Source organism: Pantherophis guttatus, chromosome 10, assembly GCF_059756535.1.
Source record: "Pantherophis guttatus breed Tessera chromosome 10, ASM5975653v1, whole genome shotgun sequence".
In the NCBI taxonomy this organism is placed as follows: Eukaryota; Metazoa; Chordata; class Lepidosauria; order Squamata; family Colubridae; genus Pantherophis; species Pantherophis guttatus.
Window position 1 is genome coordinate 9,458,328 of NC_142072.1, and position 264,137 is coordinate 9,722,464.

Here is a 264,137-nt window from a genome sequence, read left to right on the forward strand (position 1 = left end):
AGAACTGGTCATAACCTGCTGAAACCCACCTCTTTCCAGCATCCTTGAAAGCTGCTTTCCTTCTCTGCCTTAATCTTCTATCACCGTCTGCTAATTAGCTGAAATCTGCTCCATTTCCGTGTTTCCAGTGTTTATGTGTTATTCTGTTTCTTTGATTAATTTTGTGATTTCGTCAACAACCCTAAAATAAACCTTAGAAAAAAAAAATTACATTCATAATCAACAATAGGCATATTTTTGTATGCAAATTTCACACTTTTCCAATACCTTGAAAAATATATCCATGCATGTGATATGTCCTACCCATTTCTCATTAACTGTCCATTCCATTACTATCTTGTCTTCCCGCGAAAATATTAAACTCTGCCTTGGATCTATCCAAATATTCCAAACCCCAATTACTGGTAGTCCTCAATTTACAAGAGTCATTTAGTGACCGTTCAAAGTTACAATGGCACTGAAAAAAGTGACTTATGACCATTTTTTCACAGTTACAACCTTCAAAGCCTCCCCATGATCACGTGATCAAAATTCAAACACTTGGCAACCGGTTCATATTTACAACGGTGGCGGTGTCCCAGGGTCATGTGATCCTTTTTTGCAACCTCCAGACAAGCAAAGTCAACGGGGAAGCCAGATTCACTTAACAACCGGGTTACTAACTTACCAAGTGCAGCGATTCACTTAACAACTGTGGGCAAGCAAGGTTGTAAAATGGGGCAAAACTCACTGGACAAATGTTTCATTTCACAACAGAAATTTTGGGCTCAATTGTGGTTGTAAGTCGAGGACTAGCAGTACTCCAGGAGATAACCATATGCCAGTGATGGCTAACCTTTTCGGCACTGAGTGCCCAAAGAACACGTGTGCACGCGCATCCCCAAAATGCAATGCATGTGCATCCTCCATGCATGTGCCCTACCCCTGTGCATGCGCCCCCGGCCCATTCACATGCACACACATCCCTGCGCATGTGCCCCACCCCGCGCATGCGCCATGTGCCCCACGCATGCGCGTACACACCTCGCAAGCGTCTTGCTCCCCCACATGCACTCTGGCCCCTGTTCATACGCGGCAGAGACCCAAAGACCAGCTGCCGGTGGGAGGTAGCCGTGCATGCGTGACAGAGCCAAGCTGGGGGGACGGCTCGCGTGCCCACAGAGAGGGCTCTGTGTGTGACTAAGACACTAAGCTTGTCGATTAAAAAGGTCGGCAGTTCGGCGGTTCAAATCCCTAGTACAGGTCTCCTGCGTGAGCAGAGGGCTGGACTAGATGACCTCCAAGGCCCCTTCCAACTCTCTTACTGTTACTGTTACCTCTGGCACGCATGCCATAGGTTCGCCACCAGTGCCATATGCCATTGTATTTGACTAACAAAAACCAACAACTTCTTTAATATAAATTTGGGCAGCTTCTGATGAATATTATGTCTACAGACAGTTTTTTTAAACACTCTTCGTAACTTTCAGGATTGGACACGTGGTATTCTTGGGCTTGCTCAGAATGATTTTTTTTTAATGTCCCAATATTTTATGTTTACTAGGTGAATGGACGGTCAGTAAACCTTCCGTACAAAGTTTCCAAACGCCTGACTTTAAGCAAGGAACAGAATGGGATTGTGATTGCCCGGGCTTCTGATATACAAGTTCAATTTTCTCCTGACGGTGGGGTAACCGTGAAAGTCAAGGATATCCCTCCAAAGAAGTTATGTGGACCATGTGGGAACTTCAATGGAGACCCCACAGATGACTGGAAATTGCCAAATGGGGAATCTGCGAACACTGCTGAGGCTCTCTATGCTTGGAAGGCCAAGGACTTTTAAAGCGGTAAGGTATAATCAGGCAGCAATTTTGGCAGATTTAAAAAAATAATAATAATATTTTTAAAAACAGGATTGGACTTGCACTGGCGATATCGGGAAATCCTAGGATTGTAGGCTAAGCTAGGATTTGAAAAATTGCATCACAGGAAGACATTAGCAAACCGCTTTTGTAAAGCGGCCAGCTGGTGTTGACTCAAGAGGGTCTTTAACTTTTATTCTTTCCAATAAAATAACTGAAAACAGATTGGGGTGGGGGTGGGGGTTGGAACAACCATGAAAAATGTGATGTGCAGTTTGCATCTAAATTTACGTGAAATAAAATATAGCTTTGGTTCCTGAGTTAGTTGAAGGTCAAACTGGGAAGCTCCCCCCAGTCTGAATAGCAAGAAGATTAACTAGGGTAATCCTTCCTTGGTCACACAGATATAATGGATGTATGTGAAATTTGTCAGTTCCCTAGTCAAATTTAAGTTTGCTGCATCTGCTGCAGTGAGTTAAATAAGCCATTTCTTAATTAAGTTTCCTAACAGAGCAAAACCTGTTTTTATTTTGTAATGTCTTGTTTAATGAACCTTAAATTAACAGTCATTCAGCCAACAATTAAAAGTACTAATCAAATTAAGTGCTAGTTGCCACTTGATGAATAATGTACAATAATTATAAGTGGAATAATAGTGCAGCACAAAATCATCGTTTATAGGATTACATCAGTTTTCAGCTTTGGTTCTTTACTGTCCTATGAAATTGCTGTACCTTGGAATGTTAGTCTCCATTCTTAACTTTTTCTATAATCCACTCCTATTGATAATGTTTGTGCTGAGCAAGCCAGCCAAACTGAAAAGCTAAAATTTACAAGTTATTTAGCCCTCAAAAACTAATTGCTACTTTGGTGGTTCCCTTGCTGAATGTCTTCTCCAATGAGTTTCAACTCAGTGCTGCTGATTGATCTATTAAAGAAGGATCATTACTTCTAAATAGGGCCGTCACCACTGAGGAAATCTTAGCTGGTTGTGAGTTCTAATTGATTTACTTGATTAAGGTGGGGCAATTTAATTGACTCTCAAACTAAATTTGCATATGAATGATGCAAAAGAAAAAAGAATAAAACTTTGGGTTTTACATGATGCACATTTCCCCGTAGACTAGCACAACTACTGGTCCCTTAACACAACAAAGTCCAGATAGTTGGGTTGACATCAGTCTTCATTCTTGATTGGCCATACTGACTTTTAGGGCTATCATCAACTGAGTTCCAAAATCTATATAAATTTTCATTAACATATTAGATTTTTTTAAAAAGGTAATCCCAATGTAATTGAATGAATGACTAATAAATGTTCACTTACTACTTGATGCCTTGCAGAAATTGGATGAATTATTCCCACTGAGTTTTATTGATGGGTTTATTGATTTTTTTGGAATTGATTTTGCAATTTTGCAAAATAGCCTTGGAACCACTTCAGAAAGAACAGCGCGTGGATATTCGCTGCTTTACTTTTTCTAATGCATTTTAATATCCTAGCAACCAAGGATGAATTTCTAATGACAGAAATTGTAAGATGATAATCTTAAACCATAATGTGCAGAATGTAGCAGCGCAATACCTGTGAAGGGTGAGAGCTGTTAGTGCCATATAATAGCAGTAATATACTCTGTCAGGCACTGTGCTGATTGCCAATATGCTTCAGAGTACAGTTTAAAGTGCTGTTTTGTAACCTCTCAACCTCTTAAGATCTTGGTACTTTTTTTAAAATCCATGCAGGACCACCTGCTTCTCGGAGAACCAACCTGTTCAGTGCGCTCAGCCCAGAGGGGCATATCACTCCAATCCAACAAGATCTGAAGAACGAGTGGAAGAGCACACTGCAGTTCCACTGATATTCCTCTCCTAAGGAACACCATGCTTCTGGAGAACTGGATGGTACCCTCCATTGCATCTTCTGGAGGACGTACAGATAAAGCTCTTTGGTGATAGAAAAATTGCTTTTCAAAGACTTCTAGAGATGATCAGATACAGGGTTTGTTTTTTCTTTTTTCTGCTGTGGTGGCATGGTCTTTATTTTATGGATTTTACATATTGTAGACTGCTGAGGATGGATATAAATTTGACAGTGTATAAGTATCACAATATGAATGAATAAATGGATGAATGATGCCAAACATAGATAATGGACTCATTTTTAAAATGAGTGAATATGGTATTCACTGTAGGCTGTAAGAACAGTGGTTCTATAAAATGGTAACCGAGCAACTTTCTGGCTTATTATCTTCTTTGGGGAGTGCTTATTTTATATGTTGGGATTATAGGATTTGGGACTCTTCAGGTGATGCTAAGCTACAATTCCTAGTCTCTTTTACCATCGACAATTGGCAATTGGTCATTCAACTATATTTATCATAAAATATTTATCATAAAATATTCTAGCTAATAAAAAGGGACAAATAAGCAGGGACCAATTATTATATTTTGGACACTACATTTTCTCCTATCTCCCTTGGGAAGTCTGTAATGCCAGAAAAGCTAGAAAGAAAGAGAAGAAGACAGCACCTGAGGGTAGGACAAGAAGTAATGGGTGGAAACTAATCAAGGAGAGAAGCAATTTAGAACTAAGGAGAAATTAACAATTAATCAGTGGAACCACTTGCCTCCAGAACTAGTGAATGCTCCAACACTGGAAGTTTTTAAGAAGAGGTTGGCTAACCATTTGTCTGAAATGGTGTAGGGTTTCTTGCCTAAGCAGAGGGTTGGACTAGAAGACCTCCAAGGTCCCTTCCAACTCTGTCATTCTATTCTATTCTATTCTATTCTATTCTATTCTATTCTATTCTATTCTATTCTATTCTATTCTATTCTATTCTATTCTATTCTATTCTATTCTATTCTATTCTAAACCAAACCAAACCAAACCAAACCAAACCAAACCAAACCAAACCAAACCAACAGTATGTTTGCTGGATTACAGCAGTGATGAGCATATAGTTGGAAGACCCAAAGAGCCAGATTGGAAACAGATCATCATCCAGGAGAAGATGGTCACAAGAGCTGGCACTGACTTGGTGGCACATAACCAGAATGAAAATGGTAGCAGTGGAGTTGATGAGCTGATCACATGACCCATTTAAAAAAAAAACTGTTAAAAGCCGGCTGAAGCATTCTTTAAGACCTAGGAAGCAAGGTAATATTGAAAGCAACTTAGGGAAATGACTCCCTGATTCACTGGGGTATAAGAAGGAGGGGAAGTAAAACACATTCTGACTTGAGTCATTCTATTATACCAATAGTCCTTGACTTATAACCATTCATTTAGAGAAGGTGTGAAGTTGCAATGGCACTGAAAAAAATGACTTATGACCGCTTTTCACACTTACGACCATTGCAGCATCTCCTTGGTCATATGATCACAATGCAGACATTTGGCAACTGGTTCATATTTATAACGGTTACAGGTTCCCGGGATCATGTGATATCTCTTTTGCAATCTTCTGACAAGTCAAGTCAATGGGGACGCCAGATTCACTTAATAACCATGTGACTAATTTAACAACTGCTGTGATTCACTTAACCACTGAAGAAAAGTCGTAAAGTAGGTGCAAAACTCACATAACAACTGTTTCACTTACCAATAGAAATGTTGGGATCAGTTGTGGTCGTAATAGCAACAGCAATAGCACTTAAGAGTTATATATCGCTTCACAGTGCTTTACAACCCTCTCTAAGCGGTTTACAGAGTCAGCCTATTGCCCCCAACAATCTGGGTCCTCATTTTACCCACCTCGGAAGAATGGAAGGCTGAGTCAACCTTGAGCCGGTCAGAATCGAACTGCTGGCAGTTGGTGGGATTAGCGGGGGGCGAACCGGTAGTAGCAAAATCTGAAACCCACCATTGGAGGGAATCAAATATTATTATTTCAACAGCGGAACCAGCAAATGCAAAAGTTCTTAGATGGATATTTTGAGAAGTGTAGTGTGGAAAATGATGTCCAAGTCTGCCACCCTGTGGAATATGAAACAACTATAGCATCTAGTGATCTTCATGGCATTCTCTTCAATGTTCCTAAGATTTAAAATCCTCACCTCTTGCATACACAGAGTAGTCAATGACTGCAGCTAGTAATCTCTGCATTCTCGTTTTGGAGAGAGGATTGAAATTCAAGATTCTTATCAATATCAATCACATTACACGTCAGGTCAAGTCTGGGGGGTGGGTGTCACTGGTGTGAAAAATGCCAGCTGATTACCAGCTGTATGGATTTGTGTTTGGCCAGAAATGATTTCCCTACTGACATTCTCTTGACATTTTTGCAGATGAAGAATCCAATACTCCTTGAATTGTTTACTTAAGGTCTAACAGCACACCTTAAGGGAGCATGGTGGCTCATGTGGTAAGGATGCTCGGTAGGAGGTTAGCAAGCCTGCGTTTGAGACCCGAGTGCTGCCGTGGGGCAGGGTTGAGCTCCATTCCCATCCTTCGCTCTAGCTCAGGGGTGTCAAACTGGATTTCTTTGATGGCTGGATCAGCATTAGTTCTCCGTGGGCCGGCGGGTGGGGGGAGTGGGAGGGAGATGGGAAGTATGTCTCCTGCAGCACCCTGCTGGCCAAAACGGGGCATGTGGGGCCACATACACCCCCCTGCATCCTGTTTTTACCCTCCATTGTTTCCTGCAGCACTCTGCCGGCCAAAAATGAGCTGAAAATGGGCCTCACAGGCTTCACAAGGCCCCTGCACTATCCGTTTTTGGCCAGCAGAGTGCTGCAGGAGGCCATTCAGGCTGAAAATGAGCTGTGGAGGACCCTTACTTGCTCTGTTTTCGCCGGCAGAGGCACCACGGGCCAGTCCTTTGAAATTCCCAGACCAGCCCTGTGGGCCAGATTTAAGCACCCCATGGGCCAAATCCGACCTGCGGGCCTTGAATTGGACACCCCTGCTCTAGCTCCTGCCAGAGATATGAAAGGAACCCCCAACTGGATATCCTCCGGGCAACAATGATGCCACCGGCTAATGATCCTTTCAACCTGGAAGCGCCTCGGTTCTTCTGACACAAGTGGTTTGCCACAACACACCTCTTTTCATACACATCACTTGGGAATGATGATCAAGGACCATGGTCATCCACGGTTAAGTCAACCAGGGGACAATATGCATCGAACCAGAAGCTTCCTGTGGCACCGGATGGACTTCAGTTTCTATTTGCTTCAATATTGGGGATAATTGCAGAGAAAAAGAGAGGGCCTCCTCGGGTTGCCATCAGCCAAACAGTGCAGGCTGGTGACCCCCAGGGGGAGGGCCTTCTCTGTGGGGGCACCTACCCTCTGGAATCAATTGCCTCCAGAGATAAGGAGAATCCAAGACCTCGGTGCCTTCCGCCGTGCCCTTAAAACCTTCCTTTTCCAGCAAGCCGGGCTGGCCTAATTTTTTAAAGTGTTTTTAAGTGTTTTGTTTATTGTTTTTAATTAATGGGGCCAAATTTATATATGTATATTTTAACTGTATTTTAATATTTGTATTTGATGTTTTTACTTGGCTGTTCACCGCCCTGAGTCCTCAGGGAGAAGGGCGGTATACAAATTCAAAATAAAAATAAATAAAAAAATATTGGGGATAATTGCAGAGAAAAAGTCATGAGACAAAATTCATTACAGAGTAAAAAGAACCTTACTTCTTTCTGAGGGAGACCTTAACAAAAAATACTCCAAGAAAGTAAAATAAGGAACTATTAGCAAGTATTGGTACCACACAGCAATGTCTAAATTCTAAGCCTTAAATGTGATGGCTAGGGAATTCTGGGAGTTGACCAGGGGTGGGTTCTACTTACCTTTACTACTGGTTTGCAACGGGGCCACGCGCGCGTACTTGCTTTGCTTGCGCAGAAGCATTTTGATGACATCAGGGCCGGTGGGCGGAGCCTCCCGCCGGTTTTGGAGTTGACACTATACATCTTAAAGTTGCCAAAGTTGAGAAACACTGATCTAAAATTGCACATATTAATCTATCAGAATAGAACTGGAAGGGACCTTGGAGGTCTTCTAATCCAACACCCTGGTCAAGCAGGAGACCCTATACACGTGATGGCAAACCTATGGCATGCGTGCCACAAGTGGCACGTGGAGCCATATCTATGGGCACATGAGTGTTTCCCTAGCTCAGCTCCAGCTCCATGCGCGTGCCGGCCAGCTGATTTTCGGGTCTTCCAGGTCCACCAGAAGTCGGGAAACGGGCTGTTTCCAGCCTCTGGAGGGCCTCCGGGTGGGGGTGGGGAAGGCCGTTTTCATCCTCCCCAGGATCCAAGAAAACCTCTGGCTTACCGGGCCCACTGGTAACCTTTTTGTCATCGCATGCTAAAAGCAGGGGGAGCGCAGGGGAGGGGGGGGGTTGTTGCGCGTGCATGCGCGGGGCGTAGGGAGACATTGGATTATGGGTGTGGGCACACGGGTGTGCAACCACGCAACCACCCCGTGCTTCCCCCCCTTTTGGCATGCGATGGCAAAAAGGTTAGCCATCACTGCCCTGTATCATTCTAGACAAGTCTCTTCTGTCCAGTCTCTTCTTAAAAACCTCCAGTGATGAAGTGCCTACAGCTTCTGAAGGCCAGATGTTCCACTGGTTAATTGCTCTCACTTAGGAAGTTTCTCCTTAATTCCAGGTTGCTTCTCTCCTTTATTTATTTATTTTTATTTATTAGATTTTTATACCGCCCCCTCTCCCGAAGGACTCGGGGCGGTGAACAGCCAAAGTTAAAAACATACAATATAAACAATTAAAATACGTTTAAAACAGAATTAAATCTAAAATGGCTCCCCAATTTAAAATGCCTTACCCATACCCCTATAAAAAGACGAATTTAAAATTTAAAAATTTAAAATTTCCACATTTAAAAAGGGGGAAGATTTAGGCCAGGCCAGCTTGATAAAATAGAAAAGTCTTAAGCGCGCGGCGGAAGGTGCGCAGATCCGGGATCCTACGTATCTCCGGGGGGAGCTCGTTCCAAATCGTAGGTGCCCCCACAGAGAAGGCTCTCCCCCTAGGGGCCGACAGCCGACATTGTTTGGCTGACGGCACCCGGAGGAGCCCCTCTCTATGGGAGCGTACTGGCCGGTGGGAGGCTATTGGTGGTAGCAGGCGGTCCCGTAAATAACCAGGTCCTAAGCCATGGAGCGCTTTGAAGGTGATAACCAGAACCTTGAAGCGCACTCGGAAGACCACCGGGAGCCAGTGCAGCTCGCGCAGGAGAGGCGTCACATGGGAACTCCATGTCGCGCCCATCACCACCCGCGCGGCCGCACTCTGCGCCAGTTGGAGCCTCCGAGTGCACCTCAAGGGGAGCCCCATGTAGAGAGCGTTGCAGTAATCCAGACGAGAAGTAACGAGGGCATGAGTGACTGTGTGTAGGGAGTCCCGATCTAGATAGGGACGCAACTGGCGGATCAGGCGAACCTGATGAAAAATCCTCCCGGACACGGCCGTCACATGCTCTTCTAACGACAGCCGTGAATCCAGGAGGACACCCAAGTTGCGAGCCCTATCCGTGGGGGCCAATGATTCGCCCCCAATAGTCAGCGATGGCATTAGCTGACTATATCGGGACGTCGGAAACCACAGCCACTCGGTCTTGGATGGGTTGAGCCTGAGCCTGTTCCTCCCCATCCAGATCCGTACGGCCTCCAGGCACTGGGACATCACTTCAAGGGCATCGTTGGGGTGGTCCGGGGTGGAGATGTACAGCTGGGTGTCATCCGCGTACTGATGGTACTTCACCCCAAAACCACGGATGATCTCGCCCAGCGGCTTTACATAAATGTTGAACAAAAGGGGCGAGAGGATCGATCCCTGCGGCACCCCACATATGAGGGGCCTCGTGGTCGACCTCTGCCCCCCTGTCAACACAGACTGCGACCGGTCGGAGAGCAAGGAGGAGAACCACCTTAATACGGTGCCTCCCACCCCCAACTCTTCCAACCGGTGCAGCATGATACCATGGTCGATGGTATCAAAAGCCGCTGAGAGATCTAACAGGACCAGGACAGAGGAGCAGCCCCTGTCCCGAGCCCTCCAGAGATCATCAACCAACGCGACCAATGCCGTTTCCGTGCTGTATCCAGGCCTGAAACCCGACTGGAACGGATCCAGATACGACGCTTCATCCAGGTACTGGGGAAGCTGTCCCGCAACCACACTCTCAACAACCTTCGCCACAAAACGAAGGTTGGAGACTGGACGATAATTAGCCAATATTGCTGGGTCCAGGGAAGGCTTCTTGAGGAGGGGCCTCACCACCGCCTCCTTAAGGGCGGCGGGGAAGACACCCTCACCCAATGAAGCATTTATAATCCCCTGGAGCCAGCCTCGCGTCACCTCCCGGGAAGCCAGCACTAACCAGGAGGGACACGGGTCCAACAAACATGTGGTCGCGTTCAATCTACCCAGAATCCTGTCCACATCATCTGGGGTCACAGGATCAAACTCATCCCAGATAACAGTCTCAAGACCTGCCTCCATCACTCTCGCTGGATCTACCCAGTCAGAGTCCAGACCTTCCCGAATCTGAGTGATTTTGTCATACAGATACTGAACAAAGTCCTCGGCTCTTCCCTCCAAGGGGTCCTCCCGCGCTTCCTGGTGGAGCAGGGAGCGGGTCACCCTAAACAGGGCGGCCGAGCGATTATCTGATGACGCAATAAGAGCAGCAAAATGCATACATTTTGCTGCTTTTATCGCCACTAGGTAAGTCCTAATATGGGATCTAACCAGTGTCCGGTCCGATTCAGAAAGACTAGCTCTCCAACTACTCTCTAGGCATCTTTTCCGGCGCTTCATCTCCCTCAGCTCCTCGGTAAACCAAGGAGCCAGGCGAGATCCGCGCCGGGTCAGAGGCCGCAAAGGCACGACTCGATCCAGGGCCCCAGCGGCCGCCCTATCCCAGGCGGCCACTAGGTCTCCAGTCGAGGCGTGAGCCAGAACCTCAGGAATTGGCCCAAGCTCCGTCTGGAACCTATCGGGTTCCATCAGGCGCCTGGGGCGGTACCATCTTATCAGTTCCGCCTCCCTGCAGCGGGGTGCCGCGGTACGAAGGTCAAGGCGAAGGAGAGAGTGATCCGACCATGACAAGGGCTCGATGACTACATCCCCTATCTCAAGATCACTCAACCACTGTCCAGAGACAAAAAGCAAGTCCAGTGTGTTTCCCCCAGTGTGCGTAGGGCCATGAATTAGTTGGGTCAGATCCATGGCCGTCATGGAAGCCATGAACTCCCGAGCCACCTCAGACGTCTCACCCACGGACAGCAGGTTGAAATCCCCCATGACCATAAGTCTGGGGGTATCAACCGCCACCGCAGCAATAACATTGAGTAGCTCAGGCAGGGTTGCTGCCACGCGGCAGGGAGCCAGGTACGTGATCAGCAAACCCATCTGAACCCCATGGCCCCACTTCACAAGGAGGGACTCACAACCAGCTGTCTGAGGTACAGTGGTCTCCCTGGGCCTAAGGCCTTCTCTAATAATAACCGCTACTCCCCCGCCCCTCCCTTGTGACCTCGGCTGATGGAATGCGCGGAAGCCTGGTGGGCACATTTCTACCAGAGGGACCCCTCCCTCCGGGCCCAACCAGGTCTCCATAATACCCGCCAGGTCCGCTCCCCCCTCCTGAACAAGATCACAGATGAGGGGGGCTTTATTTACTACGGACCTGGCGTTGCACAACATCAGACGAAGGCCCGGGCCGTGAGGATCTGTGCAACCTGGCAAACGGGTAGAGCCTTGGGGGCCGGAGCACCCTACCGCTTGGAGACAGCGGGTGCGTGCTCCCTTAACATGATATGGCCCCCTGCTCCCGCCATATCTACCCCTCCCACTCACAGTACTGATGGTAAAAACACAGTCCGAACAAGCTCGACCCCCTCCATTGCCCCCGGGTCCCCCACCCGCCCCGCCGCGCGTCATGGCCGGGCCCGACCCTCCCCTTGGTGGGTTATCCCCCAAACCCACGCCCCTAATTCCAATACCACCCCCCTCCCCCCTCCCCAAACCCCTTAAAAGGTTAGACATAGACAATTTTAAAAAACCCCGCAACCCCCTCTTTGCGACATGCCACCTCTCGGGGTTCCAAAGCCCGTCATCGAGGTAGGCCCTCGATAGAGTGGAGGGCCAAGCCTGCGAGAGGGGGGAGTCTTGCAGACCAAGAAGCTCCGCTGCTGAGTACAGTTTGGCCATAGTGGCTCGCCATGACCATATCCTAAGGGTCCTAAAAGGACAGGGGAGAAGGTAGGGAAGTGGGGAATCTCACATATAATTCACAGGACAAAGTCCACTGTCCCCTCACAACAGAGGACACAGTCACAATCCACAACGACCACAATCCAAGGGGGAAAATCGATCCAACCACCCCCTCACGGTGATTAGGTCAGCTGGTCCGCCCCCATTTGTGGTGAAGTGGCAGCAATAGAGTCAGTACTTCCAGTGTCCAGGGATCAGGTCCAAAAAACCGCCCTCTCACGGCAGTTGGTCCGATGGTCGGGTCCCCACCGCTGGTAAAGTGCTTATGTGTGAATACATCCCAATTCAGCCCTCAGGAGGCCCCAACACCAGGCCACCCTCTCACAGTGGCCAGCTGTGCAACCTGGCAAACGGGTAGAGCCTTGGGGGCCGGAGCACCCTACCGCTTGGAGACAGCGGGTGCGTGCTCCCTTAACATGATATGCCCCCCTGCTCCCGCTGCTCTCCTTGATCAGTTTTCATCCATTGTTTCTTGTCCTGCCTTTTATCATTAATATTAATACTTTTTAATAAATAATTTTATATAAAAGTAACATATTTTTATTATTAATATTGATTTATTTTGGGGGAGAGCAATACGTTCTGTTAATCAAATGGGATCTTCTGATGTAGAACTTCCCCAGACCTACCTGAGCTGGGATTCCTGGTTCACTGAATATCTGCAGAGTTGAACATGACAAAGTATAGTTCTCCATCAGTGGTCAAAACACCCTGGAAAGTATTGACCTGCAGCAAAAACAAAAGAGAGACTGTAGCTCTTTACTTTTACATAGGGCAATGAGTCTGCAGTATATTGGCAATTGTGTTCAGGAGATTGTACACAAACAAATGTTTCTTCCCCCAAGTAGCCTCAGTAAGGGAATCTCTTGGGTTTAATTTAAGAGATGGATCCTCAGCAATTTAGGTTCTTTTATAAGGCTACCCACTTCGTTATGAAAAATGAAAATTGCACCTCTAAGCATATAGAGGGTTTCATTTCTTGTTGCCAGTGAGAGAGGGGAAACTAGCTCAGATCAGTATCACTTGGAATCGATCTGCACTCTTTCCCATCCTAGCAAATCAGGAGAGCCCAGATATTTTTCCAGGTCAAACTGAGAATCTCAGCAAAATAAACATTTTTTTCCCTGCCAGGTGTATGCAGGGGTGGGTTGCTGGGGGTTTGCAGGGGTTTGGAAGAACCTCTAGCTAAGATTCTGTGCAGTTCGGAAAACCCCCAAATCCCACTCCTGGCTGGCCTCACTCACCCTGCCCAGCCCCTCCCAGGAGTCCCCACGTGGTCCGTTTTGGATGCAGATAAGTGCAGGGTGCGTGCAGAGGCTCGGGGAGGGTGAAAAACAGGCCTACTGGAGGTTTGGGAAATGGGACCATTTCCGGCATCCAGAGGTCCTTCGGAACCTGGGGAGGTCATTTTTGCCCTCCTGGAGGGGCCCAGGGAGGGCAAAAACACCCCCTTGCCATGGTGGAGGAAGCCAAGGAAGCCCACCATGGCCATGTCCACTCAGCAACTGGGCAGAGAACCCCTTGCTAAAAATTTTGAAGCCCACCCCTGGGTGTATGCTTAGGCAAACCATCCCTTCTCTTCTCTTTCTTCCCTGTGACACATGGAGAACCAGTTCCAAAATATCGAGGACAGGGGTGTCAAAATGGATTTCTTCGAGGGCCGGATCAGCATTGTTGTTCTCCTCCATGGGCCGGCTGGTGAGTGGGTGGGAAACAGGATGGCTGGCCTCCTGCAGCACTTTGCCGGCCAAAACAGTGTGTAGGGGGTACACATTGTCCCCACGTACCTCATTTTTTGCCTGGACAGCCTTCTGCAGCACTTTGCCAGCCAAAACAGGGCAAGGGGGGGACACAGGAGGTGCGTGTGGTCCCCCACACCCCATTTTGGCTGTCAGAGGCACAGCGGGCTGGTCCTTTGCTATTTCCAGGCTGGCCCCATGGGCCAGATTTAAGCACGCAGGCCAGATCCAGCTTACGAGCCTTGAGTTTGACACCCCTCATCGAGAAGAACATTTGAGCACCATGAGCCACGGTGGCGCAGTGGTTAGAGTGCAGTACTGCAGGCTATGTCTGCTGACTGTTGGCTGCCAGCAGTTTGGCAGATCGAATCTCACCAGGCTTAAGGTTGACTCAGCCTTCCATCCTTCTGAGGTGGGTAAAATGAGGACCCAAATTGTTGGGGGGCAATTGTGGTTGTATAAAACATTGAGAGTGGCAAAAATGAATTATATTAAGAAATCGGAAAAATGATATTATTTCAGATATCCAGGAATGGTTGTTGGAAATGTACGATGGCCAAAGGATACAGCAATATGAATTACTATAGCAGATATTTTGTGGTATCTTATAATAATATAGTGTTTATATTATAGGAGTGAATTCATTGGTAAACAAGGGATTATTATTAAGTATAAAATATTAGATAGGGTTTTTTTTTCCTGCTTAGTTTGCATCTTTAGTTTGTATGTTTATTTTTTTTAGATTCTTTGTTTGAACATTAAATATTGTTTTGTTACACAAAATAAAGATATTAATTTAAAAAAGAAAAGGAGTCAGTCACAACTAAATGATAAAACTCAGAAGATAAGAGGTAGGTGAATTTAACAGAGGTGTTTTGAATCAGTTGGTAGAACCATGTCTCTAAAAAAGCAGACTGAATTCAATTACTTAAGAATTCAGCAAACTTTCTTGATACATACGTAAAATTTGAATTAAATCCAAAACACCAGAACAAGAATTCTGGAGAAGATCTGAAGAGACAGTAAACTATATTTTCTATTATATCTTATAATGGAAAAATAGATACATTGATTGGATTTCCCCCCCTAAAATATGAGACTTTGCGGTCTAACCTGAAGGGTGAATACACACTGCATTAAAAAGGCAAATGATGTCTAGCTATCTAGACAGATAAATTGAGACACAGAGAGACTCCTATTTATTTAAATTGTTCAGATTATTTACTGGAATGCCAATAGAAAGATAGTGTCATCTCCTCCCATCTTGCCAAAAGACAAATCTTGCCACTCATATAAATCAATGACCAAAGCATACCAGAGGAGTGTTTACAACCTAAAATGTCAGGGATGTGTATGTTCCCCTATAAAGTTGGGGTGTAGCCTTCATAGCCTTTCCCAAAACAGCAGCAGAGAGATATCTCTTTAGGAAACAAAAGGAAAAATCATTACGTGACTGCTAAATAGACTGTAGACAGACAGTATTTTATTTATTTTGAAACCCTTGTGCATTTCAATGAGATCAAATTTGTGTTTTGTCCTGACCCTGTCCACTTTTTGTTGTTGTTGTTCTGGAACTGTCTACTTTTGGGAGTTGGTTTTAGCACATTACTTAGAAATCTAGTCTTCCCCTTAGTCCAAAAGTGGGTGCAATCCTTGGAGAAAAAGGCAAGATATAAAGGCAGGCTGAAATCTATGCCATCTCTTTGGAGATCAAGTGTAGCAATTGTAGGAGATGACCAGGCTGGGCCTGGGAGAGGCATCAAGCGCATCATAAGTCATGAGTCTCTGCTGCCTGCAACAGATCTAAGTCCAGCTCACCTTGAATACCTTCTTCTTCCTGGTCATTTCCCTTGACGGTTAGTATGTCAGATTCTTGTAGAATAAATCTTTTTACTCATTTGAACTGCCTGAATCTCCTGATTTCCCTATGGTTTGACAGCAATGGGGTTTATTAGATATATATATAGAAAAAGCGGAGTGGTGCGGTGGCCTAGAGGCGGAGGCGGTGGCACACCGCGGAGTGGTGCGGTGGCAATCAGGAGGCTGAGAGTTCGATCTTAGGTAAAGGCAGATATTTCTCCCTCTGATCACACTGAGAATATATCTGCTGAAAAAAAAAACCCTCCACACTGGTGACAGGAAAGGCATCTGACCAGTAAACACTTTGCTAGCTCCATTCAGTTGCCCAGACTCCACCCTGCAAGGGATTATGGGGTTATTAAAAAAGGATGATATACAGAGTAAGTGAAAATCCTTGCCATAGAAGGGAAACCTGTGTCAGTAGAGATCTTTGCACCTCCTTGGTTTGTCCCATAATGTAATGATACTACAATGGGAGAGAAAAATCTCATTTTGACCATAGTGGCAAACAATTTTAAAGTAGGTTTTAAGGTGTTGGAGCAGATTCAATATCCTCTACAAAGACTGGGAGTGGAAAATGTTAAGAAATAAAAAGGAGTATCTTTTTGGAATAGAAAAGTATAAAGGAGTCACCTCCCATCATAAAAAAAAAAAGAATTCTTTCTTTTTGTTTCTTTCAGATTTTAGATCATTGTGCGTTGACTTGAAGGCAAAATTTAATTTATTTAACATAAAACTTTTGCTTTTTCTAGGGAACAATGGTTCCTATCCAATCATAACTTTTTTTAAAATTCAGTTTTTGTCTTGCACTTGGAATGTTCAAGTTAATTAGCAGAACACAATGAATAAAAGAATACAGAACTTCTAAAAAAAAAAAAAGGAAGTTAAAAAGATAGGAAATTAACCATTCTGGTTTCACTTTGGACTTCTTTGCATCTTCTCAGTTAGAGCTTTGTTTCTTACCATTTACAATTCCAGGATTTTGAGTAAGAGTTTTTGCTAGCTCTGTTTGAAGATGCTGGGGATTGAACCTATGACTTTCTGCTATTTTATTGCTTGATAATTACGTTTTGTATCTTCCCAGGTTTTAGGATTTCAATGATCTGAGGCCTCAGACTAAACTTAGAACATTAAAACAAATTCTACAATAGTTTCTGCAGCTTCTCATTCATGGAAGAATCTTCTTTAACATCAACAACAACCAATTGCCTGGGGAATTCTGGTGTGGAGGCCCATACATTTTAATGCTGCTGAGGTTGAGAAACACCGTTCGAGGTGATAGCAGGAGCTGGGGAAAAATAAGTTTTTCCGTGAAAAAAGTGTTAGAAGATGTCCTGTCCTGTTACAGGATTCCTTCTTTCTAAGCAGCTTTGGAAACGGGATAAATCCATTATCTCAGAAAACTTTCCTAGTGAAACAGTAGCTCAGCAATATTAGAAAGAGACCAGAGGTAAAAAGCTACCGATTCAAGCGAACCGGTAGTAAAAAATGTTACCTGTTTGTCCAAACCAGTATTTCCGACGATCAGCTGTGCCGCACGATTTATATTCGCTAGAAAGCAAGAAATCCTGCTTTCTAGTGAATATAAATCGCACGGCACAGCTGTTCCCCCCTCGCTGTTCTACTTACCTTCAAATGGCTCCTTTCTCCACGTAAAGTGCGTGTTTGGTGTGCAATGTGCATGTGCGCACAGAGCACGTTTGGTGAGCACTGCGCATGTGTGCGTGCAGCATGTGCTTCGTGTGCACTGTATGCATGTGTGCAGAGTGCATCTGGCGTGCATTGCACATGCACACGTGCAGCATGCATCTGGCATGCACCACGCATGTGCAGGCAGCGAATCGGTGGCAACTCATGGAGGATTTCACCACTGAAAGAGACTGTCAGAAAATCAGGCTGTTGTTGGAAAGTGGGGGGGGGATCTAAATGTCCACTGCAGGTGGAGGGAAAAATCTAAAAATCCACTACAGCCAGCCCCAGCAGATGCCAGAAAAAAGTCTGAAGAAATAAGCCCAAAAGGCAGGGAGGGAAAAGAAGAAACCATTAGCAAAAAGTGTAGATGACATCTTATCTAATGAAATTAGTTCCTATCGTATGTGAGGCATTGTCTTGCTCTGAGCGACAACTTTGATCTCAAAACAAGGATGTTAACCTTCTTGCAGTAAATGAAGATTTTGACCTTCACGTAGAAATGAAGTGTTGGAATTATTTATCAAATTAAATATACTAAGGACCTATATTTTATCCACAGGATATGTCTGTCTGTCTGCCTGCCTGCCTGCCTGCCTGTCTTCAGAAGAAATTGGATGATACAGTATATCAGGAATCTATATTATGGGAATGGGAATTAAATATAGAATGGGAATTAAAGAATTCTTCAACTGCTGGGTTTTTTTTAAAGTCAGGACAGGCAGATAGGTGGATTAGGATTTCTGGCACATTAAACAGAGCTATTTAACAGCTAGTTTCAGGAGGCCATGAAGGTTTTTTAATAATAAAAAATAGGCAATCCATTACTACACTAAAGCTTCTTATATAAAAAGGAAGGTTAGATATTCCCTGCCTTGTATAATCCTGATCCAGAATTTTGTATTTGAAAGAAAAGTAAGACATAGCAATCAAAGTGAGAATGTTGTGGATGAGTAAAAATATCTGCAGGAAAGGAATAGTTAGACAAACAGAAATGGCAAAATTAAAGTCTTAATTGTGAACCGCTCAACTTCTAATCTTTCACCTTGATAGATTTTACATTACAGATAGATTTTGAATACTTACTGCTGGAGCCAAAGGCCATAAATCCATGCCCATCCTGATATGAACCTCCAGCAATGAAGAGTCCAAAAGGATTTATAGGTTGCTCTAGACTCTTTGCTTCTGAACCCAGGAGAAGTTTAGCCCAAGAATAGACTATCTGAAATTGGTGTTCAATGAATGTTTTCAATGGGCCTCTTTTCTAATATGTTCTGGTTTAACTCTGAAATATGATGACTGCATAAATATTCTTCTACTACATCTTATGAAGCTGTCTGCAGTAACTTGCAAGCTGGAATGTAGATAAGGAATGGATCATAGATTTCGTTTTTCTCTGGGGCTTCAGAAGCCAAACAAAAGAGCTGGATGTAGGATTTGTTACTTATAGAAGCACTAGGGAAGAACAAAAACTCCTAGATTTTAGGATCAGCAGAAATGTACAATGGCTCTGAATGTGTTAGGCCGGATAGGAAAAATTCTCCAGCTAAAAAATTTATGGGTCTTTTTTTTGACTCCAGATTGATATATGACAACATTTTGTGGGGATGCAGCAACCTATGTGACATCAAAGTAGGTAAGATATCTTCGCTAAGATGGGACAACGAAGGTGGTTCCCCAATTGAGAACTGGCAGGAGCCACTCAAGCAACATGATCACAACTTGTGAACTTTTTAGCACAACTGTGTCCACTCAAGACAGCCACAGATTCGGTCAATTCAGGCTAGGTGCCTAACAAATGTTTTTGCAATTGGATTACCCGGAAGGCCCTGAGATCTATAACAAATTTGCTTCTGCAGGGTAAATTTTCCCTTCAAAGTCACTGGCCCTTTTACATGGATGTCTATTTGAGTATTGATAGCAACAATAATGGGAGATCATTCACTGGGGGTTATCACTTCATACAACTGGTCCAGTTGGTGGGTTGATGACTGTTGAGTATTTTTTATGGCTGTGATAACAAACTGAGATTTCTTTGTTAACTTGGATTAGCGCTGTACTATCATAAACACCAGTCCCTGGCATTTCAATGGAGGCTGGGAGCTGAACTGATACTGTGTGTTCTTCAGGAGGGAAAATGATTTTTTTTTTTGGAAGTTAGGCTCATTTACAGTCACTGTGACTATGTTTGCAGGGGGAGGTACACCGATAAGCTTCTTGGATTTTGCATTGGGTTGCCTTTCTCTGAGGTTGAGCAGAAATACTGTGAGGAATTTCTTCCCATAAATTTTCCCTGAAAAATAATAAATGAAAAATGAAAAATAATAAATGAAGATTTTAAAAGAATTAAGAGAATGCAAGTATCCATTTCAGAATTCAATTTCAAGCTGAACTGAGTCTCAGGCTGCATTTCAAACAGGGAGGCTGAATGACTAATAAGATCTGGTGAGGAATGCAGATGCCTTCAGATGCGGCTGAATTGCAACTATCCGTATTTCTCCTTATTGGCTCTGGTTTCTAAGGCTGCTGGAAGTTGCAGTTCAGCAAGGACTGAAGGGTCACACAGCCCAAACTTTGCTGGGAACCCCTTCAGAATATGTACTATTTCTTCTAGGTCCCCCTTTATTTATTTGATTTTTATCCCACCTTTTATTATTTTATAAGTTACTCAAGGTGGGAAACATATATGTACTCTTTCCTCCTCCTATTTTTCCTACAACATTAACCCTAGAATAAGTTGGGTTGAGAGAGAATGACTGCCCAAGATTACTCAACAGGCTTCCATATCTAAGGCAGGACTTCCTTGCTTGCTTGCTTGCTTGCTTGCTTGCTTGCTTGCTTGCTTGCTTGCTTGCTTGCTTGCTTCCTTCCTTCCTTCCTTCCTTCCTTCCTCCCTCCCTCCCTCCCTCAGTTTGATGTAGTTATTAAGTTATTACCAGTAGGTTAGAAACAGAAGTGAGTTCTAGTCCCGCCTTAGCCATGAAAGCTAGGTGGGTGACTTGGAATAGTCACTCTCTCTCAATCCACTTCACAGGGTTATTGTTGTGGGGGGAAATAGGAAGAAGCAGGAGTATTAGATATGTTCATTGCTTTGAGTTGTTTATAAAGAAAATAACAAAGGCTGGATTAAATACATATTAAATATAAATAAATTCAGCCACAGATACCTTTAACCAATTATTGAAATTATCCATCTGATTAGTAGCACAAACTATTTTCTAAATATCCTGTTACCTTCAGCTCTCTATACAGGAGTCCTTAGTTTCTCCAGGAATAAGTATAAGCAACCTGACTAACCGCTTTTATCTCCCATCTGCTCCTTCTGCTATTATAGAGAAAAGGAAAGCTCCTTCACAAATAACTGCCAAGGAAACTCCTCCAGCCTCTGAAAGATTAAAATTTGTTTAACCTCTTGGATTTAGATGATTTGTTGGACAAAGGCAAAAGCCAAATTTCACAAGATACAGCAAGAAGTCAGCTTGTCAAAACCCGTGGCATGATAAGTTCATTCAGACCGTCTAGAGAAACATAAAATATTTACACAAGTCATAGATATTGGGTAATGTAATTCTTCAGAATTATAAATCAGAAATATACTTATCTTTGTTACAACAGCATGACAAGCTGATTACTTTAGCCATCCAAAAGAACCAAATAACAGGGACTTTACATTCATGTTGCCAAGTACATTAGTTATCTCTTGTATAATTCCTGGACATATCAAGTTCATGACCTTTTAAAGGCGTTTCTCTGGTTATGATGAGAGATTCCGATTGTTTCAGTCTGAATGAGGGCTATCATACCAAGGGACCATGAAGGGCTTGGAATAATGGGGTATAAAGTCCAACACAGTGGAAGAATACTAGGTTGGGAAAGGCTGCACTAAATGATAATGGTAGAGGCCAATTTGGGAGGAAAGATGATTGGGGAAGTATTGGTTATGTTCAATTTTTGCAGCATAATGATTCCATCTTCTCAGGCTGGTCCTCTGAGGCAGAATGAGAGAACACAGGTGGCTCAGATGCAAACAAATACTGAATGTTCTCCATGCTTTGCTTGAATGGCACATCCTGCTTCCCATTTAGCTGAATTGCAGCACAGGTATGCAGACAGGGATAATCCGACAGAGCACTGCCCAAGAAGGACTGGGATCTCTGCACCTGAGCAGTCGGGAGACAGGCGCAGGTGTCTGCAGAATCTGTTTTCTGACAAAAGCAACATTGGACCATTGCCCACAAGTATCACTCCTTTGAGGTGTGTGTGTGATATTATGATGCACATGCAAAAGGAGGCAGGGCTTGTAGCAGGATGGCATGATAATGTCCTTATTAATCTGCCCCCTGCCCCCTCCTTTTGCAGATGCTGCGGGAGGCAGATCTGTCTGTGCTTACATATTGCATATGCCATTGTCCAATGAAAACTGTCTTTCTCCCTCATAATAAGGAGGAAGGTCAACTGTTCTAATCCAATTGTATCAATGGAATGGAGGTACTATGCATGTCAGCCAGCCAAAGCTCTTGGGTCTGCTTCATTTATTATGGGAGCCCAACCTTTTGCCATTGAGGAAATATTATGGAGCTTACAAGTGGGCAGAGCCACAGAGAGATGGTTATGGTCACAACAGAAAGTGGCCTTGTCTGGAATAAAACCATGGTTTTCTTAAAAACCCATTTATTTTCTTTCTGCTCCACCTCAAGTAGGTTTTCCTTCCTCCTACCCTCTCCAACCTCAACCATCCTTAATTGTTGTGGCTCCGTCCTCCGAGCCTATCTTATCGGAGGGAGAAGACTCCGAACATGAAGGAGAGGAGTCAGCCAGGCCTCCCTCTCCAGGCCCCTCCTCTCTGGCACTGCCTCAGGTGCCGGCCGAGGAAGAGGAGATTAGCAAGGAGCCAGGTGTCTCCGATGATAGCGATGGAGGTGATCTGTCATTCCTGGATCCACGCCAACGAAGGCGTGATAAACGGTTGCAGCAGTTGAGGAGGCGTGCCAGGGATTAGGCTGAGTCACTGGACCACACCCCAGAGACTATATAAGAGAGTGTGGTGGCCATTTAAGACTCTGTGACGGACAAAAACTAACTCTGGCTAGTCACTTTGAACAACGCTTAAATCTGCCGAAGGTTTCTTGTTTTGAACTGGACTATTTGCGAACTGTGTGTATTTCTGTTTATCTGGTGAAGGGATATTAAGTAAAAAGCACTTGGCAGTCGGTGCCCATATTGCTGCCAAGTTTTTGATAACAAACTGTGCATGCCAAGTGCTTCCTTTAACCCTCGGCTGGCTGTGTGTGTGTGCGTGTGTGTGTGGAGACGGGGACAGAACACTTAATAGTTTAATTTAACTTTACGTATCAAAGCTTAGTAGTAAGTGATGAGCAGACTGAGGTGCTAATTAGAGTCACATATTTACAATGCTGTCACGGGCCAGGACTCAGAAGAAGAGCCTCCAGCAGAACCTGTGGAATGGCAGCCTCAGGGGACATCAAGCCAAGAATCACCTGAGGATGATCAAACACAGGGACCTCCTGAACAGCTGGAGCAGTCAGATGATGACAATGTCAGGTCCCCCAGCCCCCAACCCCCATCAGACGAATAGAGTATATAGAATATTCTATAATAGCCCGAGCCCCCTGTAACAACATTGCCAAAAAGGCATTAAGAGTTGTTAACCTAATCTTGCATAGCTTCTTCTCTGGTAATGTTGTACTACTAACTAGAGCAAACAAAACATTTGCTAGACCAATTCTTGAATACAGCTCATCGGTCTGGAACCCGCACTGCATATCGGACATAAATACAATCGAGACAGTCCAGAGATATTTTACCAGAAGAGTCCTCCATTCCTCTAACTGCAATAAAATACCTTATGCCACCAGACTTCAAATTTTGGGGTTAGACAACTTAGAACTACGCCGATTTCAGTCTGACCTAAGCATAGTACATAAAATTATCTGCCACAGTGTACTTCCTGTCAATGACTACTTCAGCTTCAACCACAACACTACATGAGCAAATAATAGATACAAACTCAAGGTAAACCGTTCCAAACTCGATTGCAGAAAATATAACTTCAGTAACAGAGTGGTCAATGCCTGGAATGCACTACCTGATTCTGTAGTTTCTTCCCCAAATCCCCAAAGCTTTAACCTTAAACTGTCTACTGTTGAGCTCACCCCATTCCTAAGAGGTCTATAAGGGGCATGCATAAGTGCACCAGCATGCCTACTGTCCCTGTCCTAATATTCCTTTTTACTTACTCTTTTCATGTATTCAAATTATGTTTATACTTTTACCTGTTATGCAAGTCTTGGCGTATTCAGGTCTTTTCCCATGTAAGATTGAGAGTATCTTGGCAACGTTTCGATGAGGTCCCACTCGTCATCTTCAGGCTGGTGCCTTCGGCTTTATGCCTGTGCAAGCAAAGCATGATCGGAGCTGCCGTCTCTCTATAAATACTGGTGGGGAGGTGTGGAGTGCTGGCTTTGTTGCTGTGAGTGGGTTGGTTGCCTGTGTTGTTACACCTTGATTAGTTGATGGAGTTGATGTTTGCAGATTAGTCTGCTGTTTTGTAACATCCTGTGTGGGTGAGGTCCTTGATGTGTGCCCATTAGTCTTTTGTGTTTTAACGACCTGGGTAATTGGCTGGGTAATTTATGTAATGTCTCGAGCAGATCGCTGTGAAGCCACATCCTGGGCTTTGGTTTGGCTCCGAGTTTGAGGTCTTGCCATGTTTCATGGTGTGTGTCAGTTTGCTTTGTGTGGGGATTGGAGGGGGGTGCAGCAGCTGGTGATGCTGCCGTGGTCTGGCTTCTGGATGGTGGTTGTATTTCATTTATGGGATGGGTTTGGGTTTGAATCTGGTGAGGATGTTGGTTATCACCTTTAAAGCGCTCCATGGCATAGGGCCTAGCTATCTGCGAGACCGCCTGCTGCTACCGATGACCTCCCATCGACCCATGCGCTCCCACAGAGAGGGCCTCCTCAGGGTGCCATCAGCCAAACAATGTAGGCTGGTGGCCCCCAGGGGGAGGGCCTTCTCTGTAGGGACTCCCACCCTCTGGAATCAGTTGCCCCCGGAGATAAGGAGAATCCATGACCTCAATGCCTTCCGTCGTTCCCTGAAAACCCATCTTTTCCAGCAAGCCGGGATGGCTTAAGAAGAAATTTTTAAATTCTTTTAATCAGTCTGTGATTTTTTAACTTTCGGGCCAAAATTTATATATATTTTTAAATGTTTTAATATTTGTATTCTATGTTTTTTATCTTGGCTGTACACCGCCCTGAGTCCTCAGGGAGAAGGGCGGTATATAAATTGGAAATTAAATTAAATTAAAATTAAATTAGGATGATTGGTGGTGGTGTCATATGTTATCTTGGGTCCGGTGTTAATCTTTGTGGCTGGGACTCGTCTGTTGACTAGGACTAGTTTTCAGATGTCCGGTAGGCGGGAGGTATCGTTGTGTTTATTCATGTTATGGGGGTGTTTCTCTATTTCGATGGCTATTTCTATTTCGATTTTACCTGTTATCTTATATATGCTTGACAAAATAAACTTCATCATTGGCATCCTTCAGTCTCAAGAGACTATGGTATCGTGCTGTGGAAAGAGCATCTAGTGTGACTAAAAAGGCCAATTCAAGAGTGGCAATCCCTTCCACACTGAGGGCAGATATATTCTGTTCCCTGCCCAGCCCCCAGATTTCGCTGGTTTCAGGACTGCCTCTTTGCCTCAGCCTGCCGAACAAGTGTCTCTTCGAATTGGAGAAAGCCATGCTGCATCTTTAGCCTCCAAGCTGAATGATCGGAGGTCAAGGTTTCCTAGTTGTTAATGTCCATTCCCAGGGCCTTTAGATCCCTCTTGCAGATATCCTTATATCGCAGCTGTGGTCTCCCTCTGAGGCGCTTTCCCTGCACTAATTCTCCATACAGGAGATCTTTCAGAATCCGACCATCAGCCATTCTCACGACATGCCCCAGCCAGTGTAGACATCACTGTTTCAATAGTGTATACATGCTAGAAATTCCAGCACGTTCCAAGACTGCGCTACTTGGAACTTTGTCCTGCCAGGTGAAGCCAAGAATTTGTTGGAGACAGCGCATATGAAAGGTATTCAACTTTCTTTCCTGCCGTGCGTAGAGGGTCCAAGACTCACTGCAGTACAACAGTGTGCTCAGGACGCAGGCTCTATAGACCTGGATCTTTGTATGTTCCGTCAGCTTCTTATTAAGCCATACTCTCTTTGTAAGTCTGGAAAATGTGGTGGCTGCTTTACCGATACGTTTATTCAGCTCAGTATCTAAAGAAAGAGTGTCAGAGATAGTTGAGCCAAGATACACAATCTCTACCTTATCCAGGATTACCTTTATCCATGGCTTGTTCCAAGTGGCTTGTACCAAGTTGAGGGAACTATCAGATACAGAATGGAAAACTGATATTTGTCTGTTTAAAGATACTAAAATCATAGGCAGAATTTATTGGGTGCTTTCACAATATCACAGCTTTGTCCCTAAGGGAGATTGCAAAATTTGAGGAACTAGGCATCAATTATAATTTCTTTTTCAAACAAAAAAGCCCCAAATATGTTCCTGTTTTTGGAACTCATAAATAAAATCTGCCTGGGCAGCACCCCAAGGATTTTACATTTCCATCCAAACTTCTATCAAACCCCAAAATTATTTTCTTTTCTTTGAGAGTTTAGAAATATCCACAATGACCTTTGCTTTATTTGGAATCAATCAGAATCAAATATTCCATTTAAAAAAAAACTCAGGCTACAGCAGAAAAACATAAATTTAGCTAAGTATTGAAAAAATGTGCTCAGGATTTTTTATTGGTTGCTGATTTGAAAAAGTATAGATAAAAAATTAGTACTTTATAATTGGCAGCCACTAAATAGTTAATTGACTTACAACCACAATTTAGTCCAAAATTTCTGTTGCTAAGTGAGGCAGATATTAAGTGAGTTTAGCCCCACTTTATGACCACAGTTGTTAAGTGAATTGCTGCAGTTATTAACTTAGTAACACAATTTTAAAGTGAAACTGGCTTCCCTGTCAACTTTGCTTGTCAGAAGGCTGCAAAAGGTGATTACATGACCACAGGACACTGCAAATGTCATAAATATGAGCCAGTTGCCAAGTGAGTGAATTTTTATCATGTGACCATGCAGATGTTACAACAGTTGTGTAAAAATGCTTACAAGTCAGTTTTTCAGTGCCATTGTAACTTAGATCAGTCACTAAATGAAAGATTGTAAATCAAAGACTACCTGTATGTTAATTTCAAAGAAGTAAACTTTTTATTTTTACATGGTTTTTTTATTATGCTTTTGTAAATCTTAATACAATGCAGTGATGTTTAATTGAAGCTTATTCACACTCAGTTAGTTAACTTAGACCATTGGAAATGGAGAAAGAAAAAATAAGTATTTTATAAATATCAATTATGATTTAGGATGTTACTATTACAAGCATAATTTTTTTAATGCATAACTGAATATATTAAAAGAAAAATACACTTACATCAAAATATTTATTGTATAGTCAAAATTTCAATCTTGAGCTGTTTACTTATGGTCCCCATTGTATTGTTATTTAAGGTTTTGTTTACATGTTAATAAAAGGAAAATGTAGATAAGCAAAGGAAAGCAAATTAAATCCTACCCCCCAAAAAAAAGAAAAGAAAAAAGAAAAAAAATGATTGCGTTTCCAACTTCTCCCTTTTTAACACACCTGCTGATTTACAGTGTTTGCAGGTATTTAAATGCCATGCTTTAATTAATTATATTTGCCATGCTGCATGATGTATTGTGTGTACTGGAATTTTTCTCATTTAAATTTGATTAAACTTCTATTGTGAATATATACTGTTAATTTTGCCATTGCTGCTTATTCTCCAAGTTTAAATTCTCAATCTGATATTGTCAGAATTGCATCTTTCGTCCGATGTTGGCCAAATTTTAAGTTTCCCTTTTCTTTAAAGACAGAGGCAAAAGCCATTGCCCCACATATTAGACCAAAGATTGGTAGTTCACCCAAATTCTCAAAGATCAAAATGGTCAGGATCCCCAGCTTATTTTATATATTATGCAATTGCTCCAAAGATGAACTGTTACTCAACAAATGCTTTGGCTGATCATAGCTGTTTCATTTCCCTTTTCTTGTTAACTATAAAAAAAGACCTGCCTTGTTGTTGTTAGTTGCAAAGTCATGTCCAACTCATCGCGACCCTATGGACAATGTTCCTCCAGGCCTTCCTGTCCTCTACCATCCTCTGGAGTCCATTTAAGCTCATGCTGACTGCTTCAGTGATTCCATCCAGCCACTACGTTCTCTGTTGTCCCCTTCTTCTTTTGCCCTCAATCTTTCCCAGCATTAGGCTCTTCTCCAGTGAGTCCTTCCTTCTCATTAGGTGGCCAAAGTATTATAAATTATCTTGGGAAATAGCAGCTGCTTCTAATACATATTCAATCACAAAGCAAGGCCAACCATAACTTTTTTTTAAAAAAAAATTGTGATATGGTTAAGACCCTTCTCACAATTGTTTACGGATACATGGGACTGTGAAGCTAGCTGATTTAGAATATGGAAGATAGGACCTCTCCAAAATGAACACTGATTGATTGGCATCCCAGAATTTGTCCCATCTCATTCTGTATCCTTATTCTTGAACTCCAGATACCGGAGAGAGAGATGGGTGAGTTTAAATGAATGCAGTGATGTTCAAAAGACACACAGCACATGTGTAGGATGCTTTATGTGCAAAAACAGCTGGAAGCATAATGTAGCTTTAAGAGCAATGGCATTTAAGATTATATATCAATGGCATTTAGACTTATATACCGCTTCATAGTGCTGTACAGCCCCCTGTAAGCAGTTTACAGAGTTGGCCTATTGCTCCCAACAATCTGGGTCCTCATTTTACCAACCTCAGAAGGATGGAAGGCTGAGTTGGTGAGAATCGAACTGCTGGCAGTGAGAAGAATTAGCCTGCAATATTGTATTTTAACCACTGGGCCACCAGGACTTCTTTAAGGACGCAAAATGGTGGCAACCAACAGAGTAGTAACTGAAAGAAAGAATTTCCAATTAAATAAAAATTGTGCAGAGCTTAGTTCAGGCCATAGCTTTGTACAGGGCAAAGTCTTACAGTGTTTCAATGCCTTTCTTCAGACTGTCAAGTTAAATGTCTAACCCATTTGCACCACAACCCCTCATAGTCCTGCAAGGGTTAACATAACCACATATCCCATCATTCCCACAATCCCACCTTACCTCTAACTCCTCCCCCTGGGTATAAGAGGTCTCACCACGAGGCCATCCAGTAGTTCCAGATGTGTACCTGCAAGAGAAGGACAAAAGGTCAGTTGCTGTTAGATGAATGGGCCTAGGAACAATCCAGGCCTGCAATAAAAGAATTCCTAGAAGATATTACTCTGTCTTGTGAGTTATTGGGTTATATTTGGTGTCCCGGCGGACGTTCATATCCCCAGACAATTAAGAAAGAAAGGAGAAAAAATATCCAAAAGACTCAGATTCATGGGGTATGAACCAGGAACAAAAGGTTTCAGGTTCGTGGATTGCAATAACAAGTTTATTGTGTCTAGATCTGCGGACTTTCATGAACATTCAAATTGGTCAAGGCTTCATTCCAACGACATTTTTCTTGGTGGGGACACGCACTCATGTAAACAAAAGGATGAGGAACCGATCACTGAAGAAGCAAAGGAAACCAAAACACACAAGCCCAAACACCACGAACTAAGGACTGAGGAATAGAAGGAAGCACCCCACTTTAAACTTGGATAGCCTCACTGACAAAGAAGCCGAGTACCTGCACAAAACAGACACACCTTCTGACAGGCCAGTCAGGGTAAGTAGGAACAAAATACCAAAGAGACTTGAGGATTATGTCATGTCTATGCACACAAACAATATTACACCCAGTTCCTATGAAGAGATACTCAACCTTCCCCAGGAAGAGAAAGAAAAATGGAAACAAGCCATGGAAAGAGAAATGGAGAGCCTCAGGGACCTGCAAGCATACTCACCAGCTCAAGTACCAGAAAACAAAAAACCAATAGGAACCAAATGGGTGTTCATGATCAAGACCCTAGAAAACAACAAAGTACTGTACAAAGCGAGGCTAGTCGCACAAGGCTTCGCCCAGAGGTACCCAGAGGACTACACAGACACCTACTTGCCCACGGTCAGAGCTGAGAGCGTCAAGAGTGCCCTAGTAATAGCCACCATCCTGGGACTAGAAGTATTTCAATTCGATGTGCAAACTGCATATTTTCATGCAGAATTGGACAAGGAAATTTATGTCAAAGCCCCACCAGGATACAACGAAGGAAAGAACAACACATGGATCCTGAATAAAAGCTTATATGGACTCAAACAGTCAGGTAAAAGGTGGTACGATTGTCTAGCCAAAGCCCTCAACTCTATGGGCTTCACCGCCACTTCAGCAGATAAATGCTTCTTCATAAAGAGAGAAAATGAATCATTTGAAGGTATCCTTGTCTACGTGGACGACATATTATATATAGGGAAGCAAAAGACCAAATGTGACAAGTTTGCCGCTGAATTAAGGAATCATTTCTCATTAAAATCACTAGGGAAAATAGACAAATACTTAGGGGTTCAAGTGACCAAAACTGACAAAGGTTTCCGACTCTCACAAAAGGAAAAAAATCATAGAACTATTATCAAAATGTAATATGTCAGAGGCAAAACCCAGCGAGACTCCCATGCAATCAGATTGTCTAAAAAATATGTATAATGAAGCTGAACCCTTCATTGATAACAAACTATACAGGTCTACCATAGGGTCACTACTGTACATAACCAATTGGACAAGACCAGACATTGCTTTAGCTGTCAACTTACTATCCAGACACGTGAGTAAGCCTACAACTCTACACTGGGATGCCATCAAAAGGTTACTCAGGTACCTAAAATACAGTATCAATGCCCATTTATGCCTTGAACCAGACCTATCAACGAAACCAAAGTTAACTTGCTATGCAGACGCTGACTGGGCGGGAGATATCAAAAGTAGGAAAAGCACTTCTGGGTACGTACTTTTTCTCAACAACAGCCCTATACATTGGTACACAGGAAAACAAAAATTAGTAGCCACCTCTACCACCGAGGCAGAATTCGTCTGCTTGTTTAAGGCCACAAATAATCTGATATGGTTTGATGACTTACTCAGTGACATTTGGACTGAACCATCATACCCAATAATCATTCATGAGGACAATAAAGCAGCCATTGAAATATTAAAGGCCGATGCCGTTGGTCAACGGTCAAGGCATATCGACATTAAGTGTAAGCATGTTAGACAATTCTCAGAGATTGGATTTATTAAGGCTATACACTGTGACACAGAAGAGCAAACAGCAGATATACTTACCAAACCTTTACCTCACAAACAACACGCATACCTCATGTCGAAAATATGTGTCTATATGTAAATCATGTAATTTTATGTATGTTAATATGTGTGTATGTAAAAACCATGTACCTGCCATCAGTTAGACATTTAGAGGGGGTTTTGTCGAGTTAAATGTCTAACCCATTCGTACCACAATCCCTCATAATCCTGCAAGGGTTAACATAACCACATATCCCATCACTCCCACAATCCCACCTTACCTCTAACTCCTCCCCCTGGGTATAAGAGGTCTCACCACGAGGCCATCCAGCAGTTCCAGATGTGTATCTGCAAGAGAAGGACAAAAGGTCAGTTGCTGTTAGATGAATGGGCCTAGGAACAATCCAGGCCTGCAATAAAAGAATTCCTAGAAGACATTACTCTGTCTCGTGAGTTATTGGGTTAGATCCATCACTATATCAGTTTGGTGTGACCATTTTTTCACATTATAAAGCCAAACAAAAATGAAAACAGATGCGTTAAGCCCCAATGCAATCATCCAGATAGTCCTTGATTTAAGACTACAATTGGGATCAGATTTCCATTGGTAAGTAAGGCACTTGTTAAGTGAGTTTTACTGGAGATGCAAACAGCTTGTAAACTATAGCTATACATGATATAGAACAGTTTTTCCCAACCTTGGCAGGTGGAAAGTGTGGGGAATTCTGGGAAATGAAGTCCACACAGCTTCAAGTTGACAATGGTGAGAAACACTGTCTTAACATATATAAAATCAATTAGATTTTGTCATCTATTGTCTTGCAAGGATGTTGGGAAGATAGATACTGGCTGGGAACAGAAACAAGAAAGGTACTTACTGTACCTTTATTACTGGTTTGCAATGGGAGCACGCGCACTTCTGCGCATGCACAGATCACCCTTGATGATGTTGGGGTGGGTGGGCGGAGCCTCCCGCCGATTTTACTACCGGTTCTATAGAACTGGACAGGACCGGGAGCAACCCACCACTGGATAGGACTTATTAATATGATGGCAAAATTCATGGTGTAATATCTGATCACCTCATGGATTAATTGATAACAAATCAATTGCAATAACTCTCAGTCAGAATTCTCCAATGGTGGTAGGCAGTGGTGGGATTCAATATTTTTAACAACCGGTTCTGTGGGCGTGGCTTAGTTGGGGGTGTGTGGCTTGGTGGTCATGTGACTCGGTGGGCATGGCTAGCTGGTCATGTGACCGGGTGGGCGTGGCTATGTGCATAGGGACTACTCAGAGGGCTGAAAAAAGTCATTTCTGACTGGTCCTCGCACTTATGACCATCCTCACATTTATGCCCATTGCGGCATTCTTAACAACCGTGTCAGTCATTTCACCACTACTTCTCTTCACCACAGTGACAAGATAGGGTGCAAAACATAAAATGTGAGTACAGTCGTAAGTGCGAGGACTGGTCAAAAGTGCGAGGACCGGTCAAAAATAACTTTTTCAGCCCTCTGAGTAATCCATATGCACAAAAGGATACAGCAATAGAGAGGGATGAAGGAAGGAGAAGAGAGATGGAAGAAAGAAGGAGAGACAGGGAAGGAAGAGAAGGGAGGAAGGGAAGGGAAATTAGAGTAAGAGTGAGGGTAAGAGAGGGAGGAAGAGAGGAGGAGAAGAAGAGGGGGGGGGGAAGAGAAAGTAAGAAGAAAAGAAAAGAGAGAGGTGGTAGGTTTGAGGAGAAAGATTGCTGTACAGTAAAAAAGATGAAATGGAAGAAAGGCAACCCCAAACAAATATAAAGATATTATGATAAAGAATGAATTGTTAAACTTTAAAGAATAAAAGAGAATAAATATGAATAAATAGCAGTAATTAGAAACACACATACAAACATACAATGTATTTTCTTTGAACAGAGTATTTGGCCAGTTCACAAATTTAAACAGTGTTTAGTCATTTCAATTAAATTTACAATTTCCAGTACGCTCCATAGAGAGGGACTCCTCCGGGTGTCGTCAGCCAAACAGTGTCGACTGGCGGCCCCTAGGAGGAGAGCCTTCTCTGTGGGGGCACCTACCATCTGGAATGAGCTCCCCCCGGAGATACAGAGGATCCCGGATCTGCGCTCCTTCTGCCGTGCTGTGAAGACCTTTTTATTCCATCAAGCGGGCTTGGCCTGATCTCTTCCCTTTTTAAATACGTAAATTTTAATTTGTTTTTAAATTATTGGGGTATTTTAATTTGTCTGGGCCAAATAATTTAATTTGATTTTATCGGGTTTTTAAATTTTGTGTATTTATGTATTTTATTGTTGGCTGTTCACCGCCCTGAGTCCTTCGGGAGTAGGGCGGTATACAAATCAAATAAACTAAACTAAACTAAACTAAACAATTTCTATATTTCCTTTTTGCCATATATATTCCTTATCTATTTTTTTAAAAAAACTATTACCCTTCATCCTCATCTCTAATCTTAATCAAATTCAATTTTTCCCTTCTATTCTATATTATACCCCTTCTCATTGTCATCTATTTTTATATCCATCCTCACATTGGTTAATTATGTAATATTACAGTTGTTTAATATAAATTCAACATTTTAATATAAATCAATTAGTTATATAACTATCTTTTTTGTATATTAATCAATATGAACATGAATATTCCAATTATTTCCATGCATTCCAATTTCTTACAAATCAATTAATTATATTTACCAATAATAATAAACCAAATAATTTCCCCCATATATTCCTCCAAACCACAATTTAACCATTTCTGCTTTCAACACAATATACAATTAATAGTATCTCAATTATTACAATTCCCTATTTAAATAGAGCTTTTTTTCTTTTGTGTTTTAAAATCTTGAACTCTCCTCTTTTTCCCTAAAGAGGAACTACCTCTTTAGGAAAAACTACCTTTCCACTAAAGGTAGTTTGCACCTACCTTTTTTGGTGAGGAAAAAGGAAAGAAATCTGCCTGCCTAATTTTCCAACGTTGCAGCAACAGTAAAGCAGGCTTTTACTTTCAGTTTCATTTTTCAGCATAGATAGGGGAAAAAAATCTGCACTCTTTGCAAGCAAGCAGTAGAGCCCTGAGCAAAACAGCTGAGAGCAAATCAGCTGAGAGTCGGGAGGCCGATAGAATCAAGGGGCTAATTAGCCTATGTTGAAGCTCTGCGGGCCAATAAAATTACAGAAAGAACACCGAACCGTTTGTTAAATTGCTGGCTCGCCCGCCCCTCGCCCACCACTATTTATTGGCAATAAATAGTGGTGCGGAGGGGCGGGGCAAGGGGCAGGGTGAGCCAGCAATTTAACAAAGGGTTCGGCCGAACCCCCTAGAACCGGCAGAATCCCACCACTGGTGGTAGGGTAATTTCTGGCTAATTTCATTCCTCACATCTTCAGCCCTTATGACTTCTCCCCACTTTCGCAGCTCTACCATCCAATCATTCTGTGAAAGGAACATTTTCAACCTTCAACAGATTATCTGTTTTCTGCAAGGCTGCTGTCAATTCCAAGAGAGATTCACCAGACAGGTGAGTCAAACAGTAATTAATGTCAATTTTATTTGCCTTCCTTGTAAATCAGATTCATTTAACTACAAACTACTTTGCATGGTTCCCTCCAATTTAATATTGATTTGAGCAAATATATCAGATGCCATCATTAAGCAATCCTGTGGACCAACTGTACATTGGGTAATATCTAAATCTCATTAGTTTATGGTTATCTATCATGGTTCAGATGGTTGATTGCTCAACTTCTCTCTTGGACAGTTGCCTCTTGGATTGCTAGCATTTTTATTTCTGATCACATAGTTGGGAAATAAACTGCTAAATCATTTCATTCAAACTTGTGGTTTCATTGCCAAAAAAAATTAGACTGTGTCATGATTAAGGCTTCCCTTTTATTTTTCCAAGTAATAACCCCAGTCCTCTGGGTATACATGATGATTCCACAGAAATTCATTGGAGAATTTGTTTTGATCTCTGTATCTATATAAAGGAGGAGGAACACTGATAAAAATAGAGGGAGAAGAATTCTCCTTTCTCTTCCTTCTTGCTCAGACCAAGGCTGATATCCTGGGCTGAAGGTAAGCAAGACTTCTTTACACCAAACCTTAGGTGACTTCTAGGCTGCTCCAGCAAACTAAACAAGAAATGATACTTGAGTTATCTCAATTAAGCTTTAGGTTTTTCCCCTTATCACCTTGCAGTCTTCAATAGTTCCTCTTTGGATCTAGAATTTTAGAAAAAAAAATTATTGGCAATGAAGAACAGGAGAACACTCCACCTTACCAAATGAAGTTCTGCTCCAAGTTTTTCATCTATGTGTCTATTGAAGTATCTATATAGGGAAGGATGGAGCACTGGATCTGATCAGTTGAGGTTTTAGAAAATTGAAAATTCTATTCCAAAGGATTTGACGACATAAGTAAACTTTGCTGCCTGATTTTTTTTACTTCACAATTTAGAGAAATCAGAAATCTAGGGGTAACTAGGGGTAATCAGAAATCTATGAGTTTCAACTGCTTTGAAACTCATCAGATTTGGTATTCAATGCATTTTGATGCAAAAAGTTTTGTCCCAGTACTTGTTGTTTGGTATTCAATGCACATGCTAGAACCTGTTGGTATTGGCTGCCTTGTAACTCATCACGTTCCTTATGGGGAAAAAATGTTCAGTACTCATCATTTTTGGTAATCGTTGTGCCTCCCAGAACCAATTAATGATGAACACCAAGGTACCACTGTAGATCTTGCCTGGTTCCATTTGTCTGATTTTATTTATGTCACCCTTTTTTCTCCAAAAAGCACAAAGCAGAACTCATTTCCTTCCATTTTTAGCAGTGCTGTCAGTCTAAGAAATATAGACTAATGTAGAGTCAACTTTTGAATTTTAAAACTGTGGGCTGGTGGGAATTCTAAAAATGAAGAAGTGTATTTTTCCTTTAGTATGTAAACTTCTACATGTGTTTCTTTGTACTGCTTCCATTAGTATGAATGTGTGTCATTCAACATATATGTTTGCTTTATAATGTGCTGAGGTTTTTTAAAATTTTGTGAGTGTGTGCTTACATTTTGCATGGGTTCTTGAACAACTGTGAGGGCTGAGTCCAGTGTTTCCCCCCCAAACACATCTGATTTTCTTGCATGAAATCAATCGATACTACAGCTATGTGAAGCTTCAGTTTGAAGGTAATGCAACCAAATTGGCCCTTTGATTTAAATAGATGAACCAAATTGCTGGATCAATTCAATGCTTCAGATCAAATCAAATGCACTCAACTGAGTTCAAAAATTTCATGGACTTTTGTGCATGCCTGACATGCATACTGAATTGATTTATCTCTTGAAACTGAAGCACAAATTTGAATCAGATACTACCTGTTTTATAACTCCACAATGAATACAGTGTAGATCTGAAAATTCAATACTGTATGGAGTTTGGGGATTAATTTCCAACTTTGCTACTTATTTAAGCTATTTAAGCTTTTTAAAAACAGCTCACTGCTTTGCTTTTGATAGAAAAAAAGCATTTGGGGCCCAATAACATCCTATAAGCATCCATGAGGACTATGATGTTATAACACATTTCGACATTTTGTCAAAAACTCCAATTGTTAAGGATGGCCATGCACCCATCAGGGCAGCCATTTTATGAGAGCAGCTGCTACATGTTCTCTACAGATGAAATATACCCCTGGATTTTACTTATTTGGCCTTAAAGCCCTACCCATATCTGCTCATAGATTCAATGGGACATTTTGTCAGCTTAATGCAGACAGGAGTGGAGCCTAGAGAGCAACTTTACCCTACTTCACCCAGCCTTACTCAGATTCAGGTTCTCTCAAAAGCCTCATGAGGGCTAGTCCCTTAACTAAAGGCTGCAACACTGAGGCACTTTCATACATTTATTGGCACTGACCAAAGTTGGGCTGTTTATTTCATCTGGTGTGAGTTATAACAAATAATCACACAAAGATAGGTGGGAACATTTCAAAAAAATTATTTCTGCACAGAGTTAAAGAATTTATGCTCAGAACTAATGTCTTAAAGCAAGCGCACCAAATCTCCTCACAAAAGGTATTTCATGCAGTTCATACAATACATCAGCTATTCTGATTGGCTGGCTAAATTCACCTCACCAGCTACCTTAACTTTTGGTTGGCTTTTTACTCTCCGGGTAGATTTGCCTAACACCCTCAAGGGGGTGCCTAATAACACACTGTATGTAACCCTTTTCCTTCTAGAAACTTCTAGTATCTCTTGTGTTGCCATCCTATTGATACCAGTGTCAACATATTGAACCAAATATTCAAAAAATAAAGACTATTTTTGGTGTGCCTTTAAATATCATCGACTTATTGATCTGCCATCAAATTGGTGCCATTTCTTAATGATCACTTCAGTTTTCTCTGGTCTTCCATGGGTGTCCCATGGTCACTTTGCTGCTGGTCATCCTTTTTCCTTCCATCTTTCCCAGCAACAGAGCCTCCTTCAGAGAGGTGGATCATTGCATAATGTGCCCCAGAACCATCATCATTAATAATAGTTATACTTGGGAGCGATATCTTCAATCCACTCATGACTTCTGATGAGGGGTTTGTCCTGCCTTCTCATGGGAGGCTGAGAAGGGAATGGACTGAAAGTCACCAACTGCTTGATATAATAGAGAACTAGAATTCCCAGCCTCCCATTTCCCGGTCTGGTGCCTTTTATTGATACACCAAACTGGCTGCCAATCATGGTGCTCCTAATTATCATAGTTTCAATTTCTTTTAATTTCATGCCAGTTACAATGATGTCTGCATGGTGACAGCTGGGCTTGGTGTCCCCAGTGGATCTGGGGGTGCAGAGGAAAAAAAAAATCCTTAATCTCTTCTCTTTTTGTAGGTATGGCACTGAGGAGACTTCTGTTCCTTTTGGCAGGTTTGGCACAAATATGTGGTGAGTAAACTGGACTGTTTTTTGATATATACTTCTGTTGTTTCAAATGGGTGTAAGCCACTTCATGAATGAAGGCCTGGTGAGCCTGGAGCAGGTTCTGTTAGGCTGCAGAGGCCTCTCCACAGAAAGAAAACACCACTTTAAAAACACCACAGGTAAACTCCCCCTGAGCTGTGGGGGAAATTGCACTGTTCCTTAAGGCAGCCTTTTTTGAGGGGTAGTTAGAGCGAAATGGGCTTTTTAAAAGCCAACTGGACTTTCTTGGGGTATTTTTCTCCAGTTTTTCCCCGAATGCCATCATTCTGCTTAACAACTAATTCCCAAAATACTGTCAAATAATTTACTAAGACTGTATTACTATTCTTCTTCTTCTCCTTACTAGTATCTATCTATTCCCACTTATTATGTAACCATGTCGCTTGTATCTTTCAATTTACACCTAAGACAAATTTCTGGTGTGTCCAATAACACTTGGCCAATAAAGAATTCTATTCTATTCTATTCTATTCTATTCTATTCTATTCTATTCTATTCTATTCTATTCTATTCTATTCTATTCTATTCTATTCTATTCTATTCTATTCTAAATGTTTGGCTAGTGCTAACGACCAGATGACTGTAAACAGTATAAATCCTTCTATTCCCCACCATTCAGTCAGAACTGAAGAAGCTTCTTGGATGAGAAGTGAAATGTTTTCAAGGAAAAAAACACACCAAAGTCCAGTTGCCTTTGAAACGCACATTTGGAATAACCATGATCGGGATAATTGAGAATCTCCATAGACACTAGAGTTGAAATTGAGGCCCAGATCTCTACTTCAGGCCCAGCCTTGGCCCTGCCTCCGAGTACCCCTATTTAGGGTAGTCTAGATGGAGGTGTGGGGCAGGGGTGAAATGCTACCGGTTCGCACTGGTTTAGGTGAACTGGTAGTGGTGGTGGCATGTGGTTTGGTGAAGCGAGGCTCCACTCACCCACCCGGATGTTGTTACTCCCTGGTTTTAACCAGGGAGTAATATGTTTTTGACTCTCTGCGCATGCGCAGAAGGCTTTGCGCATGCACAGAGGGTCCAAAATCACATGTGATATGCACACGGAGCGTGCACTTCCAAACTGGTAGGGAAGGTATATAGATTTCACCCCGGTGTAGGTGGGGTAGAAAATTGTCTCTGTTGTTTGGAGGAGGGTATGACACCTGCAGAGTCAAGTTAGGCATTTTTCAAATTTTTGACAGGTTTGCCATCAGTCCCCTAGCATTTAAATGTACTTGATCAGGAAAAATTACAACCCCTTCTTATCTATTGGGTAAATAGTTGCTGTGGTTCTTTTTGATGGCCAAATGTTGGTTTTAGGTTTGTGCCTTAATTAAATACTGAGACTGGAAGACCATTTAAGTCATAATTTATTTCGAATGTTCCAAGATAAAAAGGATTCTTTTTTTTTTTTTTTACAAAAGAGAGAATGTGGAACATAGACTTATATTTTTTTTATGGTTTGCACAACAAAGATACTTCAAAGTAAAAGTTGATTGGATTAGGAAAAGTCATCTGTCCAGTTACAGCCTGAAAAATTAGACATCTAATAATATGTAAGCATAAGGATGTGTAAAAAAGCATTTGCAAGGGGAAAAAAATGTCAGAATGGGTATTGGTAAATTATACATTCACCGAACTTTTCCAAGTTCCAACAACTTGCTTTGTGAGTTTAAGTTTGGGAACAACAGAAAACAAAAGTATTTTTTTTACAATGTATCAAACAATTTGGACAGTCCTAGTTTCTAAAGGAAAGGGATTTTAAAAACCTTTTTCTTGAAGGTTAAATCTTATGACAAATTATTAGCAATACACTTGAAAGGGAAAGAGAAATAAGGCTAATTAAAATACAAGAAAACCCATGATAGTTCGTTCTCTCTCTCTTTATATATGTATGTATGTATTTGTGTGTGTGTGTGTGTGTATACATACACATACTTGCAAGAGAGAGAGAGATATATATATTTGTAGTAATATTACTACAAATCTCTCTCTCTCTCTCTCTTGCAAGTATTACAAATTTTATACCGTGTGTACCTCATTTTCTGTCCAGAATTTCATTTTTAAAAAATAATAATCCAGGTTTAAAGTTGTTGATCCATTTAGGGAGCAAAGAATGGCTGGAGCTGTTTTGAAATGGGTTCAAGATGAACCATAATGGTTAAGATTAGGGTTAGGGTTAGGTAACCCAAATCTAGTTTTGTCTCTTTATAAAGCAAAATATCCTGCTGCTCACAGGATTGTGAAGAGCTGTCTGAGGTTTACTTCTCCCTTGTAGGAACTGAAAAAATCTGCTGTGCAACTATGCAATCCATCCAGACCCAAAATGTATCAAACTCGATTTCATTAAGGGCTGCATCAGGGTTGTGTTTGACCTCGTTGGGATGGGGACATGGCCAGGGTGGACGTGGCCAGTTAGACGTCATTCATGTCGGGGTTGGTGGGCCTCTTGCAACCCTCTGGGCTCCAATTTTCAGATGCAACGGCCTCCTGCTGCCCTCTGCCAGTGAAAATGTGTGTGGGGGGGGGGCGTGCGTGGCTCCCCAGAGCTCTGTTTTTGCTGGCAGAGGCACTTGCGGGCCAATCCTTTGCTGTTTCCAGGGTGGTCCCATGGGACAGATCTAAGCATTCCATGGGCTGGATCTGGCCCCAGGGCCTTGAGTTTGACACTCCTGCTTTAGAGCAATAGTTTAAAGAAAGTGTTGATAAATTGTTCTTCAAAAGCAAACCGTTTTTATCATACCTCTCTCCCCCAAAAAAGGCTATGTTCATGTGGTCATTATGGTTAAGCTTTGCTTAAGCCAAATCTTTATAATCAGTCTTTCTCCATCATCCTCAAGTTGTCACCCCAGGACAACATGAGGATGATGTTGTCAGGACATCATCAGATGACAGGATCGATCATCTGAGGTGGTAAGTTTAGCCCTGATTTTCAGTACCTTTCTTAATAATACTATGAGAGCTGGTTCTCATCCAGTTACAAGCAAACAGTTTGACAGAACAGCTGGATAGCAGAACAAGAGCTATTTGTATCTCTCCCCCCAAAAGAATATTTTTTACTTCATTACATGACAGTTACCAATTTTATGTCTTTGAAAGTCTGCTTTTGTCACTTCTTGTGCAATTGTTTGAGAGAAGAAAAACCAGAAAGTCCAGTTGCCTCTTGAAAAAGCAGCTTTGGGAGAAACTGCTCCCAAAGCATGAGAGAAACATGACCATGATCTTTGTTTTCTCTTCTAGATTCCCAACTACCAAGTCCTCGTGGAAAGAAATTTGTCATGGCTTTCATGCAAGACCAGCAGAAGTACCAAAGCAATCCACCTGACATTAAATACCAGCTGCTCATCACTGGTCATCATCACTCAACTGTTACCAAAGTGTCAGTAAGCAAGCATATGTTCTGGAGAACATTTGTAATCAACAAAGGAAATACAGCAACAGTTAAAATCCCCAAAACATTTGAGATGAGTGGATCAAATTATTTCGATATGACTGTGTTCATTGAAGCTAACAAAGACATTTCAGTCTTTGCCCAGCATGAGGGAGGGTCTTCGGTTGGCACTACTCTTGTGCTCCCATTCCACCAGCTAGGTAGAGTGTATCATGTGGTAACTCCGAATGTTAGCAACACAGATGGTTTCAAGGAATTTGCCATTGTAGCTCAGGAAACTGCCACTGAAGTTGATATTTCCCTAAAAGGAGATGTGCTATTCAATGGACAGGCTTATCCTGCAGGAAGTAAACTTTCTGTTAATCTTGAGGCGTTCCAAGCACTTCAGCTGCAAAGCTCAGATGATTTATCAGGTACCAAAATTGAATCAAAAGAACCTGTGGCTGTCTTCAGCGGACACAGCTGTATTATGAAAGACAACGCCTGCAACCAGGTTTATGAACAGCTGCTGCCCAGTTCAAGCTGGGGTGCCTTCTTCATTGTCCCTATGCTCCCTTTCCAAAACAGGGATGGCATACTGTATATAACAGCTTCCCAAAACACTTATCTCAAATATCAACATGGGGATGTGCTCAGCTCCCAGACCCTGGAATCTGGAGAAGTCATGCAGTTAAACAAATATTCTTCTGAGCCAGTTTCTATTTCCGCCAGTGCTAGAATCCAGGTGCTTTACTTCTCCACTGGTGGTGAAAGCCAAGGCCATGGACCATTGCTACTCAATATCCCAGCGGTTACAAGCTTTTGCAAATCATATGATCTTCTTTCCATGAAGCAGTTGGATAATTATGCTATCATCGTAGCCAAAACCTCTGATCCCAGTAGAATCAGAATTCAGAGGAAGACCTTGGCAAAAAGCCAGTGGAAATCAGTCCCAGACACAGAATACTATTGGACTGAATACAGCTTGGCTAGAGGAGGAGGGATTCTTTCTTCAGAGGGTCTTCGTGTTCCACTTGGGGTCTTCATCCTTGGATTTTCACAGAATGATGGCTATGGCTCACAGGACCATTGTATCACCTGTAAGTATTGTCAGACTTAATACCTTTAATTTTGTGAGTCTTTCCGATTGTGTGGGTTTGCATTTTTGCTGAAAGGAGCTCTTCCTGAAGGAAACTCTATATTGTATTTGCCTGGACAAGAGCTCTTTTATACCATATGATTTATAGTTCATTGAAGGATTAAACCAGTCGAGTGGGATGCACATGGGAATAAGCCTTGGAAACTATCCTTAGAACAATGGTGTCAAACTCACATCGTCATGGCTCTGTCACATGACTTTTTCCCTTTTTGCTAAACTGGGCCTGCTTTAGAGTGTCACAGTATGATACTTGAGTACAGTTTTCTCAACCTTGGCAGCTTTAAGATGTGTGGACTTCAACTTCCAGAATTCCCCAGGCGGCCATTTTGGCTGGGGAATTCTGGGAGTTGAAGTCCACACATCTTAAAGGTGCCAAGGTTGAGAAAACCTGCTCTGGTATCATGCATGGTTAAGGCTCACAGCTGTTTGTTTCTCTGATAAGTATTTAAAGGCTTAATATTACTTTCAAGAAATTAGAGGGGATGTGGAGTTTAAATATATGTTAATATCTTTCTATATATGGAAAATCAATACAGGTAGTCCTTGATCAACAACTATTGATTTAGTGACCATTTAGTAACAATGGCACTGAATGAATGGTGGTTATGATAGGGTCTTTGAAGTTCTGGCCTTCCCAGCACCCCTGTGGCCATGTGATTTGGTTGCTTGACAACAGGCTTGTACTTACGACAGTTGCAACATTCCATGGGCACAATGTGGCCAGAGCTACACCTCTATTGCAAGTCTAGAAGAGTTTTCATGACAACATTTGGCAGCCACAGAACCATTAAGGGCAACATTTTTAACTTTTCTCAGTTCTGACTCCGTATCTTCCAACTTCATGGGTCCCTCTGACATTTGTTTCCACACTGACTTGCAAGTAAACTAACAAATTCATATCTTCCATGTCGGTCCTCTGGAAACTTCTACTTATTGTTTGTCCTTTCTTTTTTTTATATGCATTGAAGGAAGGATTTTAATATTTAATTCTCATTTTATGGCAATCAACTGGCTAACTAATCAATTCTAACCTTTCTTAAAGTTCCTGAATCTGACAGCATCTAACATTAATAAATGTGAGGTCTTTATGTGACTTTAAGCATGTTTCAAATAAGAAAATAATCTGATCTAAAAAGGTTGGGACTTCCTTTTCCAAATCTATGTACAATCAGCTCTGGGCAGTGCTCAGTATAGTTTTAGATCTATCAACTCCAAGCTGATAATCGCCAGAAGTGATTGGAAATTAGAGAGCTGAAACTGTAACATTCTTGAAGGCATCTAGCTGGAAAAAAATGTTGACATGGCTAAGAAAAAAATCCTATCAGTGACCTGTTCCTTTCATCTATAGAGATTCCTAGGTTCTGGTTGTCTCAAATATGCTTTTTCAAGAGGCGACTGGATTTTCTGGGAGTTTTTTTTTGAAGACGTTTTGCTTCTCATCCAAGAAGCTTCTTCAGCTTTGTCCTTGAAAAAGAGCTGAAGAAGCTTCTTGGATGAGAAATGAAATGTCTTCAGAGAAAAACAAGAAAGTCCAGTTGTCTATTGAAAAAGCATCTTTGGAACCTGTTCCTTTCCTTCCATGGATCTCGTTTTCTTCTCTGCTTACCAAGAGGTACCCAAGATTGTCTGCCTTCTTTCTTCTCATCTTGAGTAGGCAATTATGATTTCCTGTCTCTTCTTTCCATTTAGCTATGACCTGTCCAGCCAACAGTCACTACGAAGTCTGCACTGACACTTGCTCCAACCACTGTGCCAACACCACAGATGCTGAGCCATGTCCAGAGACCTGCACGGAGGGTTGCCAGTGTGATGATGGATTTTTATTGGATGGCATTGATTGTATTCCCAAAGAAAAGTGTGGGTGCTTCAGCAACGGACACTATTATCAAGTAATTATGTTTGGGATTTACTCCTGTACTCTCTGTTGTTGCTGCCTTTACTTACTAAATTTATTCATTAAATAATTTGAGATAGCCATCCCTCTATCTCAGGGGTGGGTTCTACTTATCTTTATTACCGGTTCGCAACGGGGCTGTGCGCGCTCTCTCTCTTTGCTCGTGCGCGTGCACTCTTCTGCACAAGCGCAGAAGCTTCTGCACAGAAGCATTTTCATGACATCGGGGTCAGTGGGCGGAGCCTCCCACCAGTTTCACTACCAGTTCTATAGAACTGGTGCGAACCGGGGGCAACCCACCACTGCTCTATCCACAGGAACTCTGGGTGGCTCATCAAATAAAAACACAATGCAGTAAAATGTTTAAAACATTAGTCCTGCTCAATGAATGACAGATAAATTTTGGTGATGGTTGTTCTTCAGAGTATGTGGAATCATGTTCCCCAATTTCTCAGTATCCCTTCTTTGTGATCATTAAAAATTTATCATCTTTGATAAATTCAAAGACAAATCTGAAAGAGATGAAACTGTAAGGACTGGACTGCAAGAGATAAATATTTTTTATACATCTGAAGCTCAGGGTTTTCCTTCTAAATGATGCCATCTGATTCTTCTTGACTTTGTACTTTGTGATCTCCCAACTGATAATTTTTCAGGGCTTTCACATTGCATTAGAAATATGATGTTTGTATTTACTTGCATTATTTAGAGTCGTGCATCAAAGTGATGCAAAATGCTGTGCTTTTAAGAACAACGATGATTTCTTATAAAAGACTTGAAATCCTTTATGGATTTTTGCTGAAAATGGACAAAGATGAATTGGTGAACTTGAGGTATACTGATTAAAAGGGGTTGTTCATGGGAAGAAGGAAACCATGATATGTAATTTGGGACAGTGGAAATGATAATTGTAACCATGTTTGTAACTGCTGTAAGCAAGATCGTAAATAGCTTCTTTAGATATTTTTCTCTTTTTTTTCTTTTTCTTTGACTTTTAGAATTTTTCACTTTTATCTTTTCATATCTCTTTCTTCTAATTCTCTCTTTATGTAGATTTTAATCCATTGTGAACAGTGTGCAAATAACTATTCTTCATGTTGTTCTCTCTTTCTTTCATTCTCTCTTACATGGATACCTTAGTTTTATGTGAAAATCCCACAGATACATCTATTCAGAACTTTTCAGTGAATTGTATTTACAGGTCAGATCTCTCATTGTTGTAGATCTGAAATCAGCTTTGATTCTGTTTTGTAATTTTCTCTTTCCATTTTGACAACAGCGCAACGAGATGGTTCTGTTGAATGCTTGCAAGCAGCAATGTACTTGCATCCCAGGTGAGGGGCTGACCTGTACTGACCACAGCTGTGCCACTGAGGAGACCTGTGAGTCCCAAGAAGGAGTCATGAGATGTGTTCAGAAAGGTAACCAGAATTTCAGAATGATGGCTGAAAGGGGTTCTTAATGGTTCAGAGTTACCTTAAAATACGATTCTCAGGATATTTATCCATAGGGCAGACAATACAAACAAATGGAAAAAGATGAAATATGCATATTGGCTTAAACCAATGATACCAATCAGTAAAAGATACTCAGGGCCATACTGTGATATTTTGCCCTGTCTGAAGGCCACATGGGCATGGATGGAGGTGTTGAAGAGTCACCAAAGTAGATGTGATTGATATATTTTTTTAAACTTTTGGGAGGGAGAAGGGGGTGATGGAGTGATAAATTGCTACCTGGGTGTTGGAACTCAGAAGTTGCCATTGGCTCTTATTTTCCTGGCTTTATTCTGGACTTTCCGACAACCAGAAACAAGAAGAGAAGACAGGGAAGTATCCCAATTTAATGCACAAGCAGATCTATCCTCTCTTAAGAGTCCTTCTTTGTTTCAGGAACTTGTCATGTAACTTCCCGAGGGAAGAGTTTTGTTACTGCCTTCATGCAGAATTACAACCCTGGGCAATCTGGTCAAAAGCTTGAACTGTACATCTCTGGATATAATTTTGCAACAAATATTAAAGTGTCGACAGGCAATACGATACTATACAAAACCATCAATGAAGGAGAAGTCATTTATATTCCATTACCACAGTCCTTAGAAATGGTGGGGAGTGACAAATTTAAAAAGGCAGTGCTGATTGAAGCTGACCAAGACATTTCTGTCATCTCCTACAACTACTTGCCGATAACAAGTGATGGAACAATCACCTACCCCATCCACCAGCTGGGACAGTTATATTATGTGGTCACCCCCACAGGAAATGGTGCAAAAGAATTCGCTATCATAGCCCATGAAGATCTCACAACAGTGACCATCCACCTGAAAGGCACTGTGAGATACAAAAGCAAGGTTTACCGTCCTGGGTCCACCTTGGTGACTGAGCTCACGGCCTTTGAAGCAATTCAGCTGCAAAGCTCAGAAGATTTATCAGGCACCAGGATTGAATCGACCAAATCTGTGGCTGTCTTGAGTGGACATACCTGTGTTGTCAAGTTCACATCCTGTGATCATGTTGTTGAGCAGCTCCTGCCAGTTCAGAGCTGGGGAACCACCTTCATTGCCCCTCCTCTTCCTTTCCAGACACAATATGATATTGCGTATATTGTTTCGGCAGAGAACACTTTACTCAAATATCAGTCTGGCTCCAAAACAGAATCCCGTACTCTTGTGGCTGGAGAAGTGGTTCAACTTGAGATCCTGACTTCTCAACCACTTTTTATCTCTGCTGATGCTGGAATCCAAGTCCTTTTTTTTTTTACTGGTGCCAAAAGAGGAGACAATTTCTATGATCCTTTCCTCATGAACATCCCTGCCACAACATGCTATTGCAATTCATATCGCATTTATGGAATGAAGGACTTCACAAATCATGCTATGATTATAGCCAAAACGTCAGAGTCCGGTAGGATCAAATGGGGAGAACAGACGATCCAGTGGACAAAGATCCCAGGCACTGAATATTCATGGGCTGAACAAGATGTGGCAATAACAGATCGTGCCCAGCTAGTGGAACATGAGAACTCTCAATTTGGACTTTTCGTCTTTGGAGGTGGTAAATCTGATGGCTATGGTACTCCTGCTCTTTGTTCTTCAGGTAAGTATCCTCATAAATCCATGAAGATATTTAACTTCTCAGAGATCACTCTCACCCATTCCATACCTTCCCTCTAGCTACAGTATTATGAGAATGCAAGGACAATTGCTTCAAGTGAATACTTGAAGCAATTCAAGTGAAGAGCCTCCATGGTGCAGCGGACTAAAGTGCTGTTAAGTGCTAGCACTTAGCTGCCAGCTGCCTGCAATTAGTGCAAGTTTGAATCTCACCAGGCTCAAGGTTGACTCAGCCTTCCATCCTTTCGAGGTAGGTAAATTGAGGACCCGGATTGTGGGGGCAATAAGCCAACTTTGTATAGAACAACACTGCTTGGGGGGAGGGGCAAAAGCCCTAATAAGCAGGTATATACAAAAAACAGTATGCAGGCTATTGCTATAATGCATTGTAAGCCACCCTGAGTGTACGGAGAAGGACGGCATATAAATTGGACTAATAAATAAATAAATAAATACTCTCACCCCAGTCATCCCAGATCATAAAGTAATGAAAATTCTTTAACTTTCAGTGTCTATCTTGATTCACAGTTATCCAGGTCATGGTTGTCCCAAAGGTGTTTTTTCAAGAGGCACCTCGACTTTCTGGTTTTTCTTTGAAGATGTTTTGCTTCTCATCCAAGAAGCTTCTTCAAGTCTGACTGGATGGTGGGGAATGGAAGGATTTATACTCCTTGTAAACAGCTGGCTATTTGCATTCTTTTAGAGAGTCATTGAGGCCACCTGGAGGTCTCTCTGTGTCATCAGGGTCACCTGAGTAGTGCAAATGGGTGTGGAGCCTTCTTGGAACTGTTGAAAGGACTGTGTTGTAGACTGGAGATAGATGATGTCGTATCCCTCCCCCTCTATTGAGAGAAGGCTGTTCGATTTTGACATAGATGGCCTCTTTGACTTTAATTTTTCCTTAACTTTCAGTTTCCTAAAAAAGAGCATGAGATAAATCACTAAAGGCTCTCCTTTTTCCATCCACACAGTGTGTATTACACAATGTGGTAGCTTGTTGAGAAAATTGGAATGACTGATTAGAAAGTGTAAGGGTATATCCCACCATAAATCAACTCAGCTTTCAAAGCCAGCTCAGCTCATAGGTCCTAAGACAGGACAAAGTTCCTGTCTTAGGACTCCCTTGGAAACTGATATTGAAAGCCCCATTTCAAAAAGCTTCTAAATAAACATGTAACCTGTGTCTCAGATCCTTAAAGGGAATCCTGTGGATGCATCAGAGCAGTACAATCATTCTGTTCCCTACTTGCAATTGTCCACCCCACTAGCTTCGTGCGGTGTCTCCATACATATTATCTTCCATCACAGCCACACTACCTTCAATTGGTAGCTACATCCACTTTATTCCATTTTCCTCTGCCTTGAGTAGCACCCAGGAAATTTCAACTAATATACATATGTATATTTCCAATGTAGTTCCAAGCTGCCCAGTCAACAGCCATTACAGGGTGTGTGCCAACCTGTGCCCCACTACTTGTGCCAAGATCAATGATCCTGATCCATGCTCAGAGACCTGTGTGACAGGATGCCAGTGTGATGCCGGCTTCTTCTTTGATGGCCTTTCCTGTGTTTCTGTGGAAAGCTGTGGCTGTTCTCAAGATGGACACAACTACAAGGTTAGTGAATATACAGATGATCCTTGATTTATGACCACAGTAAAGCCCAACATTTTTGTTGCTTGACAAGGCAGTTGTTAAACAAATTGTGCACCATTTTATAAGTGAATCATGGCTTCCCACATTGACTTTGCTTATCAGAAGCCAGCTGGGAGTTAAAAATGGTAATCACGAGACAGTGCTTCTGTCATAAATACATGCCAGTTGTGAAGCTCATAAATTTTGATGACATGACTATGGGGATGCTGCAAGAGTCATAAGTGTGAAAACAGGTCATAAGTAACTTTTGTCAATGCTATTATAACTTAGAACGGTCACCAGGTGCAGTGTGGTAGTTTAGTGGTGAAGGTGGTCACATCCTGCTTGGAAGGTTGAGAATTCAATCCTAGATAGTGGCAGATATTTCTCTCTTTGGGCGCAAAGAGAAAATATCTGTTGTGAGCTCCACATAGGCATCAGGAAGGGCATACGGCCAGTAAATGCTCAGCTCCAATCAGTCTCCCCAACTCTACCCCAAATGAAGGGATTACAGGGTTGTAAAAAGGGAGGTTTTTAATGTTATGCAGTTGAGATTTTAAATGGTTCAGAGTGGCTTAAAACCATAAATGGTTCCACCAAACAATGAATAAGAATCTGAAGTATACTACAGGTGATTCTTTGCATGGATTGGATATTCCTTCTATATTGACCGTATCTGAATGAATTTATTGGAAAATAGGAAAATGATACATACATTTCTTTGCATTGGGGACTCATGGAATGAAGAACATGATGTGAACCAAGGTTATAATAAATTCAAATAAATAATATGATTAAATAAAATTTACCATCTATCCCAAAATCAATATATGTATATGTAGTAATTCAGAAAATCTCTGTTTCTTCCTACCAGCCCCATGAGATAGTTCTGCTGAACAAATGCCAGAAAAAGTGTACTTGTGTTCCTGGTCAAGGGCTCCTATGTGAGGCCCACTCTTGTGCCGCTGATGAAACCTGCAGCCTTCAAGAGGGAGTCCAGTCCTGTGTGAAGAGTAAGCATTTATTCCTTTATGTTCACTGGCTATGTATCCTCAGTGAAAAGCAATTGTAGCTTGATGACTATAGCCCAAGGGAGATGGACAGTTAAGAAATATGAAAGGTAGGTAGGTAGGTAGGTAGGTAGGTGGGTGGATGGATGAATGGATGGATGGATGGATGGAGAGAGGGATGCCAGCTCAGCTCATATGTCCTGAGTTGATTCTATGATAAGACAAAGCTCATGAATGAAGAGACCTTTGGAGACTATCCCATTGAAGGCTCGGTTTAAAATGATCTCCAAATAAAGATGTAAAATTATGTATAAATCTCAGTTCCTTAAAGGGAATCCTGTGATGCATCAGAGCAGTACAATCATTCTGTTTACTACTCGCAATTGTCCACCCCACTAGCTTTGTCTGGGGTGTCCATACATATTATCTTCCATCACAGCCACACTACCTTCAATTGGTAGCTACATCCACTTTATTCCATTTTCCTCTGTCTTGAGTAGCACCCAGGAAATTTTAACTAATATACATATGTATATTTTTCCAATGTAGTTTCAAGCTGCCCAGTCAACAGCCATTACAGTGTGTGTGTCAACCTGTGCCCCACTACTTGTGCCAAGTTCAATGACCCTGATCCATGCCCAGATAACTGTGCGACAGGATGCCAGTGTGATGCCGGCTTCTTCTTTGATGGCCTTTCCTGTGTTTCTGTGGAAAGCTGTGGCTGTTCTCAAGACGGACACAACTACAAGGTTAGCGAATATACAGTTAGCCTTCAATTTACAGCCACAATTTCTGTTGCTAAGCAAGGCAGTTGTTAAGTGATTTGTGCCCATTTTGCAACATGTTTGGCCACATTTATTAAGTGAATCACTGCAACTGTTAAGTGAACCATGCCGTCACTAGGAAAACCTGGCTTCCCCCATTGACTTTGCTTGTCAGATGCCAGCTGGGAGTGTTACAAATGGTAATCAAGGGAGAAACGTCTGTCATGCAGTTGCCAAGGACACAAATTTTGATCATGTGACCATAGGGATGCAGCAACCATGAATATGCTACAACAGTCATAAGTGTGAAAGCAGATCAGGAGTCACTTTTTTTTAATTCTGTTGTATCTTTAAATAATCACTAAACAAATGGTTGAAAGTCAAGGAATACAGGCAGGTCACATTATCCAGCACAAGAGATATATGTGCATGTATGAGGAAACCTATGATTTTTCATGATCAATTTTTTTAAAAAAAAAATTTTTACTGATGAACTTCTTTTCAGTTTATTCTTTCAGAAAAGGAAATCTTTTTAGTATTATGTTAGGCATAAATGGTTCAGAGTGGCTTAAAACCACAAATGCTTCCGTCAAACACTGAATAAGAATCTAAAGAATTCTTTTCTTGATATACCTACTGGTGATTATTTCCATGGATATTCCTTCTACATTGACAGTATCTAAATGAATTTATTGGGAATTAGGAAAATGAGACACACATTTTGTTCTATTGGGAACTTTTTTTAAAAAATTACCTTTTTAAAAATCTAAGGTCATAAATGAACTCAAAAAAAAATAATAATAAGAGAGGAATATCTGCTGCTAAGGTGCCTAGGATCAAAGTCAGAGCCTCCTGATTGGGAGGCAAGAGCTCCACCTCTTAGGCCACCATGCCACTCATAATAGAATAGAATTCTTTATTGGCCAAGTGTGATTGGACACACAAGGAATTTGTTTTTGGTGCATATGTTCTCAGTGTACATAAGGAGAATAAAATACATTCCTTAAGAATAAAAAGATACAAGACTTAGTGGTAGTCAAGGTTACTAATAAGCTATCAAATCATGCTAGGAAACAAGTAAACACAGTATAATTGAAAGATACAAGCAACATGGTTATACTAATAAGTAACAATTTTAATAAGTAATATAGTAATAATATAATAATATATTCAAATAAATGATATAATTAAATAACATTTATATCCCAAAGTCAATATATGCATATGTTGTAATTCAGAAAATCTGTTTCTTCCTACCAGCCCCATGAGACAGTTCTGCTGAATACATGCCAGAAAAAGTGTACTTGTGTTCCCGATCAAGGGCTCCTATGTGAGACCTATTCTTGTGCCACTGATGAAACCTGCAGCCTTCAAGAGGGAGTCCAGTCCTGTGTTAAGGGTAAACATTTATTCCTTTATGTTCACTGTCTATGTATCCTCAGTGAAAAGCAATTGTAGCTTGAGTACTATAGCCCAAGGAAGACGGGCAGTTAAGAAATATGAAGGATAGGTAGGTAGGTAGGTAGGTAGGTAGGTAGGTGGGTGGGTGGGTGGGTGGGTGGGCGGGCGGGCGGATGGATGGATGGATGGATGGAGAGAGGGATGCCATCTCAGCTCATATGTCCTAAGTTGATTCTATGATAAGACAAAGCTCATGAATGAAGAGACCTTTGGAGACTATCCCATTGAAAGCTCGGTTTAAAAAGATCTCCAAATAAAGATGTAAAATGATGTATAAATCTCAGTTCCTTAAAGGGAATCCTGTGATGCATCAGAGCAGTACAATCATTCTGTTCCCTACTTGCAATTGTCCACCCCACTAGCTTCGTGCGGTGTCTCCATACATATTATCTTCCATCACAGCCACACTACCTTCAATTGGTAGCTACATCCACTTTATTCCATTTTCCTCTGCCTTGAGTAGCACCCAGGAAATTTCAACTAATATACATATGTATATTTTCAATGTAGTTCCAAGCTGCCCAGTCAACAGCCATTACAGGGTGTGTGCCAACCTGTGCCCCACTACTTGTGCCAAGATCAATGACCCTGATCCATGCTCAGAGACCTGTGTGACAGGATGCCAGTGTGATGCCGGCTTCTTCTTTGATGGCCTTTCCTGTGTTTCTGTGGAAAGCTGTGGCTGTTCTCAAGATGGACACAACTACAAGGTTAGCGAATATACAGATAGCCCTCAACTTTAAACCACAATTTCTGTTGCTAAGCAAGGCAGTTGTTAAGTGATTTGTGCCCATTTTGTAACATGTTTGGCCACATTTATTAAGTGAATCACTGCAACTGTTAAGTGAACCATGCCGTCACTAGGAAAACCTGGCTTCCCCCATTGACTTTGCTTGTCAGATGCCAGCTGGGAGTGTTACAAATGGTAATCAAGGGAGAAACGTCTGTCATGCAGTTGCCAAGGACACAAATTTTGATCATGTGACCATAGGGATGCAGCAACCATGAATATGCTACAACAGTCATAAGTGTGAAAGCAGATCAGGAGTCACTTTTTTTTAATGCTGTTGTATCTTTAAATAATCACTAAACAAATGGTTGAAAGTCAAGGAATACAGGCAGGTCACATTATCCAGCACAAGAGATATATGTGCATGTATGAGGAAACCTATGATTTTTCATGATCAATTTTTTAAAATTTTTTTTACTGATGAACTTCTTTTCAGTTTATTCTTTCAGAAAAGGAAATCTTTTTAGTATTATGTTAGGCATAAATGGTTCAGAGTGGCTTAAAACCACAAATGCTTCCGTCAAACACTGAATAAGAATCTAAAGAATTCTTTTCTTGATATACCTACTGGTGATTATTTCCATGGATATTCCTTCTACATTGACAGTATCTAAATGAATTTATTGGGAATTAAGAAAATGAGACACACATTTTGTTCTATTGGGAACTTTTTAAAAAAAATTACCTTTTTAAAAATCTAAGGTCATAAATGAACTCAAAAAAATAATAATAATAAGAGAGGAATATCTGCTGCTAAGGTGCCCAGGATCAAAGTCAGAGCCTCCTGATTGGGAGGCAAGAGCTCCACCTCTTAGGCCACCATGCCACTCATAATAGAATAGAATTCTTTATTGGCCAAGTGTGATTGGACACACAAGGAATTTGTTTTTGGTGCATATGTTCTCAGTGTACATAAGGAGAATAAAATACATTCCTTAAGAATAAAAAGATACAAGACTTAGTGGTAGTCAAGGTTACTAATAAGCTATCAAATCATGCTAGGAAACAAGTAAACACAGTATAATTGAAAGATACAAGCAACATGGTTATACTAATAAGTAACAATTTTAATAAGTAATATAGTAATAATATAATAATACATTCAAATAAATGATATAATTAAATAAAATTTATATCCCAAAGTCAATATATGCATATGTTGTAATTCAGAAAATCTGTTTCTTCCTACCAGCCCCATGAGACAGTTCTGCTGAATACATGCCAGAAAAAGTGTACTTGCGTTCCCAATCAAGGGCTCCTATGTGAGACCTATTCTTGTGCCACTGATGAAACCTGCAGCCTTCAAGAGGGAGTCCAGTCCTGTGTTAAGGGTAAGCATTTATTCCTTTATGTTCACTGGCTATGTATCCTCAGTGAAAAGCAATTGTAGCTTGAGTACTATAGCCCAAGGAAGACGGGCAGTTAAGAAATATGAAGGATAGGTAGGTAGGTAGGTAGGTAGGTGGGTGGGTGGGTGGGTGGGTGGGTGGGTGGATGGATGGATGGATGGATGGATGGATGGATGGAGAGAGGGATGCCAGCTCAGCTCATATGTCCTGAGTTGATTCTATGATAAGACAAAGCTCATGAATGAAGAGTCCTTTGGAGACTCCCATTGAAAGCTCGGTTTAAAATGATCTCCAAATAAAGATGTAAAATGATGTATAAATCTCAGTTTCTTAAAGGGAATCCTGTGATGCATCAGAGCAGTACAATCATTCTGTTCCCTACTTGCAATTGTCCACCCCACTAGCTTCGTGCGGTGTCTCCATACATATTATCTTCCATCACAGCCACACTACCTTCAATTGGTAGCTACATCCACTTTATTCCATTTTCCTCTGCCTTGAGTAGCACCCAGGAAATTTCAACTAATATACATATGTATATTTCCAATGTAGTTCCAAGCTGCCCAGTCAACAGCCATTACAGGGTGTGTGCCAACCTGTGCCCCACTACTTGTGCCAAGATCAATGATCCTGATCCATGCTCAGAGACCTGTGTGACAGGATGCCAGTGTGATGCCGGCTTCTTCTTTGATGGCCTTTCCTGTGTTTCTGTGGAAAGCTGTGGCTGTTCTCAAGATGGACACAACTACAAGGTTAGTGAATATACAGATGATCCTTGATTTATGACCACAGTAAAGCCCAACATTTTTGTTGCTTGACAAGGCAGTTGTTAAACAAATTGTGCACCATTTTATAAGTGAATCATGGCTTCCCACATTGACTTTGCTTATCAGAAGCCAGCTGGGAGTTACAAATGGTAATCACGAGACAGTGCTTCTGTCATAAATACATGCCAGTTGTGAAGCTCATAAATTTTGATGACATGACTATGGGGATGCTGCAAGAGTCATAAGTGTGAAAACAGGTCATAAGTAACTTTTGTCAATGCTATTATAACTTAGAACGGTCACCAGGTGCAGTGTGGTGGTTTAGTGGTGAAGGCCTTCTGCTTGGAAGGTTGAGAATTCAACCCTAGGTAGTGGCAGATATTTCTCTCTTTGGGCGCAAAGAGAAAATATCTGCTGTGAGCTCCACATAGGCATCAAGAAGGGCATACAGCCAGTAAATGCTCAGCTCCAATCAGTCTCCCCAACTCTACCCCAAATCAAGGGATTACAGGGTTGTAAAAAGGGAGGTTTTTAATGTTATGCAGTTGAGATTTTAAATGGTTCAGAGTGGCTTAAAACCACAAATGGTTCCACGAAACAATGAATAAGAATCTGAAGTATACTACAGGTGATTCTTTGCATGGATTGGATAATCCTTCTATATTGACCGTATCTGAATGAATTTATTGGAAAATAGGAAAATGATACACACATTTCCTTGCATTGGGGACTCATGGAATGAAGAACATGATGTGAACCAAGGTTATAATAAATTCAAATAAATAATATGATTAAATAAAATTTACCATCTATCCCAAAATCAATATATGTATATGTAGTAATTCAGAAAATCTCTGTTTCTTCCTACCAGCCCCATGAGATAGTTCTGCTGAACAAATGCCAGAAAAAGTGTACTTGTGTTCCTGGTCAAGGGCTCCTATGTGAGGCCCACTCTTGTGCCGCTGATGAAACCTGCAGCCTTCAAGAGGGAGTCCAGGCTTGTGTGAAGGGTAAGCATTCATTCCTTTATGTTCACTGGCTATGTATCCTCAGTGAAAAGCAATTGTAGCTTGAGGACTATAGCCCAAGACAGTGTGGACTTCAACTCCTAGAACTCCTCAGCCAGCTGTCTTGGAGAATGCATTTTGAAATGGCCAAGGTTGAAAAACACTGGAGCACATGACTGGCAGAGTAAGTCAGTTATGGGAACATTTGAGAAAATGAGGATATATTTTCCAGGTTCTAACAGGCTGCTCTAAAATGACTGCTATGATAGACAACGGATTAAAGATATACATGGGCAAATGGACATGGCAACTCTTTCAACTAATCACTCCCTTAAGCTTCTGACAGCAGTTAAAACAACTTTTACCCTGGAAAAATATTTACATCTAGAAATGCCATCAGTGGAGAGAGAGCTATTTGTCAAGTTTAGATTTGAACTTTTAGATACCAACGTTAAATTCGGCCGTTACCGGAAAATCCCGTATGACGAAAGAACATGTATATGTGGGGTAAACATCGTGGAGGATACGGCACATATAATATTTGAATGTAGGTTGTATGAGGAAGTAAGAAAACAATATCTGTCCCCAATTATAAATAATTTCCCCACTGAAATGTAAGGTATAAATTATCATTTCTATTGAAGGCAGACTCTCCTCCCCTGGTAAGGGCTATCACTCGCTATCTTAAAAGGATGACAGCAATATGAGCCAGTTATATCGAAAAGAATTTCATTGATTGTAAGAAAGATGAGCTGAGTTAGAGAGGAGCTATCTTATTTGGGTTACCTAGTTTTGGAAATTTAGTTATTGAACTTCGATATTGTTAAATTTTAAATGCCATATATCATATATTTTTAGACTGTTATTTCTGTAACTGTTTGTTTTATCTTTTTTTTTTTTTGAAAAGGCCTTCGGGCTATTCAATAAAAGAAATTGACATGATAGGCAAAGCCAGCCAGTATACCAAACACTAATTACCAAGTAGAAAACACTTGAAGTTGCTTCCTGCTGTCTCTTCAAGCTATCTGCCATTTTGTTTTTTAAGACGATCAATTTGGATCCCACCAATTTCATTCCAATTAAAAGTTGGGGCAGGACGTGGGATTTTACTTTGCAATTTTCCAACCCCATATTCATTCATTTTTTTTAAAAAAAAAATCCAAGTATTTATGTGAGTGGGTTAGGAAACAACACTGTGAACATTAAGGAAGATATTCACTAGTACATTGATGTCAATGGCTTACAATATCTAGCCGAGATTATTCTTCTATCAGTGTTTCTCAACTTTGGTAACTTTAAGACATGTGGACTTCAGCTTCCAAACTTCTGGGAGTTGAAGTCTACATGTCTTAAAATTGCCAAGGTTGAGAAACGCTGCTCCAAGTCAAGCATGTTCAATCTTCATCAGATTGAGCCAGGGATGAAATCCAGCAGGTTCTGGCAGGTTCTGGAGAACAGGTAGCGGAAATTTTGAGTAGTTCGAAGAACTGGCAAATACCACCTCTGGCTGGTCCCAGAGTTGGGTGGGAATGGAGATTTTGCAATATCCTTCCCCAAGAGTGTGGAGGGAATGGGGATTTTGCAGTATCCTTCCCCTGCCATGCCCATCAAGCCACACCATCCCCACCAAGCTACACCCACAGAACCGGTAGTAAAAAAATTTGAATTTTATCACTGGATTGAGCCCCTATATTGAATGTTTCATAGTACATTATTGGCCATATTGTATAATGAGCAAAACCAGAACATTTCCCTGCATGGGGGCTCTAAAAGTGAACATGGAAGGAAAGGATATGGCTGAGTTCCCTCAAGGGCTGATAAATGAAACCTGATTGAAGTTCTCAGAGGTTGACACAACATAGACAGAGCTATAACTTTAATGCAACTCTTTCTAATGCAACAGAGTCATTAAGAGAAAGATGTATTCCATAATTTTAAACTCTTCTTGGATCAAATCCTTCACCTTCTTTCCCCATGTTCCTCTGCCTTAGAAATGGGTTGGCAAATTAATATATTCCATGTTGCTTTTCGGAAAATCTCTCCCAACTAATGTATCTTTGCAAAAATGGATTCATTGAAGAAAGAGGATTTCAATGTTTAATTCCAATTTTATAATTTGTCCTTATGGCAATCTATTGACTAACCACCATCACTTCAAATTTTTCATCCTATCTACATGCACAAGCAGATTCCTCTATTAAGAGTCCTTTTCTTTTTCAGATACCTGTAATGTAAGTTCCCGAGGAAAGAAATTCCTTACTGCCTTCATATTCAATTATTTCAATTACCAGAGTAAAAAATTGGAGCTGTATGTCTCTGGATATCATCCTGCAACAAATATTACAGTGTCAACAAACACTGGGATAATACACAGGACCATTAATGAAGGAGAACTCACTTCCATTGAATTGCCACTCTCCTTAGAAATGGAGGGGAGTGACATCTATAATAAGGCAGTGCTGATTGAAGCTGACCAAGATATTTCGGTCTCTTCCTATAGTGATGTATCTGCTTCAATTGGTGGTACACTTATCTATCCCATTGACCAGCTGGGACAGTTATATTATGTGATCACCCCAACAGAAGATTCATCTCTAAATTTAAAAGAGTTTGCTGTTGTAGCTCATGAGGATCCCACATCAGTAACCATCCACCTAAAAGGCACTGTAACTTTCAAAAATGAAGTTTACCATGCTGGGTCCACCTTGGTGACTGACCTCAAGGCATTCGAAGCAATTCAACTTCAAAGCACAGAAGATTTATCAGGCAGCAGAATTGAATCGACCAAACCTGTGGCTGTCTTGAGTGGACATATCTGTGCTGTCAAGTTCACAGCCTGTGATCATGTTGTTGAGCAGCTCCTGCCAGTTCAGAGCTGGGGAACCACCTTCATTGTCCCTCCTATTCCTTTCCAGACACGACATGATATTGCGTATATTGTTTCTGCAGAGAACACTGTACTCAAATATCAATCTAGCTCCAAGCAAGAATCCCGTACTTTGGTGGCTGGAGAAGTGGTTAAACTTGAGGTCCTGACCTCTCAACCACTTTTTATCTCTGCTGATGCTGGAATTCAAGTCCATCTATTTTTTACTGGTTCCAGCAGTAGAGGCTATTCCTATGACTCCTTCCTCATGAATATCCCTGCCATAACGTGCTACTGCAATTCATACCATATTTATGGAAAGAAGGGCTTCATAAATCATGCCATGATTATAGCCAAATCATCGGAAATCAGGGGCATCACAATGGAAGGCAGGATGATTGAGTGGAGACAGATCCTGGGCACCAAATATTCATGGGCTGAAGAAGATGTGGAGATAACAGATCGTGCCCTGTCAGTGGAACACAAGAAGGCTCCATTTGGACTTTTCATCTTTGGAGGTGGTAATTCTGATGGCTATGGTACTGCTGCGCTTTGTTCTTCAGGTAAGTATCTTCATAAACTGATGCCAATATTTAAATAAATATTTTAACTGAGGTATGTTAAAAAAACACACAGGCTGTTCACATTTATCTGCAATCATGTTTAGTCTATAGTCCTATAGTTTCTCTTCTCAGAGATCATTCTCACCCATTCCATACCTTCTCCTCTAGCTATTAAGGGAATACAAGGACAAATGCTTAATGAATGCTCTGGGGACAGTCACCCCAGATCCTGAAGTAAGGAAACCTCTTTAACTTTCAGTCCACAAAGAAGAGCATGAAATGAATCACTAAAGTCTTCCCTTTGTTAATTTATATTGTGAGCATTTCAATATGTGGTTGTTTGGTGAGAAATTTGGAATCACTAACTAGAAGATCTAAAGTTGTATCCCACCATAAACCAAAGGAGCTTTCAAAGGGAAGAGGGAGTACAGGGAAGATGGGCGGCTAAGAAATATGAAGTATAAATAAATATATAAATAAATGCCAGCTCATATTTGGGGACTCACTAGGAGACTATGACATTGAAAGCTCTGCTTCCAGAGGCTTCCAAATAAGAATGTAAAATAGCAATAGCATTTAGACTTATACAGTATAGTGTCACATAATGCTTTATATTACTCTCTGGGAGGTTTACAACATCAGCATATTGCCCCCAACAATCTGGGTTCTCATTTTACTGACCTGGGAAGGATGGAAGGCTGAGTCAACCTTGAGGCGATCAGGATTGAACTACTGGCAGTTGGCAGAGTTAGTCTACAAGACTGCATTCTGCCATCGCGCCACCATGGTTCAATGTAAATCTCAGGGTAAAATGAGACGTTATTCTCAAATCCGTAAAGAGAATCCTGTGAAGCTTCAGAGCAACACAACATTCTGTTCTCTACTTGCAATTGTCCTCCCCACTAGCTTTGTGTGGTGTCTCCGTACATATTATCTTCCATCACAGCCATACTACCTCAACTGGTAGCTACATCCATTTCGTTCCATTTTCCTCTGCCTTGAGTAGCACCCAGGAAATTTCAACTAATATACATATGTATATTTTTCCAAAGTAGTTCCAAGCTGCCCAGTCAACAGCCATTACAGGGTCTGTGCCAATCTGTGCCCCACTACTTGTGCCAAGATCAATGACCCTGATCCATGCTCAGAGACCTGTGTGACAGGATGCCAGTGTGATGCCGGCTTCTTCTTTGATGGCCTTTCCTGTGTTTCTGTGGAAAGCTGTGGCTGTTCCCAAGATGGACACAACTACGAGGTTAGCGAATATACAGATGATCCTTGACTTATGTAAAGCCATAACATTTTTGCAATTGTGTAAAGGCCAACATTTTTGTTGCTAGGCAAGGCAGTTGCTGAATGAATTGTGCACCATTTTGTGACCTTTTGCCGACTTTGTTAAGCAAATCACTGCAATTGTTAAGTGAATAATGTAGTTGTTAAGCGAATCCGGTTTCCCCCCTTGACTGGTTAGAAGTAACAAATGGTAATTGTGGGATAGGGCTTCTGTTGCCAAATGAATAAATTTTGATCATGTGACCCTGGTAGGGTTGCAGCTGTCTAAGAGTGAAAACCAATCATGTCAGGTTTTTTTCCAAATCTGTTGCAACTTTGAACGGTCACTAGACAAACGGTTGTAAGTCAAACACTACTTGTAGTTCACAGTCATCCAGCACAAGGGATGTGTGTGATGTGTTTAGAAACCTATGGTTTTCATGAGCAATTTTTTGATTTTTCTTACTAATGAACTTCCGTCTAGGCTATTCTTTCACAAAAGGAAACAGTTTTAGAATTATGTTATGCAGTTGAGGTTTTAAAATATACAGAGCGGCTTAAACCACAAATGGTTCCCTCAAACACTGAATAAGAATCTGGAATATTCTATGGGTGATTATTTACATGTGGATTCCTTCTACATTGAAAGTATCTAAATCAGTGGTTCTCAACCTTCCTAATGCCGCGACCCTTTAATACAGTTCCTCATGTTGTGGTGACCCCCAACCATAAAATTATTCCTAAAACCATTGAAAATATGTGTTTTCCAATGGTCTTAGGCCAGGGGTCCCCAACCTTTTGGACCTCAGGGACCACCAAGTTCATAATTTTAAATTCTGCGGACCACTAATATGAATCCAGCGCGCCGCTTGCTGAAGCACCTGGACTCCCAGTGACGGGATGGGGTCCTTCAGGCGCTCTCCCTCCTCTCTCTCTCTCTCTCCCCCACTCTTTCTCTCTCATTCACTCTTTCTCTCTCCCTCCCTCCCTCTCTCCCCCTCTCTCTTTCTCTCTCTCCCACTCTTTCTCTCTCGTTCTCTCTTTCTCTCTCCCCCTCTTTCTCTCTCTCTCTCTCTCCCCCACTCTCTCTCATTCTCTCTTTCTCTCCCCCTCCTCCTCTCTCTTTCTCATTCTTTCTCTCTCCCCCACTCTCTCATTCTCTTTCTCTCTCCCCCCTCTTTCTCTCTCTCTCCCCACTCTCTCTCATTCTCTTTCTCTCCCACTTTCTCTCTCCCCCACTCTTTCTCTCTCTCTCCCACTCTTTCTCTCTCATTCTCTCTTTCTGTCTTCCCCCCTCTTTCTCTCTCTCCCACTATTTCTCTTTCATTCTCTCTTTCTCTCCCCCCTCTTTCTCTCTCTCCCCCATCCTTTTGCTCTCTTTCTCTCTTTCTCTCTCCCCCATTCTTTCTCTCTCACTCTCTTTCTCTCCCCCCTCTTTCTCTCTCTCTCCCCCACTCTCTCTCTCATTCTGATTCTCATTCTGATTCTCTCTCTCTCTCTGAATCTCTTTCATTTTGTCTCTCTCTCTCATTCTCTCTCTGATTCTCTCTCTTTCATTCTCTGTCTCTTTCTCTGTCTCTCATACTCTCTCTCACACTCTCTCTCTGATTCTCTCTGTCTTTTTCTCTCTCTCTCATTCTCTCCCTTTCATTCTTTGTCTCTTTCTCTGTCTCATTCTGATTCTCTCTCTTTCTCTCTCTCTCTCTCATTCTCTCTTTCATTCTTTGAGGAGTGCCCTTAATGCCTCTGCTTGCTCAAGGATGTGAGGAACATCTGGTGTGGACCAAGATTATAATGGATTCGAATAAATAATACAATTAAATAAAATTTACTGTATATTCCAAAGTCAATATAGGCATATGTTGTAATTCAGAAAATCTCTGTTTCTTCCCACTAGCCCCATGAGATAGTTCTGCTGAATACATGCCAGAAAAAGTGTACCTGTGTTCCTGGTCAAGGGCTCCTATGTGAGGCCCACTCTTGTGCCGCTGATGAAACCTGCAGGCTTCAAGAGGGAGTCCAGTCCTGTGTGAAGGGTAAGCATTCATTCCTTTATGTTCACTAGCTATGTATCCTCAGTGAAAAGCAATTGTAGCTTCGGGACAATAGCCCAAGAGAGTATTTCTCAATCTATGATATGTGGACTTCAACTCCCAGAATTCTGCAGCTAGCAGTCCTGGGGAATTCTGGGTGTGGAAGTCCACACATCATGAAGTGGTCAAGGTTGAGAAACAGTGGAGCATATGAATGGCAGGCTAAGCCAGTTGTGAGGACATTTGAGAAAATGAGCATATATTATCCAGGTTTTAATTGGCTGCTCTAAAATGACTGCTATGGTAGGCAAAGCCAGCTAATATATCAAACACCAATTACCGAGTAGTAAACATTTAAAGTTGCTTCCTGCTGTCTGCCATTTTTGTTTTTTAAGATGATCAATGTGGATCTCACCAATTTCCTTCCAAGTAAAGTTGAGGCAGGAAGTGGGACTTGACTTTGTAATTTGCCAACCCTATTTTCATTTTAAAAAACAGAGAAACAAAATAGTTATCTGTCTGGGCTAGGAAAAAAAGTGTGAACATTAAGGAAGGTATTCATCGGTAAATTAATGCCAACAGCCTGTACTATCTAGCCAAGATTTTTCTTCAAGTCATTGTTTCTCAACTTTGGTAACTTTAAGACATGTGGACTTCAACTTCCAACTTCTGGGATTTGAAGTCCACATGCCTTGAAGTTGTGAAGTTGAGAAATGATGCTCCAAGTCAAGTATGTGCAGTCTTCATCAGATTGAGCCCCTATACAGTATTGAGTGTTTCATCGTCCATTATAGGCCATATTCCATAATGGCCAAAATCAGAATATTATTTTCCCTTTATGGAGGCTCTAAAAGTGAACATGGAAGGAATGGATATGGTTGCGTTCCCTCCAGGAGAGACAAATGAATCTTGAATGATGTTCTTGGAGGTTCACACAATATTGACAGAGCTATATCTTTCATGAACTTCTACAACTTTCCAATGCAACATTCAGCAATCACAAAACCATTAAGGGCAAGGTGTATTCATAATTTTTAAATCTCCTTGGTTCATATCCTGTACCTTGTTTCCCCATGTTCTTCTGCTGTATGTCTCCCACACTCAGGAATGGAGTGGCAAATTAATATATTCCATGTTGCTTTTCTGGAAATCTCTCCCAACTAATGTATCTGCAAAATTCTTTACATTCATTGATTCACTTTCAATGTGTCTGCATGCACAAGCAGATTTATCCTCTATTAAGAGTTCTTTTCTCTTTTTCAGGAAAGTGTAATATCAGTTCCCGAGGGAAGAAATTTGTTACTGCCTTCATGGAGAATTATTATGCTGGCACATCGGATAAAAAACTTGAGCTATACTTCTCTGGATATCATCTTGCAACAAATATTACAGTGATAACAAACAATGGGAAAATATACAGAACCATTAATGAAGGAGAAATCATTTCCATTGAATTTCCACCATCCTTAGAAATGGGGGGGAGTGACATCTTTGATAAGGTGGTGCTGATTGAAGCTGATCAAGATATTTCTGTCTCCTACTCTAGTTATGCAACTAAGACAAGTGGTGGTACATTTATCTATCCCACTGACCAGCTGGGACAGTTATATTATGTGGTCACCCCAACAGAAGAGTCATCTTATAAATTAAAAGAGTTTGCTGTTGTAGCTCATGAGAATCTCACATCAGTAACCATCCACCTAAAAGGCACCATAACTTTCAAAAATGTAGTTTACCCTGCTGGATCCACCTTGGTGACTGACCTCAAGGCATTCGAAGCAATTCAACTTCAAAGCACAGAAGATTTATCAGGCAGCAGGATTGAATCGACCAAACCTGTGGCTGTCTTGAGTGGACATATCTGTGCTGCAAAATTTGCAGGGTCTGATTATGTTGTGGAGCAGCTCCTGCCAGTTCCATGCTGGGGAAGCACCTTCATTGTTCCTGCTCTTCCTTTCCAGACACAGTATGATATTGCATATATTGTTTCTGCAGAGAACACATTGCTCAAATATCAGTCTAGCTCCAAGGGAGAATCCCATACTCTCGTGGCTGGAGAAGTTCTTAAACTTGAGGTCCTGAGCTCTCAACCACTTTTTATTTCAGCTGATGCTGGAATCCAAGTCCATCTGTTTTTTACTGGTGCTAACAGAGGAGGCTATTACTATGACTCCTTCCTCATGAACGTCCCTGCGATAAGAAACTATTGCAATTCATACCATGTTTATGGACTGAAGGACAACACAAATTATGCCATGCTTATAGCCAAATCATTAGAATCCAGTGGGATCGCAATGGAAGGAAGGTCAATCCAGTGGACACAGATCCCAGGCACCGAATATTCATGGGCTGAAGAAGAAGTGGCGGTAACAGATCATGCCCTGTCAGTGGAACACAAGAACACTCCATTTGGACTTTTCCTCTTTGGAGGTGGTCACTATTATGGCTATGGTATGGCTGCTGTTTGTTCTTCTGGTAAGTATCCTCATAAAATGATGATGGTGGTGGTGGTGGTGATGATGATGATGATGGCGATATCTATCTTTTAAAGCTAGTTGTTATTAGACTATACATTCAAAATGTTTTAAACTTTATTGGATACACAGGCCGTTTATATGTATCTGGGGCCACTTTCAATCCATTATCTCTTCCACCAACTTCTGTTCGGAAATCAAGCCAAGTTGATCTAGACTCTGTTTGCAGCTAACCAGGAGGAGAATGCAAAGATAATAAGCATGGTGACTCCAATCACTATACAGCCTTAAGTATTAACAAATTCCTTAATTTCCACTCTACAGAAAAAAGGAACAAAAGAATTGACTACAGTTACATGCTCTCTTTTTCTTTCTCTTTCTTTCTCTTTCTCTTTCTCTCTCTCCGTCTCCTTATCAGTTCATCTTTGTATTGCCATTTCCTGAGAAAATGTAAAGACAGATGCATGACAGATTAGAAGATGTAAAGTTGTATCCCTCCTTTAAATATAATATGCAGTGCATATTTTGAAAATAGCAGGTCAGCATCCTTTCATGTCCTGGAGAGGGTAACCTTGGCTAAGGGAGCCAGCGGAGATTTCTTCTGAGTAGAAGCACTGAGATGTAGTGAAGTCACTGAAGCTCAGAGGGGAGTGATATAAATCCGAGATCCAGAATGGAAGATGATACAGCAGGAAAAATAAAGCAATCGAGATCCTTGTAAAGCAGCAGAGCCCAAAACCAAACGGCATCAACATTGCTGCAGTTGTAGAAAGACGGTCATCACATGTAGGGTTTTTGCTTACAAATTCATTCCCTCTGGGCAAGATTACTTCAGCCTGTATGGCATGGATCCTCTTCCCAGGATTAAATCTCATGGAATGTACATGGGAGTAAATTTTGGCTTGTTAGGACTGCAGAATTTGTTTAATTCTGTTTGTTAATCTTGTTTATTTTTCACTGAAAAATAAACTGACAATAAATCAAATGTTTATAAGGAAGATTAAGCATTAAATCGATGTGCATTTCTCTTGCATTTGGATATTTATTTATTTGGGCTTAAATGTTGCTCTAATCATGTCTGACACTGAGTCACTTCCAAAGCAGCAATCAAATAAAAAATTAAATCCAACTGAATCTAACTCTAGAAACAAATGTTGTAAGCCAAAATCCAAATGATTCATGGTTTCATTATTTCCCTACCAACCCGCCCAACTTTAACCCATCCAAACTTTAGGAATAGAAAAAAAGAAAAGAAAAACAAAATAAAAGAATAGATAGGTTTGGTTTTTTTCCTTCCATGGTTCCCTGTACTCTGAAAATAATGTATTGTTAACTAGCAAATTAGAGATAGGGGATGAAATGGAAAGTATTATCTTTTTCTCCTCTTGCTAAATGGGTAAGACAATGTTTCTTAACCTTGGCACTTTGAAGATGTGTGGACTTCAACTCCCAGCATGGCTGGCTGGGGAATTCTGGCAGCTGAAGTCCACACATCTTCAAATTGCCAAGGTTGAGAAATACTAGGGTAAAAAGTGTTTTCCTTCCTTCTTCCTCCCCCCTCCTTCCTATATTAATTTTCCACTGCTTATTCAGCCATCTTATCCAACCAACCAATTTTATTAAAAGGGGTTGGCTCTTGTGCCTCTTTGCATTTGATGAAGGGTGCCGCAGCTCACAAAAGCTTCTGCTTTTGAATACAATGTGTTCCTTCTGGTATTTTTCCTGTCATAAACTAACACAACTCTCCTCCTACAATGCAGATTGGGTGAGTTTCCTTCGTAAAGATGCTTTCCTCTCTTCTCGAAGCTTTAAAAGGACTTCCTGTTGCATTATCTTTCAAAATCTCACAAGGAAAGCCTGCTGCTCCTTTGATTATCCAGAACCGATGTGAATCTTTTTGTTGTTTTTCATTAGATACATAGGGTGTTTTCTCAGTAATGAAGTGCATGTCAATAGTCACTAACCTTGTTTTAATCATGGTTTTGTTAAATAGTCCCAATATCCTGCCCTGAGAACAGCCACTATGAAGCCTGTGGAAATGCCTGCCCAGCCACCTGCTCTGACCGTTCTGCTCCCAGCACCTGCAGGAACACCTGTGCACAAATCTGCCAGTGTGACGAAGGCTTTGTCCGCAGTGGTGAGAAGTGTGTTCCGGTGGACACCTGCAATTGCGTTTACCAAGGCGTGACCTATAAGGCAGGGGAAGAGTTCTGGGGAGATAAAGTCTGCCAGAGTTATTGCAAATGTGATGCTAAATTAGGCAAGGCTGTATGCCAAACATCTTCTTGCAAGGGCAAGACAAAATGCAGCGTGGTCAATGGTGTCCGGGGATGCCATGCTGTCAGTTACAGGACCTGCATAGGAACCGGAGACCCTCACTATACAACCTTTGATGGGAAGAAATACGATTTCATGGGAACCTGCGTTTACCAAATGGCCGGGCTCTGCTCCAAGGATCCTTCCCTTACACCATTTTTGGTCACCGTGGAGAATAACCACCGAGGCAACAAGGCAGTGTCCTACACCAAAGTGGTGACCCTGGAGATCTACAACTTTACCATCAGTTTGAGCCAGGAGTTTCCCCAAAAGATCCAGGTATATAAACTAATCCATGGCTTATTAATCTAAGGGTTGTTGGAATGGCTTATTAATAATAAAAATAAAAGTCATTGCAAGCTTCATATTCTCAGGCATAAGAGCTTCATAGGTGTTAATTCTCAGTGTTTCTTAGTTCTTGTTAGTCTATGGAGGTCTAGCTATGATTTCTCCAAACCAGGATGGGATGATAGTTGCAGATTTTACAGTATACATTTAAGGGTTCAGGTATATGGGACTTGCAGAGGCCAGAATATTATCATCCCTAAGTTAATGCCACCAGTGTAAATGTTGAAATATTTATATTTATATTTATTTATTTGTCAAACATGTACAAGATAGCAGGTATAGGTATAAACATAAACCTAAACAAAGGAAGTAAGTACAGATAAATGGGGACAGCAGGACAGGGACGGTAGGTAACCTGGTGCGCTTATGCACGCCCCCTTTATGGACCTCTTAGGAATGGGGTGAGGTCCATGGTAGACAGTTTGAGGTTGATGCTGTGAGGATTTGAGGCTATAACAACGGAGTTGGGTACAGCATTCCAGGCGTTGACCATTCTGTTTCTGCAATTAAGTTTGGAGCGGTTTACCTTGAGTTTGTATCAATTGTTTGCCCATGTATTATTGTGGTTGAAGCTGAAGAAGCCGTTGACAGGTAAGACATTGTAGCAGATAATTTTGTGTACTATACTTAGATCAGACCACAGGTGGCGCAGTTCCAGATTGTCCAAGCCCAGAATTTCAAGTCTGGTGGCATAAGGGATTCTGTTGTGAGTAGAGGAGTGGAGTACTCTTCTCGTGAAATACCTCTGGACCCGCTCAATCATTTTAATGTCTGATATACAGTGTGGATTCCAGGCAGGTGAGCTGTATTCAAGAAATGGTCTGGCAAAGGTTTTGTATGCCCTAGTTAGCAATACAATGTTGCCAGAGAAGAAGCTTCACAAGATTAGGTTAACAATTCTTAATGCCTTTTTGGCAATGCTGTTACAGTGAGCTCTGGGGCTTAAATTGTTTGAGATGAGTACTCCTAGGTCCCTGACAAAGTGAAGGTTGTCTACAAGATCGTTTCTGCCCAAGTTGTATTTGGTGTTCTGATTTTTTTTTGCCAATGTGCAGGACAGAGCATATATTAGTTGAGATTTGGAGTTGCCAAATGTGCAACCATTCTGACACATAGTCAGTGTTGTTTTGTAAGACAGCAGCATTGTCAATTTTACATCATCAGTGAAGGGGACACAGTTGCTTTTAATATGATCACATAGGCCATTGATGTAAAGCAGAAAGAGTGTGGGTCCTAAAACACTGCCTTGGGGGACACTGTTAACACTGCTGTTGCCAGATTTGATTGGGCCCTCCCTATTTTGACTATTTGTAGGAATGTGGCTATCCACTTGTGCAGGGATCCAGAGATCCCATAATTTCAACAGTACTTTGTCATGCACTACTGAGTTAAAGGCTTTACAGAAGTCTTTATAAATTGCATCTATTGCTTTATCTTGGTCAAGATATATGGTCCAAATGTTTCTACAGTGTAGAAGTTGCAGATTATAAGACAATTTTTTTCTAAAACCAAACTGCTTGTTAGATAGTAGGTTGTTTGTCTCTAAGTGGAGGGTGATGGATTGGTTTATAATTGATTCCATAACTTTACAGGTGATGCAACACAGTTTGATTGGTCTGTAATTATCTACTAGACTAGGGTCTCCTTTTTTAAAGATAGGTATGACTGTGGTTAATGACCATAGGTCAGGCAAGGAGCTGGTTCTGAAGGATACCTCATAGATTGTGCATAGAGGTTCAGCTATGGCAGTGGCAAGCTTTTTTAGGAAGTAGGCACATAATCCATCAGGGCCAATAGATAGAGATGGCTTTAGGTTACATAGTGCCGTTTCAATGTTATCTACTGTAAAATCAATATGTACTAAATTGTTACAATTTGTTATGGTACGACTAGGAAATGGGGGGTAGCAACCATTGCTGTCAACAAAAACTGAACTGAAGAACGTATTGAAGAGGTTCATGTGCTAGCAGTCTTCCCCGTTAGGCCCTTTTAGGGGTCAGATAGTTCTAGAGTCTTTTAAGTTTGGCATTGATGAAATTATAGAAGGCTTTGGAGGAGTTTGAGTTTAGCAGTTCTTCCTCCTATTTGCAATGCTGATTGGTAGTAAAATAATTTTCTGCATGGTAGAATCCCAAGAGATCATCCAGGTTTTCAAGACTTATTAGCCTCATGCAAGACTTTTCATGAGAAAAGCAAAACTGCATATGCTTTTGTTGTGTCTTGGGATCGGCTTGGCTGTGTTCCGGGTTGCAACGGCCCCAGCCGGTGGTTCTTCGATTCTACCAATAGGTGGCTGGGGCTTAGGACCAAGGGCTGGCCGGGGTTTTAGGTCCAATCAGCTTTGCTGGTCAATTACTCCACCCAGTGGCCAGCCTGTAGCAGCAGCCTTAACAATATATATTCTTGGTCTGTTCCTGGTTAATCAAGCTTGTTCTAGTCCCTTCTTACTTGCTTTTAACATGGAATAAAGAGAGTTGAAGTCACTTGGAGTTGCCTGGCTCATTGGAACCCACTACATTTCAGCTTTCATGGAACTCCCCCAAGAACTCAGTCTAAACAGACTGCTGGCTTCTGATTTAGGGAGGTGACACCCAGCATATTTTCCTTGCTGCAGCTCTTCCAGTCAGAGACCTACTGAAGATATTAGTTAGGAAGTATATTAGCAATGTATTTCATAATTAATACTACTAGTGTCAAGCCTTTTACAGTAGCTCATAATCAAGAAATCAAGATTCAAAACTTGAAAATAGGCAGGTATATTGGGAATAAAAGATGGAATGGGGTTAGGATACAGAATCCCGAACACTAGGCAGGTACACAGTACTTTGAGTCTTATTTCTTAGTGAAGACATTAAAGGCAAGACCTCCCTATTGTTTTTGATCCAGTTCCCAACAGAATATTGGTTTCAGGGAAAGGAAGGAAGTCACTTATTTGATATCATAAAATATCTGTTTATGTTCTGCAGTATCTTAGAAACGTCTACAGAATGTTTGTTCTTAAGCTCAGAGAATTTTATGATAACAAGTGAGGACATTATTTCAGTTATCAATAAGCTAGTGTTTTAATTGTTTTTTGTAATATTTATAACTTATTTTATTTGTTATACTGTTTCATCTTCTAGTGCCAAATTTAAATTACATCTGCAATTTCCTATTTGGGTTTTTTTGGTTATATATAAATTTATTGTTATTATATAATGACAGATTTCTTACTTTGCTTATTTATCAAACAGCCCATGGAGATGATTGGTCTGAAAGATAACAAGAACAAATCTACTCCTAAGATTGAAAGAATTGTTAATGCCTTGACTAATTTTTTCTGTATCTTAATTCAGGTCAATGGCATCTTTGTGGAACTACCCTTTTCCTATGAAAACAAACTGAGCATCTACCAGAGTGGAGTTCACGGCTTCATCAAGACAGACTTTGATCTGAGTGTCAGCTTTGACTGGTACAGCTATGCCAGGGTCATTGTTCCGGACACTTATGCCAATGCACTCTGTGGCCTCTGTGGTAATGCCAATGAAGATCAAAATGATGACTTTCTCATGAAAAATGGAACACAAGCAGAGGATGAAATTCAATTTGCAAACAGCTGGAAGGTGAAAGATATTCCCGACTGTTCTTCTGGGTGCACCCAAAATTGCCCAGTGTGCAATGATGCTGATAAACGAACCTACCAAGGTCCATCCTACTGTGGGATTATTAGAGAAAGTGGGCCTTTCAGGCAATGCCATGATGCCATTGATCCTCAATCTTATTTTGATGATTGTGTCTATGATACCTGCGTATACCAAGGTCACCATGATGCCCTTTGTAGTGCCATCAGCTCCTATGTGACAGCATGTCAAGCTCAAGGCATCCAAGTTGAGGAGTGGAGATCACCCTCCTTCTGCAGTAAGTCTTCTCTCCTGCATTCAACGTTTACTTGGCATAAGAGATGAAAGAGAGCCTAAATCTAGTAACAGAAATGGGAGAGTCATTTGAAGAAGCGCCCCATTTATATCACAGTAGCCTTCCTCAACTTGGTGCCCCCCAGATATGTTGAAGCCCAACACATCTGAAATGGTGGCAGGTTCAGCAAGGCAATGTTCCAAGATCTGGGGATCCAGGATCTGTGATAATCTGAAATCTCCACACTGCACTGGAAAAAGGAAAGAGGCCCAACATTAAAATATTAAAAAATATTAAACCAATCTTTCCCACAAATTAATTAAGCACCAGAGTGGTTGTGAATGAACAATGCAACCTGTATGCAACTTTACAGAACAGAAAACATTTATATTTATCAGAGTTTAAACCCAGTATTAATACCCCCACCCCATTTTTTATGTATTTACTGTATTAATAATTCTGTAATATATCTTGAACTCTGACCCGTTGTTCATGGATATATTGCTTCAATTCAATGCCTCGAGGATTTTTTTGAGATGGATGCAACTATAGTTATGGTTGTAATAAATATTGATTTCCTATAGCATATTAATGGGACATAGGTGGAACAAATTTAGTTTAGATTCAACCCATTATACAGAAGCATTAAATGGTTAGCATCAGAACCAATGTATTAACATAAAACTCCTTGTCTTGTTCAATGAAAGTTTCACCTTCCCTTTGGCTCTACACTTTTGACGAATTCATTCCGAGGAATACATTTGTTTTAATATTCATACTCCTCTCCATAGGTACTTCTTTTGGTTTACTTTTCCTAGTGTGTACATTTTCTGAATGCAATATTTCATAGGAAGAGCAGGCCAGAGTTCCTCAGTGTTGTAAAAGCTGGAATTTCAAGCCACCATTACCAATGGATATGTAGTTTGTATGTACATTTGAGAATGCAAGGATGAAGAATAACAGAATAACAATGTTGGAAGGGACCTTGGATGTCTTCTAGTCCATCCCTTTGCATAAACAGGACATCCTATAACATTCTAGACAAGTGACTGTTCAGTTTCTTCTTTAGAGCCTCCAGTGATGAAGCACCCACAACTTGTGAAGGCAAGCTGTTCTACTGGTTAATTGTCCTCACTGTTAGGAAATTTCTTCCTTAGTTCTAGGTTGCATCTCTCCTTGATTAGTTTCCATCCATTGTTTCTTGCCTTCTGGTGCTTTGGAAAACAGTTAACCCCCTCTTCTTTTTGATACTTTGACAAGGAACATTCTCTCTATTCTGTTTTTCAGGTATTTCTTGCCCATCTAATACCCACTATGAGCTGTGTGGCAGTGTTTGTCCAGCCACATGCAAGAGCCTCATCTCACCGCAGAAGTGTGATGTTCCATGCCTGGAAGGATGTTTTTGTGACTCTGGATCTATCCGCAGTGGGGATCAGTGTGTTCCAAAAGCCAAATGTGGCTGTTTTGATCAAGGCCGATACTACAAGCTGGGAGAAGAGTTTTATCCCACCACTTCCTGCCAGAAAAAGTGCATCTGCATGGCTAACGCAACTATAGAGTGTCAAAAGTTCTCTTGTGGAGCTCATGAGGAATGCAAGATTGTAAAGGGCGTTCAAGGCTGCCACCCCTTAGGTTATGGAAAGGCCATTGCACTGGGTGACTCTCATTTCATTTCCTTTGATGGAAGGCATTTTGAACTCTACGGCTCCTGTACTTACACCTTAGCTCAAGTCTGCCAGCACAACCCTCAGCTCCAGAACTTCACTGTGTGGATAGAGAATGAGAAGCTTGGTGATGGTCCTTTAGAACTAATCTGGAATGTGAAGGTCTTCATTCATGGTTACACAGTCACCCTTCAGTGGGGAGAAAAGTGGCAGGCAATGGTAGGTGAACCACACATTAGACAACTGCATGCCTTACAAAATGCAGTCGTGAAACTACAGCCACAACTACCTGATCCCATCTTAGAATCATTGGATTGTAGAGCTGAAAGGATTGCAAGCATGATCTAGTCCAGGGATGTCAAACTCCATTTCATTGAGGGCTGCATCTGGTTGTGTTTGACCTCGGGGGAAGGCAGGGGGACATGGTCAGCATGATGTCACTTGTGTTGGGGGGCACCTATGGTGGCCGAGCGTTCTGCCAGCGAAAAGAGGTTCCCGAGCTCTGTTTTCAGCAATCCTCTGCCAGTGAAAATGGAGTTTGGGAGGGCTGCACGCGGCCATCGTGAACTCTATTTTTGCTGGCAAAGGCACCGCAGGCCGGTCTTTCGCTATTTCTAGGGTGGCCCCGCAGTCAGATTTAACCACCCCACAGGCTGGCTCCAGCTCCCGGACCTTGAGTTTGGCACCCTTGATCTAATCTAACTCTTTTTTTAAAATGAAGTTTTTATTTTTATTTTTCGTAAACACATCTACATGTACAGTCATTTCCATCATTTTTCATTCATCTTTTCTTTTAACTTTCATTTTTCATTTTTACTTTTTTGGGGCTGCTCTTTTACCCTTTACCTTTACTCCAACCTTTCTTCTTCTCCTCCCCTTCTCCTCCTTCCTGTTTCTCCTCCTACTTTCTTCGTTCTTCCTCTCCTTCTCTTTCCTACTTCCCCTTCTCTTCCCCCACTCCTCTCTTCTTCCCCCGTTCTAACCTTCTCCTCTACTCCTCTTTCCGCTCCCTCTTCTTCCTCTCCTTTTCCCTTTCTTCTTTCTCCTCTTTTCTCCTCTCCTCTCTTTTCCCTTCCCCCCTCTCTCTACTCCTTCCGCTCTCTCCTGTTGTTTCCCTTTTCAGTTCAATCTAAAGTGGTATTCGAGCAGCCCCAATTTCCTAATTATCTTTATTCTCATTTCAATTTCTTATTCAATTATTATTTATTTTTATTTCATCATTTGCATACATTTTTATAATATCTCATTTTTTCCCTTTTACCTCCCCTCCCCTTTCTCCTTTTACTTGATCTAATCTAACTCTATGCATTCTGCAAAAGAGCCAATCAAATCATCTTTAAGGTGTGGCTGTCCAATCTCTTCCTAAAAGCCACTAGTAATGGAGAACCCAGAATCTCTGTAGGTGGACAGTTGTAAAGAGCTTATCGCTAGTTAAGTTTATTTTATGGGTTTTTGTTATCATATTTGGGGAAAAGGCTTTGAATCCTAGGGCCAGCAAACTGTTTGGAGAATAAGGGCTCCACTCCTCCCTGCACATTTTATTTGGGCTTTGTATAACTGCAGAGAACATGGAAATATTGCAGAGATAGCTCCCAAATGAGTGGAAGCAGAAATCTCTGCCTGTTTGTTTTCTTTTAATAAAGTAGGTGCATTAAATTTACTAGAGGCTTAATGGACCACAATCAAGCAGAAAACCTTAGTTTTACATTCAGCAGTGATGTTATGGTTTTAATTTCAGAAGATTCAGGATTTGCAAAAAAGAAAAAGGGGAGGGGAGAGACTTGGAAGTTAAATGCATGCTTTCTACTTCTGATGATTTTGCTATGTAGACTGAGTACAAGATCATAAGAGAAGCTGCATTTTATTCTTTTCCCAGGCTTGTGAAAAGGGAAAAAAAGATGTTAATTACTGCTATGAAGCAATGTGAAACAAGCATTAAATTGTATGCATGTAAAACCAGTGCTTATCCCCAATTTTTATTCTTTGTTTGTACAGGTGGATGGACAGTTGTATACCCTGCCAATGAATGCGGCTGACGGGAAATTCTGGATCAACCAAGAAGGGAACAACATCATTATCTACACAACCTTTGGCCTCACGGTCTTATATGATACTTCTTCATATGTTCAGGTTTCTGTCCCCAATACCTACAGGGGTCATATGTGTGGCCTGGCTGGCAACTTCAATGGTGATCCAAAGGATGACTTCATGCTACCTAATGGAAAACTCACTGAAAACGTGGAAGAATTTGCGGCTTCTTGGAAGGTCCCCGTGAATGGTGTAATTTGTTCTGATGGCTGCGGGGACAGATGTCCCATCTGCAACAAAGCCCAAAAAACAAAATATGAAGCTGGGAACTTCTGTGGAATGATCCCATCCAAGACAGGTCCATTCATAGACTGCCATTCATTGGTGAACCCTGCAGAATATTTTGAACACTGTTTGAATGAGGCCTGTACAACCCATGAGGTTCAAGAATCCCTTTGTCGAAGTCTTCAAGCCTATGTAGCAGCTTGCCAGGCATCTGGTGCCAAAATTAGAGCCTGGAGAAGCTCTTCCTTCTGCCGTAAGTTTGTAGGAAATTACTTTCCATAAATAGCCAAATCTCTGCCTCAAATGTCTTAGTATGTCCTCCTATGCCTTGCCTTACTATTCTTATTAATGGCTGCGTCTATCCAGTTCACAACCATTTATAACCTAAAATCCTCTGGTGTTTAACCAAGCTTGGATGCATCCTGATTCAAAGAGATTCCAGAGTTGTTTCAGCAATTACTGTGTTTCCCCAAAAGTAACACCTATTCCAAAAATAAGCCCTATCATGTATTTTGTGTGTGCGCCGAATATAAGCCCTATCCCCAACATAAGACCTTCTTAAGCGCCTGCGCAACAACCCAGCCACCCATTCCATCTGGTTGCTTGTGGGGTCATGGCAGCGGGACCTTCTGCCCCACCACAAGGAAGCAAAAGAAGTGGGCCTGCCATGTACTCTTCAAGTACATGGGGAAAAATAAGACATTCCCCCAAAATAAGCCCTAGTGCTTATTTTGGAGTCCAAAAGAAATAAGACAGGGTCTTATTTTCATGGAAACATGGGTAGTTGCTCCAAGAATCCTTAACTTTATTTCCTAGTTGCTTGTAATCTCTCAATATTGTACTCAGGTTCTTTGTTGTGTCATTCGTCCCAATGTGAAGGAGGAGGGAAGAATAGTAATCTGTGGGCCTAATTGTTTTGGTCAGGTTCTCAGCCACATCTTTGATTTTTGCTCCAGGGAGACAACATACCTCCCTAGATTGTACTTTCCTCCCCTGGAAGACGTGATTGTGAGTCATTAGCACTTCAATAGAGCCGAGCTTCTCAACTTGGGCAATTTTAGGAGATGTGGACTTCTCTTCCTGGAATTTCCTAGCCATTTTAATCTGTTTGCTTCTTCTGTTTTCCACAGCTCTCACCTGTCCGGCCCACAGCCACTATGAGCCATGTACCAGAACTTGTGATTCCACCTGTGCCGCCTTATCTAGTCCAAGTCAGTGCTCAGGGAACTGCTTTGAAGGCTGTCAGTGTGATGAGGACTATGTCTTTGATGGATCTCAATGTGTAACCATGAAGCAATGTGGCTGCACTTATCGCGGAGCCTACCTCAAGGTAATTTCTCTCTCCCTCGATGTGGCTGAGAGCAGAAAGGGGCTTTTTCTGATGAGATGGCCACTAGGAACGATTCCTGACAGACTACAGACTTACAACAGTGTGTTTAGTGACCATTCAAAGTTACAAAGGCACTGAACAAAGTGACTTATGACTATTTTTCACAGTTAGGACCTTTGCAGCATCCCCATGGTCATGTGACCAGCATTCAAATGTTTAGCAACTGGTTCATATTTATGACGGTTGCAGTGTCCTGGGGTCATGCGATCACTTTTCCCAACCTTTTGACAAGCCAAGTCAATGGGGAAGCCAGATTCACTTAACAACTGGGTTACTAACTTAACAACTGCAGTGATTCACTTAACAACTGTGACAAGAAATGTCGTAAAATGGGGCAAAACTCACTTAACAAATGTCTCACTTAACAACAGAAATTTTGGGCTCCGTTGTGGTCATAAGTGAAGGACAAACTATTCTAAAAAAAAAGTTAAAAATGGCATTTTGGGAGAGGAAAGGGCCATTGTTTGGTAATCTGCCAGTCAGATGGCTAAACTGGCAAGGTTGTGTAAGCCCATAAACACCGTATATTTTTATTTTATTATTTATTTTATTTTATTTTATTGTTTTATTTATTTATTTATTTTATTATTTTACTTATTTTTCAAAGTTTTGAAACCGTCCATCTATCCTCATCAGGACCATGAAACAGTAGCTATTATTTTAACTCTTTTGACCCCTCTGTTGGTGTCCCTGGTTATAGGACCTGCAACATGAATTTACAATTACATTCATTTAAAAATTGGAAGGAGGGAGGGAGGGAGGGAAGGCTTTTCTTTTCTTATTGTAGCTGACTCTGGGACTTTGCTCAACAGATCGGCGAGCACATTTACTCGAAGGGCTGCACAAAAAAATGCACCTGCCAGTCAGCAGGCCAGCTCCAGTGTAAAGAAAGCAGCTGTCAGCTTGGAGAGACCTGTGCCGTTCGGGAAGGCGTGCGTGGCTGCTTGACGCTGGGAACTCAATGCAAACTCACTGCCCAAGCGCATATCACTTCTTTTGATGGTGCCTCAGGGAGATACTCCTGCAGTGGAGTCTACGAAATAGCTTCTCTTTGTGACCAGAATTCTGCCTCCTGGTTCAGGCTGCTAGTGAGGATCGAAAAGACACATACGAAGGAAATGGTGGTTGGGAAATCTATCTTCTTTTACTTTCGAGGTGGATCCATCCAGATTATAAACCGAGAAAGGTTTTGGGTAAGTGAAAATCAAGAACAAATCAAGAACTTACGGAACACTTAGTAGCCCTCAATGTACATTCTTCAAAGTCTCTGCCCCCGACCCCACCCCTAGAATCATCCTTCATAAATTCTGGCTAGAGAATGCAAAACGCACTGGTGAGCTGATAGGACAATTCATCCTTTACCCTTAAGCATTTTTACATATTTTAATAGTAAAGTTGCATTTTAAATTTCGTAGTAACTGAATGAAAGTAAAAGTCTCCCTTGAGTCAAGCTAGATTCTGGTTGAATTAATGGACACTCCTCTGTTGTACAGAAAATTTTGCCACTGCCATCTTCAGAAACACTCTTTGATTTTTCAGTAAAGGTGTAGTTGTAAGATTCCCTTTCAATTATTTTTTTATTAGCTTATAGAATAAAATGCAAAAATACAAACGCAAATAGTAGAACACTGTGGGGAGGAGAAGGGGAAAGAAAAGTGAGGAGGGGAGAGGTAAAAAGAAAAGATTGACTTCTGATTCCCTCTGTTGCAGTAGAATAAGGTATCAAACCTCAACTTTTTACTTTTCCATAATGTTATAAACTAGCCATTTCTATGACGATAAATCAATCTAATCAGAAACACCCAAAATCAAAGCTTCATTTTCGTCTAGCTCAAGGAAACCCCTTTCAATTACTAACCAAGTTGCCATGGCTTACCTTCCAAAACTAGACAATAATATCCAGCAACAGCTATAAACGGATGAGTTGATTCCTTATGAAAAAAGTATGCAGATGTTTCAGCAACTCTGTTCAAATGGGGAGATACCTATTCTGTCTATCCCGAATAGCTTATTTTCTTTCTACACAGCTGCTGTCTGCAAGGCATCTGATCTCTTGCAGAAGATTTTGAAATTAAGCTGAGGACTATTTGAGTAGATTCAAAGGAAGAAAACAAACTTTTAAAAACAGGGGTAGGGATGTTTTCAGGTTCCTAACTCTTTTCCTACCTCAATCATGTTTTCCAGGTAAATGGCCAGAAAATAACGCTGCCATATGAGAACAGCCCTGTGTCCATGAGGAAAATTCAAGATAATATTGTTATTGACCATGATTCTCAAGTGCAAGTTTATCTCCATCCTGATGGGATGGTGACAATGGCAGCCAAAGAGACCCTCAGAGGGAAGCTGTGTGCCACCTGTGGAAACTTCAACAAGGACCATTTGGATGACTTGAAGTTGGCCGGTGGAGAGGGAACAAATAATTTTGATGAAGTACTCAAGTCCTGGGAGGCGGAAGATTTCCTTTAAATTACTTCTAGACTGTTCCAGCTGTGCTTGCAATCTGATGTAACAGCAAAGCACAAGGGAAGCCCAAATGAATAAGACTTTCAATGGAACAGATAACTTGATTAATTTCTGCATTTTGGAGGAACTATTGTTAGCCTCACTAGGTATATCAGACCAGGAAATTACGGGAAAGCTGAAACCACTATTATTGAGATCAGCTATAGTAGTAGTATCTTGTAAATCTAACTCTGCTATACACCCTCCTCCTTCTTATACTTCAGGGAATTAGAGAGGTGTCTGCCTTAGACACTTCAGAATGTAATTTTTCTTCTCAGGACTTCATCTTCTTTTGCCTAGGTTAACAATTCCTGCATATCTCTGTCAAGGTTATCTTCCTTACGCTCTACATCATGTGCCTTAGCTGCAAGAAGCATTTGTTTATGGTTGAATATATTGTGTAAATACAGAAAATGAAATAATCCAGTAATGAAGTTAAATGTGTTATGCAAACTCATGCTATAGGTTATTATTATGGCTTGAATATGCTGGAGAACAAACTACCCAACTGCATTTTTAAGCTTAGCCTGCGGACATAGTGAAGTTGAACCAAGTTATATTTAATTCTACCTCCAGCAAAGATTGATGGGAAAACGTTACTCACCACACTAGATAATCATAAAGTAATTTAGGCAATTGCAGGGCTGACTGCAAATTGCTCATATGCTTTGTCCTCCCCTATGTTTCTCCCACCCAAAGTTTACACCATAATTGCAACTTTCCTTTTGTTTAATATTTAAAACTGCTTGCTTGTGCAGCACACATTTTTCACTAAATATTACAATAACTCTGCGCACTAATTCATTCAGAGGTTTAACTGATGCAAATGTGAAGGAGAAACAACTAAGATATTGTTCCCATTTCAAAATGTAATAAAGTTGGATTAAATAAATCAATGCTGCTTCCCACTTTTTTTCAAGCTATAAATATTGCTCATACACAGGGAAATGCTTCACTATTTGGGTGCTCACACTGACCACAAAATGATTACAAATTATAAAGTCCTATATTATTGCACATCAGCTGAGCTAGAGATCATTCATAATCTATCAGAAGTCCTGTCATTGTTGGAGTTACTGAAGAATCTGATAAGGAAATCTCTCTTAAAATATGACCCAATAGGTCCTTGTTGGTCTGCTATTTCTTATACTTTGACCAAAGTCACACTGTATGAATTAATTCATCAGGACAATAATCCTGTGCCACACTTAATTGGAGTATATAATAATACTCCATTTTGCAACAACAAATTCTTTGAGCCTAAAAAATGATCAACATTTTTAATAAAAGCACTGAAAAATTCAAAATAAAAATGATCACAGAAGGACCACAGAAGGTGGAATGTTTATTTATTTATTTATTTATTGTCGTATTTATATGCCACCCTTCTCCCGAAGGACTCGGGGCGGCTCACAAAATAAGCAGTCCAACAATAAAAAGAATTAAAATGGTACAATCCAATTTATGATTGAATAAGGCACTGCTAGGAATCCTAATTTGAAGTAAGAGATATTGGGCAGTTTATGTGCTGGTATTTGTGTTTGTATGCATACATATATATTGTATAACTACAACATATATATTGTATAACTATTGTGTTTCCTCCATCCCTTAACTGGCCCTGGTTCTCTTTGACTACATTCCTGGCCACTAAGAGACACGAATGGATGTGTTACCTAAATTATGCAGCGACCAGTTCCAACTGCTGGTTCCAGTTTCTCTTCTCTCTCCCATTTGCAATGGGGATGGAATACGTTACCTATGTAGCTTTCGTTCTCTCTCCTCTCCCCTCTCCTCTCCTCACGCACAGAAGACCAAGTCACTGTCCTTTTTTTCCTTCCCACATTCAATTGTAGAGAGGACTGAAATCTATTGGGTGATTTAATAAAAGTGAATTACTATACTCCAGGCTTCTGGGGCGTTCATAAGAGGACTTTCTTTAAGGTCCACATGCAGAGATAACCATGGCAAACTTTGACAAACAACTGAGGGCAGGCATCCTAATTAGGGGGTCCTCCCAATGTGTGTTTTAGAGTTTCACCCTTGAAACTCCTGGCCTGAACAGCGCCTGTTCCCTAAGGGTTCATACTTGAATTATTATCTTCCTATTATATGTGCTGCATTGTCTTTCTCTGAGTGGCAACTTTGATCTCAAAACGAAGATTTTAACTTTCTTGCAGTAAATGAAGATTTTGACCTTCACATAGAAATGAAGTGTTGGAACTACTCGTCAAATTAAATATACTAAGGACTTTATTCTATCCAAAGGGTCTGTCTGTCTGTCTTCAAAAGAAACTGGATGATATAATATATCAGGAGTCTACATTATGAAGAATGGGAATTAAAGAATTCTTCAACTGCTGGAGTTTCTTAAAGTCAGAACAGGCAGATAGGTGGGTTAGGATTTCTGGCACATTAAACGGAACTATATAACAGCTAGTTTCAGGAAGCCATGAAGATTTTTTAAAAGAAAAAATAGGCAATCCATTACTATACTAAAGCTTCTTATATAAAAAGGAAGGTTAGATATTCCCTGTCTTGTATAATCCTGATCCAGAATTTTGTATTTGAAAGAAAAGACAGAGCAATCAAAGTGAGAATGTTGTGGATGAGTGAAAGTATCTGCAGGAAAGGAATAGTTAGAGACACTGAAATGGCAAAACTAAAAACTTAATTGTTAACCGCTCAACTTCTAATCTTTCACCTTGATAGAGTTTATATTACAGATAGATTATAAATAACTGCAGGAGCCAAAGGCCATAAATCCATGCCCATCCTGATATGAACCTCCAGCAATGAAAGGTCCAAAAGGATATATACTGTATTTTATGGAGTATAAGACACACCTTTTTCCCCCCTAAAAGGGGGTGAAAATTTAGGTGCATCTTATACACCGAATGTAGCCCTGCCCACCCACTGGCCCCCACCCTTTGGCCTCTGCCTCGCAGCAGTTACCTCCTCGCAAGCAAACAGCAAAAAAAAAAAAAAAACAGCTCCTTTCAGCTTCAGCACAGCCTAACTAGCACAAGTTGATTAGATCGGCCTCCCGACTTGCAGCTGATTTGTTCTCAGCTGTTTTGCTCAGGGCTCTGCTGCTTTATGCAAAGACATAAATTGCTGGAACAGATTTTTTCCCCTTGTGCTAATCAAGCTATGCTGAAAACGAAAATGAAAGTAAAGCAGGCTGTTTGCTGCTTGCTGCAACATCGGAAAATTAGGCAGAGGCAGAGGCAGAAGGATCCCCATCTTATTTTATATATTGTGCTATTGCCCCAAAGATGAACTGCTAGACTCCTCAGATGTGTTGCCTAATCACAGCCGTTCCATTTCCCTTTTCTTGTTAACTATTAAAAACAACCTGCCAAGAGATAACTTATTCTTGGGAAATAGCAACTACTTCTACTACATATTCAATCACAAAGCAACTTTTTTTTAATTTTGTGTTATGGTTAAGACTCTTCTCACAATTGTTTACAGATACATGGAATTGTGAAGCCAGCTCATTTAGAATATGGAAGATAGGACCTCTCCAGAATGGACACTGAATGGAATCCCAGAATTTGTCCCATCTCATTCTGGATCCTTAGTCTCAGACTCCAGACGTTGGAGAGAGATGGGTGAGTTTAAATGAACGCAGTGATGTTCAAAAGACACACAGCACATGTGCAGGATGCTTCATGTGCAAAAACAGCTGGAAGCACAATGTAGCTTTAATAGCAATAACAATAGAATTTAGAATTATATAGCAATAACAGTAGCACTCAGACTTACATATCGCTTCACAGTGCTTTACATCGCCCTGTAAGCGGTTTACAGAGTCAGAATATTGCCCCCAACAAACTGGGACCTCATTTTACCAACCTCAGAAGGATGGAAGGCTGAGTTGGTGAGAATCGAACTGCTGGTAGTGAGAAGAATTAGCTGGCAATATTGCATTTGAACCACTGGGCCACCAGGACTTCTTTAAGGATGCAAAATGGTGGTAACCAACCACCATTGGTTGCTGGATGGGAAGTGAAAGAAAGAATTTCCAATTAAGTAAAAATTGTGCAGAGTTTAGTTCAGGCCATAGCTATGTACAGGACAAAGTCTAACAGTGTTTCAATGCCTTTCTTCAGACATCACTACAAACAGGATTTAAGGTGAACGTCAGGGCAGCAAAGGCAGAAAATACAATGGAAATACTTTTAAAATGTTGTAGTCTAATGTTGTTTTTATCTAGAAACTAAGCATAACCGATAGGGAACACCCCAAATCTCATTTGCCTATGTCTTGCTACAACACAAGGCTGAGCAATTCCTAACCTCAAGCTACCATTCATGTAGTTCTGGAATATATCCAGGAACCAGATACTTTCAGAGACACTATTTAAGAAATGCATTGTTATTGGTGTGGGTGAAAGTTAGAGATAAATATTATTTGAAAATCCCAATATGGTTATCAACAATGGAAGCGCTAATAAACCCAAATATTATTAATCTTAGAAATATTCTTAGATATAAGGATATATTAACAGACAAAGGGGAATTGAAAGGGAAACAAGAAATAGAAGAACAAGGGATTGAGATGAATTGGTATACACATATGCAAATACAAACAAGATATGAAAAAGATGCGAAATTATATGGTTTTTATTTAGAAATGACAGATCTGGATAGGATACTCACAGGAACAGATGATAAAATAATTTTAAAAATATACAATTACTTACTTAGTATTGAACTAGAAGAAGAACAGGTAAAGAGAACAATGATAGCCAGGGCGAAAAATTTTGGGTACTCAATAGGAGCCTGGATAGCTCAGCAGACTAATGCATTGTAATTTAACTCCATCTGTCTGCAATTAGTAAGTTCAAATCTCGCCAGGCTCAAGGTCGACTCAGCCTTCCATCCTTTCTAAGGTAGGTGAAATGAGGACCCAGTTTGTGGGGGCAATAAGCTGACTTTGTATAAATATACAAAAGGATGAAGGCTATTGCTTAACGCACTGTAAGCCACCCTGAATCTCCGGAGAAGGGCGGCATATAAATCAAATTAAAAAAAAAAATTGAGCTAGATAAATGGCAGCAGTTATGGGAAAGGAATTACAAATTAACAATGTCCACAGCATATAAAGAGAACCAATATAAAATGTTTTATAGGTGGCATATGCCACCTGAAAAATTGGCGAAAATGTTTAAAGATAAATCAGCTAAATGTTGGAAATGTCATCAGATACCAGGATCGTATTATCATATTTATTTTATTTATTTATTTATTATCATATTTATATACCGCCCTACTCCCAGGGGACTCAGGGCGGTGAACAGCCAAGATAAAAATACAAATAACATACAAAAGTTAAAAGCTATTAAAAATAGATTAAATAGTTTGGGCTCAAAAACAAATTTAAAAACATCCAATTTATGTAAAACATTTAAAACCCAATTTAAAAGGGAGAGTTAGGCCAGACCAGCCTGTTGGAATAAAAACATTTTTAGGGCGCGGCGGAAAGTGCGTAAATCTTGGATCCTCCGTATCTCCGGGGGGAGCTCGTTCCAGATGGCAGGTGCCCCCACAGAGAAGGCTCTCCCCCTGGGGGCCGCCAGTCAACATTGTTTGGCCGACGGCACCCTGAGGAGCCCCTCTCTATGGGAGCAAACTGGTCGGTGAGAAGCTACTGGTGGCAGAAGGCGGTCTCGTAAGTACCCTGGTCTTGAGCCATGGAGCGCTCTAAAGGTGGTAACCAAAACCTTGAAGCGCACCCGGAAGACCACTGGGAGCCAGTGGGGGGGTCACATGGGAACGTCACGTCGCTCCTATCACCACTGTGCGGCCGCATTCTGGACCAGTTGGAGCCTCCGGGTGCTCCTCAAGGGGAGCCCCATGTAGAGAGCATTGCAGTAGTCCAGGCGTGAGGTGACAAGGGCATGAGTGATCATGTGTAACGAGTCCCGATCCAGAAAGGGACGCAACTGGCGAATCAGGCGAACCTGATAAAAAGTCCTCCCGGCCACGGCCATCATATGCTCTTCTAAAGACAGCCATGAGTCCAGGAGGACGCCCAAGTTGCGAACCCCATCCGTGGGGGCCAATGACTCGCCCCCAATAGTCAGTGATGGCGCCAACTGACTATATCGGGACGTCGGAAACCACAGCCACTCGGTCTTGGATGGGTTGAGCCTGGGTTGAGACATGTGGTGGACATGTCCAGAAGCGAGAAATTATTGGACTAGAATCAAAACATGGTTAGAAGAAATGCTACTACAACATATAGAATTAAAAGCTGAGTTGTTCCTATTGAGTGTCCTACCAGAGAAAATCAGTAAAGAAAATATATACCTGTACATGTAATGACTGTAGCAAGGATAGTATTTGCGCAAAAATGGAAAGCAGAGAAAATCCATCAGAGCGGTAAGTAATTAAAAAAATATTAGATTGTGCAGAAATGAATAAATTGACTTTGATAATTAAAGAAAGAGAGGAATTGGAATATTTTAAGATATGGGGACAATTTCCCCATTGGTTACAAAAGAGTTTCCCCTTTCTTTAAAGACAAAAGCAAAAGCCACTGCTGCACATGTTAGGTCAAAGGTTAATAGTTCACCCAAATTCTCAAAAATCAAAATGGTCAGGATCCCCATCTTATTTTATATATTGTGCTATTGCCCCAAAGATGAACTGCTAGACTCCTCAGATGTGTTGCCTAATCACAGCCGTTCCATTTCCCTTTTCTTGTTAACTATTAAAAACAACCTGCCAAGAGATAACTTATTCTTGGGAAATAACAGCTACTTCTACTACATATTCAATCACAAAGCAAGGTCAACCTTAATTTTTTTTTAAATTTTGTGATATGGTTAAGACCCTTCTCACAATTGTTTACAGATACATGGAATTGTGAAGTCAGCTGATTTAGAATATGGAAGATAGGACCTCTCCAGAATGGACACTGAATGGAATCCCAGAATTTGTCCCATCTCATTCTGGATCCTTAGTCTCAGACTCCAGACGTTGGAGAGAGATGGGTGAGTTTAAATGAACGCAGTGATGTGCAGGTTGCTTCATGAGCAAAAACAGCTGGAAGCACTATGTAGCTTTAATAGCAATAGCAATAGAATTTAGAATTATATAGCAATAGCAATAACAATAGCACTCAGACTTATATACTGCTTCACAGTGCTTTTCAGCCCACTCTAAGTGGCTTACAGAGTCAGAATAATGCCCCCAACAATCTGGGTCCTCATTTTACTGACCTCGGAAGGATGGAAGGCTGAGTTGGGGAGAATCGAACTGCTGGCAGTGAGAAGAATTAGTCGGCAATACTGCAGTTTAATCACTCAGCAAACCAGGACTTCTGTAAGGACACAAAATGGTGGCAACCAACAGAGTAGAAACTGAAAGAAAGAATTTCCAATTAAATAAAAATAGTGTAGAGATGAGTTTAGGCCATAGCTATGTAGAGGACAAAGTCTTACAGTGTTTCAGTGCCTTTTTTCAGACATCATTACAAACAGGATTTAAGGTGAACGTCAGGGCAGCAAAGGGAAGAAAATACAATGGAAATACTTTTAAAATTTTGTAGTCTAATGTTGTTTTTATCTAGAAACTAAACATAACCAATAGGGAAGGCCCCAAATCTATTTGCCTATGTCTTCCTCTTGCTATAACACAAGGCTGGGCAATCCCTAACTTAAAACCTAAAGTTCATGTAGTTCTGGAATATATCCAGGAACCAGATGCTGAAAGACCATTTTTTCACATTATGAAGCCAAACAAAAGTGAAAACTGATGCATTAAGCCCCAATGCAGCCATACCCATAGCCTCAACTTAACACCACAATTAGGACCAGATTTTCCATTGGTAAGTAAGGCAGTTGTTAAGTGAATTTTGTCTATAAACTCTTAGTGGAGAAGCAAACAGCTGTGAGCCATAGCTATATATTATACTACAGCAGTTTTTCCCTTGGCAGCTGGAAAATGTGTGGACTTCAACTCCCAGAATTCCCCAACCAGCATGTGTGGCTGTGGAATTCTGGGAATTGAAGTCCACACAGCTTCAAGTTGACAACGGTGAGAAACACTGTCTTAACATATTTATTTATTGATTGATTGATTTTTCAGATTTCTATACCGCCCTTCTCCTTTTGGACTCAGGGCGGTGAACAGCCAAAGTAAAACATTTGTACACAAAAGTTAAAATAAATTTAAAATAATTAAATAAGTTTGGCCCGTAATTTAAAATATTTCAATTTAAAACAAATTTCAAATTTTCAAAACCCACCATAAAATCAGGACAGCCCGGCTAACTGAAAGAAATAGGTTTTAAGGGCCCGACAAAACGTCCGGAGGTCTGGGATCACTCGTATCTCTGGGGGTAGATTGTTCCAGAGGGTAGGTGCCACCACAGAGAAGGCTCTCCCCCTGGTGGTCGCCAGCCGACATTGTCTGGCCAACGGCACCCTGAGGAGGCCCTCTCTGTGGGAGCGAACTGGCCGGTGGGAGGCAATTGGTGGCAGAAGACGGTTCCGTAAGTACCCTGGCCCTAAGCCATGGAGCGCTTTAAAGGTGATCACCAACACCTTGAAGCGCACCCGGAAGTCCACCGGAAACCAATGCAGCTCGTGCAGGAGAGGAGTCACATGGGAGCGCCCAGTCGCTCCCATAATCCCCCGCGCGGCCGCATTCTGCACCAGTTGGAGCCTCCGGGTGCACCCCAAGGGGAGCCCCATGAGGAGAGCGTTACAATAGTCCAGACGAGAAGTGACGAGTGCATAGGGAGTCCCGATCCAGAAAGGGGCACAACTGGCGTATCAGGCGAACCTGATAGAATGCCCCCTTGGCCACGGCCTTCATATGCTCTTCTAAAGACAGCCGTGCGTCCAGGAGGACGCCCAAGTTGCGAGCCCGTTCCGTGGGGGCCAATGATTCGCCCCCAATAACCAGTGATGGTGCCAGCTGGCTATACCGGGACGCCGGCAGCCACAGCCACTTGGTCTTGGAAGGGTTGAGTCGAAGCCAGTTTCTCCCCATCCAGACCCGCACAGCCTTCAGGCACTGGGACATCACTTCCAAGGCATCGTTGGGATGGTCTGGGATGGAGATGTACAGCTGAGTATCATCAGCATACTGATGGAACTCCACCCCAAAACCACGGATGATCTCACCCAGCGGCTTCACATAAATGTTGAACAGGAGGGGCGAGAGGACCGACCCTTGTGGCACCCCACAAACAAGGTGCCTCGGGGTCGACCGCTGCTCCCCTGTCAACACAGATTGCGACCGGTCAGAGAGATAGGAGGAGAACCACCGCAAGATGGTGCCCCCCACTCCCAGTCCCTCCAGCCGGCGTAACATGATACCATGGTCAATGGTATCAAAAGCCGTTGAGAGATCTAACAGGACCAGGATAGAGGAATAACCCCTACCCCGAGCCCTCCAGAGATCATCCACCAATGTGACCAATGCCGTTTCCGTGCTGTACCCAGGTCTGAAACGGGACTGGAGCGGATCTAAATAGACAGCTTCATCCAGGTACTGGGGAAGCTGTCGCGCCACCACACTCTCAACAACCTTCGCAATAAAACGAAGGTTGGGAACTGGACGATAGTTAGCCAAAACAGCCGGGTCCAGGGAGGGCTTCTTGAGGAGGGGCCTCACAACTGCCTCTTTTAAAGTGGCCGGCAGGACGCCCTCACTCAAAGAAGCGTTAATAATCCCCTGGAGCCAGCCTCATGTAACCTCCCGGGAAGCCAGCACCAACCAGGAGGGACATGGGTCCAATAAACATGTGGTCGCGTTCAGCTGTCCCAAGATCCTGTCCACGTCCTCGGGAGCCACAGGATCGAACTCCTCCCATATAACACTCTCAAGGCCTGCCTCAGTCATCTCGTCTGAACTAACCCAGTCAGCGGCCAAGTCTTCCCGAATCTGAGTTATTTTATCATACAGATACTGTACAAAATCCTCAGCTCGGCCCTGCAAGGGGTCATCCCGCGCTCCCAGATGGGAAGCCCTTATGACTTCTCCCCACTTTTGTAGATCTACCATCCAATCATTCTGTGAAAGGAACATTTTCAACCTTCGACAGATTATCTGTTTTCTGCAAGACTGCTGTCGATTCCAAGAGAGATTCACCAGATATGGGTGAGTCAAACAATAATTGATGTCAATTTTATTTGCCTCCCTTGTAAATCAGATTCATTCAACTGCAAATTACTTTGCATGTTTCCCTCCGATATACCATTGATTTGAGCAAATATATCAGATGCCATCATTAAGCAATCCTGTGGACCAATTGTACAGTGGGTAATATCTAAATCTCATGGTTATCTATCATGGTTCAAATGGTTGATTACTCAACTTCTCTCTTGGAGAGTTGCCAAGAGTTGGGAAATAAACTGCTAAGTCATTTCATTCAAACTTGTGGTTTCATTGCGAAAAAAATCAGCCAGTGTGTCATGGTTAAGGCTTCCCTTTTATTTTTCAAAATAACTCTTCCTCTGTATATGAACGATAATTCCACAGAAATTCATTGGGGAACTTGCTTTGATCTCTGTATCTATAAAAAGGAGGAGAAACACTGATAAAAATAGAGGGAGAAGAATTCTTCCTTCTCTTCCTTCTTGCTCAGACCAAGGCTGATATCCTGGGCTGAAGGTAAGCAAGACTTCTTTACATTGAGCCTTTGGCAGGGGTGAAATGCTCCTGGTTCGGTCCGGTTCACCTGAACCGGTAGTAAAAGAGGCTACTGGTTTGCTGAACCGGTAGTAAAAAATGTAAAAAAAAGGCTCCGACGATCACAGCTGAGCTGTGCAATCATCAGAGCCTTTTTTTAACTTTTAAAAGCATTTTTAAACAGTCTATTCACCCGAATAGGTTGTAAAAAAATGCTTTTAAAAGTAAAAAAAAAAAGATTGCGCACCACAACTGATCACCCCCCCCCCCCCCCCGTTTCACCACTGGCCTTAGGTGACTTCTAGGCTGCTCCAGCAAACTAAACAAGAAATGATACTTGAGTTATCTCAATTAAGCTTCAGGTTTTTCCCCTTATCACCTTGCAGTCTTGAATAGTTCCTCTTTGGATCTAGAATTTTAGAAAAAAAAAATGATTGGCAAAGAAGGACAGGAGAGCACTCCACCTTACCAAATGAGGCTCTGCTCCAAGTTTTTCATCTATGTGTCTATTGAAGTATCTATATAGGGAAGGATGGAGCACTGAATCTGATCAGTTCAGGTTTTAGAAAATGGAAAATTCTATTCCAAGGATTTGAAGACAAGTTGATGACATAACTAACTTTGCTGCCTGATTTTCTTTACTTCACAATTTAGAGAAATCAGAATCTAGTGGCACCTGTGTACTCAACTGCTTTGAAACTCATCAAATTTGGTATTCAATGCATTTTGATGCAAAAAGTTTTGTCCCAGTACTCATTGTTTGTTTGGTATTCAATGCACAAACTAGAACTGGTTGGTGTTGGCTGCCTTGTAAGACACCACATTGTTCCTTATGGGAAAATTTTGTTTGGTACTCATCATTTTTGGTAATCATTGTGCCTCCCAGAACCAATTCATGATGAACACCAAAGTACCACTGTAGATCTTGCCTGGTTCCATTTGTCTGTGTTGTGACCCAGGCCCAAGTAGTTAGTATTAAATACAAACAGTTCGAAAACAAACAGACTTTATTAGAACAGCTGAGAATTAACTCACCAAACTGGCTGTCAATCATGGTCCTAATAATTATCATAGTTTCAATTTCTTTTAATTTCATGCCAGTTACAATGATGTCTGCATGGTGACAGCTGGGCTTGGTGTCCCCAGTGGATCTGGGGGTGCAGAGGAAAAAAAATCCTTAATCTCTTCTCCTTTTGTAGGTATGGCACTGAGGAGACTTCTGTTCCTTTTGGCAGGTTTGGCACAGATATGTGGTGAGTAAACTGGACTGTTTTTTTGATATAATACTTCTGTTATTTCAAATGGGTGTAAGGAATTTTGTGGTCTTTCTGTATTTGCCCGCACATGGAGGGAAAGCTGAGCTTGGAACTATTTCTCCTCAAAATCATTTTAAGGTTACTCTCCCTCTAGCACAGTGATGGCGGACCTATGACCCTCATGTCAATGGTGACAGACACATCAGTTCACCAGTTCACCAACCCCCATCAACTCTTCTCAAAAGCATGCCCCATTGTCAGGAGTTTTAGAGGCCGTTGTGGAGGCCATGTGAGAATGGAGGGTGCTCTCATGGGCTCTCCAGGGTCTCTGAATGGGGTGTGCTTTTGCATGGTTTTGGAGGCCGCAGGGCCTTCTCCAAAGCCACTTCAAGAATGAAGGCCTGGTATAACAACAGCTATAAATTTGATCTCTTAAACCTTAGAAGCTTTTGTATATTCTTAGAACAAACTAGTTCAAATTTCATCAACTGAGTTAGTGGATAATCTCTCTAAAAATTACAAGTGCTGTAAACATTTGTGGGACTGCCCTATAGTAATGTAACTTCTTTTTAGTTAATTTCAAATTGATTGTAATCAAATCCAGTGCCAGTATTGTTCCATTAACATTCCTGAAATAGCTGTGTATTTATCATTCTCTTACTAAAATAAAAGTATTAATTAAAAAAAAGAAAGAAAAAATAAGAATGAAGGGCTGGTGAATCTTGGAGCAGGTTCTGTTAGGCTGCAGAGGTCTGTCCACAGAAAGAAAACACCACCTAAGCAATGTGCTTACCTTACCTTTTCAGGTAAGCCCCCGGGGAGCAACTGAGCTGTGGGGGAAATTGCACTGTTCCCTAAGGCAGACTTTTTCAAGGGGTACTAGAGCCAAATGTGCTTTTCAAAAGCCAACTGGAGTTTCTTGGGGTTTTTTTTCTCATTAAAAATGTTTAGCTGGTGTTAACGACCAGATGACTGTAAACAGTATAAATCAATTCAATTCAAATCTTTATTGTCACCGCCCCAAACACAATACAACTCACAGTGAAGACAGAAAATCCCTAACCCAATCTATATATATAAAAAAGCGAAAACCACTCACGCATTAATCATGAAATCTCCAGAACTGTAAAGCCTGCAAACTTGAAATTTGCCACGTATGTTCCACTTGGCTTCTAGGTGCTCACTAAGGAAGGATTTTTCGAAATGACCATCAGAGCATTAGTATATTATTATAACACACCCTGATGCTAATTAGTTAGATGTTCTACTCCCCCTCCCAACTTGAAAATAACTCTGGAGAGAATGGGATAGCATAGGACAGGCTTCTGTGGGGCAAGCCTCATGGAGAGAAGGGGCTAGAATGCCTGAAGGAGAGAAGGGGATAGGATAGAAGATGTTTCTGTGGGGCCAGCCTGAGGGAGAGAAGGGGAGAGGCTTCTATGGGGCAAACCTGAGGGAGAGAAGGGGAGAGGGTCTACGGGCCTAGCATGAGGGAGAGAAGAGGGTAGGGATAAGAGAGGCTTCTATGGGGCAAGCCTGAGGGAGAGAAGGGGTGAGGGGAGGCCGATCATAACTACTCATTAATTTTCAAACTCTTAAGTATCGATTTATCAAGCCCGATCACATTGTTTCGTAGCGGAGCACGGGTATTCAGCTAATAAATCATATTTTATTTATTTATTTATTTATTTATTTTATTGAATTTATATACCACTCTACTCCTGAAGGACTCAGGGCGGTGAACAGCCATGGAATAAAACATATAAATACAAAATTTAAAATAGAATAAAATGAATTAAATAATTTGGCTGAACAAATTTAAAACTCCAATAATTTAAAACAAATTTAAAATTTCCATTTAAAAAGGGGAAAGACTTAGGTCAGGCCAGCTTAACCTAACATTAATATTAGGTCAAGGCCAGCTTGACCTAATATTAACAAAACACCCAGTCCTATTGCACCAATGTGAACATGTTACACATTGTGCCAGCTCTGCAGTACATCATACCACATAGTTATGATGTTATTTCTCATTCAGGAGTCTGACAGCCCACAGATAAAAACTGTTCTTCAGTCTGTTTGTGCAGCTGGCTATACTTCTATATCTCCTTCCCAATGGTAGGAGGGTAAAGAAGTGGTGACCAGGTGAGAGTCGTCCCTGAGAATTTTCCTCACTCTGTTGTGGCCCGTCAGCGGCCTGTGCAACTAGTAGCTGATTCCGACAGTGAGGAGGCTGGTGTGATGCTGCGTTCTTTGGGGTCCGTAGTTGGGGCAGAACACACTCTTCTAAGACAATGAGCCCTAGTGATCTCATCTAGTGGTATCAGGGGACAGCCCACAATGTTTTGTGCTGTACTCACCACCCTCTGTAAGGTTTTTCTATCCGCGGCTATCAGACCAAAATGCCATACCGGGATGCAATAAGTTAGGACACTTTCTATTGTGGACTGGTAAAAGGAGGTCATCAGTTGTTGTTCCACCCTGTTTTTACGCAAGACCCTAAGGAAATGGAGTCTCTGTTGGGCCTTCCTGGCCGCCTGGATTGTGTTGTGTTTCCAGGTGAGGTCTTCGCTGAGAAGGACTCCCAAGAATTTAAAGGAGGAAACTCTCTCTCTACACAGCCCCCCTCGATGTAAAGTGAGGCAGGTTCCTCTCTCTTCCTCTGGAAGTCCAACACCATCTCCTTGGTCTTGCTGATGTTCAGGTGCAGGTTGTTTTTTAAGCACCATGTGGAAAGTTTTTGAACCTCCCCCTGTATGCTGTTTCGTCTCCACCTTGTATTCCACATCAGTCAGAACTGAAGAAGCTTTTTGGATGAGAAGTGAAATGTTTTCAAGGAAAAAAACACATCAAAGTCCAGTTGCCTTTGAAACGCTCATTTGGAATAACCATGATCGGGATAATTGAGACTTTCCATAGACACTAGAATTGAAGTTGAGGCCCAGATCTCTACTTCAGGCCCAGTCTTGGCCCTGCCTCCGAGTACCACTGTTTAGGGTAGCCTAGATGGGGGTGGAGGTGGGGTAGAAAATTGTCTCTCTTGTTTGGGAGAGGCATTTTGACACTGCAGTGTCAAGTTAGACATTTTTCAAATTTTTGACAGGTTTGCCATCAGTCCCCTAGCATTTAAATGTACTTGATCAGGAAAAATTACAACCTCTTCTTATCTATTTGGTAAAAATTTACTGTGGTTCTTTTTGATGGTCAAATATTAGCTCTAGGTTTGTGCCTTGGTGTGATGGACTTCAATTAAATACCAAGACAGGAAGACCATTTAATTCATAATTTATTTGGAATGTTCCAAGATAAAAAAGATTCTTTTTTTTTACAAAAGAGAGAACCTGGAACATAGACTTACATTTCTTTTTATGGTTTGCACAACAAAGATACTTCAAAGTAAAAGTTGATTGGATTAGGAACAATCATCTGTCCAGTTACATCAGGAAAACTTAGACATCCAATAACATGTAAGCATAAGGATTTTAAAAGAGTGTTGTATTCTGAATAAAAGTAAAGAAAACATTTGCAAGGGAAAAAAAGTCAGAATGCATATTGGGAAATATACATTCACAGAGCGTTTCCAAGTTCCAACAACTTGCTTTGTTAGTTGAAGCTTGGGAACAACAGAAAACAAAACTATTTTGTTTTTACAATGTATCAAACAATTTGGACAATCCTAGTTTCTAAAATAAAAGGCTTTTAAAAACATTTTTCTTGAAGGTTAAGTCTTATGACAAATTATTAGCAATACATTTGGAAGGGAAAGAGAAATAAGGCTAATTAAAATACAAGAGAACCCATGACAGTTTTCTCTCTCCCTCCCTCCCTCTCTCCCCCCCTCTCTCTCTCTCTTGCAAGTATTACAAATTTCATACCAGGTGGTCCTCATTTTCTGTCCAGAATCCCATTTAAAAATAATAATAATCCAGGTTTAAATTTGTTGATCCATTTAGGGAGCACAGCATTGTGAAGAGCTATCTGAAATTACTTCTTCCTTGTAAGAAATCAGAAAAACTGCTGTGCAATTATGCAATCCATTCAGACCCAAAATGTATTTTTTAAAATAACACTTGGTCCTTTAAAGGACCACCAGGATGCTTTAGAGCAGTAGATGAAAGAAAGAGTTGATAAATTGTTCCTCAAAATGAAACCGTTTTTATTAAACCCAAAATAGGCTATGTTCATGTGGTCACTATGGTTAAGCTTTGCTTAAGCCAAAACATTATGATCAGTCTTTCTCCATCATCTTCATGTTGTCAGGATTGGTCATCTGAGGTGGCCACATAGAAATGGTAAGTTTATCAGACACAAACCAAAACAGGGAAGTATCCTAATTTAATGCACGAGCAGATCTATCCTCTCTTAAGAGTCTTTCTTTGTTTCAGGAACTTGTCATGTAACTTCCCGAGGGAAGAGTTTTGTTACTGCCTTCATGCAAAATCACAACCCTGGGCAACCTACTCAAAAACTTGAGCTGTACATCTCTGGATATAATTTTGTGACAAATATTAAAGTGTCAACAAGCAATACGATATTACAAAAAACCATCAATGAAGGAGAAATTGTTTCCATTACATTACCACAGTCCTTAGCAATGGTGGGGAGTGACAAATTTAAAAAGGCGGTACTGATTGAAGCTGACCAAGACATTTCTGTCGTCTCGTATAACTACTTGCCTTATACAAGCGATGGAACAATCACCTATCCCATCCACCAGCTGGGACAGTTATATTATGTGGTCACCCCCACAGGAAATGGCACAAAAGAATTCGCTATCATAGCCCATGAGGATCTCACAACAGTGACCATCCACCTGAAAGGCACTGTGACATATAAAAGTAAGGTTTACCGTCCTGGGTCCATCTTGGTGACTGAGCTCAAGGCCTTTGAAGCAATTCAGCTGCAAAGCTCAGAAGATTTATCAGGCACCAGGATTGAATCGACCAAATCTGTGGCTGTCTTGAGTGGACATACCTGTGTTTCCAAGTTCACATTCTGTGATCATGTTGTTGAGCAGCTCCTGCCAGTTCAGAGCTGGGGAACCACCTTCATTGCCCCTCCTATTCCTTTCCAGACACAATATGATATTGCGTACATTGTTTCTGCAGAGAACACTTTACTCAAATATCAATCTGGCTCCAAAAAAAAATCCCGTACTCTGGTGGCTGGAGAAGTAGTTGGACTTGAGATCCTGACCTCTCAACCACTTTTTATCTCTGCTGATGCTGGAATCCAAGTCCTTTTTCTCTTTACTGGCGCCAAAAGAGGAGACAATTCCTATGACCCTTTCTTCATGAACATCCCGGCCACAACATGCTATTGCAATTCATACCGCATTTATGGAATGAAGAACTTCACAAATCATGCTATGATTATAGCCAAATCATCAGAGTCCGGTAGGATCAAATGGGGAGAACAGAGGATCAGGTGGACAAAGATCCCAGGCAGCGAATATTCATGGGCTGAACAAGATGTGGAGATAACAGATCATGCCCAGCTAGTGGAACACGAGAACTCTCCATTTGGACTTTTCGTCTTTGGAGGTGGTAAATCTGATGGCTATGGTACTCCTGCTCTTTGTTCTTCAGGTAAGTATCCTGATAAATGGATGAAGATATTTAAGTTCTTATTAGATTTGGATGAACACATAGGCTATTCATATATATCAGGGGTCACTTTGGGGTCTATAACCACTTCTACCAGTTCCTCTTCTCAAAGATCACTCTCACACATTCCATCCCTTCTCCCTAACTATTACAAGAAGGCAAGGACAATTGCTTCACACAAATACTCTGACCCCATCACCCCAGATCCTGAAGTAATGAAAATTCTTTAACTTTCAGTCTCTATGGAGATTCTCTGTCATCTAGGTTATGGTTGTCCCAAAGATGCTTTTTCAAGAGGCGACTGGACTTTCTTGTTTTTCGTTTTCTTTGAAGACCTTTTGCGCTCTCATCCAAGAAGCTTCATCAGCTCTGACTGGATGGTGGCGAATGGAAGGATTTACATTCCTTGCAGACAGCTGGTCATCTGCATTCTTTTAGAGAGCTGTTGAGGCCAGCTGGAGGTCTATCTGTGTCATCAGGTCACCGGAGTAGTGGAAATGGGTGTGGAGCCTTCTTGGAACTGCTGGAAGGACTGTGTTGTGGAGCTCTGCTTTCTGCAGAATGTTCTCTGCCCTGTGTCCCTTCGCTATTGAACACAGGCAAAGGCGGTTGGGGATGCAGACAAAACAGCTCATAAATCCTTCCATTCCCCCACCATCCATTCAGAGCTGAAGGAGCTTCTTGGATGAGAAGTGAAATGTCTTCAGAGAAAGCAAGAAAGTCCAGTTGCCTTTTGAAAAAGCACCTTTGGGACCTGTTCCTTTCCTTCCATGGATCTTGTTTTCTTCTCTGCTTACCAAGAGATACCCAAGATTGTCTGTCCTCTTTCTTCTCATCTTGAGTAGGCAATTATGATTTCCTGTCTCTTCTTTCCATTTAGCTATGACCTGTCCAGCCAACAGTCACTACGAAGTCTGCACTGACACTTGCTCCAACCACTGTGCCAACGTCACAAATTCTGAGCCATGTCCAGAGACCTGCACGGAGGGCTGCCAGTGTGATGATGGGTTTTTATTTGATGGCGTTGCTTGTATTCCCAAAGAAAAGTGTGGGTGCTTCAGCAACGGACACTATTATCAAGTAACTAATGTTTTGGATTCACTCCTGTTCTCTCTGTTGTTGCTGCCTTTAATTACTACAGTAAATTTATTCATTAAATAATTTTAGATAGCCATCCCTCTATCCACAGGAACTCTGGGTAGCTCACCAAATTAAAACACAATGCAATAAAATGCATTGCAATGCAATAAAACAAACGTTTAAAATATTAGTCCTTCTCAATGAATGACAGGTAAATTTTGGTGGTGGCTGGTCTTCAGAGTATGTGGAATTCTCATAATCCATTCATTGAGATCTTTTAAATTTTGTCATCTTTGTAATCTGAAAGAGATGAAACTGTAAGGATTGGACTTTTAAGAGATAAATATTTTTTATACATCTGAAGCTCAGGGTTCTCTCTCCAAATGATGCCATCTGATTCTTCCTGACTTTGTACTTTGTGATCTCCCAACTGATAATTTTCCAGGGCTTTCACATTGCAATAGAAATATGATGGGTGTATTTACTTACATTATTTAGAGTCATGCAGCAAAGTGATAGAAAATGCTGTGTTTTTAGGAACAACAATGATTTCTTATAAACAACTTGAAATTCTTCATGGACTTTTTGCTGAAAATGAACAAAGATAAATGCGTGAGCTTGAAGTACACTAATTAAACGAGGTTATTCATGGGAAGAAGGAAACCATGATACGTATTTTGGGACAGTGGAAATGATAATTGTAACTATGCTTGTAACTGCTGAAAGGAAGATTATAAATAGCTTCTTTAGATGTTTTTCTCTCTTTTTTCTTTCTTTGACTTTTAGAGTTTTTCACTTTTAACTTGTCATGTCTCTTTCTTCTCATCCTCTTTTTCCATTTCTGTAGATTTTAATCCACTGGGGACAGAGTGCAAATAATTATTCTTCATGTTGTTCTCTCTTTCTTTCATTCCGCCTTACATGGATACCTTGGTTTTATGTGAAAGTCTCACAGATACATCTATTCAGGACTTTTGGGTGAATTGTCTTTACAGTTCAGATCTCTCATTGTTGTGGATCTGAAATCAGCTTTGATTCTGTTCTGTTTTTTTTTTGTCTTTCCATTTTGACAACAGCCCAACGAGATGGTTCTGTTGAATGCTTGCAAGAAGCAATGTACTTGCGTCCCAGGTGAGGGGCTGACCTGTGTTGACCACAGCTGTGCCACTGAGGAGTCCTGTGAGTCCCAAGAAGGAGTCTTGAGATGTGTTCAGAAAGGTAACCAGAATTTCAGAATGATGGCTGAAAGGGGTTCTTAATGGTTCAGAGTTAACTTAAAATACGATTCTCAGGATATTTATCCACAGGGAAGACAATCCAAACAAATGGAAAAAGATGAAATATGCATATTGGCTTAAGCCAATGATACCAATCAGTAAAAGATACTCAGGGCCATACTATGATATTTTGCCCTGTCTGAAGGCCACATGGGCATGGAGGGAGGTGTTGAAGGGTCACCAAAGAAGATGTGATTGATATATTTTTTAAAACTATTTTTTGGGGGGAGGGGAGGGGAGAAGGGGTGATGGAGTGATAAATTGCTGCCAGGGTGTTGGAACTCAGAAGTTGCCATTGGCTCTTATTTTCCTGGCTTTATTCTGGACTTTCCGACCAGAAACAAGAAGAGCAGACAGGGAAGTATCCCAATATAACGCACAAGCAGATCTATCCTTCTCTAAGAGTCCTTCTTTGTTTCAGGAACTTGTCATGTAAGTTCCCGGGGGAAGAGTTTTGTTACTGCCTTCATGCAAATTACAACCCCGGACAACTTACTCAAAAACTTGAGTTGTATTTTTTTAAATGTATTTTAAATGAATGCAATCCATTCAGACCCAAAATGTATTTTTTAAAATAACACTTGGTCCTTTAAAGAACCACCAGGATGCTTTAGAGGAGATGAAAGAAAGAGTTGATAAATTGTTCCTCAAAAGGAAACCGTTTTTATTAAACCCAAAATAGGCTATGTTCATGTGGTCACTATGGTTAAGCTTTGCTTACGCCAAAACGTTATGATCAGTCTTTCTCCATCATCTTCATGTTGTCAGGATTGGTCATCTGAGGTGGCCACATAGAAATGGTAAGTTTATCAGACACAAACCAAAACAGGGAAGTATCCTAATTTAATGCACGAGCAGATCTATCCTCTCTTAAGAGTCTTTCTTTGTTTCAGGAACTTGTCATGTAACTTCCCGAGGGAAGAGTTTTGTTACTGCCTTCATGCAAAATCACAACCCTGGGCAACCTACTCAAAAACTTGAGCTGTACATCTCTGGATATAATTTTGTGACAAATATTAAAGTGTCAACAAGCAATACGATATTACAAAAAACCATCAATGAAGGAGAAATTGTTTCCATTACATTACCACAGTCCTTAGCAATGGTGGGGAGTGACAAATTTAAAAAGGCGGTACTGATTGAAGCTGACCAAGACATTTCTGTCGTCTCGTACAACTACTTGCCTTATACAAGCGATGGAACAATCACCTATCCCATCCACCAGCTAGGAAAATTATATTATGTGGTCACCCCCATAGTAAATTACACAAAAGAATTCGCTATCATAGCCCATGAAGATCTCACAACAGTGACCATCCACCTGAAAGGCACTGTGACATACAAAAGCAAGGTTTACCGTCCTGGGTCCATCTTGGTGACTGAGCTGAGGGCCTTTGAAGCAATTCAGCTCCAAAGCACAGACAATTTATCAGGCACCAGGATTGAATCGACCAAATCTGTGGCTGTCTTGAGTGGACATACCTGTATTTCCAAGTTCACATCCTGTGATCATGTTGTTGAGCAGCTCCTGCCAGTTCAGAGCTGGGGAACCACCTTCATTGCCCCTCCTCTTCCTTTCCAGACACAATATGATATTGCATATATTGTTTCAGCAGAGAACACTTTACTCAAATATCAATCAGGCTACAAAAAAGAATCCCGTACTCTGGTGGCTGGAGAAGTGGTTCAACTTGAGATCCTGACTTCTCAACCACTTTTTATCTCTGCTGATGCTGGAATCCAAGTCCTTTTTTTCTTTACTGGTGCCAAAAGAGGAGACAATTCCTATGACCCTTTCTTCATGAACATCCCTGACACAACATGCTATTGCAATTCATACCACATTTATGGAATGAAGAACTTCACAAATCATGCTGTGATTATAGCCAAATCGTCAGAGTCCGGTAGGATCAAATGGGGAGAACAGAGGATCAGGTGGACAAAGATCCCAGGCAGCGAATATTCATGGGCTGAAGAAGATGTGGCAATAACAGATCATGCCCAGCTAGTGGAACACGAGAACTCTCCATTTGGACTTTTCGTCTTTGGAGGTGGTAATTCTGATGGCTATGGTACTCCTGCTCTTTGTTCTTCAGGTAAGTATCCTCATAAAATGATGATAGTGGTGGTGGTGATGATGATGATATCTATCTTTAAAGCTAGTTCTTATTAGAATATACTTTCAAAATGTTTAAAGCTTTATTGGACACACAGATTGCTCATATGGATTTAGGGCCACTTTCAATCCAATATGTCTTCCACTGACTTCTCTATTTGGAAATAAAGCCGAGTGGATCTAGACTATATTTGCAGCTAACCAGGAGGAGAATGCAAAGACAACAAGCATGGTGGCTCCAGTCACTACATATCCTTAAGTATTAATTTTTTTTCTTAAATTTCACTCTACAGAAAAGAGGAACAAAAGAATTACTCACAATAACACGCTCTTTTCTCTTTCACTTTCCCTCCCTCCCTCTCCTTTATCAGTTCATCTTTGTACTGCCATTTGCTGAGAAAATCTTTCCTCTCTTCCCGAAGCTTGAAAAGGATTTCCTTCCTATTGTCTTTCAATATCTCACAAGGAAAGCCTGCTGCTCCTTTGATTATCCAGAACCAATGTAAACCTTTTTGTCGTTGTGCCTTAGATACAAAGGGTGTTTTCTCAGTAATGAATGTCAATAGTCACTAACCTTGTTTCAACCATGGTTTCATTAAATAGTCCCAATATCCTGCCCTGAGAACAGCCACTATGAAGCCTGTGGAAATGCCTGTCCAGCCACCTGCTCTGACCGCTCTGCTCCCAGCACCTGCAGGAACACCTGTGCACAAATCTGCCAGTGTGACGAAGGCTTTGTCCGCAGTGGTGAGAAGTGCGTTCCGGTGGACACCTGCAATTGCGTTTACCAAGGCGTGACCTATAAGGCAGGGGAAGAGTTCTGGGGAGATGAAGTCTGCCAGAGTTATTGCAAATGTGATGCTAAATTAGGCAAGGCTGTATGCCAAACGTCTTCTTGCAAGGGCAAGACAAAATGCAGCGTGGTCAATGGTGTCCGGGGATGCCATGCTGTCAGTTACAGGACCTGCATAGGAACCGGAGACCCTCACTATACAACCTTTGATGGGAAGAAATACGATTTCATGGGAACCTGCGTTTACCAAATGGCCGGGCTCTGCTCCAAGGATCCTTCCCTTACACCATTTTTGGTCACCGTGGAGAATAACCACCGAGGCAACAAGGCAGTGTCCTACACCAAAGTGGTGACCCTGGAGATCTACAACTTTACCATCAGTTTGAGCCAAGAGTTTCCCCAAAAGATCCAGGTACATAAGCTAATCCAAGGGGGTGCTGGAATAGCTTATTAATAATAAACATAAGAGTCATTGCAAGGTTCATGTTCTCAGGCATAAGAGCTTCATAGGTGTTAAGTTCTCAATATTTCTTAGTTCTTGTTAGTCTATGGAGGTTTAGCTATGATTTCTCCAAACCAGGATGGGATGATAGTTGCAGATTTTACAATATACATTTAAGGGGTCAGATATATAGGACTTGCAGAAGCCAGAATATTATCATCCCCTAGTATAAATATTGAAATACTAAAATAATTTTCTGCATATAAATAAAATAATTTATTTTATTTGTTATACTGTTTCATCTTCTAGTACCAACTTTAAATTACATCTGCAATTTTCTATTTGGGTTTTTTTGGCTATGTATAAATTTATTGTTATTATATAATGACAGATTTCTTTCTTTGCTTATTTGTCAAACAGCCCATGGAGTGGAATAGGGGAGACGATTGGTCTGAAAGATAACAAGAACAAATCTACTCCTAAGATTGAAAGAATTGTTAGTGCCTTGACTATTTTTTTTCTGTATCTTAATTCAGGTCAATGGCATCTTTGTGGAACTACCCTTTTCGTATGAAAACAAACTGAGCATCTACCAGAGTGGAGTTCACGGCTTCATCAAGACAGACTTTGATCTGAGTGTCAGCTTTGACTGGTACAGCTATGCCAGGGTCATTGTTCCGGACTCTTACGCCAATGCACTCTGTGGCCTCTGTGGTAATGCCAATGAAAATCAAAATGATGACTTTCTCATGAAAGATGGAACGGAAGCAGAGGATGAAATTCAATTTGCAAACAGCTGGAAGGTGAAAGATATTCCCGACTGTTCTTCTGGGTGCACCCAAAATTGCCCAGTGTGCAATGATGCTGATAAACAAACCTACCAAGGTCCATCCTACTGTGGGATTCTTACAAGAAAGAGTGGGCCTTTCAGGCAATGCCATGATGCCATTGATCCTCAGTCTTATTTTGATGATTGTGTCTACGATACCTGCGCATACCAAGGTCGCCATGAGGCCCTCTGTAGTGCCATCAGCTCCTATGTGACAGCATGTCAAGCTCAAGGCATCCAAGTTGAGGAGTGGAGATCACCCTCCTTTTGCAGTAAGTCTTCTCTCCTGCATTCAACGTTTACTTGGCATAAGAGATGAAAGAGAGCCTAAATCTAGTAACAGAAATGGGAGAGTCATTTGATGAAGAGCCCCATTTATATCACAGTAGCCTTCCTCAACTTGGTGCCCTCCAGATGTGTTGAAGCCCAACACATCTGAAATGGTGGCAAGTTCAGCAAGGCAATGTTCCATGATCTGTGGATCCGGGATCTGTGATAAACTGAAATCACCAGCCTGAACTGGAAAAAGGAAAGAGGCCCAACATTAAAATATTAGAAATATTAGAAGAGCAATTTTTCCCCTAAATATATTCCCAGAGTGGTTGTGAATTAACAATGCAACTTTATGGAACAGAAAATATTTATATTTATCAGAGTTTAAACCTAGTATTAATTCCCCCACCCATTTTTTTTCTGTATTTACTGTAGTAATAATTCTACAATATACCTCTTATACTCTGACCCGTTGTTCATGGATATATTGCTTCAATTCAATGCCTTGAGGATTTTTTTGAGATGGGTGCAACTATAGTTACTGTGGTTGTGATAAATATTGATTTCCTATAGCAAATTAATGGGACATAGGTAGAACAAGTTTACTTTAGATTCAACCCTTATACAGAAGTATTAAATGTCTAGTATCAGAACCACTGTATCAACATAAAATACCTTGTCTTGTCCAATGAAAGTTTCACTTCCCACTTGGCTCTATCCTTTCCACAAATTCATTCCGAGGAATACATTTGTTTTAATATTTACAGACATTTTCATGCATACCCCTCTCCATAGGTACTCCGTTTTGGCTTACTTTTCCTAGTGTGTACATTTTCTGAGTAAAACATTTCATAGGAAGAGGTCAGACTTCCTCAGTGTTGTAAAAGCTGGAAGTTCAAGCCAGCATTACCAATGGGTGTCTAGTCCATTAAATAATGCAAGGATGAAGAATAACAGAAAAACAATGTTGGAAGGGACCTTGGAGATCTTCTAGAGACATCTAGTCCAACCGTTTGCACGAACACCACACCCTATGACAGTGATGGTGAACCTTTTAGACACCGAGTGCCCAAACAGTGCATGCACTCATAACCAAACTGAAAGGTGTGTGCGTGTGTAGACATGCGCATGCATGGACATGCGTTCATGCACAACAGAGACCCGAAGATCAGCTGGCCTGCAGGAGGTGGGGCATCCCAACACCGGCAGTGCAGCAAGAGGTAAGATCTTTTTCTTTCGTGAGCTTCTGTTTCATCATTTGCAGGGAAACAGAAGCCCACGAAAAAAATGCCACAGAGATCTGACCTGGGGCAATGGCGCGCGTGCCAGCAGAGATGGCTCTGCGTGCCACTTCTGGCACGCGTGTCATAGGTTCGCTATCACGGCCCTATGATATTCTAGATAAGTGCTTGTCTAGTTTCTTCTTAAAAGCCTCCAGTGATGAAGGACCTACAAATTCTGAAGGCAGGCGGTTCCACTGGTTAATTGTTCTCATTGTTAGGAAATTTCTCCTTAGTTCTATGTTGATTCTCTCCTTCAGTAGTTTCCATCCATTGTTTCCATCCCTTTGCACAAACAGGACATCCTATAACATTCTAGACAAGTGACTGTCCAGTTTCTTCTTAAAAGCCTCCAGTGATGGAGCATCTACAACTTCTGAAGGCAAGCCATTCCACTGATTAATTGTTCCCATTGTTAGGAAATTTCTCCTTAGCTCTATGTTGATTCTCTCCTTCATTAGTTTCCATCCATTGTTTCTTATCTTGCCTTCTGGTGCTTTGGAAAACAGGTTAACCCCCTCTTCTTTGTGATACTTTGACAAGCAACATTCTCTTTATTCCGTTTTTCAGGTATTTCTTGCCCACCTAATACCCACTATGAGCTGTGTGGCAGTGGTTGTCCAGCCACATGCAAGAGCCTCATCTCACCGCAGAAGTGTGATGTTCCATGCCTGGAAGGATGTTTTTGCGACTCTGGATTTATCCGCAGTGGGGATCAATGTGTTTCAAAGGCCAAATGTGGCTGTTTTGATCAAGGCCGATACTACAAGCTGGGAGAAGAGTTTTATCCCACCACTTCCTGCCAGAAAAAGTGCATCTGCATGGATAACGCAACCATAGAGTGTCAAAAGTTCTCTTGTGGAGCTCATGAGGAATGCAAGATTGTAAAGGGCGTTCAAGGCTGCCACCCCTTAGGTTATGGAAAGGCCATTGCACTGGGTGACTCTCATTTCATTTCCTTTGATGGAAGGCATTTTGAACTCTACGGCTCCTGTACTTACACTTTAGCTCAAGTCTGCCAGCACAACCCTCAGCTCCAGAACTTCACTGTGTGGGTAGAGAATGAGAATCTTAATGATGGTCCTTTAGTTCTAATCCGGAATGTGAAGGTCTTCATTCATGGTTACACAGTCACCCTTCAGTGGGGAGAAAAGTGGCAGGCAATGGTAGGTGAAAGAGTTTATAACTAGGAGGTTTATCTTATGGGTTTTCATATTTGGGGAAAAGACTTTGAATCCTAGGGCCAGCAAACTGTTTGGAGAATAAGGGCTCCACTCCTCCCCACACATTTTATTTGGGCTTTGTATGTTTGCATACAAATTTATTAGAGGCTTAATGCATCACAATCAAGCAGAAAAACTCAGTTTTACACTCAGCAGTGATGTTATGGTTTTAATCTCAGAAGATTTAAAAAAAAATAGGAGGGGGAAGATCTGGGAATTGAATGCATGCTTTCTACTTCTGATGATTTTGCTATGTAGACTGAGTGCAAGATCATGAGAGAAGTCGCATTTTATTCTTTTCCCAGGCTTGTGAAGAGGGGAAAAAAAGATGTCAATTACTGCTATGAAGCAATGTGAAACAAGCATTAAATTGTATGCATGTAAAACCAGCACTTAGCCCCAATTTTTATTCTTTGTTGGTACAGGTGGATGGACAGTTGTATACCCTGCCAATGAATGCGGCTGATGGGAAATTCTGGATCAATCAAGAAGGGAACAACATCATTATCTACACAACCTTTGGCCTCACCGTCTTATATGATACTTCTTCATATGTTCAGGTTTCTGTCCCCAATACCTACAGGGGTCATATGTGTGGCCTGGCTGGCAACTTCAATGGTGATCCGAAGGATGACTTCATGCTACCTAATGGAAAACTCACTGAAAACGTGGAAGAATTTGCGGCTTCTTGGAAGGTCCCCGTGAATGGTGTAATTTGTTCTGATGGCTGCGGGGACAGATGTCCCATCTGCAACAAAGCCCAGAAAACAAAATATGAAGCTGGGAACTTCTGTGGAATGATCCCATCCAAGACAGGTCCATTCATAGACTGCCATTCATTGGTGAACCCTGCAGAATATTTTGAACACTGTTTGAATGAGGCCTGTACAACCCATGAGGTTCAAGAATCCCTTTGTCGAAGTCTTCAAGCCTATGTAGCAGCTTGCCAGGCATCTGGTGCCAAAATTAGAGCCTGGAGAAGCTCTTCCTTCTGCCGTAAGTTTGTAGGAAGTTACTTTCCATAAATAGCCAAATCTCTGCCTCAAATGTCTCAGTCTATCCTCCTAGGCCTTGCCTTACTATTCTTATTAATGGCTGCGTCTATCCAGTTCACAATCATTTATAGCCTAAAATCCTCTGGTGCTTAACCAAGCCTGGATGCATCCTGATTCAAAGAGATTCCAGAGTTGTTTCAGCAATTACTGTGTTTTCCCAAAAGTAACACTTATTCCAAAAATAAGCCTTACCATGTTTCTTTTGTGTGTGTGCTCAATATAAGCCCTATCCCCAAAATAAGGAAATCTTAAGCGCCTGCACAGCCATCCGGCAACTCATTCCATCTGGTTGCTTGTGGTGTCATGGCCGCGAGACCTCCTGCCCCACAACGAGGAAGCAGAAGAAGTGGACTTGCCATGTACTCTTAAAGTAAATGGGAAAAAAACTAAGACATCCCCCAAAATAAGCCCTAGTGCTTATTTTGGAGCCCAAAAGAAAATAAGTTTGGGTCTTATTTTTGGGGAAACACAGGTACTTGTTCCAGGAATCCTCACCTTTATTGCCTAGTTGCTTATTAATCTCTCAATATTGTACTCAGGTTCTTTGTTGTGTCATTCGTCCCAATGTGAAGGAGGAGGGAAGAATAGTAATCTGTGGGCCTAATTGTTTTGGTCAGGTTCTCAGCCACATCTTTGATTTTTGCTCCAGGGAGACAACATACCTCCCTAGATTGTACTTTCCTCCCCTGGAAGACGTGATTGTTAGTCATTAGCACTTCAATAGAGCCGAGCTTCTCAACTTGGGCAATTTTAGGAGATGTGGACTTCTCTTCCTGGAATTTCCTAGCCATTTTAATCTGTTTGCTTCTTCTGTTTTCCACAGCTCTCACCTGTCCGGCCCACAGCCACTATGAGCCATGTACCAGAACTTGTGATTCCACCTGTGCCGCCTTATCTAGTCCAAGTCAGTGCTCAGGGAACTGCTTTGAAGGCTGTCAGTGTGATGAGGACTATGTCTTTGATGGATCTCAATGTGTAACCATGAAGCAATGTGGCTGCACTTATCGCGGAGCCTACCTCAAGGTAATTTCTCTCTCCCTCGATGTGGCTGAGAGCAGAAAGGGGCTTTTTCTGATGAGATGGCCACTAGGAATGATTCCTGACAGACTACAGACTTACAACAGTGTGTTTAGTGACCATTCAAAGTTACAAAGGCACTGAACAAAGTGACTTATGACTATTTTTCACAGTTAGGACCTTTGCAGCATCCCCATGGTCATGTGACCAGCATTCAAATGTTTAGCAACTGGTTCATATTTATGACGGTTGCAGTGTCCTGGGGTCATGCGATCACTTTCCCCAACCTTTTGACAAGCCAAGTCAATGGGGAAGTTAGATTCTTTTATTTTATTTCATTTCATTTCATTTCATTTCATTTCATTTCATTTCATTTCATTGTTTTGTTTTGTTTTGTTTTGTTTTATTTTATTTTATTTTATTTTATTTTATTTTATTTTATTTTATTTTATTTTATTTTATTTTATTTTATTTTATTTTATTATTTTATTTTTCAAAGTTTTGAAACCATCCATCTATCCTCATCTACCCAGGACCATCAAACAGTAGCTATCATCTTAACTCTTCTGACCCCTTTGTCGATGCCCCTGGTTATGGGACCTGCAATGTGAATTTATGTCTACAATTACATTAATTTAAAAATTGGTGGTATGGAGGGAAGGCTTTTCTTTTCTTATTGTATCTGACTCTAGGACTTTGCTCAACAGATCGGCGAGCACATTTACTCGAAGGGCTGCACAAAAAAATGCACCTGCCAGTCAGCAGGCCAGCTCCAGTGTAAAGAAAGCAGCTGTCAGCTTGGAGAGACCTGTGCTGTTCGGGAAGGCGTACGTGGATGCGTGAAGCTGGAAGCTCAATGCAAACTCACTGCCCAAGCGCATATCACTTCTTTCGATGGTGCCTCAGGGAGATATTCCTGCAGTGGAGTCTACGAAATAGCTTCTCTTTGTGACCAGAATTCTGCTTCCTGGTTCAGGCTGCTAGCGAGCATCGAAAAGACACATACGAAGGAAATGGTGGTTGGGAAATCTATCTTCTTTTACTTTCGAGGTGGATCCATCCAGATTATAAACCGAGAAAGGTTTTGGGTAAGTGAAAATCAAGAGCAAATCAAGAGCTTATGGAACACTTAGTAGCCTTCAATGTACATTCTTCAAAGTCTCTGCCCCCGACCCCACCCCTAGAATCATCCTTCATAAATTCTGGCTAGAGAATGCAAAAGGCACTGGTGAGCTGATAGGACAATTCATCCTTTACCCTTAAGCATTTTTACATATTTTAATAATAAAGTTGCATTTTAAATTTCGTAGTAACTGAATGAAAGTCAAAGTCTCCCGTGAGTCAAGCTAGATTCTGGTTGAATTAATGGACACTCCTCTGTTGTACAGAAAATTTTGCCACTGCCATCTTCAGGAACACTCTTTGATTTTATAGTAAAAGTGCAGTTTTAAGATTCCCTTTCAATTATTTTTTTATTAGCTTATAGAATAAAATGCAAAAATACAAAAGCAAATAGTAGAACACTGTGGGGAGGAGAAGAGGAAAGAAAAGTGAGGAGGGGAGAGAGAAAAAGAAAAGATGGACTTCCGACTTCCTCTGTTGCAGTAGAATAAGGCATCAAACCTCAACTTCCATAATATTATACACTTGGAATTTCTGTAACAACAAATCAACCTAATCAGTAAAACCAAAATCAAAGCTTCATTTTTTTCTACTCAAGGCAAACCCTTTCAATTACTAACCAAGTTGCCATCACTTACCTTCCAAAACTAGACAATAATGGCCAGCAACAGCTATAAACGGACGAGTTGATTCCTGATGAAAAAAGTATGCAGATGTTTCAGCAACTCTGTGCAAATGGGGAGATACCTATTCTTTCTATCCAAAATATCTTATTTTCTTTCTACACAACTGCTGTCTGCAAGGCATCTAATCTCTTGCAGAAGATTTTGAAATTAAGCTGAGGACTATTTGAGTAGATTCAAAGGAAGAAAACAAACTTTTAAAAATAGGGGTAGGGATGTTTTCAGGTTGCTAACACTTTTCCTACCTCAATCATGTTTTCCAGGTAAATGGTCAGAAAATAACGCTGCCATATGAGAACAGCTCTGTGTCCATGAAGAAAATTCAAGAGAAAATTGTTATTGACCATGATTCTCAAGTGCAAGTTTATCTCCATCCTGATGGGATGGTCACAATGGCAGCCAAGGAGACCCTCAGGGGGAAGCTGTGTGCCACCTGTGGAAACTTCAACAAAGACCGCTTGGATGACTTGAAACTGGCCAGTGGAGAGAGAACAAATAGTTTTGATGAAGTACTCAAGTCCTGGGAGGCGGAAGATTTCCTTTAAGTTGCTTCTAGACTGTTCCAGCTGTGTTTGTGATCGGATGTAACAGCAAAGCACAAGGGAAGCCCAACATTTTGTGTAGCATATGCTGAAATACTTGTTTAGGAGAAACAGCATTCTCGATGTCCCAGAGTCTCAGCTTCTCTTTGAAGGTCATCCCTGAACATCCTTTTGAACATGCATTTTTAAGCTTAGCCTGCAGAGATAGTGAAATTGAACCAAGTTATACTTAATTCTACCTCCAGCAAAGATTGGTGGGAAAACGTTACTCACCATACTAGATAATCATAAAGTAGTTTAGGCAATTGTAGGGCTGAATGCAAATTGCTCATAAGCTTTGTCCTCCCCTATGTTCCTCCCACCCAAAGTTTCCACCATAATTTCAACTTTCCTTTTGTTTAATATTTAAAACTGCTTGCTTGTGCAGCACACATTATTCACTAAATATTACAATAACTCTGCGCACTAATTCATTTAGAGATTTAACTGATACAAATGTGAAGGAGAAACAACTAAGATATTGTTCCATTTCAAAATGTAATAAAATTGGATTAGATAAATCAATGCTGCTTCCCACTTTTTTAAAAAGCAATAAATGTTCCTCATACACAGGGAAATGCTTCACTATTTGGTTGCTCACACTGACTACAAAATGATTACAAATTATAAAGTCCTACATTATTGCACATCAGCTGAGCTAGAGATCATTCATAATCTATATCTGTGATGGCGAACCTATGGCACGCGTGCCACAGATGGCACACGGAGCCATATTGGTGGGCACGCAAGCATTGCCCTAGCTCAGCTCCAGTATGCATGCGTGCACTGGCCAGCTGATTTTTGGGCCTTCTGGGCTCACTGGAAGTCGGCAAATGTGCTGTTTCCGGCCTTTGGTGGGCCTCTGGGGGGTGGGGAAGGCTGTTTTTGCCCTCCCCAGGCTCCTAGAAAGCCTCTGGAGACTGGAGAGGGCAAAAAATGGGCCTACCGGGCCCACTGGGCCATCACATGCCAAAAGTGGGGGGAGCATGTGGGGGGACAGGACCCATAGAATTATGGATGTGGGCATAGACGCGCGCATCCACCCTGCACTCCCCCAGCTTTGGCACACGATGGCAAAAAGTTTAGCCATCACTGATCTATATAGTAGTAAAACTCTCTAAATGTTTGTTTGTAACCCTTAAGTGGGCCAAATGGTGCATCGTAGGGCAACAATTTTTGAACCAAAATACCTCAAATGGGCTAACCTAAATAATATGTTAATCCTGGAGCCATGACTGCCGTGCAATTTTAAATTTTGCAAGTTTTATAAAACAATTGATGACATAAAAATCATAAAACATTTTATGTCCTAAAACATTTCCTATGCTGATATATGACTCTACCATACTGTTCAATGTGGACCATTTTCAAGGCAGATTCATTATGAATTTATCTCAAATTTTCTAGTCAAGACAGTACATTAGAAATCCTGTCATTGTTGAAGTTACTGAGGAATCTGATAAGGAAATCTCTCTGAAAATATGACCCAACAGGTCCTGGTTGGTCTACTATTTCTTATACTTTGACCAAAGTTACACCATGAATTAATTTATCAGGACAATAATCCTGTGCCACACTTAACCAGAGTATATAATAATGCTCCATTTTGCAACAACAAATTCTTTGAGCCTAAAAAAATTGTCAACATTTTAAATAAAAGTACTGAAAAATTCAAAATAAAAATTATCACCAAAGGACCCATAGATAGAATAAGGCACTGCTAGGAATCCTAGTTTGAAGTAAGAGATATTGGGCAGTTTTATGTGCTGGTATCTGTGTTTGTATGCATACATATATAACATATAATTATTGATTGATCTATTGATACAGACAGAGTTTGTACAATATGAGTCACCATAGTACAGTTTACCAAAGCTGCCTAGCCATTCCAAAGTTTAACCACATCCATATTTTAACATTTCTGCAGTTATACAGTATCATCTACACCTGCAGCTTTATCAGCGTTCTGCATTATCATGGCACTTATGATTTGTCTACCATGTTTTTCTTAACTAACATGGCACTTAAGTCTATTTTGAGGGATGTCATTACTGTTCCCATACATATCTCTAAAATACCCTCCCAGTATGATCTCACTTCGATTTGTTCTCAAAAAATTTAATCACTTTTAATTCATTCACTCAGTTGGAGATTCTTTGTTTAGCTTTCTTCGTCTATTTCCAGAACACATTGCTTAATTCCACCAAAATCACCTTGTGTTTCCTCCATCCCTTAACTGGCCCTGGTTCTCCTTGACTACATTCCTGACCTCTAAGAGACATGAATGGGTGTGATACCTAAATTAGGCATCAACCAGTTCCAATCGTTGGTTCCAGTTTCTCTTCTCCTCTCTCCCATTTGCAATAGGATGGAATACATTACCTATGGAACTTTCATTCTCTCTCCTCTCACCTCTCCTCAAGCACAAAAGACCAAGTCACTGTCCTTCTTTTCTTCTTTCCCACATTCAATTGTAGAGAGGACTGAAATCTATTGGGTGATTTAATAAAAGAGAATTACTATATTCCAGGCTTCTGGGGAGTTCATAAAATCACTTTCTTCAAGGTCCACATGCAGAGATAACCATGCCAAACTGTGACAAACAACTGAGGGCAGGCATCCTGATTAGGGGGTCCTCCCAATGTGTGTTTTAGAGTTTCACCCTTGGAACTCCTGGCCTGAGAAGCGCCCGTTCCCTAAGGGCTCATACCTGAATTATTATCTTCCTATCATATGTGCTGCATTGTCTTTCTCTGAGTGGCAACTTTGATCTCAAAACAAAGATTTTAACCTTCTTGCAGTAAATGAAGATTTTGACCTTCACATAGAAATGAAGTGTTGGAACTACTCAGCTTTTCAAGGATTCACAGCCTTCAATACAGCTCTTGCTTGGTGTTCGTAGAGAGTGAGTGGCTGAGAATCCAAAGGCCGGCATGCAGTGGCTATGGGATCTGGTCATTTCACCTGGTAGCAGGCGAAGGTGTTCAACTCCTCTACCAATGAGGCGTCAGCATTTGTTTGCTTTATAATGTGCTGGGTTTTTCTAGGTTTTAAAAATTTTTTGTCAGCGTATGCTTGCATTTTGCATGGGCTCTTGTACAACTGTTGGGGGTTGAGTCCAGTATGTGTTTTTCTCTGAACACAACTGATTTTCTTTCATGAAATCAATCGATATTACAGGTATGGGAAGCTTCGTTTGAAGGTAATGCAACCAAATTAGCCCTTTGATTTAAATAGATGAACCAAATTGCTGGATCAGTTCAATGCTTCAGATCAAATCAAATGCACTCAACTGACTTCAAAAATTTCATGGACTTTTGTGCACGTCTGACATACATATTGGATTGATTTATCTCTTGAAACTGAAGCACAAATTTGAATCAGATACTAGCTGTTTTATAACCCCACAATGAAAACAGTGTGGATCTAAAAATTCAATACTGTATGCAGTTTGGGGATTAATTTACAGCGTTGCTATTTATTTAAGCTATTTAAGCTTTTTTAAAACAGCTCATTGATTTGCTTTTGATAAAGGCCCAATAACACTCATCTATAAGCATCCATGATGCCTATGATGTCATAACACATTTCAATATTTTGACAAAAACTCCCAATTGCCAAGGATGGCCATGCACCCATCAGGGCAGCCATTTTGTGAGAGCACCTGTTACATGTTCCCTACAGATGAAATATACCCCTGGATTTTACTTATTTGGCCTTAAAGCATAGTCCTACTCATATCTGCTCATAGATTCAATGGGACATTTTATCAGCTTAATGCAGACAGGAGTAGAGCCTAGGGAGCAACTTTTCCCTATTTCACCCAGCATTACTCAGATTCAGATTCTCTCAAAAGCCTCATGAGTCTCTTAACTAAAAGCTACAACACTGAGGCATTTTCGTATATTTATTGGTTCTGACCAAAGTTGGGCCGTTTATTTCATCTGGTGTGAGTTATAACAAATAATCACACAAAGATAGGTGGGAACATTTCAAAAAAATTATTTCTGCACAGAGTTAAAGAATTTATGCTCAGAACTAATGTCTTAAAGCAAGCGCACCAAATCTCCTCACAACAGGTATTTCATGCAGTTCATACAATACATCAGCCACTCTGGGACCAGCCAGAGGTGGTATTTGCTGGTTCTCCGAACTACTCAAAATTTCCGCTACCAGCTCTTCAGAACCTGTCAGAACCTGCTGGATTTCACCCCTGCTTAGAGGGAACTATCAGATACAGAATGGAAAACTGGTATTTTTCTGTTTAAAGATGATAAAATCATAGGCACAAGTTATTGGGTGTTTTCACAATATCACAGCTGTTGTCCCTAATGGAGATCGCAAAGTTTGAGGAACTAGGCATCAGATATACTTTCTTTTTCAAATGAAAAAGCCCCAAAGATTTTCCTGTTCTTGGAACTCATTAATACATCTGGCTGGGCAGCACCCTAAGGATTTTAAGTTTCCATCCAAATGACTAGCAAACCCCAAAATTATTTTTTCCACAATGACCGTTGCTATCTTTATTTGGAGACAATCAGAATGAAATATTTCATTTTTAAAAAATTTCAGGCTGAGGCAGAAAAACATAGATTTAGCTAAGTATTGGAAAAATGTGCTCAGGATTTCTTATTGGTTGATGATTTGAAAAAGTATAGATAAAAAATTAGCACCTTATAATTGGCAGTCACTAAATACATTTAGTCCTTGACTTACATCCACAATTGAGCCCAAAATTTCTCTTGCTAAGTAAGACAGTTGTTAAGTAAGTTTTGTCTCATTTTATGACCTTTCTTGATTAAACTTTTATTGTGAATATTTACTGTTAATTTTGCCATTGCTGCTTATTCTCCAAATGTAAGTTCTCAATCAGATATTGTCAGAATTGTATCTTTTTTCCAATGTTGGGCAAATTTTAAGTTTTCCCTTTCTTTAAAGGTAGAAGCAAAAGTCACTGCTACACATACAGCTAGTAGTACACCTGAATTCTGAAAAATCAAAATGGTCAGGATTCCCTGCTTATTTTATATATTATGCTATTGCCCCAAAGATGAACTCTTAGACTCATCAAATATTTTGGCTGTTCATAGCTGTTTCATTTTCTTTTCTATGTTAACTATAAAAAAACGTGTGCCTAGAGACAGCTTATTCCTGGGAAATAGCAGCTGTTTCAGATACATATTCAATCACAAGGAAGGCAAACCTTAACTTTTTTTTTTAATTTTGTGATTATGGTTATGGCTCTTCTCACAATTGTTTACAGATACATGGAACCGTGAAGCCAGCTGATTTAGAATATGGAAGATGGGGCCTCTCCAAAATGGACACTGATTGGCATCCCAGAATTTTTCCCATCTCATTCTGTATTCTTATTCTCAAACTCCAGACATTGGAGAGAGATGGGTGAGTTTAAATGAACTCAGTGATGTTCAAAAGACACACAGCACATGTGAAGGATGTGTCAAGTGCAAAAACAGCACAATGTACCTTTAACAGCAATAGCAAAAGAATTTAGAATTATATAGCAATAGCAATAACAATAGCACTCAGACTTATATACCCCTTCACAGTGCTTTACAGCCCCATGTAAGCTTTTTACAGAGCCAGAATAATGCCCCCAACAAATCTGGGACCACATTTTACTGACCTTGGAAGGATGGAAGGCTGAGCAGGTGAGAAGCTGCTGGCAATGAGAAGAATTAGCCGGCAATACTTCATTTTAACCACCCTGCCACCAGGACTTCTTTAAGGACACAAAATGGTGGCAACCAACAGAGTAGGAACTGAAAGAAAGAATTTCCAATTAAATAAAAATTGTGCAGAGCTGAGTTTAGGCCATAGCTATGTAGAGGACAAAGTCTTACAGTGTTTCAATGCCTTTCTTCAGACATCATTACAAACACTACAAATCTCCGTAATCGGAGGCACTTCAGCCCTTATGGCTTCTCCCCACTGTTATAGCTGTACCATAGCTGATTATTTTGTGAAAGGAACATTTTCAACCTTCTACAGATTATCTGTTTTCTGCAAGGCTGCTGTCAATTCCAAGAGAGATTTACCAGGTATGGGGGAGTCAAACAATAATTGATGTCAATTTTATTTGCCTCCCTTGTAAATTAGATTCATTCAACTGCAAACTACTTTGCAAGTTTCCCTCCAATTTAATATTGATTTGAGCAAATATATCAAATGCCATCATTAAGCAATCCTGTGTATCAATTGTACAGTGGGTAATACGACACATGAGCACATAGTAGATACAAATTCAAGATAAACCACTCCAAACTCGATTGCAGAAACTATGACAGTAACAGAGTGGTCAATGCTTGGAATGCCCTACCTGACTCTGTGGTTTCTTCCCCAAACCCCCACAACTTTAATCTTAGACTGGCTACTGTTGACCTCACTCCATTCCTAAGAGGTCTGTAAGGGGCGTGCATAAATGCACCAGCATGCCTACCATCCCTGTCCTAATGTCCCCATTTATTTGTGACCATCTCATGTATTCATAATCATATTTATACATTTCATGTATTCACAATCATGTTTATACTTTTATCTGTAATCTTATATATGCTTGACAAAATAAATAAATGTAAAATAAAATAAATACATATCTAAATCTCATTAGCTTATGGTTATCTATCATGGTTCAGATGGTTGATTGCTCAACTTCTCTCTTGGAGAGTTGCCTCTTAGATTGCTAGCATGTTTATTTCTGATCACATAGTTGGGAAAAAAAACTGCTAAGTGATTTCATTCAAACTCATGATTTCATTGCCAAAAAATCAGCCAAGCTGTCATGGTCAAGTCTTCCCTTTTATTTTTCCAAGTAATAACTCCAGTCCTCTGGGTATGAATGATAATTCCACAGAAATTCATTGGAGAACTTGCTTTGATCTCTGTATCTATAAAAAGGAGAAGGAACACTGATTAAAAATAGAGGGAGAAGAATTCTCCTTTCTCTTCCTTCTTGCTCAGACCAAGGCTGACTTCCTAGGCTGAAGGTAAGCAAGACTTCTTTACATTGAGCCTTAGGTGACTTCTTGGCTGCTCCAGCAAACTAAACAAGAAATGATACTTGAGTTATCTCAATTAAGCTTCAGGTTTTCCCCCTTATCACCTTGCAGTCTTGAATAGTTCCTCTTTGAATCTAGAATTTTAGAAAAAAAAATTATTGGCAATGAAGAACAGGAGAACACTCCACCTTACCAAATGAAGTTCTGCTCCAAGTTTTTCATCTATGTGTCTATTGAAGTATCTATATAGGGAAGGATGGAGCACTGGATCTGATCAGTTGAGGTTTTAGAAAATTGAAAATTCTATTCCAAAGGATTTGACGACATAAGTAAACTTTGCTGCCTGGTTTTTTTTTACTTCACAATTTAGAGAAATCAGAAATCTAGGGGTACCTAGGGGTAATCAGAAATCTATGAGTTTCAACTGCTTTGAAACTCATCAAATTTGGTATTCAACACATTTTGATCTGAACATTTTGTCCTGGTATTTATTGTTTGTTTGGTATTCAATGCACAAGTTAGAACTTGTTGGTGTTGGCTGCCTTGTAACTTACCACGTTGTTCCTTATGGGAAAAAAATGTTCAGTACTCATCATTTTTGGTAATCATTGTGCCTCCCAGAACCAATTAATGATGAACACTAAGGTACCACTGTAGATCTTGCCTGGTTCCATTTGTCTGATTTTATTTATGTCACCATTTTTTCTCCAAAAAGCACAAAGCAGAACTTATTTCCTTCCACTTTTAGCAGTGCTGTCAGTCTAAGAAATATAGACTAGTGTAGAGTCAACTTTTGAATTTTAAAGCCGTGGGCTGGTGGGAATCCTAAAAATGAAGAAGGGTATATGGTAGGTATTTTTCCTTCAGAATGTAAACTTCTACATGTGTTTCTTTGTACTGCTTCCATTAGCACGAATGTGTGTCATTCAACAGATTTGTTTGCTTTATAATGTGCTGGTTTTTTCTAGGTTTTTTTAAATTTTGTGAGTGTGTGCTTGCATTTTGCATGGATTCTTGTGCAACTGTGGGGGCTGAGTCCAGTGTGTGTTTTTCTCTGAACATGTCTGATTTTCATTCATGAAATCAATCGATATTACAGGTATGGGAAGCTTTGTTTGAAGGTAATGCAACCAAATTAGTCCTTTGATTTAAATAGATGAACCAAATTGCTGGATCAATTCAATACTTCAGATCAAATCAAATGTACTCAACTGAGTACTCAAAAAATTCAAGGACTTTTGTGCATGCGTAACATACATACTGAATTGATTTATCTCTTGAAACTGAAGCACAAATTTGGATCAGATACTACTTGTTTTATAACCCCACAATGTATACTGTGAGGATCTGAAAATTCAATACTGTATGCAGTTTGGGGATTAATTTCCAACTTTGTTATTTATTTAAGCTATTTAAAAACATCTCCCTGATTTTACACTGATTTAAAGTAATAAGCCAACATGAGTTTGTCAAAAACAGATCATGCCAGACTAATCTTATTGCATTCTTTGAAAAACTGACAAAATTAGGTGACCAGAGGAATACTGTCGGTATAATTTATTTGGACTTCAGTAAGGCATTTGATAAAATAGACCATAACCTGCTACTTGATAAAATAGATAAATGTGGGATAGACAGCATCACCACCAGATGGATTCGTAACTGATTACTCAACATGTAATCCTCAATGGAAATGCAAATAGATGGTGGGAAGCATGCAGTGGGGTACCCCAAGGCTCTGTTTTAGTCTCAGTACTTTTCAACATCTTCATCAATGACTTGGACGAGGGGATAGATGGGGAACTCATCAAATTTGCAGACGACACCAAGCTAGCAGGAATAGCCAACACTACAGAAGATAGGCTTAAGATACAGAAGGATCTTGACAGATTTGAACATTGGGTGCTATCTCACAAAATGAAATTCAATGGTGAAAAAAAAATAAGGTTCTACATTTAGGCAAGAAAAACAAAATGCACAGGTACAGTATAAGTGGTACCTTGCTCAATAGTAGTAACTGTGAGAGGAATCTTGGAGTCCTAGTGGACAACCATTTAAATGTGAGCCAACAGTGTGCAGCAGCTGCCAAAAAAGCCAACACAGTTCTGGGCTGCATAAACAGAGGGATAGAATCAAGATCATGTGAAGTGTTAATACCACTTTACAATGCTTTGGTAAGGCCACACATGGAATATTGCATTCAGTTCTGGTCGCCACAATGTAAAAAAGATGTTGAAACTCTAGAAAGAGTGCAGAGAAGAGCAACAAAGATTATTAGGGGACTGGAGGCTAAAACATATAAAGAGTGATTACTGGAACTGGGTATGTCTAGTTTGATGAAAAGAAGGACTAGGGGAGGCATGAGAGCAGTGTTCCAATATCTTAGGGGCTGCCACAAAGAAGAGGGAGTCAAGCTATTCTCCAAAGCACCTGAAGGCAGGACAAGAAGCAATGGGTGGAAACTAATCAAGGAGAGAAGCAACTTAGAAGTAAGGAGAAATTTCCTGACAGTTAGAACAATTAATCAGTGAAACAACTTGCCTGCAGAAGTTGTAAATATTCCAACACTAGAAGTTTTAAAGAAGAGATTGGATAACCATTTGTCTGAAATGGTATAGGTTTCCTGCCTAAGAAGGGGGTTAGACTAGAAGACCTCCAAGGGTCCCTTCCAACTCTGTTATTCTATTTCTATTCCATTCTATTCTAATTTGCTTTTGATAAAAAAAGCATTTTGGGCTCAATAATACCCACCTATAAGCATCCGTGAGGACTATGATGTCACAATACATTTCAACATTTTAACAAGAATTCTAATTGCCAAGGATGGCCATGCACCGATCAGGGCAGCCATTTTGTGAGAGCACCTGCTACATGTTCCCTACAGATGAAATATACCCCTGGATTTTATTTATTTGTCCTTAAAGCACTCATAGATTCAATGGGACATTTTGTTAGCTTAATGCAGACAGGAGAAGAGCCTAGAGAGCAATTTTTCCCTACTTCACCCAGCCTTACTCAGATTCAGACTCTCTCAAAAGCCTTATGAGGACTAGTCTCTTAACTAAAGGCTGCAACACTGAGGCATTTTCACATATTTATTGGCTCTGACTAAAGTTGGGCCGTTTATTTCACCTGGTGTGAGTTATAACAAATAATCACACAAAGATAGGTGGGAACATTTCAAAAAAACTATTTCTGCACAGAGTTAAAGAATTTATGCTCAGAACTAATGTCTTAAAGCAAGCACACCAAATCTCCTCACAACAACTATTTCATGCAGTTCATACAATACATCAGCTATTTATTTATTTATTTATTTTATTAAATTTCTATACCGCCCTTCTCCCGAAGGACTCAGGGCGGTGAACAGCCACAAGATAAAACACATAAATACAAAAATTTAAAATTTAAAATTTAAAATAAATTAAAAATGAATTAATTTATTTTATAATTTTATTTTATAATTTGGCTGAATTTAAAATACCCCATAATTTAAAACAAATTAAAATTTACATTTAAAAAAGGGGAGAAGATTTAGGCCAGGCCAGCTTGATGGAATAAAAAAGTCTTAAGCGCGCGACGGAAGGTACGCAGATCCGGGATTTCTCTGTATCTCCGGGGGGAGCTCGTTCCAGATCGTAGGTGCCCCCACAGAGAAGGCTCTCCCCCTAGGGGCCGCCAGTCAACATTGTTTGGCCAATGGCACCCGGAGGAGCCCCTCTCTATGGGAGCGTACTGGCCGGTGGGAAGCTATTGGTGGTAGCAGGCGATCCCGTAGATAACCAGGTCCTAAGCCATGGAGCGCTTTAAAGCTATTCTGATTGGCTGGCTAAATTCACCTCACCAGCTACCTTAACTTTTGGTGGACTTTTTAATCTCCGGGTAGATCTGCCTTACACCCTTTTCCTTCTAGAAACTTCTAGCATCTCTTGTGTTGCCATCCTATTTATTTTATTTTATTTTATTTTTCATATTTGTATACCGCCCTACTCCCGAAGGACTCAGGGCAGTGAACAGCCATAATAAATACAAATACATATAGAAGTTAAAAACTATTAAGAAACAGATTAAGTAATTTAGGCTCAAAGATTAAAAACATCCAAATTTATCTAAAGAGGTTTAAAACCCAATTTAAAAGCCAGTTTAAAAGCCAATTAAAAAGGGAGAGTTAGGCCAGACCAGCTTGTTGGAATAGAAATGTTTTCAGGGCACGGCGGAATATGCGTAAGTACTATTGATACCAGTGTCAACATATTGAACCAAATATTCAAAAAATAAAGACTATTTTTGATGTGCCTTTAAATATCATCGACTGATTATTGATCTGCCATCAAATTGGTGCCATTTCTTAATGATTACTTTGGTTTTCTCTGGTCTTCCATGGGTGTCCCATGGTCACTTTGCTGCTGGTCATCCTTTTTCCTTCCATCTTTCCCAGCAACTGGGAGGAGAGGTGGATCATTGCATAATGTGCCCCAGAACCATCATCATTAATAATAGTTATACTTGGGAGCGATATCTTCAATTTACTCATGGCTCCTGATGAGGGTCACCAACTGCTTCAGGATTAATATAGAAATGGAACTTCCAGCCTCCCTTTTCCTGGCCTGGTGCCTTTTACTACTACACCAAGCTGGTTGTCAATCATAGTCCTAATTATTATAGTTTCACCTTCTTTTAATTTCATGATGTCTGCATGGTGACAGCTGGGTTTGGTGTCCCCAGTGGATCTGGGGGTGCAGAGGAAAAAAAAATCCTTAATCTCTTCTCCTTTTGTAGGTATGGCACTGAGGAGACTTCTGTTCCTTTTGGCAGGTTTGGCACAGATATGTGGTGAGTAAACTGGACTGTTTTTTTGATATAATACTTCTGTTATTTCAGATGGGTGTAAGGAATTTTGTGGTCTTTCTGTATTTGCCCACACATGGAGGGAAAGCTGAGCTTGGAACTATTTCTCCTCAAAATCATTTTAAGGTTACTCTCCCTCTAGCACAGTGATGGCGGACCTATGATCCTCATGTGTGTGGGAAGCCCCCCTCCTAGAAGAATGAAAAATTTTGGGAAATATTAAAAAAGGCAAAATATTATATTTCCCTAAATGAGAAATAGAGAAACATGTTCTTAAAAGGCAGAAAGCAGACTCAGTGTTCCTCCATCCCCCCTCCCCCCAAAACTGAGGAGGCCACCCTTTAAAAATGCAGATTTGGTAATCCATTCAAGGCAAAACTAAAACCCAAAGGAAGCCAGTATCTAGGATTAATTGTATTTGTTGAACAAGATTAAAAATCCACGGAAGCCAGCACTTTAGATTCATTGCCTGCTTTCTGGCTTTTAAGCACATGTTTCTCTATTTCTCAATTAGGGAAGTATTATATACTGCCTTTTTTAATATTTCCCAAAATTTTTCATTCTTCTAGGAGGGGGGCTTCCCACACATATGAAAGGTGACAGACACATCATGACATTTTGGGTGACATGTCAGTTCACCAGCCCCCAACAACTCTTCTCAAAAGCATGCCACAGGATTTTTAGAAGTTGTGGAGGCCACATGGGAATGGAGGGTGCTCTCATGGGGACTCCAGAGTCTCTGAACGGGGTGTGCTTTTGCGTGGTTTTGAAGGCTGCAGAGCCTTCTCCAAAGCCACTTTGAGAATGAAGACCTGGTGAATCCTGGAGCAGGTTCTGTTAGGCTGCAGAGGCCTGTCCACAGAAAGAAAACACCACCACTTTAAAAACACCACAGGTAAACTCCCCCTGAGCTGTGGGAGAAATTGCATTGTTCCCCAAGGCAGCCTTTTTTGAGGGGCCCTAGAGCCAAACATGCTTTTTAAAAGCCAACTGGACTTTCTAGGGGGGTTGGGGGGTTCTCCTTGAAAAGTTTTAGCTGGTGCTAACGACCAGATGACTGTAAACAGTATAAATCCTTCTATTCCCCACCATTCAATCAGAACTGAAGAAGCTTCTTGGATGAGAAGTGAAATGTTTTCAAGGGACAAAAACACACCAAAGTCCAGTTGCCTTTGAAACACAAAGTTGGAATGACCATGATCTGGATAATTGAAAATCTCCACAGAACTAGAATTGAAGTTGAGGCCCAACCTTGGCCCTGCCTAACACTTCAGCCGGTCCTACTTTCTAAAAGAAAAGGCTTTTAAAAAACATTTTTTTTCCTAATTTTGACCTCTTTTATCTAACCACTTGACTTGACAAATTGTTCCTCAAAAGCAAACTATTTTTATTATACCGCTCTCCCAAAAAAGGCTACGTTCATGTGGTCACTATGGTTAAGCTTTGCTTAAGTCAAATCTTTATTATCAGTCTTTGTCCATCATCCTCAAATTGTCACCCCTCAGGATCGGTCATCTGAAATGGCCACATAGAAATGGTAAGTTTAGCCCTGATTTTCAATACTTTTCTTAATAATACTGTGAGAGCTGGTTCTCATCCAGTTACAAGGAAACGGTCTGACAGAACAGCCTGATAGCAGAACAAGAGCTATTTGTATCCCCCCCGCAAAAAGAATATTTTTTACTTCATTACATCACAGTTAGCAATTTTATGTCTTTGAAGGTCTGCTTTTGTCACTTCTTGTGCAATTGTTTGAGAGAAGAAAAATCAGAAAATCCAGTTGCCTTTTGAAAAAGCACCTTGGGGCATTTGAGAGAAACATGACCAAGATTTTTGTTTTCTCTTCTAGATTCCCAACTACCAAGTCCTCGTGGAAAGAAATTTGTCATGGCTTTCATGCAAGACCACCAGAAGTACCAACGCAATCCACCTGACATTAAATACCAGCTGCTCATCACTGGTCATCATCCCGCAACTGTTACCAAAGTGTCAGTAAGCAAGCATATGTTTTGGAGAACATTTGTAATCAGCAAAGGAATGACAGCAACAGTTAGACTACCAGGCACATTTGAGATGAGTGGATCAAATTATTTCGATATGACTGTGTTCATTGAAGCTAACAAAGACATTTCAGTCTTTGCCCACGGTCATGGAGGGTCTTCAGTTGGCACTACTCATATGCTCCCAATTCACCAGCTAGGTAGAGTGTATCATGTGGTAACTCCGAATGTTAGCAACACAGATGGTTTCAAGGAATTTGCCATTGTAGCTCAGGAAACTGCCACTGATGTTGATATTTCCCTAACAGGAGATGTGCTATTCAATGGACAGGCTTATCCTGCAGGAAGTAAACTTTCTGTTAATCTTGAGGCGTTCCAAGCACTTCAGCTGCAAAGCTCAGATGATTTATCAGGTACCAAAATTGAATCAAAAGAACCTGTGGCTGTCTTCAGCGGACACAGCTGTATTACGAAAGACAACGCCTGCAACCAGGTTTATGAACAGCTGCTGCCCAGTTCAAGCTGGGGCGCCTTCTTCATTGTCCCTATGCTCCCTTTCCAAAACAGGGATGGCATACTGTATATAACAGCTTCCCAAAACACTTATCTCAAATATCAACATGGGGATGTGCTCAGCTCCCAGACCCTGGAATCTGGAGAAGTCATGCAGTTAAACAAATATTCTTCTGAGCCAGTTTCTATTTCTGCCAGTGCTAGAATCCAGGTGCTTTACTTCTCTACTGGTGGTGAAAGCCAAGGCCATGGACCATTGCTACTCAATATCCCAGCGGTTACAAGCTTTTGCAAATCATATGATCTTCTTTCCATGAAACAGTTGGATAATTATGCTATCATCATAGCCAAAACCTCTGATCCCAGTAGAATCAGAATTCAGAGGAAGACCTTGGCAAAAAGCCAGTGGAAAATAGTCCCAGACACAGAATACTATTGGACTGAATACAGCTTGGCTAGAGGAGGAGGGATTCTTTCTTCAGAGGGTCTTCGTGTTCCACTTGGGGTCTTCATCCTTGGATTTTCACAGAATGATGGCTATGGCTCACAGGCTCATTGTACCTCCTGTAAGTACTGTCAAACTTAATACCTTTAAGATCCACAGATTCAATGCTTGTTCCCGACAAATACCCCTCCCACCGGCACCTCCTTACATCTCAGTCCCCAAGTGTGCCTTGTGAAAGGGGGCAGGGCACTCTCCTCCCTCTGCATCTCCATCCATCTCGCAGTCTCTCTTCTCTCCTTGCTCTCGGATCAGGAGGGGGAAGTCCTTGCTCTTTTCCTGAGCTCTCCCTGTCTGCAGGCCTTAATAATTCAGAAAAGCCTTGCCTGGGCTGACTCTGCCCTTCCCCAGTTTCCTCCAAGGTCAACAGAGCCACCCACTCAATCTCTGTCGGCTCTTGTTCCAGCTCATCTTTCCCTCAGATTCAGACTCCAATGGGGGGAGTGGAGGCAAGACAGTAACACTCTAGAACAGTGATGGCTAACCTTTTTGCCGTCAGGTGCCAAAAGCGGGGGGAGCGCGGGGAGGTCGCCCGCATGCATGCCCACACCCATAATTAAATGCAACCCGCCCCTATGCATGTGCCCCCGGTGCGCCCCCCCTGCTTTTAGCACGCGATAGCACAGTGGGCCCGGGAGGCCCATTTTTCACCTTCCCCAGGATCCAGAGGCTTTCTAGGAGCCAGGGGAGGGCGAAAACGGCCTTCCCCACCCCACCCCACCCCACCAGAAGCCCTCCGGAGGCTGGAAACAGCCCATTTCCCAATTTCCGGTGGGACCAGAAGGCCCAAAAATCAGCTGGCCGGCGCACGCATGCGCGCTGGAGCTGAGTTACGGCAGTGCTCACGTGCCCACTGATATGGCTCAATGTGCCACCTGCGGCACCCATGCCATAGGTTCGTCATCATGGCTCTAGAAGGCATTTAGGTGGAAAAAAATGTTGACGTGGCTAAGACCAGGGGTGAAATGCTCCCGGTTCGGACCGGATCGCCTGATCCGGTAGCGATGACGGCGGGTGGTTTGGAGAACTGGTAGCAAAACTCCCTGCGCCCCCATGCCCAGCTGAGCCTCTTTGGCTGAAAAAATGCTTTCAAAAGTAAAAAAAAAAAAGCCTCTGGTGATCACGTGGCTCAGCTGGGATCATCAGAGGCTTTTAAAAGCATTTTTTAACAATCTCTTCAGCCTAAGAGGCTGTAGAAAAAAATGCTTTTAAATGTAAAAAAAAAAAAAAAGTTGGCCATGCCCACCCAGTCACATTACACACACACACACACACACACACACACACACACACACAAAGCCATGCCCACAGAACCAGTAGTAACAAATTTTACATTTCACCACTGGCTTAAGACTTGTTTCTTTTGTCTATGGATATTCTCAGTCATCCAAGTCATGGTTGTCCCAAAGCAGCTTTTTCAGGAGGCAACTGGACTGTCTTGTTTTTCTTTAAAAATTTTTCACTTCTCATCCAAGAAGCTTCTTCAACTTTGTCCCTGAAAAAGAGTTGAAGAAGCTTCTTGGATGAGAAATGAAATGTCTTCAGAGAAAAACAAGAAAGTCTAGTTGTCTATTGAAAAAGCACCTTTGTGACCTGTTCCTTTCCTTCCATGGATCTCATTTTCTTCTCTGCTTACCAAGAGATACCCAAGATTGTCTGTCCTCTTTCTTCTCATCTTGAGTAGGCAATTATGATTTCCTGTCTCTTCTTTCCATTTAGCTATGACCTGTCCAGCCAACAGTCACTACGAAGTCTGCACTGACACTTGCTCCAACCACTGTGCCAACGTCACAAATTCTGAGCCATGTCCAGAGACCTGCACGGAGGGCTGCCAGTGTGATGATGGGTTTTTATTGGATGGCATTGATTGTATTCCCAAAGAAAACTGTGGGTGCTTCAGCAATGGACACTATTATCAAGTAACTATGTTTGGGATTTACTCCTGTACTCTCTGTTGTTGCTGCCTGTACTTACTAAATTTATTCATTAATTTAGATAGCCATCCCTCTATCCACAGGAACTCTGGGTTGCTCATCAAATAAAAACCCAATGCAATAAAACAAACATTTAAAACAAATAACGGATGACAGATAAATTTTGGTGGTAGTTGGTATTCAGAGTATATGGAATCATGATCCCCAATTTCTCAGTATCCCTTTGTTGCAATCTTTAAAATGTTATCATCTTTGCAGTCTGAAAGAGATGAAACTGTAAGGACTGGACTGCAACAGATATTTTTAATATATCTTACACTCAGGGGTTCCCCTCCAAATGATGCCATCTGATTCTTCCTGACTTTGTACTTTGTCATCTCCCAACTGACAATTTTTCAGGGCTTTCACATTGCAATAGAAATATGATGGGTGTATTTACTTACATTATTTAGAGTCATGCAGCAAAGTAATAGAAAATGCTGTGTTTTTAGGAATGACAATTATTTCTTATAAAAGACTTGAAATCCTTCATGGACTTTTTGCTGAAAATAGTCAAAGATGAATGGGTGAACTTGAAGTACACTAATTAAAAGGGGTTTTTCATGGGAAGAAGGAAACCATGATAAGCAATTCGGGACAATAGAAATGATAATTGTAACCATGTTTTTAACTGCTGTAAGGAAGATTGGAAATTGCTTCTGTAGATATTTTTCTCTTCTTTTTTCTTTGTCTTTGACTTTTAGAGGTTTTTGCTTTTATCTTTTCACATCTCTTTCTTCTAATTCTCTCTCTTCGTAGATTTTAATCTATTGTGAATAGTGTGCAAGTAATTCTTAACGTTGTTCTCTCTTTCTTTCATTCCCCCTTACATAGATACCTTAGATTTATGTGAAAGTCTCACAGATACATCTATTCAGAACATTTGGGTGAATTGCATTTACAGGTTGGATTTCTCATTGTTGTAGACCTGAAATCAGCTTTGATTCTGTTCTGTTATTTTGTCTTTCCATTTTGACAACAGCCCAACGATATAGTTCTGTTGAATGCTTGCAAGCAGCAATGTACTTGCATCCCAGGTGAGGGACTGACCTGTATTGACCACAGCTGTGCTGCTCAGGAGACCTGTGAGTCCCAAGAAGGAGTCTTGAGATGTGTTCAAAAAGGTAACCAGAATGATGGCTGAAAGGTGTTCTAAAGATTCAGAGTTACCTTAAAATATGATTCTCAGGATATTTATCCACAGGGAAGACAATTCATACAAATGGAAAAAGATGAAATGTGCATATTGGCTTAAACAAATCACACCAATCAGTAAAATATACTCAGGGCCATACTGTGATATACTGCCCTGTCTAAAGGCCACTTGGACAGGGTTGGAGGTGTTGCAGTGTCACCAAAGTAGATGTGATTGATATATTTTTAAAATATAGATGGGGGAGAAGGAGGTGATGGAGTGATAAGAGGGTAAAATTGCTGTTTGAAGGGTTGGAACTCAGAAGTTTCCATTGGTTCTTATTTTCCTGGGCTTTATTCTGGACTTTCTGACAACCAGAAACAAGAAGAGCAGACAGGGAAGTATCCCAATTTAATGCACAAGCCGATCTATCCTCCTCTAAGAGTCCTTCTTTGTTTCAGGAACTTGTCATGTAACTTCCCGAGGGAAGAGTTTTGTTACTGCCTTCATGCAGAATTACAACCCTGGGCAATCTGGTCAAAAGCTTGAACTGTACATCTCTGGATATAATTTTGCAACAAATATTACAGTGTCGACAAGCAATACGATACTACACAAAACCATCAATAAAGGAGAAGTTGTTTCCATTCCATTACCACAGTCCTTAGAAATGGTGGGGAGTGACAAATTTAATAATGCGGTGCTGATCAAAGCTGACCAAGACATTTCTGTCATCTCCTACAACTACTTGCCGATAACAAGTGATGGAACAATCACCTACCCCATCCACCAGCTGGGACAGTTGTATTATGTGGTCACCCCCACAGAATATATATGTGAATGGGCTAAGAAACAACACTGTGAACATTAAGAAAGATATTCACCAGTAGCCGAGATTATAATTCAAGTCAATGTTTCTCAATTTTGGTAAGTTTAAGATATGTGGACTTCAACTTCCAAACTTCTGGGAGTTGAAGTCTACATATCTTAAAATTGCCAAAGTTGAGAAACACTGCTCTAAGTCAAGCATGTTCAGTCTTCATCAGATTGAGCCCCTATATTAAATGTTTCATAGTATATTGTGGGTCATTATTCCATAATGAGCAAAACCAGAACATCATTTTCCCTGCAAAGAGGCTATAAAAGTGACCATGGAAGGAAAGGATATGGCTAAGTTCCTTCAAGGGCTCATCAATGAAACTTGATTGAAATTCTCAGAGGTTGACACAATACGGATGGAGCTGTATCTTTAATGCAATTCTAGAAGAGTTTCCAATGCAACATTCAGCAGTCACAGAGTCATTAAGAGAAAGATGTATTCCACAATTTTAAACTCTTATTGGATCAAATCCTTTGCTTCTTTCCCCATGTTTCTCTGCTGTTTGTCTCCAATACTCACTTGGGAACGGAATGGCAAATGGATATATTCTAGAAGTCTCTCCCAACTAATGTATCTTTGCAAAAATGGATTCATTGAAGAAAGAGGATTTCCATGTTTAATTCTAATTTTATAATTTGCCCTTATGGCAATCTATTGACTAACCGCCATCACTTCAAATTTTTCATCCTATCTACATGCACAAGCAGATTTATCCTCTATTAAAAATCCTTTTCTCTTTCAGGTACCTGTAATGTAAGTTCCCGGGGGAAGAAATTTCTTACTGCCTTCATATACAATTATTACAATTATCAGAATAAAAAACTGGAGCTATACATCTCTGGATATCATCCTGCAACAAATATTACAGTGTCAACAAACACTGGGAAAATACACAGAACCATTAATGCAGGAGAAATTGCTTCCATTGAATTGCCACTCTCCTTAGAAATGGTGGGGAGTGACATCTATAATAAGGCAGTGCTGATTGAAGCTGACCAAGACATTTCGGTCTCCTCCTATAGTGATATTTCTGGTTCAACTGGTGCTACAGTTATCTATCCCATTGACCAGCTGGGACAGTTATATTATGTGATCACCCCAACAGAAGATTCATCTCTAAATTTAAAAGAGTTTGCTGTTGTAGCTCATGAGGATCCCACATCAGTAACTATCCACCTAAAAGGCACCGTAACTTTCAAAAATGTAGTTTACCCTGCTGGGTCCATCTTTAGAGCTGACCTCAAGGCCTTTGAAGCAATTCAATTTCAAAGCACAGAAAATTTATCAGGCAGCAGGATTGAATCGACCAAACCTGTGGCTGTCTTGAGTGGACATATCTGTGCTGTCAAGTTCACAGCCTGTGATCATGTTGTTGAGCAGCTCCTGCCAGTTCAGAGCTGGGGAACCACCTTCATTGTCCCTCCTCTTCCTTTCCAGACACAACATGATATTGCATATATTGTTTCTGCAGAGAACACTGTACTCAAATATCAATCCAGCTCCAAGAAAGAATCCCGTACTTTGGTGGCTGGAGAAGTGGTTAAACTTGAGGTCCTGACCTCTCAACCACTTTTTATCTCTGCTGATGCTGGAATCCAAGTCCATCTGTTTTTTGCTGGTTCCAGCAGAAGAGGCTATTCCTATGATGCCTTCCTCATGAATATCCCTCCCGTAACATGCTATTGCAATTCATACCATATTTATGGAAAGAAAGGTTTCATTAATAATGCCATGCTTATAGCCAAATCATCAGAATCCAGTAGGATCACAATGGAAGGAAGGGCGATCAGGTGGACACAGATCCCAGGCATCGAATATTCATGGGCTGAAGAAGATGTGAAAATAACAGATCATGCCCTGTCAGTGGAACATAAGAACACTCCATTTGGACTTTTTGTCTTTGGAGGTGTTGATTATCGTGGCTATGGTACTGTTGCTCTTTGTTCTTCAGGTAAGTATCTTCATAAATTGATGCCGATATTTAAATAAATATTTTAACTGAGTTCTGTTTAAAAAATACACAGGCTGTTCACATTTATCTGCAATCATGTTTAGTCTATAGTCCCCTTCTGGGTTTCTCTTCTCAGAGATCATTCTCATCCATTCCATACCTTCTCTAGCTATTAAGGGAATACGAGGACAAATGCTTGCTCTGGGGACAGTCACCACAAATCCTGAAGTAAGGAAACCTCTTTAACTTTCAGTCCACAAAGAAGAGAAATGAATCACTAAAATCTTCCCTTTGTTAATTTATATTGTGAGCATTACAATATGTGGTTGTTTGCTGAGGAAATTGGAATCACCAACTAGAAGATATAAAGTTGTATCCCACCATAAAACAAAGGAGCTTTCAAAGGGAAGAGGGAGGGACAGGGAAGATGGTCTGGGTTCTCATTTTACTGACCTGGGAAGGATGGAAGGCTGAGTCAACCTTGAGGCGATCAGGATTGAACTGCTGGCAAGAACTGCTCTACATGACTGCATTCTGGCCACTGCGCTACCATGGTTCAATGTAAATCTCAGGGAAAAATGAGATGTTACTCTCTGAGCTATAAAGAGAATTCTGTGAAGCTTCAGAGCAATACAGCATTCTGTTCTCTACTTGCAATTGTCCTCCCCACTAGCTTTGTGTGGTGTCTCCATACATATTATCTTCCATCACAGCCATACTACCTCAACTGGTAGCTATATCCATTTCGTTCCATTTTCCTCTGCCTTGAGTAGCACCCAGGAAATTTCAACTAATATACAATTATGTATATTTTTCCAAAATAGTTCCAAGCTGCCCAGTCAATAGCCATTACAGGGTCTGTGCCAATCTCTGCCCCACTACTTGTGCCAAGATCAATGACCCTGATCCATGCTCAGAGACCTGTGCGACAGGATGCCAGTGTGATGCCGGCTTCTTCTTCGATGGCCTTTCCTGTGTTTCTGTGGAAAGCTGTGGCTGTTCCCAAGGTGGACACGACTACGAGGTTGGCAAATATACAGATGATCCTTGACTTATGTAAAGCCATAACATGTTTGCAATTGTGTAAAGCCCAACATTTTTGTTGCTAGGCAAGGCAGTTGTTAAATGAATTGTGCACCATTTTGTAACCTTTTGCCGACTTTGTTAAGCAAATCACTGCAATTGTTAAGTGAATAATATGGTTGTTAAGCGAATCCGGTTTCCCCCCTTGACTGGTTAGAAGTAACAAATGGTAATTGTGGGATAGGGCTTCTGTTGCCAAATGAATAAATTTTGATCATGTGACCCTGGTAGGGTTGCAGCTTTCTAAGAGTGAAAACCAATCATGTCAGGTTTTTTTCCAAATCCGTTGCAACTTTGAACGGTCACTAGACAAACGGTTGTAAGTCAAACACTACTTGTAGTTCACAGTCATCCAGCACAAGGGATGTGTGTGATGTGTTTAGAAACCTATGATTTTCATGAGCAATTTTCTGATTTTTCTTACTAATGAACTTCCGTCTAGGCTATTCTTTCACAAAAGGAAACAGTTTTAGAATTATGTTATGCAGTTGAGGTTTTAAAATGTACAGAGCGGCTTAAACCACAAATGGTTCCCTCAAACACTGAATAAGAATCTGGAATATTCTATGGGTGATTATTTACATGAGGATTCCTTCTACATTGAGAATATCTAAATGAATTTATTGGGAAATAGGAAAATGAGATACACATTATTTTTGTATTGGAAACTTTGGCAAAGGTGTCATTTATCTTTTTTGAAATCTAAGGTCATAAATGAACTCAAAGAAAATAAAGGGTTAAGTAAGATGAACATATTCAAAGATGAGCTCTAGCAACATACATATATGGAGTTGTGAGATACTTAGCTCTCTTTTTCTGTTTGTGCTCTAGGGCTGGTATCTCTTAGTGAAACAAGCCACGATCCTATTCTGAGTTATTCTGAAGCCCACTAACTAGTTTCTAGAGCCAAAATCCTAGAAAAGCAGTGTGTGTGTGTGCGTTGTTGATTATTAGTCCTTTAAAGTTTTGCTGGAATATTTTGATCCAATCACCTTTTTAAAAAGGCATAATCTCCTTTGAGGAGTGTCCTTGATGCCTCTACTTGCTCAAGGATGTGAGGAACATCTGGTGTGGACCAAGATTATAATGAATTCGAATAAATAATATAATTAAAAAAAATTATATCTCAAAGTCCGGATATATATATATATATTATAATTCAGAAAATCTCTATTTCTTCCTACCAGCCCCATGAGACAGTTCTGCTGAATACATGCCAGAAAAAGTGTACCTGTGTTCCTGGTCAAGGGCTCCTATGTGAGGCCCACTCTTGTGCCACTGATGAAACCTGCAGCCTTCAAGAGGGAGTCCAGTCCTGTGTGAAGCGTAAGACTTCATTCCTTTATGTTCACTGGCTATGTATCCTCAGTGAAAAGCAATTGTAGCTTCAGGACAATAGCCCAAGAGAATATTTCTCAATCTATGATATGTGGACTTCAACTCCCACAATTCTGCAGCTAGCAGTCCTGGGGAATTCTGGATGTGGAAGTCCACACATCATGAAGTGGTCAAGGTTGAGAAACAGTGGAGCATATGAATGGCAGGCTAAGCCAGTTTTGAGGACATTTGAGAAAATGAGCATATATTATCCAGGTTCTAACTGGATGCTTTAGAATGACTGCTATGGTAGGCAAAGCCAGCTAATATACCAAACACCAATTACCGAGTAGTAAACATTTAAAGTTGCTTCCTGCTGTCTGCCATTTTTGTTTTTTAAGATGATCAATGTGGATCTCACCAATTTCCTTTCAAGTAAAGTTGGGGCAGGAAGTGGGACTTGACTTTGCAATTTGCCAACCCTATTTTCATTTTAAAAAACAAAGAAACAAAATAGTTATGAATCTGGGCTAGGAAAAAAAGTGTGAACATTAAGGAAGGTATTCATGGGTAAATTAATGCCAACAGCCTATAATATCTAGCCAAGATTTTTCTTCAAGTCATTGTTTCTCAACTTTGGTAACTTTAAGACATGTGGACTTCAACTTCTAACTTCTGGGATTTGAAGTCCACATGCCTTGAAGTTGTGAAGTTGAGAAATGCTGCTCCAAGTCAAGTATGTGCAGTCTTCATCCGATTGAGCCCCTATACAGTATTGAGTGTTTCATCGTCCATTATAGGCCATATTCCATAATGGCTGAAATCAGAATATTATTTTCCCTTTATGGGGGCTCTAAAAGTGAACATGGAAGGAATGGATATGGTTGCGTTCCCTCCAGGAGAGACAAATGAATCTTGAATGATGTTCTTGGAGGTTCACACAATATTGACAGAGCTATATCTTTCATGAACCTCTACAACTTTCCAATGCAACATTCAGCAATCACAGAACCATTAAGGGCAAGGTGTATTCATAATTTTTAAGTCTCCTTGGTTCATATCCTGTACCTTGTTCCCCCATATTCTTCTGCTGTATGTCTCCCACACTCAGGAATGGAGTGGCAAATTGATATATTCCATGTTGCTTTTCTGGAAATCTCTCTCAACTAATGTATCTTTGCAAAAAATTTTAGATTCATTGAAGAAAGAGGATTTCAATGTTTAATTCCGATTCTATAATTTGATTTTATGGCAATCTATTGATAACCAGCATCACTTTCAATGTTTCACCCTGTCCACATGTACAAGCAGATTTATCCTCTATTAAGAGTCCTTTTCTCTTTTTCAGGAAAGTGTAATATAAGTTCCCGAGGGAAGAAATTTGTTACTGCCTTCATGCAGAATTATCTCACTGACAGAACTGATAAAAAACTTGAGCTATACTTCTCTGGATATCATCTTGCAACAAATATTGTGGTGACAACAAACAGTGGGAAAATATACAGAAACATTAATGAAGGAGAAATCATTTCCATTGAATTGCCACTGTCTTTAGAAATGGCAGGGAGTGACATCTATAATAAGGCAGTGCTGGTTGAAGCTGACCAAGACATTTTGGTCTCCTCTTCTAATTATATATCTTATACAAGTGGTGGTACATTTATCTATCCCACTGACCAGCTGGGACAGTTATATTATGTGGTCACCCCAACAGAAGAGTCATCTTATAAATTAAAAGAGTTTGCTGTTGTAGCTCATGAGAATCTCACATCAGTAACCATCCACCTAAAAGGCACCGTAACTTTCAAAAATGTAGTTTACCCTGCTGGGTCCATCTTTAGAACTGACCTCAAGGCCTTTGAAGCAATTCAACTTCAAAGCACAGAAGATTTATCAGGCAGCAGGATTGAATCGACCAAACCTGTGGCTGTCTTGAGTGGACATATCTGTGCTACAAAATTTGCAGGGGTTGACTATGTTGTGGAGCAGCTCCTGCCAGTTCCATGCTGGGGAAGCACCTTCATTGTTCCTGCTCTTCCTTTCCAGACACAGTATGATATTGCATATATTGTTTCAGCAGAGAACACATTGCTCAAATATCAGTCTAGCTCCAAGGAAGAATCCCGTACCCTCGTGGCTGGAGAAGTTCTCAAACTTGAGGTCCTGAGCTCTCAACCACTTTTTATTTCAGCTGAAGCTGGAATCCAAGTCCATCTGTTTTTTACTGGTGCTAAAAGAGGAGGCTATTTCTATGACTCCTTCCTCATGAACATCCCTGCCATAACAAGCTATTGCAATTCATACCATATTTATGGAATGAAGGACTTCACAAATTATGCCATGCTTATAGCCAAATCATCAGAATCCAGTAGGATCGCAATGGAAGGAAGGTCAATCCAGTGGACACAGATCCCAGGCACCGAATATTCATGGGCTGAAGAAGAAGTGGCGGTAACAGATCATGCCCTGTCAGTGGAACACGAGAACACTCCATTTGGACTTTTCGTCTTTGGAGGTGGTGACTATCGTGGCTATGGTATGGCTGCCGTTTGTTCTTCCAGTAAGTATCCTCATAAAATGATGGTGGTGATGGAGATGATGATGGTGATATCTATCTTTTAAAGCTAGTTGTTATTAGAATATATATTCAAAATGTTTTAAACTTTATTGGATACACATGCCGCTCATATGTATCTGGGACCACTTTCAATCCATTATCTCTTCCACTAACTTCTCTGTCCAGAAATCAAGCCAAGTTGATCTAGACTCTGTTTGCAGCTAACCAGGAGGAGAATGCAAAGAGAATAAGCATGGTGGCTCCAATCACTATACAACCTTAAGTATTAAAAAATTCCTTAATTTCTACTCTAAAGAAAAAAGGAACAAAAGAATTACTTACAGTTACACGCTCTCTTTCTCTTTCCCTCCCTCCCTCCCTCTCCTTATCAGTTCTCCTTTGTATTACCATTTCCTGAGAAAATTGGCATGGCAGATTACAAACTGAAAGGTGGTATCCCTCCATTAAATATAACATGCACTTCATACTTTGAAAATAGCAGGTCAGCATCCTTTGTCATCCAGTTTACTTTCTGGACACACTCTTTGCATCTGATGAAGGGTGCCGCAGCTCACAAAGGCTTCTGCCTTTTAATAAAATGTGTTAGGTTCCTTCTGCTTTTTTTCCTGTCACAAACTAACATATCTCTCCTCCCACAATGCAGACCGGGTGAATTTCCTTCGTACAGATGTTTTCCTCTCTTCCCAAAGCTTTAAAAGGATTTCCTTCCTATTGTCTTTCAAAATCTCACAAGGAAAGCCTGCTGCTCCTTTGATTATCCAGAATCGATGTGAATCTTTTTGTTGTTTTGCCTTAGATACATAGGGTGTTTTCTCAGTAATGAAGTGCATGTCAATAGTCACTAACTTTGTTTTAACCATGGTTTCGTTAAATAGATCCAATATCCTGCCCTGAGAACAGCCACTATGAAGCCTGTGGAAATGCCTGTCCAGCCACCTGCTCTGACCGTTCTGCTCCCAGCACCTGCAGGAACACCTGTGCACAAATCTGCCAGTGTGACGAAGGCTTTGTCCGCAGTGGTGAGAAGTGTGTTCCAGTGGACACCTGCAATTGCGTTTACCAAGGCGTGACCTATAAGGCAGGGGAAGAGTTCTGGGGAGATAAAGTCTGCCAGAGTTATTGCAAGTGTGATGCTAAATTAGGCAAGGCTGTATGCCAAACGTCTTCTTGCAAGGGCAAGACAAAATGCAGCGTGGTCAATGGTGTCCGGGGATGCCATGCTGTCAGTTACAGGACCTGCATAGGAACCGGAGACCCTCACTATACAACCTTTGATGGGAAGAAATACGATTTCATGGGCACCTGCGTTTACCAAATGGCCGGGCTCTGCTCCAAGGATCCTTCCCTTACACCATTTTTGGTCACCGTGGAGAATAACCACCGAGGCAACAAGGCAGTGTCCTACACCAAAGTGGTGACCCTGGAGATCTACAACTTTACCATCAGTTTGAGCCAAGAGTTTCCCCAAAAGATCCAGGTACATAAGCTAATCCAAGGGGGTGCTGGAATGGCTTATTAATAATAAACATAAGAGTCATTGCAAGGTTCATGTTCTCAGGCATAAGAGCTTCATAGGTGTTAAGTTCTCAGTGTTCCTTAGTTTTTGTCGCTCTATGTAGGTTTAGCTATGATTTCTCCAAACCAGGATGGGATGATAGTTGCAGATTATACAGTATACATTTAAGGGGTCAGATATATGGGACTTGCAGAGGCCAGAATATTATCATCCCCCAGTATAAATGTTGAGATAATAAAATAATTTTCTGCATGGTAGAATCCCAAGCGATCCTCCAGGTTTTCAAGACTTATTAGTCTCACACAAGACTTTTTCATGTACTAAATCGTTACAATTTGTTATGGTATGACTAGGAAATGGAGGGGTAGCAGCCATTGTTGTCGACAAAGACTGAACTGAAGAACGTATTGAAGAGGTTGGCCTTAGCAGCTTCATCGTTTACAATCTTCCCCATTAGGCCCTTTTAGGGGTCAGATAGTTTTAGAGTCTTTAAGTTTGGCATTGATGAAATTATAGAAGGCTTGGAAGGAGTTTGAGTTTAGCAGTTCTTCCTCCTGTTTGCAATGCTGATTGGTAGTAAAATAATTTTCTGCATGGTAGAATCCCAAGAGATCATCCAGGTTTTCAAAACTTATTAGCCTCACGCAAGACTTTTCATGAGAAAAGCAAAACTGCATATGCTTTCATGGAACTCCCCCAAGAACTCAGTCTAAACAGACTGCTGGCTTCTGATTTAGGGAGGTGACACCCAGCATATTTTCCTTTCTGCAGCTCTTCCAGTCAGAGACCTACTGAAAATATTAGTTAGGAAGTATATTAGCAATGTATTTCATAATTAATACTACTAGTGTCAAGCCTTTTACAGTGGCTCATAATCAAGAAATCAAGATTCAAAACTTGAAAATAGGCAGGTATATTGGGAATAAAAGATGGAATGGGGTTAGGATACAGAATCCCAAACACTAGGCATGTACACAGTACTTTGAGTCTTATTTCTTAGTGAAGACATTAAAGGCAAGACCTCCCTATTGTTTTTGATCCAGTTCCCAACAGAATATTGGTTTCAGGGGAAGGAAGGAAGTCACTTATTTGATATCATAAAATATCTGTTTATGTTCTGCAGTATCTTAGAAACGTCTACAGAATGTTTGTTCTTAAGCTCAGAGAATTTTATGAGAACTAGTGAGGAAATTATTTCAGTTATCAATAACCTAGTGTTTTAATTGTTTTTTGTAATATTTACAACTTATTTTATTTGTTATAGTGTTTCATCTTCTAGTGCCAAATTTCAATTACATCTGCAATTTTCTATTTGGTTTTTTTTTTGGTTATATATAAATTTATTGTTATTATATACAGTAGCACTATTTAATAAATTATACATACCCTTGATAGATTTCTTACTTTGCTTATTTGTCAAACAGCCCATGGAGTGGAATAGGGGAGACGATTAGTTTGAAAGATAACAAGAACAAATCTACTCTTAAGATTGAAAGAATTGTTAGTGCATTGACTATTTTTTTCTGTATCTTAATTCAGGTCAATGGCATCTTTGTGGAACTACCCTTTTCGTATGAAAACAAACTGAGCATCTACCAGAGTGGAGTTCACGGCTTCATCAAGACAGACTTTGATCTGAGTGTCAGCTTTGACTGGTACAGCTATGCCAGGGTCATTGTTCCGGACTCTTATGCCAATGCACTCTGTGGCCTCTGTGGTAATGCCAATGAAGATCAAAATGATGACTTTCTCATGAAAGATGGAACACAAGCAGAGGATGAAATTCAATTTGCAAATAACTGGAAGGTGAACGATATTCCTGGCTGCTCTTCTGGGTGCACCAAAAATTGCCCAGTGTGCAGTGATGCTGATAAACAAACCTACCAAGGTCCATCCTACTGTGGGATTCTTACAAGAAAGAGTGGGCCTTTCAGGCAATGCCATGATGCCATTGACCCTCAATCTTATTTTGATGATTGTGTCTACGATACCTGCGTATACCAAGGTCACCATGAGACCCTCTGTAGTGCCATCAGCTCCTACGTGACAGCATGTCAAGCTCAAGGCATCCAAGTTGAGGAGTGGAGATCACCCTCCTTCTGCAGTAAGTCTTCTCTCCTGCATTCAACGTTTACTTGGCATAAGAGATGAAAGAGAGCCTAAATCCAGGAATAGAAATGGGAGAGTCATTTGATGAAGAGCCCCATTTATATCACAGTAGCCTTCCTCAACTTGGTGCCCCCCAGATATGTTGAAGCCCAACACATCTGAAATGGTGGCAGGTTCAGCAAGGCAATATTCCAAGATCTGGGGAATCCAGGATCTGTGATAAACTGAAATCACCAGCCTGAACTGGAAAAAGGAAAGAGGCCCAACATTAAAATATTAGAAATATTAGAAGAGCAATCTTTTCCCTAAATATATTAAGTCCCAGAGTGGTTGTGAATTAACAATGCAACCTGAATGCAACTTTACGGAACAGAAAATATTTATATTTATCAGAGTTTAAACCCAGTATTAATTCCCCCACCCATTTTTTCTGTATTTACTGCAGAAATAATTCTACAATATACATCTTGAACTCTGACCTATTGTTCGTGGATATATTGCTTCAGTTCAACGCCTGGAGGATTTTTAAAGATGGATGCAACTATAGTTACTGTGGTTGTAATAAATATTGATTTCCTATAGCAAATTAATGGGAGATAGGTAGAACAAGTATAGTTTAGATTCAACCTTATACAGAAGTTTAAATGGCTAGTATCAGAACCACTGGATCAACATAAAATTCCTTGTCTTGTCCAATGAAAGTTTCACTTTCCCTTTGGCTCTACACTTTCAATGAATTCATTCCGAGGAATACATTTGTTTTAATATTCACAGACATTTTCATGCATACTCCTCTCCATAGGTACTCCCTTTTGGCTTACTTTTCCTAGTGTGTACATTTTCTGAATAAAATATTTCATAGGAAGAGATCAGACTTCCTCAAAGCTGGAATTTCAAGCCAGCATTACCAATGGGTGTCTAGATTATTAAATAATGCAAGGATGAAGAATAACAGAATAACAATGTTGGAGTCTTAGGTCCAACCACTTGCTCAGGCAGGAAATCCTATAATATTCTAGACAAGTGGTTGTCTAGTTTCTTCTTAAAAACCTCCAGTGATGGAGCATCTACAACTTCTGAAGGCAAGCTGTTCCACTGGTTAATTGTTCTCATTGTTAGGAAATTTCTCCTTAGTTCTATGTTGATTCTCTCCTTCAGTAGTTTCCATCCATTGTTTCTTATCTTGCCTTCTGGTGCTTTGGAAAACTCCCTCTTCTTTGTGATACTTTGACAAGCAACATTCTCTTTATTCTGTTTTTCAGGTATTTCTTGCCCACCTAATACCCACTATGAGCTCTGTGGCAGTGGTTGTCCATCCACATGCAAGAGCCTCATCTCACCGCAGAAGTGTGATGTTCCATGCCTGGAAGGATGTTTTTGTGACTCTGGATCTATCCGCAGTGGGGATCAGTGTGTTTCAAAGGCCAAATGTGGCTGTTTCGATCAAGGCCGATACTACAAGCTGGGAGAAGAGTTTTATCCCACCACTTCCTGCCAGAAAAAGTGCATCTGCATGGCTAACGCAACCATAGAGTGTCAAAAGTTCTCTTGTGGAGCTCATGAGGAATGCAAGATTGTAAAGGGCGTTCAAGGCTGCCACCCCTTAGGTTATGGAAAGGCCATTGCACTGGGTGACCCTCATTTCCTTTCCTTTGATGGAAGGCATTTTGAACTCTATGGTTCCTGTACTTACACTTTAGCTCAAGTCTGCCAGCACAACCCTCAGCTCCAGAACTTCACTGTGTGGGTAGAGAATGAGAAGCTTGGTGATGGTCCTTTAGTTCTAATCCGGAATGTGAAGGTCTTCATTCATGGTTACACAGTTACCCTTCAGAGGGGAGTAAAGTGGCAGGCAATGGTAGGTGAAAGAGCTTATAACTAGGAGGTTTATCTTATGGGTTTTCGTTATCATATTTGGGGAAAAGGCTTTGAATCCTAGGGCCAGCAAACTGTTTGGAGAATAGGAGCTACACTCCTCCCCATACATTTTATTTGGGCCTTGTATAACTGCAGAGAACATGGAAATATTGCAGGGATAGCTCCCAAATGAATGGAAGCAGAAAACTCTGTCTGTTTGTTTTCTTTTAATAAAATAGGTGCATTAAATTTATTAGAGGCTTAATGCATCACAATCAATCAGATTTTACATTCAGCAGTGATGTTATGGTTTTAATCTCAGAAGATTTTAAAAAAAATAGGAGGGGGAAGATCTGGGAGTTGAATGCATGCTTTCTACTTCTGATGACTTTGCTATGTAGACTGAGTGCAAGATCATAAGAGAAGCCACATTTTATTCTTTTCCCAGGCTTGTGAAAAGGGAAAAAAAAGATGTTAATTACTGCTATGAAGCAATGTAAAACAAGCATTAAATTGTATGCATGTAAAACCAGCGCTTATCCCCAATTTTTATTCTTTGTTGCTACAGGTGGATGGACAGTTGTATACCCTGCCAATGAATGTGGCTGATGGGAAATTCTGGATCACCCAAGAAGGGAACAACATCATCATCTACACAACCTTTGGCCTCACGGTCTTATATGATACTTCTTCATATGTTCAGGTTTCTGTCCCCAGTACTTACAGGGGTCATATGTGTGGCCTGGCTGGCAATTTCAATGGTGATCCGAAGGATGACTTCATGCTACCTAATGGAAAACTCACTGAAAACGTGGAAGAATTTGCGGCTTCTTGGAAGGTCCCCGTGAATGGTGTAATTTGTTCTGATGGCTGCGGGGACAGATGTCCCATCTGCAACAAAGCCCAAAAAACAAAATATGAAGCTGGGAACTTCTGTGGAATGATCCCATCCAAGACAGGTCCATTCATAGACTGCCATTCATTGGTGAACCCTGCAGAATATTTTGAACACTGTTTGAATGAGGCCTGTACAACCCATGAGGTTCAAGAATCCCTTTGTCGAAGTCTTCAAGCCTATGTAGCAGCTTGCCAGGCATCTGGTGCCAAAATTAGAGCCTGGAGAAGCTCTTCCTTCTGCCGTAAGTTTGTAGGAAGTTACTTTCCATAAATAGCCAAATCTCTGCCTCAAATGTCTTAGTCTGTCCTCCTATGCCTTGCCTTACTATTTTTATTAATGGCTGCATCTATCCAGTTCACAGCCATTTATAACCTAAAATCCTCTGGTGTTTAACCAAGCTTGGATGCATCCTGCTTCAAAGAGATTCCAGAGTTGTTTCAGCAATTACTGTGTTTCCCCAAAAGTAACACCTATTCCAAAAATAAGCCCTATCATGTATTTTGTGTGTGCGCCGAATATAAGCCCTATCCCCAAAATAAGGAAATCTTAAGCACCTGTGCAGCCAGCTTGTGGTGTCATGGCCGCGAGACCTCCTGCCCCACAACGAGGAAGCAGAAGAAGTGGGCCTGCGATGTACTCTTAAAGTAAATGGGAAAAAAACTAAGACATCCCCCAAAATAAGCCCTAGTGCTTATTTTGGAGCCCAAAAGAAAATAAGTTTGGGTCTTATTTTCAGGGAAACACAGGTACTTGTTCCAAGAATCCTCACCTTTATTGCCTAGTTGCTCATTAATCTTTCAATATTGTACTCAGGTTCTTTGTTGTGTCATTCGTCCCAATGTGAAGGAGGAGGGAAGAATAGTCATCTGTGGGCCTAATTGTTTTGGTTAGGGTCTCAGCCACATCTTTGATTTTTGCTCCCTAAATTGTACTTTCCTCCCCTGGAAGACATGATTGTGAGTCATTAGCACTTCAATAGAGCCGAGCTTCTCAACTTGGGCAATTTTAGGAGATGTGGACTTCTCTTCCTGGAATTTCCTAGCCATTTTAATCTGTTTGCTTCTTCTGTTTTCCACAGCTCTCACCTGTCCGGCCCACAGCCACTATGAGCCATGTACCAGAACTTGTGATTCCACCTGTGCCGCCTTATCTAGTCCAAGTCAGTGCTCAGGGAACTGCTTTGAAGGCTGTCAGTGTGATGAGGACTATGTCTTTGATGGATCTCAATGTGTAACCATGAAGCAATGTGGCTGCACTTATCGCGGAGCCTACCTCAAGGTAATTTCTCTCTCCCTCGATGTGGCTGAGAGCAGAAAGGGGCTTTTTCTGATGAGATGGCCACTAGGAATGATTCCTGACAGACTACAGACTTACAACAGTGTGTTTAGTGACCATTCAAAGTTACAAAGGCACCGAACAAAGTGACTTATGGCTATTTTTCAGAGTTAGGACCTTTGCAGCATCCCCATGGTCATGTGACCAGCATTCAAATGTTTAGCAACTGGTTCATATTTATGACGGTTGCAGTGTCCTGAGGTCATGCGATCACTTTTTGCAACTTTTTGACAAGCCAAGTCAATGGGGAAGCTAGATTCATTTATTTTATTTTATTTTATTTTATTTTATTTTATTTTATTTTATTTTATTTTATTTTATTTTATTTTATTTTATTTTATTTTATTTTATTTTATTTTATTTTATTTTATTTTATTTTACTTTACTTTATTTTATTTTATTTTATTTTATTTTATTTTATTATTTTATTTTTCAACGTTCTGAAACCATCAATCTATCCTCATCTACCCAGGACCATCAAACAGTAGCTATTATCTTAACTCTTCTGACCTCTTTGTCAATGCCCCTGGTTATGGGACCTGCAACTTGAATTTATTACATTACATTAATTTACAATTACATTAATTTAAGAATTGATGGTAGGGAGGGAAGGCTTTTCTTATTGTATCTGACTCTGGGACCTTTGCTCAACAGATCGGCGAGCACATTTACTCGAAGGGCTGCACAAAAAAATGCACCTGCCAGTCAGCAGGCCAGCTCCAGTGTAAAGAAAGCAGCTGTCAGCTTGGAGAGACCTGTGCCGTTTGGGAAGGCGTGCGTGGCTGCATGACGCTGGGAACTCAATGCAAACTCACTGCCCAAGCGCATATCACTTCTTTCGATGGTGCCTCAGGGAGATATTCCTGCAGTGGAGTCTATGAAATAGCTTCTCTTTGTGACCAGAACTCTGCCTCCTGGTTCAGGCTGCTAGCGAGCATCGAAAAGGCATATACGAAGGAGATGGTGGTTGGGAAATCTATCTTCTTTTACTTTCGAGATGGATTCATCCAGATTATAAACCGAGAAAGGTTTTGGGTAAGTGAAAATCAAGAGCAAATCAAGAACTTACGGAACACTTAGTAGCCTTCAATGTACATTCTTCAAAGTCTCTGCCCCCACCCCACCCCTAGAATCATCCTTCATAAATTCTGGCTAGAGAATGCAAAAGGCACTGGTGAGCTGATAGGAGAATTCATTCTTTACCCTTAAGCATTTTTACATATTTTAATAATAATGTTGCATTTTAAATTTCGTAGTAACTGAATGAAAGTAAAAATCTCCTGTGAATCAAGCTAGATTCTGGTTGAATTAATGGATACTCCTCTGTTGTACAGAAAATTTTGCCACTGCCATCTTCAGGAACGCTCTTTGATTTTTCAGTAAAAGTGCAGTTTTAAGATTCCCTTTCAATTATTTTTTAAAAAACCATTTTATTAGATTATAGAATAAAATGCAAAAATACAAAAGTGAATACTAGGACAATGTGGGGAGGAGAAGGGGAAAGAAACGTGAGGAGGGGAGAGAGAAAAAGAAAAGATTGACTTCCGACTTCCTCTGTTGCAGTAGAATAAGGCATCAAACCTCAACTTTATACGTTTCCATAATATTATACACTAGCGATTTCTATAACAACAACTCAATCTAATCAGTAAAACCCAAAATCAAAGCTTCATTTTTTTCTACCTCAAGGAAACCCCTTTCAATTACTAACCAAGTTGCCATCACTTACCTTCCAAAACTAGACAATAATATCCAGCAAAAGCTATAAACGGATGAGTTGATTCCTGATGAAAAAAGTATGTAGATGTTTCAGCAACTCTGTACAAATGGGGAGATACCTATTCTTTCTATCCAAAATATCTTATTTTCTTTCTACACAACTGCTGTCTGCAAGGCATCTAATCTCTTGCAGAAGATTTTGAAATTAAGCTGAGGACTATTTGAGTAGATTCAAAGGAAGAAAACAAATGTATAAAAACTGGGGTAAGGATGTTTTCAGGTTGCTAACACTTTTCCTACCTCAATCATGTTTTCCAGGTAAATGGCCAGAAAATAACGCTGCCATATGAGAACAGCCCTGTGTCCATGAAGAAAATTCAAGAGAAAATTGTTATTGACCATGATTCTCAAGTGCAAGTTTATCTCCATCCTGATGGGATGGTCACAATGGCAGCCAAGGAGACCCTCAGAGGGAAGCTGTGTGCCACCTGTGGAAACTTCAACAAGGACCGCTTGGATGACTTGAAGTTGGCCAGTGGAGAGAGAACAAATAATTTTGATGAAGTACTCAAGTCCTGGGAGGCGGAAGATTTCCTTTAAATTGCTTCTAGACTGTTCCAGCTGTGCTTGTGATCGGATGTAACAGACTACAGCAAAGCACAAGGGAAGCCCAACATTTTGTGTAGCATATGCTGAAATACTTGTTTAGGAGAAACAGCATTCTCGATGTCCCAGAGTCTCAGCTTCTCTTTGAAGGTCATCCCTGAACATACTTTGGAACATGCATTTTTAAGCTTAGCCTGCGGACATAGTGAAGTCAAACCAAGTTATACTTAATTCTACCTCCAGCAAAGATTGGGACTCACCATAGTAGATAATCATAAAGTAGTTTAGGCAATTGCAGGGCTGAATGCAAATTGCTCATATGCTTTGTCCTCCCCTATGTTTCTCCCACCCAAAGTTTCCACCATAATTGCAACTTTCCTTTTGTTTAATATTTAAAACTGCTTGCTTGTGCAGCACACATTATTCACTAAATATTACAATAACTCTGTGCACTAATTCATTCAGAGATTTAACTGATGCAAATGTGAAGGAGAAACAACTAAGATATTGTTCCCATTTCAAAATGCAATAAAGTTGGATTAGATAAATCAATGCTGCTTCCCACTTTTTTTCAAGCTATAAATATTGCTCATACACAGGGAAATGCTTCACTATTTGGGTGCTCACACTGACCGCAAAATGATTACAAATCATAAAGTCCTACATTATTACACATCAGCTAAGCTAGAGCTATATAGTAGTAAAACTCTCTAAAGGTTTGTTTGTAACCCTTAAGTGGGCCAAATGGTGCATCGTAGGGCAACAATTTTTGAACCAAAATACCTCAAATGGGCTAACCTAAATATTATGTTAATCCTGGAGCCATGACTGCCGTGCAATTTTAAATTTTGCAAGTTTTATAAAACAATTGATGACATAAAAATTATAAAACATTTTATGTCCTAAAACATTTCCTGTGCTGATATATGACTCTACTGTTCAATGTGGACCATTTTCAAGGCAGATTCATTATGAATTTATCTCAAGTGTTCTAGTCAAGACAGAACATTAGAAATCCTGTCATTGTTGAAGTTACTGAGGAATCTGATAAGGAAATCTCTCTGAAAATATGACCCAACAGGTCCTGGTTGGTCTACTATTTCTTATACTTTGATCAAAGTCACACTGTATGAATTAATTCATTAGGACAATAATCCTGTGCCCACTTTAACCATTGATTTATAAGTGACCATCATCTATGAACATGTATCCGTTGTCTCAATTTTACTCTAATCGCTTCTTTTACCCCTCTACTGCCCCAAAGAGTGGGTGCATATGTACTATTTCTCTCTGAATAATACTCCATTTTGCAACACTTAATTCTATGAGCCTAAAAAAATGATCAAGAACGCAAATTTTAGTAAAAGAAGTAAAAAATTCAAAATAAAAAATTATCACAGAAGGACCCATAGGAGGAATAGGGCACTGCTAGGAGTCCTAGTTTGAGGTAAGAGATCATCATCATCATCATCATCATCATCATCATCATCATCATCATCATTTAATGACCCCACAATCCCTTGCGGGGTGGAGTCTGGGCAACTGAATGGAGCTAGCAGAGCATTTAATGGCCGGATGCTCTTCCTGTCACCAATGCAAAGTTTTGTTCAGCAGATGTATTTTCATTGTGCCCAGAGAGAGAAATATCTGCCTCTATCTAGGATCCAGTTTGAGATAAGAAATGTTGGGCATAAAATACTGTTTTATATGCTCATACATGTGTTTGTGTGCATACATATATACCATATAACTATCGATTAATGCAGACAGAGTTTGTACAATGTGGTTACCACAGTACAGTTTATCGAAGCTGCTTGGCCACTCCAAAGTTTAACCACATCCACATTTTAACATTTCTGCAGTTATGCCGTCTACACCTGCAGCTTTATCAGCATTCCACATTATCATGGCATTTATGATTTGTTTATCATGTTTTTCTTAACTAACATGGCGCTTAAGTCTATTTTGAGGGATGTTATTACTGTTCTCATACATATCTCTAAAATACTCTCCCAGTATGATCTCACTTTGGTTTGTTCCCAAAATTTTTAATCACTTTTAATTCATTCACTCTGTTGGAGATTCTTTGTTTAGCTTCCTTCGTCTATTTCCAAAACACATTGCTTAATTCCACAGATACAGATACAGGTTAACAGAGTTAGAAAGGACCTCGTAGATCATCTAATCCAACCCCCCGCCCAAGCAGACCCTACACCATTTCTGACAAACGGCAGTCCAATCTCTTCTTGAAAGCTTCCAGTGATGAAGCTCCCACAACTTCTGAAGGCAAGCAATTCCATGGGTTGATTGTTCTCACTGTCAGAAAATTTCTCCTTATTTCCAGGTTGAATCTCTCCTTGTTCAGTTTCCATCCATTATTCCTTGTCTGGCATACAATCTATTTTTGGAAAATAGCTTGACTCCTTCCTCTCTGTGGCAGCCCCTCAAATATTGGAACACTGCTATCATGTCTCCCCTGGTCCTTCTCTTCACTAGACTTGCCATGCTCAGTTCCTGTAACCATTCATTGTATGTTTTAGCCTCCAGTCCCCTCATCATCCTGGTTGCTCTTCTCTGCACTCTTTCTAGAGTCTCAACAACTTTTTTTTCTAGTGCGGTGTTGAAAACTAGATGCAGTACTCTAGGTGTGGTCTTACTAAGGCTTTATAGAGTGGTATTAGTACCAAAATCACTTTGCGTTTCCTCTGGCCCTTGTTCTCCTTGACTACATTCCTGGCCACTAAGAGACACAAATAGGTGTGTTACCTAAATTATGCAGCAATCGGTTCCAACTGCTGGTTCCAGTTTCTCTTCTCCTCTCTCCCATTTGCAATGGGGATGGAATACGTTACCTATATAACTTTCATTCTCTCTCCTCTCACCTCTCCTCAAGCACAAAAGACCAAGTCACTGTCCTCCTTTTCTTCTTTCCCACATTCAATTGTAGAGAGGACTGAAATCTATTGGGTGATTTAATAAAAGAGAATTACTATATTCCAGGCTTCTGGGGAGGTTCATAAGAGCACTTTCTTCGAGGTTCACATGCAGAGATAACCATGCCAAACTTTGACAAACAACTCAGGGCAGACATCCTGATTAGGGGGTCCTCCCAATGTGTGTTTTAGAGTTTCACCCTTGGAACTCCTGGCTGGAGCAGCACCAGCTCATACTTGAATTATTATCTACGGAAGACTCCCTACTGGGCTATGCATCTAAGTCAAGTTTTATCCATTAACTACTTTGTCATCAGACAGCTGTATGGGAATTGTGAGTAATACACAGAGACTAGCTTTCCTTTCTCCGGAAAAAGTAGCTTGCAAAATTGGCTGATGCAACAGAAAAATGGTTGATAGAATATGATCTTCTGGCAGCCGGAGCAATGGATTTAATGGCAATAGGGTTTTCTGATGACTCCTAGAGGTGCAGAGAGTGATGAGGAGTATCACAACTCAGCAACAGAGGAAGTTTGAAATCCAGAAGGGGAGAATGTCTGTTTGAGGGAGGGAATGATTTTGATAACAGCAAGAGGAAAGGGCATGATTCAAAACAAATTGGGAAATCACTTGTGTCTCTTTCTGCAAAGGGAAAGGTAAAGGTTCCTCTCACACATATGTGCTAGTTGTTCCTGATTCTAGGGGGCGGCACTCATCTGCATTTCAAACCTGAAGAGCCAGCATGTCCGAAGATGTCTCTGTGGTCATGTGGCCAGCATGACTAAATGCCAAAGGCGCACGGAACGCTGTTTCCTTCCCACTAAAGATGGTCCTTATTTTTCTACTTGCATTTTTTACGTGCTTTCGAACTGCTAGGTTGGCAGAAGCTGGGACAAGTCACGGGAGCTCACCCCGTTACGCAGCACTAGGGATTCGAACCGCTGAACTGCCGACCTTCTGATCGACAAGCTCAGCCTCTTAGCCACTAAGCCACTGCATCCCTCTTCTTCTGCATAGCAGTTGCTTAATATGTGGTTCTTTAGTAAGATACTTGTATCTTGTTTTGCACCGTTTATAGACAGAGGGACCCAACCGCTTCCCACCTCTATGGGCTACCTTTTACTTTGGTATGAGTAGGGGTCTACTCTTTGTAAAAAGAGGGGAAGGTTTTTTTGACATGAGAAAAGATAAGATGGGCCTCTCATCTTTTGTAGTGTTTTATCTACAACCTAGAACTAAGGAAAAATTTCCTAAAAGTGAGAACAATTAACCATTGGGATGGTTGCCTTCAGAAGTTGTGAGTGCTCCATCACAAGAGGACCGGCCAACCACCTGTCTGAAATGGTATAGGATCTCCTGTTTGAGCAGGGGTTTGGACTAGAAGACCTCCAAGGTCTCTTCCGACTAAGTTATTCTGTTATCTCACAACACATCATGTGTCTGAATAAAACGATTGTTTTCATGCTTCTCCTTCTTCTTCTTGTGCCATGTCCGTCATTGGACATTGGCGATCATGTTGGCAATCCTATTTTTGTCAACAGCTAGTTTTCATGCTAGTGAAACAAATTTAACATTTCTATTTTGTTTAACCCTACAAATAAAAAGATGAGAGGAGACGAGAGGAGAGGAGTGGAGAGGAGACAAGCTCATTGCCTTCTGAGATTATACATTAATTTCATGTTGATATGACAACACAGGGGCAAAGTTTGTAAAAAAATTGGCCCTAAATATCCCTAAAAGTTATTTAGAACATCTGGGAGAGATAAATATACAGTATCTGTATTCTATCTTAGCTGAAACTCTGTAGATGCCTCTCTGTCCACTTTATTGTATCAATTCCAGGGTATAATCAACTCAATCTCTTGCATTTATTGAAGAGCCAAGAGCGCATATGTCTTCTTCTGGCTTCCTAAAATAGGCCATTTAGTTCTTCCTTTTGTTCTGCCAAGAAATCCAACCCTTGAGGCCCCTGGAACTTCTCTGTTAAATTAGAAAGAGGCGTTGTCAGAATTCCTATAAAAGGGAAAGAGTAGCTAAAGTCAAAAACAGAGTGAACTAACTTTCTCTTTCTTTCTTTCTTTCTTTCTTTCTTTCTTTCTTTCTTTCTTTCTTTCTTTCTTTCTTTCTTTCTTTCTTTCTTTCTTTCTTTCTTTCTTTTTCCAGGATCAATACTGTGAAAACTGGAGGTAAGAGACCATCTTGGATTGTATCTTGGGGTGCTTTTTGGTTGCCCTCCAAACCAAATTGTTCATCGTAGAGCAACAGGGCTACAACTAGTTTACGTACTGACTTTCCCCCACCATGTGGGAAAAATGCATGTTAAGGCTGCTACTTAGTTCAGGGGTGGGGGTGGGGGGGTGGGGGGGAATAAAATTTCGTCCTTCATCTAAAATAGAGGTGGAAATTCAGATGTTCTAAGAACTAAATTTTTCAGCTTTGTCTTTTTTGGCCATTTGAGCTGGAGCTAACTAATGAGTGCATATTTGGGGAGGAAAGTCTGTAATTATCTTTTTGCTAATTCCTTTTTCCTCTTCAGTTTCATTTCTATTATCTATTAGCTCTGTCTTTCTTTGGATCAGATTCCCTTTTACCTTCCCCAACAGGATGTCAAATAGATTAGGACTACAGCCTCCAGAATCCCCATCCAGTGGATCCAGTGTCCAAGGATTCTGGGAGCTGTAGTCCCAATGAACCTAGACCAGTGATGGCTAATCTTTTCCGGACCGAGTGCCCAAAGTGCGCATGCGTGCATGAACTCACAAAATGCAATGCATGCATGGCCTTGTGCATGTGCCCCATCCCACCGTGCATGCACATGCAGCCCCCCACATGCACCCCACCCTGTGCATGCACACACGCCCTCGCATACCCCCTGCTCCCCCATGCATGCATGGCAGAGACCTGAAGACCAGCTGTCCGGTGGGAGGCGTGCACGCATGCATAGCAGAGCTGAGCTGGGATGACAGCTCGCGTGCCCACAGAGGGGGCACTGCATGCCACTTCTGGCACGGGTGCCATAGATTCGCCATCACGGATCTAGACAGTTCCATGGTGGGAAATGTCTGAGAATTAGATTTTTCAAAGCATGCCACATACTAACTAAACCATTCTGCCTTTTTATCCAATTTTAAATATTGTCCCCTTCCATAATGTAATGGGCAGGCAACAGATGTAATGTAATGGGCAGATTACAGAATAATTATGTTCATACATTTTGATTTACGTAATTTTGGTTTAGTATGAATGCAGCCATTGTCATTTGTGAAAAACACAGTTAATTAATCATAGCTTTGTGTGATATTTAACCCTAGTATTAAGAAATGCTAGTACCACACTCAGTATTTATGCATATTTGAGATCCTAGAACCTCATCCTGTCTACATCATGTTAGGAAACCTGGTTGTCTCTATCAGTTTTGGATTATCATTTCTGTAGTATGTTTTTATTGACTAGGTAGGCTTGGGCTGATGGAAATTCAGATTCAAAGCATCAAGGGGGCAGGAATTGGCTTCCATAGCAGACTTCAAAAGTGTCAGGGTCTTCATATGCATTCATGTTAATTTTTTTAAAAAAATTTGATTTATATGCCACCCTTCTCCGGAGACTCAGGGCGGCTTACAATGCGCTAAGCAATAGCCTTCATTCTTTTGTATATTTATACAAAGTCAGCTTATTGCCCCCACAAACTGGGTCCTCAATTTACCTACCTTAGAAAGGATGGAAGGCTGAGTCAACCTTGAGCCTTGGCGAGATTCGAACCTGCAGTAATTGCAGGCATCTGGTCTTAATAACCAGCTTAATAACAGGGTGCCTTAGACCACTGTACTACCAAGGCTCTTTAAAATTAAATTAAAATTAAATTAAATTAAACATTACGCATTCATGTTTTGGTTTGGCTTTGTAGGCAAGGAGATCCTGATCTTCTTGGCCAACGTGGAGCTCTTAAAATGTGATTAAGCTGAGCTGGAAGAAATCTCAGCATCTGTTTCCATTGGGAGTGATCAGAGGAAAAAGGAGAAGGGGCTGCCCTGCTACCCATTGGCTGGACCCTATAAACGATGACCCTGGGATGACCATGGCGGATCTGAAGGAGGCAGAGCGAGACAGAGGGGCATGGAGAGCCCTGATCTATTGAATGACCCAGGTTCAGACCTGAATGAATGGCTGATGATGATGCTTCTACTAGAGGTGGAGGAAAATGTTCCTGCAGTTCCTTTTCTGTTTATTTATTCAGGACTCCCTAGGTAAGTTCATATCGTGTTTTAAGCCACCGTGTGCTTTCCTTGTTTGTAGTTGAGCATGTTTTTGGTGCCAAACTGATAGCGGTTTCTTTAACAAACCACAATTAAGCATGGTTTTTGTGTGCACACAGGCAATACGTTATCTCCTGGAATACAACTGATCTGGAGACAGTTGTTTAGATGTAATGTAATAGAATGTCAGAAATTAACTGCTACCAATACAATGTTTGTCCATTATGTAAGCTGGTGACCCCCAGGGGGAGAGCCTTCTCTGTGGGGGCACCTACCCTCTGGAATCAGCTGCCCCCAGAGATAAGGAGAATCCAAGACCTCAGTGCCTTCCGCCGTGCCCTTAAAACCCACTTTTTCCAGCAAGCCGGGCTGGCTTAGGAAGAAATTTTTTAAATTTTTTAAATGTTTAATTAGTTTGTGGTTTTTTAAATTTTTGGGCCAAATTTATATAGATTTTAATTGTTTTTAATATTTGTATTTCATGTTTTTAATTCTGGCTGTGCACCGCCCTGAGTCCTCAGGGAGAAGGGCGGTATATAAATTGAAAATAAAACAAAATAAAATAAATAAAATAAAATAAAAAATTATATCAGGGGTTTCCAAACATGGCAACTTTAAGACTTGTGGACTTCAACTCCCAGAATTCCCAAGGCTGGCTGGGGAATTGTGGAAGTTAAAAGTCCGCAAGTCTTGAAGTTGCCAAGTTTGGAGATCTCTGTATTATATGACCATTTTGTCTCATCTTGCATTAGAGATGGCATTAGAGAAATCCAGGCTCTTGGAGAAATCATTTGCTGCTGTAAGGTTTCAGTTTTATGCCTACACAATTCATGAAGTAGAGAGACAAGTTAATATTTGTGCCTGCTGCTTCAGGCAGTTTCCCCAAATTAAGTCTGCTTCCTTCTCAGAATAGATAAAGCTTTGGGAACGGCCATCAACAGAAACATTGGCAGATCGGATCAGAAGGTCAGAGTGGGAAACGGCCAGCTTTATCGATTTTGTCCCACTTTAAATTCTTAGGTGAACAAAACTGACCTGGGAAGAAGAATTGCATCATTTAAAAAAATAAATAAATAAATAAAGATTCAGCCATGGTTTCTTGCATAATTCCCAACAGCTGGGTTCAAACAATGTGCGTGACACTTAAGAACAGTTGTTGGAAAATAAAAAAAACAAGTCAGAAATTGTGTTTCCTGTGTTTTTGGGCTTCTTTTCTTCCATTTGATATGTCAGCTGGTGAATTTGATGAGGCTGATTCATCTGCATAGTTCTGCTAAAGCACTTCTTGTTTATTTTAATTTTTGCAGAGGGTGGGATCCAGTGGCGAAATTAATTTTTTTAAAATACCAGTTTTGTGGGTGTAGTATAGCTTGGTGGACGTGGCTTGGTGGGTGTGGCAGGGGAAGGATACTGCAAAATCCTCATTCCCACCCCACTCCTGGGGGAAGGATATTGCAAAATCTCCATTCCCACCCCACTCTGGAATCAGCCAGAGGTGGTATTTGCCGGTTCTCCGAACTACTCAAAATTTCCGCTACCTGTTCTCCAGAACCTGTCAGAACCTGCTGGATTTCACCCCTGGTGGAATCCCACAAAGCAAAGTCACAGGGAGTACATGGACAAAAATTAATGGCATCACTGACAAGGCCAAGTACTTGACTTATGACTTGAACGTTTTGTGGCTGATCACCACAGATCAGGGGTGGGCTGCTGGGGGTTCGCAGGGGTTCGGGAGAACCTCTAGCTAAGATTCTGTGCAGTTCGGAGAACCCCCAAGTCCCACTCCTGGCTGGCCTCGTCCACCCCTCCCCTCCCAGGAGTCCCCGCATGGCCCGTTTTGGATGCAGGTAAGTGCAGGGTGCACACACAGGCTCGGGGAGGGCAAAAAAAAGGCCTACCAGAAGTTTGGGAAGGCCAGAAACGGGCCTATTTCTGGCCTCCAGAGGTCCTCCGGAGCCTAGGGAGGCCGTTTTCGCCCTCTCAGAGGCTCGAGGAAAGCCTCCAGAGCCCGGGGAGGGCAAAAACACCCCCCCCATACTGTGGTGTAGGAGGCCAACTAGGCTACGCCCACCCAGCAACCAGGCAGAGAACCCCTTGCTAAAAGTTTTGAACCCGCCCCTGCCACAGATGACAAGATTCTGTGTTGTCAGTCATAGAAAAGCACCTCTGCTGCCTTTACCCCTCTTTTGAAGACCTTTTACACATTTACTTTTTCTAATTCAGCTCTCAGCTCAGGGGCATTTGTGAAGCTCTCTTGCAAGCGTCAGCAATTTAGCAGAATGAATCCAGCTGGATTAATGGAGAATTTATAGCTCGATTCACCCAGTGTCCTAAATTGTGATTTATTACATAAACCGGTGATGTTAAGCCATAAACTAGGATGTAGGTGGAAGGTCTTCGAACCAGATATTGTATCTGAGTCAAGGATCCAGTTGTGGACTCAGCCACTACTGAGACAACACGTGTAAAACAACAGAGTCTGGGAGTGGGGTGTAGGTTTGGAGGTGATGACATTATACAAGACCAAGAAAAGGAGCAAATGGCTCAAACAGTTTGAAAACCACCACACTATATGCAAATATGTTTTCTACTACTAGCTGAAAACAATTTAATTTGCCTAGAGATTTCTATAAATGTTTCATTGGAGCTGCACTGTTCAAATGTGTTTTAATTTCAAATGAAAAACTACCATAAAATTGTATGAATCTTCACCTCCAATGTTTGGGTTTTTTTTTTTTTTTGGCAACTGTTGTCAAATACTTTCCGACTTCATCAGATGTATTCTTAAGAATATATTTTCACAGTTGCCTTTAATTTCACTTTGGGGATTTCTTTTCTGCAGGCCCCATCCTGTAATCTGATTTCTGCTCATTACACTCTTCTTAAACTTCAAAATTGACAGGATCAGCCTGGAACAATGGTAGAAGAACTTTCAGGATTTAAGAATTGGACTTTAAAAAGAATACATGGACATTAATACCCCTTTGAGCAGGACACTGGTGCCTAAACCATGTTTTTTTTCTTCCTTTTTAAAAAGATATCCAACTCATCAAGAACTCTGCCCTCCAAGAATGCCATCACTCCAATAAAGTTTCAATCATTACATATGACACTTTTTTGTGAAAAATCAATGGCTTTGGGGAAGAAAAAATTGAAAGAGAGAGTGCTATATATATGCAGCTTTGAGATCCCGAAGGGAAGGTGAGACAGACATCTATCAAACAAGTGGACATAATAGAGATTTGGTAATTCCAAAATGGGGTCTTAGAGTTCATATGTAGACCATAGGCCATCATCTCCCCATCATTCTAGGTGATTTGGTGTTAAGAATTCCAACCCCTTTTGTTCCTTTTTTTGTTATGTATTTGTTCATATCTCTCTTTTACTTTCACAATTCTTTTCAGCTTTTTTGCTACCACTAACTTGTTAGTCACTGTTTCTTCCACCCCTGTTTCCCCCTTACAAACAATGTTAAATGAATGTTGGCTGTTGGGTTAGTAATGACAGCTGTAGCTAGGGGGACCTTTGCACAGGTTCGCCTGGTGCACCAATTGCGACCCTATTTGGATCAGGAGGCTCTCCTCACAGTCACTCATGCCCTTGTCACCTCATGGTTGGATTATTGCAACGTGCTCTACATGAGGCTACCCTTGAAAAATGTTCGGAGACTACAGTTGGTCCAAAATGCAGCCACACGAGTTATAGTGGGTGCACCTAGATACATCCACCTTACACCAATTCTCCGCGAGCTGCACTGGCTCCCTATTGGTCTCCGGGTGCAATTCAAGGTGTTGGTCATTACCTTTAAAGCCCTATATGGCTCAGGGCCAGGCTGTCTTCAAGACTGTCTTCTACCACATAGCTCCCACCGACCGGTAAGATCCCACAGAGTCGGTCTCCTCCAGGTCCCGTCAGCTAAACAATGTCGGCTGGCGGGCCCGTGGGGGAGGGCCTTCTCTGTGGCTGCCCCAGCTCTCTGGAACCAATTAACTCCTGAGTTCCGGACCGCCCCCACCCTATTGGCCTTCCGCAAAGCGGTGAAGACTTGGCTCTTCCGGCAGGCCTGGGGCCGTTGATCTTGTTATAATGATCTTGCGAGACCCAGCCACGAATTGGAGTGCATGTGTTTTAAAGTTTTTAATGTTTTAATGTTTTTCTTTTTATGGGATTGTTCGCATTGTATTATTCTTTGTTGTAAGCCACCCAGGGAGTTGGGCGGAATAGAAATGCGACAAAATAAATAAATAAACAATGAGCAATGTTATCCAAAAGAGTCCACCAACTGGGCATAGTTTGTGGAAATCCTGAATCTTCTTTTACGCAGATGCATAAAATTGGCTATATTGTGCCTTTGTTGAACTTGGCATCTATCTACCCCACAGGAAAGTTTGTTCTGTAAGAATGAAATGAAGAGGTTGAGATGCAGCTCTTAGCCTTACAAATGCAGTTCTCTAAAAAACTGTTGGCAGCATGATCATTACACTGGATTTGCCAGATTTGGTCTCTGACACTTCGTACATAACCTCTCTTCAGTTGCATCAATCTCTTCAAGGGTTAGCCATGGTGAGTTGTAAATTCTGAGTAAGTGAAAGGCCAATCTGAACAGCCTAGCTAACATGTTTTCCTATTAGTCACCACTGGTGTCCCGCTGGTCAAAGATTTCACAACCAGAATCACATCCACAGCCTAGGAATATTCACTCTCCAGGGTTGGTTGATATATTTATGTCCGAATCTTATTTAAATCTTCCCCAGAGAGTATTCTGGGAATAGCTATTAATTCCTATATCAAGAGAAACGAAAGGAGGAAGCTCAGAATTACAGTGGGACCATCGTGTTCTAAGTCCATGGAACAGAAGGTAAGAAAAACTGTATTGTCTTTTACTAAATCATGCTCAGGAATTTCAGAAAGTATGGTTTTTGTGAATGTCCCAGGCAAATAAATATACATGTCCCAGGAAAATGTTGCAAGATCCAATCTGAGTTGGTCACCAGGACCAAAGGTTTATTCTTCCAAGCTTTCACACTTTGCTGGAGTCCATCATCAGGAAACTTCTCTTGCTCCAGAATATGTACGCTGGGCTGTTCTTTGCATTGTATTTATCTGGCTCCTCCTGGTTGTCTGGAGTTTCTGGTTATTAATTAGGGCGTTGATGGCTAGTTCAGTAGATGGGTAGCTTTTGTGTGTTGTGAGATATGGGATAGTCCGTTGCAAGGCGAAACTAGTAGGGAATCATACTTGCAAGTTACGTGATCCGTCCTGTTCTTTATTTAATAACGCAATATTAAAATTTGAGATGTGCATCTTCTATAATTCTGGGCTGTCATTTTTGCTCACTGACACCAAAAGAGGGTAACGGTTGTATGAAAGGCAGAAATTCTGTCTACTTAATTTCAAGGTAGGATGACTGGGAAAGATTTGCTGGTTAAATTTCTTTCTTTTTTCTTTTTTTTCTTTTCCTTCTCGCTTACTCTTAAAGCACAGGATTCTGAGTAGCAGGGGAAAAAATTCCTTTTGGCAGAGTCTTAATTATGAGCCCAAAGGCATTTGAGATCACACAATTTCCTCCTTTCCTATTTTAGCTCTTCAATTATGGATGAAAATGGTCTCATTTTTAAAAAAACAGCTGTGGGACCCTAATTTCAATATACTGAAATTCTGCCTGGCAGAAGCATCTGCTGCCCGGGGGTGGGGGGGAGGGGGAGGGAGGAAGAAGGGAAGGGGAGGAAAGCCAAGATGGTGGCTACCACCCCCCTTTAAAATGTGCTTATTTCTTATTTATTTACATTTATTGGCTGCCCAACCTATGCGACACACCTAAAAAAATGAACTAGGCTTCAGTCACTCCGTTGTGGTCACCATCTCAACTTTTCTGACCCCTCCCCTTATTCAGGCATTGCTGCTGACTGTGGTCTTCTGATCCCTGATTCCCCCCCCAATTAATAAATAAAATAAACAGCCTGTTCCCTTTACTATTTCTTTATTTGCTCACAACAAGAGCTAAAATAGGAAAGAAGGAAATTGTGTGATCTCAAATGCCTTTGGGCTCATAATTAAGACTCTGCCAAAAGGAATTTTTTTCTCTGCTACTCAGATTCCTGTGCTTTAAAAGTAAGTGAGAAAGAAAAGAAAAGAAAAGAAAGGAAAAGAAAGAAAGAAAGAAAGAAAGAAAGAAAGAAAGAAAGAAAGAAAGAAAGAAAGGTATCCCACTTATCTGTTACAGTTTAAAAGTACTCAAAAACTATTTAGAACAAGTTGTTTCTTTATAAAAGCTAAAGGTAAAAGTTCCCCTCACACATATGTGCTAGTCGTTCCTGACTCTAGGGGGCAGTGCTCATCTCCGTTTCAAAGCCAAAGAGCCAGCGCTGTCCGAAGACGTCTCAAGTGGTCATGTGGCCGGCATGACTAAACGCCAAAGGCGCACAGAACATTGTTATCTTCCTACCAAAGGTGGTCCCTATTTTTCTACTTGCATTTTTTACATGCTTTCAAACTGCTAGGTTGGCAGAAGCTGGGACAAGTAACGGGAGCTCACCCCGTTATGCAGCACTAGGGATTCGAACCACTGAACTGCCGACCTTTCGATCGACAGGCCTACCGGAAGTTCGGAAAGACCAGAGCCTGGGGAGGCCATTTTCGCCCTTCCGGAGGCTCGAAAAAAGCCTCCAGAGCCCGGGGAGGGCAAAAACATCCCCCCTCCATGGTGCAGGAGGCCGACTAGGCCACACCCACCATGGCGATGCCCACCCAGCAACTGGGCAGAGAACCCCTTGCTAAAATTTTTGAAGCCCTGTATATTTATATTAAAATACATACACAAGATATTTACAGAAGATATTAAAATATCATTAGCGCTGTTCCTCTTGTTTTTGATAAATGATTCAAGAGAGACGAACCATCTCTAATAGCCCAAAACTATTCTATTTGTTAAACAAAAAAACAAAAAATGAGATTATGTATGATGTGAGTTTTGTAGCTCTCCAGTATACACTCAAAAATAAATAAAATGTTCCTCAAATTGTGGGGAGCTTTGGTAGCATTTATCTTATCCGTGTGGGAATTTTTTGTTGGTCTTATTTAGATTGAACTGCATGTGAGTGAAGAATATCTTTTACTGAATCATAGAGATTACTGCTGAATTGAGCCCCTCTGTTCGCAAACACATTTGAAGTTAATGTGCTATAAAAACACGGAGAGGCGGTTTGGTGTAGTGGTTAAAGCATCAGGTTAGAAACTGGGAGATGTGAGTTCTAGTCCTGCCTTGGGTACAAAGCCAGGTGGGTGAGCTTGGACCAGTTATTCTGTCTCAGGCCTAGGAATCAGACAACGGCAAACCACTTCTGAAATCTTGCCAAGACAATGTAAGGACTTGTCCAGGAAGTTGCCAGAAGCCAAGACTAACTTGAAGGTATGTATAAACACACACAAATAAAAACACCGAATGCCTTTCAACAGCTAGATGTTGGAAAGACAGAACTTCCAACAGAATGCAGGACAGAGCTAATCTTAAAATGTATTTTGCAGCTTCGGTTAATAGGAGGTCAATGATGGAGTTAATCAACCTCTGGAGCAAGTTGGGTATGTTTTTTGGTGAGTACTCCATACCATCCCTGGTGCCCTTTGTTCTCTTTTGTAAATGGGACAAGTGGGAATGTAATTGCACAAGAGCAAGTCTTCACATTCTGTGCTGATGTGAATTTAAGATATCCTTTTACGTTCTAAGGCACAAGATTCTGGCTGTAGCTTTATAGAATTCTGGCCAGATAAATATTGCACAAACCAAGAAATCTTTGGAATTTTTCAATATGCTGTCTTCAATCTAGAGGAAGGTATTGTGTGGGGAAGTAGCCCCTGCCCAACCTTTGAATAAAATGACACGATCTTAGTAGAAAAGAAAAGTGATAGACAAGAGGAGCCAACATAAACAAGGGCAAGATGACTAATAGATTAAAAGAAATAATTGACAGGGTCTCTGTACATAAATCACAGACTCCTTTGGCTCATAACGCAACAAATTCTTTTAAAGATGGTCTTGTTTAGTCATTGTACTTCATCACTGTTATTGTAATGGTATGTGGGGAAAACCTTGAGAGACTGAGCCAAGAGACATTGCCTGGGGAATAGTCAGATAACAGACAGTGTAGCTTGCAGCTGGATAGTGACCAGAGTAAAAAGCTCAAAAGAGACTCTCCCTGGTTTCTTGGGCAATAAAAGAGATGTGGTGGTGGGTGGAGAATTATACTTTTAGTCTTGCAAGATTTGTCAACATCGCACTAAAATTAAATAGAAGTAGCTCATCTGGTCGTAATTCCTGTCTGATTCATCCCGTGAGGCTGACATCAATCTTGCAAGTGTGAAAATACAATTGTTTTCCCCCCTCCTTTACCATCGAAGAAACTAGAGAGGGTCTCTTCAGAGCCTCTTGCCCCATCCATTAACCAGTTGTGGGCTATGCTGTCTCTTATCTGACTCTTCCCTAGGCAGCAGCTCTTTGACCAAAGTCTTTCCCACATACCATTGCAGTTATAAGAATAGACACATCATGTTGACCAGGTTCAAATTGTACAATGATCTTCACTGGATTCCACCCCTTATTGAGAACTTCTTTCTTGACCTTACTTCAACAAATGGCCAATTACATTTTCTATAGTTCCGGAGAACATACAGGCATGCTAGTTTTGAGATTATTTTAACATGCCGTAACATTTACATCTTTTTGTTCCCCGCTTAGGCATTTTGAGTTGGTCTGCCTGGATCATGTTAAATGTCCTCCCCATCCCCGTTTCCTCAAGCCCATTAGGAAAAGAGTTCCTCACTGCATTCATGCAAAATGGTTATCCACAAAGGTTCCAGGGAGAATTTAAGCTTCTCATCACAGGTTCCGTTCAGGCCACATCTGTTACTGTCTTCATGAAACAACCTGCGCTGAGGGTAACGGTCATCGCGAATGCTGGAGAAACACTCTCAGTGAAAATCCCATCAGAGGCTGAGATGGTTGGAAGCAACATTTTTGACAATACACTCACCATCCGGGCTGACAATGATATCTCCGTTGTTTCCCTTTCCTACAAACCGCACTCCGCTGGCACCACTATTGTCTATCCCATGGAAAGCTTGGGTACTGAATATTATGTCATGACACCAAATGTGGGTACCGATCGCTACCGAGAATTTGCCATTATAAGCTGGGCAGAACCCACATCAATTGAGGTCTCCCTGAAAGGTCCTGTGACTTTCCAAGGAAAACCCTACTTACGAGGAAGCAAGTTGACCATCTCCCTTCAACCTTATCAGGCTGCTCAGTTCCAAGGCCAAGTGGACCTCTCTGGTACTAAAATAGTCTCCGAGAAACCAGTGGCTGTCTATACTGGACATACATGCGTCTCCAGACAAATCCAGTGTGATCATGTCCTTGAACAGCTTTTGCCTGTTACCAGCTGGGGTACCAAGTTCATTGTTCCCTCTTTACCTTTTAATACAGAGTATGACATTGTGTATGTTTCTGCTTCCCAAAGCACTCGGGTTGATGTCCAGAATGGACAAATCAAGACTACCAGGATTTTGCAGGCTGCCCGGGTAGTATTTTATGGCATTCAAGGCACAACTGCCATGTCCATCTCAGCTAGTTCTGGCATCCAAGTTATGTTTTTCAGTGACGGTGGCACCTTTGGGAATCTTAAATACGATCCATTCTTCATGGCAATACCTGATATCTCCAGCTACTGCCTGGCCTACAACACCTATAGTAGTGACCAGTTTGAGAACTATGCCCTGATCATTGCCAAATCTTCAGAAATTTCCGGGATCACTGTGGACAGCAGGCCATTGCATACTCTGCAATGGCATGTAGTCTCTGGCACCGATTACTCTTGGACTGCTCACAGCTTAGGCCAAACGCAAAATACCATCCACAGAATAGAACATCCCAGCTCCCCTTTTGGGCTGTTGAGTGTCGGGATTGCAAATGGAAAGGCTTGCGGTTCTCCTGCGGCTTGCGCAAATGGTAAGAGGAAATTGCTTCTTCCTTTCTTCATAACCTTGACTGTGTTCACACCAGTGGTGGGTTGCTCCCGATTTGCACCGGTAGTAAAACCGTTGGGAGGCTCTGCCCACTGACCCTGATGTCATCAAAACACTTCTGCGCGATGCGTGTGAGTGAAGCAAGCACACACGCACAGTCCCATTGCAAACTGGTAGTAAAGGTAAGTAGAACCCACCCCTGGTTCACACAATATGTTTAGCCAGGTGAACAAAAGCCCTAACAGATGCTTTTGGGCAACTTACTAAGCTTGATTAATACATAATTTGGTGGGGTTTTTTTTTTTTTTTTGTGGCTTAGAATTATTATTATATGAATCCAATCAGTGGTGAAATTTGCTGGCTTAACAACCGGTTCAGTAAGCGCTGCTTTGCGTGCACTCACGCCAAAGTCACGCTTGCGCGAAGAGCTGAAAATGGAGCATTTAGAAGCTCAGCTGCTTACCTTCCAAGTCAGCAATGGTTAAGTAGAACAGTGGGGGGTGGGGGATGGAATCAGCTGTGCAGCGCGATTGAGATGAGCTACAAAGCAGGAAATAAAGGACAGGATACAGCGGGGGCGTGGGGGCATGGCCAACTGATCATCGGAGCTACCGGTTTTCCCGAACCGGTCTGAACTGGCTGAATCCGACCCATTTGGTGGGTCTATGTTTTAAAGTATTCTGCAGACATGGGGAATAAATTAATTCAGTAATCAGATTCAACATAGTGTTTTAAGGTTATGTTTCTTTCTTCCTTTAACTGACCTTTGCCTAACCTGATGCCTTCCAGATATATTAGATTATATTCTTGTTATTTATCCTATATGTGGAAGGCTTTTTAATCAACCTGATATATGTGGCATCAGCGTGATGCAATATTATGCAGTGCAATAATATTAACTATTGTTGTGACCAGACCCAAGTAGTTAGTATTAAATACAAACAGTTCAAAAACAAACAGACTTTATTAGAACAGCTGAGAATTAACTCATTCTCAGTGTAGTCCAAACTAAATTAAAGCAAATTCTTCAAAACACCATTCCACAGTTTATCACTGACCTTAGGATAGTTAGGCAAACTTCAGAAGCAGCAGACGCCAAAAAGAAATGAATACAGTGAAACAAGAAGCAATTCTCTCAATGGTTGTTTTCCAGCAAAGAGGCCAAGAGCCGTTGCTGGTTTTTTAAGTCTTATGGGAGGGGCCAATCATCTCTTGGCCCTACTCCCGAGTAGTCCTCTCTGCTTTTTCTGCTCCTGCCTTCTGGCAGCTCTTCTCATACGTGCACTAGGAACAGGCTCCTCCTGTTCCTCTGCCTCTCTCCTGTCAGCCTCTGGAGGCTCCGAAGTCCGCACATCACTCCCCGATGGCCCTGGCTTCTTCTCTGCCTCCGATGCAGAGCCTTCATCCAGGCCTTCCCCAGCCTCCAGGACTGGCCCATGTTCTTCCTCAGCCTCATTGCTGTCCAACTCCGCTGGCAGCTTCACAGGCTGCAAGTGGACCACAACAACTATATACTAGGGATGCAGTAGTGGGTTTCAAATCCCGGAGCTACCAGTTCACTATTGGGAATGTGTGGGTGTGCGTGCTCGCTTCTGCATATGTGTAGAAGGTTCTGCACATGCGCAGAACATTTTTGATGATGTCTGGGAAGGTGGGTGGAGCCTCCCGCTGCCGCCGCTACCAGTTCGCCCAAACCAGGGCAAACTGCTAGCAACCTACCACTACAGGGATGGGTCTATTAACTTTGTACTGTGTCTGCAGGCTTCTAAGAAGTCAACCATTGTTGAAAAAAAGAAGATAAGGTTGGGGAAACATTTGAATGAATCCATCCAACCTCTCCCAGAAATTATTGCTGTGGAATCCCAAAACTGATTTCTCACCTGACAGTTTGGATGTAATTTTCACTCCCAATGTCTCTCTCCCATTAATACAAACAGTGGGGTGGGGGGAGGATGCATGGAGGAAATATTTAGAGGATAGTCGAAACAAGAAATATTTTTCATGCAAACTTCATTAGACCAACATATTTCAAGGTCCAAAATGGATATGTCCTCTTTTTCAGTAGTGCTACATTCATGATATTCAAAGCAGTCTCAAAGATGGGTTTCAATGGGATAGAAAGAGGAGGTTAATAGGAAAACTACACCCATTAACATAAATTAATTTATCCTAAGATCTAAGCGGTGAATCTTCTGAGTTAATCAACAGTGTCATATATTGCTGGGTTCTGTTTTCCTCTCTCAGATCCCTGCAGAGCGCTCAAGTGCAGGACCAAAGAAGTATGCAAAATACTACAGGGTCAAGCAACTTGCATCCATAAGTACACGGGAACCTGTGTGGGCACCACAGCCAAGTATTTCCAGACTTTTGATGGCCTCTTTATGGATTTTAAAGACTCTGGCACATATAGCATTGCACAGTATTGTGGCAGCGACCCAAAGCTTGAGCCCTTCAAGGTTGAAGAGAAGAACAGCAAGATGGACATTCAGGGTGTTTTCAAGCTCCAGCAAATCTGTATCAAAGTGTATGATCACAGTATTACTATTGACAAAGAAGAAGATGTCCGCATAACGGTAGGAACTGCAGCTGATTGGTTTGCATCTGTTTCATTCCTCATTACTTTTTAAAGCATATTATGTTATAAAATGCAAATAGCAACAAAGATAATGAGGGAATGGGGAAAGGTACAAAGTAAAAAGGAAAGGGGAAAAAAAGCAGGGACTTCCAATTTTTTTTCAGTGCTTCTCTCCTTGATCAGTTTGCATCCATTCAGTGGTGGGATTCAAGTAATTTAACAACCGGTTCTCTGCCCTTATGATTTCTTCCAAAAACCAGTTTTCCAAACTGCTCAGAAAGTTAACAACCGGTTCTCCCGAAGTGGTGCGAACTGGCTGAATCCCACGACTGCATCCATTGCTTCTTGTCCTGCCTTCAAGTGCTTTGGAAAATAGGACTCTGCCTCTTTTTTGTGGCAGCCCCTCAAATATTGGAACACTCCTATCATGTCACCCCGAGTCCTTCTTTTCATCAAACTAGACATAGCCAATTCCTGCAACCGGTCTTTGTATGTTTTAGCCTTCACTTAGCTAATTTATTTATTATTTTATTTTATTTTATTTACAAATATTTATATGCCGCCCTTCTCCCAAAGGACTCAGGGTGGCGAACACAAATTTAAAAACATACAATAATAAAGGAAAATTCTAATTAAAACCAATTTAAAACAAAGACAAATAAATAATAAAACCCGAGAATCAGAATCAGCCCATTTGTTGAAATATCCAAGTCTTTAGGCCTCGATGGAAGGAGCGGAGATCAGGCGCCGTCCGGAGCTCGGTGGGTAACTCATTCCAGAGGGCAGGAGCACCCACAGAGAACAAATCATCTTTGTTGCTCTTCTTTGCGCTTTCTAGAGTCTCAACATCCTTTTTATATCGTGGTGACCAAAACTGGATGCAGTATTCCATGTGTGGCCTTACCAAGGCATTATAAAGTGGAATTAACACTTCACGTGATCTTGAGTCTATCCGTCTATTAATGCAACCTAGGACTGCGTTGGCTTTTTTGGTGGCTGCAACACACTGCTGGCTCGTATTCAAGTGATGTTAGGAAATGTTAGTTAGGTCTTGTTTCTTTTCCTTTTCTCTTTCTAGGTCAATGGTCTGGAGGTCACCATCCCTACCACGGTGGTAAACGGCAAAGTCAAAATCAGCCAGAGCAACGGACATCTCACCATTGCAACCGATTTTGGCCTTCAGCTATCATTTGACAACAACTGGGCTATTGTGGTGACTCTCCCCAGCAGCTATTATGGAACCACCTGTGGGCTCTGTGGGAACTTCAACGAGGTAAGAACAGATGACATGGTTGATCTTAATGGCACACAAGTGTCCTCCATCATGGCCTGGGCCAGTAAGTGGAAAGTCGATGACCAAGATCCTGCTTGCTCAGATTCCTGTCAAGGAAACTGCTTGGCTTGTGATGACAGCCAGAAGGAGTTTTATGGCAGTGGGAAATATTGTGGAATTATTAGCCATCTTTCAACCGAACTTTTTGGGGCGTGTCATTCCATTGTGGACCCCGCCAGCTACTACAATGACTGCATCAACCGAATGTGTGACAACCAAAGGGACAATGATGTGCTGTGCCAAGCAGTGGAGGCTTATGCCATGGCCTGTGAAGAACGGGGCATCCTTGTTAACGAATGGAAAAAGGCATCTGGCTGTGGTCAAGACCCAACTGACCACCACACAAACGAGACAATTGATGAAGGTATCTGTACAAAAGTGAATGTTTTGGAATCATTTCCTTTCCATCCAGAGAAACTAGGAGGGTGTCTGTGAGCCCCTTGCCCCACCCAATATGCAGCTGAGGGCTATGCTGTCTCTTATCTGACTGGTCCTCTGTCAGTGCCTCTTTGCCTGGGCTCACAAGCTCTTTCCCATCGAGGGCCACAGACAGAGGTGGGCTGCACTTACTTTAACAAAGGGTTTGCTGGTTGTGAGCTCGCACACGCCCCTTTGGGAGAGAAACAGAGCTTCAAACATGGTCCTAATCAACTCAAGCAGCTCCAGTGAGTACAACAGGGGCACCGCAGATCAAAGCTGGGCCAGCCAATGAGCAAGAAAGTTAGTTATAAATGGGAAGCATAGCACAGTTCCAGCTAGCGATCGGAGCTAAGGATTCGCCTGAACCCTTGCGACCATGCAGCAGCCCACCACTGGCCACAGAGAATGGACTTTGTAATACTTGAAATGTGGCATTTGTAGTAGACGATTACAGATTCTCATTTTGGGGGGGAGGGAGGAATTGAGTCTAAGATCCCTGTTCCCATCATCTCATTGTTGTGACCCAGGCCCAAGTAGGTAGTAATCGACGCAAGCAGTTCCAAAACAAACAGACTGTCAGCCCCTCAAGATTTATTTTGAGACGACTTCGAACTTTGACACAGACTTTATTAGAACAGCTGAGAATTAACTCATTCTCAGCGTAGTCCAAACTAAATTAAAACAAACTCTTCATAACATAAATTCTTCAGTCTAATCACCAATCTTGGTATAATTAGGCAAACTGCCTAATTATACCAAGATCGTAAAATGGGCAAAACTCACTTAACCATTGTCTTGCTTAGCAACCAAAATTTTTGGCTCAGTTGTGGTCATAAATCAAGGACTATCTGTATTCCCCCACCCAGCGGTGAAATCCAGCTGGATCTATTAGGCTCGTGCGAACCGGTAGGGCCGGTGGCAGGAGGCTCCGCCCACTCAACAGGTCATCATTATGTCCTGTTTTTGACCCTCTGTGCATGCGCAGAAGAGGCGCGCGCACTCACATTTCTGAACCGGTAGGAAAGATACGTGCATTTCACCGCTGCCCCCCACCCCGCCCCGGGAGAGCTTGCCAGCTGAACAGTAGGTCATATTCATAAAGATGGTTTTAAAGACATGGACAACTTCACTTCTGTTCTGATGTCTCTCTTAGGCTTGTCCCCCTCTTTGAAAACAACATTTGCAGTGCTTCTCTGCATCTGGACCAATCTGTGATTTAAGTGTGTGGTTTATTAATCACAATCCAATATTGCCTACTCTCCCAACAGCTCACATTTGCCCTGAGAACAGTCACTATGAAGCCTGTGGAAATGCTTGCCCAGATACCTGCTCTGAGCCTTCAGCCTCCTCTTTCTGCACACTGAATTGTGTACCAAATTGCCAGTGTAACAGTGGTTATGCCCTGCATGACAGCCGGTGTGTCCCTGTTGAAAGCTGTGGCTGCCTCTACAATGGCGTCCAGTACGAACTGGGAGAAGAATTCTGGGAAGACGAGAACTGCCTTTCCCGCTGCAAGTGTGACCTCAGCCAGGGGACGGTAAACTGCTGGAAGGCCAGTTGTAAGGCCAATCAAAAATGTACCACGGTCAACGGCGTGCACCACTGCAAAGGGTCAGCTTACTCCACCTGCATTGGAACTGGAGATCCTCACTATACTACCTTTGATGGGCGGAAGTATGACTTCCAGGGTAGCTGCGTTTATCAGATGGCGGGGATCTGCTCCGAGGACAGCAGTCTCACCCCGTTTTCAGTCATAGTAGAAAACAACAATCGAGGCAATAAGGCCGTGTCCTTTACCAAAGTCGTGACTTTGGAAGTCTACAATATGATCCTCAGCCTGAGCCAAGAGCATCCACGCAAAATCCAGGTAAAAAAAAAAAATACTAAAGGATGGAGAAGGTGAAATAAAGGGAAGTGTATGGTTTATTAGGGGTAGAGTGTTGTATGAGTCAGCTATCAAGTTGTCTGACTGCAACTTGATTGCTGTACCCAGACAGAGGTTAGTTAATGTTTAAAATAAAGCCTTCCCTTCCTTCCTTTGCCCTCCTCTCCCCTCCTTGCCTTCTCCTTCCTTCCTTCCTTCCTTCCTTCCTTCCTTCCTTCCTTCCTTCCTTCCTTCCTTCCTTCCTTCCTTCTTTCCCTTCCTCCTTCCTTCCTTCTTCCCTCCTCCATCTTTTTCTTCTCTCCTCCCTCTTTCCTTCCCTTCCCTTCCTTCCTTCCACCCTCCCTCCCTCCCTCCCACCTCTCCTTCCCTCTTTTCCTTCTTTCCTCCTCCTTCCTTCCCTGTTTTTCTTCTCTCCTCCCTCCCTCAGCAGATATTTTCTTCTTTTCAAAATCTTTTCCTTCATTTATTACTACCAGCTTTTTAATTCATCCTAATCTCCTTCAACTTGCTCTTCACTGTTTTTCACTTCTTCCTTCGTTGCACAACCACTATAATATTTCATCTTTGCTATGTGGAGCTACATCTCTCCAATGGCCACATCAGCCAAAATGTCAATTGCAGTGACCTTTTTTTTAAAAAAAATCCCGAGAGTTCATTATTTTGGTCCTGAAAATTCCCCATAGACTAGCTGGAAACTGTTTCTAATAAAGGGGACAGGAAACGTTCAGCTCTGGCATCATCACATCATCTTAAGAATTAACATAAGCAGCTCCCTACCTCTACCACACCCTACAGCACCCCCAAGTAATTTTATAAAGCTGAACTTGTCAAAAAAAAGGTTACCTAAATTTACTAACAAAATAACTGAAAATTCACTGAAAAAGACCCTTGGTCTTCCCTGTATTCCAGGTTAATGGAGTCTTGTTGGACCTTCCCTTCTCCTATGAAAATAAATTGAAGGTCTACACCAGTGGGGTCCATGGCTTCATCAAGACAGACTTTGATCTGCGTGTCAGCTTTGACTGGTACAGCTATGCCCGGGTCATCATTCCAAAAACCTATGCCAATGCACTCTGTGGCCTTTGTGGTAATGCCAATCAAGATCCAAGTGATGACCTTCTCACGAAAGAGGGAACACAAGCAGAGGATGAAATCCAATTTGCAAACAGCTGGCAGGTGAAGGAGGTCCCGGGGTGCTCCACAGGATGTACTACTAACTGTCCAGTCTGTAATGATGAGCAGAAGCAAATCTACAAGGGAGACCAATTCTGTGGCATCCTGATAAAAAAGAACGGACCGTTCAGGCAATGCCATAAAATGATCGATCCAACGTCCTACTTTGACGATTGTGTCTTTGATACCTGTGTGTACAAGGGCCATCGTGATACCCTCTGTGGTGCCATCAGTGCCTACGGAACAGCCTGCCAAGCTCTGGGCGTCCAAGTTAAGCCATGGAGATCAGCTTCTTTCTGCAGTAAGTGCAGGGGTGGGCTTCAAAAATTTTAGCAAGGGGTTCTCTGCCCAGTTGCTGGGTGGGCATGGCCATAGTGGGCGTGGCCTAGTTGACCTCGTGCACCATGGGGGGGGGCGTTTTTGCCCTTCCCAGGCTCTAGAGGCTTTCCTCGATCCTCCAGGAGGGTGAAAATAGCCTCCCCAGGCTCTGGAGGCCCTCTGGAGGCCAGAAATGGGCCCATTTACGGCCTTCCCAAATTTCCGGTAGGCCCGTTTTTCACCCTTCCCAAGCCTCCGTGTGCACCCTGCACTTACCTGCATCCAAAACAGACAGCGTGGGGACTCCTGGGAGGGGGGGGTTGAGTGGGAGGGCCCGCCAGGAGTGGCATTTGGGGGTTCTCCAAACTGCACAGAAACTTAGCTAGAGGTTCTCCCGAACCCCTGCGAACCCCCAGCAGCCCACTCCTGAGTAAGTGTTATGTTCAGATATTTTAGCCACAGCCATGTGCTTTTGCAGGAACAACTGCTTCTGTCCTTTCTATGATTATTGTGTTCCCAAGGTAGAGAATCCTCCTAGGAGTCAACCACATATTAATGAACCTTCCCTGAAAATATGATTTCAGGAAATATTATTATGGTTTTCATAGCCTTTCAAGCTTGGTGGTGAGCCCATTTTGATGGCAGAGAAACCACTTGACCAATAAAAAATTCTATTCTATATATAAATTGTAAGGACACAAGCAACAAAGTTACAGTCATGCAGTCATTAAGTGGGAGGAGATGGGTGATAGGAACGATGAGAAGATTAATAGTAATAGTAATGCAGACTTGGTGAATAGTTTGACAGTGTTGAGGGAATTATTTGTTTAGTAGAGTGATGGCATTCAGGAAGAAACTGTTCTTGTGTCTAGTTGTTTTGGTGTGCAGTGCTCTATAGCATCGTTTTGAGGGTAGGAGTTGAAACAATTTATGTCCAAGATGCGAGGGGTCTGCAAATATTTTCACAGCCCTCTTTTTGACTTGTGCAGTATACAGGTCCACAATGGAAGGCAAGTTGGTAGCCATTGTTTTTTCTGCAGTTCAAATTATCCTCTGTGTCTGTCTTGTTGGGTTGCAGAACCAAACCAGACAGTTATAGAGGTGCAGATGACAGACTCAATAATTCCTCTGTAGAAGGTGGTGAATTTATCCTACGCACCTTTCTCCTTGTATTTTCTCCCACAAAAAAACCTGTGAGGTAAATTGAGCTGAAAGGGAGTGACTAGCTCAAGTTCACCCAGCTGGCTTTCATGCCTAAGGCAGGATTAGAATTTACAGTCTCCCGGTTTCTCGTCTGGTGCCCTAATAACTGGGAGACCATGAGTTCTAGTCTTGTTAGAAGGAAGAGTGAGTTCTACTCCTGTTAGAAGGAAGGTCTAGTGTTTTTCTTCCCCATTCTTTCTTTCAGGTCTTCCTTGTCCACGTAATTCCCACTACGAACCCTGTGGAAATGGCTGCTCTGCCACTTGTCAGAGTCCCTCAGCTCCAGAAACCTGTAAAGCTCCCTGCGTGGAAGGATGTTTTTGTGACTCTGGATTCATTCTGAGTGGAGATCAATGTATTCCCATTGCTGAGTGTGGCTGTACGCACCAGGGCAGGTACTACAAGAAGGGAGAGGAGTTCTACCCTACCACCTCTTGCCAGGAGAAGTGTCATTGTATGGACAATGGAGCGATTGAATGCCACCAGTTCTCTTGCGGTGCTTATGAGGTGTGCAGGATGGAAAATGGGATCCAAGGTTGTCATCCTCTAGGATATGGAACCACCACAGCTACTGGTGACCCTCATCACATTTCCTTTGATGGGCAAAGTTTTGATTTCCATGGCTCCTGTACTTACATCCTAGCCAGAGTATGCAGCAAGGATCCCCGATTAGTGCAATTCTCAGTGTTGGTGGAGAATGAGAAGCTTGAAGGTTGGCGTGCATCGACAAGAAAAGTTATAATCTCAGTGCAAGGATATTCCATTGTCCTTGAAAGGGGAATAAAGTGGAAGACCATGGTATGTGTCTGATATATATTAGCGTAATAACAGTGAATAACAGATGCTGATGTTGCCCGCAAATGTAAATATTTCATAGGTATGGCCTAGCTTTTTGCTTATGCCTGCAACTAAGCATGTGTGACTAGAAGTAACATCCTTCATCTAAATCAGGAATGCCCAACTTCGGTTACTTTAAGACTTGTGGACTTCACCTCCCAGAATTCCCTGGCTATCCATGCTGGCTGGGGAATTCTGGGAGGTGAAGTCCATAGAACATAAAGTTTCCAAGGTTGGACACCTCTCATCTAAACTATATCCTATGTCTTTATACAGGTGGATGGAGAGTATTATACATTGCCAATGAGCACCATTGATGGAAAACTTTGGATCACACAAGAAGGGAACAACATCATTGTCCAGTCACCTCTTATTCTCAGAGTCCTCTATGATGCTTCCTCACATGTCCACGTCTCAGTTTCTAGCACGTATCATGGGCACCTGTGTGGCTTGGGTGGCAACTTCAATAGTGACCAGAGTGATGATTTTATGCTGTCTAACGGAAAAATAACTCAAAGCATGGATGAGTTCGGTGCTTCCTGGAAAGTTCCTGGGAACGGTGGTCAATGCTCTGACGGTTGTGGGGAGAACTGCCCCACCTGTCATGCTACCCAGACTGCACCCTATGAAACGGAAAGTTCTTGTGGAATGATCCGATCCAAGACAGGTCCCTTTAAAGCCTGCCACCCATTGGTTAGCCCCGTTGACTACTTCAGATTTTGCCTCCATGACATGTGTTTGGCCAATGGAGCAGGAGATACCTTGTGTCAAAGTCTTCAAGCCTACATGGTTGCATGCCAGCTAGCTGGAGCCAATGTTGGACCTTGGAGATCAACGTCCTTCTGTTGTAAGTTTGAGATACTTAATGATCACTTCTTTTGGGCTGTTGTTTGTCACTATATTTCCAAGGTGATGTCTTTATTCAAGCTCATATTAAAGAGACACCAGAAACACTGTATCTTAGATCTGTGCAAACCAGGTACAATGAGGTGTTCGAAAATATTGGTAGCTCAGGGTTGGGAGGGTGGATTGGATTATGGGAATCCTCCGAGCTTGGTTTTCACTGCAGATGTTTCATTTGTCACCTAAGTAACATTGAAGATGCTACTTAGATGGTAATCAAAGGTCTGCAAGTAAAAACTAAGCTCTTACAACGCAATCAACTTTGGCATGTCGCTTCAAGTATCGGTAGAGATACAACCTGTCTTCAGGCAAAGAGGTTGTAGAAAAAATGCTTTTAATTTTTTTTTTTAAAAAAAGCCTCTGATGATCGCGCAGCTCAGCTGGGCATTGGGGGGGCAGGCAGGGATTTTTGCTACCAGTTCTCCGAACCACCAACTGCCATCGCGACCAGATCAGGCGATCCGGTCCGAACAGGGAGCATTTCACCCCTGGGACAAACCATGATCTGGTTGAATGAGAACAACGCTGAAGTTTAAGTACCCTCTAAATGAATATGATTTGTTTCCGTCTTGCTCTTTTCAGCTCTTTCCTGCCCAGCTCACAGTCATTACAAGTTGTGTACTCGATCCTGTGACTTCACATGTGCTGCTTTATCTGCCCCAACTCACTGCACAGGAGAATGTTTTGAAGGCTGCCAGTGTGACAATGGCTACGCCTTTGATGGGGAGGAATGTGTGTCTCTGGATAAGTGCGGGTGTGTTTATGAAGGGCGTTACATCAAGGTAGGTGTGATTCATGAAATAAGTTCTTTGTAACTCAACCAGGAAGCTTTCTTTGTGACAGAGCTTGGGAAAAATTGCTCCTAAGTTACGGTATTTGTCGCTGCCATGGTTCAGAAATTGTAAACATGTTGATTTATCTCACTGACAATATTTGGGCAATTACAGTTAGTCCTTGTTTAGTGACATTCAAAGCAGGGGTGGGTTCCACTTATCTTTACTACCGGTTTGCAACAGGAACACGTGCATGCACAGATTATCAGTGATGATGTTGGGGCGGGTGGGTGGAGCCTCTCACTGTTATTACTACCGGTTCGCAAGAACCGGACTGAACCGGGAGCAACCCGTCACTGATTCAAAGTCACAATGGGCACGTCCAGAGCTACTTATGACCCATTTCTGAAGTTCCAATGGCCACCCCTTCTGTGGTCACGTGATTGCATTTTGGGTGCTTGGCCAACTGGTTTGCATTTATGGCCATTTGTGACCACACTCACATAACCACATAACCACCATTTTTGATTATTTATCTATCTATCTATCTATCTATCTATCTATCTATCTATCTGTCATCTATCTATCTATCTATCTATCTATCTATCTATCTATCATCTATCTATCTATCTATCTATCTATCTATCTATCATCTATCTATCTATCTATCTATCTATCTATCTATCTATCTATCATCTGTCTGTCTGTCTGTCTGTCTGTCTATCTATCTTTGTCAGTTTTCAGCATTTACTTCCGGTTTCTGGCAAAAAATGCCCATTGCAGAAAAATGGATGCTTTAACTTAATGGCCGTGATTGTTAGCTTAGCGACCACCACAAAAAAAGTAATTAAAACAGGTGTGGTCACATGGTGACCTGCTTAACAACTTCCATGACTTTCAACTGTAATTCTGGGCTCAATTACAGGTAGTCCTCAATTTACCACAGTTCGTATAGTGACCGTTCAAAGTTACAACAGCACTGAAAAATATGACCTCTAACCGTTTTTCACAGTTATAATCTTTGCAGCATCCCCATGATCATGTGATCAAATTTAGATGCGTGGCAATTGGTTCATATTTATGACTGGCTTGGTTGCAGCATCTACCTGCTTTCACACACTTGCTCGCTAATTCACACAGTGAAGCAAGGTGTCTTTGCTTTCGAGCCAGCTTACCATCTAGCCCGCTACTGCCATACACTGTTAGTCTTTTGATTAAACTAGGGTTTTGCATGCCCTGTGTGGTCGACAGGTAAATCCCATTATCGTTTTAAAGAGACAAAGACCGAAATAATCCTGTAACAGAGTTTATTCTTTGCAAAGGGACTTTCTCTCTAAAGTAGAGAAAGACGGAAATAAAACAATTTACACAAGTTTTTATAGTCTTCAGGACATTCAGAATACACGTCAATAAAGTACCTTGGGAATCAGTTCCAGATCTTACATAACATCTTATATAACATATGCAGTACATAATTCCACCCTGGAAATTCCCCAATTCCCAACAGAAATACCCCTCAAAAACATCAATTGCGTACTTCCTTTAATTAATAAGGGCAAGTTAACCCAGGAACGTATTTCCTGCAAAACAAACATCTTCTCAAAAACAGGAATTACACATTTCCTTTCTCATGTTCTTAAATGTCAGCTAAATTATATAATCAGGTTATACAAAGTAAAACAAAACCTTAACATGATTTCAAAATGGCGTAACTCAGGTTATGCTTTTACAGGAATAATTCCTATTTTTCTCACACCCTGATATATTCATTGAAAAATAATCCAGATGCTAAAAATGCTCAGCTTCTTTTACGCTCCTTCACAACCATTTTATCTCTAATTTATATTTATATGAAGGCTTTTTTTCCCCTTCTTCTTCTTACATTCCAGCCAGTCAGGGATTACATGTTAAAACAATACCTAGCCAATCTGAATTGACTACTTAAAGAGAATGCCACAATGGACATATTCTGGAGTTTTTATGCGTCTGACACAAGGGGGTCAAACTTGATTTCATTGAGAGCCACATCAGGGTTGTGCTTGACCTGGGGGGGAGCGGGGGGGAGCATGGCCAGAATGGGTGTGACCAGTTCAACGTCACTCGTGTCAGGGGCACCTGTGGCGGCCTGAGCGCTCTGCCAGCGAAAACAGGCTCCCAGCTCCGTTTTCATCTGCGACGGCCTCCTGCAACCCTCCGCCAGTGAAAACGGAGCTTGGGAAGGCCGCATACAGCTCGCCAGAGCTCCATTTTGGCTGGCAGAGGCCCTGTGGGCCAGTCCTTCACTGTTTCCAGGGTGGCACAGCAGGCCGATCTAAGCATCCCGTGGTCTGGATCTGGCTCCTGGGCCTTGAGTTTGACACCCCTGCTCTAACACCATCTGTTCTAGGGATAAAGCAATATTGCTAAATCTAAATCTAATATTTTCCAAGTTACTCAGATAGTCTTTTTCCCCTCACCCCCCAAAAAACCCCACAGCTTGTATTGATTTTAGATTTCTTAGGTTCAGCCCAGTAGTTGGTTCCTCTTACCTTCGCTACCGGTTCGGAACTGGGAGTGCGCGTGCTTGCACTTTGCTCACGCGCAGCACTTCTGCGCAAGCGTAGAGCATCCGTGATGACGTCTGTGTGGGTGGGCGGAGCCTCCCACCACCGCCACTACTGGTTTGCCCGAACCGGGGCAAACCGGTAGAAACCCACCACTGGTTCAGCCCAAGTTTCTGCTTTTTAATTTATTTTTTTCCCCTCAGTCCTTCTAACAGCCATGTGATATGTTTTGGAAAAGGTGCTTTTTTTTCTCTATACACCTATCCATTCATCAGTTACTGTGCTCTACCCTAATTGCACAGCAGCTGTTTCAAATTCTGCACCGATATGCACGAACTTTATGAATATGTGATGCTAAATTAGATAATTTTCTCATCCTAGCTAATGGCATTTAAAGTAGGTGTAGCAGCAGCTACTGGTTAGCAAAAATGATCAGTTATGTCACCCACCATGCTTTCAAAACCAGGGATAATAATAAACCCTTTTTCAGAAGAGAAAGGCTTAAATTAGATTTTATGACATGTAAGAGGGTCATAATAGAAATTTAATGTTACAGGGAGTCCTTGACTTACCATTCACTTAGTGACCGTTTGAAGTTACAGCACTGAAAAAAGACCATTTTTCATAGTATCCCCATGGTCACATGATCGAAACTTAAGTCTTGGCAACTGGCATGTATTTATGACGGTTGCAGGGTCCCAGGGTCATGTGATCACCTTTTGTGGCTTTCTGACAAGGAAAGCCAATGGGGAAGCCAGATTCACTTAATAATCAGGTTACTAACTTCGCCACTGCGGTGATTTACTTAACAACGGTGGCAAGAAAGGTCTTAAAATGGGGCAAAGTTCACTTAACGGTCTTGCTTAGCAACACAGATTTTGGCCTCGGTTGTGGTTGTAAATCAAGGACTGGTTACCTGTGATTTATTTTGGTTGACTTTAGAATAGAACAGAACAGAACAGAACAGAACAGAACAGAACAGAACAGAACAGAATTTTAGAATAGAAGTTTGGAATAGAATAGAATAGAATAGAATAGAATAGAATAGAATAGAATAGAATAGAATAGAATAGAATAGAATAGAATAGAATAGAACAATAGAGTTGGAAGGGACCTTGGAGGTCTTGTAGTCCAACCCCCTGCTTAGGCAGGGAACCCTACACCACTTCAGACAAATGGTTATCCAACATCTTCTTAAAAACTTCCAGTGTTGGAGCATTCACAACTTTTGGAGGCAAGTTGTTCCACTGATTAATTGTTCTAACTGTCAGGAAATTTCTCCTTAGTTCTGTCAAGGACCTAGGAGGACTTATCTCAAACGATCTAAGCCCCAGAGCTCACTGTAACAGCATTGCCAAAAAGGCATTAAGAGTTGTTAACCTTATTTTGCGAAGCTTCTTCTCTGGTAACATTGAATTGTTAACTAGGGCATACAAAACCTTTGCCAGACCAATTCTCGAATACAGCTCATCTGCCTGGAATCCATACTGTATATCGGACATTAATACGATTGAGCGGGTCCAGAGGTATTTCACGAGAAGAGTGCTCCACTCCTCTACTCACAATAGAATCCCTTATGCCACCAGGCTTGAAATTTTGGGCTTGGACAATCTGGAACTGCGCCACCTGCGGTCTGATCTCAGCATAGTACACAAAATTGTCTGCTACAACGTCTTACCTGTCATCGACTTCTTCAGCTTCAACTTCAATAATACACGGGCAAACAATTGATACAAACTGAAGGTAAACCGCTCCAAACTCGATTGCAGAAAATACGACTTCAGCAACAGAGTGGTTAACGCCTGGAATGTTCTACCCAACTCCGTTGTTACAGCTTCAAACCCTCACAGCTTCAACCTTAAACCATCTACCGTGGACCTCACCCCATTCCTAAGAGGTCCATAAAGGGGGCATGCATAAGCGCACCAGTGTGACTACCGTCCCTGTCTTACTGTCCCCATTTATCTGTACTTTGTTCATGTTTAGGTTCATACTTATCCTTGCTACCTTGTACATGTTTGACAAACAAATAAATAAAATAAAAAAAAAATAATAGTTCTAGGTTGCTTCTCTCCTTGATTAGTTTCCACCCGTTGCTTCTTGTCCTGCCCTCAGGTCCTTTGGAGAATAGCTTGTCTCCCTCTTCTTTGTGGCAGCCCCTGAGATATTGGAACACTTCTATCATGTCTCCCCTAGTCCTTCTTTTCATCAGATTAGTCATACCCAGTTCCTGCAACCGTTCTTCATATGTTTTAGCCTCCAGTCCCCAAATCATCACATAATATCGTTCAAATGCTTATTCCGCAAGTATCATTCACTAGCAGTTAAAAACTGCTAGTGAATGATTAACTGCTAGCAGTTAAAAACTGCTAGTGGACATACCTTTTTCAGGTTGTTACTCTGTCTTTCAGTGGAGTAACTAGAGATTGAATTAATCCCATGGCTTCTATTCCGTGGGTTCACCTAATGAAAGCAGGAACCACCGTTCAGAGCAATATACTCTGTATTCTGTTTCCTGGCTTTGATCTGATGAATCAGAGCAGCCAATGCATGTCCAGCAAAAAAATAAATAAAAAAAAATGGCCTTGTCCCAGACTGTATAAGCATTTGGAGTTAAATTGCTACCATTAGCCCCATTTGCCAAACAAATGGCAATATTATAAAGAAACATATTTCTTTACAATATTGCCATTTGTTTGTCTTTGTTTATTCTGTTGCATGCATGATTTCCTTGGTAGATATAAAGTAATTTTTCACCAGAGGATTTTGTGTGTGTGTGTGTGTGTGTGTCTGTGTGTGTGCATGTGTGTAATTGCTCTCCAGGCAGGGGAGACTCTCCTCTCCAATGACTGCTCTGAGAAGAACACTTGCCACCCATCTAACCAACTCATCCGTGTCAAGAACCACTGTGCTGCGGGAGAGACATGTATGCTCACAGCCAAAGGGTACGGCTGCATAAGGCAGGAAGGCCGCTGCACTCTCAGCCCAGAAACGTGGTTCAGCTCCTTTGATGGAGTCCAAGGGAAGCTTATCACCAGTGGTGTTTACAAGCTGGCATCCTATTGCGATGAGGACTCGCCTACCTGGTTTAAACTGGTGGTGGATATCAATGATTGTGACGATCACCTGGTGCCCGCTGCTACCGCCATCTACGTCTTCTTCCGGGAAGCATTCATCACGGTGACCAACTTCAAGGAGACTTGGGTAAGCTGTTGCCCACCACGGGTCACGTAATCTCCATTTGCATCTTTCTTGGCTGGTTCTCAATGAGCAAAGTCAACGGGGAAAGCTACAGTAGTGGCCAAAATTGTGGAAACCTTTTGGGAAAAGTGTATTTTCTAAAACTAACTAATAACACCACTTTTTTGGGGGGGGGAGTAATACCATCAAAGTAGATATCAATGGAAAGACAATTGAATCAAGAATGTAATGCAATAACTTTTATGAAGGATTTGCTATTAGAATAGCAGTTATAAAGAAGAAAAGTGAAACGAGTTGTACAAAAATTATCACCGTAGAAAAAAAGAGATATACAAAAATTACCACCATGTCAGTTAATACTTAGTTGGGTAACCTTTAGCATGAATTACGGCCTTACAACGTCTTCCCATGGAGCGAACCAAGTCTTTTAGTTCTGCAGCTGTTATAATGTGAAATCAAGATTGAATGATTGCTTCTATGAACTGGGTTTTATTGCTGGGTCGCTTCTGACTAACAAGTTTCTTTAGTCGGCTCCATAGATTTTCAATTGGGTTAAGGTCTGGGCTATTCCCTGGGCCATATTCCAGCAGTGGAATATGATTATCTTGAAATGCCAAAAAAAAAAAAAAAAAGTGGTGTTATTAGCCATCAAACCTCAAAAATACACTTTTCCCAAAAGATTTATACAATTTTGGCCACTACTGTAGATTGGCTTAATGCTTTCATGATTCACTTAAGAACTTCAGTGATTTGCTGAAAAAGCACTGCAGAAAAGGTGGTAAAACTGGGTGCAACACCCAATGACCATCTCACTTAGCAACTAAATTCTGGTCCCAATTGTGGCCATAAGTTGAAGACTAGTACCTATACTCAAGTCCACGACCCACAATAGCAGAGTCTGGAGCCCAAGAAACCTCACATTCCATGTCTCCATTGCTTTCCTTTCAGGTCAATGGACTCTTGGTCCAGCTGCCCCACACCATCTCTTCGGCCATCTCTATCACTGAAGCTCAGGACAGCATCGTTATCAATCAAAACTCCCAGCTACAAATTCTCTACAGTCCCAATGGGAAAATAACCGTGAAGGTCACCAGCAACCTGGCAGGGAAGTTATGTGCCCCTTGTGGGAACTTCAACAACGACACTTCGGATGACTTAAAGCTGCCTAATGATCAGATGGCAGATAACATCGCTGAGGTTGTTGACGCTTGGAAGGCCAGAGATTTCTTAGGATGGTAAGTAATGCTATTTGCAGTTTATGACAGTTTTAAAATATCCAGACTTTGTTGGAGAAACTATATCATCAGGATAGCCCTCAACTTATGACCGTAATTGTGCCCACAATTACGGTCATAAGTTATGCCAGTTGCTAATTGGGTCACCATGAGACAGTATCTGACATTACAATCTTTTAGTAGCGGTTGTAAAGCAAGGCCATTAAGCAACTCTATTGTCCGCAATCGGCATTTTTTTTTGCTAGAAATGGGAAGAAAATGTCAAATTGCCATCACGTGACTGTGGAGCACTGCTAATGGCCATATGTCAAGGTTCCGACTAACGAACCCAAGTAAATCACAACTCTGAGACTGGAATCTTCCTCATAGGACAGTTGCTGAGTGCCAAGACATGATCATGTTCCAATTCCTTCTACAGAGGAATTATTGAGTCTGTCATCTACACCTCTATATCTGTCTGGTTTGGTTCTGCAACCCAACAAGACAGACACAGACTTTAGAGGATAATTAGAACTGCAGAAAAAACTATTACTACCAACCTGCCTTCCATTGAGGACCTGTATACTGCACGAGTCAAAAAAAAAAAAAGGCTGTGAACATATTTACAGAGCCCTCGCATCCTGGACATAAATTGTTTCAACTCCTACCCTCAAAACGACGCTATAGAGCACTGCACACCAGAACAACTAGACACAAGGACAGTTTTTTTCCTGAACGCCATCACTCTGCTTAACAAATAATTCCCTCAACACTGTCAAACTATTCACTAAGTCTGCATTACTATTACTATTAATCTTCTCATCGTTCCTATCACCCACCTTCTCCCACTTATGACTGCATGACTGTAACTTTGTTGCTTGTGTCCTTACGATTTATACTGATTGTTTCCTAGTATGATTCGATTGCTTATTTGTACCCTTATGGCTATCATTAAGTGTTGTACTTTATGATTCTTGACAAATTTATCTTTTCTTTTTATGTACACTGAGAGCCTATGCACCAAAGACAAATTCCTTGTGTGTCCAATCACACTTGGCCAATAAAGAATACTATTATCTATGTGACTGCAGGGAGATGCCCTTAGCTGTCAGAATTTCAAATCCAGGTTGTAAGTAGTCCTGGGAAGGTCTGTCGTAAGTTGAAACAGTCCCCTAAGCAACCGGTCAAGAAGCACTAAACCCACTATTGATCACTTTCTGCAATGATTAAACAGCAGTGAAGAATTTCTATTCCTGTACTTAGTCTTCCAAAATAGGAAATATGCAGGCTCAGATTGAACCTTCATAGTGAATTGGTGAAAAGAGACTTCTAAGAACTCCTAGAAGTTAGCTCTATATAGCAACAGCAAAACAAAACAGAACAGAACAACAGAGTTGGAAGGGACCTTGTAGGTCATCTAGTCCAACCCCCACTCAAGCAGGAGACCCTACGCATTTTCTGACAAATAGCAGTCCAATTTCTTCTTGAAAATCTCCAGTGATGAAGCTACCACAACTTCTGAAGGCAAACTGTTCCATCGGTTGATTGTTCTCACTGTCAGAAAATTTCTCTTTATTTCTAGGTTGAATCTCTCCTTGATCAGTTTCTATCCATTATTCCTTGTCTGGCCTTTGGGTGCTTTGGAAAATAGGTTGACCCCTTCCTCTCTGTGGCAGTCCCTCAAATATTGAAATATTGCTATCATGTCTCCCCTGGTCCTTTTCTTCACTAGCACTAGCACTTAGACTTATATACCACTTCATAGTGCTTTAAAGCACTCTCTAAGCAGTTTACAGAATCAGCAACAATCTGGGTCCTCATTTTACCGACCTTGGAATCTGAATCAACCTTGAGCCGGTCTGAATCGAACTACTGGCTATGGGCAGAATTAGCCTGCAATTCTGCATTCTAATCACTGCGCCATAACTTTGTCTTCTGCTTCTTTCCACAGTTACTAATTCCCAAGAGAACTGATGCTGTTTTGAATGGTAAGTGATTCTCCAAATTAGAAGTTGCTCCATCATGGATATAATCTGAATTACAGAGATATCGTATCTGAATTATCAGATTTTGGGCTTGATTTTTCCTCCTTAAGTCTTCTTCAAACAAAAGATGATGGAATGGGTAGCAGGAGATACCCAGGAGAATACATTTGGTGTTTGATATATTAATATGCAATCAATTATTAAGTCCGGTAGTCAAGAATAGAATCCCCATATGAAATAGTAGCATATAATAAGCAGATTGCTATCATCTTAATGGCCTGTAGACTCCCATAAGCATCTGTCTGTCTACTGTAAGAACTACAAGAACCTTTTATCATAAGCTTTATCTTCAACAGGGCAAATTGCTTTGTGAATGCCAGTGGGAACTCCGCATCTGGTACCCCACTGGCATACTCAGAACCCAAAATGTGCAAAGCTATTGCTTTTAGCAAGCAAGCATTATAAATTAATACACACGCTATAAGTCCTTTGATATCGTTGATATATTTATGCAAACTCATTTTCTTAAGTACTTCTGAATGTATTTGTGTGAAGTATCTCCACACACATATGCAATATTTAAAGGAGAAGAGGGGATTACGTTATATCCGGGATGGAAGTAACACCGATGGTTCAAAATGAACAACTGTGTTACCATATGCCATATCCATTGCTGAGGAATATGCATTCGTCCATAATGTGATTTCATTGGACACTAGCTTAATCTTTCTAAACATGGTGGGAGAAAACTCAGGCAAATACAACATTCCCCAGAATCCTCTTCTTTCTTTCTTGTATTGTAGGGGTAGTGTTCACATAAAACCCTTAGCTTAGTGGTGGGATTCAGCCAGTTCGGGCCAGTTCGGGTGAACCAGTTGTTAAAATGCTGGCTGGCTCTGCCCCTCCCCTTCCAGAAGTCTCCACGTGCCCCATTTTTGCTCCGAGGAGGCTGCAGGGAGGCCTATTAGGCCCAAAATAGGTCGTGGGGGAAGGGGTGACACAGCGCGGCCCGCTTTTGCTCCCAGGAGGCTGCAGGGAGGCCTACTAGGCCCAAAACAGGGCATGGGGGGTGATGTGCCCCCCGCTGCCCGTTTTTGCTCCCGGGGAGTGCAGGAGGCCGAGTGCTGCCTGTCACACACCCCTGGCCATGCCCACCATGGCCACGCCCACCCAGCCGGTCATTAGGGCAGAGAACCGGTTGCTAAATTAGTTGAATCCCACCACTGCCTTAGCCTGGTGCTTGGTGCAAACTAGTGGTGGGTTTCAAAATTTTTTACTACCGGTTCTGTGGGGTGGCTTGGTGGGCATGGTAGGGGAACGATACTGTAAAATCTCCATTCCCTCCCCAATCCAGGGGAAGGTTACTGCAAAATCCCCATTTCCTCCTGATCAGCTGGGACTTGGGAGGCCGAGAATAGATGGGGGCGGGGCCAGACAGAATTTTTACTACCAGTTCTCTGAACTACTCAAAATTTCCGCTACCAGTTCTCCAGAACTGGTCAGAATGTGCTGAAACCCACCTCTGGTGCAAACCTAGTTTTTTTTTTTCGCCATCAGCACAACATTCTCAGTTAGATCAGACTGGGTGGGAGCCAGCCATAATTTTGTAGCATTAAATCCTCTTTCTTTCCCAATAGATTGCTTCCCGTTCTAAGGACAGGCCGGCTGTGATCCCTCCCTTGCCACGAGGCCTCTTCAGATGTCACTTACTAGGAAGGAACCTCAACGGAGCATGACAGAACAATATTTACTCCCTCCCCACTACTCAGAAAGTGTCTACTACCCGATTCCACCGCCATTTACTGACTCATCCTGAAACTGTGACCAAAGTCCCTTGCCACCAACTTTACTATCAGAGTTATGTGCTTTTGTGCAGAGAACATTGTGGACGGACATAGAACTATTTATAGCAAGAGAAGGCTAGGCATCTTTTTACCACTTAATGACATTTCTAGAATGGGGTGAATAATAGCCAGAATCAGACTCAATGCCTTTATTCACCAATCTCTCTCTATCTCTCTCTCTCTCTCTCTCTCTCTCTCTCTCTCTCTCTCTCTCTCTCTCTCTCTCTCTCTCTCACACACACACACACACACACACACACACACACCACATCTTGGAAAGCAACACACACACACACACACACACACACACACACCACATCTTGGAAAGCACCAGTGCCATCAGCTCAATCTTGTCACACTCTTCTCTTCTCACTATGTAGGTGGAATGCCTTTAAAAGGTGTTTTCTGTGTCAGATATGTATTTACCTTGGCACACCCAATGTTTATCGGATGTTCATCTCTGGATTAGGGCACTTTACACTTCCCAATCCTTGATAAAGCAGTTTAAATGCAACAGGAACAGAGGGAATCAGTAAGGAACACCAAAAGTGATCGGAGCCCAAATTTCAGCAGACCAATAACAAAAAAATAAAGAACAACATCCAGTGAGTATCCTGCCTCCTCTGGACTATCAAAAATGGTGGGGTAACAAAATCCTTATCCACCCCATGTGTCATACAAATGGAAATAAAACAATCAGTGTGCTTGATCCATTGATCATGGTTTGCAAAAAATCTGAGCAGTTACTATGAGGAAAAGCTTTCAGTTCCAAACTACCATTCCAATGAAACATTTAAAAGTCATGAAGGTGAAATTATAGTATGTTATCAGCCATACTGATTTCTTCCCAAAAGTTGTCACAAAGGTTTATTGGATGGAAGGACAGAAAAATCAAAACAATGCATATGTACAAGCATCAGGAACAAAAATATTCCAAAAATTGAACCATTTACACAGCTTAAATTTCATTTCATCAGTTGTTTCCAAAGCAGCAATTCTTAATTCTTTTAATGACTCCTTTGCTATCAGCTATTAATTACTGAGCTGTGTGGTGTCAAAATTCTGGTCCAGAGGAAATACTTTATTTCAATTTTTAGACCTTATAAACTAGAAAGCACAATTTATCTCTTTATCGTGCCTTAATATTTTTTTTAAAGAAATCTAATCAGCAGCCTTGCATGATTTCAGCCCCAGGATGCTATCTGTGGACAGAATGACTTCTCCAGAAACAATTCTGCAGGTATAGAGATAGATAGATAGATATTTTATTGACACAGTTTGGGGTTTTTATAATGCCTTCTTGGGGCACTGCAGATAAAGCATCTTTAAGGGCACAGCAGCAGAGAGCCATGGTCACTTGTGGAGGTTGATGGACTGGATCGACCTTTTGAATTATTGCTTGCTAGAAAAGAGAAAGAAAAAATAAATTGGATTATTATCGACTCCATAGCCACAGTTTCTTTCTTGCTATAAGTGATATTCAAGAGGGTTAATATTGGTAAGAACCCAGTTAAAGCATCTAAGCAGCCAAAACAGCTTACAAACCCAAAGCCAACCTGAATAAAAAAAGTATCTTAAAACAAGACAAAAAGCTACTGGAAATCCACTTTCTTTGGGACGATGGTGCTGAGGCGATCTTGGCCTCAGTTAGCACCCAGTGTTGTGATCTAGGCTTTGTGAGACAGCAAAAAGCACACAATTAGTCCCAAGAACCTTCTTTTTATTTCAACAGCTGTGAATTCTGTTCATTCACAGCCCGTAATGAGTCACAAATAGTTTGTAAAGGGTCTGAAAGAAGTCTGCCATAGTCCTTCGGGATAAGGCTGATAAGCACCCACCTTTATCTCCCTGGACATGCTGCCAAAGGCCTAATTGGCAATTAGCTTTGCAAGGTCATATGGAGCACAGAGTCAAAACGCAGCTTCAGAATTTAAACCAACCAGAATGAACAAAATTGCTTCCTGCAAAGGCTCATGTGCTTTTGCTCCTCCTTTATGTCTTATGGGAGGGGCCAATGATCTCCAAGCCCTACTCCCGAGTCGTCACTTTTGTTTTAACTGTTCTTGCCTTCTGGCAGCTCTGCACATGCGCGCACTGGGAACAGGCTCCCCCTGTTCCTCTGCCTCGCTGATATCTGACTCTGGAGGCTCAGGAGGCAGCACATAACTCCCAGATGGCCTTGGCCCCCTCTCTGCCTCTGACGCAGAGCCCTCGTCCGAGCCTTCCCCAGACTCCAGGACTGGCCTATGTTCCTCCCCAACCTCCTCACTGTCTCACTGTCTCCACAGGCAGCTGCGGACCACAATACCTACATCCTAAATTTTAAAAAGAAAGCACCCACAATTTTTTTCCAGATCTAAGAGCAACATTACAGAAAAATCAGGAAACCAGATCAAGAAGATCAAGCATGGAACAGTATTTAATGGAGATTTTGAAAAATATGGAGATTGCTAGACTTAGACTCATTGAGTATTATATCGAACTGTATTGATTTGACCATGGATGGCTGCTTCAATGCCATCAAAAGAAAAAAAAAAATCCATGCCTCCTATATGCAGATCGACACTTTGAATTTAAGGCAGTTTCAAGCTTATTTAAACATCATTTGATCTGGGCCCAGAAACTTAGACTTTAATGCATTTGAATCTGCGGTATCTCATTTCCTATACCATATTACATACGCTCATGGGTTATTGGAGAGCTCATTACAATTAGACTCATTGCTTTACATTTTTAGCATTGTTGAAGGCTCTTTGTGGATTTCTGGGGTGACAGGCTGCCTTCTGGCTATTTCTAATTGAAAAGATTGGTCTACCGCTGCAAGTAAATTGGATAGGAAAACTGCCTCCCTTTCAGCTAAGTTTTGAAAGCCCTTGCAAATAAATCTCTATCTCTATCCTCTTTGTCTTCATCCCTATCTATCAATCATCTCTATCCCTGTCTATCTCCATTGCTATCTCTATCATCTCTATCTATCTCTGTCTTCATGGCTATCTCTATCATCTCTATTATTTCTTATCTATATCATTTCTCTATCATCTCTATCTCTCATCTCTGTCTCTCCATCAACTTTATCTCTCATCTCTCTCTCATCTCTCTCTCCTCTATCTTCTATTTTCTATCTCTATCTTCTATCTCTATTTCCTATCTCTGGCTCCTGGCCTTTTGCATGAAGACAGCTACTGGATAGGGAGAGCAGGAAAAAAAAAGTGAGAGAAAGATTGCCCCAAAGAGAGACAAATAGTTTTCTCTATTCATATTTCATTTTGCCCACGCCAACCTCTGTTTTTCACTCTGATAGCATGCATTCTTAACAGATTGTCCCAATGGGAACACAGTTCTGGACAAGGAAAAAAAAAAAAAACACCACTCCAGCTGTGCACTCCTAAATCAGAGAATAAATGACTAAAGCTTTAACTTACCAGTGGATGAAGTCTGTGGCCTTCCATGCATCAATCACCTCAGAAATGTCTCCTACAACTTGTCCATCGGGTAGCGTGAGGTCATCAGAGAGGTCACCATTGAAGTTTCTGCAGGATCCACATAGCTTGCCTGCCAGGCTGTCTTTGACCTTCACGGATACTTCTCCTTTGAGGTCAAAGACAACCTGAAGAGCTGTTCCATGTCTAATTGTGACAACATCTTCGGCGATGCTCACAGACACGGTTTTAAAAAGGGAAGCTGGAAGTTTCACCTTTTTTCCATTCACCTGAACAGAAAATGATCGTGGGATATGTTAAGTTTATTGAAATGCTACATCTTCAAATGAGGGTCAGAGTTCAAAACTGGGGGAAATGGTCTAATCAGAGCAGGTGATAGCAAAATTAGCCAGAATTGCCCTTGTGTTTGTTTTAGAGGTAAAAGATAAGTGGAAAGGAGGACATTAATTGTATGAAATTAAAAATGGCTTCCCTGTACAAATTTCTATCTGAAAATACAGAAGATTTAATTCATTTTTCTTTGTTAATACCCATTAACCAATACACTGAATTCACAGTGGGTCTTTAAACCATTTCTGTTAATATTTAGTGGAAAATTTAAAGGAAGGTTTAACTCAGGGATGGGGTGATTATGATCCCACACATTCCCTTTTCAGTCACCTTCAGAACCCCTGTGATTATGAATGCTGTTTTGTGACAGAAAGTAACATAAAAATGATGTGTGAGTCCTAAAATAAACACAATACAGTTTTAAAACAAAGCACACCTTCAAAATCCCCCCCCCAAAAAAAACGAAACAAAAAACGGGGGAGGGGGGGCAAACTAGAACTGGGCACAATCAGACCTTCCAGAATTTTCCATCAAATTTACAGGCAGAAATTGAGTGGATAATTAACTTTCTTCACAACAAGGCAAAGTCTTTGGGGCAAGCCTTCTCCTGAGCAGCAAAAATAGTGTGACAGTAGAAAGTACTTGTTTTTGAAGTAAGATTGTTCTTTTCTTCAGGTAGACATAATGATTGGAAAGTATAATTTACCAAGCGTGCCATGGAATATTCTTTTAATTGTTGGGTTTTAGTCTTTATACACCACCCGGAGTCACTGTGGTGAGATGGGTGGCCGTATAAACAATTTAAAGAAATGAAATAAATACTGATAGTCCTCCGTTTATGACCACAATTGTGCCTGATTCCCTCTATGATCCTTTTTCTGCTTTTAGTTGTTAAGTGAATCATGTGGTTGTTAAGCAAATCTGGCCATACCCATTGATTTTGCCTGGAGGTAGCTGGCTATGAATGGTGATCATGTGACCCTGTAACTATCGCCAATATATATCAATTGCCAAGTATCTGAATTTTGATCACATGACTATGGGGATATTGCAATGGTGGCAAGTATGATTAGAGGTTGTAAGTCACTTTTTTCAGTGCCATTGTAACTTTGAACAGTCGCTAAACGAGTGGTTGTAAGTTGAGCACCACCTGTAATAGCCTACCGTGTACACATTGGGACAAAATTCAAATTCAGTTAGGCATTGTTTTTCAACCATGGCAGCTTTAAGATATGTGGACCAACTCCCAGAATTCCCCAGCCAGCATGGAGAATTCTGGGAGTTGAAGTCCACATACCTTAAAGCTTCCATGGTTGAGAAACACTGCATTAAGGTGTTTAACTCCACCACAAGTTTCCTTTGTTTACAGCACCAAGAATCACCAACTCAAACTTTCTTACCCAAACTTCCTTGTCTTGATTGACAGCAAGAACAGCCTCTTGGAAGAAGATGTAGATGGCCGAAACTGAGCTCATTTTACCATTGCAGCCCCTGAAATCCACCACCAGTCGAAACCACATCTGGGCTGCTTCGTCACAGAGAGAGGCCATCACATAGGCACCGTCATAAAGTATTGTCCCAGAGACACCATCAAAGGTGGTCAGTTCTGCTTCTAAACTGAGGTGGCATTCCGCTTCCTGCTTGAAGCAACCATGTCGGCCATTTTGAAGGGCGCAAACCTTCCCTTGGGGGCAGCTGGTTTTATTGCAGGTGAGCTGGCCTGACGCATGGCAGATGCAATTTTCCGAACAACCCCCGGAGAGAACGCTTTCTTCAGCCTATGGCAGAACGCAGCGAAACAAAAAATAATTCATAAATATCAATATCTCAATATCTCAGAAAGGATTTTTAAAAAAATCTCTGTCAGATAAACATAGAGATTTCACCTAACATCGAAAAAGCTGACATTTTAATCTTACACACCCTTAAAGGGATGGCCTGTCCATCTAAACCAGGGCTAGCCAACCTTGCAACTTTAAAACTTGTGGACCTCAACTCCCAGAATTCCCCAGCCAGCCTAACAACCATACAGCTGGTTGGGGAATGCTGGGAACAGAAGTCCACAAGTCTTAAAGTTGCAAGGTTGGACAACCCTAATCTAAAAGTGCTTTTTTTTTTTTTGGCATAGGTAAAAGTAAAGGTTCCCCTCGCACATATGTGCTAGTCATTCCCGACTCTAGGGGGCAGTGCTCATCTCCATTTCAAAGCCAAAGTACCAGCACTGTCCGAAGACATCTCCGTGATCATGTGGCTGGCATGACTAAATGCCAAAGGCACACGGAACACTGTTACCTTCCCACCAAAGGTGGTCCCTATTTATCTACTTGCATTTTTTACGTGCTTTCAAACTGCTAGGTTGGCAGAAGCTGGGACAAGTAATGGGAGCTCACCCCTTTACATGGCACTAGGGATTCGAACCGCTGAACTGCTGAACTTTCGATCAACAAGCTCAGCGTCTTAGCCACTGAGCCACCACATCCCTTTCTGGCATATCAAGAAATAAATTCAGCGATGCTTTTCTGTATCCTTTCTCCATTACACTAACTCTGCACACACCTTTTCTGTCTAGAATGTGGCAGTCTCTGTCAATTTCCAGTAGGGAAAAGAAGCCCTTCTAATTATTGAAGCATTATTGGAGTTTTGCATATTTAAGACCTATGGCCCATCTCAATGCACAGGCAAATGAAGGACTGGGGTACGACAGATTCTCAAACTGTAGGACAAGTCGATTGCAAACAGGAAATGCCGAGTTAATTATTTTGCAGCATCTCAGTTCAATATTTTTATACCCCCCTAGTGTGTGTGCATCGGAGCAGAAGAGCTTCTGGTCCCTCTTCTCTTGGCATCACTATTTAGGGAATTTATTTAGGGAATTTATTTAGGGAATTTATATTGTCGCCTATTCACACATGGCGACCCAAGGCTGCTTATAGAATATAAAACCTCATATAAAACAGTAAAACTAATAAAAGAAGAGTCATATAATTAATAACTATAATAAAATCACCCCCACCCCACTACCTAAGTGACAGGACCTCACATGAGCCATTTAATGGGCTCCATCCTGCTCTGGGTTCCCCAGGCCTGCTGGCAGAACCAGGTCTTCAGTGCCTTCCAGAACAGTGCTAGAGTGGATACCATTCTAATCTCTGGGGGGATGATGTTCCAGAGAGAGGGGACCACCATGGAGAAGGCCCTTCTTCTGGGTCCCACCAGGTGTATCTCCCTAGGGGATGGGACCCACAACATTCCCTGCCTCCCTATATATACTATAGCTCTGCACCAGCGGTGAAATCCACTTACCTTCACTACCGGTTCGGAAACGGGAGCGTGTTGTGCGTGCACATGCTACACGCATGCACACCTCTTTTGTGCATGCACAGATGGTAAAAAAGGGGACATAATGATGTCCTGGCGGTTGGGTGGAGTCTCCTGCCGCCGGTGCTACCAGTTCGGCGAACCGGATAGAACCGGGGGGATTTCACCGCTGCTCTGCACATTCATGAAACAGCTAAGAACAGTTCTGGTACCAACCTTCATGTAGCGTCCCTCATGTACACAGCCACATTTGTCCAGGGAAATGCACTTTTCCCCATCAGAAATGTAGCCATCATTGCACTGGCAGCCTTCAAAGCATTTCTCAGTACATTGGATTGGAGAAGATAGACCAGCACAGGTAAAATCACTGGATCTGGTACACAGCTCGTAGTGACTGTTATGTGGGCAAGTTAAGGCTGAGGAAAGAAGGAAAGCAGAATTAGAGAACTTCAATATAAAGTGTCCATGATTTTCATGCTTTGAGGAAAGAGATAGCTTAATTGCATGTGTAATAGGGGATGAACCTCAACATTGCCATTATCTAATGTGGTCAAATTGACTAACTTAATGAGATCCTAAGCCTAATTTCAAAACTCTCCACAGGAGATCAGGTTCTATCTTTAGTAAGAGATGCTTTTCTCCTTTTCATGTAATCAACACTTAGAAGAAAGAAGAGGGTGTTATTAATAATAATAATATAGGATGTCCAGGGGTGGGTTTCACATTAAGTTACTACCGGTTCGCCCCACATGTGCACGCTCGCTTCATGCACGCATGCGCCCAGCCTCAAAAACATGCCTAAATAGGATGGCATAGAGCCAGGGCGGGGGGGGGGGGCACCCACGATTTCCTCTACCGGTTCGGATTAACCTGTCCGAACCGGCTGAATACCACCTCTGAGGATGTCCATACTGGAATGTCTTCGAAGAAAATGATAACTTTGTCCATATAGTCACCAGATGTTGAGCTTGACTATGATACCACAGGTTTGCTACATCTCCATCTCCCATAAGATACCAATAGATCACAGAAAATATGATCCTCAGTGCTAAATGAACAGACGATAATGAGGCTCTTTAGCATATTAAAATAGTGGTTAGCTAAGCTATCTTTATGCCTTCAGAGAAAGGTGAAAAGCAAAGATAAATTAGACTGCCATTGGCTGAGCTGGTCATATCACAGATAAGATAAATCCGGCAGAGAAGGCAAGGTAAGTAACAAATAAGAAAAAAGTAGTTCATCGATTTCTACACTTATATGTCATCAAATAATTTTAAGGTTAAACTCTTTTAACCTTTTGAAAAGCACTCAAGACCTGGAATAAGGTGAGTTTTGTGAGATGAACCTCTTGTGGGCTGCATAGGAAAGCTTAGCTAGGTGCCAAATCTTTTCATTTTAATATTTTGGATTTTATTGTACGTAGATGTGGTTGTGAGCTGCCTAGAGTTTGGCACAAGCTGGGTGGCTATTTAAATGTTTAAATAGATAAGTAACAATTAATAAATAAAATTTATAGATCATAGAGTTGTATCAGGTGTAAAAGGTGTATTCTATTGAAGCATCTTTTCAAAATTAGTTTTAGGACTGCCTATATGCAGGGGTGGGATTCAGCCGGTTCAGACCAGTTCGGGCGAACCGGTAGCTCTGACGATCAGCTGGGAGCGAACCGGTTCATTCCGACGATCAGATCAGCCCACCCACACGCCCCTGCACTTTACTTACCTTTATCTTCTCAGCTGATTGGCACGGCAGAGCGGATTGCCATGCCTCAGCTACTTTACTCCCAAGTGGTAACACAGATTTGTAAAACTGTGTTTTACACAGTTGTATTTGTAAAACTGCGAAGTGCGCAATCACTGAACCGGTTGTTAAACCGGCAGCATCCCACCACTGCCTATATGGTTTTCTTCCCCTACCCCATTTAATTTTTTTAATGCCTATTGGTAATCCTCGATTTATGACCATAACTAAGACCAGAATTTCTGTTGCTAAGTGATGTGGTTGTTATCTGAGTCGTGTCCAATTTTATGACTTTTTTGCCATGTTTGTCGAGCAAATTATGCAATCTTTAAGCAAATATGGCTTCCTCTATTGACTTTCCTTGTTGGAAATCTCTAAACCACCACCCTTCCCGAAAATTGCAAGTGGCAATTACATGACCCAAGATTCTGCAACCATTGTAAATACTTGCTGGATGCTAAGCGCCAGAATTTTGATCATGTGAGCGACGGGATGCTGCAACAGTTGTAAGTATGAGGACCAATCACTGGTGCCAGTGAGGTGTGTAATATGTATATACCATGATATAAGATCATACACCAGAGTAATATACATGTTGCACAGAATATGATGTACATATGGAAACGTATGACTAGTTTTTTTCCCTAACTACTTGTATAAGGATTATTTCTTTATATTATTCATATATTATTATGAATATTCATATATTATTATGAATATTATTTCTTTATATTATTCATGTTGTCTTGTATTCTTGTATGGACTGCACCAGTAGAGGCTAAACCAATTTCATCGTATACATGATGTACAATGACAATAAAGGCTTTGGTTTTGACTTTGACAATCATAAGTCACTTTCTTAAGTGCCGTAGTAACTTCAAACAGTCCTTAAGTAAATGTTCATAAGTTGAGGACCCAAAGGTAGTTTAGATGAAGGGATGGTTCCATGTTAGGGCTGAAATGGGGTTCAACCTGAGTTTCCTGAATTTGAAGGCAACACTCTTAACATCTAGACCAGGAGTGTCAAACTTGATTTCATTGTGGGCCGCATCAGGGTTGTGTTTGACCTTGGGGGGCCGGGATGGGCATGGCCAGGGTGGGCGTGGCCAGCTTGACGTCACTCAGGCATTGGGGGCACCTGTGGTGTCCAGATCGCTCTGCTAAGTGAAAACGGGCTCCCGATCTTTGTTTCAGCTGGGATGGCCTCCTGCAACCTTCTGTCAGTGAAAATGGAGCTTGGGAGGGCCGTGCACAGCTCTCCTGAGCTCCGTTTTCACTGGCAGAAGGTTGCAGGAGACTGTGGCAGCTGAAAACGGCGCTCGGGAGCCCATTTTCAATGGCAGAAGCACCATAGGCCGGTCCACCGTTGTTTCCAGGGTGGCCCTGCAGGCCAGATCTAAGTACTTCACGGGCCGGCTCCGGCTCCCAATCCTTGAATTTGACACCCCTGTTCTAGAGATATTCAGGATAAATGAGGGAATGAGAGAGATAAGCAAAGGAGTAAAAGGATCCTAAACAGATCTAGATCAGTGATTGAGCATAGCAGAAGCAGGTCCATTTCTCAACTCACGGCAAAAGGCGGCTGTCCTCCAGCTTTTGATAGTGGCTCCAGCTGCTTGGCACACGGCTACATATGCCTGAAGGCTTCGGCAAAGAGCTTCTTTGGCTCCGTGAGCAGCACACATTTCGTACAGGCAGAGATTAAAATACCCTTCAGGCTTCACCAGGAGGTGGCAGACTTCAAAAGGGCCTGAGGGGGCCTTGATCAGCCCACAAGAACTCTCCACCTGATACGGCCTGATCTGAGCAGCATTGCAAGAGGGACAGTTCTGCCTGCAGTCATCCGAACACCTGAGCTGTCCCGCTGACACTTTCCAGGAGGCTCCAAATGTGGTGACGTTGGAGGTGCTGGTTCCATCAGGCAGTTGGAATTCATCTCGTCTCTCCCCGTTGAAGTTGCCACACAAGCCACATACCTGTCCTTGGTAGGTGCTAGGGATGATCAGAAGGATGAATTGGGAAAAATCATAGAGAACTTTGAAACCAAAGTCGGTCTGGACTAGAACATTCTTCCCTTCTTGATGGATTAAAATTGATCTTTTCTTTATCACGAGTGGCAGGGTATAGGCTTCTTCATTCACCTATGCAGAAAGAAGAGAAAAATCCATGGGAGATTTAACTGACGTGAAGATTTAGTATTTTTTTAGATTTTCTTTCTTCCACCTTTATTACTTTCATAAGTAACTCGAAGTGGTGAGCACAAGGGTGGGCTGATGGGGGTCCACAAGGGTTTGGGAGATCCTCTAGCTAAGATTCTGTGCAGTTCGGAGATCCCCCAAATCCCACTCCTGGCTGGGCCCACCCCACCCCTCCCACCCTGCGCCACCCCTCCCAGGAGTCCCCATGCAGCCCATTTTGGATGCAGGTAAGTGCAGGGCTCATAGAGGCTCGGGGAGGGCAAAAAACGGCCCTACCGGAAGTTCGGGAAGGCTGGAAACACCCACCCGGAGGCTCAAGGAAAGCCTCCGGAGCCCAGGGAGGGCAAAAACACCTCCCCGCCGTGGTGCAGGAGGCTAGACCACACCCACCATGGCCACACCCACCCAGCAACTGGGCAGAGAACCCCTTGCTAAACTTTTTGAAGCCCCACCGGTTGAACATACATAATACATCTACCTCCTCCTACGTTTCCACAAGAACAACCCTGTGGAATGGATTGGATTGGGACAGAGTGACTGGCCTAAAGTCACCCAGCCAGGTTTCATGCCTAAGTCGGGACTAGAACTCACTGTCTCCCGGTTTTTAGGCCGGCACCTTAACCACTACACCAAACTGGCTGTCTTGAATAGATAGACACAACCCACCTTCACGTGTTCCCAAGGGGAAGCAAAAACACAACTGAATTAGCTCCAAAGAACAAATAACATTTTTTTCATTAGTGTCAGCCACAGAAAAATAGCTTGATCTAGGTTAGGGTTAAGGTTAGAGTTCGAGTTAGATCAAAGTTCTAATTTTGTTCAAGGAAGGAAACTTGATTTTATTTTTTATTTTTTTTCTCGGAGAAGAAGAGCATTTTACTGAAACTGTGGTGGGTGAAAGATGGTAATCGTGCATTTAATTTGCTGTGAGATAACCCTGGCATATGTGTGAATCTTTTGCCCTTCACTGTACAATCCTCTCTCCGGCATTCCGGCAACGTTTAAATTTCAGAGAAAGACATGATGGGAGGACTCCTCCCATTTTAAAGGTTTTTTTTTTTTTTTACTAGCAGTGCAATTTTCTTCACGAAGGGGGAAAATCTCACCCTGGAGGAATTTAAAGAATCTGTCTCCCTTATATTGCTGTTCTCAAGATGCTTCGCAGAATTTAGAAAGGCCATTTGTACTCAGCTCTTTCATACAACTTCAGCCGTTTCTGCACTATTCATTTACAGCGTCTTAGGGAGTATCACTCAGCCATCACTGAAGTGATATATAGGGCCTGTCTGCATTACTGTTATTTGGGCACAACTAAGGTTGGATGACTTGAGAAGATGCTATAAATCTCCAGCATGGAAATGACCTTGAAATCTCTGATTCCAAGAAGCACAACGGGCCTTCCTAGCTCCGTGAAACAGCAAGTAGTAGATAGAAAAAGGAAATCGACAGAAGAGGGAGACAAACTCTACCAATCTGCAAGTCTTGAAATCTGATGAATGGGCTGCTACCCGAACAGATAAAATCAGCATCCATTGATGATAAATAGCATGGGAATCCTCTCCTAGCACCGGGATCACTATGTGGGACTGTGGGAAATTGAAATTGCTAGAACCACAAGGTGCGTGCTATCGATGCTGGATAAATGCTGGACATCTTCAGAAGTAAGGAGCGGGTTCCAAATTTGAGAGGGCCTGAATATCTCAGGAGTGGATGTTTCTTACGAGGTTTCTCACTCAACCTTCATGGATTCATTTCTGATTCTTTATACCAGGGTCAGAAGCTAAGCATCATCTAAGTGTAAGCGATTAGACCTGGACATGTACAACAGCATCCTCGCAGTTTAGCAATAGCACTTAGACCTATATACCACTTCACAGTGCTTTACAGCCCTCTCTAAGTAGTTTACAGAGTCAGCTTATTGCCCCCAACAATCTGGGTCCTCATTTTATAGACCTCGGAAGGATGGAAGGCTGAGTCAACCTTGAACCGGTCAGGATCGAACTGCTTGCTATGGGCAGAGTTAGCCTGCAATACCGCTGTCAACTCTGAAGTGAACCTGGCTGAAGCCATCTTGTCCTGCCTCACAGTTGCCATGAAGCCTGAGATAGAAGGGGAGGGATGGAAGTAGATAGCCCAGCTTGCAGTCAAAATAAGAAGTTTTCCTGTGGGAACCAAGGTCATCGTAACAGGTGGCTGGTGAAGGAGGAGAGGAGACTGCCAGCCATATTCATTGGACAATGTGACTGATGACACTAGGGAAGTATTAACCTTTTAATTAAGGGAAAACTTAATTAAGGGAACTTTCAGAGTTGGCTTTCACTGGCTGTGCCGATATGATGTACCCAATAAACTTGTTCTTAGAGGAATTTACTTGCCTCAGAGTTCTGCTTTGAATGGATTCATTACTCAGAATGCTGACAACTGCATTTTAACCACTGCACCAGGGGTGGGCTCCTGGGGGTTCAGCAGGGTTTGGGCAATCCTCTAGCCAAGGTTCAGTGAACCCCCAAATGCCACCCCTGCCTGGCCCTTCCCACCCTGCCCCTCCCAGGAGTCTCCATGCAGCCCATTCATCATTCCAGATAAATGCAGGGGCTATGTGGAGGGTCCGGGAGGGCTAAAAATGGGCCTATTGCAGGTTCCAGAAGTCTGGAAACAGGCCTGTTTCTGGCCTCTGGAGGGCCTCTGGAGCCTGGGGGAAGCTGTTTTCGCCCTCCAGGAGGCTTTCCTCAAGCCTCCGGAGCCTGGGGAGGGTGAAAAACAGACCTCCTGGAAGGTCCAGAAGGCTGGGAACGGGTCTGTTTCTGGGCTCCCGAGGGCCTCTGGAGCCTGGGGGAAGCAGTTTTCGCTCTCCTGGAGGCTTGAGGAAAGCCTCCAGAGCCTGAGGAGGGTGAAAAACGGACCTCCTGGAAGGTCCAGAAGTCTGGAAACTGGCCTGTTTCTGGCCTGCGGAGGGCCTCCGGAGCCTGGGGGAAGCTGTTTTCGCCCTCCCAGAGGCTTTCCTCAAGCCTCCGGTGCCTAGGGAGGGTAAAAAACAGACCTCCTGGGTAGGACACAGGACCTACCTGAACTTGCCAAGTCATTCCTCTCGCAAGTCTGATGACATAACCTCGAAGAGTGATGACAACCGCCTTGGGCATGACTTTGCCTTCCCGATTGCTTTCGTTCTCCACCACCACGGAGAATTGGACCAGTTCAGGATCCTTGCCGCAGACTTCGACCAAAGTGTAAGAACAAGACCCCAGGAAGTTGAAGGTCTCTCCATCCAAAGTGAGGTAGTGGCTTCCACCGGTTACGCTGCATTTGCCATTGCCACGAGGGTGACAAGCTTGCTTCCCGTTCTCAATCCTGCATTGCTGCTGAGGCCCACAGATGACCTTCCGACATTCTACGGCGCCATTTTCTCCGCAACGGCATTTGTCTTGGCAAGAAGCACTGAGGTAAAATTCATCGCCCTTTTTATAATACCTGCCCTGGTACAGACAACCACATTCTCCTATTGGGACACACTCATCTCCACTCAGGACAAACCCGGCATTGCAATAGCAGCCTTCTTTGCAGGATGTCACACATCCATCGGGGGCTGAGAGGCCATGGCAGGTCACCGGGCAGCCATCTCCACAGAGTTCGTAGTGAGAATTACGGGGACAGGAAAAACCTGAAAGAAACAGTGGAATATTAAGGGGGGGGTGCACATATGGTTTGTTTAACTATGATTTGTTGACCCAAAGGTGCTTTTTCAGGAGACAACTGGACTTTCTTGTTTTTTTCTTTTGAAGACCTTTCGCTTCTCATCCAAGAAGCTTCTTCAGCTCTGACAGGACTGTGAGGAATGGAAGGATTTATATTTTTTGCAAGACAGCTGGTCATTTGCATCCTTTTAGAGCAGGGGTCCCCAAACTTGGCAGCTTTAAGACTTGTGGACTTCAACTCCCAGAATTCTCCAGCCAGCATGGAGAATTCTGGGAGTTGAAGTCCACAAGTCTTAAAGCTGCAAAGTTTGAAGACCTCTGTTTTAGAGGGTCGTTGAAGTACTTGGAAGTTTATCCTTCCATTCCCCATTATCCTGTCAGAGCTGAAGAAGCTTCAATTACAGTTGAACATCAGGAAACCTTCCATAACCGTAAGAGCTCCTCACCAATGGAACAAACTATTTTGAAAGGTGGCAGCCTCCCTTTTGATGATAGTGCTCCATAATGGCCAGATGATTGTCTCTTGAAATACTCGAATAGTGGATTCTGCATCGGGCAGAGGATATTGCCGGGGATGTGTGTGGACCAGTTGATTGCTAATGTACCTCCCAAACCTTCATTCCTAGCTCCAATAACGCAGTGCTAAACTAAGCCACAATTCACAATCTACAAACAATGTATATGGACTCAGATAAGGCAGGAAGCCCAAAGTGAGCCAACTCCATTACAGCTTAGTGCGGTGTGTGAAATCAGTTTATAAATAGCAACTGAAACAAAACCAGAATCTCCCTTCATGTAATCGGATCCGTGTTGACTTTGCAGGAAGGACTCCCAAGATTGACAGCTTGCGGGATTTTTGCCAGACCTGTGCAAAGCATCTCACACTCCGGTTAAATTAAACAGGGCTAAAGTTGAACCATCGCTTCTCCCTCAAGTTGGCAGCTGCCTGAAAACTGCAGAACTGCAGAGGGCACTTTGACTATTTGACGGTGGGTGAGACTATATTCACTCTATCTGTGCTTAAGAAGTGAGAAGGCCATGTTGCTTTGCAAAGCTGTTTCGGTGGATGCTTTGCTTGGGCCTCCCTAAGAGGTTTCTGGGGAGGGGGAGGGGGGAGGAACCGGGTGCTGAGCTGTGGTGGTGCAGTGGCAGGGTTGGGCTTCTGGGGGTTCACAAGGGTTCGGGAGAACCTCTAGCTAAGATTCTATGCAGTTTGGAGAACCCCCAAATCCCACTCCGTTTCAAAGCCAAAGAGCCAGCGCTGTCCAAAGACGTCTCCGTGGTCATGTGGCAGGCATGACTAAACACCAAAGGCACACGGAACGCTGTTACCTTCCCACCAAAGGTGGTCCCTATTTTTCTACTTGCATTTTTTACGTGCTTTCGAACTGCTAGGTTGGCAGAAGCTGGGACAAGGAATGGGAGCTCACCCCATTACGCAGCACTAGGGATTCGAACCGCTGAACTGCTGACCTTTCGATCGACAAGCTCAGCATCTTAGCCACTGAGCCACCGCGTCCCACATCTTTGTAACAGAAAGAACATTAAACAGAAGGATTTGTTGAGTTGATTCGTTGTACATTGCTTTGGGATTACTTTCAATGAAAGGCGGGCCAAAAGTGGTTAAATAAATAATGCTCCCTCCCTCTCTCTCTCTCTCAGATAACACCTTCAAAGAGGGAAATTTCTTCACAAGTATCAGAGCACTGGAGGAAAGGATAAACTCACCTTACACCCAATGGTAAATTTCCCCTCTGGCTGATGTTATACTTATTTTAAAAAATATAAAAATGCACTTTCAGATCTAGTTTGGTTTGGAGAAGGATTGTTTGTTCCAAAGGTGCTTTTTTTCAAGAGGCAACTGGACTTTCTGGTTTTTCTTTGAAGACGTTTCTCTTCTCATCCAAGGAGCTTCTTCAGCTCTGACTGGATGGTGGGGGGAAGAAGCTTCTTGGATGAGAAGCGAAACGCCTTCAAAGAAAAAAAACAGAAAGTCCAGTTGCCTCTTGAAAAAGCACCTTTGGGACAACCATGACCTGGATGATTGAGAATCTCCATATACAAGAAGGATTGTTTGTTAGCTTCTTTCTTTGACCTTCCCTTGAAAGCATCTCTCTTACAACTTTGGCCATGGCTGGTTGGGGAATTCTGGGAGTTGAAGTCCACAGGTCTTAAAGTGGCCAAGATTGAAAAATACCGCTCTAATACTTACTGCAAAAGGAGGCCAACCGCCATTGTTCAATCTGGATGCCCCGTGCTTGGCACACCATTACGTAGGCTGCAATGGCACTGCACAAGATGCTCTGGTGGCCCTTGTACAGACAGGCATCCAAGACACAAGAATCAAAGTAAGGAGCTGGGTCGATAGCTTTGTGGCAATGCCTGAATGGTCCATCTTTTCTGGAGAGGACCCCACAGTAGCGATCCTTCTTGTAGATCTGTTTCTCATTTTCACTACAGCCTGGGCAGTTGCTGGTACACCCATTCACACAACCAAGGCTCTCTCCTTCTTTCCAGCTGTCGGCAAACTGGATAAAATTGGCTGCTGGGACCCCATTCTTCATGGTCAACTCTCTACCAGGTTTTTGACCGCCGTTACCGCAGAGACCACAAATCACATTGAGATAGCTGCCAGGAACGGTGATGTGGACTAGTCTATTCCAACTGAAGATCAGGGAAAGGTCAAACTGAGTCTTGATAAGGAGATGATTTCCACTAAGGTAGGCCTGGATCTTGTCTTCATAGTAGAAGGGCAAGTCCACTAATACTCCATCAACCTACAGGAAGAGAAGAGAATATTGTCAAAATGGAAAACGAAATGAAGAGCCTTGGTGGTGCAGTGGACTAAGTGCTGTTATGTAGCACTTATCTGCCAGCTGCCTGCAATTAGTGTGAGTTCAAATCTCACCAGGCTCAAGGTTGACTCGGCCTTCCATCCTTCCGAAGTAGGTAAATTGAGGCAATGCAGCTGGGATCGTCAGAGCCTTTTGAAAGCATTTTTTTACAACCTCTTCGAAGAGGTTGTAGAAAAAATGGTTTCAAAAGTAAAAAAAAAAAAATGGCCACGCCCAGCCAGTCACATTACCCCCCCACACACACACCAAGCCACGCCCACAGAACCTGTAGTGACAAATTTTAGATTTCACCACTGGGTCATACGTATGATAACTTTTCTTCAGTGATGTTGTAACTTTGAACAGTCACTAAACAAATGTTTGTAAGTCGAGGACAACCTGTATTAGCCTAGCCTCTTACCTGGATTGTATCAGGATGATCTTGGCTGATGGTAATGATCATGTTGTAGACTTCCAAGGTCATAAGAGAAGAGAAGGGCAAGATCTTCCTGCCTTGGCTGTTCTGGATCTTGATGGCGAATGGCGTGAGAGCAGGATCCTTGGCACAGAAGCCGACCAGTTGGTAGAGGCAAGTGCCAGTAAAGTCATGTTTCCGCCCATCAAAAGTGGCATAGTGATGATTCCCCATCACTGTGCACGTGGCAAAGCTGATGGCGTAGCAATCTTGGATGCCGTTTTCTATTCTGCATATCTCGCTGGCCTTGCAGCTGGCTGGCTCACACACTACGATGCCCATCTTGGGGTCACACCTGCAGCGAGAGGTGCAGTTCTTATCCCCCCAGAATTCCTGCTCCGGTTTGTAGTAGAGGTCATTGTAGGTGCAGCCACAACTCCCCACGGGGACACATTGATCTACACTGAGCACGTAGCCATCGTTGCATTGGCAGGTTTCCACACAGGGCATCTTGCAGGATGCGGAAGCCAATCGCTGAGAGCAAGTGTTTGGGCAGGCGCTTCCACAGGCCTCGTAGTGGCTGTTCTCAGGACAGGGCAAAGCTGGAAAGAAGGAGGAAAGTAAGGACTTTTCAGTAAGTTGAACGGACAGAATGCCAATGGCACCAGTGAGAGTTGCACAGCAAGGCTGGCCTACCCAACAGCAGTAAACTCTACCAACCAGCTCATGTCCTTTCCTTTCCTTTCCTTTCCTTTCCTTTCCTTTCCTTTCCTTTCCTTTCCTTTCCTTTCCTTTCCTTTCTTTTCCTTTCCTTTCCTTTCCTTTCCTTTCCTTTCCTTTCTTTTCCTTTCCTTTCCTTTCCTTTCTTTTCCTTTCCTCTCCTCTTTCCTCTCCTCTACTTTCCTTTTTTTTTCTTTTCTTTCCTTTCCTTTCCTCTTCTTTCCTCTCCTCTCCTCTCCTCTCCTCTCCTCTCCTCTCCTTTCCTTTCCTTTCCTCTCCTCTCCTCTCCTCTCCTCTCCCCTCCCCTCCCCTCCCCTCTCCTCTTTCCTTTTCTTTCCCTTTTTAACGTGCCTTTATTATTTTTATAAATTTTAATAATTTATTTTCATAAATATCTCAAGGCACTTAATACTCCTTCCTCCTATTTTCCCCACAACAACAACAACCCTGTAAGTTGGACCAAGAGAGAGTGAGCCAAATTCAGCTTTTACGCCTAAGGCAGGACTAGAACTCACAGATTCCTGGTGATTGGTCCAAACCAGGGATGAAATCCAGCAGGTTCTGACAGGTTCTGGAGAACCAGTAGCAGAAATTTTGAGCAGTTTGGAGAACCGGCAAATACTACCTCTGGCTGGCCCCAGAGTGGTGTGGGAATGGAGGTTTTGCAATATCCTTCCCCAGGAGGAGGAGAGGGAATGGGGATTTTGCAGTATCCCTCCCCTGAAGTGGGGTGGGAATGGAGATTTTGCAGTATCCTTCCCCTGCCACGCCCACCAAGCCATGTGCCCACCAAGCCACACCACGCCCACCAAGCCCACAGAACTGGTAGTAAAAAAATATGGATTTCACCACTGGTCCAAACTCACCCAGCCGCTTTCATGCCTAAAGTAGTACTAGAACTCACAAACTCCTGGTGATTGATCCAAAGTCATCCCGTCACTTTCAAGTCTATGATGTCACTAGAACTCACATCTCCTGGTTTCTAGCTGATGCCTTAAACACCAGACCAAACTGGTTCTTATATTACATATAATCTCACATATTAATATAACAGCATTGTTCACATGGAGGCCACCTGGACATTTAATCTATACCAGTTCAGAGAAAAACCAGCCAGCCTGATTCCCCAGAGATCTCACTAAAGAAAGCCTCTGCTTAACTAGTTGAATGATAAACTGGATTCTAAACAGAATCTTGCCAATTGCTGAGTTTTCTATAACTTTATTCTGTTCTCTTCAGTAACTTTTTTTTTTTAAAAAAAAAACAGGAAGACACTTGCTTTCTGTTGAATGGGCTGACTGTCAGCACGTCAAGATGCATTTATCCTAGTGCTGACATGAGAAGGAGAACGCAAGTGTCTGCAATGGGACGGTTGCCTGTCATCTACTTATTTTAGCTGGAGATAATGTCCCCTAGGAGATGGATGGGAGGGGGGAAATTCTTTGAATTGGAGCAGTAGATTAGGGGTGAATGATTGGGAAGATGGCCAATGAATGCAGAGGAGTGGGGGAAGGAAAAGGAGGGATTTTGGGTCAGCACGTCACTGCTGGCTGCATGGAGTCAGTGTAAAAGTTGCCGTGCTAAATAAATTGGAAGTTTGTTTCAAAAAAGACTTCGTTTGAGGCGCAATTTATTTGAAGACGGCCTGAAAAACCTGACACTGACAAGAGTTTCACAATTAGCCTTGGCGTGCAAATTTGGGCTACCACTCTTGCACAAGTGTGTCAGCAAATGTCTATGGAGATTCTCGGTCATCCAAGTCATGGTTGTCCCAAAGGTGCTTTCTCAAACGTCAACTGGACTTTTCTTTTCTTTTTTTTCTTTGAAGTTGTTTCGCTTCTCTGAAGAAGCTCCTTGGATGAGAAGCGAAACGTCCTCAAAGAAAAACCAGAAAGTGTCAGTTGCCTCTTGAAAAAGCGCCTTTGGGACAACCATGACTTGGATGACTGAGAATCTCCATAGACATTTGCTGACACACTTGCGCAAGTGTGGTATCATAAAGATAGGGTCAGCAATTCATTGGCAGCAATTCATTGGCAGCAAAGTGATGGGCTCCCCATCCAATAAATAAACCCATCCTTTCTGTGGGGGGAGGCGGGGGGAAACACGAGGGGTTGATTTTCCCTCATGCCAGCCCGTGAACTTGTACTCACCACAACCGCTTTGTGTTCTCCAGTCTGTAATGATCACACCCTCCGTGCGGCAGCCAGTTGCGTAAGCCTCTAGAGCTTTGCACAGGATGCTCTTGGCACCCCCGCTGAGACAGACGTCATAAATGCAGCTGTCAAAAAAGTTGTCAGGGCTTAACTTGGGGTGGCATTTCTGGAAGGGACCCTCGTCCAACTTGGTGAGGAGCCCACAGAATTTGTCGCTTCCAAAGAGTTGCTGCTTGCTCTCCTCACAAGTGGGGCATTTGTCCTTGCAGTAATGCCAGCAGAACGGATCGCGGTCCTTCACTTGCCAACTTGCAGCCCACTCCACCGCAGAATTCGCCTTGTCCCCTGCAGCTGTGATCATGTCGTCCTTTGGGTTTTGGTTGAAATTCCCACAGAGGCCACAGATGGAACCGTAGTAGCTGCTGGGGAGGATGACGGATAAGAGGGAGGCCCCGTCGAAAGATACCACCAGTCCAAAGTCGGTTTGTAGGATGGCATTCACGCCACTCCGGAAAAGGTGGATTTTCCCATCCTCCAGGGTCACAGGCAGGTTTGTGATGACCCCGTTCAGCTGTGTTTTCAAATACAAATATACATACATAATGTATGGGCACAGATGTAGAAGATATAGAAGAATAGAATAGAATAGAATAGAATAGAATAGAATAGAGTAGAGTAGAGTAGAGTAGAGTAGAGTAGAGTAGAGTAGAGTAGAGTAGAGTAGAATAGAATAGAATAGAATAGAATAGAATAGAATAGAATAGAATAGAATAGAATATTAAGTAAGTAGAGTAGAGTAGAGTAGAGTAGAGTAGAGTAGAGTAGAGTAGAATAGAATAGAATAGAATAGAATAGAATAGAATAGAATAGAATAGAATAGAATAGAATAGAATAGAATAGAATATTAAGTACAGGAGAGGAGAGGAGAGGAGAGGAGAGGAGAGGAGAGGAGAAGAGAAGAGAAGAGAAGAGAAGAGAAGAGAAGAGAAGAGAAGAGAAGAGAAGAGAAGAGAAGAGAAGAGAAGAGGAGTAGAGTGAATAGAACAGAACAGAATAGAATAGACATTGTAGAGTAGAACAGAACAAAACAAAACAGAACAGAACAATAACTTTGTCACTTTGAGTGTACACTAAACGGCATACATTAAGATGAAATTTTGTTGCATATGGCTCTCAAAGGGTCACCACCTCCAATATATGCTACATATACATGATAAAATAAATAAATAAATACAAAATTGTGTACATACCCACATATATTCTATGACACAGAGAAACAACACAGTCTAGTTCAGATGCATACACGTTACATGGCGAGAGAAATGAATTTTGCGAGATGACCAGGTTGAGTCCGAGGGAAGGGTCAAATGCATCATCAGTCTCCAATCCCTTCATGCCCACAAGAGAATCCAGCCCACCTTGAATTCCGTTGACCTTTTCCCGCTGCTAATTTGCTGTGACCATTAGTGGTCGGCAAATTTTCTAGAAAAATTTTAGCGTATAATAAACCTGTATTCATTTGAACCACCTGGACTCCTGAATTATTCTGGCTAACACAACCGCCTACAAGTAGTCCTCCTCTTACAACTACAATCGGGACCAGAATTTCCGTTGCTAAGCAAGGCAGTCGTTAGGTCGTTGTGCCCGATTTTATGACTTTTTGGCCACAGTTGTTAAGTCCCTGCCATTATTAACTGAATCACACAATTGTTAAACAAATCTGGCTTTCCTCTACACTTTGCTTGTATTTATGCAGGTAATCCTCGATTTACGACAATTCGTTTAGTGACCATTCAAAGTTACAACGGCACTGCAGAATGTGACTTATAATCCTTTTCACAGTTACGACCTTGGCACCTTCCCCATGATCACATGATCAACATTCAGATGCTTGGCCGCTGGCTGGATCCCAAGATCCCCTTTTGGGACCTTCCAACAAGCAAAGTCTAGGAGGAAGCCAGATTCACTTAACAAGCGGGTTACTAACTTTATCAGCTGAAGTGATCTGCTTAACAACCGTGGCAAGAGAGGCCGTAAAAGGGGGCAACCCCCCCCCTTAACAAATGTCTCTATTTAGCCACTTAGAAACGTTGGGCTCAATTGTGAGTGTAAGCCGAGAACTGCCTGTGTAGGATGAATTTTCAGGGTGCCTTCCAGGGGTGGGTTCTAAATTTTTTTACTACTGGTTCTGTGGGCGTGGCTTATTTCATGGGTGTGGCTTGGAGGTCATGTGACTAGGTGGGCGTGGCTAGCTGGTCAGAGTCATTTCTGGAAGGTCCTCGCACTTACGACCAGTCCTGGCACTTATGACCCGACTCATTTGTTTGCTTTTAACACTGATCAGCTGTAGGACGGCCCTTTGAAGCCCCGCGGCAAGAGTTTAAACTGTTTTTTTCCCTCTAGTCATCAGCTGGGACTCAGGAGGCAGCAATAGATTGGGGGTGGGACCAAATAAAAGGTAAGAATAACGTGGGGGGGCGGGGGGGAGAACTGGTTCGGTGACATCATATCATCACCGCTACCGGCTCAGCCAAACCGGACCGAACCGGGAGGAACCCACCACTGGTGCCTTTCTAGAATCATGCAAAGTGACACCAGAAACAGGTTAAAATGCAGTTTGGTTTGGCCAAAACCTCTCCTGGCTCTGATGTCCATCATGGAGAAGCTTCAAGACCCCCGCAAAGGCCACATCTAAGCAAAGAGTGCGGTGCTGCCTGCCTTTTTTTGCTTCGGTGAATGATGTTGCCTCTGCCGCATGAATTTGTCAAAGGGAATGTAGGTCACCTTGCACCAGCCTGCTTTGCATTCAGAAATGTGATGATCAGGTCACATTTTTGGACTGGCTTCACATATCAGGTGCCAGAACCCAGCCAAGCTTAGCTGATCTCAAAAAAAAAAAAAAAAAAAAAGCTAAGCAGAGCTGGACATGAGTCGTACCGGGATGGGAGATGATGCTAAAATTCCAGGACTATAAGAGCTTGATGGAAAGTCAGAAGAAAATCCCGAGAGAAGCTAGCAAGCCACTTCTTTATCACTGCCAAGAAAACAACGTGGAAGTGTTCAGGTCCTCAGAAGGTAAGCTTAGAATAGAATAGAATAGAATAGAATAGAATAGAATAGAATAGAATAGAATAGAATAGAATAGAATAGAATGGAATGGAATGGAATGGAATGGAATGGAATGGAGTGGAGTGGAGTGGAGTGGAGTGGAGTGGAACAGAACAGAACAGAATAGAATAACAGAGTTGGAAGGGACCTTGGAGGTCTTCTAGTCCAACCCCCTGCTTAGGCAGGAAACCCTACCCCACTTCAGACAAATGGTTATCTAACATCTTCTTAAAAACTTCCAGTGTTGGAGCATTCACAACTTCTGGAGGCAAGTTGTTCCACGGATTAATTGTTCTCACTGTCAGGAAATTTCTTCTTAGTTCTGAGTTACTTCTCTCCTTGATTAGTTTCCACCCATTGCTTCTTGTCCTGCCCTCAGGTGCTTTGGAGAATAGCTTGACTCCCGCTTCTTTGGGGCAGCCCTGGAGATATTGGAAGATTGCTATCATGTCTCCCCTGGTCCTTCTTTTCATTAAACTAGACATACCCAGTTCCTGCAACCGTTCTTCATGTTTTAGCCTCCGGTCCCCTAATCACCTTTGTTGCTCTTCTCTGCACTCTTTCTAGAGTCTCCACATCTTTTTTACATCCTGGCGACCAAAACTGGATGCAGTATTCTTGATCCAAGGGTGATTGACTTTTAAAACAATTTTATGTGGTTGGGAGAATGATTACAGGTGGGCCTCGACTTACAATAGTTCATTTAGTGACCGTTCAAAGTTACCACGGCACTGAAAAAGATGATTTATGTCCAGTTTTTCACAGTTACGACCTTTGCAGCATCCCCATGATCACGTGATCAAAATTCAGATGCTTGGCAACCGGTTCATACTTATGACCGTGGCTGTGTCCCGAGGTCATGTAATCCCCTTTGGTGACCTTCTGACCAGCAAAGTTCATGGGGAAACCAGATTCACTTAACAACCGGGTTACTAACTTATCAGCTGCTGGGATTCACTGACCAACTGAGGCAAGAAAAGTCGTAAGATGGGCAAAACTAACTGAACAAATGTCTCACTTCATAACAGAAATTTTGGGCTCAATTGTGGTCGTAAGCCGAGGACTACCTGTTATAAGCGTAACAATGGGGGAAATGTTTTGTGGACCCTGTCCATCTTCGTTAGTTTCTATTGTGACCATGCTTACTTTTTACACAGTATCTGTTCTGACCCGGCTCCCAAACACGACAAACCCTCTGTAGCAGAGGTGGGTTTCAGCAGGTTCGGACCAATTCTGGAGAACCGGCAACGGAAATTTTGAGTAGTTTGGAGAACCGGTAGTAAAAATTCTGACTGGTCCCACCCCCATCTATTCTCTGCCTCCCAAGTCCCAGCTGACTGGGAGGAAATGGGGATTTTGCAATAACCTTTCCCTGGATTAGGGAGGGAATGGAGATTTTACAGTATCCTTTCCCTCGAGTGGGATGGGAATGGAGATTTTACAGTATCCTTCCCCTGCCACGCCCACCAAGCCACACACACAGAACCGGTAATAAAATTTTTTGAAACCCACCACTGCTCTGTAGTTAAACAAATGTTCCCTTTATTAGGAGTGCCAGTCTCTCTTTTACACACACCTCAGGCTAACAGATTTGTCTGGTAGGGAGATGAATAGTTGTCTGACACACCTATTCATCTCTGCCCCCTGCCTTTTATCCCCAGAGCTAGGATGGGGCTTCGCTAGCAGCAGGGGCTCTTCCGTCCCAAGGATCAGCCCATAGATTTCCACTGCTCTCCTCTCCTCTGCCTTCTGCATATCCATGCATCAGGCACTGGACCCAGCTGTTCCTCCTCTTCCTCATCAGCCACCTCCCGACCCAGGGGTTGTTGACTCTCCATCTGAGGGCTGATGGATAGCCCAGGCTCCACCTCTGTCTCTATCTCTGACAGCTCCATTCCCTCTTTGCCCTCAGAGCTCTCAGGTTGCCTTGATGCTGGCCCTGACTCCCACGCCTCCTCCTCCTCCTCCTCTGATTCGGCTGCTGGAGGGGCCGGCGGCCAACAGGCCACAACAGTATCTATCTTCATTGTCATTCAGAGGTTGCCTATCCCAAGGGTTCCTTCGGGCTACATCCTGATGCTACCTCAATTTCACTGCAAAAATAATAACAACTAAACTCACCCAGATTTTGCCTGTGTGCCTCCTGCGGATGGAAATGTTGTAGCCGTACACATAGATATTGGTCAGCCGCACAAAAGAAACATCCTGCCTCCCCCGGTTTTCATTCTTCTGATCCACCACAAATGGAACCAGTCCGGTGTCACTGCCACAATACTTGGCCAAAGTGTAAGTGCACGTCCCTTGGAAATCCACCTCCAACCCATCAAAGGTGTGATAGTGTGGTTCTCCCCAGCCATAGCAAGTTTCGTTGTAAATTGGGACACATGAAGCTTTGCCATCCTTTACTTTACATGTTTCTTTGATCCGACACTGTAAAGTTTTGCAAGGATCTGATAGAAGAAAAGATACACAATCAAACATAGTAGAGGTAGCCCTCAATTTACAATCATTCATTCACAGGTACAATGTTCACAGGTACAACGGCACTGAAAAAAGCCACTTATGACTGTTTTTCACACTTACAAGCTGGTTGGCAAGTGCCTGAATTACAATCAGATGATTGCATAACTTTGGGTGATGGTCATAACTTTGAGGATGGGTCATAAGTCACTTTTCTCAGTGCTGTTGTAACTTTGAACCATTGTTAAATAGTTGTTAAGTCGAGGACTACCTGTACTGCATGAATTCCACTCTATGCAGCAAACTCATTGTATAGAAAGTTGAGATCGGAGTCAGCTGTACCTTAAATACATCCTTCTGGAAATATTTTTGCTGAGTTTTCTAGGATAGGATAGGATAAATAGTGTTGGATAATCTGGGATGATGGTGGTAGGTCAGGGTGTTCTTGGAAACTAACCATTGGGTCATCTGTCCCACTGTGTTAAACAGCAAAGGAAATTCCTGGAATTTTTTTATTCAGTAAAATAACTTTACTGAAAAATCATATGGGTACAGAAGTGGAAAACCCAGTGTCAACTCGCAAAGCATCCCTGGCCTGTTCTTGAGTTGCCATAGGCAAGGGGGATAGGAAAACAGTGAAGCAGCACAGCAGCCAAAAACAAAAGCACATTCCAGACAAATCTCTCTCAAGGCTGTCTCCCAGGGTTACCCACAGCGTCCGGAGGAGAGTGATCTCTACAACCCATGAAATTGCTCCATTGGTGAATGTGACTGATGGTACACCCTGGGGAAGGGGGGAAACAGGGTCAAGATTGGGTCATAAATTACGTGGGGTCAGAGTTGGAATGTGCCGACATGAAGCTCCTAATAAATGACTGGATTTCTTTTGAAGCTTGGCTCGAGGCTCATGATTTAATTAGGGCATCTGTTGGAACCCTGACAGCCAGCTCTGATGATTTTGAATGCAAAACAGCATAGTGAAACTTTCCTTTTCCCCCTGGGCCTCCCATTGTCCATTGTCCACCAGTCAGCTGCACACCAAATGAGTTTTAGGAACAGTCTGTCTGCCTTGGAGGTTCCCAACTGATGACCTTGGAGTTTGGGTCTATCTCATGCTTCTGGGCGGCACACTTGGAATGCCAGAGTTCCCTCCCAAACCTCCCTTACATTCCAATGCCTTCTTCCCTTCCCACTCCCGTTACTGTTGTCTGGTTGCGAACAGGGCTGCGTAGTGAGTTAACCACCGCACATTGTTTTGGCAGGTTGTGGGACACAGGCAGAGGTGGGTTTCATGTTCTGACCAGTTCTGACCAGTTCTGGAGAACCGGTAGCGGAAATTTTGAGTAGTTCGGAGAGCCGGTAAATACCACCTCTAACTGACCCCACCCCCATCTGTTCTCTGCCTCCCGAGTCCCAGCTGTTCAGGAGGAAATGCGGATTTTGCAGTAACCGTCCCCTGGAGTGGGGAGGGAATGGAGATTTGACAGTATCCTTCCCCTGCCACGCCCACCAAGCCATGCCATGCCACGCCCACCAAGCCACACCCACAGAACATGTAGTAAAAGATTTTGAAACCCACCACTGGACGCAGATCATCACGCTAAGCCAACACTTAGCTTGGCATTTAGTTGGACACACAATGTGCATTGTATTTTGACGATTTGGGATTAGCATGTGCAAATGTAGCTCTTGACTCAGTTACCTTTATTAATGCATCTCATGATCCCATCCTGGACCTGGCAGTCTTCGTCAGAAGAACAGTGGTAAGATTTGCAAAGGAGTCCCTGCCCAGGCAAGCACTGGCAGATTTGCTGGCATTCGTTCAACAGGACCTCCTCTTTGGGCTGAGAAGGCGTGGAACAAAAGAAGCATTCAGCACGTTTAGCTTCCAATGAGTATTTTTAAGCTTCCATCAAGGAACAGAAGGCATTTGTGTAGCACAATTCCTAAGCTCTCTATTCTGTCTACGATATTGAATATCCTTATTGTTCCAGAAGGAGGAAAAAAACCCAAGAATCTGGGCTCAGAGATATAGAAATACTGTGTGTCCCATTCAAAAAATAAGAAAGCCTCTTACGCTATGATAATAGCAAGTTTCTTGGAATCCTGACACTGGACTTCTTAGGAGTAGCTCTCTGGTGTAAGATGTTCTCAAAGAGGTCCATCTGATACCTCCTCTATTATTCTTTAGGAATCCTTCACAGCTCTCCTATAATCATCCAAGCTTTTAAACTTCCTGCCGCCCTTTTGCTATGCAGGCAGTCTTCGTTTAGCAACTGCCACATACAGTGACTGCTTGTGGTTATGACGGCGATAATTTTGCAACCAATCCTTGCATTTAGGACCTTGGCAGGTCTGTAAAGCAAAGGAAAGCTGAAGTTCAGTTAAGTTGCTTCGCTTAACGACTGAGTTGTTGGTCCCAATTGCGGTTGCTAAACAAGGACTCACTGTATAATGATTTAAGTAGTTTTATCTCTAGGATATATACTCTCTCTAAATTCCTTTCTTTATTCTTCATTCCACACCACACTTTTTCTTTCTTATTTATTTTTTAAGCAGACACGTATTCTTTTTTGGGATGTAAGGAAAAAAATGTTTCGGTCAGGATTGGCTTGGTTAGCTTATTACAGGTAATCCTTGACTTATGACCGGCCACTTAGCAACCATTTGAAATTGCAATGGACCTCCCCAGAGCTACTTACAACCTAGATTCGAAGTTCCAAAGGTTGCCCCCCCTGCATAGTCACATGATCACAACCAGTATGCACAACCAATCATGATTGTGGGAGCATGATTTATGACTTTTTTTTGTGGAGACTGTTTTTTCACTTCTCTGACAATAGATGCATATTATGACTGATGCATTCACTTAGAGATCATGGTGAGTCCCTTAAAGATTGCTGCAAGGTCAAGTTCCCCTCGTACATATGTACTAGTCGTTCCTGACTCTAGGGGGCGGTGGTCATCTCTGTGTCTAAGCCGAAGAGCCAGCGTTGTCCAAAGACGTTTCCATGGTCATGTGGCCAGCATGACTAAACGCCAAAGACGCACGGAACATTGTTCCCTTCCCACCAAAGGTGGTCCCTATTTTTCTACTTGCATTTTTTATGCGCTTTTGAACTGCTAGGTTGGCAGAAGCTGGGACAAGGAATGGGAGCTCACCCCGTTATGCGACACCAGGGATTCGAACCGCTGAACTGCTAACCTTTCAATCGATAAGCTCAAAGCGTCTTAGCCACTGAGCCACTGCATCCCTGATTGCTGCAAAGAAGATCATAAAATTGTTCCTGGTCAGGTGATGACCTACTTAATGACTGTAATTTTGGGCTCAGTTATGATCTTATGTTGAGGACTACTTAAAGAAGAGAGGAACGAAGGAGCCCCTGGAGAAAAGCTTGACCAACAACTGCACTGGGACAGTCAGAAATGAGGCTGGGCGGGTGAACGAAAGTTGCTTTTTCAAAAGGCAACTGGACTTTGTTTTTGTTGAAGATGTTTCGCTTCTCATCCAAGAAGCTTCTTCAGTTCTGACTTCACTTCAGTCAGAACTGAAGAAGCTTCTTGGATGAGAAGGAAAAAGTCTTCAAGGAAAAAAAACAAAGTCCAGGTTGCCTTTTGAAAAAAGCAACTTTGGGAGCACCATGACCTGGATGACTGAGCATCTCCATCGACATGAGGCTGGGTAGAGCAAAGGTCTGATTTAAGTGAAGACTGGAGCCTTACCCTATAATAACTTCCATTTCCAAAGCATCCACAGCCCTCCATTGAGACGCAGCTGAGGCCGTCAAAGAAGTATCCAAGATCACACTGGCATCCTTCGGCACAGGTTTCAGGACATATTCGGAGCCCAGAGCAATCAGCAGTACAAAAATCAGCACATTCCTCATAGTGGCTGTGGGGAGGGCAGCTCAAAGCTGAAAGAAAGAGATGGAGGGGGAGAGAATGATTGGAATGGGAGAAAATGATTCGCATTCAATGCTTTATAGCAAATGTCAGCCTTTGGACCAGATCTTCAGCAGGGGGAGGAGGAATGTCATGTGAAATGGATGCGCTGAGCAACTGAAGCTGCCAAAAAATGCTTACTGTTTGAACGGAAGCAGAGCAAATGCTTTTTGTCTGAATGGAGAACATTGGAGTCCCTTTTTACGTGGGCTTGGGGTTCTTTGGTGGCTTAGCCCCAAAACGGATGAGTCCAGGGGTCAGTGTTTCTCAACCTTTATGACGTGTGGATTTCAAATCCCAGAATTCGATTTCATTGAGGGCTGCATCAGGGTTGTGTTTAACCTTGGGAGTGGGGCATGGCCAGCTTGACATCACTCATGTTGGGGGCACCTGTGGAGCCCAGTGAAAATGGGCTCCCGAGCTCTCTTTTCAGCTGCGACAGCCTCCTGCAACCCTCTGCTGGCGAAAATGGAGCTCGGGATGGCCGCGTGCAGCCCTCCTGAGCTCCGATTTCACTGACAGAGGCACCACGGGCCGGTCCTTCGCTGTTTCCAGGGTGGCCCTGCGGGTCAGATCTAAGCACCCCGTGGACCGCATCTGGCCCTTGGGCCTTGAGTTTGACACCCCTGGACTAGAAGACCCCCGAAGTCCCTTCCAGCCCTTTTATTCTAAGTTTCTGAAAACTGGAATTCAACATTACTCACGGCAGAAAGATGGACTCCTCCATGGCTGGATAAGGACCTTGGCTTCTTGACAGGCTGACACATAGCTCTGAATGCTTTGGCACAAGGACTGGCTGTTTCCGTTGCTTTGGCACAAATCATAGATGCAGTCATTGAAAAACACACTGGGGTTCACCTGGCTGTGGCAACCCTTTAAGGGGCCATCCGAGGCAGTGAGGATCCCACAGTAGTTGCGCTGTTTGAAAACCTTCTTCTTGTTTTCATCACAGGCTGGGCAGTTGCTCCCAGAGCATCCATCTGAACAAGGTCCTCCTGCCCCAAGGACCGAAACCTTCCAGGAAGCACCAAACTCAGCCACATCTGTAACTTTCTTCCCACTGGGTAGTAGGAACTCATCATCCTTCTTCCCATTGTAATTCCCACACAGACCTTGCATCCGCTTCTGATAGCTGCTTGGGACAGTAATTCTCACATGGTAAACCAGGTCATAGCTCACCACAAGGCCAAAGCTGGTTTTTATCAGGACCTTCGTGCCATGTTGATAGGCTTTGAGATGTCCTTCAGAAAGTTCAATGGGGAGGGACCGGAATACCCCATTCACCTGGAAGAGAGAGTAAACAAGGAATTGGTACAGCAGTCATACAGACCTCAAGGATTTGTTTGCTCTCTAATGGCAGAACATTAATATTTCCAGTTCTTACCATCATTCTTGGCATGTGGGAGTCAATACATATTGACCTTTTCAACAAAAGGTCTCCATAGCTTATTTGTGCTCCGTTCCACACATTTGGAAGACTGTTTCAAAACAGATCCCCAAATCCAGCTAGACCAGTTCACAAGGCAGGGCAGATTCAACATAAGCCATATTTAATTAGAAAAATACTGAGTTCAATAATCCTCAAACCCCACCTCCCTTTCCCCTCTTAATCCAAGTAAATTACACTTTTGATTTCCTGGATTAGAAACAAACAGAAGAGATGCAGAAATCAACATCTGGTCTAAATGCAGCCAAATGGCCTCTCCATCCATCCTGTGGTCTACAGATAGAGAAGATCCCTCCTGTTTCATGTTGAAACTCTTTCCTTTTCTATTTTCCTCCTTCCAAAACCATTCAGTGGTTTTAGAAGGTTTCATTCTAAACCATTCACTAGCTTCAAAGGAAGCTTCTTGGGAGATTCAGGGTTTTTGAAACTCATCTCTGAGAAAAAGAGACTTGGAATAAAATAACAGAGTTGGAAGGGACCTTGTAGGTCATATTATCCAACTCCCTGCTCAAGCAGGAGACCCTAAATTATTTCTGACAGATGGCAGTCCAGCTTCTTCTTGAAAGCTTCCAGTGCTGAAGCTCCCAGAACTTCTGAAGGCAACTTCTGTTCCATTGGTTGATTGTTCTCACTGTCAGAAAATTTCTCTTTATTTCCAGGTTGTATCTCTCCTTGATCAGTTTCCATCCATTATTCCTTGTCTGGCCTTCAGGTGCTTTGGAGAATAGGTTGACCCCCCTCGTCTCTGTGGCAGCCCCTCAAATATTGCAAGACTGCTATCATGTCACTCAAAGTCCTTCTTTTCATTAAACTAGACATGCCTAGTTCCTGCAACCGTTCACTGTATGTTTTAGCTTCTAGTTGCTTAATCATCCTGGTTGCTCTTCGATGCACTGTTTCTAGAGTCTCAACATCTTTTTCATAGTATCATGACCAAAATTGGTCTTACTAAGGCTTTATAGAGTGGTAAATGCACTGCCCCCTCCCTGAAAAAGTCACACCTATGCAACAATAGATTTTTACAAAGCGTCCAGAGTATCTTCTTATTCTTATGTACAGCAAACCCTGATCAGAGTTTTTTTTTTTTTTATAGCAGTGCTTCTCAACCTTGGCAACTTTAAGATGTGTGGACTTCAGGTCCCAGAATTCCCTAGCCAGCTATGTTGGCTGGGGAATTTGGGACTTGAAGTCCACGCTTCTTAAAGTTGTCAAGGTTGAGAAGCACTTGGATTTTATTTTAGTTTATTTTATTATTTATTAAATGTATATGTCACCTAAATACTACAAAAATTCCAGGGCTGTAGGGCTATGGACAGGGGTGGGGTTCAAAAATTTTAGCAACCAGTTTTTTGCCCGGTTGCTCGGTGGGTGTGGCCATTGTGGGCATGGCCTACTCGGTCTCCTGCACCACATCAGGGAGGGGGGGAGCATTTTCACCCTCCCCAGGCTCTGGAGGCTTTCGTTGAGCCTCCGGGAGGGCGGAAATGGCCTCCCCCGGGCTCTGGAGGCCAGAAACAGGCCTATTTCCCGACTTCCAGAACTTCCGGGAGGCCCATTTTTTTTGCCCTCCTCAGGCTCCTGAGGCTTTTCTTGAGCCTCCGGGAGGGCAGAAATGGCCTCCCCTGGGCTCCGGAGGCCAGAAACGGACCTGTTTCCAGACTTCCAGAACTTCCAAGAGGCCCTCCCAGAGCCTCCGTGCGGGCCCTGCACTTACCTGGCATCCAAAACAGGCTGTGTGGAAACTCCTGGGAGGGGAGGAGTGGGGTGGGCAGGACCACCCAGTCCTTGCAACTACTGGTTCGGCGAACCAGATGTAAAATTAGCATCTGGTTCGCCCAAACCGGTCTGAACTGGCTGAATCCCACCCCTGGCTATGGAGAAGAAATATCATTTGGTAGAATAATTCACAAAAGCAAAAGAAGGCAAACTTAGTGGGGAAGTGTTAAAATGAACAAACGAGAGCCAGAAAGACCTGAGTTCAAAGCAATCGAACCCAAAAGCTCACTAGATAATTTTCACCTTTCCCCAGTCACTGTCTTTTTGATCAATGTATTCTGTAGCATCGTTGTGAAAGTAAATTAGAGAGTTTGTAGAAGATCTATGGTTGCAGTTGTAAAGGTTTTTTTTCCAGATTAAGAGGACAATGTTTTATAGACATAGATGAGAAGATAATTCTAGAGTAAACACTGACCTGGATCTGTCCTTTTTTCTTATGGAGCAGAGTCAGCTTGAAGCCATAGACTTCCACAGATACTTGCTTAATGACTGAGACTTTTCCATTCCCCCAAGGCTCATTTACTGCCGTGATAATAAAGGGAGTCAGATCAGTCATGCTTTCGACGGTAGTCTTAGCCAGGATGTAAGAGCAGGTGCCTTGGAAATTAAAGGCAACTCCATCAAAAGAGAGATAATGAGGATCTCCGGAACACGAGCAAGTGGCGGAACTCATTGGATGGCATTTTTGGATCCCGTCCATCGTCTTGCATTCTTCATTGGGCCCACAGGAGAATTTGTGGCAGGCGACAGCTCCACCGCCTTGGCACGTACACTTCACATTGCAGTTACTGGTTGGGTAGAAGGTCTCTCCACTCATATAATATCGGTCCTGATAAGTGCAACCACACTGATGCAGAGGGACACAACGGTCACCACTGAGGACAAAGCCTTCATCACAGACACACCCTTCTGTGCAGTAAGTGGAGCAGGGCAGAGACGAATAGAGACTATCACACGTCTGCTGACAGCTTCTGGAACAGAGTTCATAATGGCTGTTTGGTGGACATGCAAATTCTGAAATGGGAAAATAAGAAAAGATATTGACCATCTGTTTATAAATTTGGTTCCGGTGCTTCCTTTGTTTTTCTCCAATCCAAGTAGCCTTCCAGACGTGTTCTGAAATCTGGGAGAAAGACAGAGGGAAAGTGGATCTAGACCAGGTGTTCCCCAGCCTATAAGCGTTCAGATGTGTAGACTTCAATTCCCAAAGTTCTCATCAATGGCTATTCTGCTTGGAAAATTTTGGGATCTGAAGTCTGCACGTCTGGAAATTGGCAAGTTGGGAGACACTGGAACAGACCATTTGTTATAACCCCAATATTTCAAATATAAAATAGTGGGAAACCAATGAGCTAAAGCATCATGGAGAAAATTTATCTATGTGGTTGCTAAGAGTTGACCACAATTTGATGATGCTTAATTAATCAATGAGTTGAAATTTCTCAGGAGACTTTCTCCTTAGAAAAAAAAAATAGAGATGTTTATTTAATCCTGTATTTCTCTATATAGTTGTGTCATACATGGAGGGGGGGCAGCTATATTTCCCCCACCATGTACGAGAACTATTTTAACAACCTGCCAAAAATGATCCTAAGACAATATCTTCTCCTGCTACGGAATTTCATTGACGTGGCCTATCAATCAATTAAATCTGGTTTCTCCAGTCCCAAACAGGGGTGGGTTGCTGGGGGTTTGCAGGGGTTCAGGAGAACCTCTAGCTAAAATTCTGTGCAATTCAGAGGACCCCCAAATCCCACTCCTTGCTGGCCCCGTCCACCCTGTCCCCCCCCAGGAGACCCCACACAGCCCGTTTTGGATGCAGGTAAGTGCAGGCTGCACGTTGAGGCTTGGGGAGGGCAAAAAATGGGCCTAGTGGAAGTTCGGGAAGGCCAGAAACAGGCCTCTGGAGTCTGGGGAAGCCATTTTTGCCCCCTCAGAAGGCTCAAGGAAAGCCTCCAGAGCCCAGGGAGGGCAAAAATCCTCCTCCCTGTGATGCAGGAGACCACGCCCACCATAGCCACACCAACCCAGCAACCGGGCAGAGAACCCCTTGCTAAAAATTTTGAAGCCCACCCCTGATCCCAAGCCAATACATTCTAACTACTTTTGATTGACCAACTTGAAATTAGTGGCCATCATGGCCCAGTCTCAGGACCCGGATTCTGAATCTAAATCATAAATAAGCTGTTCCAGGTAAACCTGTAGAAAGCCAGCCTCAAGAGACACCAAGCTAAGAGTCACAAGAAGCTGATCAAAACCAGGCATCACCTGGGACAGCTGGAGCAATCAAATGAGGAAGATGTAAGGCTTCCTAGCCCCTGAACCAGTGGTGGGTTCCTCCCGGTTCGCGAGAGCCGGTAGTGGTGACAATATGACATCACCGAACCAGTTCTCTGTCTTCGGGAGCTGGGCCCTCCCGCCCGCCCCGGCGTTATGCCAACCTTATATTTCTTCTTTTTTTCGCCCAGCTGAGAAGTGCGGCAGAGCGGATTGCCGCATGTCAGCTGGGCAGATTTGCAATGCGCTTGCGCAAAGCGCACGTTTGGCGCGCAGGCAAGCAAACTGAGCATGCGCACGGTAATCACGCGCAAAGCACGTGACCGAAGAGGCGATCGCGCGCAAAGCGCGCGCACAAAGAGAACCGGTAGTAAAGCCGGTTAGAACCCACCCCTGCCCTGAACCTAGTGAGTGGAGAAGAAAACAGAGCAAAGAAATTCTCTGAGGCTACTTGTCAAACAAAGAAGTAAATCTCTTGATAAGTGAGCCCATGGAATCTTAGAATAGAATAGAATAACAGAGTTGAAAGGGACCTCGGAGATCTTCTAGTCCAGCCCCCTGCTTAGACAGGAAACCCTATACCATTTCAGACAAATGATTATCCAATCTCTTCTTAAAAACCCACAACTACTGGAGGCAAGTCGTTCCACTGATTAATTGTTCTGTCAGGAAATTTCTCCTTAGTTCTAAGTTGCTTCTCTCCTTGATGAGTTTCCACCCGTTGCCTCTTGTTCTGCCTTCGGGTGCTTTGGAGAATAGCTTGACTCCCTCTTCTTTGTGGCAGCCCCTGAGATATTGGAACCCTGCTATCATGTAACCCCCTAGTCCTTCTTTTCATCAAACCAGACATCCCAATTCCAGCAACCATTCTTCATATATTTTAGTCTCCAGTCCCCTAATCATCTTGGTTGCTCTTCTCTGCACTCTTTCTAGAGTCTCCACATCTTTTTTACATCGTGGTGACCAAAATTGGATGCAGTATTCCAAGTGTGGCCTTACCAAGGCATTATTAAGTGGTATTAACACTTCACGTGATCTTGATTCTATCCCTCTGTTTATGCAGCCTAGAACTGTGCTGGCTTTTTTGGCAGCTGCTGCACACTGTTGGCTCATATTTAAAATGTTGTCCACTAGGACTCCAAGATCCCTCTCACAGTTACTACTATTGAGCAAGGTACCACCTATACGGTACCTGTGCATTTTGTTTTTCTTGCCTAAACGTAGAACCTTACTTTTTTTCACCATTGAGTTTCATTTTGTTAGATAGTGCCCCATCTTACTTACTCCAGTCTATGTGGATCCTCCAAATATCAATGGTCACTCTTACAACTTGGCAGGCAGATGCATAAGCAGCGATGGTGTAGCCGAGAACATATGTTTGACTGTTGGATGTGCAGTAGTCAGACACACAGTCGAGGAAAAACATCTCGGGGTTGATTTTGCCATGGCATTCCCTAAATGGGCCATTCTTGTCCACCAGGAGTCCACATTCGGTGCTAATGCTTCGTTGCTTCTGGGCCGCTCTCTGCAAGTCTGGACATACCTTTGGGCTGACTTCTCCACAGCCAGGGAACTTGGCCACCTTCCAGAGTTGGCCAAAAGCTGTCAGTTTGGTGACTTGCCCATTACTAATCAATGTCATGTCATCTTTTTTATCTCCGTTGAAGTTGCCACAGAGTCCGCTCAAGGCACCTTGGTAAGTAGTTGGCACAGAGACCGTGAGATGGCTCTGCCAGTTGAAGGTCACCACGAGGCCAAAATCTGCTTGGATCACAGTGCCCCGACCCTTTTGGTAGATAATAATTTGATCTGGGCCCAACTTGTAGGGCAGGTTGGTGAGCTGGCCATTAACCTGGAAGCAGAGAGATAGGAGAAGGAACAATGATGAAGAACCACCTGTCAGAAATTTGGCTCTAAGTCAATCACAGATGTTGAAATGGACAAGGTTTTTTTTCTTCAGGTGCTTAGAAAATAAGTGTCTAATTTTGTTTTGATTTAAATCAAACAGGGGGACTGGAGGCTAAAACATATGAAGAACGGTTGCAGGAACTGGGTATGTCTAGTCTGATGAAAAGAAGGACTAGGGGAGACATGATAACAGTCTTCCAATATCTCAGGGGCTGCCACAAAGAAGAGGGAGTCAAGCTCTTCTCCAAAGCACCTGAGGGCAGGACAAGAAGCAATGGATGGAAGCTAATCAAGGAGAGAAGCAACTTAGAACTAAGGAGAAATTTCCTGAGAGTTAGAACAATTAACCAGTGGAACTGCTTGCCTCCAGAAGTTGTAAATGCTCCAACACTGTAGGTTTTTAAGAAGATGTTGGATAACCGTTTGTCTGAAGTGGTGTAGGGTTTTCTGCCTGAGCAAGGGGTTTGGACTAAAAGACCTCCAAGGTCCCTTCCAACTCTGTTATTCTAAATTCTTAATGAAAAACCCTGTTTTAAAAAATTGAGTAGTCTATGTATGTACTTATTTCCAATATTTTTATGCATTTCTTTTTCCTTTCTCTGTTTATCTTTCTTTCCTGCCCCTTCTCATTTTTCCTTTTATATTTTTTCCTAATTTATAATATATATGATATATGATATATGATATATGATATATGATATATGATATATGATATATATATATATATATATATATATATATATATAGAGAGAGAGAGAGAGAGAGAGAGAGAGAGAGAGAGAGAGAGAGATAGAGAGAGAGAGAGAGAGAGAGAGAGAGAGAGAGAGAGAGATGGAGATATATATATGTCTCCATAAGATATCTCCATAAGATTCAATTTACCGTAATTCTGCCCAGAGATGCCCAGCTGACAGTGATCTCCAGGTTGTAGATTTCAATCTTGACTACCCTTTTAGGAGTCCCAGACCAGCCCCCTTGAGGAGAATTCTGGACCAAAATCTGGAAGTCAACCAACCCTTGCCTCTTCTGACTCAGCCCAGCAAATCTGTAGAAACAGGTGCCCTGGAAGTTAAAAATGTGGCCATCAAAGCCATGATAATGGGAGTGGCCAAAGGCAGAACAGGTCCCGTAGCTCATAGGATAGCAGTTCTGGATGCCGTTCTTGACCTGACATTGCTCCTTCTCGCTGCACTTGGTGTCCTGGCATTTCACCTTCTTGGTCTGTGGGTCGCAGGTGCAGCGCTTTGTGCATGTGGTGTCTCCCCAGAACTCCTCATTGGGAGCCAAGAGGCGACCCTCAAAGAGGCAGCCACAGGAAGCCCGAGGGATGCACTTCCCAGCATCCATCACAAAGCCATCCTTACACTGGCAAGACTCCACACATTGCGAAGAAGAACAATAGGGTGGAAGAGCTTCATTGCTGCAAGAGGTAGGACAGACCGACCCACAGATTTTATAGACGCTGTTCTCGGGGCAGGATAAAGCTATGGAAAAGAAGGAGAGGAAAAATGGTAAAAATGATGACACTTTATAAAGATTAAAAAGGTAAAGGTTCCCCTCGCACATATGTGCTAGTCGTTCCCGACTCTAGGGGACGGTGCTCATCTCCGTTTCAAAGCCGAAGAGCCAGCGCTGTCCGAAGACATCTCAGTGGTCATGTGACTTGCATGATTAAACACCATAGGCGCACGGAACGCTGTTACCTTCCCACCAAAGGTGGTCCCTATTTTTCTACTTGCATTTTTTATATGCTTTCGAACTGCTAGGAGCTGTTTGGTCCAGAAGCTGGAACAAATAACGGGAGCTCACCCCGTTACGCGGCACTAGGGATTCGAACCGTTGAACTGCCGACCTTTCTATCGACAAGCTCAGCACCTTAGCCACTGAGCCACTGCATCCCTTACATTTTATATAATAAAATTATTTAAAAAAAAAAAGATTTAAAAAATTAATAAAAAACAATTTGGAGGACCAAAAAAAAAAAAAAACCCTGAGAAAAGAAGGAGAGAAAAAATTGTAAAAATACATTTTTAATTAATACATTACTTCTTTGATAGGATTCCATTTTTGGAGTACCCACATGCCCAAAAGCTTTAATTTAACTAAATTTTCTAGGACAGGAGTCCCCAGCCCCTGGGATACGTTGCAATACCGCTGGCAGCCCATTTGGAACCGGGCCACGGAAGTGGCGTGTGAGCATGCTTGCACAAGCTATCATGGGTGCACCTAGATACACCCACATTACACCAATTCTCCGCGAGCTGCACTGGCTCCCTATTGGTCTCCAGGCACAATTCAAGGGGTTGGTTATTACCTTTAAAGCCCTACATGGCTCCGGGCCAGGGTATCTTCGAGACCGCCTTCTACCGCATAGCTCCCAGAGATCAGTAAGATCCTACAGAGTTGGTCTCCTCCAGGACCCGTCAGCTAAACAATGCCGGCTGGCGGGGCCACGGGGGAGGGCCTTCTCTGTGGCTGCCCCGGCTCTCTGGAACCCGTTACCTCCTGAGGTCTGGACCATCCCCACCCTATTTGCCTTCCGCAAAGAGGTGAAGACCTGGCTTTTCTGGCAGGCTTGGGGCCATTGATCTCGCTGTTGCAATCTTGTGAGATCTGGCCATGAATGGTGTGAATGGGTTTTAATGTTTTAATTTTTAAATGTTTTTATAATGGGTTTTTTTTAAAATGCATTGTAAGCCGCCCTGAGTCTCTGGAGAAGGACAGCATATAAATTGAATTAATAAATAATAAAGAAATAAACTCCACTTGCGCGAGCAGCGGATGAGGGCATGCACACATGCTACTCACACGCATAACCTGGTTAACCTCTCTCCCTGGTCCACAAAGCTGGAAAGGTTGGGGAATCACAACTCTAGGACACAAGTTCCTAACTTTTCTGAGCTGTAAGCAGACTTAGAATTTTGAGAGCGTCCATTCTGTGCTTTCCTAAAGTAACTAACGGGGAGTCTGTCCATTCCCCAGATCAAATCTTCTTAGCAAGGTAATAATTTCCCTGACTCCTGCTTCCCATGAGCTTTTACTGCAAAATCAAACAGTGAGGTTTTTTTAAAAAAAAGTGTGGCGTACTTCACACGCTACACTAGATAACTGCTGGTGTTCTTAGCGTGAGGGTGATGGATGTGTACTGAGCTCAAAAGATAAAAATTAGGCAAAAGGGCAATCTCTCTCTTCCCGCCCCCCTCTTAAATCTCAAAGGGATGGAAGTCATTGACCATGAATGTTCCATTATTCCTCATTTTTGATACCTACTGATAAATTCGCCTCCGGTGACTTTGGGTAGCCTTTTCAAAAAGATATGGAAATGAATGGGCTAGTATGGGGAGAAATTAATTGAATTTGGCCTACAGTTACTGTAGCCACCCCACAAAAGGGAAAAAGACTGGGCAGGTTAAGTCTCTGTGAAGATGTTGTATTATTATATTTATCTCACTGTAAGGTAAAGTTTCAGGTCAGTTTTTCCCAACCAGGGCTCCTCTCAGGTATTCTAGACCACTGCCAGGCATGAAGAATCAGGACCACATGACAAGTTCCAGTTAAACTGATTTATTGCTCATATTTAAACTCAAGAATCTAGCCAGCTAATGGGTCAACGCTAAATTGGTGCTAAATAAGAATTAATGGAATTTATGAGGAGTTGGACAAAGAGGTGGGGTTCACTTACTACTGGTTTACAAATGTGAGCACGTGCGTGCGCTCATTGCTTGCATGCGCCACCTCTGCACATGCGCATGTCCTTCTGCGCATACGCAGTAGTTGTGCATTACATCTGGGCGGGTGGGTGGAGCCTCCCGCAGTCACTGCTACCGGTTCGTGCGATCCGGACAGAACCTGTTGAATCCCACCACTGGTTGGACATGCACCACTTGTGGGAATGTAATGATTCCAGTGTCAACTTGCAAAGCTTTCAAGTTGCCATGAGCAGGAAGGAGGGAGAACTGAAGTGAATTCCATACATTCTTTCTGACCGCAATCAGAAGGAGGGTGTTAGGTTTCACAGCCAGCCAAAGTGGGTAATTGGAGAATGTGATTTATGACATGGCCAGAGAGGAGGGGAGAGACAGGGTCATAGGGGAACGTAAATCTACGTGGGATCAGTCCTAACTGCATCTGAGTATTGCCGGAATGTTGCTCCTAATAAATGACTATATTTCCTTTGAAGTTTGGATCATGGCTCATGAATTAATTAGGGCATCTTTCGGAAACTTGACATCTAGGCTGATTATTTTCTTGATTCCGCCTCAGGCCTTTTACTACAACTACAGTTCCCATCAATCCATGATCTAGAGCAGGAGTGTCAAACTTAAGGTGCTTAATTCTGGCCTACGGGGCCACCCTGGAAACAGTGAAGGACACGCCCGCGGTGCCTCTGCCAGCAAAAACGGAGCTCGGGAAGGCTGCGTGCGACCCTCTCGAGCTCTGTTTTCACTGGCAGAGGGTTGCAGGAGGCTGTTGCAGCCGAAAACAGAGCTCAGGAGCCCGTTTTCACTGGCAGAGCACTCGGCCACCACAGGTGTCTCCAAGAGGAGTGATATCGAGCTAGCCATGGCCATCCCGGCCCCCGAGGTCAAACACAACCCTGATGAGGCCCTCAATGAAACCGAGTTTGACACGCCTGATCTAGAGTAAGATCCAGCAATATGGCTACTGTAGGAGTTGTGAACTTGAACTCCCAGAATTCCTGAGGCAGCCATGCTCTGGGCGTTGAAGTCCACAGATCATAAAGTTCCCACAGAAGTTGCCCAACTTTGATCTAGAAGAAAGCTACCATCAGCAAGGAATTCCTACTCACGGCATCCAACGAGGTTCCTCCAGTCTAAGACAACTCCACCTTCTTGCTGGCAGGCGTCCACATAGCTTTTCAGCGCTTGGCACAAAGCCTCCCTGTGTCCTTCATAGACGAAGAGGTCATAGGCACAATTTTCCACAAAGATGTCAGGCTCAACCAAAGAATGGCACTTGTTGAACGGGCCGCCTTTTGTACTGATCCAGCCACAGAAGGTTTCACCTCTGTATTTAGTGAGTTTTTCCTCGGTGACCTTCTTACATTCTCCATGGCAGTCACTCCAGCACATTGGGTCTCCATCCTCCACTTTCCAACTCTGCCCAAATTCCACAGGGCCCGGAGCCAAGGATCCACTGGGGGTCTTGAAGTCATCATCAGGTTTTCCATCGTAGTCACCGCACAGGCCGCAAACATTCTCAAAGAAACTGCTGGAGATCTTCACTGCAAAGTTGCTGTTCCAGTTGTAGGCCACCCTCAGTGAAAAGTCCGTCTCTATGATGGCAGAGGTCCCGCTTTGGAAGAGCCATAGTTTATCTTTGATCAGAGAGACAGGCAGTCGGAAGCGCTGGTTATTCACCTGGGGCAATGAATGTGTTAAGAAGACATCAGAATCAGTGGTGAAATTCAAATCTTTTCTACTACCGGTTCTGTGGGCGTGGCGTGGCGGGCATGGTGTGGCTTGGTGGGCGTGGCTTGATGGGCATGGCAGGGGAAGGATACTGCAAAATCCCCATTCCCACCCCATTCTGGGGCCAGCCAGAGGTGGCATTTGCCGGTTCTCCGAACTGCTCAAAATTTCCGCTACCGGCTCTCCGGAACCTGTCAGAACCTGCTGCATTTCATCCCTGATCATAATATACTTTGAATATGGATACATTCAGGTATGGATGCAACTCAAAGGATGAACCACTGTTGAAAGGAAGAACATCCACACTTAGAAAACTACTCACCTATGCAAAATGCATAAGAAATTCCTTCCTTCCTTCCTTCCTTCCTTCCTTCCTTCCTTCCTTCCTTCCTTCCTTCCCTCCTTCCCTCCCTCCCTCCCTCTTTCTTTCCCTTCCTCTCTCCCTCCTTCCTTCTTTCTTTCCTTCCTTCCTTCTCTCCCTCCTTCCTTCCTTCCCTCCTTCCTCCCTCCCTCCTTCCCTTCCTTTCCCTTCCTTCCTTTCCCTTCCTTCCTTTCCCTTCCTCCCTGTCTCCCTCCCTCTCCCTCCCTCCCTCCCTCCTCCCTCCCTTCCTTTCTTTTCTTTCCTTCCTTCCTTCCCCCTTCCTTCCTTCCTTCCTTTCCCTTCCTTTCCCTTCCTCCCTCCCTCCTTCCTCCCTCCCTCCCTTCCTTTCCCTCCCTTCCTTTCCCTTCCTTCCCTCCCTCCCTCCCTGACTTCATTATTTTTATAAAATAGTTTTTTAATATTTTTAAATAAAATTTTTATAATTATAAAATAAAAATCAAAGTGGCAAACACACCTGATACACCTTCCTCGTCCCATTTTCCCCACAAGAACCCTGTGAAGCCAGTTAGGCTGAAAGCTTTCATGCCTAAGGCAGGATTAGAACTCACACTCTCCTGGTGAAATAATAAAAGACACCTACCCAGCTCTCGTGCCAAAGACAGGATTGGAACCATGCAAGAATGCCCAGAAAGAGAAGCATGTTCAATTCACACTGCACTTTACCATCCCAGAATGCAGATGAGAGAAAGTGCAATTTTGATCTCTTTAGATTGTTCTTTTTTAAATGGCTTCAGTTCTTACCCACAGAAAACTCGCACCTCGGGGGCAAATGTTCTAATCTAGCCTTCATTTAGAGCAGTTACTTTTTGGAAAAAGTGATGCTTTCAGTCATGTCATTTCATCTCTCCCGGCGGAATTTCATACGGGAAGGAAATTATAGGAAAAAAATAGAGCTCTTTAATGCTGTATCGTATTATCTGTCCATAGTTTCAAACATAGATGCTTCTTCTAACTAGAAATTCTAAGATTTCTACTTGGGTTCTTTGGCAAGGAATTCTATGCTCTGCTTGTGAGATTTCATCCCTATCGCTATTGTAGTACTAAAGACAAGGGGTTTGGCTACTCCAAAGAAAAGAAGAATTAAGGGTGACATGATAGCAGTATTCCAGTATTTGAGGGGTTGCCACAAAGAAGAGGGATAACAGTAACAGAGTTACTGTTGGGACCCTGGAGGTCATCTAGTCCAACCCCCTGCTCACACAGGAGACCTGTACTAGGGATTCGAACCGCCGAACTGCCGACCTTTCCGATCGAGAAGCTCAGCATCTTAGCCACTGAGCCACCTAGTCAGGTTAAATTATTCTCCAAAGCACCAGAGGGCAGAACAAGAATCAAGAAGAGAAGCAACCTGGAATTAAGGAGAAACTTCCTAACAGTGAAGATAATTAACCAGTGGAACAGCTGACCTTCAGAAATCATAGGCACTCCATCACTGGAGGTTTTTAAGACAGCCACTTGTCTGAAAAAGTATAGGTGTCAACACTTCAAGCTGCATTCACTCCAGTGCTGACATAAGGGGGAGAAGATGGGGCATCTGGCAAGAGGACGTTTGACTCTTATTTTCCCTGGAGATGCTATCCCCTAGGAGATGGGATGAGAGGGGGGAAATTCCTTTGAGCTGAAACAGTAGATTACGGGCAGAGTGACTTGGAAGATGGCCAATGAGATGCAGAGGAGTGGAGAAAGGAAAGGGAGGGTTTCGGCCAGGAAGTCAGTGTTGGCTGCAACAGAGCGGAGCTCGATTGTTGTGCTTAATAAATGAAAGATTTTTATCAAAGACTATTTGTTTGAAATGCAATTTGTTTGAGATGACATCGAAACCTGACAATAGGTTCTTCTGCTTGAGCAGGGGGCTGGACTAGAAGACCTCCAAGGTCCCTTCCAGCTCTATTCTAGTCTAGTCTAGTCTAGTCTAGTCTAGTCTAGTCTAGTCTAGTCTAGTCTAGTCTTGTCTTGTCTTGTCTTGTCTAGTCTAGTCTATCGCAAATTGAATGATCACATTATATTCTTCTTCTTGTTGTGCCCTATCCATCATTGGACATTGGCGATCATGTTGTCAATCCTATTTTTATCAACGAAAAAGTGCTGCTGAGTTTTGTCCAAACCAATCCCTTAGATTTTGAAGCCATGATGTTTTTCTTCTGCCTGGGCCTCGTTTGCCTTCAATCTTTCTCTGGAGGATTAAGTGAAGGATGGCGTATTTTTCCGGGTATCACATGTTCAAAATAGCAGACACTACCTGGCTTCCAGGTAGATACTTCTGCTGACTGCCATGTGCCTGCAATTTGACAGTTCAAATCTCACAAGACTGCACAGCTGATTGTCAGAAATACCAGTTCGGGGGAACGGCTTTTTTTTTTTACTATCGGTTCGCCCAAACCGGTAGTTTTTATCACTACCGGTTCACACGAACCGGTGCGAACCGGTAGGATTTCACCACTGCAAATACTCAAAGACATTTCAATGGTATTTATTCCTTGGTAACACAGAAGGTCTTACAGTAGGATCTGGACACTTGCATGCCTAATGAAGAGGAAGAAATGTTGTTCTCACCCGCACAAATCCATGTTCTTTCCTGGCTACCGCTATGTCATATCCGTAGACCTGGACTGTCACCAATCCAACGTAGGACACACTCTTCACGCCCCGATTCTCATTTTTGATGGTGACATGAAAGGCCGGGAGAGTTGTGTCTGGTCCACAGGTCTTGGCTACGGTATAGGTGCAGGTGCCCATGAAGTTATATTTCCGCCTGTCAAATGTCTGGTAATGGGGGTCACCCCAAGCCCAGCAAATGGCAGAAGATTGAGGCACGCACACCTTCTGGCCATTTTGCATTTTGTAAGTCTCCTTCTTCCGGCACTGTATAGGAGTACTCGTGGGAACAGGTTGAGCTTCTGGGTAACAAAAGACAGCATGTTATTTAATGGCCTAGATCCAGGCACCTGATGAACCATATTGTCCTGCTAAGTCTAGCCCATCCTACTTGGGATGGCAGGGAGAGCCTATTGTGGATCCCATCAGTCAAAGAACTCCAATTGTCGGGATCCAGAAGAGACTTCTCTGCTGCAGCACCCGCTCTTTGGAACATCATGCCCTCCAGGATAAGATCTGGCCACAACCTCTTGTCATTCCATAAGAGTCTAAAGACTGAGCTCTGCAGGTTGGCCAGGGAATCCAATGGAGCAGTTCAACTTGGGAGGTAGCTGCTAAATTGATAGCAGACACTACCTCCCCCACCCTCCTTTCTCTGCTCCCCACTCATCCATCTTTATTTTTTACTAATCATGTTGATTTTTCATTTTCTTTTTCCTTGGTTATTTTATTATTCTATACAGGGCTTTTTTTGCTTTGTTTAACTTCCTTTTTATGTCTTTAGGTTTTTTTCATGGTTGTGAGCAGGGGTGGGCTCCTGGGGGTTCGTCAGGGTTCGGCAATCCTCTAGCCAAGGATCATTGGGGTTCGGCGGATCCCCAAATGCCACCCCTGGCTGGCCCCGCCTTTCCCAAGAGTCTCCAGGCAACCCGTTCATCATTCAAGGTAAGTGCAGTGGTCGTGCAGAGGGTCTGGGAGGGCAAAAAATGGGCCTCCTGGAAATTCTGGAAGTCTGGAAACAGGCCTGCTTCCGGCCTCTGGAGGGCCCTCGGACCCCAGGGAAAACAGTTTTCGCCCTCCCGGAGGCTTGAGGAAAGCTTCTGGAGCCTGGGGAGGGTGAAAAACATCCCCCCCTGCTGTGGTTCAGGCAGCCAACTAGGCCACGCCCACCATGGCCACGTCCACCCAGCAACAGGGTGGCAAACCCATTGCTAAAGGATCTGAAGCCCACCCCTGGTTGTGAGCCACCTAGAGTAGCGCCATGGCGAGATGGGTGGCAAATAAATTTCATCATCATCATCATCATCATCATCGTCATCATCTTCCATCCTGTGATGATATCTGTAACACCATCAAACATCCAGACCTGTAGAGTTCCCAATACTCACCCTTTTGGCAGACTCCTACTGCTCCATAGCCACTCCTGGCAGCAATGCCCACACTTAGCAGGCTAAAGGGGCTGTCCGGATGTTGTATGGAACGGATATATTTTTCCTTCCCAAGTCGGTACTCACTCCACGAATATTCTGTTCCTGTAATCTGTTTCCAAGAGACGCCTCCCAAAGTGTCCCCATCCATGGTGAGCCCACCAGCAACAGCTGTCTTAGCAACAAGGAGAGCATAATTCTCAAAGCCCACCGGACTCTCAAAAGAATAGGATGTGCAGTAGCTGAGAACATTGGGGATGGTCAGAAATAAGGGGTGAAATATACGACCCGCATGGGCACCGCCAGGAGAGAAGAAGAAGACCTGGATGCCAACGTTGGCTGTGATGTAGATGGGGCCTGATTGTGTGACTTTCAGCTGAAGCAGATGTCCAGACTTGAGGTCATAACTTTTATGGGTGCCACCAGAGACAGAGGTGACTGTGGTCATTTGGGAGGTTATTACATATGCAATATCATATTGAGTCTGGAAGGGAAGAGGAAGGATAAAGAAGGAGCGGCCCCAGCTTTGCACGGGTAACAGTTGCTCTACCACATGACTACATTGGGTTTTCATTTGGACACAGGTGTGCCCACTTAGCACTGCTACTGGGTGTGTTGCTCTGACAAGCGTGCCAGAGAGATCTTGGTAGCTCTGAAGCTGGATGGCTTCATAGGGTAGAAGGGTGAGATACAGCTTGCTGCCTGCAGGATAAATGTGGTCTTGGAACTTCACAGATCCCTTGAGATGGATCTCTACGTCGGTGTTCTCACGCCATGCAATGATGGAGAACTCTTTTGGAGTTTTGGAGATGGCTCCCATAGGTGTGAGAACATAATACACCATTCCGAGATTCTGGATTGGATAGAGAACCGTGGTGTCAGCTGAATTTCCCTTTTTGCTCAGGGCCACCACAGAGATATTTTGATTGGCTGTCACCAAGACAGTGTGGCAGGATTTAATGGTGCCAACCATCTCTACAAAAGTAGGCATCTTCACTACCACGGTCTCTCCTGGGGGAAGAGAGAATTTTTTCTGGAAGGTGGATTTATAGACCAAGACGTTAACTGTAGTGAGGGGAACGTTGCCAGAGATGACAAGCTTAAATTCAGCCTCTAAATAGCCTAACTGGTAATTTTGCATAAAGGCAGTGATGAATTCCTGGCCGATAGGTGCTACAGCATGGAGACCTACAAGGAAAGGAAAACACAGAAAAAATGAGGATGGCCAGGTAGCAAAACCAAGCAGCACATGTGAAGGTTTGCATAACCCAAAATCAGGGGTGAAATGCTACCAGTTCGCTCCAGTTTGGGCAAACCGGTAGTAAAAAAAACCCTACCGGTTCGATTGAATCAGCAGTTTAAAAAAGCTACCGGTTCCTCTGAACCGGTAGTGCCGATGATCAGCTGTGCAGCGGGGTTTAACTTTGCTAGAAAGCAGGATTTCCTATTTTCTAGCAAAGCTAAATTGTGCGCCACAGCTGATCCCCCCCCTCGCTGTTCTACTTACCTTACCAAGCCTCCTTTTGGCACATACTGCACATGCACGGGCACACAGCACGCACCAAACGGAGGCTTGGGAAGGTAAGTAGAACAGCAGGGGGGGGATCAGCTGTGCAGTGCAGTTTAGCAAAGCTAAATCGCTCACCACAGCTGTTCCCCCCCCTCGCTTCTACTTACCTTCCCAAGCCTCCTTTTGGCACGCACATGCAGAGCGCATGTTCGGTGTGCACTGCGCATGTGCGGCCAGCAAACCGGTAGCAAACCGGTTCAGATTTCACCACTGCCCAAAATGCCCTTTCATTGAATGGGCTCATACAACATGCTTAACCATATCAGGTGAAAATTCTAGTTCCTCCTTTTACACAAGAGCTAAGCTTGCTTAACATTAACCATTGTTACTTCAGGGAGGGGCAGATTTTGTTGTGTGAACCCATTCCATTTAGTTTGTTGATGGTTCAAGTTATCATACAAACCTCCAACATGAGTTAATTTAGAAATCTGGTTGAGTTTAGTCACTGAATACAGATTTTGCAAAAAAAAATAGAGATTGACAAAATGGCCTCTACTGTAGAAGCGTCCAGTTTTGGCAACTTTAAGACTTGTGGTCCAATTCCCAGAATTCATCAGCCAGCATGTGGACTTCAACTCCCAGAATTTTTTTTTTTTTAATTTGATTTATATGCCGCCCTTCTCCGGAGACTCAGGGCGGCTTACAATGTGTTAAGCAATAGCCTTCATACTTTTGTATATACCTGCTTAGTAAGGCTTTCGGCCCCCCCTAAGCGGTGTTCTTTTTCATACAAAGTCAGCTTATTGCCCCCATAAACTGGGTACTCATTTAACCTACCTTAGAAAGGATGGAAGGCTGAGTCAACCTTGAGCCTGGCGAGATTCGAACCTGCAGAAATTGCAGGCAGCTGTGTTAATTACAGGGTGCATTAAACCACTGTACTACCAAGGCTCTTCTTCCCTGGGAATCAAAGTCCACAAATCCTAAAGTTGCCAAGGTTGGATGCCACTGACTCACTGGTGAAATTCAGCCGGCTCTATCCGGATCGCGCGATCCGGTAGTGCCTGCAACGGGAGGCTCCGCCCACCCGCCTGGACGTCATCCCTTCCCATTTTTGACCCTCTGTGCATGTTCAGAAGGCTCTGCACATGCGTGGAGGAGGCGCGCGTGCTCAGATTTGTAAACAGGTAGAGAAAGTAAGTGAATACCGCCTCTGCATTGGCCTACTGTAAACCTCTCAATATCTGGGGTGTAAATTAGTCCCATCACCCCCAAAGCTGTCACACATTTATAATATTGATATGACAGAAAGGAGAAATTATGAAATACTTGAGGAACAATTACAGCAACTGCATTTAACTGAAATTGAATCAAGCGAGTTTTTGTTCTGTTTTCATCCATTTCTTCAGCCAAGACGCGTGTACTGTTCTGAAATGCAATCCCTAGTATGCTATTCAACATCCTCAGTCAAAACTAGATTTGACATTCCTGGCTTAAGATTGGTGTTTTCAAGCTGTTGCATGGCCAGTAGTTCCAAAACTGGATAAATAGTCCTCAGATTGCTGTTTTAACTAGGTCTTAACTCATGGGTTTTTAATAATAATAATAATAATAATAATAATAATAATAATAATAATAATAATAACAACAACAACAACAACAACAACAACAACAACAACAACAATAATAATAATAATAATAAAAATTTGCCAGACTTGAACATTTTGACTCTACAAAAAACCACCTTACTCGGAACAGCTTACATCCTCCGACGATACCTTAACAGTTCCTAGGTCCTTGATTAGGACTCGAACTGTTGAGCTATTAACCAGCCTCAAAGGCTGTGAATCTCATTAAAGATTAAATAATAATAATAATAATAATAATAATAATAATAATAATAATAATAATAATAATAAAAAATTGATGTGTTACTGACTCTGGGCAGCTTACGCATTTTGTAAATGTTGTCATGTCTCCTCTTTTAGCCTCTTCTTACAACTGACACTTTCAGGTGAGCAGCCTGGGAGGATTTTGTGTGCAAAAAGGACACAGATCCATTTGGTAAATCTCACTAAACTAAGTAATTCCGGGAAAAGAGTAATCATTTCTGTTAGATGGTGATCTTTTCACACGGACATGACAGAGAAGCCATTTAAGGTGTGTTTTCTATCAGCTCAGGAAATTGGATACAGAATGATATGTCTAAGCTACTGAAAGACAGATTTCTGTTGAATGTCTAAAGTAAAATTCCAGAGTGGTTTTACAGAGGAATTAATTACTAAAAGGATTTGATGTGCTTCTCTCTAGCAGATGCATTTGTGCAGAGGCCAAATGGCCATCTGTTTCTGGTGCTTTAATTCTATTTATTTATTTATTTATTTATTTATTTATTTATTTATTTATTTATTTATTTGCACAAAGCAGGGTCAACTCGGAGACCCCACTCTTTATTTCTACGAATCAACACATTTGCACTTGACATATTTATGAGCCTTCCACAATTAGAACCATTTCAACCGATTATCTCCTTAAAAATATTTAGCAAACACGCCGAGGAGAAGGTTCACCTGTGCAATGTTTTCAATGCATAATAATTTATCTCTAGATTAAAGTCTTTCACAGAATTTCCGAGAGTTCATATATCTTTCAAAGCATATCAACCAGAATAGTTTAATGTCTTGGCAGACTTATGCACTTAACTGCAACTCAAATCCCAGAGCTATTTTCTTTCCTGACTCTGTGATGTGAATCTGCTCTGGAGTTTTACTTAAATTCAATTTGCATTTTATTCATCTGATTCATGAATCCAGGGTGTGTGTAGATTTCTGTTTTGAGATTATTTCCTGCTCACCTGTGAGCAAGGCCAGTCCTACGACTAGTGGCAGCAGCCTGCATGTCGCCATGGCTGTGAAAAAAGAGAATGGAAAATGGTAATTAAGGATGAGGAACTGGGCGAGGATAAAAATGCAATAGGCTCTTTACTTTTATCCCACCTGTATAACTTTTTTAAATACCTCAAGGTGGCGAACATACCTAATACTTTTTCCTCCTCCTATTTTCCCCACAACAACAACAATCCTGTGAGGTGGGTTGGGTTGAAAGAGAATGGCTAGTCCCAAGTCCACCAGGAGGAGGAGGAAGAAGAAGTATTTGGCATGTTCAGCTCCTTGACTTATTTATAAAAATAATAAAAATGGGATAAAAAAGGAAACAAATCCAAACAAATCCAAACTACAGAAAGAAAGAAAGAAAAAAAGCCATTTGTACTACAATGCCCATAAACAGGAATGGCCCACCTCTCCGCGCCTGTTATTCTGAAATCCCGAAATTGTAAAAAGACACGATAAATTTAGAAGTCGTAGAAACAGTGATACAAAGCAATGTAAAATCAATATGGAAAAATTGCTCTCTCTTGTTTTCTCACATACTCTCTCTCTCTCTCTCTCTCTCTCTCTCTCTCTCTCTCTCTCTCTCTCTCACACACACACACACACACACACACACACACACATGCGCACATACACACTATATTGCTGGTTGATTTTTGCAGCTATTCCCAATATATCTACTTGCAAATAAATCCCATTCAATTCAATGCGATGTATTTCTGATTAGAGTTAGCCAAAACCAAACGGGGGTGTTGGACGTTAAATCTCCAATTCTTTTTCTGCTGCTCTCAACCCCTTGAAATGTTTTTTAGGGTGAGGTGGGGGGTTTGCAAGGGGAAGAGAAACTTTGGTTTTTCTCATTTATTTTGATGAAAAGATTGATTAAACGAAGCAACCCATTTTAACACGAGTGGAACGGCTTCAAAACGCTCATTATTGTTTCACACCAGCTGTGGCTAATTTAAAAAATATTTCTTCTTTCTATTAGGGTGGCAACATTTTCTTCAATTCATTGGTTCATGGAGCTGCTCCAAAATCAATCAAAACCATTTTCCCCCATGCACAACTCAAAATGCTTTAAAAAAAAAAAAAATGCCTGCCATGATAAGAGCATTCAATTATCTTTTTTTTTTTTTAAAGGATGTTTCCTCTTTTTATTCAAATTCACTATTTTATTCAGAGGCAAATTGCTCGAGCTGTAATTGATTAAAGCTCGTATTAACATTTGAGGGGATTATATCTATTTATGGGCCTAGATTTACACCTGGTGCCAGAAATCTTTGGATGAAGCCCCTAGAAATCCCCCAAACAGGCCTCTCAAATGGTAATTTTTTTTAAAAAAAATTATTCATAAACATTTTGAATAGGGTGTATTGTCAGGGTATATCATTTACAAAAGAAAAACAAAGAGAGAACAAAAAGAAATATTAACACATAAACTGGTAACTGTAGTAATAATGTAGCAGAATAGTTTTAGCTAAATTTTTCTTTATATTAGCTTATTTCTAATTCTGTTAATTATATTGGCATGTTTATAATTATAAACAGTCTTTATATTTAATTCATACAAAAAAATTCATTTAAAAAAATGGTAATTTTTGAGGTGACAGCATAAGCAGTTACCGTATTTTTCGGAGTATAAGATGCACTTCCCTCCCCTAAAAAAGGGTGAAAATTTGGGTGCGTCTTATACATCGAATGTAGCCCCGCCCACCCGCCGGTCCTCACCCTTTTGGAGCTAATGAGAGCCTCTCAAGCAGAATTTTTTTTTTTCTTATTTTCCTCCCCCCAAAATAAAGTGCGTCTTATACTCCAAAAAATACAGTATATTAGTAATAATTGTGAGAGGGATCTTGGAGTTCTAGCGGACAATCACTTAAATAGGAGCCCGCACTGTGCTGCAGCTGCCAAAAAAGCCAACACAGTCCTAGGCTGCATTAACAGAGGGATACAAAATTGTTGAGAATGGCTTCTGATGTGCACATTATTTTGAAAAAAATATCCCAGATTATTGTCAGATTTCCAGGGAATTATCCGCTACAGAGTTTCCCCCAGCTTGGTACCTTCCATCTATCATGAGATAGAAATCCCATCCATTTGGGAATTTTGGAAGAGGTGTTCCTAGAAGAAGAGGCTGTATTATATAATCTCAGGAGATAACAGAATGACAGAGTTGGAAGGGACATTGGAGGTCTTCTAGTCCAACCCCCTGCTTGAGCAGGAGACCCTAAACCATTCCAGACAAGTGTCTGTCCAGTTCAGTATTGGAGAACCCATAACTTCTGAAGGTAAGCGATTCCACTGATTAATTTTTCTAACTGTCAGGAAATTCCCCCTTAGTTCTAGATTGCTTCTCTCCTTGATTCATTTCCACCCATTGCTTCTTGTTCTGCCTTCAGGTGCTTTGGAGAAGAGTTTGACTCCCTCTTCTTTGTGGCAGCCCCTGAGATATTGGAACACTGTTATCATGTCACCTCCTAGTTCTTCTTTTCACTAGACTAAAGGTAAAGGTTCCCCTTGCACATATGTGCTAGTCGTTCCTGACTCTAGGGGGCGGTGCTCATCTCTGTTTCAAAGCCAAAGAGCCAGCGCTGTCCAAAGACATCTCCGTGGTCATGTGGCTGGCATGACTAAACACCGAAGGTGCATGGAACGCTGTTACCTTCTTACCAAATTGGTCCCTATTTTTCTACTTTCATTTTTTGTTACGTGGGACTAGGGATTCGAACCGCTGAACTGCTGACCTTTCGATCGACAAGCTCAGCGTCTTAGCCACTGAGCCACTGCATCCCTTCACTAGACTAGCCATGCCCAGTTCCAGCAACTGTTCTTCATATATTTTAGCCTCCAGTCCCCTGATCATCATCTGTTCTTCTTCTCTGCACTCTTTCTAGAGTCTCATCTACTTTTTTATATCGTGGCAATCAAAACTGGAGCCAATAGTCCAAATGTGCTCTATACCAAGGGATTATAAAGTGGTATGCTAAGCAATGGAAATGTGAGTTAAACCCCATAGAAGCAACAGGTGGAAACTAATCAAGGAGAGAAGCAACTTAGAATTAAGGAGAAATTTCCTGACAGTTAGAACAATTCATCAATGGAACAATTTGCCTCCGGAGGTTGTGGATGCTTCAACACTGGAAGTTTTTAAGAAGAGATTGGATAACCATTTGTCTGAAGTGGTGTAGGGTTTCCTGCCTAAGCAGGGGGTTGGACTAGAAGACCTCCAAGGTCCCTTCCAACTCTGTTATTCTATTCTATTCTATTCTGTTCTGTTCTATTCTATTCTATTCTATTCTATTCTATTCTATTCTATTCTATTCTATTCTATTCTATTCTATTCTATTCTATTCCATTCCATTCCATTCCATTCCATTCCATTCCATTCCATTCTATTCTATTCTACTCTATTCTATACTCTATGACCTCTTTGCCACAGTTGTTAAACGAATTACTGCAATTGTTAAGAGACTCAACCGGCTGTTAAGCGAATCAAGCTTTCCCCATTGACTTTGCTTGTTGAAAGCCAACTGGGAAGGTTAACCATAGAGATCACCGAATCCCAGAATGGTACAACTGTCATAAACGCAGGCCAGTTTTCCAAGTGCCCCCAATTTTGATCACGGGACCGTGGGGGATGCTATCATGGTAACAAGCCTAAGTCACTTTTGTTGAGTATCCCACTTACCTGCTGATGAGAGCCTTTATCCCAGCACCACCTTTGCAGACTTGATATATTGATGGTAAAACTCATTCATATATAGGAGTGACCGGTTGAGTCATTATTGTTTCTGGGAAGAGGGAGGTTAATTGTGGCTTTTGGGTCAATATGAACTTTGTTCTCCTTAACACGAAAGGGTCTGGATTATTTAAAATGGCATTTAATTCACCCCATCAGGGTGTGGCCCAAGTATTGAGGCTGGGATCCTAGCTATGTTAGCTATAGTTTTTTTTTTTTACCCCTGGTAGAATTGAAGCAGGGGTGAAATCCAAAATTTTTCCCTACCGGTTCTGTGGGCGTGGCTTGGTGGGGGTGGCAGGGGAAGGATATTGCAAGATCTCCATTCCCACCCCACTCCAGGGGAAGGATAGTGTAAAATCTCCATTCCCTCCCCACTCCTGGGGGAAGGATATTGCAAAATTTCCATTCCCACCCCATTCTGGGGCCAGCCAGAGGTGGTATTTTCTGGTTCTCTGAACTACTCAAAATTTCCGCTACCAGTTCTCCAGAACCTGTTAGAACCTGCTGGATTTCACCCCCGAATTGAAGGAATTTGAGCATTCTCTCTTTCTTTTTAAATCTCCAGCCTACATCCGCTTATTTGGCGTAATTTCCCATGCTCTTTCATAAATTTTGTTCTCTGATATGTTTACAGAAAGTTAACCTTTTTGGAAAATTTCCCTGTGGAGGTCTTTGACAGTATAATTGGATAGATGTTTTTAACGGATGTAACTCTGAGATCAATGAAATACATGCCCACATAAGAAGTGATAGGACTGGAGTTTACATAAACACCCAAGATGGACAGATAATATTATTTCTTACCTGGTCTGTAAATTTCCATTCAAAGCTCTTTTCGGTTTGCCTTAATCTTTAAATGTTAAAATTTCAAAAATCCACAACATATGAATTATTCAGTTAGCATTCTGGAACGTATTTTTTTTTTAAAAAAAATGCATTTCCTTCACATTACAGCTGGATTCCAAATACAATGTTTATTTGCAGTTTTCGTAATTAGGGCTGCAGCTTGCACTAGAAAATTCAGAGAAGTGTGTCTTCGCAGTTTGCATTACAACCTGCAGTTTACTTGAAGCAGTTTCAAACACACTTACTTGGAAGAAAGTTTGGCTGAAGAAAGTGGGATTTTACTTTTGGGAACACATTGCTAAGGTCTGGTGGCCTAGAGGTGGAGTTCTCACCTCACAATCAGGAGGCTGTGAATTCAATCCTAGATAGCGGCAGATATTTCTCTCTCTGGGCGCAATGAGAAAATATCTGCTGTGACCTTTGCATAGGCATCAGGAAGGGCATTCAGCCAGTAAATGCTCAGCTCCATTTAATCTCCCCAATTGTCCCCCCAATGCAAGGATTATGGCAGGGGTGTCAAGCTCAATTTCATTGAGGGCCACATCGGGGCTGTGGTTGATCTCAGGGGGCTGGGTGAGCATGGCTAAGTGGGTGGGTTTGGCCAATTGGGTGGGTGTGGCCAGCTTGACACCACTCCCCAAACTGCTGGCATGTTTCCTCTTCGCACTGGGTAGACCAGACTGAAGCCATGCAGGTAGACCAGGCCGAAGAGATGCAGGTAGACTGGGCCAAAGTGACACAGGCCAGCCCCTTACATTTTCCAGGATAGTCCCACGGGCCGGATCCAACCACATTACAGACCATATCTATCCCAATGGCCTTGTGTTTGACACCCCTGACTTACGGGGTTGTTAAAAGAAAAAAGGTTGCTAAGGTCTGGTTGAGTCTTATCTCCCAAACACCAGAGAAGTTGAGTTTGACACATTCCTTAATGGAACAACTATTTTAGGAAAAATCGGGCAGTTTGGTTTTCTTAGAGTCTAACGCATGGCTTTCAACTAAACATTTATCTCATAACATAATGTAGGATGGGAGTATTTCCAGAGGAGTTTCAGAACCTCTGTCATTTTCCTCTACTTTAGCCCTTAGGCCATTTTCTGCTCCAAGTATTTTCAGCATCTTTTTTCTTTTTCTATAGCCTTTCTCAGAACTTTACATTTAAATGTTTGCCGATCCATCCTATCAATATTTGTTTTCCGCTTTCACAGGGGATTAAATAGGAAGGGATTTTCACCGTCATGGCTCTTTAATCTGCTATTGACTGAAATTGTGTACAACAAAGGAATTAAGTTCTCGTGAAGCTCTTCTGAACTCAACCATGACACATCACAAATACTGTTTTGATAACTTCCTGCATTGGATGGCTTTTGTTATATACCACTTTATGGACCTGGGCTGCAAAATTGCTAATAAAGGTATTGATGATAAAGAAAATAATAAGAATACTTTCTCAACATACAATGAGGGTGAGATGATTTTAAATTTCTGGGCATTTATATCTCGGAGGACCTCTCACGGACTATGAATGCTAACATGCTTGTGAAGAAGACACAGAAGAGGCTGTACTTCTTGAGAATGCTCAGGAAGATAAATCTGTCTCAGCATCTACTTCTGTCCTACTATTGCAGCACCATTGAGAGTGTCCTGACATACGGCATTCTTGCATAGTATGGGAGCAGCTCTGCAGCGGACATAAAAGCTCTACAGAGAATTATTAAAACTGCCCAGAATATCATCGGACTCCAGCTACCAGCCTTGGACAACATCTTCGAATCTTGCTGTTTGAGGAAGTTGCATAACATTCTCAGAGACTCTTCCCATCCTGCTTACAATCTTTTTGCACTGTTGCCTTCTGGCAGAAGATACAGAACAATTAAATTGGACCTCACGTTTTCTGAATAATTTTTATCCCAGAGCTATAATTGCACTCAACAATGAACAAGGGCCACCATCAGTGAGCTGTTGGACAGCATTACTTGGTCTGTTGTGTGGATGTTTGGGTGGGGAATTTGTGGTGGGTGGGGGTGTGTTGGGGATTGTTATATGTATTGGATCTGGTCTTTGGGTGTTAAGTGAATTTCGTTGTATGGGTATACTGTGTATACATGTACAATGACAATAAAGTTGTGATGATGATGATGATGATGATGATGATGATGATGATGATGATGATTGGTTCTATTTCAGACCAGCTGGCCACATCTTCTTATATTACGTTGTGTTTCAAAGATAAAGCAGTCAGGTATATACAGGGGTGTTGCAAAAAGTCTAGAAAACCCACAGCAGGATTAGTTCAGAGGAAGTATTCAGCAGCCTCATTCATTCATTCATTCATTCATTCATTCATTCATTCATTCATTCCTCTCTGCTTTTAAAGAGCTCAAGATGACTTTATTTTATTTATTTATTATGTATTTATTTGTCAAGCATATATAAGATAACAGGTAAAAGTATTACATGAAAAGAGTAAAAGTAAAAAGGAATATTAGGACAGGGACGGTAGGCACGCTGGTGCGCTTATGCACACCCCTTACAGACCTCTTAGGAATGGGGTGAGGTCAACAGTAGACAGTTTAAGGTTAACGTTGTGAGGGTTTGGGGAAGAAACTACAGAGTCAGGTAGGGCATTCCAGGCATTGACCACTCTGTTACTGAAGTCATAGTTTCTGCAATCGAGTTTGGAGCGGTTTACCTTGAGTTTGTATCTATTTTTTGCTCGTGTATTGTTGTGGTTGAAGCTGAAGTAGTCGTTGACAGGAAGGACATTGTGGCAGATAATTTTGTGTACTATGCTTAGGTCAGACCGAAGTCGGCGTAGTTCTAAGTTGTCTAAGCCCAAAATTTGAAGTCTGGTGGCATAAGGTATTTTATTGAGGTTAGAGGAATGGAGGACTCTTCTCGTAAAGTATCTGTATTATAAGGGACACATTATAATCTGTATAGACTCTTGATAATATCATGGGTTACATACAAACATAACCAATCCCTTAGTCCAGCAATCTGTTCTCACCATGACCAACTAATGGCACATAGAAGCCAACACATCTCCTAGCAGATAGCCTTAGAAATAGACACACCTCCATCAAGGCTAAGAGCCATAGATCATCATGAATTCCATAAACTGGTTGAACTCCTGTTTGAAGCCAGCCAAGCTGGTAGCCTGCACAACATTCATTCATTCATTCATTCATTCATTCATTCAATCAATCAATCAATTTTCTATCCACCCATTTCCCCTACAAGATGACTATGGGTCACATACAAGGTGATTCCCCCCCTACAAAGTGACTCTGGACCTTTCATAGTAGTTAATTCTAAAGTTGAATTGCACATCATGTAATCCTTTTGTCTGTCCAGATTCTTTGAGGATTCAGTTTTATTTTATAGGCTGACCTCGGGTTCCTAGTATTTGGGGAAGGGGAAATAACTTTTCCTTCTCCATTTTATCCACACCATGCATCATTTTGTACCCCTCAATCATGTCTCCTCTCCTTCACCTCTTTTCTAAACTAAGAAGGCCCAAATATTGCAACCTTTCCTCATCAGAAAACTGCTCCATCCCCTTGAACATCTTAGTTTACATTCTGTGTCATTTTGCATTCCGCAGTTTACAAATCTTAGCACAGTCAATTTATAGAGAACCGTTTTCAGATTAGAGATTTCATCCCTCCTTCAATTTAAATTATGTACCCCCCCAAAAAAATCAGATAAATATTTATAAGAATGGATGATACCAAGTCTGAAGCAGCCTCGTCTCTAACGTAGGCATTTTTCAAATTCAAATGCCATCAGATGAGGGGAAAGAGGGCAGTTAAAAATCAGTCTTAATACACGTTGAAATTTAATCCTTCCATCTCAGTTTGCATCAGGAGAAATCCAGCATTGATCTATTGATTCGGAAAGAACCAACAAGGGTTTGTGAAGTCATGAAATATTTGCTAGAATAGCCATGGTTGATTCAATGCTGAACAGTGCCTGAGGAGAATCTAAATAATATTCTCAAATAGTAAATTCTATGAAGACAATTTCTTAATAAAGCAATGATACAAATATTTCCAGTCCTATCTATCCTCTTGCTACATGGGCTTTGTCCAGTTAAGTTAGATGGCATTTTTTCCTTTCGCTACGCCTCATTAAACCATGACAAATTACACTTAGACATGATTTATAGCTGTTTCCTTGATTACCAGTAGAAAGCCATCATAGATTCTGGAAACCTAGCGCAGAGTCAGCCAGAAATGTTAACAGAGCAAGCATGATCTTTCAGTTGTCCTAGAGCAGGGGTGTCAAACTCGATTTTATTAAGGGCCACATCAGGGTTGTGTTTGACCTCGGGGGGCCAGGGTGGGCATGGCCAGCTCGACGTCACTTGTGTTGGGGGCGCCTGTGTTGGCCTGAGTGCTCTGCCAGTGAAAACGGACTCCCGAGCTCCATTTTCAGCTGCCACAGCCTCCTACAACCCTCTGCCAGCGAAAATGGAGCTCGCAAGGGCCTCCCGTGGCCCTCTCAAACTCTGGCAGAGGCACTGCGGGCCGTTCCCTCGCTTTTCCAGGGTGGCCCCACAGGCCAGATCTAAGCACCCCGTGGGCCAAATCCGGCCCATGGGCCTTGAGTTTGACATCCCTGCTCTAGATCACGGGTGAAATTCAGCAGGTTCTGACAGGTTCTGGAGAACTGGTAGCGGAAATTTTGAGTAGTTCAGAGAACCGGTAGTGGAAATTTTGAGTAGTTTGGAGAACTGGCAAATACTACCCCTGGCTGGCCCCAGAGTGGGGTGGGAATGGAGATTTTGCAATATCCTTCCCTCAGGAGTGGGGTGGGAATGGAGATTTTGCAATATCCTTCCCTCAGGAGTGGGGGAGGGGAATGGGGATTTTGCAGTATCCTTCCACTGCCATGCCAACCAAGCCACGCCCACCAAGCCACACCACGCCTACCAAGCCACACCCACAGAACCAGTAGTAAAAAAAAATGAATCTCACCCCTGCTCTAGATCATGGATTGATGGGAACTGTGGTTGTAGTAAAAGGCCTAGGGTGGAGTCAAGAGAAGAATCAGCCTGGAATCATTACATTCCCACAAGCGGTGCATGTCCAACCCCTCATAAATCCCATTAACTCTTATTTAGCACCAATTTAGAGTTGACCCATTAGTTGACTAGATTTTTGAGTATAAATATGAGCAGATAGATATGGGCCTTGAGTTTGGCACCCCTGTCCTAGCGTGCCCAACTTGGGCCACTTGAAGACGTGTGGACTTCAACCCCCAGAATTCCCAAAACTCCTATGCCAGATGGGGAATTCTGGGAGTTGAAATCCACAGATCTTCAAGTGGCCAAGGTTTGGAAACACTACTTTTGCAGGTTGTTTTCACTCTTAAGACTCCTAAGCAATCCTCCTTCCATTGTTGCCTAGAAGAAGAATTTCAAACAGAAGTGGACTTCATCTTTGACCAAATCCAAAGGTGAGAATTTAACTAACCTTTACTTAGATGGCCAAATCAAAGCACAAGGAAGCAAAGACGAAGGGGGGAAAAAATCTGAAGTTGAATGTTCCTAAAGTATCTGAAATTACAACAGTGTGTAAAGGAAACTTTTCCCCCTAATATGTACTTCTGGGTGCATTTTTTTAAAAAAAAGATGAAAACTGCCTTGCAAATCTTTAAAAAAAAAAAAAGAGCATTCAGTGTATAATTGTTTTCCAGTTCATATAGTCCTATTCTTTCCCCCATGAAACCAATGCAATAAAAACCACTGAGATATTCAAATTATTCAAATCAGAACAGAATTTTCCCTATGCTTGCTGTTTTCTGGTTTTAGCTTAACAGACCATGCCATCAGACTAGAAATCCATGCTTGCATGTATATGAGCTTTAACTGCTATGATTATAGCAAGCTGATTAGTTATTTCTCTGCTGAGTTTTCTCCGTCAACCTTATCCTTAGGCAAGGAAGGAAGAGCACATCTGTAATTTGAATTAATCCTTTCTGGTCATCCCCTCATTTCTATAAGCCATCCACCACTCTGTTTCCAAGGGTGGAAAATAACTACCGTCGAACACTCTGCAGACATTTTAGAAATTGAAATTACAGGCCCCTGGAAAATACTGCTACTAATAAAGCTACAAAAGTGGATGAAAAGCTAACAGAACTTTATCGGCTAAATCCGAAAGGGAAAACCAGAAACTGCAGATAATTAACAGATGCTTGTGAGATCCACAGAGAGCCCCTTGGTAGCCTGTAATTTGTAATTTGCACTGTAGCAAATGGGAAACGTGGTTAGATTTATGGAGAGTAACCGTATTTGTACACCATTAATTTCATTTTAAAAATGTACTTTGAACTGATTTATTTGGCTGGCAGCCACACTTTTGGGGATGGGACCACTGGTATGTGAGCCAGGAGCCGAGTATTGCATTTTAACACCCCCTCTCTGATATTCGGAGGGTGGGGAGGCAGAGATGATAGGTTATGGATGCCCCAATGAAATGCCTTTCTATGCAGACTCATAGACTCTTTCCTTCAAACCGAGTTTGACTCCTGGTGTCTTAATGGACAGTCCATATGTTCCCTTGAGCCTACCATCCAAAAACTAACCAAGTTTGACCCTACTTGACTTCCAAGTCAACGGTGATGCTTTGCACTAGGGTTGACTGGAAGGAACCTTGGAGCAAAATCACTAACCACCTGTGAGATCTCTGCAAAAGAGCAGAGCAAGACCCACACGGTTGTAGGTGACCCAGTCCTGATCTCCAGACCATCCTGCCTGTGTTGGAATGTACACCATGTTTCCCCAAAAAGAAGACCCTGTCTTATATTTTTTGAACCCCGAAATAGACCTTATTTTCAGGGAGGTCTTATTATTTGGGCGCATGGAGTAAGATGTGGCTCCTCTTGCCATCTTACCTGATTTCCAGCTCTGTATTTGAATATTTTCAGGGAGGGTTTATTTTCGGGGAGGAGGCTTATTTTAGCACATCCACTCAAAAGCCGGATTGGGATTATTATCAGGGGATGTCTTAGTTTTGGGGAAACAGGATAGTATTCAGCCAGTTTGGACCGATTTGGGTGAACCGGTAGCTCTGACGATCAGTTGGCCCCGCCCACTCGGTCCCACTCTATCCTGTCCTTTATTTCCTGTTTATAGCTCATCTCAATTACGTGGCACAGCTGATTCCCCCCCTCACTGTTCTCCTTACCGTTGCTGATTGGAAGGTAAGCAGCTGAGCTTCTAAATGCTCCATTTTCACCGCTGCGCCCAAGTGCCTTAAGCAGGCGTGCTCGCAAAGCACGTGTGCATGCCCAAAGCGCACGCTCACCAAACCAGTTGTTAAACCAGCAGCATTTCACCACTGATGTACACCAGTGAAGCAGGGGAAAGAACTTTTTGGCAGCTCAAGAGCTTTCCCAGGAGAGATGCAATAAACTCTATCAAAGAGAGGTGAACAGTTCCAAGAGGGCTCAGGGAGGGAGGAAGAGGATCAAGGTAGCCACACCCCAAGTGTATCTCTCAGGATATACCTAGTAGATTAGAACAATGTTCTTCAACCTTGGCCAATTCAAGGTGTCTAGACTTCAACTCTCAGAATTCCTTAGCCAGCAAGGCTGGCTATGGAATTCTGGGAGTTGAAATTCCCACCCCCACTTTAAGTGGCCAAGGTTGAGAAACACTGGGTTAGAAGGTTATAGCTTTAGCTTAGATTTTGTCCAGCAAGGTAAAGGTAAAGGTAAAGGTTCCCTTCGCACATATGTGCTAGTCGTTCCCGACTCTAGGGGTCAGTGCTCATCTCCGTTTCAAAGCCAATGAGCCAGCGCTGTCCAAAGACGTCTCCGTGGTCATGTGGCCGACATGACTAAACGCCAAAAGTGCACGGAACGCTGTTACCTTCCCACCAAAAGTGATCCCTATTTTTTCTACTTGCATTTTTTACCTGCTAGGTAAACTGCTTGGTTGGCAGAAACTGGGACAAGTCACGGGAGCTCACCCTGTTATGCAGCACTAGGGATTCGAACTGCTGAACTGCCGACCTTTCGATCGACAAGCTCAGCGTCTTAGCCACTGAGCCACCGCATCCCTCTCTGTCCAGTAGGTATAAGCAAATAAAAGATTGGACTTGACTGGATTTTGCTGTGTTGTCTTTAGACTTGGACTTGACACTGCTCTAATTTGCAATTTTATTTTTATTTTTATTTTATTTTATAATTGGATTTATATACCGCCCTACTCCCGAAGGACTCAGGTCGGTGAACAGCCAAAAGATAAAATACACATAATACAAACTTTAAAAACAATATAAAAACACATTAAATAATTTGGCCCAAATTAAAACACCCCTATTATTTTAAAACAAATTTAAAATTAACAGTTAAAAGGAGGTTAGGCCAGGCCAGCCTGTTGAAATAAGAAGGTCTTGAGGGCACGGCGGAAAGTGCGCAAATCCGGGATCCTCCGTATCTCCGGGGGGAGCTCGTTCCAGATGGCAGGTGCCCCCACAGAGAAGGCTCTCCCCCTGGGGGCCGCCAGTCGACACTGTTTGACCGACGGCACCCTGAGGAGCCCCTCTCTATGGGAGTGTACTGGCCGGTGAAAGGCTACCGGTGGCAGATGGCGGTCTCGTAAGATTTTAATTTTGTACCTTTTTGTACCTTTTTTTCCTCTTCTACCTGTTCACATGCTCTTTTCAAGTTGAGGAACAAGAAAATGAGGCAGCATGCTCAACTGATATGTTGGCTTCCTGAAGTCCTCCAAAATTATCCTTTCCCTGGACTATATAGAAAAGGTCTGCTCCGGAATGATTTTTTTCCTTCCAGCTGTTAGAGCCCAAGGACAATGCGTAAGAGTTACCCCATATTGTTCAGTGAAACAGTATCTTACGGATTCGGCTCTCCACCCTGCCTGATGAAAACATATTTTGTGTACTCAAACGAATATAGACTAACAGAGAAACCAGTCCCAAAGGGTCAATATTTTAACTGGGATTGAACAGCTTATTTATAATTAAGAGTCTTAAGTTTCCATTCTTTTGCACTTTGGCCACCTGCCTAAACCATCACTGGGAAATTTACACTGTTTGGATTAGATTAAAGCAAAAACGTATCCCGTGTTAGCAAAAAGTGTTAGACAAATAACAAAGTTGCCTGCCTATGCACATATGTCAAGTTTCCCATGGGGTTCGGAATTATACATCTCCAATCAGCCAGATCGGGCACATTTTTCAACAAGCCAAAAACTCTTTCCCATCGATTCCCATGCTGCCTGGGGAATTCTGGGAGTTGACGTCCAAGTATCTTAAAAAGTTGCCAAGGTTGAGGACCACTGGTTTCAGGTCTCACCTTCATCATTCAGGAACCATGTTGGGCGTCTTTCTCTGCAGTTGCCAGTTCTTTTGTTGGCTCTGGTTTTTTTTTTTTTTTTTTTTTTTTTTGTGCCTTTAGCAAAGAGATAAATCAAGGTCATATTTAATTTCAGCTGTTCCAGGGTAAGGTGTAGCCCATCCAAGATTAAATTCTGAGCCCTGCAGTACTAAACAATCGTAGGCCAATCATTCTCCCTTCACCATTTCCTATTACTAGGCTTATGAAGACTGAAGGAAGGAAGACCCTTAAAAGTCCTTGGGAAGAAAATACTGGGATACTGAGATGGGGATGGAGGGGGAGGAGAAGCAGAGACGTAGTAACATTGAAAAGGAAAGGAAAGCAGAAATGTCAGGCATGCCAAAAGGCTCTTCCATATTTATTAGCCACAACTGCTACTCAGTCATAAAGCTGCCGTTAATTCATATTCTCCAAATGATTCCTGCAATGAGGACATTTCACTGCAGTGTGAAAAAAACAAAGCAAAAAAACTCCAAAAACCCCAAGAAATCTAATTGCTTCTTATTGCATTTCTGCAGTTAAAGAAAGACGCTTTCCGGATAATAGACAAACAGTGCTCTCTGCTGGGCTGTTTCTGCTGCAACGCTCTTAGAGCCCTCCCGTCCTCCCCACCCCCACCCCCAACCCAGCCAAATCACTGTCCATGGTGTGAGCCGCCATCCACAAAAACGCAGGGACGACTCAGGCTTAGCTGAATTCTAGAAATGTGTGCGCACAGGGATGGAAGAAGTGTAGCCTGGTGACTACAGGCAGGCTTCCAGCATCTCTTCTGTAGCCCCAAAATATTTGATTCCAGAGCTTCCAGAGTAGGTGAGCATATGAAGTTGACTTTGTTTTGCATTTAAGTGCTGGAAGGTTATAGTCTATATAGGTTAAGAGCCTTGGTGGCGCAGCAGACTAAAGTGCTGTTAAGTAGCACCAGCTGCCTGCAATTACTGCAAGTTCAAATCTCACCAGGCTCAAGGTTGACTCAGCCTTCCATCCTTCCGAGGTAGGTAAAATGAGGACCCGGTTTGTGGGGGCAATAAGCTGACTTTGTATAAAAAAGAACACCGCTTAGGGGGGCCGAAAGCCCTACTAAGCAGGAATATACAAAAGTATTAAGGCTACTGCTTAACGCATTGTAAGCCGCCCTGAGTCTCCAGAGAAGGGCGGTGTCAACTTGCAAAGCTTTCAAGTTGCCATGAGCAGGAGGGAGGGAGAACTGATAGAGCTGATTGATTTCCCTAACTGAAGTGCATTCCATACATTCTTCCTGACCGCAATCAGAAGGAGGGTGTTGGATTTCACAACCAGCCAAAGTGGTTAATTGGAGAATGTGATTTATGACATGGCCAGAGAGGAGGGGAGAGACAGGGTCATAGGGGAACGTAAATCTATGTGGGATTAGTTCTAACTGCATCCGAATATTGCCGAAATGGTGCTCCTAATAAATGACTGTATTTCTTTTGAAGTTCGGCTCATGGTTCATGAATTAATTAGAGCATCTTTCAGAAACTTCACAGGCGGCATATAAATTGAACCAATAAATAAATAAATAAATAGTCAAAACCTTAAACTTTCTACTGTATATGCCTAAGGTACCCCAGTTCACATCCTAAAGCTTCTGAAACCCTCTTCAAAAAGGGACCCCTGCCTGTTTTTTTTGGAGTAAGACCACTTAATTGTGGCTAGAGCGGTCCTAGCTCCCTCCATTTTAAGGAAGTTCTGCTGAATGAAGGAACTTCCTCTGCATAGGATGAAAAGCACCTTCTCTGAAACTTGGGGATATTATATCTGAAACTTCTGAGACAGTGGTGAAATCTACTTTTTTTTTGCTACCGGTTCTGTGGGCGTGGCTTGGTGGGCATGGTGTGGCTTGGTGGGCGTGGCAGGGGAAGGATACTGTAAAATCTCCATTTCTACCCCACTCCAGGGGAAGGATATTGCAAAATCCCCATTCTCTCCCCACTCTGGAAATCGAGAACTACCTATAAGAGTGGTGCTTAAGTGCACCTGGCTTCCCCATTGACTGTCAGAAGATTGCAGAAAGTGATCACATGACTCCTGCACACGGCAACCGACATAAACACAAGCCAGCTGCCAAGCATTTGAATTCTGATCCCTTGACCATGGAGGTAGGGCAAACTGCCATAAATCCCCTTTCTCAATGCCACTGAGAGCTGAGGTGGCACAGTGGTTAGAGTGCAGTACTGCAGGCTACTTCAGCTGAATGCTAGCTGCAGTTCAGCAGTTCAAATCTCACCAGGCTCAAGGTTGACTCAGCCTTCCATCCTTCCAAGTTTGGTAAAATGAGGACCCAGATTGTTGGGGGCAATAGGCTGATTCTGTAAACTGCTTAGAGAGGGCTCAAAAGCACTATGAAGCCAGTGGTGGGATGCAATTTTTATTTTGAATCACTGTGGGTGTGGCTTGGTGGGCATGGTGTGGTTTGGTGGGCGTGGCAGAGGAAGGATGCTGTAAAATCTCCATTCCCTCCTCACTCCAGGGGAAGGATACTGCAAAATCCCCATTCCCTCCCCACTCTGTGGCCAGCCTGAGGTGGTATTTGTTCATTCTCTGAACTACTCAAATTTTCTGCTCCTGGTTCTCCAAAACCTGTCAGAATCTGCTGAATAGCACCCCTGATCTGAGAGCATCATTTCTACCACAGGATTACCTGAGCAACATGGATGGTGGACTTAGAACACGATTGATAGCATCTTTCTGTAGTTTCCTTCAGGGATGAAAGAAATTGGGTCCTCTTCCTTGGCAAGCATGGTTCAACCATTATGTTAGGCAGAGGCGGGTTTCACATAATTTTACCACCAGTTCGCCGTGCACCGAAAATGTGAGCGTGTGCGCCTTCTTCACATGCGCCCTGCCTTCCACGCATGCGCTTTGCTCACAAACATGGCTTACACGCATGCATGCAGCTGTTCTATCCCCGTCCCACACACACACACACCAACAGACATCCAAGAGTTAAAAACCAAACCAGCCGACAAAATCCTTATGATAACGGAACTTGGCAGCAACCTAGTGGCTGCCTGCCAAGAGTTTATTACTCACAAATGGAAGAGATAACTTCTCTCCGCTTCTGGTACATCAAAGTAAAATGTTCAATAATTACAGAGTAACTTAAGTCCAAATATAATCCAGCAAAACCTATAGCAAAAGTCCGGCAATGCAGAATGGCGTGGAAGCTTTCAGCTTTGTTCGTCACAAGGCTTGACTGGCCACCACACTCCCTTTTATATCCTGTGGGGTGTGGTCCAGTGACTCAGCCTAATCTGTGGCACGCCTCCTCTTTTGTTGCGTGCGCTTATCTCTCCGACGCTGGCATGGATCCAGCCAAGACTCATCCCCGTCACTGTCCGCCTGCGCCTGCGCGGGGATACCTGGCTCCTGGCCAATCTCTTCTCCGTCGGGAGACACCTGAGGCATTGCCAGAGAGGAGGGTCCTGGAGAGGGAGGCCCGGCCAACTCCTCTCCTTCCCTTTTGGAGCCTTCTTCCTCCGATAAGACGGGCTCAGGGGTCGGAGCCACAACAGCAGCTTAGAAAACATGGCTAAATAGGACAGCATAGCACTGGGTCAGGTGGGTGGGCCATCCACAGGTCGCCACTACCGGTTCACTCGAACTGGCTGAATACCACCACCGATATTAGGGATCTTCCCCTGAATCAAAGGTTACAAAGAAGGCCACATATTTTTGTTCCATTCCTTCCCTGTATCTAATCATAGCAGGGACAGCGATTTGCGGGTATCAGCTGAGGAGCAAATCAAGTGTCACCTAAAGCAGGGATGGTCAATTTTTGATGGCTCAAGGACCACACTCAACATTTTTGGAACAAGAAAGTCAAACCACATAAGTTGTAGGTTTGGGGATAAAGATTTGGAGATTTTCTTCTTCTACTAACCATTGTGTGCCTGTTTAGGATGTCTGCACTACGTGTGTCTTGCCTCCTACTCCAACTGTCGTGAAATCGACACCAACATTGTGGGGAACTGTTCCTTCAGTTTTCAGAAGTCTTGACAGTGAGGGCTTCTTTTAATGACCCCATAATCCCTCATGGGGTGGAGTCTGGGCAACTGAATGGAGCTGAGTGGCCGGATGCTCTTCCTGTCACCAATGCAGAGTTTTGTTCAGCAGATATATTCTCAGTGTGCCCAGAGAGAGAAATATCTGCCTCTACCTAGGATCGAACTCACCGCATCCTGATTGTGAGGCGAGAGCTCCACCTCTAGGCCACCGCACCACTCCAGGGGGCTTCAATAAATGCAGGGTCTTTATTTCAAAGGGATGAGAACCCTTTGAATATCCAGTGGACGCGCAGTGAACAAAGATACATGACTGGTAGATGGATAAAGAGGAAGGATGCAGCCACATTAATCTTGACCTTCCAGCTTTGCGCATCCTTGACCTACATGGCAATTTCTAAAGCAAGCAAGCAAGCAAGCTACCTCCTCCTCCTCCTCCTCCCAAAACAAACTGACGAAGAATCAGAAGAACAGCAAATCCTTGGCTTCTTTTTAGGAAGCATTTTAACAATTACAGGATTGAGGGCTGGGGGGATGTTGGAAGAAAAGAGGTTAACGTCAACAAATTCCCAGGATATTTTTTTTCTTTCATTTTTTTTTCTTTATTCTCTCTTTTATTGTTTGTTTGGGGCTTTTTCTTAGTTTCAATAATTAAAAAATTTATTCCGAATGGCACATGAGTTGTTCTCAAGCCATTGAAAAGACATCCTGAGTTAACCAAGAAATGAGCAACTCTGTTCCTTGGGCTACTGGCAGTGATGGGTTTCAAAATTTTTTACTGTTGGTTCTGTGGGTATGGCTTGGTGGGCATGGCATGGCATGGTTTGGTGGGTGTGGTAGGGAAAGGATACTGTAAAATCTCCATTCCCACCCGACTCCAGGGGAAGGTTACTGCAAAATCCCCATTTCCTCCCGATTAGCTGGGACTCTGGAGGCAGAGAATAGATGGGGGCAGGGCCAGTCAGAGGTGGTATTTACCGGTTCTCCGAACTACTCAAAATTTTCGCTACCGGTTCTCCAGAACTGGTCAGAACCTGTTGAAACCTACCTCTGGCTACTGGCTCTTTTTTTTTCCCCTCAAAGACTTTTCCTGCAGAAATAAACTATTTAGTTAATTGTAGATGTTGCTGCCAGGACACTGTGACTCAGTGGCTAAGACACTGAGCTTGTCGATCGAAAGGTCGGCAGTTCAGCGGTTTGAATCCCTAGTGCCGCGTAAACGGGGTGAGCTCCCGTTATTTGTCCCAGCTTCTGCCAACCTAGCAGTTCGAAAGCACATAAAAAAATGCAAGTAGAAAAATAGGGACCACCTTTGGTGGGAAGGTAACAGCATTTTGTGTGCCTTTTGCATTGAGTCATGCCGGCCACATGACCACAGAGACATCTTCGGACAGTGCTGGCTCTTCGGCTTTGAAATGGAGAGGAGCACCGCCCCCTAGAGTAGGGAACAACTAGCACATATATGCAAGGGGGGAAATTTACCTCTATCTTTTAGATGTTGCTGCCACAGTTTTAAATACCCTACTCATTTCTGTCCAAAAGGAAATAAAGACCAGTGAGTGAATATTCTAATTCTTTTGGATGTCTTCAAAACAAAAATCAAATCTTTTCTCCCCACCCACCCCCCATAGAGCCTTCTGTCTCTACCTTTGGGGTAACAATGCAGCTGCACTGTTCTTCCTATGGGAACAAGCAAAAGAGTCATTGAAAAAAGGCACCTGGCGGCCAATTGTCCGTTCCTTCTTTAACCGGTAGGACACGCTCATCTGTGAACAGACAACTCAATGAGTAGAAGGTCCAGCTCGCCCATTGTTCTACATTCAAGCTTTGCTGAGAGATTGTCTAAAAACACATTGATCCCAACCAGGTCAAGGTGGCCCCCTCCAAATGGCAATTAAGCATGGCTTCCATTGTGATCAGGTGCCTTGCTGCGTAGCACACCGTACCTCTGACTCCCAGTTGAGGTTCCCATGCTCCTGTGCCCACAGTAATTGCACCCTGAAAGAACCGTCATCCTGATCACAAAGCTTTTGTTCCTGATGCAATAGGTAACTCATAAGTACTTGCCGCCTTTTGAAAAGGAGAACACAGCCACACCCAAACACCCACGCACCCACACAATCTTGTCCCAGCGAAGGTCTGAAGAACTCTTACCAATTATCCGTTTTCATTTTGATTGGGAAGCGTCCCTGAAACTTCTTCTAGAGTATAATAAGCAGGAAATAGTCGACTTCTAACTTGGCTCACTTAGGAGAGGCATTTTTATCATCATCATTATTATTATCCAAATGACTGTCGTGGGCTAATCAACGGGAGGTTGATTCCAGCAAGTCGAGTCCTAACCTAAAAACTCATGGAAGTATTGCTGTAAAATGTATGCTGGGCCAAGTAGTCTTTTACATCATCACATTCCCATAAGTTTTAAATGTCTGAATACTTGACTCCCCCCCCCCATGGCATTGCAACCAAAGACTGCAATCAACATGTGGGGTTTTTTCCCCCGCTATAATCTCAGTTTGTAAATTGTGATAGAATAGAATAACAGAGTTGGAAGGGACCTTGGAGGTCTTCTAGTCCAACCCCTTGCTTAGGCAGGAAACCCTACACCACTTCAGACAAATGGTTATCCAACATCTTCTTAAAAACTTCCAGTGTTGGGGCATTCACAGCCTCTGGAGGCAAGTTGTTCCAGTGATTAATTGTTCTCACTGTCAGGAAATTTCTCCTTAGTTCTAGATTGATTAGTTTCCACCCATTGCTTCTTGTCCTGCCCTCAGGTGCTTTGGAGAAGAGCTTTACTCCCTCTTCTTTGTGGCAGCCCCTGAGATACTGGAAGACTGCTATCATGTCTCCCCTAGTCCTTCTTTTCATTAAACTAGACATACCCAGTTCTTGCAACCGTTCTTAATATGTTTTAGCCTCCAGTCCTCTAATCAACTTTGTTGCTCTTCTCTTCACTCTTTCTAGTGTCTCAACATCTTTATACTAAATGAATAGCTGATGGAACCAACCATAATTGACAAGCAGGTCATCATTGCCCACTAGGACCCCAAGATCCTTGTCATATTTGGTTATTTTCTCTAGTTATTCTTCACCAACTTGACTCTCTCCAGATATTGACATGTCAATGAACCACACCTTCTTATGTTTGATAACAGTAATGCTTAAATGATTGTTGTTTAATTGTTCTTGTTTTTTACCCATCAAGGAATAACACAATACAAAGAACAAATAAAAAAAGAATCACTTATTTGGTATTTTTGGTTTAATATAAGACTCCTCTGTCATGGCACCTTGCAGAATTCTGCAAGTTCCAACCCATCTGGAGAAGGTTCTTCCAAAGAATTCACACATTCTTTCATAACCAAAAACAGAACAAAAAAGGAGTTGATCAGGGGTGGATTTCAAAAATTTTAGCAAGGGGTTCTCTGCAAGGTTGCTGGGTGGGCATGTCCATGGTGGGTGTGTCCTAGTCGGCCTCCTGCACCATGGTGGAGGGCATTTTTGCCCTCCCCGAGCTCTGGAGGCTTTCCTTGAGCTTCCGGGAGGGTGAAAACAGCCTCCCCAGGCTCCAGAAGCCCTCTGGAGACCAGAAACAGGCCTGTTTCTGGCCTTCCCAAACTTCCAGTAGGCCCGTTTTTCACCCTCCCTGAGCCTCCACACATGCCCTCCGCTTACCTGCATCCAGAACGGGCCACTTGGGGACTCCTGTGAGGGGCGAGGTGGGGTGGGCGGGGCCAGCCAGGAGTCAGATTTGGGGATTCTCCAAACTGCACAGAATCTTAGCTAGAGGTTTTCCCAAACCACTGCAAATCCCAAGCAGCCCATCCCTGGAGTCGATTCAAAGAGAGAAAAAGAAATATGGAAGAAACCAATATGGACACTTTATTATTTTTTATTTGTCAAGCATATATAAGATAACAGGTAAAAGTATAAACATAATTTGAATGCATGAAAAGAGTAAGAGTAAAAAAGGAATATTAGGACAGGGACGGTAGGCACGCTGGTGCACTTATGCACGGCCCTTACAGACCTCTTAGGAATGGGGTGAGGTCAACAGTAGACAATTTAAGGTTAAAGTTTTGGGGGTTTGGGGAAGAAACCACAGAGTCAGGTAGTGAGTTCCAGGCATTGACCACTCTGTTGCTGAAGTCGTATTTTCTGCAATTGAATTTGGAGCGGTTTACCTTGAGTTTATCTCTATTATTTGCTTGTGTATTGTTGTGGTTGAAGCTAAAGTAGTCATTGACAGGAAGGACATTGTGGCAAATAATATTATGTACTACACTTAAGTCAGACTGAAGTCAACGTAGTTCTAAGTTGTCTAAGCCCAAAATGTGAAGCCTGGTGGCATAAGGTATTTTATTGTGGGTAGAGGAATGGAGGACTCTTCTCGTAAAATATCTCTGGACTCTCTCAATTGTATTTATGCCCAATATGGAGTAGGACTCCTAGGATGGAAGCTTTATCAGAATAGTAAAAAAAAACAAAAAGCCTGCTTGATCAGACCCAAAGTCCAAATCATCAAGCATTTTGTGTCCCTCGTAGCAGATTTTTTTAAAAAAGGAAGTTCGCAAAGATGGAAGGACATTGATTGATGGACTGGATTGAATGATCAATTACCTGCCATCAACTGGATGTCAATTCTTAATAACCATAGACAACTTTAGGATGATCTATCTATCCCAACCTGGCCTTCAGGTCTTCAGTCACTGCTCTAAACAAGTCCATCCATGTTGCTACTAATCATCATCTTTCTTTCTTTCCTTCCATTTCCCCAGCATTGTGGATTTCTCAAGGGAGCTGGATCTTGCACGATGAGTCCAAAAACAGGATCATTTTGAGCCTAGTCATTTATGCCTCTCAAGTGAACACGCTGATTGATTCCATCCATTATCTCCTCCAGCGCAGCATTCAGAAGCTTTAATAATACTCTTCCTAATGTCAGAGTTCCAAGTAACACCTTCAACAAAAGAAGACTCCAAGGCTAGATGTCCTCAAAGTTTCATTTTATTAGAGACGTCCTATCGGCACGTCTGGGAAAAACCTGAATCTGAAAGCTTCCAGGTTTTCCCCACCCAAAAGAAAGTCCAAGTCCCTTCCCCTGCAACCACATCTCCATCACATGGTCCAATCAATGCACCATCCCAACTGGAGATGCCTCCCAGTCACGCCACCCCAGGTGCAGGGTTGAATGTCCTTGACTCTCAGAGAAAAGAATGTTATTATGGCTAGATATCCCTGCCATTCCACGCAAAGCCCCCTCCCAGATTCCCACAGCACTAAATGTGGCAGCCCTGAAGATCTAAAGAAAAAGATGGCCTCCAGGACTGACACATGACTGTTTGTTTAGGATCTGAGCAGAAGGTCCTGCCATCTTCAGGTGCTTGCAAGCTACTCTGATTTAACGGTGGTTTTATCTTCTCCAGAAGGCAGGAAAATCAGAGATGACTGGAAAAAGGAAGGAAGTCATTTCAGAGAGAGAGACACAGAGAGAGACAGAAATAGAGAGAGAGAGAGAGAGACAGAGACAGAGACATACACACAGAAACAGAGAGAGACAGAGAGAGAGAGAGACAGAGAGAAAGAGAGACAGAGAGAGACAGAGAGAGAGAGAGACAGAGAGAGAGAGACAGAGAGAGAGAGAGACAGAGAGAGAGATTTCAATCAGGAGAATCTGAGTCTTGAACAGACCACTTTAGTAAGTAGCAGATGGTCTTTCATTGGAGGAATTTAAATTATTGGATGGTCATCTGTCAGAGTTGCTGAATGATCATCTGCACCGTTGCAGGATTTCTACACACAGCGGCTGAAGGTAGATTAATGTGTTGGGGTATTTTACTTGTGAAGCTGACCAGAGTGACCTAGAAACTAATTAAATAATAAATAAGTAGATCAATCAAGGTCCCTGGGACTTTTTTTTCCCCCTTCAAAAATTATGATTTGATATAATTGAAAAGAAAATGTCTTGCATGCAGAGGGCAATTTTTTTTCCCTTTGTTCCTGTGCCCAAGATGGATGATGTGGAAGGGCTGATCTGCCACAAAGCATGGATCAACCTTAGAGTTGGGTCTCACCGTCTCCAGACTGGGAGACACTCCAGCCATAAATCTACGGGCAGTGATTCCACCCTGACTGTGTCTCCGCTTTTGATTTACTCAGCAATTAAAAGGAAGAAAAGGCATAATTGGGTGGTGACATGATTCTGCCTTTGACCCACAGCAGAATGACACAATGGGGCTAATGAATCTGATCAGAGAAAGACAAATAAATCAAGTCAGCCTCCAACTGGTGGGGAGAACAAAATGATTACCTCTAGGCTGGGGACGGCCAAACTCTTCATCCCTGGGGGATTTTAGTTCACAATAAAAATCAAGTGAGGAAGGTATGTTTGCAGTGGCCAAAGCTGAAGCCATAAGTGGGTAATGCTAGTATTTTCTTTCTTTCTTGTTCCAAATTCCTGTGGAGGGAACACCTAACCATTAAAAAAAAAAATATCTGAATGATTAACTTGTAAAGACTTGATGGAATTAAGTCAAGGATGAAGGACTCTCTCTTGGTGCTTTTTTTTTTTTAACTGAGTAACTTTGCATGATTTCAGGGAAAGATCTTCTTCATCCATAACCTGATAACTTTCAGATATATTGGACAGAGGGTCCCACTGTTTTCCAGCTGGTGGCTAATAGCTTCTTGTCTCTGAGAGCAGGAAGCATGCCATGATAGGAAACATGTCTGAATATGTCGAGCAATTGCTCTTGAGTAATCTACTTAAACTGGGAGGCAGTGGCTCAGTGACTGAGCTTGTCGATCGAAAGGTCGGCAGTTCAGCGGTTCGAATCCCTAGTGCCATGTAACGGGGTGAGCTCCCGTTCCTTGTCCCAGCTTCTGCCAACCTAGCAGTTCGAAAGCACATAAAAAATGCAAGTAGAAAAATAGGGACCACCTTTGGTGGGAAGGGAACAGCATTTCAGATGCCTTTGGCATTTAGTCATGCCAGCCACATGACCACGGAGACGTCTTCGGACAGCACTGGCTCTTCGGCTTAGAAACGGAGATGAGCACCGCCCTCTAGAGTCGGGAACGACTAGCACATATGTGTGAGGGGAACCTTTACCTTTACCTTAATCTACTTAAAGTATTTGATAGGCTTCTGTTCTTGCAAATTCAACACTGGTTGGGAAAAGGAGAAGGAGAATAGGTGAAGGGAGGAAGATGAAAGTGAAGGAGAAGGAGAAGTGAGAAGAAAGTTCTTTCCATGATTGGTTAAAAGTGATGGATGTGGTGGTATAGTAATAGTTGGAGGGCTGCAAGTTTTCTGCCCCTAACCACAACAGTCCTCACTTTCAGCCTTCCATGAACACTTCACAAAAGGTAAAGGTAAAGGTAAAAGTTCCCATCGCACATATGTGCTAGTCGACTCTAGGGGGCGGTGCTCATCTCTGTTTCAAAGCCTGTTATGTGGCACTAGGGATTCGAACCGCTGAACTGCTGACTTTTCGATCGACAAGCTCAGTGTCTTAGCCACTGAGCCACCATGTCCCTTTTAAGAGAGAAGTCCAAATTTGCAGTTTCAAAAACAATCGTTAAAATGAAAAGTTATGCGTTATGCATTCTCCCTCCTCTTCTTGAAGTTTTTCATACAGAAAAACAATGCATGTGGCTTATATTCTGCCTTTCATTCAGGAACTGAAGGTGGCATATGTAGCTTTCCCTCCTCCTAGGTTCTCCCACAACACTCCTAACTGGCAGGATAAGCCTAGAGAAAATCACTGGCCTAAAACTGGCCAGTTAAGCTAATGTGGCCCGAAGGTAGATTTGAATATGAGTCTCCCTAATTCCTAACCCAACATCCTAACCACTGGCTCACACAGACTCCAGAAAATCCAAGGGTTTTTATAGAGAGGAAGCCCC

General features: G+C 42.3%; 6 protein-coding genes across 16 annotated transcripts in view; 5 read left to right on the forward strand and 1 right to left on the reverse strand.

Annotated features, from left to right (window-relative positions):
- The window catches only part of LOC117669320 (IgGFc-binding protein-like), a 22,494-nt gene extending 18,421 nt beyond the window's left edge, over nt 1–4,073 (forward strand). For both annotated transcript variants that reach the window (XM_034423662.3, XM_087876554.1), the window contains exons 10-11: nt 1,544–1,826; nt 3,585–4,073. In XM_034423662.3, the coding sequence (XP_034279553.2) occupies nt 1,544–1,822 (279 nt within the window). In that variant the 3' untranslated portion in view covers nt 1,823–1,826; nt 3,585–4,073. The remainder of the gene's footprint in view (nt 1–1,543; nt 1,827–3,584) is intronic.
- Nucleotides 4,074–34,780: 30,707 nt separating this feature from the next.
- Nucleotides 34,781–80,598, forward strand: LOC117669238 (IgGFc-binding protein-like). Of its 2 annotated transcripts, none has more exons than XM_087876410.1 (25): nt 34,781–34,868; nt 37,671–37,724; nt 40,995–42,224; nt 43,973–44,172; nt 45,457–45,598; nt 46,070–47,272; nt 48,706–48,905; nt 49,798–49,936; nt 50,483–50,682; nt 51,958–52,096; nt 52,669–52,868; nt 54,141–54,279; nt 54,850–55,049; nt 55,936–56,074; nt 58,292–59,500; nt 60,553–60,755; nt 62,670–62,808; nt 64,069–65,280; nt 67,273–67,874; nt 71,279–71,840; nt 73,125–73,720; nt 75,497–76,067; nt 76,945–77,144; nt 78,017–78,397; nt 79,389–80,598. In XM_087876410.1, exons 2-25 carry the CDS (start codon nt 37,673–37,675, stop codon nt 79,668–79,670), a joined length of 10,140 nt encoding a protein of 3,379 aa, XP_087732536.1. In that variant the 5' UTR covers nt 34,781–34,868; nt 37,671–37,672; the 3' UTR covers nt 79,671–80,598. The 2 variants fall into 2 exon arrangements, with proteins under 2 accessions (XP_087732536.1, XP_087732537.1); XM_087876411.1 differs by having other exon boundaries at nt 60,556–60,755.
- A 10,949-nt stretch (nt 80,599–91,547) lies between these two features.
- Nucleotides 91,548–111,519, forward strand: LOC148112400 (IgGFc-binding protein-like). The gene is made up of 12 exons (XM_087876413.1): nt 91,548–91,614; nt 96,003–97,205; nt 98,104–98,303; nt 99,380–99,521; nt 100,474–101,676; nt 102,300–102,901; nt 103,468–104,032; nt 105,884–106,479; nt 106,962–107,532; nt 108,415–108,614; nt 109,316–109,696; nt 110,677–111,519. Exons 1-12 carry the CDS (start codon nt 91,563–91,565, stop codon nt 110,956–110,958), a joined length of 5,997 nt encoding a protein of 1,998 aa, XP_087732539.1. The 5' UTR covers nt 91,548–91,562; the 3' UTR covers nt 110,959–111,519.
- Nucleotides 111,520–122,793: 11,274 nt separating this feature from the next.
- On the forward strand, nt 122,794–147,385 carry LOC117669236 (IgGFc-binding protein-like). Its single transcript, XM_087876412.1, has 15 exons — nt 122,794–122,846; nt 124,711–125,940; nt 127,596–127,795; nt 128,832–128,973; nt 130,607–131,815; nt 132,640–132,839; nt 134,086–134,224; nt 135,564–136,775; nt 137,669–138,270; nt 139,849–140,413; nt 141,681–142,276; nt 142,844–143,414; nt 144,252–144,451; nt 145,163–145,543; nt 146,546–147,385. Exons 1-15 carry the CDS (start codon nt 122,795–122,797, stop codon nt 146,825–146,827), a joined length of 7,581 nt encoding a protein of 2,526 aa, XP_087732538.1. The 5' UTR covers nt 122,794; the 3' UTR covers nt 146,828–147,385.
- Nucleotides 147,386–151,769: 4,384 nt separating this feature from the next.
- On the forward strand, nt 151,770–190,862 carry LOC117669319 (IgGFc-binding protein-like). Of its 9 annotated transcripts, none has more exons than XM_087876406.1 (17): nt 151,770–151,952; nt 153,671–154,010; nt 156,862–158,877; nt 161,330–161,427; nt 161,544–161,609; nt 162,751–164,022; nt 166,284–166,612; nt 167,693–168,311; nt 169,636–170,234; nt 171,162–171,726; nt 173,152–173,744; nt 174,060–174,630; nt 175,269–175,468; nt 180,826–181,206; nt 182,152–182,438; nt 184,369–184,405; nt 186,040–190,862. In XM_087876406.1, the coding sequence occupies exons 5-16, from the start codon at nt 161,564–161,566 to the stop codon at nt 184,373–184,375; spliced, it is 5,469 nt and encodes a 1,822-aa protein (XP_087732532.1). In that variant the 5' UTR covers nt 151,770–151,952; nt 153,671–154,010; nt 156,862–158,877; nt 161,330–161,427; nt 161,544–161,563; the 3' UTR covers nt 184,376–184,405; nt 186,040–190,862. The 9 variants fall into 9 exon arrangements, with proteins under 9 accessions (XP_087732532.1, XP_087732533.1, XP_087732527.1 ...); XM_087876407.1 differs by having other exon boundaries at nt 156,862–158,582; XM_087876401.1 differs by having other exon boundaries at nt 161,330–161,609.
- FCGBP (Fc gamma binding protein) lies at nt 187,101–238,279 on the reverse strand. The gene is made up of 20 exons (XM_034423527.2): nt 238,208–238,279; nt 233,805–235,031; nt 232,375–232,718; nt 228,818–229,388; nt 224,890–225,491; nt 223,384–223,951; nt 220,238–220,836; nt 217,304–217,883; nt 216,381–216,571; nt 214,360–214,501; nt 212,319–212,647; nt 207,087–207,660; nt 204,220–204,815; nt 203,177–203,741; nt 200,338–200,930; nt 196,645–197,215; nt 193,551–193,750; nt 191,417–191,794; nt 189,669–189,955; nt 187,101–187,648 (listed from the first exon to the last, which is right to left on the reverse strand). Exons 1-20 carry the CDS (start codon nt 238,257–238,259, stop codon nt 187,639–187,641), a joined length of 8,979 nt encoding a protein of 2,992 aa, XP_034279418.2. The 5' UTR covers nt 238,260–238,279; the 3' UTR covers nt 187,101–187,638.
- Nucleotides 238,280–264,137: the final 25,858 nt, after the last annotated feature.

Excerpts from the sequence above, each read along its gene's own strand:
- LOC117669236 (XM_087876412.1), top strand. The coding sequence starts at position 122,795 with ATGGCACTGAGGAGACTTCTGTTCCTTTTGGCAGGTTTGGCACAGATA. Across the intron at positions 134,225-135,563 it reads AGTCCAGTCCTGTGTGAAGC|GAAAGTGTAATATAAGTTCC; the intron begins GTAAGACTTCAT and ends TCTCTTTTTCAG. Across the intron at positions 143,415-144,251 it reads GAGAAGCTCTTCCTTCTGCC|CTCTCACCTGTCCGGCCCAC; the intron begins GTAAGTTTGTAG and ends TGTTTTCCACAG.
- LOC117669238 (XM_087876410.1), top strand. The coding sequence starts at position 37,673 with ATGGCACTGAGGAGACTTCTGTTCCTTTTGGCAGGTTTGGCACAAATA. Across the intron at positions 42,225-43,972 it reads ACAGGACCATTGTATCACCT|CTATGACCTGTCCAGCCAAC; the intron begins GTAAGTATTGTC and ends CTTTCCATTTAG. Across the intron at positions 71,841-73,124 it reads GAGATCACCCTCCTTCTGCA|GTATTTCTTGCCCATCTAAT; the intron begins GTAAGTCTTCTC and ends TCTGTTTTTCAG.
- LOC117669319 (XM_087876401.1), top strand. The coding sequence starts at position 161,507 with ATGCAGGACAGAGCTAATCTTAAAATGTATTTTGCAGCTTCGGTTAAT. Across the intron at positions 171,727-173,151 it reads GAGATCAGCTTCTTTCTGCA|GTCTTCCTTGTCCACGTAAT; the intron begins GTAAGTGCAGGG and ends TCTTTCTTTCAG. Across the intron at positions 175,469-180,825 it reads ATGAAGGGCGTTACATCAAG|GCAGGGGAGACTCTCCTCTC; the intron begins GTAGGTGTGATT and ends ATTGCTCTCCAG.
- LOC148112400 (XM_087876413.1), top strand. The coding sequence starts at position 91,563 with ATGGCACTGAGGAGACTTCTGTTCCTTTTGGCAGGTTTGGCACAGATA. Across the intron at positions 106,480-106,961 it reads GAGAAAAGTGGCAGGCAATG|GTGGATGGACAGTTGTATAC; the intron begins GTAGGTGAAAGA and ends TTGTTGGTACAG. Across the intron at positions 107,533-108,414 it reads GAGAAGCTCTTCCTTCTGCC|CTCTCACCTGTCCGGCCCAC; the intron begins GTAAGTTTGTAG and ends TGTTTTCCACAG.
- FCGBP (XM_034423527.2), bottom strand. The coding sequence starts at position 238,259 with ATGGCGACATGCAGGCTGCTGCCACTAGTCGTAGGACTGGCCTTGCTC. Across the intron at positions 207,661-212,318 it reads GGCACACAGGCAAAATCTGG|CTGAACGGGGTCATCACAAA; the intron begins GTGAGTTTAGTT and ends TTGAAAACACAG. Across the intron at positions 203,742-204,219 it reads ATCATCCTGATACAATCCAG|GTTGATGGAGTATTAGTGGA; the intron begins GTAAGAGGCTAG and ends CTCTTCCTGTAG.